The following is a 288,358-nucleotide window of genomic DNA, read 5'->3' as shown; positions in this document are numbered from 1 at the left end:
CAGCACCTTTGCGAATGCTATCAGATAATGAATTGCGGTTTCTTATGGAACCTTCGACATCAGAGTCGGGCAGATCCGGCGTGTTCTTCGAACTCGGAGGCCGAAGACAATCACGCGATCTGTTTTGTTTCTTTCCTCCATGCGCAATCCGAACATGTTGTTGTTGCTGCTGGGGGAGGACATGGCAGAGGCGGAATCACGTTACTATAGTAACCGTCCGAAAGCTACCGGCGCTGGCACGAAAAAACGGTGGAGTGGAGTGCATGGGTTGAACATCCGTTGAGACGCCAGCAGGCATTGGTTACGGTGGACCGTCGCTAACAGCGGCGACGCTGCGTTGTAACGACCAACCGAAGATGCCATTAGGCATGTGCGTAGAGACCTATAGCCATATATATTACTGGGCTAAGAAGCTATGAGCTCGTATATTATAGCTATGGGGGATATCCCTGTAACATGACGGCTGCTTGTAATATAACGGCTGCTTCAAACATCACAGTTCACTGTAATATTGTTACGCGGAGTAGTTACTCAACAGTAAACGGCTAGCACATGTCTAGTAAAGGCGGCAGCACAGAGCGCACAGGTTGCAACAGGTTTTTCAGTCCGACAGGAGAGCCTCTGACCCAGCCCCACTACAACGTCTTTGTTTTCGCCGCTGCTCATGACAACATGACGGCTTCATTGTAGCATATCACCATCGAATCCTTGATCGGAAGCAAAAATAAACATTAAGATGAATTTCGCCGCTTGCCAGGGGCACGAAGGTGCAGCAGTGCACAGTGGGGTTCAACTTAAGACCAATCTCAAGCTTTCCTTATGTATATATTTGTTAGATTGTATCAGTGAAGATTGCTAGGTCATGTTAACGTCGCAGTGGAGCTGCTTATAGTGTAGTCACTGACTCGAGCCTGCTTGACCTGTGTCTTTTTCATTTAGTTCAAACTGTTCTTACCTCATAAAATTTTGTTCAAATTGTATCAGCTCAGTGTGACATCTCCTCTTGTCTCCATCCAGTCCTTTCAGCACTGTGTCTGTTTCACTCACGCGGTGGTGTACGCATTTGTGTGCGCGACTTGCATTTGTCAGTTTTGTCCAGTACTACTACTAGTAGTATAGTACTATAGTAGTGCTTTCGGCCAATAACTCACTTTCGTATTTCGAGTCAGTCATTCAAATCTATTTATAAAAATGCATGGCGTGAATTGGCGCAAACTAATTCATTACTTTATTGTTCTTTAATTCCGACTACTTCTACAGCAAATTCACACTGCATCATCCAACTGCCTTAGACTTTTTCATTGGAATCTTCAGCGCCTTGGAATAAAATTATATAACATCGATCTATTTATCGACAGCTCCATCATAACTTGTGACTGAACAGGGTGTACAGTGAATTACATACACAGCATCACGTGACTACATGTATTCTGTTACACTATTTTCTCTCTATTTTTTTTTCTTCCCCCACCGTGTGCAGAGGAGGCGACCGTGTGCGGTTTCCGGGTTCCAGCCGGCAGCCGGGTGCTGGCCAACCTGTGGTTGGCGCACAGGGACCCCGGGTTCTGGCGGGAACCGCACCTGTTCGACCCGACCCGCTTCCTGGCCGAGGACGGCAGGCCCGAGAGAAAGGACGCCTTCCTGCCGTTCGGACTAGGTACGTGTTCGCGTTAGAGAGTTTTAGCGCATCGCTACCACGCGACCCTTATTACCGCGACCGCTTGAACCAACGGCCAGCCACGCACGGGCCATGCAAAGTCACGCCGAGCATGCAGCGTGCTTGCTGGCAGGTGGTACGGGAGCAAGTTTTAGTGGTAGCGGTATTCTAAAATTCTCTAGCGGTACGGCAAACTCTACGATGCGTAGCATGGGCAGACCGTATACGTATATAGAGAAACATTACAGTAAGGCGCCTTTTACGCGCAGCCACTTTCAGTGGCGATGTGACAACTTTGATTGAGTGGACGCTAAAGCTTACCCAAGTCACGTGGTGCACCCACCTGCCGTTTCAATTCGCACATTCACTGCTGTAGTGAGACATAGCATGCGTGCACGAAATATGAGGCGGGCGCTCCTGCAGTCCATCCTCCCACAGAAATAACTATACGGCTTTTCAGAAATATGTCAACGTGACCTGCGAACAAATTTTGTGTCTAGTGTACTCTTTCCAACGGCATGCTTTAGTCTCTATTAAAAAAAATTAAAGAAAAGCTTCCAGCAGGGCTGAACGAATACATTCAGCTTATATATGTACTTATGACACTTCCTCTCGCAGGCAAGCGCATCTGCATTGGAGAGTCGCTGGCCAAGACGCAGATGTTCGTCTTTGTCACGGAACTGCTGAAGAGGTTCACGTTCACCGTTCCAGAGGAATTCGCGACGCAAGACCTCAACTTCCGGCCTTGCCAGGGCACACTGAGGTTCGCGGAGCCGTTTCATCTAGTCGCCACGCCCAAGGTTCTTTCTACTACTCTGTGAAATATTTCGACGAAAATATATTTATATTCACGTGTTCACTGGTTCTTAAGAAACGGCATTGTGTTATTTTCTGGGGACACATAGCGGCCTTGCGCTTTGGTGCGCCCGTTTCCTCCACAGCACGCACAATACGTTTCACGTATACCCCCCGGCCACGGCTGCTGCACCCTTAATACAGCCTACCCATTTTTAAATGCGTAAGCATTTCTATGCCTACCCAACGAGAAACCTGTCCGTCCGTCACGCAAGACGAATGCAATGGCTCCTACTCCCGTAAGGCTGAGGCTACAAGCGCTCGGCAAAGTGAAGCGAACAGTGCATACATTCGTTGAAATCACCCATACAGCGCACAGAACAGCATACGTTTCAATAAAGAACAAGCTCGAGACAAGCATCCGAACCATCATTAAAACATTGCATACCCCCCTCAACAGTTGTAGTGGTGACTTCGCAACGGCGTCGCTGGACATCCACTTTCGCAGGTTGATAACGGCCGATAAGGGTCGGATCGAGTCCGATAAGGGTGATAACCGATAAGGGTCGGATGCAGTCCGATAAGGTTGATAATAACTACTGATAAAGCTTAATCAGTGTTTATGCTGGTCGGATCAAGTTTGATAAGATTGATAACGACACCGCGCTGCGTGGAGATGAGCAAGTGGCACAGTGATTACGCATACTTAGACAACTGCAGTGGAGTTTCGGCGTGTATTTCTTATAATGCGATTAGCATTCTTCGTCGACTTCAGGCGTTTTGAGCCTGCCTGCCTGCCTGCTCTATCTATCTATCTATCTATCTATCTATCTATCTATCTATCTATCTATCTATCTATCTATCTATCTATCTATCTATCTATCTATCTATCTATCTATCTATCTATCTATCTATCTATCTATCTATCTATCTATCTATCTATCTATCTATCTATCTAATCTTAGGCTCCATTCTCGACACGCATGGCGGCTGCACGGCCGCCATTATCCGCCATCTTGGCTGTCCAGAGGTCACGTGTTTTGAAAGTTGTGCCGGGAAACAGAAGTTTTGCAAAATGTAATTTTGCGTTTTCGTCAGAACGACGAAACGTGACGTGGAGCTGCAAATTTTATCGACTAATACTTTCTTGTGGTCCTTGGCACCTATATTGCGACTTTAGCGCTTTAAATAGAAAGTGGGCGGTAGCGTGCAGAAGCCCGTGCAACGCATCTGCAATTTCGCGAATATGTGGTGGCGTTCCAAGACAGCCGCCGTGTCAGCTTGTTGGTTGGCTGAAGGGATATGCCGTGAGGAGCGTCACAGGAAGGACTGTTTCTTAAACCTCAATTTGACGTTGCATGACGTTGCGCTGGGTCGCCATTGCAGATTTTCCGCCATAATTTGTGGTGCGACGAGCCGCGCGAATTATGGTAATGAGCGGCCATATGCAATGGCAGTCGAGATGCATGTGTATCGCCGCATTTTCCCCGTCATATGGGGCCATGAAAATATTTTGTTCACAACGCGTACTCATAGCATTTGCATCGCTCTCGGGTGGTGTTGGCATTTGTGTTTTGAACCATCATTTTTATTAAAAACACGTTTATTTGAAATAGTATTGGTTGAAACTAGCAAACTTTCGGCGACATTTTGCGCTTTTCACTATTGCGTTTGTATTCTAATCAATATTAATGACTTTTCGCGTCATCAAAGGCTATGACAACGGTGACTTCTTAATTTATAAAAAGAAATGTACGCAAGACTGCGCCTTGAAGTTTCCTCTCGCGGTGCGAGTAATCAGTGAACAAGAGATGGCAGTGCCGGCGCATGCGTCGTGCAAGCGGTTACGTGTGGCGCGCGCAACGCAATCGATGATATTCGGCCGCTTCTCAGCCAGACGAGTCGGGCTGAGTCACTTGCGTTTCATGAGATAGCGATAACGTACGCGGCCTGGAGCGTGCGCTCATCACCCCTGGTAGGTCGCGTATGTTGTCTCAAGCTAGAAAGCAAGCGTGTGGGCGCCAATATACGATGACTCATTCCGTTTCCCGAGGACACGTATCCTAGCTAATGAAGCAGACGACAGCTTGTGCGCATGCAGACGACGGAAGCGAGAAACGATTTTGATGGAAAAATCGTACCCTTTGAGCTAGCTGCTTTATTTTTATTAGGGAGGAAAACTATTTTGTTTTATAAAGCACGCTAGGTTGAATGCCTACATTATTGTTTCTTAGGCTAAACGTCAAATTTGGGTCACGTTACATATCGGCGCCATTTTGTAAGCGTCACGCCTACGTCACGCCTCGAAGAAAATGGCGGAATGTCCAGACAAACGCCTATGTCTTTATATAGGAGGCGTTGGTCCAGAATAGCGGCTCTTCTTACGCCGACCCAGTGGCCCACGTTTTCTAACAGCTTGGACGACTACGCGCTTGGGGTGATGCATCGTTTCATCGTTTTCATTCGAACTTCGTCAATTGACACTCCTCATGTAATCGTCCTCACGCCTTCTACGCTGACTCACTGCCCTATGTTGTCTTATAGCTTCTGCAACTAAATTGTGCTCGTAATCGTGATGCTGTCATGTTCGTTGCATCGTCGTGATTCCAGCTTTGTCGTCGGACTCTTGTCAGTCCTTTGTCGTCAGGCCATCGTCGTCATTATACCCTTGTTGTCATGCCGTTCCTATTCTGATTGCCGTCGCCGTCAGGCTGTCGTCGTTATTATTTCAGAATCATCATGCCATCGTTGTCATACCGCCTTCGTATTTCCATTGGCTTCGTTGCATTGTTGTCGTGCCGTTCTGCTCATGAACGATCTTGGCAAGCGAGTGCCATAGCAGAGTGGGCCGATACGGTACACAGTGTACAATATCGCATATTGCCGAAGCAACGGTAGTCTCTGAATGACCGTAGTGGTCTGGGACCACTACAGATTTTAACCATACATACGGTGTGTCGATATATTTCTTGAATGCTAATCGCATTACTGTCAGAAGTCATCGTAAGATGGGGTACTGCCGTAATTTTTTTTCGTCGTCTTAGCGTTACGTTTTGCTTAATCATCTGAAAAGCGTGATGTCACGAAGCTGTGGCGGCGCTGACCGACTCGTGAGAGCGAACACGTGGCTAAGTTTTCCCGAGTCATACTTGTTGGCAGAGATTGTTCTTCGAAGCAGCGAATAGCGAATAATAAAAAGATACGTAGACAATAATGCATGTAAATGATGGCTCTAGGCTTATTTCGGGAAGTGGGTAAGTGGAAGGGAGCTAATCGTGGCTCATTAAGGATGCCCGTGGTCGGAACTAGTCCTCAGACGGCGTTAGCTCTTTAGGTCAGTGCTTTTCCGGAAAGCCCTTCAGTCCTTCGCATTTCAACACGAGATGATAAACATCCAACATTTGGAGTTGCAGACCCAAAAGATTAACTGACAGCTACGTCGATACTTCGCTGCTTGCATGCGTGTGTAAGAGAACGAAAAGTAGATGCATTAACGTAGTCATCTGATCTCTTTGCCTGCAAGCTGGCAGTTCGTTTGCGTACATCAAAAAGGGAAGATGACTTCATCACAGCGTGCTTACTTCAAAATAAACACAAGTAGCACGTAACCATGCACACGTAAAAATCTAAAACGCGCGCCTCTGCACACCTCTGCGTGCTGTGTAACGTGGCGCCACCTCTGCAGACGACTAACAAAATTCTAACCAGCTTTGCATATTTCCCGGCAGATGACGCGGCGGTCGGCGGCGTTCCGGCGCGAAGTGGGAGAAAAAAAATACGCGACAAACTGAAACAAAAACTGAAAGACACCTGTAGGCTAGGCGCTCGAGGCGCGTTTGTAGCGGGGAACACGAACACGACTCGGAGCGCGAAGAAGCCAAGCTTTTTCCGCGAACAAAACAGGCTCCGTGCGAGGCGCCGGCATTTCGTGCACGTCTCCTTTCGCATCGTTCGAGAGGGGCCGCGTGGTGGTGTCGATAGCGGCTGCCCGGTCAAGAGAAGTGCTGCTTTATTTTTTTTTCTCTCGAGTGCGTCCGACGGGGCCGAGCTTGAAGCGACCGACGACAACCACGACCCGACTGCTTTCGCGGCGACAGGATTGCTAGCAGCATTCGTCGTGGTTCTACAACTCGACGCCGGGAGACAAGTGCAAAAAATATCTCCTTTGGATACGAATGACACCCTGCCAGCACCGGTGGTGCATCATCGGTGTGGAGGTGCTCGGTGGTGTTTCTAGAAAGCTGGAGCGGCTTTCGCTCGGGGCAGCGCACACCGGCCAACGCGTCCCCTTCGCTAACGCTGGCGGCGGCTGCTGCTGCTAGGCCTAAACGTTCAACTTGACCGCCCGGTAAGTGTTTTCTTTTCGTGTACGGCGCGTTGACACGCTCGACGCGTATGTCGGCTGCATTTGACGTGGCCGCTGCTTCGATGCCGTTGCGGCGACATTCCCAGCGCCGCTGTTATTATTGTGCCGTTCGGTGATAAGACGAGCGATGCGATCCGGCGCCCGCCTCTCCGCGTTTGACAAGTTGACCATCTTGCCCGTTTTCTCGAAGGCGTCTGGACTCTGGATAAAGTGTTCTCGGTGGGAAGTCAGTGTGCGGGATTCGAACATCGTGTTGGAAGCTTTGCTTGTCGCGCGGTCCGGTATATTCGTAGCCAAACAAACGCGCCCCGTCTCTCGTGTGAGCGACCGACGATCCCGAGTCGAGAAGTAGCCGAAACGTCCTTGGCTCGGTCGAGTCGCCCCCGAAAGGCGTCTTGGAAACCGTTGGCGTGCAGCCGCTGTACTGGAAGACGGATAACGATCGCTTGAATTTCATTTTGTCTTTCTCCCCCTCTCCTACATATCGTCTAGCGGCACTTAAAGCAGCGACATTATTGTTTAAGTAACGAGCTCTTCGAAGTGGAGGAATTCGCTTAGTGGGTGCAGCGGCATCCGAGCTCGCGCGATCCAGAGCACACTCGCCGATCGATGCGATCGAGAGCGGCCTGCTGCCCTTGCGCAAGCCATCATCCGTGTCTTGGCGTAATAATGTCGACCGGCGAAGGCAACAACTGCGGCATTCCAGAGACTTTCCAGAATTCGGTTGACTGCCGTTTTTTTCCGCTCGATTTCTGCTACTGTGTGCGACGGTGAAAAAAAAAAAGGCAGGTTAACCGCTATATACAACGTCTTGCACGCTTTTCCATTTTCGTTTGCACATTATGCCGCTATGGAGGAAGGTTAGACGAGAAATTGTCTCGCTTTTTTTTTTTTTTTCCGCGACCGGCGGTCATTGTCACCAACCGTTTCTTTCCTTTTCTTTCTTTTTTTTTTTTTTTTTGTCCTTGCAGAGGAATACCGTTCGCGTCTGAGCGTATTGTGTTCGTGGGGCCATTAGAGACATCCTTGACAAGGCAAACGCTTGTCACGTTGTCAACGCCTACGGTATAGGTGTAGCTATCGAAACATTGTTTCTTGCCTGTCATAATCTCTGAGTTATGTCTCTCCGGCAGTTTTCACTTGTCTTCAACACCGCCTTGTCGAGAGATGCGTGATGACCCCCGCTGATGCTGTAGGGACACGCCCATTATTCGTGCTCTGCAGTGGAGCCAGCTTAGGGCATGTCGGACCACTACGACATCGAAAATAAATGAAGTCTAAGAACAGCTGCGGTCTATGAAAATCTATTCCGCGGCACTTGTACACTCTTCTTTCTTCTCTTCTTTCTTTTTTGCGTGATCTTATTGAACTGCCGTCTGCTTGCAGTCGTCTGCTTTTCACCAAGATAGACTGGACGGACGAATTAGTCGATTTGGATCCCGCTAACGATGCGGCATGCTAAATCAGTCGGGTTGACGTTAGAACTGATGTTTACCGGGAGATTCAAGCTGCACCTCGTCAGCTTTCCAACAGATCATACAAGAGACCACACGCACGCATTCTCTCCGGCCAAGCAGAAACGAGTTGCCCTATGCAAATCAACCATAGGAATTAACGGTTACTTGCCTAGTCGGAACGTCTGTCTTCTAATTAGAGGCATTTATGAAGTGTGGGGAACACTGTTTTACTAACGCCGTCTTAATTACGCTGACAAGTCGCTGAGAACATGTTAGCCAGAAGTATGCCATCCTACTGCGTGTTTTCGTAGATTGAAATGAGTGATAAAATTCCTCTTGTAAAAGAAAATATTGACATACAGACGACGCAAATGAGGTATCGACGCGAGATGTATTGGCTAGGCACGCCTCGGGAACTTCGCAGCATGAATAAATACTGGCAGTGATACGTTACCGCCTTTAGTTTAATACCGTTCAATTAGTAGTCTCGGCTGCGCCCCTCACCCCTAGTTATGCATTCAGAAGTGGCGATTGTTAATCTCGACGGCGCGCAAGCGTCGGCCGTTCGCATACTACGCCACTTTTTCCCCGTAGCCTCGTTTCTATTAAAACCGCAGGGAAGTCTCTCTTTTAATTCGAGGCCGAGTCACGCGAAGCAAGCTCTTTTTCCAGTACAGACCGTACTCGTGAAACACTTTTGCAGCTGGTATTTCCGCCAGTCATGTGTACGTCTTTTATCAAATGTCTTCTTTTTTTTCTTTCTGTTTCTTTTGACTATTTCCTCAATTATACTCTTTCTAAGCACTTGTCTCTGCTAGAAAAAAATAAAAATAAAACGACCCGCTAGTTTTACTGCAGATTTTTCTTGTTTGCTGTTCGTACATAGATCCCTGCTGCTTATTGAAGTCGGTGCTGCGTACCATCTGCGCATTAGTACGGGGCCATTCGCCGTTACGACTGTTTTTTATTTTTTTATTTTCTTTTCCTTTTTTTTTGTTACTTTTTTTCAACGTTCGTTCCCTGTAGCGTTGTCGAGGGCGTTGGCTCGTCCGTGCTTTTGAAGAATAGAACAGAGGATCACTGCAGGCAGCGCGATGTGCAGCAAAATGCTGCGGAGAAAGGTTAGAATCGGAGCGCCGTAGCGTGGACCTCGGCCTCTTTCTGCAGAGCAGCTGAAAGTTTTTGCGCGTTTTGATCACTGGAAAAATAAAGGTGTGTGTGATGTTCGCGCGGTTGACCTTTTCGTAGGTGAATGAACTATATTGCGTCGTTTTTTTATTATTCTTTTTTTTTGTGTGTGAAGCGTTGAAGTGAAGTGAAGCGTTCTTAATGAATGACTCAAAGTTATTTGGCGCTATCTTAAGGCTGATCATGAAGCAACCGCGCAGCTCCCCTGAAGCACAATCGTTCGGAGCAATCCTCGCTTCCAATTTTCTTTATCCTTTGAGACTCCGATAAGTCTCGATCGTTATCACTTGCACATTCGAAAGGAACGAGTATTGGACAATTTCGAATACTTGATTCTCGAATCGAATATGAATTAAATAGCGAAGGCTGTTCGATTCGTGTTTCAAAATTTTCAGTATTCGCAGTTCCCCTATAATGAGCGTAAATTGAGAATCGAAAATGGTTCTCAGAATACCTTTACCAGTCACTGATTTGTTTCCCTTCAGTGTCCGGTTGCTCTCTCTCTAACCTAACAATGCCGGTGTACGGGTCCGTGTGACAAACTCCCTCGAGGAAGTCCTCACTTCACAAGCGTACTATGAATAACCCTTATACAGTCGAACCTCGATGTAACGAAGTTGTACTTGCAGCGAAAGAACTTCGTTCTATCGCGAATTTCGTTAAACCGAGGTTCGTTATATCGAGGTTACACTCTCTCCCTCCCTTTTACTGCCTCCCAAACACACGCGCGCTGCTGACCGCCGTTCAGGTGTCAGCAGACGGCGCGATACAGTAACAGTGTGCGTTCAGCACTAATGTCCTACCTTATTCGTTTACTTATTTAATGAACAACCAAAAAACACTACTATGCCCGAATGTCCGTCCAGTGCATTCCGCATCTCGTATAAGAGGTGCGCAATGCCAGTCCGGCATTGGAAAGTTGCGTGCCTGCGTTGCTGCCGTTGTTGACGCTCTCGCAACGCAGGCAGTAAACGCGGTTAATTCCTTTCCCACGGGGGGTGTGATGACGAAGGGCCCGCGCATTTGCTCGCGCTTGCCGCGTTGTGCATGGCGATGTGCCCTTGGAATTCCGGCGCACCGTCGACGCCGCAGGCGTGTCTCCGATACGCGTGCCGTGTTTTCACCGATTTAACAACTCCAAAGCCCAGCGCGCGTCACGTTTCGTGCTGTATAGGCTCAGTTATGACGCCTCCAAATTCAGATTTTAAACTCGGAGAGCTTGATGCGAGGACTGCATATATACTCGCGGACAACTTTCTGTGGCAATGAAGGGAAAGCTACGGAGGCAAAGCGCGCACAAGTGAGAGCGCTTCTGAAAAGAGTCCCACGTTTTAATCCACGCTGGTTTAGGTTGGAGAAGAGAAAACACAACCAGCTCATTAGCAACAGTAAAGTAAGATAGAACACACCTCTGCGTGTAAAAGTTTACTTATTTTGCCTCTTTTCCCTTCCGCGTCTAGGCAAACGCGTAACCGCCGCACATGGAAGCTGCGTCGATTAAACGTCTGTCCCGAGCAACCAAAAGCACTGTCGAACGCTGCCGGACTACTTGGTGCAGTAACACATGTGCAGCATCCATGCGCCCGTAGCTTTCCCTTCATTGCCACATAAAGTTGTCCGCGAGTATAGTAGCTAGCGCTTTTGATACGTTCGAGGCGAGATTTCAGTTGTGAGTAGTTCGTGAAAGCGATATTACTAATTATCTCTTGCTTTACACTGGTGAATTTGTTTGAAAATAACTTTTTCTTTTTACCAAGGTTTTTCTTACAGTAGGATTGACCTCCCCCCCCCCCCCTTTTTTTTTTTCTTTTCTTTTTGTATTGCAGAAGGATGGTTTACTAATACACCTCATAAGCTTCTGTATGCAAAATGTTGTCCCTCCGTGTAATGACCCTGAAGAGAAGGTCAACAGTATTTCTGAATATAGAAAAAAAAAAAAAACAGAATATATCTTTTCTTTTTAGCGCCCCCTTTAAAAGAAAGAAAAAAGAAGCGGTTCATTTTATTTTTTTCTCCACTAATAACCGACACGTTCCCGCCGAATGATTCGCAATATCGAGTCTTCAAAGGACCCCTTACCACTTCGAATTGATTTAACGTCACTTTTTTTATCGTCCATTTTTAAGTCTGCGGTATACTTCGTTAGTCTGGGCGTATCCCATCTTTCTTTCCCGTTGCCCCCCCCCTGTCTCGTGGTTGTTCCGTAATTCTTCGTCCGCTTAATTCCACCCGCCCATTTTATCTCGACGACCCTTCTGCTCGAGCAGTGTGCCGGCCCGTGCGTGTCTCTGCATGCCGTACACACACGGTGTGCCCAGAAATGGCGGCTCATATTTCTTTTCCTTAAACGGGCCAGCGCAACTCCACGCCGTACACCTGTTCCTTTTTTTCTCGCACTGCCGTGTCCGAGTTAACGTTCGTTTCTTTATCTCGTATATATATATGGCTTCTTCTGTTCCTTTTTTTCTTCTTTTAATCTCTTGTATACGGAGGGGCCGTCTGTACATTTCCTGCTTCGCATCCTTAATATAATCTCGCCGTGGAAAGCGTTGCGGTGAGGGAGGAGGTTTGGAAAGGGAGGGGGGGGGGAGGCCAGGGAATGTGATGTACGTTCGTTGCATGCTGTCTGGTTCTTTTTTTTTTTTTTTTTTTTGGTAGCGCGCGCGCCTGTGTATGTGCGTGTTTTCTGACGATCGTGTTTTCTGCCGTGAGACCAGTGGAGGCCGTCTCTGAGATGTACGTGCGTTCTTATTAGGATGTTTCTCGACTGTAAAAGACTTGGAATACCCCCCCCCTCTCCCCGTATGTTCGAGTTTGCGTGTTATGCGAGTGCTTTTATTTTTATTTTAGAAAAGGAGTCCTGCTGGAGACGCCCTATACCATCCTCGAACACGCAGTTTGCGTGTTATTAGTGTACTGGCGTGAAACTATAGTGGTGGCCGCCTATTCAATGTGCCGCATAGTATATACGCGCGAGTTCTTATTGGTGCGGTTGTGTCACGTGTATTATGGGCAGGTGCTTTATATTGCGAACGAATCCTGCCGTCAGACTCGTGGAAGACGGCGCCTTCTGAGATGCGCTACGCATTGTATACCACATGCGCGCGCTCTCGTTAGGATGGTTCTGGACTGTATAGAGCGCAGCTGCCGTTTCCATCTTCCCGTGCAACGTGGTCATAGCGCGCTACGTTGCGTGCTGTATTGCGCGAACCGGTTCTTCTGGCATGAGACTGCTGAAGCCGACGCATGCGCATGGTTTATACGCACGTGCGTTCTTATTTGCACGGTCTTGGACGGTACTGTACACAGCGGTGGATGTCTCGGCTCGTGTCTCACCATGCCTCCGAGGCTCTCTTTTATCTCTCCGCTCCAGCACTCTGAGTGAGCGCTTCCGGATTTAATTTCTTTTTTTTTTTCTTTTTTTGTATAGTACATAATGTATGCGCGACCAGCCGCGAGCGAATTGAATATATCGTCCAGGAGATATGCGCGTGAGAAATGGAAGCAGGTCTCGCGGCGGTCTTGGCGTCGTAGACACGTGCGAAATTGCGTAACGGTTGGTGGACGGTCGCTCCTTTTTTTGTTCCTCTTTTTCTTCTTTCATTTCCTTTTATTTTGTGTAGATTGCTCTTCAAGAAACCGTTCCGTAAACAGAAAAAAAAAGATAACGGAAAACAAATAGCAAAACAGTGGTATCAGCGACGACTCGGGAAACCGGTCACTCGGGATAAGAAAAGCGCACCTTAATTCGCGCTGGCTTGTTTTGCCAGAGAGTCTCTGAAAACCCGAGATGGGCGGCACTCGAATAATAAGACTAAGAAAGAGAGAGAAGCTGCCTCGCTGACGGGGAGTGCCCGATGCTCTGTGGATTGAATCATGGCCTCCGAGATTTGAACGGTGCGGCGATATGATCTCTGAGGCCACGATCGAACCATACAGTTTCCTTTGAATACTCACTAGAGGGAAATCTGGTGCTGCGATCATTCAGCTTCCATGGCAAAGAATGATGGCCGTAATATAGATGGATCTGTCTAATCATCGTGTCTGTGATTTGCGGTTTGAAACGTTCTTAGGGCGTCGTTTATTACACTTTGCTCCTAATCCTCCCTAAATTTTCCTGCAATCATATTCTAGACGCAATAAAGTTCGTTTCAAAGGGCACGCATATATTTTTTGCAAATTGTGCCATTTATAAGGCAACATTTCGTACAGAATGATCGATCTGCGAAGCCACAAAGCCGTTGCAACCAGCAAGGATGAAGTTTAGGCAAATTCATGTATACTGTCATGTAGTAGTGACGGTAAATAAAACAGTCGCAAAACTGTGTATGACGAAACTGGTTGTTTATTGGGCGAACCTGTGCCCACAAAAGCAAGCTACACTCAAAGCACAACGATAGCGGCGAGCACAGTCGGCGATCGTCGAAAATCTGATCAGCGGCAAAACGCGTCGGCTTTTATACCTGAGTCATCGAAGGTTCCAGAATAATCCCTGGTACGCGCGTGTCTTCCAGAAAGTTCTAGACAATTCGCGTCGCTCATACAATCAGATAACATAAGCGTCGGTGAAAACAGGCAACGGAAAGAAGCATCGATAACGTTCTAGAAACTTCCGATACAGGCGCGTCCTGCGCCGAGCGTAACGTTTAACATTTGTTAGCCGGTAGAAAGCGGCCATCGGCGAAAGATAAGCATGTATACGTGTCAATACTAACCTGCATTCTCATATCTGGCTGAACCGTCGTGCTTGCAACTGTAGCTGTAGCGCCAGAATTATCTCTTCTAGTCATTTTTGTGGAAAACTATATAGATTGAACTTTGAGGATGATAACGTGTAGATGTAGATGTAGAGCCTTGAAGTTACTGGCACATACCCACTCTTATGATAACGTGGAAGGTATATGATTTCTTTCTCTTTCTCCTTTCTCATCACATTTTTGTTCCACATACGAAATCAGCGCCAAGCGCAATATACTTAAGGGGCCCTGAAGGAAAACGTTAAGTCGAGCTAGGTTGAAATATTAGGCTTCTCTAATAACGAATTCGTCATTTGTAGCGAGGGGGGGGGAGAGAAAAAGAAAACAACTGCAACAACTCAAGGGCGCTTTCGTAAGCGAGAAAGTCACGGAAAAGGGAAAGCGGGAGTGACGCCACCTTTTTTGGACTACTGTACGGTTTAGCTGTCGTGTGACGTCAGCACTGGCCGATTGACAAAGATACGGGCGTGAGGGAGGACACGTGGGAATTGCATCAACTCGTCCGTTTTTGGCGCGTCGTCGTCGTCTTCCACAGCTGGCTCCGTTGCCGCTCATCATTCCAGCGTAGAATTTCACTCCTCTTCTGTCGTCGTAATGGAGAGGCCGCGTTTACGGGGGTATGATCCATTGCTTAAGGGGGTATGAGCCATTGCTTAAGGGGGTATGAGCCATTGCTTAAGGGGGTATGAGCCATTGCTTAAGGGGTATGAGCCATTGCTTAAGGGGTATGAGCCATTGCTTAAGGGGGTATGAGCCATTGTTTAAGAGGGTACGAGCCATTCATCGTCTTACGCGACGGACACATTTCATAACAGAGATGACACGAGAATGTGTGTGCGTATCTGTATCGTCACGATGACCCCTTGTTCAGGACAATACATATGTTCGCACATTTGTTCGAAATTCTGCTGTGTCACCTCTGTGTCGTGCGCTAAACAGCTTCGCCGGTCATCCACCTTCACGGAGTGGAATGGCTCATGTTTTCCTTTTTATTTATTTACTTTTTTTAACTTTTTGTTAATCTACCAACGCGAAATGCAACGCTCTACCTGCGTTCAAGTGACGATGCCTTCACGCATGGCCATTCGAACCTCAATTTCTTCTCCCTACAACGTCGTTCTTGGGATGAAGAATGTGTCTCGCGAAGAGATAGAGGGAAAATAACGTTTCGGCACCACACCATCTGCGAACTTGGAAGCGCTCTCTGACGCCGCTACTGCGCGGCGGCGGCGGCGGCTCCCAGATCGCACCGGTGCGCGCGTCCTTGGCATCGATAATAGCGGCGCGCGCGTTTTTAATCAGCTGAAATTGTTTTGTGTCGACGACCTCGCTGACCTCTTTCTCTTGCTTTTGTTATTCGCGTCGCAGCGGGCTCGCGCCATTCTTCTGGCTTCGCGGAGAACGACGCCAGCCGAATGATCAGTGGATGGCAGTGTGTGTGTGCGTGTAAAGGGTCGCATTGCCTTGTAACACTCGAGCGTCTCTTTCTTTTTTCTTTTTTTTTTCGGTGGTTCTTGTTGATGTTTGGCACATTGTTTTGCGGGGAGAATGGCACCGCTCAAGTCGATCGGCGGGCAATTACTTTGTGCGATTGATCTCTGCGGCGGAGCCGTGGTTTATATACTTTTGTTTATTTAGCGTTGAAATAAAAGACGTTTTAATCACTCACTCGCATAGCTGCAGCAGCTGTTATACGGTTTATGCGGGTTCCTATGTACTGTACATACGCCGCTCAAAAAAAAAAAAAAAAATTCTCGCATGGTATGTTGTTATGGCAACGACGTTAACTAAAATGAATAGAGAGTATTGTAGAGGAGGAAATACTGGCGTCGACTCAGAAAAAAAAAGAAAAACGCATTGAGGTTGTCGTTGAAGCGTGATCCTTGTCGTTGTTGAGCCATAGCTTATCGACAGACGGCGTGTCGCTGCCGAGCACGAGGTCGGGGGTTCGTTTCCCAGCTGGCTCACATTAAAGGAACACTAATTACAGTAAACAAAAAAAGACTACCTAGACCCGTATTGGTAAATTAGCCTTCTCCTCGAGGGGAGCGCTGATTTATTTATTTATTTATTTATTTATTTATTTATTTATTTTATTTATTTTATTTATTTCCACAGCGCCAATTGGCATCACAGTAAGCCACACATGAAGAAGGACGAATGACGACGCCGTTTTGAAGTTCATGACGTCAGCGGGCCGTGACGTCATGGATGTTCGTGACGGCTTCCGCTCCGATCTTGTTAAAGCTTTTCATCGGTAAAGATGGACTACTATACATTGTGTTCTAAGAGAGCCAAAGACGTAGAGGCGCTGGGGATTCGGCGCGAAATTCAATGAAGTAAAAGTTTGTTCGAGCTTTCTTTCCCTTTTCCTTCGACTTTTCCACTGCTGCTGCTGCTGCTGCCTTGCACGCTGCGTCGAGGAGTTGTTCAGAGCGTGCGTGTACGTGGCAGAAGCGTGCCAGAGAGGAATGTCGACGCGAGAAATTCGTTTGCAACATTTCCATCGCGTGGCATGTGCACAGTGCCCTCTGGAGCTCACCTGGGTGTCGCCACGTTAGCCTCTTGACAGCTGTCCGTGACCTCCCCTCAAAAGCATTGCAGTTTGCATTGCAGAAACTGCAGTGCTTACCTGTCGACTAACGTGGCAAGGAAACAGCGATTGCGGGCAAACTGAATCGGTACGGTACGGTACGCTTCTGCTCTTTCTGAACGTAACACCATGTAAATATTGTCAAGCGGACAACTGACGCAGGGCGTGCAGACGCAAAGCCGCATTAGATCGCCGTACGGTGCAGGCGACACTACGGAAGCGGTCGCACGTCAAATCAACACTTCTGTGTCCGCCGCGGTATTTGCTCGAGTTCGCGGGTTCAATCCCCACCGTGGCAGCCGGATCTCGGCGGGAGCGAAAAAAAAAAAATCAGAAAAAAAAAAAACCGGCAGTGCACTTAGGTTTAGGTGCACGTTAAAGAACACCAGGGCGTCAGAATTAATACGGAGACCGCTACTGCGTGCCTCATAATCCGATCGTGGTTTTGGCACGAACAGCCCCATAATTCAATTAAAGTTTAACCCTTCTGGCCACGATGCGATGTGCCACGTGAGGCTATGGTATTGCTCAACCCTCTCTGAGATTACGAACAGTGGCGCACAACAACGCCTCAAGCAAACACGTCTCCCCTCGTGTCAATTCTGTGTACTACGCAGCCAAACAGCATTGGTACACCCGAGGTAACGTTTAGCATAAACTCACCACTCTTGTATTGGACTACAAAAATTAAGAAATTACACATTCGCCGCCAACGTCACCGCTGAATTATCCTCAATCAAAGCAAACAGCACAGAAAGCTTCGCTTACATCGATTCCCACAGTACGCGGGATCCCCATCATTTTTTTTTTCTGTAGTATTCAACCTCTTACCGCGAAATTAACGAAAATGGCGTTCGGAAGACGTAATTTATTAGTCTTAACTATAATTTAGTGTGTCTATTGTAGCGCCCCTTTTAGAGAAGCTCAGGGGGTCGAAAATTATCCGGAGTCAAGCAATACGATGTCCCACCTCTTGTCAGGAGCACGTTCTTTTTTTTTTTTTTTTTTTTTTCAGGGAGGGGGGGGGGGGGGTTCTTGGAACGGACCAAAGTTTTCTGTGCGCGATTTTAATTACAACTTCTTTACAGCCACCGCCTTCGGCATTGGCCTTTTTTTTTTTTCAGCGCACTTAACTGTGCCGCTAGAGGCGTTAACTCGGGCACCATCGCGCGCACCGCGATTCGAAGATGATGCGCCCGTAATAACGGAGTGGCAGCTTTCGAGATTGAGGCGTCGATATGCGAGCCCTTTAACTGTGCAGCGAGTGTTCTATATATCGCTGAATAAGGGGCGCGCGGCCCTCCGTGCAAGCGTGAGGGCTCCCTATCCTGCCGACGTACGCCGTTGTTCTTGCTTAGCAAATGAGGAAAGGTGAATTGCAAGCGGCACTATACGGCCGACAATCCTAATACCCCTCCACCCATCTGAAAAAAAAAAAAAAGTACAAGAGAAATTAGCTGCAAAGGGGTGCAACGTTGGGCTGTAGTGGGAAGGTGTGCGAAGAACGAGGGCGAGATAATGGAGCGAAATAGAGAGAAAGAACGAAAAGAATAGGAGAGCAAAAGAAAGAAACAAGAGGGGGAATTATTAAAAGTATCCCAATACCAGGCATGTACACTGTACTACCGGTGTCACACGGTCACTTTTGATCGCGATCTGGCCCGAGCCGGTTCGGATTTCTTGATCACGATCGACGACGATCCCTGCTATACACGGTCCAACGATCCGGACCGCGTTTGAGCGAGCTCGAGCGCACCGGTTGTCGTTCGTTGGTTCAAATCACTCGTCATATTTGTCGAATTGGCTGTAAAAATTGTGATGTAAAACTTTTCTATTTTTCCATGAAATTATCATTTCGTTTGTCATTGTGGGGTTATCGTCTGCCGATCGTCTGCAACTCTCAGAACACGTACAGCCTACGATCGCGATCAGGAGGCTCGATTGCGATTGTCAGGTTCCCGATCGAGCAAGATCGCGACCGAAATAGTAGTACCGTGTATAAGCAGCGCTCGATCGGATCCTACTCAGTTCGGATGAGGCCCGATCGCTATCGAAATTGGCCGCGTGACAGAGGTATAAGTGCCAAGCGCCAGAAGCCGCCATGCAACAGCGTCGTCGTCGGCGTCAAAACCTTGCCACTCTCCTCCGCTTTGCTTCACTTCAGCTGACGCGGGCAAACAATAGGCAGTTTTAGTTGTACGTGCGCAGAAGCTTTGCGCACGCAAACATGCGAGTTCTACATGTTTGCGTGCGCGAAGCTTCTGCGTACGTGAAACTAAAACTGTCTAATCTGCTAAACGCTGGTAGCAGGGCTATACTGGGAAGAACGCTGAGGCATGCCAAGGGCGTCTGATGCGTTTGGGCGGCTACCCACCCCTTCCTTCATCGGATACGCGGCAGCTGGCCGATCGTTAAGGCCGACGACACACTGGCCGCTTGTATGCGTGTGTATCACGGTGTGTGCGCAGAATGCGCATATATATTACTTTGTGCGCGCGCTTTATGCACCCTTTGCCTCACAGCCCTTCGCCACATGCCGCTTCGTTCTCTGTCCCTGTTCGTCTATAGAGCTCGCTAAGCATTCCCGTTTCGATTTCGTTCCGTGGCCTCGCGGTCTACGTTGTGTATTTGTGTATAAGCGGCGCTTGTATAGAGGGAAAATGAGCCGGCTCTACTTACGGTAGAACCTCGCTATATCGAGTGTAGATAACGTAATATAGCGCCGAGAAACAAGTTTTCACTGAACTCCCAAAGTTGTACATGTATCCGCCTCGCCCCTCAACAGTGAAGAAGCGTATATGTAGCAGGAAAAAAAAAAAAGAAGCAAATTTTAGCACTATGTTTAACGACGTCACTGGTTGTTATAGAGAACAAAAAAAAAAATCATTTTTTCCCCTTGTAAATGGTGACAGGCAGGCTATTCTCGTTTACAACAAATGATACTTCAATGTCCTCACAAGTATTGTGACGTTTTAGTGGCGGTGAAGAACATGCATTACTTTATTAGCGTCTGCTCCGCACCACCGTCAGTTGTTAATTCGCTCCTCCAAGAGACAGGACGTGCAGTGTCGAGTGAGGCCCTGAACAACACTTTGCAACGTGGTGGACGCAGTTTAAAATGGTGGATCCGGGAACGTCAAAGAGGTGCGACGTAACGCATTTCTCCCGCATTTGTATTTTTAATGTTTTGTTTACTTTTTTTTTTCGTCAGTAGCTATTGTCACGTTGTAATGACAGTGAGTGACCACTGTGACACAACCCAAGTCGCGAAACTACCTGTTGATTGGGCGAACCTGCGCCCAGCAAAACAAGTAGTATACACCACAATGACAGCGGCGAGCACTCTAGTCGATCGTCTAAATCTGGCCTTGCGGATTCAGACGCGTCAGCTATTGGTGCACGACTCAATGAACCTTCCAGCGTAATCGCTTGTACTCGTGTAAGTTCTAGAGTGTATAAAGAGAGACGGAAAAGTGCATTTAATAATTGAAAGAAATAAAAAATATGTACATATTGTGTCCATGTTGCCTGACGACCAGAATGTATAGTCGTGAGCAATATGAGCGGGAACAGCGAATTTGCATTCAAGGAACAATTAGTCGTGATGCGTAAATTCGAGTGTGACGTTTTAACTTGTAGCATGTAGCTCTCCCTCCCACCGTTTAGTTGCATTGAGCACTTTTGTATGTGGAATGTGTGTTTAGCCACTACAGCGTGTTTGAATAATGTTTTTTGTTGTTGCTGCCTTTCAAATCGCTCGAGAAGGACGGACAGGGGGGGGGGGGGGGGGGGTATATTACAACACTATTCGCGTCGTGCACTCAATTGATGACAGAAGGTTCGGTGACAACAGACAACGAATAGAAACCAGCGATAACATTCGTGAAACTTCAGATACAGAAAAGCGCGTCGACGATCGTGCGCTGGGCTGGTTGTTTTCGGTTGAAATGGCGGTCCCTGCAAAATAGGATAAACAATTATACACGAGTCGCTATTGCGGAACGCGAATCCGGCGAGTTTGACTAACGCCTAAGGACAACTTGGAAATGATGAGAACTTGGCCTTCAGCGTGTTGCGGCCGAGGGAGGCACTTGAGAACTGCGTATATGCGTTCTGTTTACTCTTGGCGCGTGCGTGTTTATACGCATCTATTATAGTACGTGAGCCCTTGCGTTTGCGTATTGCAGTAAAGTACCTGCGCGTACGTGTCATCTTGAGCACGTACGCTCGTGTTTAATTAACACGCCGCGTGTGCCGGTTCGGGATTATTGATTCTGCCAGATCAAAGCACCGGTATATATATGGCGACTTCGGCTAGTATTCGCTTTAAGGATTAAGACGCTAAAGGCGAGCGTTAAGTTTAGACGTTACGAGTAAATTAGGCCTCTGCGATAGCAAGACAGCCGCACTGCATTACTATATATATATATATATATATATATATATATATATATATATATATATATATATATATATATATATATATCATAAGAAGCCAACAAACAATGACACCAAGGACAACATAGGGGAAATCACTTGTTCTTACTAATTCAGTTGAAGAAAATGATAAATTAACAGAAATTAAAGTGGATGAAAAAACAACTGTCCGCAGGTGGAGAACGAACCCACGTCTTCGCATTACGCGTGCGATGCTCTCACCATTGAGCTACCGCGGAGTCGTTTTCCCATCCACTTTCTTGGGTATTTATGTTTGCACAACTAGAACTCACCCCGGGAGTGTTAGCCAGTGCCACCACTCACAAACCTAGGGGCAGATGTGGAACATCCTTTCTGCCGCAGGCGTCACGAGCACGTGATCTTTTTTGGGTGATGGCAACGGGTCAATAAACCCACATATGCTACCTGAAGACATCAATGTTGCCGGATTCGAGCCCTCCTTATGTAATGAACGAGAAGAAAGGGAACCGAGGGGCCCGATTTTTATTAATCATATCATAAGAAGCCAACAAACAATGACACCAAGGACAACATAGGGGAAATCACTTGTACACAGAACGTTTTGAGCAACCGAATGGCTCGAAATACAACATTTTATTTGTTTATTTATTTTTGGGGGAAATCGGTGACGCCCTAGTGTTGTATACATACCGACGCTTACATTTTGATGCGAGATTTCAATGAGAGAGACGTTTAGCCTCCAGTTTCTCCTTTACGGGTCAACCGTCTTTCTCGTCAAATTCATAAAAATGTATAGTTTCGAAGGAATATTTTCCCAGTCTGAACAGATTTACGGGTGTTCTTCATAAATCCTTCTTTAAGAGGGGATGCAGCCGAAGCGGCGAACTGTTCGCACGACCGGCAAATTTACACGCCGCGTTCTGGACCACATGGCGCGCAACCCTCCAACCTCGGCCCTGTACATGGCGCTGTGCAAGTTTATACGTGGCGCTTGGAGAGACCGTGTTTACTTATGCGCGCCGGAGGAGAGTGCCGCGCAGAACTGGTTTTTATTATTATAGTTTTTTTTTTTCGCGATTAGAGTCCACATCGTCTCTTGCGTATGAGCCAAGGCATGGCTGTAGGCCGTACGGGACGCTCACAGCTAAGTCCGCGCCGTCCATAGCCGGTCGAGCCAGACAGAGATAGCAGCAGTGAGCTTACATGGAAAGCTGGTTTCCTTGTTCGACCACTCTCTTTTCTCTCTTTTTTCTTTTCGGTTCGTTTACGCCATTTCTTGCTTCCCTCTCTTTCTTAATTTCTTTCTTTCTTTCTGCGCTTGTAGTATCCCGCGTTTCTGGTCGTTTTTGACCCGTTTAGTCGCGGGCGACCGACCGAGCGACCGCGTAGCCGCCAGATGCGAAGAGGGGGGGGGTGCTGTGTCTTTAATAAGAGAGCCGGCGCGCGTGGCACTAATGGTTTGCGCCTTTAGCTATATTAACGGGCGGCGCGAGAGGGCTCTTTGACGACGAGGAACTAGCTATTCCTGAGACTACTGCCGGCACGGTTGCGCGAACATTGCTTCGCCGGCTTAAACGAAACTGCGTCCGAGCTGTGTATATAGCTGTCGCGAGCGAAAGTGGATTTGTGGGAGCGAGAAAACGTGCGCATAAAGTAAAAATGCGAGGGGAAATTTATAAACACCGTCCGATCCGTCGTACGTATGTACCGACGAGACATTAAGAAGGAATGTTCGAAGTTTTAATCGTATTTACATATGGTGTACCGAAGGTGCCATCAGGTTCGAACAACTCCGGGGTGCCGTCATTCTGACGTCACATCCGGAGGATCGGATAGCGGTGTTGGCGCACGGGTACGTGTTTACCGGCTAAAATGGATATCAGTGAGAAAAAAAAAAATGTTTAGCTGTATTAGCCACGGTGTTGCCTCGAGGCGTTAACATCTAATTAATCACTCAATCAATTTACCTTGTTAGTGGGCTGAAATAGATTTCCGTGAGCGAGTGACGTTCAGACTTATATTTTTTTTGCAAGAATAGCTGTTTGAAAGCACTTCCATATTGGTATTGGGAATGTATGAGGGGCCGCGTCGTGTCGGTATTCGAACCTTGGGCCTCGGCACCGGGACGATATCATATCACTGCTGTAGCAGGCATGTTCGCTGTGAGTGAGTCAGTAAGTGCGCGCGCGCGCGCGCGCGCGTGTGTGTGTGTGTGTGTGTGTGTGTGTGTGTGTGTGTGTGTGTGTGTGTGTGTGTGTGTGTGTGTGTGTGTGTGTGTGTGTGTGTGTGTGTGTTTGTGTGTGTCGTTTCGTTCGTTCGTGCGTTCGCCACGCTCAGTTTTGGAACCTCGATCGTGTAGCGAAGTGCCGAGCGGAATACCGAATCGCAGCTCGTACACACACTCACGAGGAAGTTCGCGCGTTCCTGAGCGGCGCGCGTTGCAGCTCGTAGATATGCAGCGGAATCTCGGTCTGCCGGTTTTCTTTCTGCGTGATCGCCGCTGCTATCCGGGTCTTCGTATAGTGCGTGTGTGACCGGAGTGTGTATTATAGCGACCGCCGTATGTACTTCGACGTTGGATGAAAAGTAAAGAAATAAAAACAATGAAGTCCGCGTGGTGATTTATCAGGCGTCGCTCCAGGTCCGCGGGACGTCGATCTTTGCACCGCTGTCAGCGTAGTTTCCTACAAAAAGCTACTAGAAAGAAATTCTACGCTCTTGGTTTACCGGGTAGCTACAAATATGTGGCGGCCATCGCCGTCCATTCTTCCTCCTCTTATTTTTCCTCAAGTAGGTTACCAGTCGGGGAAATGAGGCATATCAGCGTACGGCTGATCATGTGTGTGTAGCGCTGCTCCCAAATTCAAAGAGAAAAGAATGACAGAGAACACAATAGACAGCATAAACCATAAACAGGCTGTTCACAGCATAAAAGAACGCTCTCAAAAAGCACCAACTCATGTGCGTGGGCTCTAGTGAGGCACTAAAGAGTTTTAGATAAGGGGGACGCAAGCGTTGGGGCCCCCTAGCGCTTGGGGCCATGGTGCTGCGCTTGCGCAGACCCCTACGCACATGCGCAGTACCGTGGCTCCAAGTGCTAGGGGGACCCATGCTTGCGTCCCCCTTATCTAAAGCTCTCTATTACTCGGCGGAGGTAGATCAGTGATGGTACTCTGCAAACTGCGCCTAAAAAAGGAAATGTGTAGAAAGTGCCGGGGTCCATCCGTCATATCGGCGGCTCAGCGCACACGGCGGGACAGGCGGACGAGACAACAAAACGTCCCGAACGCGTCTGCCGGGCCCCTCTCTCACGTCTCTCGACTCGGCGCGCCAAGAGGGTGCGACGATCTGTCGACGCCAACGCTTCTCGCGCCTCCTAGCGCATTTTTTTCTATTTCTTCCTTCCTTCCTTTCTTTATACGTGTTCTGTACTTTGTCTGGATTTTCCGTTGTACCGGGTCTGGTCGACATGCCTGCACGAGAGGCTTCCCCCTCCCGCTCCGTCGTCTGCTCCCGCTTCGGCGTTCGTCTGCTCCCGCCACGTCCTTTTGCTGTGACGACGGCGATGACGTGCAGCGCACCTTTTCGGCAAGCACTGCAGTCTGCTTCACTGCAGGCATGCAGGAATGCCCGACTTGTCCTGCTTTCCGTTTGCTTCGGCTGTTTCTTCTTTTTTTTTTGCCGGTGTTGGCATTGTTGCGTCGATTTCGAGTCTCTCCGGTGTGTGAGTGCGCGGTTGCTCTCTGGACGACGTCGTCGTCTGCTGTAATGCGCGCGAGCAGCCATTGTTCGTCTGCTTGAACGCGCGCGCGAGAGAAAGAGTTTTAGTGGATTGACTCCGCCGGTCTCTTCGTGGGAACGGAGCTCTTTGAAAGGGGGGGGGGGGGGGGGGGGAGAACAAAAATGTCGCAATCGTCGACGGCGGGCTTCGTGGTCTCGTGTCGATGGCTCGGCTATTTTTGGCGCGAATCCACGCGGCAGCTATAGCTAGTGAGGTGACCAGAAACGCGGGTGTGTGTGTGTTGTGTCGACGTCTACACGCACATGGTCTAATTGCGTTCACTTATCCGGCAATGCCCTTCTTCTCGCGCCGCAATTGTCCCTTCGCACGGATGCACGGTTTAAAGCGAGTGTATACTGGCTGCTGTCAGCTCATCAGTGAAGCGGCTCGCCTCTGACGTCACACGCCGTTTGACAGCAGCTTGAGCGGCAGTCGCGGCTCAAGCTGCGTGCCGCTTCGTTAGCCGCACTGCAGCAGCGAGGATGCTCGCAGTCAAGTGCACTGATTGCACGGGGTTCCACGGCGTGTACTACGCGCATTGTAGCGCTGGCGCAGTTTGGCGGGACTCGTTTCCCGCCCCTAGTTCTGCAGCGATGACGTCATTGGCGTGGCGTCGCAGTGTGTGTGTGTGTGTGAGAGAGAGAGAGAGAGAGACAGAGAGAGAGAGAAAAAGAAAAAGAAACCTAAGGACCATTCAGAGCGATGCTTTTAAAGGAACAGTATATAAAGTGGAATGCAAAGTCGAACTGTGCTAGTAAGTTACATGCTTCTGTTATTGCAAAAAGGTGACTTACCAAGAGGTGAGGCCTGGTTGGTAAGCGAGCAAATTACGATGTAAATCGCCGCGCAGGCATGTATGCGCATGTACACACACGTACACACGTAACGAGTGTGCGCATTACTTGGAGTGCCGCTAAAGTGCATGGTATCAATTATGGTCATGGAAGTTGGTTTTGACTCTCCCCGTGGGCGAGATAAGCTTGAATAAACTCCCGGTCTCTACAGCTTGACGTGGGCTTCACCGCTCTGCACTGGAGTCTTGCGATGGAGCCAGAGTCGCGCCGCCAGAGCGATGTTGCACTGTCACAGTCCAATGTTTACCACTGTCTGTGCGAAATTGTGTCGGTGTCGTGACTGCGGTTTCAGCGCTATAGTCTTTCAACAAAAACAGTATACAATTGCATTCGCTTACCAGTGGTTGCATCCGTAAGTTAGTTTGTTTCGCGAGTTGTGCTCTGTGGGTCGCGTACACAAGCTCATCTAGATGATACATCATCATCATCATTCGTCGTCATCATCATCATCATCATCATCATCATCATCATCCTATTTCTATGTCCGCTGCATCTATACATGTCTATACTATGCATCTATACTATGCATATATATCTATGCATCTATACGTGTCTGAATAGCCGTTCAGTATGTCGTCGCAGCAGAGCAATGTCAAACGCTGCTGTTTGCGTTCGGTTCGCCTGTCAGTCACTTTATAATTTCGTCATGGTTCTCCACTGGCCGCGCCTTCGGCCGAGACTGCGCGTAGCACGGACCATTGACAAGGTCGCTGGCCGCTTATATGTACTTACAGCTCTATGAAATCGTATGCGCCTCTGTACTATAGAACCTGCCACGCACCTCGCCTCAATTCGGCGATCGGCCGGCGAGGCCCCTCCTTTATGGCTGATCACTGTGATCATCGCATAATGCGGGCGTCGGGAACGCATTTCTCTTGCGCAAGCCGTCGACTTGGGTGTCCACGCGTTCTCTCACGTCGATTCTCTGACGCTTGTACTCGTGTGACCTCTCTGCAATGCGTGCAGAGAGTCACACATCACTTTTCTTGCATGTACAAGTTGTTCGTGCACTAGTTGCGTTTGTGGCCTGCGCGTTACGCGGCGCATACGTGCCTGCATGCTTGTCTGTTTATTTTGCGTTTGCGTTGCCGTCAAGGCCTGAAGCGGACGTTACAGAGGGGAGTGGTACAAACCTAATTGCGAGTAGCAAGTCAACACTTCAACAGAACGATTATACTTCTACCACAGTTTTTCTTTTTCTTTTTTTTTTAATATATAAAGAGAACAAACAAAACGAAAGAACATTCGTGGCAGGAAATCACACGTTTACGGCACGGCTGTGCTATGCCGCTAAAATGACCAGTTAGGGCTTCATATAAACATTGATGAAGTGGAAGGTTAGGCGAGTTGTTTATATGAATATCGACATGTCTGCACAGCGCGAAAGACGAGGCGCCTGTGTTGTGTTCTTCCTTCGGTCCTCGTCTTTTGCGCTGTGCAGACTTGCCGATATTCGTATGAACAACTTGTGTTCGTCTGCACACGCGCGGACGCAGACGTTCTTCTGTTCCCACTTCTGTTCGCTCCGGCGAGCTTGTTTCGTCTGCTGCGGCGACGGCGTGATCGACATCGCATGGACCGCAGACGTATCGACCATATACAGGGCAGTTTTTCTCACGTTTTCTTTTTCTTTTCTACCCCTTTCCTTCATCGCTGCCCGATGACTTTCGCAAACAAAGAAAGAATAAAAGAAAGAAAGAAAGGAAAAAAAAAGATAAAAAAAACAGCAGCGCGCTCGTTGTTTTTATACGCGTTATACTGGATCGCACGCGTGTTGTCTCTATCGGGGCCACGGTCGTCTGCTCCGCCCGACCCATTGGCCTTTTTCTTTCTTTTCCTTAACTTTCCTGCCACTACAGCGGTAGCAAGGTGGTAAAGGGGACCGGCGAGAAAAAAAAATAAAGACAAAAATAAATAAGAGTGGAAATTCGACTTCTCTCCGCGACTTGTATGAATACACATGCTATCTCAATCAAATTCTTTCTCTATAGATACTGTATAGCTGTCATATTCTTTTTCGTCGCGCCCTCAAGCCAGTCGAAGACCGGCTTTTTAACTCGGTCCTCTCTGGACGACAGCCGTCGGCTTGGGTGTTTCGATATCGCACGTGTGACCCTTCACTCTCCCTCCTTTCCACACCTGTTCCCATACCTTCACCGTTCACGAACGGTAATCCCGTGGTCGGCGATCGACTTTCGATCACCAGTTTGCGGCGCCTGACAAATTTGTCATGGCAAACTGCCATGACAAATTAAAAAAAAAATTGTTGTTGATGTGCGGATTTTTTTTTTCTTTTTGTAGACTTGTATATTCTGAGCCATTCTCTTTTTCTAAGAAAAATGATATCATGAATGCTTATTGCATTTATTATTGGTCTTGTTGAAAACATAGACCGAGTCATTGCGTGTTGTTCATTTGTTAAAGATACAAGAACCTGCACGTATACACACATGTGCAAAAATTGCGGGAAGTTCACGACGAGTTAGCACGTCATCGGCAGTTAACGGGTCAAACGCTCGACGCGTTATCTTTATTCGTGGATCGTATCGAGTTGAAAAACGCGATTTATGTATTGAACCACAAAAGTAACTGGAACGCCAATGCATTTCTCCGCAAAGTTGGGCAATTCAAATATCGAAACTGGTGGCATCCTGAGAATTCGTTCCAAGTGGATCCGCCTTGCGAACTCCACGGCTAGAATTTGTAAATTGCAATATGGGGCCATGAGGTAATTAATTAAAAGCTTAATTAGTGATTTATTGTTAGTTAGTCGATTGTGCATTTCAATTTTCTGTGCATGTAATGTCCGCCTCTTCGAGTAGACCAGCTGAGGAACTAGAATTGTGGTACCTGCCACAGGCAACCTTCAAAAATTTTTGAATGTGTTCGCTGAAGCACCCGGTATATTGCAGCAAACTGCGCATTATACCAAGGAAACACGATGGTGATAAACATGATGGTGACAACCTGCAACAGACGGCCACGAAAACTGGGCTTTAATTAAGACCTTAGGACCTTAAGCGGACGTATTAAGCACCCTAATATAGCTTGTTGTCGCCGCTGTAAAACAGCTTCTTGCGCGGCGACTCGCTCGTTTCTCGGGCCTACAGCAGCAGAGTACAAAGGTCACTGCTCTATAGTCACTCCCCTCCCTCCCTCCCTCTCTCTCACCTGCACGCGTGTCTCTTCGCCCTTCGTTTGTTCCTCATCGATATGCAGAACGGTTTTCGGTTTGGCCGCACCGAATGGAAATGGTGACCTACATGAGCCGGCAGCTAGCTGGGGTGGGCGACGCCCACCGTATTACAGGCTGTGCTTCGCAGCGCTGAAGCTCACCGTAACTAAGCTACAGAGAGAGCTTTAAAAGGAAAAGAAAGTTAAGAGTAGAATGTAAAATGCGCTGCGTCAAAGGCCCCCTCCGAGGCCTCGCGCTCGATAAATATTTACTCTCTCTCTTATGTAAAACCCGTGTTTACCGAGCCTAAGTAGTCAGTGGGCGCACCTGTTTACCTTCATCGCTGAACCTTTTTTGCATATGCATTCAGTGAGCGGTGGCTGCCTGTTTTGCGGGTTCTCCAAATGGGATTTCCGATGCATTCCGTTTCGCCAACTCCGCGCAGTGCAGCGAACGCCATCAGGGCTGGTGGTGCCCGCATAGCCTCCGAGATTGGTTGCCGCGTGATCTCTGAGGCTATAGTGCTAGCTATTAGTATACTAACGAAATGTCGGCTGCGTGTTCCATAGAGGGTAGGAGGGCTCGCACATTGTGTGCTACTAATAGACATCTTTAGCGCATCTGGTATTCCGTTATACGCATTGGCGTTTGCTGACGCTGGTGACGCTTCGTCTGAACACGATGCCTTATAAACAAGTTTTCGTGTTCCGTGAGTGTACTTGACGAAGAACGTTTAAAAAGGCAACGTGTTCGCGACTACGCCTGTGCCGAAAATTTATACCAGCAGCGAAGATACACGTTCTGCGTCACCAGGTGGCACCAACAACGTGACCGCTTCACGCCTACGCTTCCGGTAATCGACAAACAGAAGATTGCGGGCCAATTTAATCTAATCTAATCTAATATAATCTGTAGGTTTCATTCAGTCGGCTTCGCGCGGAGGCGGGCGATCAGAGGCTGATAATTGTGGGAGTACCCTTCTACTGGTACTCTTTTCTCGTTGGCTTATACGGCCCAGGATTTTCAAGTCACTGCACAGAATTGTTGAAACGGAATGCAGTTCTTGCTCGAGCCTTGTATTCCGCGCCTCGCCTGTTTACTTTTTTTCATTGGCAGGTACGTTTACGGCCGCAGAAGTTGTGCCTGCGAGACGTATAGGGGTGTGTTCAAGGCGATATGGTTGGTGCGAGCGTTTTCTCCCGATAGGCAAACTAAACTGAATATCCCTGCGCGCGCGTTTTTATGTTTGTCCTGGCGCCGTGTACGCGTTGTCTCGGTAGCGCCGCGGAGGCTTCAACTGCGAAAAAGTCGTATGCGTGCGGAAAGACCATAGCAGGATACATACCGGTTGTCCCAGGTGACTTGAGCCAAACATTAAAATTATGCAAATGACCACGTAGCTGAAGAGAACCACGGTAACGTTGTTTGCCGTCGCTTGGAGATGCTCAGACTATTTGCTTGCATTCAGCCTAATTTATGCAATTAGTCTTAATTAATTCATCAACTTCTCAAATATTATAAATAGATGAAAAGTGTCAATGAGAAAATTGGAGAAGAACATGAAAAACTTTCGATCCAGATTTGTATTGCTCAATACGTGGTGCATAAAACTGTTTTTCGAAGCACGAGAGAAGCCCGCGAATACACGTAAAGTACCGCGAGCGGCCAATCGCTCGGCATTCCTTCGTGTATTCGCGGACAATATATATATATATATATATATATATATATATATATATATATATATATATATATATATAATCACTACCATATAATACCAGGAGGCATTGAAGCCAAGTGAAGCATAAATATGCGTAGGGGTAATTGGCTGTGGTTGAAATTCAAATGTATAAAATAATGAAGAAGAGGGAAAACTAAAGTGGACGAAAAGCTAACTTGTCGCCGGTAGGGACCGAACCGACAACCGTCGCATTATACGCGTGCGATGCTCTACCAGTTGTTCTCAACCACGTGACCGGCTTCCCACACTTCACACAGATGCACTTTTCCCGCTTCGAATGCTAACGCATAAAAAAGGGTGAGTGGCGTCGGCGATGTAAAACGCCCCCGGTGGCCAGGAATTGCGACTCTCTCGGGGCAAAAAAACGACGCCGTTTGAGATAACGGGTGCTTCAGGCGGCCGTTCGGGCACCTCGAAATTACCCAAGTAGGTATTGTATACGGACGCAAAACAGGAAGTCCGAAGGTCTCGCTGCTTGCCCAGGGGTTGACTGTGGTGGATGGAGGGGCAAGGCTGCTGCGGCCCATACGAGCGCAGGTATATGTGTGCCTGTGTGTAACATGCCTCTCCCGCGCGGTAGCACGGCGTTTGCTGCGTTCCGACGCGGCGGGGTGTTTATCGTCATTCACGGACCTTCCCATCCATCCGCACGCTTTGGGCTGGCTGTGTTCCATTGTTCTATCTGCTATTATCGATCGAGACGACGGCAGGCCTATTGATGCGCGCTGTTTGTTGCACGACCGGACTTTTTTTTTTTTTTTTTTTTTGCGGACGAAGAAAGAGGACGAGGGCTTAGGCGAAGGCCGCCCATGTGTGTGTGTGTGAGAGAGAGAGAGAGAATGGCCCGTCAATGAGAGCATCTCCGTCGTGACCATCTTTGGCGCCAAGCGCGCATACCACGCAGAATCGCACATGCCGCGCGCTTCGTGCTTTAAGCGATAACATGTCCCTTAGAGATGCGTTTAGATTTCGGTGGTGATGGTTTCTAATGGCAACCTCTTTGAAGCGGGGTGACGGCAAATAGTCGCCTATAGATCGGTATTTTGTAGCTATGCCTTTCTGATGCTAATGCCTTTTCGCGCTTGGTCATTGGTCACAGCGACGGTCCGCTCACGTTATCAACGGGATCAGCCGGCCGTGAGCGGTGGATAAGACTAGCATAGAATAAAGCATAACACATCGCTACAAAATATCAGCCCTATAACCTGCTTGAGGTAATCAGATTGTGCTACGTTTACTGCAGTCTAGCGCGTTTCTGCCTATCTCTAGTTGATACCTGTTCTATTCACTAAAATTGCTGTCTCTATAATGTTGATTTATCTATTCCTTTAACGATCGCGGCTCAAGTCTTTACCCTGCTTCTTTTTTTTTATATTGCCGTTGTGCAATATAATGTAAAGTAATTTACAGCCTTAAAAGAGAATACATTAGTAAATCTGTCTATAACCCATACCCGTAGAGCGCGTTATTGGGTGTAATGGTGTTATAGACTAATTTTCACCCTATTTACATTTAAGGGTATCAGTTATCTTACAGTGTGAGTGGGTAGCCCGCGAATAAAAATAAGCATGATGGGCGTTTTTTTTTTTTTTTTTTTTCTTCTTGGCGAGGCCTGCCATTAGCGCGCAACCGCGTGACTACAGTGCGGCTGTGGCTTCGTCTCCTTTTTGCACGTGCTTTGTTGCAGCCCGCGCGCGCACGCTATTTGCGTCGCAGACGCGAGATTTGTCACTTCCGTTCCTAGCCCTTCTTTCTTCTTATTTTCGTGACGTCCACCGCCAACGACGCTGACTTCATATAGCGCTCGACTTTGAACGCTGCCATTAATAGGTGCCGATAGCTTTACCAGGGAGATGGGGGCGAGCTACGCTCAAGACTATACTTCCAATTTTAGTGATTGCCTCTCAAGTCGTTTACCACCGTATACGCGGTGCTCAGCTGTTCAACTGACCTTGTTGGTTTCTCTTAGTTCACGTACGTGGCTACATTTTACTGCTGGTTTCGGTTCACAGATGACGTGTTTTTTTTCTTCTCTTTTTTTTTTTTGGGGGGGGGGGGAGGGGGAGGTAGCACCATGATTCTCCGTTTTCGTTGGGCGTCAAGCATGACACTCGTTACTTGCGCCCCTTTATTAAAGGGGTGTCACACCTCTAGTGGCGCCCATGCGGCTTGGCGACTACGTCGCGCTGTCGGTCGCATGACGCGCTGTCGTTGGCAACCGCTCCGCCGAAGGTTGTCCACAGGCCGTTGGACGCGGAGCAAAGACCCCAACGTCCCCCGCCCGGCAATCCGCGGTTATAATATGCAGGAGCTCGCGCTGTCTGTTGGCGGTGGTCTTTTGGCATGCACGAGCCAGGTAGCACGTATACGAGTGCGAACAGCATTGCATAGTGAGTGACAGATGGAGAAGAAGGCAGGAGGGGCCATAACTATAGGCCATAACTTCGCACCGCCAACTCTCTAAATATGCGATAGCATATATACTTGGAATGCCGCGATAGTGACGTCTCGACAGCTGCGTGCCTCGCGGCCTATACTTGCCCATGCACACTCATTTGTCAACGTGACGTTTCTACATACCCCTCGTATCTCTTACAAACTTGCGATTTCGGGCACGCCGCGACGCCCAACACACCACCTCGAGTTTTCCGTCAGATACCTCCAAACGTGGGTGCAGTCCATGACGAAATACGTGACCGATGGTGGGATATCGAAGCTCCCCTGTCTTCCAGCACGGCAGCCCGATGCTCTAACCCATTAGGCCACGATCGCGCGCGTGCCTTCCTCGTGCCAAAGTATAATCCGGCGCCTGCGTCACGTGCCAGTTTCTCGCATTCTTCGCTCGTGGCAGGCTGGCAGCTAGCGCGCATTCAGGTGCTGTGTTCGACTGCACTGCCTCCGGGATCGGCGCACATTTTTCGCAACGCTAACGTCTGGCCTCCGAAGTGGGCGAAGTCTGCTTATATGATGTCGCAATACATCGAAATATGCAGTCGAACCCGGATAGTATATCGAACCCACGTATAACGAATTACTGCGTATAACGAACAGCGGTAAAATCCCCCCGAAAATTGTTAATTCTATAAAATTTTTATTTTATATATCGAATTGCCTCTATATCGAACTTTTTTTGTGATCCCCTTCAGATTCGATATATCCGGGTTCCACTGTACGTCCTGTCGGGCTACACGTTTAGGCCTTCGTCCAGCAGTGCACATAAAGTAAGATGATGACGATGACGTTGATTATCGAGTGAATGTAACTGAATGTTTGGCGTTGATCGAGTGGCTTGAGTGGGCTGAAATTAGTAAACTTATAATTTTTTATTCGGTAATGAGAAGAGAGAGAGCAAGGAGAGGAAAGGCAGGGAGGTCAACCAGAAGAGCATCCGGTTTGCTACCCTGCACTAGGGGTAAGGGAAAGGGGAGATAGAAAGAGAAAAATAGGGAGAGAATGAGCACTGAGTACACGTGGGACGATGTACAGGGACACTATAGGCGGTCTCTTAAACCTGTGCACTTCAAATACAGTACTAATGCACGCAACGCTTTTTTGTGCCAGTGACGGGTGTAGCCACGTTCCGAGTATCTTTGACTCAGAGAACGGTCTCGAGTCCAGCCGGTTTAAAGTTGTCCTGAGAGAGAGGCGTTGTACGTCGTAGCGAGGACAGGTACACAATAGGTGCTCGATGGTTTCCTCGCACATACAGGAGTCGCACATCGGGCTCTCGGCCATTCCCATACGATGTGAGAGAGCGTTCGTGAACGCCACTCCCAGCCACAAGCGGCACAGCAAGGTTGCTTCGCCGCGGGAAAGTCTAGATGGCAGTTGTAGACGTAGCAAGGTGTCCAACTTGTACAATCGGCAATTGAAGGCACTTGAACTCCATAAAGCTTGTGACGTTTTGCGTGCAAGCAGACGAAGTTCTCTGGCAGCGTCAGTCCTCGCCAAAGGTATTGTACGCGTCTGGGTGTCTTCGTGGGCAGATCGGGCAGCCCTGTCAGCAATGTCATTGCCGATGATGCCACAGTGAGCAGGAATCCACTGGAAGACTATGCTGTGTCCCGTTTCCAGAGCATGGTGATGTACTTCCCTGATGTCGGATATCATCTGCTCGTAAGTTCGGTAATGAGAAAGCTCGTGAGTTCGGTAATGAGAAAGCGGCAGGTATTCTATGCGGGTGGCATTCGTCCGGCGAGCGTGCATAAATTGGACTGCTGCTGCTGCTGCTGCTGCTGCTGCTGCTGCTGCTGCTGCTGCTGCTGCTGCTGCTGCTGCTGCCGCTGCTGCCGCTGCTGCTGCTGCTGCTGCTGATAACAGTTATGAACATCGTAACGAAGATGATCCTAATCACATTCTGCTGTCATTTCTCGCGCCATCGCTTCTCGTGTGCCGCGCGGCGGGCTCGAAATCGTCGCCAGCGATATGACACGTGCTGCAGCGAGTTGTATAACCCTCTCTCTCGGCGTGGCAGCTAAGATCGTCGCTATTCAGCAATGCGCCAAAGACGTGGCGCCTAGCTCTCTCGACTCCCGAAATAGAGAGAAAGAGAGCATACGCTGCTGCCTTAAAAGGCGGTCAAAGAAATAAGACGGCGCCGTTCCTCGCTTCCCGTATCTGTTTGTTCGGCCCACAGACCCTCGCTGCTTGCTCGTGAAATGAATGCCTGCCTCTTGTAGTAAGCGTTCGATGCGCGAGCTTGCGCGGCTCATAATGCGACAGCGCTGTTGTCTGCAGGCGCACGGAGAGATCTCGTTTCCACCGCATTCCCGCTCCGAAGATGACGACGGCGCGTGCGCGAGTTGCCCGTGCAGTGTTGTGAGCAGTATAGGGTGATCAGACGGGCTCGCGTTTACGCAATGAGTGTGTGTACAGCGAGCTGGGCTCCTTGGTTGCGGCCCGTGTCGCTAAATTGGATGCAGTGCGGTGGCTGCAGAGACATGACCTCATATATACGGTCAGATTTGGTCTACAGATTGATTGATTGATTGATTGATTGATATGTTTCGTTGTTGTTGGTTTTTTAATTTTACTTCGGGACGGATTTGCCGCAAGGCATATAGGGAGAGGAATAAAAGAAAATCAAATGAAAGCTTCCAACTCTTCTTCGTGCGGAATGTGCGCTGCAGCAGTAATGTCTCTGCTGACTATTGGCCGTAACGCGGCTTGTGTATAACTTGTTCATCTCTCTTTTAAAAAGAAGACAATGGTGACTTCTAGATGACTGATCTGAGAAACGGAGTTACGGACGTTAGAAGACATTCAGGAATCGATCAGTTAATTGATTAATTGATTGAATTGCTTATTTTAACGGTCAAGGGTACACGTTCGCTGTGAGCGACGCGTCGTAGTAGAGGACTCTTAAGGATTAACTTTCCTATATAAGGATTTAGGCAGTTTATACACAGTTAATGGGTGGCTTTGCTTTCCCGGATACTTGGCTATTTGTCTGTGCAAAGTCCGTGGTCCGTTTTCATACCTAATTATCATTATTTTTTTTTTTTGGGGGGGGGGGGGTCTATTTGTAGTGCATGGATATGCGGGTTGCTGTATTCTTTTAGCAGTCCGTGGACAGTGCAATAAACTGAAAGTGTCTTACCATTAGTCCAGACATTTACATACGTTCTGAAGCCCATATAGAAAAACGTACATCGATGTGACGTCCACAAACTGCCCAAAAACTGTTTAGTGTTCGCTCTATCCTCAGTTACAGCCACAGCGATATAGCTGCGGTACCTTACGAGACCTTTATCTATCTTTATGTATTCTGCGATAGGCCTGTAATTACCTTGCGATTCAAAAATGTATCACCACTCTGACACTGATTCATCTGCCTGTGCATCAACATAGCCCCCCTCCCCCAACTTTTACCCGTTTATATTGATCCATTTTTAGACCGTCTATATTTTTACGGATTTGGCAATATCGTCGACGGAACGCCAATAATAACGCCATACTAACAACGAGGGGAGGTTCCAGGAGAGGACGATATCTAAGCTATCGCCGTAAAAATGGCTGTCTACAGTTATTTCACTCTTTCTTCGTTCCTGCGAAGTTGTTGCTCCCACTCTCGAAAGAATCTATAGATTCTATAGATTCCAAAATCCACAGAAGCAGGAGCTGTAGCTCCTTCTTTCGCGACGGTGCACGTAACTGTAATATAATGAACCAGCCAGCACGTAAGGAATGTCGAGTGTTTTAAGAGCGTGTGCCGGAGCGCGTCTAGATGAGATGGCGCGCACGGTCCATCTGCTCAGTGTCGGGGACAGCCTGTCATGTCGCGCATGCAGCGAGGCTTTTCTAATTCGCTTCGCTGCTGGTGGGTGGCCCCCCGCGCGGCTAATACATCAACCGAGTGGTAGAAATGTAGAGCGGAGGTCACGGTGGTATAATATACTTCATAGCGAGGCGGCAGAAATGATGGCGTCGTGGAGAGAGGTTTATATCTCGCCTATAATAGTGGTCTTGCGGAGGTGCCGACGTAGACGTCTTGATCGCGAGAGAGGAAAGAAATTGGAGGACGCTTAAGGGCTTCGCCTTTAAGAGTGGAACGCGATAGCATTCGAAGATCCCTGGCTGCTTATAAGGCTTTTTTTTTTTCTCGTATATTTAAATTACAATCCGACGCTATCGCGTCTCTAGGTTGTGGTTAAGTCGTACTTTACGATTTTTCTGACGGATTTTACTTTGAGAAATTCAATTTTTGTTACACTAACGCCTTGCGCCACGCGAAGGGCCCGCCCGGTCGGGGTGGTTCGGGATGACGTGGTTCGGCATGATTGTTTCCGCCAACGACGCCGCCGGATTTTCTGCGACACGGGGCCCTTAACGTTATCGCGTTAAAACTGATGAGAAAATGAAAAGGATGGAGAGATATAAGCCGCGTGTCTTAGCGATGACTGTTAGCGATGTTGCGCGCACACGCGAGTAATACTCATTTAGCGAGTATGCGAAGAGCGTCGCGTACGAAAACAAAGGCGGAGAAAGAATGCGCAAGTGCTGGAGGCGATAAGCAGCCAAGTGTGCCAGCTGATTTGCATTGTGTGCATCTGATATGGTGGGCCTCGCGCAGGCTGTCGCGCACAGCACGTGAACGCAGCACTATCGCGTGTTGATCGAATGCGTCGTTTGTATCTATACTGACGATAAAGTGTGCCTAAAGAGCGGTATAGGCAAAGTTTCGATTCTATTCTCTACGTGTTTCTGTTCGCTAGGGGTTGGCCGGGGTGGGGGGGGGGGGGCTTGAATGGGATTGACGGCATGAAAGAAAACAGTAGGGAAACGGAAATGAGCGCTCAAAATTTGGGACGGCGCATGTGGCCATTTCGCCGTCTAATGTCGTAGGCCCGTATATATATATATCGCCGGAAGTGAACTTGAGTTTTGTATGGGTTTTCTTGGCTAACGTTAGCCAAGCTGTTCACGTGGAGCAAGATACGATTTTAAGAACGATGGTGTTCTGGCGACCGCGAACACCTTAAGTGCATAATTTTATTTTCCACCGTGTATTTTCAACGTATGCATACGTTAAAAAGCTTGGCTAACGTTAACTGGGACACACGGTATATTGCTGTCTTTAGTCCTTTGTGATAGATCCTCTTAACCACTTAACAAACGCGAGATTAGCTTTTTTATTATTTTTTGTATCCCCCCCTCCCCCCCTTTAGCTATGCGAGATTAGGCGTAAGTCTCGTATACACGTTATGGACACCAACGCGAAGCGTGTTGGGAAAGTTGCTCGCAGCCAATTACACCTTCCCGCGGAAACGACTCCGGCGCGAAATTAATTAAGGGCATGACTAATGAACTGGCACCAGGGGCACGTCGCAATCGTTCATTTCGCACGTCCACATTCTGAATACCGCGCATGCATCACTCGCAATGTGTACGGCGCTGACCCGCGCTAAAGTGCGAACGCGTGCTCCTTACTTACATCGTAACGCGAAGGAGCGAATGGTGTGGCGAAGGCGCGCAGTTGGCATTGCCGGGGGGGTTAGTCTTTCGTGGTTATTGGCATTGCACGCCACGTCGTACGTACAACTGTACTGCTACGAAGAAAACGCCTCGCGATCGTAGCTTGGCAAAATATTGAACCTCACTCACTCACTCACTCACTCACTCTCTCACTCTCTCACTCACTCACTCACTCACTCACTCACTCACTCACTCACTCACTCACTCACTCACTCACTCACTCACTCACTCACTCACTCACTCACGTCATAGACTGTCTCTCATTCAACTCAACTCACTCAACTTGATCATCAGTCTTTCACTCTTTGATTTCTCTACCCCTATGTAGCGGTGGAGACAGTTACTTCCCTCCTCATCCCCCCCCCCCCCCCCCCGCACACACGCACGCACGCACGCTTGCTCACTTTCGCCACCACTTACTCGCATTCGTTGCTCTGGAATGAGAGAATATGCGCGCACAGCTCTGTGTGATTGAGTGAGCCGACCTCTACCTCGAGCATTTGTTCACTCAAGAAAGAAAGAAAGGCCAGGCGCCTCGTAGTCGACTGGCGTCGCCGCCTCTTGTACAAACCCGCAGGCAGGCGGGTCAACACGTGCACATAGAGGCCGCGTCGCGCATATATGCGCTCGCTAGTCGGGTCACCACGGCGCCGTTTCTTCCTTTTGTTGTCGTTAACTTCGGCGATGTTTCGCCTGGCGGTGTGGCGGCGGCTCTCGCTAACCACGTCGTGTGTCTCTCCGAGAGACAAACCTACCCCCCACAGAGACGCGCCTTTCATATACGTGCACACACGGCACACTCCGTTGGCTGCCCTCGCAGACGTTGCACAAAGCACGCCTATATAGTGTGGACGATCTCTACATATGAGCGCACACACGCGGATGCAGTCCGCCCGTACACACGTCTAGCTGGGCGCTCGCTCTTTTCCTTCGGCGTAACCGCGACGGTCCAGGAGAAAGTGCAGACGCACGTGGTCCAATTCCGTTCTTTCGCGAGCGCCGGAACAGCGCGCCATTCTTCTACAACTCTTCCTCTGTAACTCGGACCCCCCTGTGGTTCTGTGACAGATAAGTAGTGCGCGTGCGCAGAAGCGAGCGCCGCATTGTGGCGTCTTCTTGTCTTATGACGAGCGAGCTCGCCTGGCCCGGAAGTAGCCGTAACTCGTAAGCGTAGAATTTCTACACCAAAGTTACGAAGACAGCGGTATGGATTAGGGAGCAAACGAGGGTAGCCGGTATTGTGGTTGACATTAAGAGCGGAAGAAAAAAATGGAACAGGGCAGGCCATGTGTGATGCGTATACAGGGCATATAACCGGTGGACCATTATATGGTTACATGGGTGCCAAGAGAAGGGAAGCGCAGTCGAGGACGGCAGGAAATCAGGTGGGGTGATAAAATTTTGCAGGCGCAAGTTGGAATTAGCTAGCGCAAGTCAGGGGTGATTGGAGATCGCTGGGAGAGGCCTTCGTCCTGCTGTGGTCATAAAAGATAGGCTGATGACGAGGGCGACTAAAATTAATAGAATTCTGGCTCTGCCATCGTTCAGTTACCATGGCAGCGATGTAGTTAGTACCATGAATTTGTCTGGTCTTCGTTCTCACGCGTGCTTTAGGCATCTCTTGTGGCTTTGGTGATTATATTTTATCTCCATTTATCAGGCTAAATTTAGAAGCGTAGCCTTATTTTTTCTATACTGTAGAAGACAATATGACTGGGCACATGCGGATAACCACTGCTTATATGGGGCATTAAAACGCAGTCTATTTGGTTGAAAATGATCAGTAAATTTGGCAGAGTCGCAAAGCCGTTTGTAACAAGCAGGACGAATTCTTTAGGCAAATTCATATGTACCAGCAATCATTCCTATAGGCGCGGCCATGTTTTCAGCTCACGTAAGACACTAGCTGCCTAGTGATTTTTGTAAGAAACTCTTCACCCTTAAGATCCCGCGTATAGTGATTTTGGATGCTACGCAAAGGACAACTTGAGGTACCGAAATCTACATAAGAATGTCCTCGTATACCGTACTGTATCCTGTAAATTATGAAAATGAAAGGTAAAGGCTGAACACCCCATATAAAAAGCAGCTGCGTTGCTTTATATAATATGGCTCGACATGCCCCCCGTAGCTGCGAAACATTATAGCAAGAGCCGCATGTCCGTCTATTATTAGCGCGCACTATTACGTCATCGCCGTTATTAGATCGACCGCCCTTGGCACGACTCCGCACGTCTGCGTGCATGGTGAATGAACGAAACGAACGTATATACTATAGGCGAGGGCGTCGACGGTGTATCGACTAAAGCCCCTCTATAGTATCGACGCGAGGCGTACGTGTCTTCTGGAACGCGTTTACGAAACTGTCGATTATCGTTGCTCGGGCAGCGGTGACATTTCGCTCACCCAGTTAAGTTCGTTAACCCCCCCCCCCCCTTTTTTTTTTTCTCTCTTTCTTTTGCCGTTGCGCGCAGACATTGCTCGACGAGCTGATTGTTCGGAATTCGCAGCCAGTTGCGAAACTGCCGAGCGACGCGCAAGCACCCGCCGTTGGGAGCACATACCTTTGCTACACGCTGCAGCGCGCGCAGGTACTGTGTAGTGAGTGCGTATAGCCTTCGGTGCAGTTTAACACAATAGCTCGTGCCTAGGTGTACACGTCTCATGCTTAGGGTCTTACACCCTGCAGGGAAATCCATACATCGGCACATTCCTTTGCCGTTTTGCATTATTTTATTGGGAACTTACATAGCTCTCGTATTTAAATTCGTTGAAGAAAATGTGTGAAGTTTATTTTAAACCTCTGTATGTCCCGATGGACCCTACATATATATATATATATATATATATATATATATATATATATATATATACACCTCTTTTACGGCACTGTTAATCGACCCACGCCGGTTTAAACTCGATCTAGCCCCGTCCGAAAGTTGACACAATTTCCTTGGCACTCTTTGGGTTAGATGCCTTTGTGCGAGAAAGCATTACAACTCACTCAGTCAATCAAGCAATCGATCAATCAATCAGTCAGTCAGTTTCAAGCGAAACACTTTATTAATGTTCAAACGCTCGTTGCAACTTAGGTTTGACCTTAAATCCTACACACTAATGTTTCGCTAACTTCAGGCGGGGAATAGTTTGCACTCATAACTGACATTATGTTTTCGTAAAACTTAGTTTTCTTTCCCTACATCGCTGCAATTTCGTTATGCGCGCATATGTATGTATGTATGTATGTATGTATGTATGTATGTATGTATGTATGTATGTATTTATGTATGTATGTATGTATGTTGTATGTATGTATGTATGTATGTATGTATGTATGTATGTATGTATGTATGTATGTATGTATGTATGTATGTATGTATGTATGTATGTATGTACGCACGTATGTATGTATGTACGCACGTATGTATGTATGTACGCACGTATGTATGTATGTACGCACGTATGTATGTATGTACGCACGTATGTATGTATGTACGCACGTATGTATGTATGTACGCACGTATGTATGTATGTATGTATGTATGTACGCACGTATGTATGTATGTATGTATGTATGTACGCACGTATGTATGTATGTACGTATGTACGCACGTATGTATGTATGTATGTATGTATGTACGCACGTGTATGTATGTATGTATGTACGCACGTATGTATGTATGTATGTATGTATGTATGTATGTACGCACGTATGTATGTATGTATGTATGTATGTATGTACGCACGTATGTATGTATGTATGTATGTATGTATGTATGTATGTATGTATGTATGTACGCATGCATGCATGCATGCTACGTTTCTCTGCGTATAGTCGACTTATATGCACGAAATGTTGACCTCAAAATAGAGCTAGTGAGAGTACCTTAGTTCTGCCTAATTCAGACAATAGATTGCTAAGAATGATCTTAGCCAAGGGGAATATTTCAATCATTTCAATCCCCTCCCCCAGCCCTGCTCAGATGAATGTCAGCGGTCATAGAAACGCCGGTAAAATTCTCTGCCTTCCAATAAAGAGCATCTCTCTCTCTCTCTCTCTCTCAATAAATCGCGACAGAAAACCTGTACACATAATGTCGGCTAATAGGTATATCTCTAAAGCACGCAACCCTCTTACTGAAATGGTGCATGACATTCAACGGTTTCTTTGATTTTGTTAAACTTCTCATATTAGGACTCCAGCTGCATTTTTGCGCAATAGGTGGTGTCCAAATCCACGCCGCGTGGGTGGCGCCCTCTGGATTTAAAATGCGGATCTTAAAGGCTATGCTTTAGCTGGTTGAATGCGGCGGTAGCGGTTTTGGCATCCGGAAACACGTCATAGACGTTGTTTTTTTTTTTTTTTTTTGGACACCACCCATTGGGTATGATGCCCATCCTTGGCCCATCCCGCAGGATGGCTGTGTGTCACAGTGACACATGCAGTGACACGAGGGGCATGTAAGCCTGAAATGTAGCCAGATGTAGTCGGCCGATGCCGACTCCGCATCTCGGCTTGGCACTCGGATCGGTGGCTTCTGATTGTCGCGTTTCCTGTGCATTCACCGCGTCGTCGCTGTTCTGGCCACGAGCGTCAACGTCGCCTTCGTCTTCGTGGCATATCGCTGCGTGTAGACGTCTTACACCATGTACACAATTACACAGATATATGAGGTGACGAACAGACGTACAGCATTTTTAGCTAGAACGGTCGCCTGAACTCGTGGCGAAGCTCAACGAAGCAGCTTGTCAGGCGGATGCAGTGTGCGAACAGGGCCTCTGAGATCACGTGATCTCTGTATCTTATCTGTATAATTGCGTATACAGTGAAAAAAAAGTTACGTTTTTCTTTTTTTTTTAATGTTGTTTTCTTAGATTCTTTCACGATATTTTGCAATAACCTTGGGCTTTATTATAGAAACAAGCTTCTGCCCTTGAAAGTGTTGTTATAAATGTCAACATTAAGCGTTCTTACAAGGAACATTTCATGCCCTTGATGTTGAAGAAATACTGACCTTACGCTGGCTTGAATTACAGATGAGGTATTTCCCCTATAGAAGTGGATGACCCTGTACCTGTAAGACTGGCATTTTTGTGTTTTACTTTTTTTTCCAAGTTTTTCGCTTCTATGCTTTAGTATTCACTCTAGCTGCCCGCGTTCTTCGCGCTGTGGCGTGACATACTTCTACGCCATGTCGCTTCTCTATTTTTGTTCGCTCTTCGCATATCACGCATCCACGTGCGGTCCATCTCGGTCTCCCTGTCACGTACGCCGTTCTCCGCTGCTCTAGGGGAAATACCTCATTAGCGTTCGAGCGATGGCAGCGGAATAAATTCAGTCTTAAGGTCTCCATACTCGCGATTCATCAATAGGTAATCCGGGTGACATTTCATGCGGGTCATTTTTCCCTCCGTTAGTTTTCTGTTGTATGGAACTGAAAACTGCTGTCGTAGGCCTCGGCCCCCTTAGAAGGGGTACTGACATGATATTTACAACTATCCATTTCTTTTTTCTTTTCGTTAGATGGAGGCCCTAGAGTTCTGAATCTCATAAATAAGCCTCAGAGTGCCGTTAATAGTTTAACATAACAGCGGTTCTACATCTCGTTCTGGTTTCGTTTATCTGTAGGATACTGTGTTTGTATGCGGCTCCCCCCTCCCATTCGGAAAACATTTTTGGCTAGGCCGCTGTTTACTACTTATGGAAGTGTTTCCGAAGGGGCTTATAACATCTGTTTTTAGAAAGATCGATTGACAAAGAATTAAGAGAACAATAAAGTGACAAAAAGAGAGACTAATAAAAGCATGAATGAAACCCTGTGTCGCGCGGTAGGAAGACTAAATTATAATGCGGCCACCTCGACGTCCAATGTCACACGTGAAATAACAGGATCTGCGCTATTTTAGAGCGTCCGTAGGCACCGCCACGCTTTAGCAGTCCGTATTGTTTTATTTTTATTCGCTTCTTCCTTTCGTTCTGTAATGTCTGTTCCCGTAAGGAGCACAGCCTGGCGACGCCGCTATAGTTGTACCCTGACGTCAGCGTTTCGCGTGTACGGAACAACGCAGGAATGACGGACTTACGTAGGCTTGCTATAGGCGCGCATATGGTGGCGACATGTTTCCACGTGAGTTTCTTCGTAACCGTCTGGAAAGCCGCTTGGAATGCACACGTATAGCGCCGAGTCACATGTCTTGTCTTGCATAAATCGGTGTGCGCGCTTTCACTTTTCGGCGTTTCGAAAATGTCAAAAAATGCGAGGGCAACGTTTAAGAGCGCACGAATTCTGCCCGATACCGTAGCATCAGCATTTTATTTTCCGCCAGTATCATCGCTCCATCCTAATTTCATTACGAAGTTCGCAGGCTTATATAAGGTTGGCGCATGACGGGGGTTATTGGAGGTCGCTGTGAGAGGCCTTCGTCTTGTAACGGATATAAATAGAGTGGTGATGATGATCCGGCACTCGGGGGCTTATTACTCTAGGGGTCGGTTTGTCATGCTTCTTAACGACCAGCTCTGAGAGGGGGCCGACGGCTGTTTACGTGTTGACGAGTCGGTGCGGAGCACAGCTTCTTGGTCTTCTTTTTCTGTCAGCGCCTTTCCCTTAGCGACAATCTCTCTTCGACTCTTCCGGAATTCATGTAGTGTCCTGCACAGTCGGCGGATAGCGCACTGCACCTGCGTCAGCCGACCCACCCCTTGTCCGTACGCATTGTGAACCCTCTGTTGCAACCCTTTCTAACCGTATACGCCCCTGCATTCTTCAGCCGTATAACCGAACCGTTGGCATTCCCTTCGCCTTCCCACCTCGCGACCAGGCGCCTGCAACCGTTGCTGCAATGTCGCCGTCCTCTCTCAGACAAACGGATCCACCCCGTGCATAGAGATTAGAAGCCAACGGCACGGAGCAAAGATAAGACAGTAGTGGTGGTGGGTGGAAAGGGAAGGCTTCTTCTGGGTCGGTCGACTCACCCTCCTCTTGCGCCACAGAAAGGTCGCTATCGTAACTTCTCCCCCCTTTTTTTCTTCTTTTTTTTCTTATCTTTGAGCATTCTTTCATCTACTGCCCCTCTTAGCCCTTAGCGGTGGTATCTGTTCGTGCGTCTGTTCGTGGGCGAGCGGGTCTTCTGCAGCGGGCGTTTGCAGCAGCGCTCCCTGTCTGTCGTCTGCAACGGCGCGGTCGTCCGAATGCCGTTGCCGCTGCCCTCGCATTGACTCGCCGGTTGGCGTAACGGTTTGAGTCGTCTCTCTCTTTCTACCGAGCGTGTGCGTGCTTGTGTATGTGTGCTTGTGTGTGAAGCCGCGCTCCCTCGACGCGATCGCCTGACGACACCAACTCGAACTGCAAGGACGTCGTCTGCTGTACTAATTCTGCTTCTTCTTCTGCTGCTTCGACGTCGTCTGCTGTACTTTTTCTGTTTCGTCGTCGTCTGGTTGTGCGTGTGCGTGCGTGCGTGGCTCGTGCACGGTCGCCACCCCCATCTAGCGTCGCGTCCCGCCGCGAGAAGGTTTCGCTACTCTTTTTCTTTTATTGCATTTTTTTAACGTTCTTGCCGAGCGGTTTTTCTATCGTGACCTCCTCCCACTTTGACCCTTGAGGATCGAGAGCGGCCACGCGGGATTGAGAACGAGAAACAGAAACAACAAAACAAAGAAAAAAAGAAAACACAGGTAAGCGGGGTGCTTTCCAAGGTCCTTTGACCGCGCGCGTGCGGATGTTGCTTGTACGGTGTGATCAACTTTGAAGATAATACTTGACTGGTAATAAAGCCGATTGCAATGTTTATTCAACTTTATCAGACGATGTGCGTAAGACAGGCGTCTAAACGTGAAACAATAGTAATCAGATTTCACGTCATGTCTCGGTTGATGAGGTAATGCTATAGGCGGCCGTTCGCATTAAAATGTAATCATACTGCACATTCCTTTGTGCCAAGGATACCTCTGTTTCGCTGCGGCGTAACGTTCTATGTGGAACTTGCTGTGATTGGAAGAAATTTAAAGGTAAAATTAAGCAATCGATGATGGTGGTGATAAAGCGTCATTGAGATCGATGAGTCATTGGCCTATATATTAGTTGTAAAGAGGCCAGCCCATTCAGAAAGTGTCAGCCGCAGGGTCGGTTATTAAAAAAAAAAAAGGAAAGAAATTGGTAAGCGAAGAAATGGCATAGCGACGGTGCTCACGGCTCGCTAGATTGGCAACGCTGATAACAACATACAATGTCAAGAGCGCCCTATCTGTCTCTTAAAGTAAAACGAAAACTAAACAATTAAAAGGGGGAAATGTTGTGTATGTCGTTCTAGTATATACTGTTTGAGGCGACGTTAGTTCGATGAATTTGTGGAGGCGATCAAGGTGCTTCCATTCACCCATAGCCCAGCGCGGTCGAGTCATAAAGTATTCGCAGCAATGACCGTACTTTTTTGTTGTTCTTGGTATTGCGTGCTGTGCTTGCCGGCTGCTCGACGTCTAATCGTGACCTCGGAACTTGGACTCCTGCAAACATAAAACGCCCTTTCCTTTCGCCTGTCTTTTCCTTGGTGTGTTGCGTCTTTTCGTTATATGAAACATAAAAGACGCACGGAAAGAAAAAAAAAAGAAAAGAAAAAGGAAAGAAAGAACCCAGCAGCGAGCGTTCTTGACTCATCTTGACCGAAACCGCCACAGCAGCTGCGACCGTGCACGACGCAACGACTAGTCGCCCTACCCCGACGTCGTCTGTTCACGATCGGCGCCAGAAGTATATCTGGTGAACCAGACGAACGTCGTCTGTTCACGACGTCGTCGGCTCACGATCGGCGCCAGAAAACCGTCTTCTGGCGAATCACTGCCGGTGCAGACGAAGCGCGGAGCAGATGGGCGATGTGACGTAGAACGTGGGAGGTTTGAACGGGAGCTCGGCGTGGCTTCGCACCGTTCTTGGACGTTGGACCTTTATCGCGAAAGCGTTGTTGGAACACTTCCCCACCGCGCGCGCGCGTCAAAGTTCGCGCCTTTGTTATAGGTTGCAGCGGGCAACGCGGACCTTGAAGCGCTTGTGTCAGGTATCGGTGAAGGTTTATGGCGGACCGCATTTTCCGTTCTTTTGATAGGCCCCGTAATAGACGGTGGCCTGGTTTGAACGATGTTTACGCATATCACGGAAATCGCGCCTTTCTGGAGGGTGCTGCAATGCGCCGGTATACATTCGAGATAACGGCTCCCGGCGCGGCTGGCGACAGTAAAAGCCGAAGAGAGCATAAGGGGAATGATGTTGTTTAATTGAAGTGTCGAAATATTAGGAGAGGAATGGTAAATTCGAGATGTTCCAGTTATACATAATAAATTGAAAGATGAAATTAGAGAAAAAGAATCTGATCACCTGACCATTTTCTTCACGTCTTGGTTGGAAACACTGATGGCAAAGTGGTTATACCTTATAAGTTCTGGGGGAAGGGGTTGACTGAGTCTCGCGTTATTGTGCAAGCTGTCTAAAGCTACGAGGTGAAATAGATAATTATTCGTTTTTACAATGTATAGGCTAGGTTCGGGAGCCGTCTACTCCGAAAGTTTCGTTTTACACTTCCAGAGCAACGATATAAAGCTGCTCGCGACAACATTAACGGAGCAAGGTTGCTACACCTTGGATCTCGCCGCGTAGGCTTCTCGAGACCTCTTCGTATCGCCGTTCGAACGGGCGCGAATCTTATCTGTTTCAGATGCCTCGAGAGGCGTTCCCAGAACCGAGGAGCCATCGATCATCTTTTTGCAGCCGGTCAGGCTTCACAGGTGTATGTATACTCATATAAGACCACTCCACCGTGCATTCGTGACCGCGATGGCGCGAGTGGACTATCCTGAGACACCTTGTACATCTATATAGTATACTCAATCCAACCCTTTTCAAGGTTGACTCGGAATATTCATCCACGATATTAAGTGGGGGGCACGTCGTATCGGCACGAAAGTAGTTTCGTCATATGCCTTCCGTCAGCGTTCCAGAAAACTTTAAAATAATTTGAACTTGACCGATAAGTTGTCGAAGGCGACGGAAAAAATCGCGTTTTTTCAGTACGTTATTTCCCTTACAGAAACTCATTAACTTTATACAGTCGAACCTACATATAACGAATAATTACGTATAACGAACAGCAGTAAAACCCCCTCGAAAATATTTGTATAATGTTCTTATTTATATATCGAATTACCTATATATAGAACTTTTTTGTGATCCCCTTCAGATTCGAAATATCCGCGTTATACTGTATTACATTAAACGAATTTTGAGTTGTGTTTCTGTTAACTTTCTGTTGTATTCAATAAACTTTAAGGTGAAATGCAATTGAACTTAATTCGTGATTTTTTTGCTAGGTATATACCGCGATATATGACATGCACGAAAATCCAGGATGCGGCGTCAGCATCGCAGCCAACCACGTGGTGTTGTGTCTTCATCTCCGTGTGTTTTAAAAGTAAATTGCGGGGTTTTACGCGCCAAAACCAGGATATGACAACGAGGCACGCTGTAGCGGGTGACTCGGGATTGATTTCGACCACCTGTGGTCCTCGAAGGTGCCACCTAAACTTTAGGACACGAGCGTTGCTGCATTTCGGCCCCATCGAAATGCGACCGCCGCGGTCGGTATTCGAACCCCTGACTTCGAGCTTATGACAACGCTATACGCCATAGCCACAGATGTATATTCTGCGGCGGGTACGTGTGTCATGTTTTCACACTAACGATCATGAGGAGACGGATATACTTTGTCCAAGTACGTGGAGACGTTGTTTCCCGATTCTAACAGTGTTGTTTAATCAAAGATTGGCTTTTTTTTTTTCCACGTTCGTAATGTACCAGTTCAACTAAAATCAATGTCTCCGAGCTGTCTCATAGGATCTCAGGGTCGGAGCCGGGCTGCGTCATTATTCCGTTCGTTATTATCAGTGATCGTCAAGCAGTGGGTAATCACGTTCGCTCAGACAGTCCAAATGAGCCTTATTTTTCTTCGTGCTAACGAAACGAGTCGCTCTTGCGTTATGGTTATGGAGCAATAATAATGGCATTATATTTCGCCCTGAGGGCGATGATCGAGGGCCGATCAAAGTGCTTCACCGAGCTTGGCGAGCTTCTGACGTCCACGGGTGTACAGGGCATATATTAACGCAGTGAATACAGATATTATAATTTCACATCGTACACGAAAGAGACGTAGCGGCCGTGATGCCTGGTTCTCTCTTCGTCTTTGTCTGAATTGCGCTATGGAGTGTCCTCATCAAATAGAAACCGACTCGCCCAAGAACAAGTTATACTGGGTCACAAAAGAACGATATTAAAATATGCAGTGGTGTAGAAGTCGGGGATGTAGGAACGGTTTACGAAGGGTATTAATATGTATATAGGCGCAAGATTTCGTCTACCAAGCGTTGCGTTCGAGTAAGTATAGTTTATACTTTCATTTCGGCAAACAAATTACGTAAGCTTACACGTATACGCTGTAAAATAATTTACACCCTTAAATGTGAATGAGGGTGTAAATCGATCTGCAACTGACGTCCTTACAAAAAAGGGTGTAAGGGTGTGAATTAAGCACATAAGGGTCTGCAACTGACACCCCTACACCTAAGGGTGTATGGTTGTGAGTTAAGCACATAAGAGTGTAAATCGATCTGTAACTGACACCCTTACACGAAAGGTGTAAGGGTGTGATTTAAGCATCGATTTACACCCTTATTTACTTTTAAGGGTGTAAATCACTGCAGTGCCACGTGCCTATAGCTACAGCTATATAGCTACAGCTTCCGCGAAATCTCGGTCACTCCCACACGTGCGCACACTATACTTAGTCGTGCCCATTTATGCACATTGATCGCGTGGTGGATGCATGTCGCTCGAGTATTTAGGGAGGATTACTGCTGCGCCGTTTCCGGCAGCAGCTCGTACAGAGCCCAAGGCAACTGTCAGACTCGTTGTTTTGCCGCCTTCCGGTACACACTTGACAAAACAGCTGTTTCTTCTTGTTTTTCTTCTTTGCTCCGTTGAGGTTTTGTTAGGCACTATTATTATTATTATTATTGCTAGTTTTATGAAGTGATGGCGTCGTACGTTTCCTCTACCCAAGCAGGGCAGCTATTTAGACGGGCCTACGCGGAATCCTATAGATGTAGTTTGGAAAATGGAAAACAATATATATGCACTTCCTCTTCCCAGTCCTATACACGTCATATATTTCCAGTGAACAACAGCAGATGCAACATGCGCGTAGTAACACCTTAGAAAACTTTGGTAATAATATATATGATATAATCCCGCGTTTTTATTTTCAATTTACAAACGCCGCGATCCCATAGGCTGTTGCGTGAACAATTGGACAGTCTTGCGCGAAGTTACTTCAAGTTAACGGAGTCGTGAAGCTCCGAATGTATTCCTTAACCATTTTCATGCGCACGAGTCGACTGTATACCTATACTATACCGAGCGTGTATTTGGTTACTACAAATAAAATAAAGATTAAAAAATGGCAGTGTTAAGAGCCTTCCGTAACATAGCCTTTATATCCCTGCGCTGTCAGCCGCATGATGGACTGCACGAACGACCAAAGGAGCCCAAAAGGAGGAAGGCACGCGAGCCACTCCGCACATAACTCCGCAATCGCAGCTTCGACTGTCTGGGCAAACACCGACACACGCCTTTTGCGGCGGCGAAACTCGGTACGTTGCTTATGGGAAAGCCTCGTTGTTCCACTTTTCCTTATTTACGACCTCGCCGCCGCGTTGTAAATCTCTCGACAAAAAATGCTGGCGCTCGCATTGTGGAGCGCGACGTTGTCGTTGTATACGAAGCGACGCGAGACTTCGACGAAGACTTATCGTCTTGTTGTTTCTCGTCGCCGTCGCAATAATGCGACGTCCACGGGAGCGTGTAAGCGCTGTGATATGTCTGGTAATCCCGTCAGAGTGTTACACAGTTGGTCTGACATCCGGATTCCGAACAGACTAGCAGATCGCACCCTTACGAAATTTACTTTGCATCCGAAAGTCTACGTAACTCGAAGCTACACAAAGCAAACTCAATGGAAACTCTTAGAAGGAAAACTTCGCAGTTGAAAATTCGTCCCGGTAAGGGGGTTGAACCCTGGACCACAACGCCTTTATGTGTGGGGCGATATATATAGCCAGGTGTGCCTAGCTGTGTTTCATTCCGGCCCTGATAGCATATATACCGGGTGTTCAAAATTAAGCTTTACGGAATTTTTAAAAATGCCCGTGGCAGGTAGCATAATTATTTTCATTGAGCTGGGTTATTCGAAGAGACGGGCGTTAGTAGCACGAGAAATCGAAACACATATTGAACTAATTGACAAAAATTGACTAATGAACTTAATTACTTTACGACACATATTGCAATTTACGAATTGTAGCCGGTGAGCTTGTCAGGCGTATCCACCTGGAATGAATTTCCAGAATGACACCAGTTTGGAAATGTGCGCCATCAAACTGGCCGTAAAAATGCAATGTTGTTTCACTTGCTTTTTTACCAAAATGCTGTTTTAGACATTTAAGCACAAAAGTAACTAGAACGCCCATGTATTTCGTCCCACACTTTGAGAAATATATCTCGAAACTGGTGTCATCCTGGAAATTCAATTAAAGTGGATGCGGTCTTGCAAACTCACCGGCTACAATTCGTTAAATTGCAACATGTGTCGTAAAGTAACCAAGTGAATTAGTGAATTTTAGTTAATTAGTTGAATATGTGTCTCGATTTCTCCTGCTACTTTTGTCCGACTCTTCGAATAACCCAGCTCAACTATAAGCATTAGGCTATCTCTGCCGCAGGTGATTTTTTAAAATTCCGTAAAGCTTAATTTTGAACACTCTGTATATCCCTCCACATAGCGTCTCACGCTCGGCATCGATGGGTGGGAATCTTGGTACAGTCGAGGGAATCGTGGTGACGTCATTGCGTCTTGTTCATTTCTTTGGCACAGCACATCTCCAATTTGCGTTACTAAGCCAGAGGGGGCGGGATTGAGTCCCGGCTGCGGCGAAAGCTGCATTTCGATGCGGGTGAAATGGGGAAAAAAAAAGAAAAAAAAAAAAAAACGCCCTCGTACCGCGCAATGGCTGCACGCTTTAAGAACCGCAGGTGGTCATAATTAATCCGGAGTGTCTCACTATACGGCGTGCCTCATGATGAAATCGTGGTTTGGGCACGTGAAACCCCGCAATTCAATAAATTTCTTTTTCAGCATCTCCAAATCTCTCTCTTCCTCGCCAGTCTCATCGCACTTCTTTCTTTCTCATTCATTTTTCATGATTACTTTTTTTTTTACCATTTCTTGTGATGCTCGGAACACGTCTCCTTGTGGGCATACGCGTCGCGTGCTTCGTCTGTATACATAGACGCATGTTCGCGTGCTCTCGTAGCGCGTGTCGCATAGAGCAAGCGATCTATCTATTTGAGAAAAAGAAAGAAAGGGGTGGTTGAGAGGAAAATGTGCGAGCTTGAGAAACGAATCGATCACTTCGCCTCCTCCGCGTGCGTCCGTGCGCGCGCGCGTTCGTTTATTCTAACGCGCGGCTGTGGGGAGTCGTCGAGATAGAATAAAAGCGCTCGCTCATGTAGGGTATATATACATGTTAGGTGCGTGTCTCGCCAAGGTAAACTCGGCTGGCGCTAGCTCGTGGAGAATTGATTTCGCCCAGTTTTTCTGCCTCTGCATGCTTAGTCGCGCGGTCACGACTTTCTCCGCGTGCGTTTGTATTATATTATGTACACACAGGCGTCGGATTCGTCGAGTTTTCGCAGCCAGCCGTCGCGAACGTCTGTGGTGCGCGCGTGGTTAACAGCGTATACGAGAGTTTTGAGGCCAAAGCCTTGGCTCTCTGTTTCAAGGTCGCGTTGTGAGGTACAGAAAGTCACGTGTCCCAAGGAAAACCAGAAGCGAACCAGCTAGAGCATGTCCAGCTGTGTATGAGGGATAATTAATTATTAGCAAAGTTAATTAATGATTGATTAGAGATTGGATTAAGGTGGATGGTGGATTAAGGTTGATTAAGGTGGATGAATGAGTATTAAGGTGGATCAGAGTGGATTAAGATGCATTAGGGTGGTTTAAGGTGAATTACAGTTGGTTTTACAAGGCTTTCGCCTTCGCGTCTCTTGTGCGATAGCTAAGGACACCTGGGAATTTTTGAGTGGTCGGTCATCGAAAGCGGGTTTATTTGCGAGGTCGTGTCCGAGATCTCAGACTGTAAAGGGAGAAGGCATGGCTGTGCTTTGTTTGGTCTGATGGGCGAACGAAGTCGTTCTTACATTTGGTGTTCAGCCGTGGTTTCAATTTCCGGCCCGCGATTCTTCCTATAGGCGAAAGTCGTCCCTAGTATACTGCATCTGTTACAGCCCTTGTGTGACTTTAATTGTGATGTTGGACCAAATCGATCGTTCGATCGATCGATTTTGTTCAACTTCCCAATCAATCAACCAATCAGTCAATCAATGCTATGCTATACTTTACTATATTAACACTGGCCCTTCCACTCTGCAATTTTCGTTTCTCTCTAGCCGTGCGTTTGCTATTTGATTCCCTAGGTGCGTTACCCGAAGCGAACTAGAACGTGCTGTCACTGAGGGGGAAAAAAAACCCAAGGAAGTGTCGTGTGCGCGGTGTCGCCAGCGAACGCAAAGTACTTGGGCGTGGCTTGGCTTGGCTGCGTGTATACCCAAGGTGGTCTTGCACTCTGTGTATACAACGCTGACTGTCGGCTTCGCTATTGTGCTTTTCCGGCTCCGCGTTTAACAGACATGTGCGCGCGCATGTGCTTTAGAGCAGATAGTTTTAGAAACGGGGGACTCAAAAGTTATTGACCTTTTTTGCGGCGATCCCGTGGGCGCTGCCATGTTTGATCACGTGGTGACGCGTCCATTGCTTGCCTCAGCTACCTCCGTTGCATCCGTGTTTACAATGGGTGTACATGACGCCTGGTGCGGCTCAGGCAACCTCTGTTTCGGGAGATATCGCAGACGCTGACTGGGTGGACGACACGAAGCTCTGTAGCTAGGACATGCAAAAGCGCTTTTCGAGCTGTTTAAGCTATATCCAAACGGCGTGAGCAGAGCATATGGTGCTTGTTGTAGAAGCGAGGCTAAAGATGTATTCCAAGCTATCCAAACTTTCCCCTTATGAAGTGAATCAGGATCAGTGTGTTTTGCTCTTCGTTCTTCATTTGGGAATTGTTTTGAAGCAGCGACTTGTCACGTTTCTGACTCAGTGAAATTCGTCGGTGTGGTTACTATCTGATTATTTTCTGCCGAATTGCTTGCTCGTGCGGGCGTGCTGCAGTTGCAATAGTTTTGTTCTTGCTGAACACAAGGGTTTGAACTTAGCTGTTCTGTGCTTTGTAATAGCTTGTAGCATTATTGTATTATCGCTAGTAACTCGCTTACTCCTGTGGACCTTCGACCATTCGTGTGCTGTCGTTGTAGTCGCTGTCACCCATGCTTTGGCGCATTGATTCAAGTGTGCGCCCATTCTCATATTCTTAATACATTGGCGATAGAGTGTGCGTAAGTTTGCGTGCAAGTTGAGGTAGATGTGTGTAGATAACGTGCGGGAAACTTACTATGCCAGGAAGCGGCGCTACTCCCTTTGTCATTGTTTAACGAGCGGTACTCACTCTTGCCGACGTTCCGGGGCTGAAGTCCTTTCTTTGAAGGTTAACGATACAACGCTGGCGGATGAGTGAATTTTTTTTTTTTATCCACGAGAAAAGTTGTGCATCGGGAAGGGCCGGCAACACAGGCTGTCCGCATGTATATAGCAACGGTCCATGAACTTGGTCACACAGATTCATTCCATTCCTTAATATGCCAGTCACTATTTTTGCAGGCCAACCACTGGACACGTCTTCAATCCAGCACGATTGTAGCACAGTGCGTTAGCAAAAACTCAGTTGCATTTCCGACAGCTGATTGCACAGAAGCAAGGTAGAAGCGGTAATGGTTTCGTATTCGTGCGCGGTCGCTGAGGCCACGTGCGGCGCGCCTGCCGAAGGCGCCATCTCGTTTCTCTAGAACAAACTGCTCCGCGAAAAGGGTCAGCAGCGGCCACGCCTGCTAGGGAGTTTAGGTTTTGGGGTACGCAAAGCCGCTGGGAGGCCCTATTCCTAATTCTCCGCAATAGGGAGCTTTAGGAATAGTGTATAGCCAACTGTCTAACATGGTCTATGTTAGTGCTGACAAACTTTTTTTTTTTTTTGTTGTTGTTGTTGTTCTGCGCACTCTATATAGACTGATTGGGCGTCGTCGCAACGCGCCTAGTTGCTTCGTCCACGTCGCAGGTATTTAACGGTGCGTGGTGCAATACTTGTTACGTGTACTCGCCCAATTTACGACGTCCCCTTTTTGTGTCGTCTGTGCGCGCAACATGCTAGATTTATGCGCTGGAAGCTGTCACGATGGCTTCCCTTTCGGGCACGGCTGACTGCGCAGGCCAAGCTTTTTTATTCCTTTCATTTTTTGTTTGTTCTCCTTTCTTTTCTGTTCGTACGTGCTATTGTCTTTTTGCTCCTTTTATTTTTATATTGTCCCGTAGACAATGGCGCACGCCCACTGTGTGAATGATTGGATAAGAATCCATTGTTGCTGTAACGTGACATTAAGTGCGTTAATCCCAAAAAAGCAACATAATCGGGGAAAAGGCACCGAAAGAAAATGCAGCACCACCTCGATTTAACGAAACCACGCCTTGCAAACGTTTTCGACCTATACCCAAGTGCTTTCACTTCAGCGGTACATATATTCATAGAGCCAAATAATGTATTGGAAGTCTCGAAAACCAAGTGAACGTTTGGGGCGGGGGTAGGGGAGGGGGGGGGGTATGTGTATAAAGTAATTAGCTTTAGTTGATGGACGCCATTAATCTGTTAAGGTTTGCCGCTTCCTCAAAGAAAGACAAAACGCGTTCACGCGGGCTCGCTCGCTGCCTTCGATAAATGCGCATGAAAGCAAAAATTGCATTTTTTTCCTGAATAAAGACGATGTTATTCGCATGAGTGCTACCTATATAACGAAGTTCTCGATTTAACAAAATGAGTATCGTGTCCCATCGACATCGTTAAATGGATGCTTAAATTGTAAGTGCAAACCAAGTGTGGACAGTTTTGTCCAGATAGACAATTGACTTTTTTGTTGTTGTTGTTGTTGTGTAGATATTTTTCTTGAGATATCTTCCACTTTTTAATATGCGTGCATGTCCTTCCTCCTCTCATCCATAACTCTCCTGTCAGTTTTCAATTTGTTTATTGGTTTCAAGTATGATACAGTGGGTGAGGGTAACAAATATACCGAAAGAAGTCCCTGACTAAAGCACTGTAAGGGAACGTCTTGTTACAGTGACTCTTGAAACATAATTATAAAGCTAAACAAAGCGGTCGTGTCCAGACTGATCATTACGAGCTCGAACAAGTGCATTTTAGAATTGCAATAGCACCAGGGACAGCGGAATGTTGTATATCTCGTTTTGATCTTGATAACTGTTTTCTGACATTACCGGAACCCGGAGGGTATAGTTGCCATAGCCTATTGAAAGCTCGAGCAAGGTACAAAATGCAGGTGTTGAGATGGCTACGATCGTTTCTCCCGCTGATGAAAGTATGCAACGTAAGCGTGCTTTTTGAACCTAGCCTTTGCTTGGTGACGTCATCGCACGCAGCTGTGTGTAGTGTCCAAGTGTGCCGCAGCTGCACCGCGTTTAGATTGATGGCTTTAACGAGGCCTGCCGTGGTAAACACTCGCACAACCGTAACAGCACGGGACCCAGTACCAACGTTGGCCGAACGTATGGGTAATATTGGCCCCGTGTTAAGCCACGTTCGCACTGCATTTGGCCTACATTGCCCCAAACAGCAGCGAACTGACAAGCGTGTTCAACAGTTCACCATCTTGTTTTGTTGTTTGCTTGCTCGCAAAAAAAAAAAAAAATCGCTTTTTCCTTCACGAGCAAAGAAAAAAACACTGAACTGGTGAACACGCTTGTCAGTCACAGAATTTTTTTTTAACAATTCCTTCTAGTAATCCTGAGAAGAGATAATTGATGGACTTTGTTTAGTGCTCGTAATGACGCATTGAATAACGAGTAATTAGTATACACAGTGAACTTCTTTATTAAGAAGTAGCAAGTAAGGCTCCCGCGTGGAAGCCGAAACGTCAAACCCTTTGACAACTTTGGTCGGCGTTCTGCTTTTTTCTCTTTCTAATATGAAAGAGCGTCCTAATCATGAAGTGGATATATCTTGACCTACTCTCAGTTAACTGCAGGGTCGAAAGGAAAGTACAGATAGCTTTTATTGTCTCCGATGCGTCTGGCACTGCAGGCCCGCGTGACTATACCTCGTTTTAACGAACAGAGAGAGTGCGTTGTCGACCGTACGCATCGACGGCCGTCCCTCGGCGAAGTCACGCTCGGCCACTTTTATCGCGCTACATCCTCGTGCAAACAGCTTTTTCTTCGGTCCACGCAGTTTCGCTCCGTTGCAGTGGCATTGGGCTTTGCTCTTGGGGCAGCAGCTCGACGACGTCCCGTGACCTGTAATCAAAACACAACTGTACCACACGTGAGCTCTATCTGGGTCAACGTGTTGTGTGTGTGTGTGTGTGTGTATGCGTGTAGAGGTGTATTGCGGCAGACCGGCGTGTCTTCCCGCTCGATCGGCCCGGAAAACAAAAGGTCCGCGCGACCTTGTATTGTACGGCGGCTCTGCCTGACCCCCTCCCGTTGTATTGCGCGGGTGGCTTCTTCCATACCAGTCGGCGCCGCCGAAAGACGTATCGTTAAGGTCGAATGGATGCACTTAAACTCTTATCCTATGCGTGCTGGCCAGGGCCAAATGTTTGCTGACACCCGCCACGGATGTAATTACTTTGTTTGCACTGTAGTAAGTTGCATTGACCTCGATTACGCGTATATACGGCTTCTCCTTTGGCTTTAAGAACAAAGCCAGTGCGCTGTGGGGACTCCTGACGGTTTATAATGCACGTATAGCGAAACTCTATTGGATACACCTGTAAATGTATCATTAGCAATTTTACTCGCGTCCCTACTGAAACATATTCACGACAATAATTCCATAATTATGCGGAACTTCTACTCTGCCAACAACCGCGCTCGTCGCTCGTCCGCACCGTCTTTTATCTCCACACGGCTCTGGCCTTTATGCGCCGTGCATTCGCCGCTCAGTTTCCGTTGAAGCGATAGACCGCACGTACCTTCGCCCGCTGCGGCGTATGCTTGCTGCCAGCGTTTTGACAGTCGTTGTCTGCAGTCATTCAGTGTGATCTATTCGTGTTTTTTGTGCGCGCTCACACCACGCTTGTTCATTCAGTTAGTAATAGTCGGGCCACATTTTCCAACGCACGCTACACATGCAATGCTGCCCGGATCGGCAGTGCAGCACTACAGGTGTGTCCCTTGGCACGCGCTGCTCACGGGAAGCGCTTCTCATCAACACCACCGTTTCACACGCGCCTTCTCGTGGTCATCGAGTCTCTCTTCATGTCGGTCTACTTACGCCGCAGCACACCTGCTTACTTAATCAGCTCATGTTTACTACAATTCATATTGCTACCAAAGCCGCTCACCTTACTTCGTATGACATTGCTGTGTTGCTATCGCATTCATTGCTTCGCCCTTAGGGCGAAACTGTGACATTTTTTCGTTCCATCGCTCTTTGCGCGTTCCTTAATTTGTTCTCAAGCTTCTTATAGCTGACCTCCAAGTTTCTGTCCCGTATGTTTGCAGTGGTAGAATGCAATGATTGTACCCATTTCTTTTCACTATCCTATTTGACATTAAGGGGGGGAGGGAAATGGAGCTGGGCAGGCCATGTAATGTGTGGTACAGATAACCGGTGGGCCATTATAGAGTTACAGAATGGGTGCCAAAGAAAGGGAAGTGCAGTCGAGGACGGCAGAAAATTAGGTGGCGTGATGAAATTAGTAAATTCGCAGGTGCAACTTGTAATCAGCTATAGCCGAAGACGGGGGTAAATGGAGATCGCAGGGAGAGGCCATCGTCCTGCAGTGGACATAAATAGACCGATGATCATAATGTATACTTAATTAGCACGCACATGTATATGACTTTGTCGAGATTTAAAGTAACGTATTTGACAAAAAACAGCAGCCTGGCTTAGTTAGTAAACTAGATCACGTGGCGATCCTCGCGTTACGCCTGGCCGTCACTGCATCATCGTATATAGGCCTCCTCGGAAGGTTGTCCCACCCCTATACAGCTGTCTTTGTAAAACTGACACGAAGGCTCGACGTCCCCACCTCCTCAGTGTGGTATATAATCGTCGCTTGCGGTGCGCGGGACCACACAATAGCGTTTGCATCTATCGCAGGCGTGACCTGACAGCGTGCGACGATCGAGGGATGCAATGCGCTGAGTGACGTAATGCACCGTTGTGCACGTATGTCACGTGTGCCTCTGTCCGACTGGCGCGTTTCTTTGGCTCATTGCATTCCGAGGCGGCCATTGACGCCGCATTGTGTGGTGATCGACGCCGCGTCGGCCGAAGATGCCGTGTGTGTGTGCGTGTGTGTGTCGCATTCTCCGCGTGAGTCATCAAGTCGTTTACGTCACTCCGGCTCACGACGACGTCGCCGGTGGGTCGCGCTTTGTGCATTGTGCGATACGCCTCCGTGGACGCGGTTCGAGATGCATGTTCATCTGTCGCGAGGAATGGCATATAGTGTCGGGCGTTTGATGTTCCGAGGCGTTCATTTCTCACCTAATTGCGCTGACATTTCACTGAGCGCCCTTTGACATAAAGCGAATGTTTGAAGAGAATGTCGACCTGCCATTTTGCGAGCCATATGCTTTGCTGCCGAATCCCCAGTATGAGTAATCTCCCGCTTCCTGCAAACTAGATTTGAAAGCGTTAACGATCGTTGTTATCGCCATTAACATTTCAAGGGATGCTAAAGGTGAATATTGATGGGCCGCATTAGTAACTTACAATGATGCGATAGCAAAGGAAACGTAAGACATTACAATATTAAAAGGAGGGGGGCGCTTGGTTAGAAAGAAAATGCGCGAAATCTAAGGGCTGGTGGCGACACCACCGTGCAGTTCTCGCAACAACTGGCCGTGACATCAGCGATTTCGACACAGCGTCTGCTGTGGTCTAGTTTATTGCTTACCGCTAAAGAAGGACTAGACATGTTGCATTCTCAAGAGGCAACCTAGCAAGATTTTTAGTCATTTTCGATCCCGCGCCGAAACGGCCCAAGCACGGGAAAAACAGTGATGAAACGGAACAAATGAGGTGGTCATTAAACTTTTTAGTTATAAAGCCACGTTTTGGTCTTCAAAGGGCCTCCGCATTGTAAACGGGGCTCCCACGCGGGTGCCGAAACGTCAGCTAAATATTCAGTGGTGAAGAATTGCGCGCTCTGCGTGCAGGTATAGTGCACTGAGATGAGACTGAATCGTCGGCGTTGCAGTTTTGTGTGTGTGTGTGTGTCATCGCGGCCCTGCGTGGTGAGGTATAGATGCACACTTGCTGCTCACCAGGAACCCGAGTGCTTGTGTGCTGCACAACGCTCCTGTGCCAGCGGCCGAATTGACAGAACGCTGCCTTGGCTTCGCCATAGAGTAGATTGGGCGAAGCGTGTAGAGGTGTGTCCACTTTGGCTTCGCCATTCTTGCCGCCGAAACACCCACTGCTCGCCTATATATAGTCGCGTCTCCGTAAACTTGCTCTCCACGCGTAGGTCTCGCGCATGCGCCGTGGGTACCGTACAGCACGGCGACGGCGCGAGCGCGCCTCGAGCGTGTCCGTATAATTGCTACCGCAATTAATAGAAATTAAACTAGGGCCCGCGTTCCACTTGTCTCGTTTCGCTACTTCAAACCGCTCTTTATTCCCTATGCTGCACGCTTTTCTGGCATGAGATAACATTTTTTTTTTTCGCGTTTCGTGATTTTCGTTTCATAATTTTTATTGTTGTAAGCGAAGTCCCGTGCGCTTGTCAGTTCGGGACCTACGGGACCTGTCAATAATCGGCTGGACACGCCGTCCTCACTTCTCGCGGATATCGTTTCTCTCTCTCTTTCTTTCTTTCTTTCTTTCTTTCTTTCTTTCTTTCTTTCTTTCTTGTCTCCTCTTGTTTCGCCTCGTCCATGGCGGATTCCAGGCGTATAAGTGTTATGGATAAGGATGGAACAGTCCTTTGCTCAGTCTCTGCCTTTTTCACAAAACACTAACGAAATAGGTCAGCGCGAAAAAATAACCTCCCCCCCCCCCCCCCCACCAAAAAAAAAAAAAAAAATGACAGATATAGTGTGGTGGAGTGGGTGAGAGCGAGTACTTCGTGGAAGGTGCGGCATTCCGGGCGCGCATAACTTTTATCGGATTCTCTCGCGGCACTCGTGTCCACATCTGGCCGGTGCGAGTGCGTGTGCGTGCGCATCGAGGGAGACCGAAACGCGGGAGGACGCAGTTACGCCGCCCTTCGGGCGCCGCTCTTATCGGCTCCGGCATCCTCGTGTCTTTTGCCCTACATGCCCTCGCTCTCTCTGTCTCGGTGGGTGGATGGATGGGCGACGGCTGGGAGTGGGTGGTGCGTATGATATAGTCTTGGTGTGCGGAGACGAATTCAAGATCATTCGACACTTCAGCGATGTTATGCAAGAACGCGGACAAAACATAAGAAAGCAAAAATTGTGCAGAAAACCAGTAGACGATGATGATCGTCAGTGTAAGTGAATTGTCCGAAGGAACGGACGAATGAAGGGACGAATGAAGGGACGAAGGAAGAAAGGAAGGAACGAAGGAAGAAAGGAAGGGACGAAGGAAGCAAGGAGCGAACGAAGGAAGGAATGAACGAAAGTGGACGAAAGAGGCAAATAACGCTATTCACCTTAGAAAAAAGGTGATTGAATCTCACCTTCAATCACCTTCGCAGAACCTACCTTGCCAAATGAACGAAAATAGAATTTTAGAAGAACACTTAATCAATATAGACTGATCCAACGTGTCTCTTGAGTGTCCCTCTAAGCTCAGCCCGATACACCTCCTATACATACGGCCGGAACCAAGTCTAGGTTTGTAGCATTCCACAGCTGTACATTGTCACCCCTTACCTCGAGAATGTTTTGTTTGACGGCCGGTTGCGCGTGCCTAACCGCACCTGCTCTAACGGGATCGGTTGCTATCAATTTTCGTCCTGATTATATTGTCGCGTGCGTACCTGCCATTCCTCGCGGAAGCATCCTTTCTACTTTGTTTTATGCAGGTGTTCCGACTCGACGTGTTTCACAGGAATTAACCGCCGCTCGAACACACACCAAGTGTTCCCTTTCATACTGCCGCAGTCTGTATCGTGCCTGTTACCTTCGACGTGAAGTTGTCGCGGTCCTGGTGGCGCGGCCTGATTTTTGTCGTTCCGTCGCCTCCTTTCCCGACGCGTGGCACAGGCGACGCGTGTCGGGCTAGCCGCCTACTGCGCGCAGCTTACTCCAATCGGGGTTGACCATCTCTCTTCGTTGACACTTCCCGCCACGCCACAGCGCATGCGTAGTACAGGTGTGTGGTGCGCGCAGTGACTTCCGCGATCCGCGGGGCAGAGCCGTGCGCGTGGCGCCGTATGTACCGTGTATTCTCGATTCTTGCCACCGTGTTCTCAAAACGATTCTCGACTCGTAGCTCGTCCTCTACTCGTTCGAGTACCTTGGATTGGATTGGATTTATTGGCCTCACCCTTTGTAACTGGTGGGCATCGCCGTGAAAAAAGTAGCGATGCCCTGGCCTTCGAGTTGAGCACAGCGCCGCCCTTTGACCCGGTGAAGACGCTACACTTCTCAAAACGTGGCTTCCGAGACATGCGAGCGCGCGCGCCGGCGCACAAATCTCGAAGGCCCTGCTCAAGAATTGTCGCGGATGATCGTGAATCGCAGTGACCACACCTACCGAGGGGTGGCCTTGCTTGAACTACATAGCTGCCTCACCCCCCTCCTTTTTTTTAATCGTTTCTTAAAGGGTAACCGCTAAACATCATCATCATCATTGAGTCGAGGTGGAGTGTTGAGTGGTGGAACGTTCTAGGAATACGGGGGTTCGATCGTATCGTATCCCGTACCACAACAGTTTCCTATACATAAATTACCGGAAAGCATATATAAAACATATATGGAATCGGCTAGCACAAGACAGGGGTAATTGGAGATCGCAGGGAGATGGCTTCGTCCTGCAGTGGACATAAATATAGGCTGCTGCTGATGATGATATATAGAACATGTTGCTGCAGCAGTAAGCTCAACATTCTTGTTTTTTTCAAATTGCTTCAATGAAAACGCGCGCCACTGTGTATATGCCAATGTTGAGCGTTGGACTAAACTTGGTGCTGCATTTATAAGGTTTCCCAGCTTGACAGGCACGGACAAATCAGAATGGACACTCGCACAGCGCCTATAGCTAACAACCACAACTTCGTTTTACTGAAACTAAGTTATAAATACGGTTCACACGAGGAAAAACTGAAAAGAAAGTAAAATAGCATTTTCCGTTTTCTTTTCTGTTTTCCTGGTGTGATACTCGTGCCCGGAAAATAGTTTCAGCTGTTGTATAGTTCGGCACTGTGAGTGTCCATTCTTGTTTGTCCGCGCCTGCAACGCTGCAGGGAAACCTTCGCAATGCACTGCATACTTGGCTCGTTTGAACGAAACTGCAGCATATTCACGCTCGGCTGTAGGTGCCATTGGCATCATACGGTATACACAGGAGCTGCTTGACGAGGCCATGCGTGGTGGCTCGAAATCCCTTGTTTATAGAGCACGCAACACACACACACACGTGTGTGTGTGTGTGTATGTTGTGCGTTTCCAGGATTGTGGTGGTATATACTCTGGCGAAGCGCGGCCACGGAGGACAAACAAGATAACGGCCCCGCATTTATCCGGCTTAGCGACAGAGCATGCGTGTTTGTGCGCGTTGTGTGTCCGGTAGGATATATATGTGTGCCGTATCAGATAGCGCGCCGCCTAGCTACCATAGCTTAGTGGATGTGGCTTTGCGCTGCTGGGAACGAGGTCGTGGGTACGATTACCGGTAGCGGATGCGGCAGCATTCTGATGGGCGCGGAATGCAAGGACGGTTGGTGTGTATATACCGGGTGATGATTTTTCACTTTTGCAAAAATTTTTTTTGAAGTCACCTGTGACAGATAGCATAATTTCATTTCTAGAACTGGAATATTCAAGGGGGCGGACATTACTTGCACGAGCAATCGAAACGCATAATCATTCAATTAACGGGAATTCACTGATGACTTCTTAATTACTTCACGGCACATATTGCAACTTACGAATTGTAGCCGGTGAGTTTGCAATGGCGTTTGTATCCGCTTAGAATTAATTTTCTGGGTGCCACCAGTTTCGACGTATTAATTGCGAAACTGTGCGGTGAAATACAGTGGCGTTCCAGTTCGTTTTGTGCTTTTAACCTTTTTACACTCTTTAGTAAATGATAATTTAGACCTTATGTAAACCTTCTGACCATGCGCACGTAAGAAAATGCCATAGGCACAACCACTTGTTGACAGCTTATTTCCGCCTGAACTAAATGTAGATAAGTATTTTTTTTTATTTCCCGCGAACAGTTGAGGGCCAAAGCAAATTACCCGAACATGTCGTACTTGCCAAAGATAGTCCAGAAGAACAGTACGAAAGTGATAGTCCAGAAGAACAGTATACGAAAGTGTTTGTACATAATCTTTTGACTTTCTATATTTCTTTGTGCTGTTGGTAATCCTTACATTTGAAGTTCCCTTGTCTTACTGCATATAGACTTTATTAAGTCCCCCGTATCTTGTAAGTAAATTAAAAAAAGAAAAAAAAGCATATTCGAGACGCTGCTTGGCATTTGAGAGTTCGACGAAAGGCATTCGCGTACACACAAGGCAAGCCAAGGGATGCAGGCAGCAGCGTGTGGTTGCACCGTGTGACCTCTTGACCCGCTATGCGGCCGGGTACCCGGCGTGATTTTTGCGTTGGCCGTTGGGGTCGCCGTTGTCGTCGTCGGGTGTGCCGCCGTTTCCTGCTGTGTCCGCGAGACCCTGTGCAACCGCACTCGGCGAGAAAAAGCACGAGGAAGGGGGAAAAAGAGATGTCGGCGACAAAGAAATCCAGGAGCTCTTTTAAGCTCGGTCGCCCGTTTCCTCTCTCCGACGAGTTTGTGTCAGCCGCGGCGACTCTGTACGGCTGTCTTGCAAGAGGCGTGTGTCTTAGTGTCTCTGGGCTTGTACGACTCTTTCTCTCTCTCTCTCTCTCTCTCTGTGTGTGTGTGTGTGTGTGTGTGTGTGTGTTTGTTGGAGGACCTCAGGTGGGAATGAAATGCAACACTTTTAAAACATCAGCGAATAAGTCTCGCCACAAGTGGAGCGGAGACGATGCCGGAAGAAGAGCTCGCGAGGAGGCGTAGCGACTGCTCACGGGGCTGACGGCGGACAGCTATACGTAGGGGACTACTAAGCGGCCTAATGTGAATACATGAAGAAAATATATAAGCAAAAGGAAAATGGAGTCAAGAGTAACGGAATTCGTAAGTTGGGGCCTAAAGTGATGAAAAAAAAAAAAAAAACGACAGAAGTAAAAGCGACATAGAGGTAAAGGGAGTCAACCCAAAAGTCGGCACTCCACGCTACGCGTTGAATATAAATGTACGTGCGTACACAGGCGTTTCCGCATCGAAGGGAAGAAGACGCGCAACGGATCCGCTTGGCAGTACCGTGTTATTACATAAATGTTATGCGGCTTCCGTGTCTCTCGTCTCGCGTGAAGTGGCGCGACGGCGCGGTGTTGGTAGTTTTTATTATTGGCTCGTTCCTCGTGCGGAGGGTCTCCCATATTGCTCTTTCGTTGTTGTTTTCGCGTCTACGCCACCGTCTAGACGCGGTTGCGATCCTTTGGCACGGGTCGCTGGCCACGTGCGCGCACCGACAGCAGGTGGCGCTGCGTGTTGTCACCCGCCTCCCTTAATTCGGTGCAGCGCTACAAAAGCTAGACAGAGCTGCCGTCAGCCGCTCACGGACGAGTGAGCGTCGCATACTTCGTGGCGATGCTGTGACGTCGTTGGGACGTCACTCTACCATGAGTAGCGTAGAGTTTCTTGTATAGTTAGCCATGTGAAGAACTCTTATGATGAGTGGTGAACACCCCTCAGCCGTAGAGTTTAATGCTTTGCATGCTAGAGTGAAACCTGGCTTTTACGTTTTTAGCGCACGCAAAGGGACGAGAGACAGAGGTACGACGCGGACACAGCGCTAACTTCCAACAATTGTTTTTATTCTACGAAGCGGTATATATATAAATAGCTTGTGGTCGCTTACGTTAATGATTTTTTTTAAGGTCATGTTACACCGAGATATCATTGTTTGGCAGCATGTAGTCTGAGTAGCTTCTAATTTCTCTGCCATTAAGTGGTTTTCGGAACGTGACAAACGAATTTATTATAGTTTGACTGTTTAAAATATTTACAAGTGGTTTGCGTTGCTTGTCTGACAGCGTCCAAATTCTTTCGAAAAGTCTACTTAAATTGTCGTTATTTAATTATGCGCCGAAAATTATACTCTCTGAAAAGAATTGTGATAGCAAAGCGTTTAACTTCTCAAATTAAACGTTGTGTGAAGTTAGCACGCAACAAAATTGGCCGGAAAAAGAAACAACAGAAAAGGTAAGAGAAGCTTCAATGTGCTTTGTCAACGTATCCGTGCACAAATCGTTAAAAAAAGGTACATGTACTAACAATTACTTCCGGGGTGGCTGCATCATTGCAGCGTGATATTTCCGTCTGGTAAAAGTTTAGCATGAACCCGTATGCTCTGTTTAGTCTGGGCAGCGTTGCGCAGTGCATGTCACAGGAAGCGCCCAATACCTTGTTTTTGTTTCTCCACCTTGTTTCTCCGCATTGCACCCTAATTGCTGCACAGCAACTGTACTAGCCGCGCTAACTATACATGTACTCGCGTTTCGCAGTAATGTACTGTATTGTAGTGCATGGGAACTAAACGAAGCATATTCTAAGACTGGGCTCGTTGTTGAGCACATTACTTCCCGAGGTGGCCGGACGCGTATTTCGACTGTACTCTTTCGTAACGTTCGGCAGTTTTAGTGTATAGTGCTACCGCCCTACCCTTGCCTCTATGTACCGTCTGCATCTTTGTTCGCTATATATATTTCTTATATCCACGCGGCTCATGCATATGGCGCGTGAAAATGAGATCAGGTGGCCGTGGCGCTAGCAGTAACGGTGCATGCTGCACTAACGGTTTGCTAAAACTCTCTTTTGGCGCAAACTGTGCACGGACAGAGGATCGAACGCACGCACAGGCATCTATGGTGCACAGCGATGAATGCACAGAAAGTAAACGCGTTTCCTTCTTTGCCCGCGTGCCTAGTTACGCCGATGTTCGCAAAAGCCAATGCACCGATGGAGTGTATTGAACTGGGCTGGTTTGTGCATTGGCTGAAGGGGAGATTGAACAGCACAAAACACGGGACGAAGTCTGATCGTCTTTCGGGACTAAGTGTTGGTCTACGCTTCGTCCCGTCTTTTGCGCTGTTCACCAAGGCTTCACTGAGAGCTTTAGTGATTCGTATCACTGTATGGAAGCGCACCTGCACGTGTATGATAACTCTTACGTCCGGAAAAATGCAGCGGGCTCTAGGCAGCGCTACCATATTACGGTTTACATATACGGTCAGGTGCATTTCCGTATGATTACACGGCATGCGTAAAACTCTGTAGTTGCGTATACGATGTGATCACCTCGCGAAGGCCCGCCGCTTCTCCCCATGGCCTCTACACGCTTCGTAACACTGCGCAGGTATTTGGAAATCGGAGTGCACTGTAGCGCGCACATCTCCGTGTATAGTAGCGGTGTGTAACAGGTATATATGGTACGGGCGAGGGGACAACGAGAAGAAGGTATATACCGTTGCACTGTTTTTTCACGCTTGGGGTGTTTCCACGTCTCCGCGTTCGTGCGCGCATTACGTAACGTCTAGGCTCTGGGAGGAGCCGATATGCATGCACGGTTGTTGCGGCTTTTTTTGCCGGGCGACGTACGCGGGGAAGCCGTGTACAGCCCTGGAGGAAATAATAACGCAACACTCCCCACCGCGCATGCGCAGCGGCGTGCGTCGCGGTTATATAGCGCCGTCTGTGCGGCTTCCGGAGGTCGTGCACTTGACTCTAGCGCGCGCGCACCCTACCGGAAAGAACGGGGGCAGCTGTGGTGCGGGCGCGTTCGGACTGAGTAAGTGCAGTGAGGTGTGCGCGTGTTTTTTTTTTTCTTTTCTTTTTTTTTTTTTAGCGTCGTGTGACGCACACCAATGGACGGTATGCAGAATTCCTTAAGCAGGCATCCCCACGCACGTCTAAACTAAGCCTTAACCAAAAAGGGCCGCATTCCCGTTAGTGGCACTGTTAAAGCAGCGCCTCCTTTAGTTATAGTTGAGGCGCATGCTTAACGCTGAGGCACTTTTTTTTTTTTTAAGCTTGGGCGATGCGGAGAACGCCAGGGCGTCTGGATTGGTGTCATTATAGCCCGGATGTTGACACCATTACGATTCTATCCCGAGGTCCGCCATCTCAGTTAGGTCGAAGTGTAGTTCGACCTGACTGAAATAATGGGTCCATGTCAGTGCATCTCCACACATCTATAGCTGTGTGGAGATGCGCACTTGCTGATTTCGCATGCCGTCTTTTTATTTATTTTTTTTCCTAATTGAGTACACATGTGTTCCTGCTGGTTCGAATGAGAGGTTGCAGTCGCGAAATATGCGGGAGAATGGCCGTATAGGGGTCTCTTTGCGATGACGACTTCTGTCGTTTATGTACCCGTGATGTGCGCGCCGCAGAAGTCGTACACCATGCATGGTGGTCGGTCGCTTGACGTTCGGAACCTGCGATTCATTTGGCGCGATTTCTCCGGCGATCGTGCGCGGACGTGTACACACTTCTCTCTACAGAGTCCTGCAGAGCATATGGAAATGTGCATTATACTGCAGCGCTGCGAGGCTAACGGATTCACGCGATTAATTGCTACATGCGTGCAGGCTGTGCCTTCTAAAGCCCAACAGCTTAAGCTAAGGCGTCGGTTTGATTGTTTCGCGGGTGTACCGGTCGAACGCTACGGGATCGTTTTCTGAGCAACTAAGTTTCGCTTTTTCGAGACTGAAGTTTGCAGCAATATATGCCTGCATGACCCGAATCGCGGAGCTCTTTGTAGCCGATTCGTTGCGATGGAACTTTATTTTCGATTACCGTATATAGTCCCCACATTACCCTTGCGCACGTCGACGGTTTTCCGCGTGGACTCGGAGATGTGCGCGCGAGATAAGCGCGCTCAGTCTCGGAGGCCATATAGGTTTCAGCTTTCGTCGCGCCGTCCGCACACTTTCGAGCAGAGAGCCACGGCGCTTCTGGCAAGGCCACAATGAGCACATTTATAGCCTCGGGAAAGTGAAAGAACCACTTACTATACCTCCACCGTATAGCGTAAAATTCCATTCTTGGGCGCCGTGCGGAGCGCGCGGTCGCTGACGCAACGCGGACTGTGCCGCTAATGTTTATGACGGTGGCCTTTTAGAATGCCGTATATGCGCCAGAAGGTACGTTGTGTCATCTCCTGGCGTTATACGTACGCGCTTAAAGCGAAAGGCAATCTCGAGAATGACCGTGCGCGGAGAAGTCTTGAGATGGGCGTTGTCCCGGGGTTCGCGTGCATATGCGAGTGGGGCATTACAGCTTTAATTCGCGACCACGTCATCGTGCCGGCACCGACACCTGTATGTGCCACGAGGTATCTTGTATGGTGTATACACCCACTTCGAGAAGTTCTCCGAACGACGTGGACGCCATCTTTCGACCACCGCTAGCGGTACGCGAAGCGTCAGCCCGTGCTTATTTCACCACCGTCGCCCTGCATGCAGTGTGACCATAAAGGCAGGGAAGAACTAGGAGCGTCACGGGTTAAAACGGGGATAAAATCAAAGCCAGCAGAAGTTGGCCCCGACATGTTATGTCCCCGGTACGTTTCAGTGTCTTCCACCGTGCGGCACTAAGTCAAAGTTCGTTATAACGATACGGTGCATAACGAAATTATGTAAATAACGAAGTAAGTGAAACTACCCTTGAACTCCTCACAGGGATTTATATTGCAGTTCGTGCAAGAATGGGTAGATAACCAAGTAATGGATATAACGAGTTAATTATGGCTCCCCCTTAAACTTCGTTTTAACGGGGTTATACTGTGTATAGCCGCGTTCAGCGCGCGCTCTTCCAAAAAAGACAACGGTTGCACCGTGTGGCTTCCGCACTCACACGTTAAATAAGGCTCCCCAATGAACTTCCCGTCGCGTGCTTTGTCAGTGTACTACACAGGAACAAAAAGCGTGTTTTCTAAGTTGCTTCAGAGTACGGAAAGTCTCTCTCTTTAGCGTTTTCAGATAAAGGCGCGGTATACCTCAAGTCTGATACTTATAATTTTAACTATAGCTTACGTAAACTTTACTTGCGAAATTGTGGTTATGTGCAGGGGTAAAAGGGTTGAAAATCTGCGGGATTCTGTTTTAACGTACACGCTATAAGAAAAGCTTGCAGGCCTTGGGGCTTATCTTGTACCACAACAATATAGTCATCTATCTTGCTCGCCTTTCATTTCTATAAAGTGGAAACCGCATGCACGCGATCTTGCGCGCGACAGCGACAAGCGATGCGATGGAGATGGCTGTCGCGTTCGCTCATCGCCTATATGTATACAAGTCGTATCGCATGCCAGCGACGAGACGAGCGACGTCTCCCCGGTGTTGCCGGTATGAGTGCTGCAAGTACTCGCCGAAACTGGCGTGACGCGTGCTTTATTAATTTAAGTTTATGTGTTTTAGTGTAAAGAGCAGCATAAATATTTCTAAAGGTCTTGCACTACGTTATTATCCTTGCATGTAACAAAATCTAGTTTGCTCATTCGGTGCGACAATCGGTAGTACTTGACTGATGTATATCCAGTTCCGGCTTCGCGCTATTGGCTAGTTGCTCACAGCACTTCCGGGCGATGAGCAACGAATTCTAGATTTCCAGAACAGAGCGATCGAGCGACAAGAACGAGCGATCTGTTCGCGCGACGGCCCGTTTCGTCGCTCGAAGCCGTCGCTCGTCACCGTCGCGCACAAAATCGCTCTCATGCGGTTTGGGCTTAATGCTGCATGCGCGCCCCGTAGGTCACGAACGGCATGTGCGTTAATCATGCCTGAGATAACATTTTCGACAGGAAAGTAGAGAGGGCGGAGTTTTCAAAAAAAGGAAACACAAGCAAGGCAGATGGCGATTATTGTGGGACAAAGATACACCACAAAGAGTGCAAACCTTTACGCGCAGGCGTTCATGCACCGTCTGTCAAATCGGCGAGATTATGTTTGTCGCCGCGAGGGAAGCGAGCGCCGCAGGAGGAAGGCGCCTGGAGGCTGGAGAAGAGAATCGCGCGCCCTTTCGTCCGTTTGTGTTTCGGTGGATTAAAGTGGATTGATGTTGGTACAAATTAGAGCAAGGTATACGTACGTGGATTAAGGTAGAGTTGTGAAGGACACGTGACAACGTATGACGTCACGTATCGTGGATGTAACCAGTTAATTAGAGAAGTCACAATGCTTTCGCATTCAAATTACGTAAGGATACTTAAGTGACTGTCATTTTTTTTTTTTTTTGACCGAGTCATGCATGGGCTTCAATTCAAGTTAAGGGGCATTTCTGAATAAGAAGGTTAGGTCTGGGGGCCACGAGCGCGCTCAGCGCCCGGCTACGGCCCGATCGCACATCTCACTTTGGAGCAATCGGGCGTAAGAGGTGTTGTTTTGTATGTACTCGCGTTTGTGTCATACGTTCCGACTAGACTTGCGGACGTATATACATATCTATAGCCGGACCAAAGTCGACGACGATGTTTTGTCTGCGCCCGCCCGTAGAATTGGCTAGAAGCCACGCGTTCGCGTATGCAGCCAATAATGTTTGCGTCAATGTTTGCACGCGTCTCGCCTCAGACACCCGCCCCGTGTCTGGCTCATTGTTCACTCCGTCCTTTAAGGCAACCTTGCTCCGTCAATCCGCGCTAACCTCCTTTCGCGTCCCGAGCCACGCACACGCATCATCGCTCTCCATTTGTCGACCGCGAGGTCTGCATAGCCGCGCTTTGATTGGCTGTCAATCAGCGATCGGCTTTTCTTCTCCGGTCTGCGTGGAGGCTTATACGTATGCTTACGCGGTAGGTGTGTCGAGTCGGCGTGCGCTGCCGGATTCGATTTGCTCTGAAGCGCACACAAGCCGAACGCAAACTGACGGTAATTCCGGCTGGCTGAAAGCCCGCCTGTCTGTTCCTATATATTAAAAATGCACAACAATAACTTTAGTCCCGAAGGTCGAAAGCATTACGCAACTGTATAGCGACGGCCTTTTGTAATGGACAGCTCTGGCTCCTTCGAGCGTCTCGCTTGACTGTGCAACTTACGCAACGCCGGACTACGCAAAATTTTCGTTAAATATACCTAGTTCGCGACGCATGGACGACTGAGTGTTCTCCCAGAACTGGAATCCCCCACGCCAGTCTCGGCATTCTCGCGCGAGAGACTTTCTAGTGTATAGCACTAAGTCGAACCTCGTTATAACGAAGTCGCGTTTGACACGAAAATACTTTCGTTATACCCGATATTCGGTATAAGCATGTGTTTGTCACACGTTGACATCTGCGGGAAACATTTTCTTAAGACTTTCCTCGTTATGTCGGATTACTTATTATATTCGTGTTCGTGATATTGAGGCTTCACTGTACGTGTATCCAATATCAGTATACAGTGCATGCTCGTGGCGATGTCTGGTGGCACTGTGATCAACTACAACACGTTTAGAAAACGCCTTGGTGCTGCGCGCGCCTGTTGTAAACCCTCTGGCTCGGTATACGTTGTTTCAACGTCCTGTGCATACGCATCGGCTTCTCGATCGACAAGAAAGTTTCACTCGCGTTCAGGGCGCGGAAAACGGCGCAGTTCAGTGTAGCAACAACAGCAGCAGCAGTAGCCGCGCATAGCAGAAGCGTGCGCTCAGGCTGGACGTCCGTAGGCCTTGAACGCCGGCCAGCGGATGCCAATGCAACGGAACGAGGATGAAGAAAAAAGAATGTAGTGCCGGGAAAGGACCGAGACGAGAGGATCGTGCTTCGAAAAATAAGAGAGGCACCGACCGACCACCTCGTGGGCCGAGCTTGTACAGACGTAGCGGTGCGCGTTATATAGCGGTCAGCCTCGTACGACAGAAGGCACGCGCGAAATGTCTGTAGTCTTCGGCGTATAGCATATGTAGTAAAAGAACTGCGCAACCTGTGCTTTGAAAGGAGGAAGGCGGTGTGGGGAGAAAGAGAGAAAAGCATGCGGCATTATACGCAGAAAACAGCCTGTGGCTGCAGCCCAGAAAGAATGCGGTGCGCGTCTTCTGCTTCACGTCTGCACCGCGGGACAGTTTCCGTCGTCTGTTAGCGCAGCCCGGACTTTCCTTCTGCGAATCGCGTATAACGCTGTAAAATAACGGCATGCTCGTTCGCTAAGCTGGAGCGTAATGCGTGAGAACGTTTCATATTTTGTTCTGCTGTGCGTATATAACGTTAGTATTATGAACCGCGAGTGATCGCTGTTGTGGTCACCTGGGAGGTTCAGATCATAGCACTTACGACAGCCCACTTCGAACTCCGGGGGTTTATTACAGACTGGCACGCGCGTGGACCTTTAGGCGACAATCTCAAACTTGGCCTCGATACAAATACTATCGGCTTTTCTCTGCTAAAAGGTACTGGTCGAAATGGCCAATAGGGTTAGAAAAAATGTGCTCATTGGAAATTCTAGTTTGGCTCGACTTGCCGTGTGTTTTCAGAGACCTCCTTCTTGTTATCGTTATAATAATTTGCCCTTCCCATTCCTTATTCCTTTTTTCTAGATATGGTGGTCGAAAACTCGCAGTTATGTAAGAAGATTAGTTGCCCGCGTAGGTGACTCGACAACCTGCATAGAAGCAGCTTCAGTACGTTGTCTGTTCGTATAGGCAGCCCACGATATAGAGCATAACGCGGGGGAATGCTCGAATGTCAGTGTAGTATATATAGTGGGCTGGGAAACCACTTATTTGCGCGCATAAAAGTGCGGGGGTGCTACCACGTGGGCGCGCGTGGTATGCACACACACCAGAGACACACACTCTCGCGTGCATCCCTGTGCGAGCGTGACCGCGAAGCAAAGTGGGCCTCGGGAATGATCGCCCTGCAACGGCGAGGGAGGATGGGGGTGGCCATAGGCCAGCAAGCAACGGCTTCGCTGCTGGTTGCATGCCGCGGCGCGCTTTATGCAAATGAGCTCCGCGGATAATGTATCTCGCAGTGCGAAGCGCCGTCCTTGGGATACGACGTGTATACCTGCATATACCCCCGATACTTCGTCGCCTGCCAATGGCGGAACTAGTTAGCCGCAGTTACGGCCTTTTCTTTCTTTCTTTCTTTCTTTCTTTCTTTCTTTCTTTCTTTCTTTCTTTCTTTCTTTCTTTCTTTCTTTCTTTATCTTATCTGTTCATTTTTCTTTCTTCTGCTTTATCTTTTTTCTTCATTTTTTCATTCATTTATTTGTTTCTTTCTGTACAGTAACAGGAGGAAAAGCAAATGGCTTAATAGCCTGACAAAGGCCTCTTTCTTTCTTTCTTTGCGTGTGTGCGTGGATTCTGCGCCGTTAACTGGATGTACGTAAGTAGTGAGAATACCAAAAAAAAAAAAAAAATAAGGGAACGAGTTAAGAAGGGAGCTGGAGGAAGGGGGAATTTCTGGCGGAGGCGTCGTTGGTATACATTACTCAGCGTCGATATACAACGCGTGTTTGACGTGATATCGGAAGGAATGCGGCTGTTCCGGGGAGTCTGAAGGAATGTCCGTGTATAGCCGGGCCTGCTTCTCGGCTGGCGTTGATGTAGTTTATAGTTCTGTAATGGTCAACCTCCTGCAATAGCGAGGGGGCTGCATGGATAGATAACACATCTTCCTTGAGCGCGGTAGAATTTTGCATTAATGCCGCGAGAAACCACGACTATGGTGGTTTTGCCTGTATACGTGCGAGCGAGGGCACCGGAAAGGAATCACGTGCCAGCCTCTTTCTCTCATTCTATATTCTCGTTATTATTTTACTGCGACAGGTGGTTTAAAGTTAAGAAACTGGCTATGCTGTCTGTGTCCTCTCCGCTACGCAGTACTCGTCAGTCAATCTCGTACTAAGCGTCGCCGCATAGGCAATTAAAGAAGCAACAAAACTTGGCAACCATCCACCACTTGAGATTATAGCGCCACGCCTGCTGGCGTGGCGCACTGAGTGATTTGCAGCCGGAACAGTTGACAAATTCAGCCGATCTCTAACGCGAAGATCGAGCGCCAGTTATCTTTAAAACGTAAAAGAAAACCCCGCAATGTAGAGTTTTTCTTTTTTCTTTTTTTTTTTTTAAAGAAAACTTACTGCAGGAATCTCTGGCGCCGCGATATCGGTCGACTACCATGGGGAAGAATGATGGTCAGTACGTTGATTTGTCTATATTTTCTTGCTGGTGACTTCGGACGCTGTTTGTGGTGCTATTTACTGCTTTTTACATACAGTTCCAAATTTCCGAGCAATAATAAGCTGTTCTAAACGCACGAAGGCAGCAAGTTTCTGCGTGCAAGCGTGATCATTGTGAACCGTTGCATTTATAACTCAACACATCTTTGAGTATGATCAGTTTGCACAGTCACGAAGCCGTTTGAAGCCAGAAGGACAAAGCCTAGCAGCCAAATCCACGTGCTGACTGGACATGCCAAGCAGGCAGTTCCCGTATAAGCGTTATCGTTAGATATCCCTCTGTTGATTTTTGTAGGCAATCTCCGTGTTTAAATATGACCTCCGAGATCCGGCGGCGCGCGCTGTTCGATCTTGGAGGCTATGTTCATAATTAGCCAACCTGTCTGTAGTGCAGACGCAGCGCAACGTTGGGACGATGTCGCCGCCATGCAGCCGTCATATAGGTATACGGTGGCTATACCTTGGCGTCCGAACCAGGAAGTGAGCGCGTGTGCGTCCGGAGAGAGGTATGACGTAACACTGTGGCACGCTTTGGGCAAGGTCGGTCTCGGCGCGCGCTTTTCTGGGCTGCTGCTTCCCTTGATGATCGAGACGTTGACCCTCCGCTCGAGCGACCCCTGGCCACCGGCGGCGGTCACGAGCATGACGGAATATGGTGGCCTCAACTCAGCCGCTCGCTTGTGTGTGTGTGTGTGTGTGTGTGCGCGCGCGCGCGTGTGCAAAACACATCTGAAGAGGAGCCAAGAGAGCCGCGGCTTGGGTATGCGCATTATATAGAGGACACTATATCTGCACGATTTAAACGACACTATAAAATGCGAAACGCTTAATCAGTCAACTGACTGACAACGTATTCTTTCAGATCACTGTCAGTGCGAATTTCTCACTAAAAGATTGATTATTAGAGCATAAATATGGCCAAAGTTCTTTTTTTTTCTCTCGCGCGGAACCCCAGCGCCGGTACGAAAGTGTGACGTCACGGATTTTACAATATTTTTTTCGCGTTTCGGTGCGTGTTGTTAGGTAAAAGTTCTCGAAACTCGCGAAGTTCAGCCCTTGGCTCCTTTATAATACACTGTAGTCCATCGTTATCGATTAGAAATTAATTTGGGCTGCGAACAGACGTCGTCAAAATCTATGCCGTCTCGGCGAGCTGGTTCGGGAACTTCAAGGCGGCGTCGTCACCGGTCTTACGTTTCGGTGTCTTCTCTCCGTTATATCAAGCCTCCTCCCTCTATAAAATCCGGTTTACTTTCTTTATTTATTTCTTTCTTTCTTTCTTTCTTTCTTTCTTTCTTTCTTTCTTTCTTTCTTTCTTTCTTTCTTTCTTTATGCAAGACATTCCTTCTTACAGAAATTTATTCCTTCTTACAGTACTTATTATAATGGGATGATTCACTTATTCACTCGACAGAATATTTTTCTCATTAGCCTCATGACGATGAAGCTATACTGCCAGTGAGAAAACCCAACAGTGATATTACGAGCGCGCATTGCAAGGTCCGCGAAAAGGCGAGTAGTTTTCATAATAACAGTGCCGACACCTCCGTCTCTTCCACCGCCAGCCTCCGCTCGCGTTGGAAGACCGCACTGCTCAGCTCGAACCTGACAGTACAACTCTGGGCCGTCCAGCGAGCCGAGGAAGCCGCTCCACTAAAAATACGCCGGACTCAAATCTGGTTGATTTGATAATAAAGTTCACGTTCTTCTTCTTCTTTAATTGCGCGGGTTCTGCGAGAAAAATGCGTTTCCGCGCCTGCGCTGCATTTTGTTTACATTTTTTTTTTTTTTTTGCCCGCTGACATTAAGACAGTACAACACTGTGCCGGTGTGTGGTGCCGCCCGTTTTATCGAACAATTTTCAACGCATAATCGCGTTTGTTATAATCGGTTCGACTGTATTGGAGAGGTGAATTAGCCGACGGATACTGAATAATTTTGACCACTTCGGTTTCTTCAGGGTATGCCTAAACTCCGTGTATTTGGCACTTCTGTTTTTTGTTCTGTTTTTTTTTTTTTTTTTTTTTTGGCAGCGCCGGGGGGGGGGGGGGGGGGTGAGTTAGAGGTTTTGGGGTCTTCCGCTTGGCCTTGCCTGCCTGCGCTAAAATGTATTCAGAGCTGAATGTACAACGGGTCGCATGACTGGCAGGACGGAATATCCAGCCGAGACGGCGGCAGACGCGACAAGGTTTCCCGACCAGACAGCTTTCGTCGATGCTGCGTACATACCGGGAAAGCACGCCTACTCGGTAGCAGTAATCGACGGACACGGGCGAACGCGCAACTCACTCACGCTTTACACTAAGAAGCCAGATGTAGCCGAACAAGCAGCGATAGCACTAGCGCTCAAAGACTCGAGCTTCACAACTGTATACAGCGACTCTAGAGCAGCCACTCGAGCTTTCGCCAAGGGCGGGATAGACAAGACGACGCTACGAATCTTAGGCGGAAGTAATATCACCGATCACTCCATCATTTGGTTCCCGGCACACATGGGCAGCTTAGGGGGCGGCCTGCGGAATCTCAACGAGATCGCACACGAGGCGGCGCGAGGACTCATCGACCGCGTCCCTCCAGTTTCCCCCGCTACCCCGCATATCGAGTACAGGGATCAATTATTCACTTACAACGAGCTCACTAAACACTTTTATCTAAGCAGACGAGAGTTCCCCCTCCCGGATAAGAAATTAACGCGCAGCCAATCAGTCACACTACGCTTGCTCCAAACGAACTCATACCCCAACCCCTGGCGCATGAAGCACATCGACCCAGACTACGACGGACAACATGTGTGTGAACATTGCAGTGAACGTGTTGACTTGAACCATATGCTGTGTGGTTGTGCATCGAGTGACGATTACGCCAAGAACAAGGAACATTGGGACATAGAGCTAAAAAGTGCTTCACTACACGACCAACTTCGGGCTGTCCAGAAGGCCCGCGAGGCGGCGGAGAGCTTCGGGCTCTCTGTGCCGACGTGGGAGGTGCCCTCTACACCTGGCGCCTAGCCAAGTGTCCTTCAGGACCCCTTCTTTGGGAAATAAAGTTTTACCACCACCACCACGGAATGTCCAGCCGAGACGGAATGTCCAGCCGAGACGGAACGTCCAGCCGAGACGGAACGTCCAGCCGAGACGGAACGTCCAGCCGAGACGGAACGTCCAGCCGAGGCGGAACGTCCAGCCGAGGCGGAATGTCCAAAGCCGAGGCGGAATGTCCAGCTGAGATGGAATGTCCAGCCGAGATGGAATGTCCAATCGAGATGGAATGTCCAACCGAGACGGAATGCCCAAATGGGAAAAGGAATGCCCAAATGAGAAGGAATGCCCAAATGAGAAGGATGTCCAACCCAGACGGAATGTACAACTGAGACGGCATGTCCAACCAGGACTAAATGTCCAACGAGACTGATACCCAAAGAGACGAAATGTCCAATCGTGGCCATTTCGTCTCGTTGGAAACTGTTTCGTCGGACATTATCGTCTTGCTTGGACATTCAGCATTTGACATTTCCCTCTCGTTGAACTGATTCAGGCCGCAGGCAGCTAAAATGCTGTCAAAAAAAAAAAAAAAAAAACTTGATCATCTATCCCCCCCCCCCCCTTTCCCCCCTTTCAGATCGTTGCCGCCTCCGCCGGCCGGTGAGCGAGGGCTTCTCATCGCTCGGTCCGTGGCGGCCCTTTCGCTTTCGCATTGTTGGCATTCCACTGGCTTCATAGGGGAAAGAGGAGGATATGATACTACGAGGCGGCTGGGAAAGGGGATGCAGGTGAAAGAGTGCGGCTGCCGGATTAAACGAGGTCACATTACTGATCTCCCCACCTTATACATGCACGAAAGGGAGCTCTGCTGTAGAGATGATGGCGGCGGGTGAGGCCACACTGTGCGTGCGGACGCCATAACGGAGTAGAATACCTCCGTCGCCTTGTTCTCTCTCTCTCTCTCTTTCTTTAATGAATGACTCCTTTCGGCCGTGAGAAAAGGGCGACGCGTTCACTCGGGAACGGGGTCGCCGAACAGGGCGCTGAGTGTGTATGCATGTATAGCCACCACCGTCCTCCAGTGATCCACCGTTGCTGCTGCTTCTTCGCAGCGTGACTTTTTTCTTCACCTCTGCGTATACCTCCCCCTTTTTTCTCTGTTCGCGCGCTGGCGCGAGCTTTCCCTTTTTTTTTTTTTTTTCCGTTCACACTGCGTCTATGCATGACTATTGACTGTGAACGAGAACAATGACACGGCAGCGAATTTCGCTTTGCCTCTGGAACTCGAAGCAACGTTTCTTTTTTTTTTCCCTTACTAATTCACCATCCGTGTATGGAGTTAGATTCTATAACAGCCGTACCTATCTTAGTGCTGCCTAACGAACCCGGATATTTCGAACCCACATACAACGAATTATTGTGTATAACGAACAGCAGTAAACCCCTTGAAAATGTTTGTATAAAAATTTTATTTGATATATCGAATTACCTACATATCGAACTTTTGTTGTGATCCCCTTCAGATTCGATATATCCGAGTTCGACTGTAGTAGAAGACACAACGAACGACGCTGCACACGGGCACCGTTGGTGCCTTTACCGAAAAGGAACACTTCGTATTGTGAAACGTGGTTATAGCGCTGAATGGAGGTGATGTCAAAAACTCGCGAAATGAACTTTGTATAGCCGTGTTTCATAATGCCAATTAACAACTATAGCCCAGCTTTCAACGTTGTAGTAACACTGCGGAGCTGTTCTGAACGAGCTCTCCGTAAAGCGTTCGTCCGTTACACGAGCCTCGTTTTGTGTACACACGGGCGTTTCATCGTTCGCGATTAGGTGTGAGTATCGGCGCTATACTGTTTCGGTCAAACTCTTGCTCAGTGATAGCGCGCACACAACTACGAAGGTTCCATTTCAATGCCAGGGTCTGGAACAAAACTATTCCGAGTGGTGTGCACGTAGAATTACGAATTACATCTGGCACAATGTACACGTCGCCCCTCCCCCCAAAAAAGCATAAAATAAAAAGAAGGCTACTTGTAGATTTGGAGTTGGATTCCCAATTCGTCTGGCCGTATCGGAGCACTGTCAAGAGCGCGCCCTTACCGTCCTGTAAAACAGCACTGGAGCTCCATGTGCATTACATCGACAAAGGACTTTAGTGACGTTATTCCGGTTTCTTGCTATTCTCATGGTGATGCTTACTTTGTTAACCAACCTTCGCAGCTTCGAGGGAGACCTCGGAAACGACCACTCGAATGTGCCTTAAGTGATGAAGTGTAGGCGATTGAAAATGGAACGAAAATCGAATTAGTGAATGATGAAGTCGAAGGCTCGGGAAGTTGCAGCTCTTTCCTTGCGCTTATATCTCGTCGTCCAACCCGTTTTTTTTTTTTTTCGTTTTTTTCGAAACTTGCTCTCACCGCTCGCCGCAGGCATTGTATATTATACAATGCTGGCAGCGCAAGCCGCAGACGAACAGTTCGCCTTGACCGATCGTCTGTTTCGGCCCTCATCGGTGTGCGGCAGTAATAGTGTGCCGGCTTCTTTATTGTTATTGCTATTGAATTGGAGCTCCCGTTAATGAGCGAGTGGACTGGAGGAAAGCAAGGGGGGGTCTCTCTTGAACCTTCAACCGACTCCTCACTCTCAGCAATTCTCGCTCGCAACCTTTGACCCGTTCTCGCCGCTGCTCCTCAGATGTTCCGAACGACCATCTGGGCCGCTTCGAGTCGTCTGCTTCGCCGGGCGCATAAAGAAAAAAAAAAAAAAAGAAAGAAGAAAGAAGCAAATGAAATGAAAGCTGTTGGGAAACGCCAGGTGACTTATGTGTCCGGCGCGCCGCCGTCCCGTCGACTTTGAAGGCGCCGAAGCTTTACGACGTCTCTCCCTCCAGACAGCAGCACCAGCGGGCCTAGGCGATCGTGCATTACGAAAGGACGTTCGTTCGCGAGACGGCGTTAGGCCTAACTTCACGCGCGGTCGTTTTTTTTTTTTTTTTTTTTTTTTCTTTTTTTTTTTTTTATGACGTCTGCTACGCATGCGGCGCCGTCTGCTAGACGGTGCGCGGAATGTGCGTGTGCTTGTTGAAGAACGCTGCTTACGGTACGGAAGCGCCGCGTGTGGGTTCTTTGCTTCAGACGTTATGGCAGTGGATGCCAATAAATCATCATCATCATCGTCAGTGGTAGAGGGAGAAATATAGAGAGGGAGAAGGAAAGAAACGGGGGACACAATACACTAGTGCCGTACTCTCGAGTGGCATGTTATTATGGGGCATGTGGAGCTCGCATATAGACAACGGCTAGATACTGCTTCGCGGTGTAGAGGACGCAGCTCAACGCTGAAGAATTTGTTCGAAGCATAGCTCGGTTTAGGCGAGTTGAACGACTGTGTTAACTTGGTTCTCTAAAACTCACGATGAATCGAAAAAATAATGATAGCGATAAATAAGAAGAAATCAGTAATTACAGGGCGCCTTCAATTCTGCATGGCTTGGAGTGCGGCTACGTTTGATCTTCTTGACAATGCTTAGCAGGGTGCGTATTGTCGGTCGATCACTATCGAGCATACCTTTCACTTCTGCATGACGTAACTATACGTCTATTGCTGCCTGTCACTGGAGCGATGGGCGGCCCGACTGCTGCCTTATCCAGTGAGCGCGCTCTGAAAGTCACGGTATATCGCCTAAAATGATACACCTGAAAGCACGACCCCTGGGACGTGAACTCCAAGGCGCCATGACCTCGGCTAAACGTGGTCTGACCCCCTTCTGGCTTCTGTCTTCGCGTGCTTCCCGACAAGTCCGGCTGTGGATGTGGCTTTTGGCGCTCTTGTGTACAGATCGCGGGCCGGCTAACGTCTTGACCCCCAGCTTCCCTGCATGGTACAACCAGTCTTCGCTTGACCTAACTGACTGCGACGGCCCCCGATTGGGTCATGTTGCTCATTGAACGGACCCGTCACGTCTTCAGCTGCCCTCAACTTCTCCATATTGAAGCGAGTTCGTTTTACCGGCGAAACTACGCGACGCCCATGTCAAGCAAGGGCGTTGCATGCCTAAGCGGGGAGACGTGTTAACGAATGAGGTTGCGGTTTTTGCAAAGTCACAAAGGCGTTTTAAACCACGAGGACGTAGTTTAGGCAAATTCATGTTCTGTACATGGATTAGCTTAAACTTCGTCCTTATATACGGCTTCACATGACTCTGCGACTTTGCAAGTTGATCATATTCAGGAAAATAATGCTTCGCAATTGCATAAATTTGCAATTATTATGCATGCGCGCTGAAACTTACTGCCGGTATGCGTTTAGACCAAATCGATTGCTTGGAAATTTACAACTATAGACAAAACAAGGGCGTCTGAATTAAAACCACAAGCACGAACATTAGGCGAATCCATGTGCCACTCGTAATTCTAATGGGACACTAAATAGAAATGCCAAATCAGCTTTAACTAATCAGTTATTATTCTTTCACAGTAATCTCGCTGATTTGGCGGTAAGGTGTTGATTATTAAAAGCGAAGTTTTTGTTTGGGAACCTCACCGAGTTTCATGACCGTGCCTGCGGCGTGGCTGCTCCCTTACCGAATCGGCCAATCAATCAGAGTAGCACTTGCGCCGCTGGATTCCTTGCAGCACCACCAGATGGCGATCGCATCCGCGGCAGCGGTGGCGCCGGCCGTGCGGGGGAAAGAAACCAATAGAGCCAGGAAGCTCGCCTTCGCGCATCCGCGGCTGCACGGTAATAAAGAAGTTAACGTTTCTTGCGGATATAATGGCATTCGAATTGCGCTACGTACGTGTGCGCATGCTGCCTCTGAAACCATGATGCGTTCAAGCAGTCTGTCGTCGCTTAAAGGCTCGGTGTAATTTGTGTGCGCCCGCGCTTGTGTGTGTGTGTGCGCGCGCGCGTATGTGCGTGCGGACGTGTACTCGTGTTTCGACTCTTTATACTTACACAAAGCTTAGCTGTATATAGATTCCAACTCGTTGGATCTGCTGCAGTTTTTTAGAAGAGAAAGTAAACGTTAATTATATGGAATAAATCAAGAGCAACCAACCAACTCGCCCAACAACACTTGTAAAAAAAAAGTGACAAAAAAACCATTTATTAGATTTCGCGCTGAAACCCCAGCTCTGGTACGTTGGTGTGACGTCACAGATTTCAAGGTTTCTCTTCGTATTTTGGCCATTGTGTCTCGGTAAATGTTCCTGAAACTTGCATAGTTCAGTCTTGTAGTCTATCTACCGATAAGAAAATAAGCAGAACTAGGGCCCGAACAGACGCCGTTAGAATCCATGACGTCACGGCGGCATATAGTGCGGAAACTTCAAGGCGGCGTCGCCACCTGTCTCGTTTTTGCGACTGTATTTACAGGACATGGTCGTTACGCTTAGAAATGTAGAATGGTTGCTTCAACTATGTTTCTATAGTATTTGCGTTTTTATTGTTGAATATTTGTAAGCCTCATCTCACGATAAGAGTGGTCTTTTCAAAGCATCGCGGAGAAGCGTAATTAACTAAAACAGCTCATGCTATATTTATCCTCAGTGTTCCTTGAACTATCGCAGTGCTAGAGCTGCTATTATTTTTATTATTATTATTATTATTATTATTATTATTATTATTATTATTATTATTATTATTATTATCATAATCATCATTTGGCGGGTGGGAATAATCATCATAAACATTTGGCGGGTGAGAAGAAAATGCGACGGCCATCGTGAATGTCTGGCGTTTGCGCGAAAACCCTGAATGTAGTACGGTTAGTAAAAAAACTCCATGGCTTCTTCCTCTCTCGTTCCCTTCTCAGCGGATGACGTGTCCTCCACGATACCGCTGAAGGAGTAGGGGCACGCCTGACTGACTGAATGCTGCCGCCCCGACCCGCTGTGGCGGGGTTCCGCGTGCGTTCATCGAGCAAGGCTTCTCTCTCTATGCGGCCGGAGGGGGGTATGTGATGTGGCGGCGGGCAGCGCAAATGTGACCGGCACGCTCGTGGTGGTGGCGGCTTCTCTGTCTCCGCGGCGGAGAGAAGGGATATAGTAAAGTGCGTGGCTTCGTCGGAGAGGAATTCCGGTTTGCGGCTCGTCTTATCATCGCCGCTGCTGGCGGCGATGCCGGTGGGGTGCTGCTGCTTGGCGGCCGACAGTTCTAGTTCAGCGGCGTGGGCCACGCGCGGTCCGGCCGACCGACCGACCGGCGGGAAACTGGTTTCTGCTCTTTGGCGGACTGGTCCGTCTTGCCCGCTTGCTTGGGTCTGTCTGTCCGTCTGTCTGTCTTGCGGGCAGAGGCTCTTATTTTATTAATTTATGCCTCACTATAACAAATGTCTGTCTGTCTGTACGTCTGTCCCTGCCTGTCTTTGTCTGTCTGTCCACGTCTGTAGGTCTGCGTCTGCCCCCGTCTGTATGTCTGAGTCTGTCCCTGTCTGTATGTCTTTGTGTCTGTCCCTGTCTGTATGTGTGTCTGTCTCTGTCTGCGTCTTTCCCTGTCTGTGTCCCTGTATGCGTCTGTCCATGCCTGTATGTCCCTGTCTGTATGTCTGCGTATGTCTGTGTTCCTGCCTGTCTTGTTAATGTTTATGTTTATCTTGTCTGCATTGTCCGTCCTTCTGACTGTGTTGTGTTCTATGTTGTTTCCCTGAATGTGCTTCTCTTGTGCGTTCTGTGATATCAGAGCTACACCTGCGTGTGCACCATCATCTCCCGTTCCCTCGTTTGTTGCGTGCTCCTTTCTTCTCGGGCTTCCTTGATATATAATTCTCCTAGTTTCGGCCCAATAAATGTATACTAGTATAGCATGACCTGGATGTATATTTTTTTCGAGGCTAGCAGGTAAGCTGCCGGTGGTGACTTCAGAATGCCTGCCGCACGCTCTCCAGCCCCCCCTCCTCCGCCGTTTCATTCATTCATTCATTCATTATTAGGCGCTAAACCTAAATATTATGAGCAATAATGGAAACCACTGGAACTATACTGTTATTCATGACGCTCTGTATGAGTACTCGTTTTACTTTCATCGAGCAAGTGGGGCTTGCGCGCTTGAACTTAATCCGCTTGCCTCTTCGATCGACTAGCTATAGGGCCGAACTGTGCGTGTGTGTGTGCAACCGCCAAGCTCGGCGACGTGACTGTGCCGGAAACCGAGCGGGTGGTGCAGTGAGTCGGTCTTTCCTCGGCGCGTGTAATTTGTCTTCGTCGAGCGCATGCCGTCGGTGGAATACAGAGTTGACGGTGGGCGGGGCTATAGTCCGGAACGCCGCGGCGCTGGTAATAATCGTCGTGCGTGGGTCTTTCTCGTCAAGGGCACCGCGAGATTCTCTCGCATCTCCACATTTCCTCCATGAAAGAAATTGTCGCTCCTCGAATTCACGGCTCGCATTGTTTCCTTTTGTTTGTGTCTGTACGTGTGGGAGACGGAGCGATGAGTGCGTGTGGGTCTCCGTGAGTGACGAAATAAAAAGGAGAGACACAGGTTCGATTAGCTGCAGAGGAGAGTGACGTATACGCCGTAAATGCGGGTGTCTGCTCTGCGTCTTTCTCTCCAATCCTCTCGTCTCTCTCTCCCTCTCATCTACCCCGTCTTATCTTGTCTCCCTCTTATCTATACCCCAGTAACCGGGTTTTCTTATCAAATGCGCATGGCACAGTTTTTAAGCTGGAATATCCAATCCTGAAGTGTCATGAATGACTTGCCTGCGTTCGATATCGCGTACGCACACACACACGGACAGGCACACGGCTGCAACGGTTCGAAGGGTTACGCTCTAAAAATAGTTCGATATATCAGATAATTCGATGAACCCAAACTCGCCGAACTTTTGCGAACTAAGCGAGCTTTTGTGGGGCGTGTTGTTATGCAGTCGAACCCGGCATATATCGAACCCGCATATAACGAATTATTGTGTATAACGAACAGCATTAAAATCCTCTTGAAAACGTTTGTATAAAATTTTTTTTTTATATATCGAATTACCTATATATCGAACTTTTTTTTGTGATCCCGTTCAGATTCGATATATCCCGGTTCGACTGTACACAGATTTGTTATTTCTCGCGAAGAGCAAAGCTAATAAGGAATCAATTCATCGTAAAATAAAGCTACGCTTGGTAGGCACTAATGGTCAAAATCCTGCTCGAGAAATCTCGAGGGCGGTAGCGAAGCTTGCGTGTTTCGATATAGAGAGCAATTCGCTTTATCCGCATTTGTTATATGGGTTCGTATAAATATGTATATGTAACGTGCGTGTGTTTGTAATCAGTGCTTGTTGAGGGGAAGTGACGTGCATTACGAAAGATGCGAAGAGGTCACAAAAAAAAAAAAAAAAAAGCTCAAGAAAAATGGCTCGGCGGTCGGTTTGCGCATCTGGTCCCGCGCAGCCCCTACATGGGCCTGCCTTCCCTGGTCGAAGGGGAAGCGATGATTTCGAGGCGTGGTAGCAGCCCTCCTCTTGGCACCAGCACGCCCGTCCACTTGGCCTCTCGCGTATATACAGAGCTCGCGACGCTTTGTTGTTTACCGCCGCGCTTGCTCGCTGTGGCCTTGCGGATATATTCGCGTTCTCGGAAGAGAGCGTGTTAGGCCAACGGCTCCCGCTCGTTCGAAGACGCTAGGTTTTTATTTCTTTATTTATTTTCCCCCTTTTCGCGTTGTTTGCTCCAGAGTGCCCGTATTTTCTGTACGAGGGTGTGTCTCGGTAGGCGTTTCTTCACGAATGCGAGATGGTATTGCTCGAAGGAAATTGCTTTTTGGCGGCCGAGGAGTTGCGTATGTTGCGTATTCCTGCTTAGGACATCGCGTTTTGTTGTTCTCGAGAAATAGAAAAAAAAAAGGGGGAAAAAAATTGAGCGGCTGCTGTTAGAGTTGTGGTTTTCTTTCTTCTTGTTGTGACTTCCGCTTTTGCAGTTGTATCTATTGATTGTGTTGTGGTAACTGTAATTTTTTTGGCGCTTGTATTTTTATTTTATTTGATGATTAGTTTAATTTTAGGAAGCTGCCGATACCTGTCGGTGGCGCCGGCTATTCAATTTCTTTTTTTTTTTTTGTGACCTGATAATCGTGCTCAAAAGGATGAAAATGATAGAAGCGGCGAGTAGAAAATATGTTGGGACATCATAGCGAAAGTGTTGAGAAAGAAGCTACAAATATATATAAAAAAAATATTGACACCAAGATTGAGACACGAGAACTTTCACATTAATATAACCATTAAAAAAAATCCCGACAGCGCCCGAAACGTCAGTGGAAGTTGTGAATGACTCGCTGAGAGCTAACGGCGGGCGACATGACGTCACTATAAATGCATGTACTACCCCCACGTATGTTCGTGCCCCGTTGTCCCGCTGAGTGCACCGGTGTGCGGGTGACTAACTCGGCATAATGAAGCGGCAGGTGGGGCGATTCGATTAACCACCCCTGGGGTGATGTTGGGAAGACCTGCGGGATGCCGAAGGAATTAAGCGACCGTGCGTCAGGTACACCAGGTGTTACCAGATTTGTGCGGAATACTCTTCTTTCTTTCTTTCTTTCTTTCTTTCTTTCTTTCTTTCTTTCTTTCTTTCTTTCTTTCTTTCTTTCTTTCTTTCTTTCTTTCTTTCTTTCTTTCTTTCTTTCTTTCTTTCTTTCTTTCTTTCTTTCTTTTAATAAGAAGCCCGTGTATGGACCCCTGCCGTTTTTGCTGATCGACCCATTAGGACACCTCGAGGCACAGCCACGATACAGTGTGTCTCATAATCCGATCGTGGTTTTGGCGCTTATAGCGCCAAAACTACGATTAAATTTACCAAGGTTAAATTTAAGGTTAAATTCAGGTTTCAGGTTACATTCTGACGCCTATAGCGCCAGAATCTAACCTGAAACAGCTCTATTCAGCAAAGCAGGTAGTCTAAATTGAATGGCCTATAACATCGAAAACAAGAAGAAAAAAATACCAGAAAGAAAAAAGCGTTTTATATCGTCTAAAAGGTATTCGCACAGATACCGGGTAGAGACTTGATGTAGTCAAAGGGCAAGTCTATATACAGGGTGTTTCAGCGAACACGTTCAAAAATTCTGAAAGGTTGCCTAAGGCAGATAGCCCAATTCTAGTTAATGATCTGGTCTACTCGAAGAGGCGGACATTACATGCACAATAAATTGAACTGCATAATCGAATAATTAACAGAAATTTATTAAGTTTTTAACTAATTGCCTGATGGCCCATATTCCGTGGGCCATCAGGCCGATAACAAGGCCACTTCCGTGGCCTTGTTATCGGCAGTCGTCATTATATATACATAATGACGACTGCCGATAACAAGGCCACGGAAGTCGGGACGAAAGGGGGTTGTGCAGGGAGGTGTAGCTGTTTACCAGGACCAACACCCACAAGGTCGTGTGTTCGACTCCGTGCTGCTGTCATCATGAAACCTCATTTCCGCCTGTGCCTTCGGTCGCAGTAGTGGTAGGCTGTACCAGAAAGGAAAAAAGAAAAATAGAAGATAAAATAATAATAATAAAAAAAATTGTCACATAAAGTCCAGAAACCTGTAATGATATGCCATTCGTGCTTATTCTTTTTCTTCGACGGCACTAATTTAGCTGCGCACAGATGCCTAGCAGTACTTAGAAGAAAAGCTTCTAGACAAAAAAAAAAAAAATTGACTGGCCCTTTAGAAATCCTCGCCTTTGCTCGTCCAAAAAGCCATGCTTCAATCATCTGAACGCCATTAATGCCATCTTGTTGATTGTTGCTGGTTTTTGCGATGCATTTTCAGGTATCCACGAAGTTGCACGGAGCAGGAAGTCAAAACTTAGCCAATGAGCTTCTACGTTTCATTCTTTAAATATTTTTCTTCGTTTTTTTTTTTTTTCGAAGGCTATAGGAGGTATAAAAGAAGGTCCCAAGTCCTTGTCGCAGCTGTACAGTGCGAGCGAAAGTATAACACCCAAGTAGACCATAGCACTCGCAGAGTTACGGGACTGAAGCCCGTACTGTAGACCACGCAGGCTCATCAAAAAAGAAAAAAAAAAAGAAAGCAAAAGCTATGGCGTGTGGACCGAAATCGCTTTCAAAAGTTGTAAATCTCGTCCGTCCAATGAATAATGGAAGGCGGGGAGGCCGGAATCAGTGCGCGACCACACCTATACGAAATTGCGTCCACTTACCGGTTTATCTATTATGCAAAAGAGTCGCTCGTGTCGGCGCGGCTGTTTGATCGGGTCGACAGTAGGAGCTGCTTAGAGTTATTGGTGTAAAAACTTGATATGGTGTTTGTTTTTTGGTTGATATCTTGCGATTTTCAAAGTTAAAAATAAAATGATAGAGGAAAAAAAAAATAAAGGATGAGAAAGCTACTTCTCATAGTTAAGTATATAATAACAAGCCTTATATGAAATTCGTTGCAGTGAATGCCGGGCAAAACGATTTCTCTGGTTCCGTGTATTTACATATAAAAGAAACGCCTCAGATAAAGCTACCCCTGAACAGGTCTGCACGGCGCCATTCGACGTAACTGATAAAAGGTATAGCTGCGATTGACCTTTTCGCGGCGATCTCGTGGGCGCTGCCATGTTTGATCACGTGGTGACGCGTCCATTGCTTGCCTCAACTGCCTCCGTTGCCTACGTGTTTACAATGGATGTGTATGACGCCAGTGCGGCTTAGCAAACCTCTGTTTCGGGAGATATTGTCTATAGGCGGTGACTGGGTGGATGACACGAAGCTTTGGCCACAGCTTCAGAGAACATGCAAAAGCGCTTTCGGAGCTGATTAAGCTACGTCCAAACGGTGCGAGCAGCGCATAGGCACCCTGCACTGTTCAGAGGGCGCTATACGACATTTCAATTTTTCACCCCAGCGTCGCCGACACCTGCCGCTAGAGACGTGATGAAAATGATACGCCATTCCAAACGATAGCGGTCATTTCGTCGCTCGTCTGAGTGTTATGTCCTACGCATGCGCACATTCGACGTTTTCACAGCTCGGACACTCTTGCCCCGATATAAGCGATCGAAAATGTCACGGCGAATGTATGCAGCATCCCTCCAGTTTTGCTTCCACCACTCGTTAGGCTGTGTGTTCTGGCGCTGCTGTCTACTCTGCAAAGCTTTAGCGCAGGGTGCCTATATACGGTGCTTGCTCTAAAAGCGGGGCTTAATATGAATTCCAAACTTTCCGCTCATGAAATGAATCGGGATTAGTGTGTTTTGCTCTTCGTTCTTTATTCGGGCTTGTCAGTTTCTGACTCAGTGAAGTTCCTCGATGCGGCCACTATCTGATTATATTCTGCCTATAATCGGTCGCGGGTGTGCTTAGTTCCGATAGATTTGTTCTTGCTGCGCACAAGGCTTGAAACGTACCTGCTTTGTACATTGTAATACCTCGTAGCAAAGATGTATTATCACTATTAACTCGCTTACTTTAGTGGACAGTCACGAAACATTCAGTTTCGACCATTCGTGCGCTATCGGTGTAGTCCGTCATTTATTGTGCGTATAAAGTGCGCATATATTCAAGTGCGTGCCCATTCACTTATTCTTGACACATTGGTGAAAGAGTGGGCATAAGTTTCCGTGCCGGTTGGGGTAGATGGGTGTAGATACTGTGCGCGAAACCTACTATGACAGGAAGCGGCGCTACTCCCTTTATCATTGTTTAACGAGCGGTACTCACTCTTGCCGACGTACCGGGACTGAAGCCCTTTCTTTGAAGGTTAGCGATACAACGCTGGAGGATGAACAAATTTTTGTATCCTCGAGGAAAGCCGTACATCTCGAAGTGCCGGATACACGTACGGACAGTTGCAGCAGCGGTCCGCGAACTTGGCCCCAATGTATTCATTACATTCCTTAATATGCCAATCACTATTTTTGCAGCCAACTACTGCACGCCTCTTCAATTCACATGATTCAAACCAGCATGAATGGAGCACAGTGCGTTAGCAAAAACTCAATTGCACTTCCGACAGCTGATGGCACAGAAGCAATGTAGAAGCGGTAATGGTTTCGTATTCGTGCGCTGTCGCTGAGGCAACGTATGGCGCGCCACCGTAAGCGCCATCTGGTTTCTCTAGAACAAATTGCTCCGCGAAAAGAGACTTCCTGGTTTGACGCTGCGACGAATGTCTTTGCGCGCAGATGTCTAAATCTACACACGTCACATGGCACACGTGATCCCGATCCTCGCCGCGTCGTTGTTGGAAAGGCGCACTTCATTAAGTTGTCGACTTATTAAATCGATTCTTCTCGGCATTGCGCCCCCCGTGGGCCTGATCAAGACTATACTTCTAAGATATTGCCGCCTTCGAGCGCGCATTTAGCCCATATTAAGGCCGCGCGCCCCGTAACTTGGAAGTCGACCATTATGCACGCGATCGTCCGCATTGGCCAATCCCGTTGATGATCACTTTAGCACTCTCTCTGTCGCCATACTTACGGTGTCTTCCCTGTAGTTTGTAGGCTCAGTTGCTTCCTCTTCTCCGTGGAAAAGTGAATTTAGAAGCGGATGATTACATCTGCACCGCCCTCCATCTCCACCGTTTAATACGGCTGCGTATAATACGTAGCTGCCGGCAGAGTGGTATATATACCATCGCTATCGGCATCTCTGGGACTCGAGAGAGAGACAAAATTTCCTTGTTCCTGTTCGCGCGTCTGCTAATTGGTGTTCGCGCGTCTGCTAATTGGTCTAGCCCAACGTCCACACGCATGAGTACGTGGATGTTTGTTCCGTCTGTTCGTGCTGACGCGTTTACGGCGGTCTCTCTGTCTGTGCAGTTTGGTCTGGTTTCCGTGGTCTGCACTGTTCTGATCTGACTGTCTTGTCTGGTCTGTAGTCAGGTTCTATGCGTCTGGTCTCTCCATCGTCTGGCCTAAAGCCTGACCTATTCCGATTTGTCTCCATCGTCTGCTCTTGTCTATATATGTGTGTGTACGTCCGTACGTCTCCGTGGTCTGCACCGCGTTATCATCCGTCTTTCTCGTCTGATCTGCGACATAGTCTGATATGTTTTTCTGTCCGCGTGACCCATGGTCTGATCTATATATTCTGGTCTCTCTCTCTCTCTCTCTCTCTCATCATCTTGCTGTCCGTCTGCTTCGCCGAGTTTTCTTCTGTGCGCTCGCGTGCACGTCTGCAGTTGTTCGAAAGCCTTATTGCGGCTTTTGAGATGCTCGCGACGTTGGCGCATGCGCGTCGCGCACTCTGTGGTGACGCTTTGCGCTGCTGTTGAGATTGTTTTGACGCGTACGCGTCGTCGTTTTGATGTTCCGCGCTGGTCTTGTTCCTTCTTCCTGCGCCTTTTTCCTCCACCACGCCGCGCCGCGCCGTGCGCTACCGCGGCGACGTTCCAGAATGGCGTCACGGGCCTTTGAGAGAAGCCCGTTCCCTCGCGGGACAACTTTGTTGTTTGTCCTGTGCGTCGTGTCACGGAAAACGGGGCCACTCCTTCGCTCTTCCGCGGTGATCCGCCCAGGCGTCTATCTCCCTGAATGGATTTAGACATGACCTCCAAGATCTGGATACGCGTTCCCCCTGATCTCAGGGGCCCTGATTTAGACTGGAGTTTTCTACAAAGCTTACTAGAGGAAACTTTGGCGGGGCGATAGTTCGGCTACCGTGAAAATAATTATGGGTATAGTATAAATGGATCTGTATAATCTTATTGCCTGTGGCTTCATACCTTCCAGTAGCATTAATTCATTTCATCTTTCTCAATTTCCGAGTAATCATATTATTCTACATGCACGAAGGCAGTGAGTTTCTGCGCACACGCATAATCATTAGTAACGCAATATTTTGTTGGAAATGATCAATTTACGAATTCGCAAAGCTGTTTGAAGCCAGAAGCGCGAAATTTAGCCAAGTCCGTGTACTACTATACCCGTAATCCCATGGAAGGAAAAAAAAAAAAAACATTAGGATGTATAATTATATTACCATCATGATGTAATATAATTATGGAATTTTGGCTGAGGATGTCCAATTGCTGCGTGCAATCTAACACTGTACAAAAGTAGCACACAAGAAAGAGGCACCACACATTCTCGCTCACTAATCCCGTTATTCAAACATAACTAAACAGAAACTTTTTTTTAATTCATTTTTTGTTCTAGTTTCCTTGTACAAGAAACCAAAGGGTCACGGAACAAAAGGTTCTTCCTTGCACCTGACTGGGTCCGGGGCCTAGTCAGGTGCAGGTCCGGGGCCCATTTAACGATTAGCTTGTTAGTTCCAAAAAGCTTTGACTACATTCCATATCCAGTGTGTGTGCGTGTCTTCGCTTGAAGGAAGGCTTCAAGCCGATGTAGTCGCGTCCCACTGAAGCCACGTCGGCGCGCCAGCTTCTACGAGACGTTAGTAAGCTAGGACCGGTGCACCGCCGTCGGTGACGTCTCGCTCGCTTTCCTCTGGACGTGTACGCGCGCGTAAAAGGCCGTTGACCCGATTGTACGCGCGTGCTTTCTCCGGCAAACTGGCTGGCGCGCTCCGTGCGTCCCTGTTGTCGCACCGTTGTCTCCGTGACCGATCTTCTTCGTCACTCCCTCTTGTCTTCGGATCGTAGGACGTGCCGCGGCGAATCTGCGGCGCGGCGCCACTTTCCAACGCGCGCTAGCTGGAAAATAAATAAATGTACTCTCTCATCACGCAAAGAAAAGTTAGCGGAAGAGCGTAAAATACAATTTCAGGAGTAGTACAATATTACACGCAGGCAATATATAACTATCCGTGCGTGGCTGTTTGGTTGCGTGACGGTACACGAATTCGTTGCGCTGTTTCACCGTCGAGCGTCGCCACATGCCGTTCTTGCACCACTTTCAGAGCCAAGTTAAAGATTGTTTTGTAGGGTGCAAGCATGCACGCGTTTCCGTCGATGGGACGCACAATATTCTCATTCGCACCACATTCCAAAGACATGTTCCGAGCGGCAGACAGTCCCTTAATTAATGAAAGAGGGTGGCGACGCATACCTTCAAGTTCCCGTTGCACTGTGCGTGCGTGTGTGTTTTCCTGTGGTGAAGAGCGCTTAGCATTGTTTTTTTGCGAAGGAATAGCACCGAACAGGTTCTCAGTTGTCCACGTCGTATAAGTGGCGATTGTAGGAGAGACGAATTAACGACGTGGCAGTGGAAGCTATCGGCGGTCGCTTAGCAGCGACAGATAGAGCGAGTGTGACGAGTGAGACGCTCTGGTGTCATCCGCTTCTTTCTTTTACACGCTAGAGGTTTCGTGGTTTCGTGGTTGTTCCAGTCTCCCCCCTCTCCCTCCCTCTCTCACACTTTGTTTCATGTGCCTTCTGTTCTGGCCTTCTGGTATCGTCCCTGCCTTATTTTTGTCGAAGAGCATCGCTGCCCTCGCTTCCAGCATCCGCTGTCTTTCTTTCTTTCTTTTTTCTTTTTTTTTCGTGTTCCCAGAGAGAGAGATTGTGGTTGTGAAGAACTGTTCATGAGAATGCACAGGCAAAAGAGAAAGAAGAAGAGAGGAGGCACACACGATGGTGGTGGAAGCGTTGGGGGAGGGGAAAGGCACAGCTAGAACCGCGTAACCTGCTTCTATATAGGGGCGAACCCTTGCGCCTTGCAGGGGAGTGACGACCATACGCACAGAGCCGCCTATACCCTCACCCCTCTCAAATGCTGCGAAGGAAAAGAAACAACGGCGCTTCTTCTTTTTCCTCTTATTTCTCGCTTCCTGCCGTAGGGTATAGTCTTCCCGGCAGTGCGCAGAAGAGAATGGTGGTCAAACTCTCTCATTGTCTCGCGACCAGGACGGCGGACAACAATGCGTCCGGCGTGTCTGGTGGCCGCCGTTATTCTTTTTTCTTATTGCCATTTTCTTTCGTCTTTCTACCTCTCTCGCTAGTGGCTTATTCATGACCCTTCCCCCTCGTATGCATGTACTCTCTCTTCCGTTTTGTGTTTGACACGTCCCCCTTTCTTTTCCTCTCACAAAAGGAGGGAGAGGGGGGGGGGGTTGGAAGCATACTGGGCTGACTGTGAGTGCGGGGGGTGATGTTTTGAGGCGAGCGACGCGGAAGTGAAGCTGCACCGTTATACGTATACTGTACGTCCCCACAGCAGCGTACGACAATGGTGGAGGGAAACGTGTGTCGGGCTCGGCGACTCTGTCGGGTGTGCAAACTGTCCGCCGCCGTTGACTGTCCGTCACCGTGAGGCCCGAGCTAGAGTGTACTCAAGTTGACTGCCTGAGGACTAGAAATACAGCGGAGCAAATATTCGCGACAGGATGAGGTATGTGCAGCAAAAGACCGGAGACGACAACACATCGTAATGGAATGGCAAGATATGCACCCAGCCAGGACCGTAGGGAGCGTCCACCTTCCAGAAGCGTGGAGGTTCAAAACGGACGGGACTATTCACGAGGAGGGGTGTCTCGGTTTTCCGTAAACTGTAATATACGTTAAAGAACAGGCTAATAAAGTAAACCACTATACTGAAAACTATTGGCAGCGCGAAACGGACATGAACGACACAGATCATCTACTATGCCCGCGGCTTTACCAGTTCGGCCGGTTAGGACGACGAACACTGATGCGATGTCCCCCCCCCCCCCCCCCCCCTCTCTTCATCCCTTGTTCTGTCTTCCAACCCCACCTTCTCCGCCTTCCTCGTCACGGATGTGATAGCAACGTGCCAGTATACGTTTACTGTAGTGAAACCAACGAAAAAACACTTCCTCTGCGCTCTGTCTTGCTTTCAGTACGCGTCTGTTTCTTTAGGCAGTCGCTTCGCAGAATCGAGGCGGCCACCTCCATTGCTTTGTTATATGCGATGCTTCCAGCAAGCTGCTGTAGTCTTCGTGCGCGTGTGCAGCGTGTGCGGTGAGTGAGGTGAAGACGTATCGACTCCGGCCTCACTCGACACCCCCGCCCCGAGCCGTCAGATGCATGGCCCGCAGAGCGATCACCCCCCTCTCTCTCTTTTAGGAAGGCCAGGAAAACCATTAACCATCTTGCCGAGGGAGAGGATTGCTCGGTCGTGACTCGGGGGCCTGCTGAATCGATGACGGGCACCGACGTAATGGACGATGCGCCCGCCCTCGTTTCTTCGTTTTCTTTCTTTTTTAAAACTGCCGCTACTTCCTTGCCGCTCCTCTTATAGCGCCATCTTGCGGGTGCAGTGCTCGCAGTAAACGTGTTCGCCAGCGCGAATTCGACATTTGGAGCCGAACCTGCTAGGAAGAGGGAAGGTGCCCGCCCGGATGAATCCGGACCAACATGCGTAAAGTGCTCCAGAAACATTCTCAGACCAACCCCCTTCCCCTTAAAAAAGTAATAATACATAAACCTGGCGCGGCAAGTAAGAGAGAGAGAGAGATGAGAGAAAAAAAAACGAATGAAATAAAAAAATAAAAGAAACGTCCCAGAACAAGCAGAATGTCAACCTAAGCAGTGTGTGTGTGCGTGCGTGTGTGTTATCCTTACGATGAGCTTGTCGTAAGACACGTCAACGGGTCCATACATTGACTCAGCACCACGGCCGGAAGGCCAGCTGTACCCCGAAAGGGACGACTCAATACTAATGACATTTCTAGATTTATCTCTCTCTCTTATCCGTGCTCCCTAAAGGGCCGCAGAAAACAGCGCATCTTCCTCTCCACAACCTCTCTCTCTCTCTCTCTCTCTACTTTCATGCACGTTCTTGGTGATGGCTGAAATTGCTATAAACGTTGATGAAACATGGTCAAAAACCGTCCGCCATGTCTGATCACAGCGTATACATTGCGCTATAGTACTGATGGTGGTAGATTTTAGGGCATGCTCTGCTTGTTTGCGACTATAGAGCTTGCCCTTTAAATCGAGCGGCGGTTACGAAAGGGTCTTGGAAATGAATTTCATGCCAATTTTGATGTCCCGATCAGCCGCTGAGGTTTCCGCCCGATCTCTTCTTATCTGCCCTGCGTTCCTATGGATGCGTTTCACACGCCGCAGTTACGTAGCTTGCAATGGCGTCGCGCTGCTGAGCTCGAGGTCGCCGGTTCGATCCCGGTTGGGGCGGTCGCATTTTGACAGGGGCGGAATACAAAAATGCTCGTGTGCTTGTACTTTGGCGCAAGTTAAAGAACCCGGGATCATCACAATCCGCAGACCCAGTTACGGCGTGCTTCATAATTAGATCGGGGTTTTGGCAGGTAAAAACACGGAATTTGATTTCCGATGCGCTTTCCTGGTCGTCAGGATTGTTAACTCCCCTTACAGAAATCAGTTTAAACTTTCTATTGTGTTTTTATTGACTTTATGTTACCTTCAATAGAAAGTCTATTGAAATTATGGTGAACAAGGTGCATTTTTTGTGCAAGGGTCTAGATATGGTATACCCCCAGTATAACGTAAATGATCACCGAATGTCGACGGTGTCACGACCTTTTGTGCAGGAAACTGGAGTCCCACAGGGTGGGGTGCTCAGTTGCACTCTCTTCATTATAAAAATGAATTCCTTGCGTCTATACATCCCACGCAACATGTTTTATTCAACGTATGTCGATGATGTACAGATTGGATTTAAATCATGCAACCTTGCAATCTGTGAGCGGCAGGTTCAGCTTGGTCTGAACAGGGTGGCTAAATGGGCAGACGAGAATGGGTTCTGTCTAAATCCACAAAAGAGCACCTGCGTCCTTTTTTCTCGAAAGAGAGGACTGTACCCTGACCCCAACATTGACCTGCAAGGACAGAGTCTACCTGTAAAAACAGAACACAAATTCTTAGGCATAATTCTTGACACAAAGCTAACATTCATACCACACCTAAAACATCTAAAAAACAAATGCATGAAAACAATGAATATTTTAAAAGTGTTGTCACGCACTACATGGGGTAGTGACAAAAAGTGTCTGTTAAACTTGTATAAAAGCCTCATACGAACACGCCTAGGCTACGGGGCCATAATTTATCAGTCAGCCACACCAACCGCATTGAAGATGCTGGACCCCGTCCACCATCTAGGTATTCGCTTGTCTACAGGTGCCTTTAGGACAAGCCCTGTAGAAAGCCTTTACGTGGAATCAAATGAGTGGTCACTCCACTTGCAGAGGACCTACACAGCTTTTATGTATTTCCTTACAGTGAATTCAAACAGTGAACATCCCTCATATTCCACCGTAAATGATTTGTCCAGCTCCCACCTCTTTCATAACCGACCTGCAGTAAGAGAGCCCTTCTCGTTGCGTGTGAGAAGTCTGGCTGAGGAAATGGATGTCCCACTCTTTGAACATCGTCTAATGACACCCACTATAGAGGTCTCACCGTGGCAGTGGCAGATTGTAGACTGTGATTTGTCTTTTTTACATGTTACGAAGCACGCCCCGGTTACACACATTCGAATGCACTTCCTTGAACTGCAGCATAAATACTCTTGTCCGGAATTCTACACCGATGCATCAAAGTCTCATGCTGGCGTCTCTTATGCAGCGGTTGGTCCATCATTTTCAGATGCCGACGCCCTGCACCCCCTAACGAGCATTTTCACAGCAGAGGCTTATGCAATACTGTCGGCTCTTAAACATATCAAAGAATCGAAAATACCAAAAGCAATCATCTATACAGACTCGCTGAGCGTAGTAAAAGCCTTAAAATCTCTTAAGAGGCACAAAAATCCTGTAATAGTATCGCTTTATTCATTAATATGTAGTATTTATGCGTCTGGGCAGCATGTTGTGGTGTGCTGGGTGCCAGGACACCGAGACATCGAGGGAAATGTACTGGCAGACCAGCTTGCCACATTCATCAAGGCGAAAGCTGGCAACACATCTATGCTCGTCCCTGTTCTCGATATGAAGCCATATCTACGCAAGAGACTTCGAGCCCACTGGCAACGTTTGTGGGACGGCCAGACTCATAACAAGCTTCACTTAATTAAGCCCCGTTTAGGGAACTGGCCATCGACCACGAAATCTAGAAGAAATGATGTCCTATTCTGTAGGCTCAGAATAGGACACACTTACGGCACACATAATTACCTGTTGTCTGGAGGCGAACCCCCGACCTGTACTGGATGTGGGGAAGCACTTACTGTACTTCACATCCTAGTACAGTGTCCAATAATAGAACCTGAAAGAAAAAAGCACTTTGTTCAAGCCTATAAAGAGAATATACCCCTTCATCCAGCGATGTTTTTACATAACGACCCGATATTTCAGAACGATTCAGTTTTAGCCTTTTTAAACGACATCGACATTTTACAAGTTCTTCGCCCGAGAGATTCGTAGCGGCGTCCTCTTTCAGAGAACGCTGCCGCGACCACATATTTGAAATGCACTCTCCTCCAGGCCCTTGCTCCTAAGGGTCTCTGTGAGGCAGTAGTGCCTTGTATCGCTTACACCTTTTTATACTATATTCATTGTGCCCCTATCACGTCATTGTCATGATTTTATTAATTTTGTCTGTTTTACGCACCTTTAGTGCGCAGGATTTTAGGCCCCTTTACAGCCACCCTACACCTACCCACTGTCATTGATCATACCATTGCTCACTCAGTACAACACGTCTTGGCGCTCTTTGGCCATAGCTGGCCCTTGCGCCACAAAACAACATATATCATCATCATGTCGACGGTGTCAGTTGGCCTTGTGAAATATACATTTGTCGGTAGAAATACACACAGGAAGGTAAAAACAACTGCCTGTGTCGTCGTCCACATTTCGCCGTACCTTTAAGTATGCGTATCTTTAGCGGCAAACATGCATTTCAGCTAGTATTTCAAAGCTGCAACCGGCTCAGAGAAGACTATACATACGAGGCAAACCGACATAGGCAATTCAGTGACAGACGAAACAAGGTGAATGGGAAGCAGACGACATTGCGAAACAGATGACGAAACGGCAGAGGCGAGCCGCGTTCCGTGCCTACCGCGTTACGTGGTAGCGTTTCGTCATCAGACGGGGCTACATTTATAACGCGTAGTTCCGGGAGGGTGCGGTCGTCTCGCGGCCGTTCAAGGTCGCAACCGTCGCAACTCTCGTTTGTTGCAACTTCGTTTCGCCTCGTCCTCCTCTTTTCGTTTTCGAAACTGCTTCCTGGAAAGCAGCGGAACTGCGTTCGCCTGTTGGGAGACCGACACGTCGTTGCTACATCTTTTCTGGGCACGCAAGTGCACACAATGGGAGTACAAGAATTGCACTTCTGCGCGCCGAGTAGTACTATAGTATATTCTAGGCACTGTAGTAGTATGTGCTGGGGGGGGGGGGGGGGGGGGGTATTGTAAGTGTCCACCTAGTGGACATGTCAATTTCGTCTGCTGCTTCTGATTGGCTGGGCTGAGGCACGTGTGAGAAGGAAACAGGCGCCCCCTGCCAAGCAACGCGCACTTCAGCAGCCGACGAAATAGACGTCCTCTAGGTGGACACTTGCAGAATGCGCCCTCTATCTGCGCATGCGCGCACCTCCGCTTCCGTAAAAAATGTTCAGTTAAACTTCAGTTATAAGTGAGCGTCTGTACGCTGTCCACTTTGTCACTTCCCCTTCTCACTTCCGCTTTACAATGCAGCATACGTGTTTCCCGGCTGTTCTCCTCGGCCTTCGCACTCGACTCTTTCGTTTACCGGACGCCTCGGTGCTTTACCTATAAAGGCGCGTCGAGTAGGTGCGAACGAGCGTGCACTTCACACCTCTTCTGCGGCTTCCTGCGTCGGCGTCACGGAACCTGTGGTCCTTCCTGCCCGCAGCAGCGTCTTCTTCGCCCGCGCCCGACACTTAATCCGTTCCAGCCGGCTTTCATTGGTGCAGCACGCAGAAACCCGCAATTACTCGCGTGGCGGCGGCGGCATGTGTGGCGTGCAAGAAAGGCAGGCGCGCGATCGCGACCTCGCGCTAATCGTCGCATGCCCGGGCGGCGCGGCCTTGCCTGAGGCGCAGTTACGAGCGCGGTTTCACTTTGTCTTCGCTCCAGCCGCGCGGAGCTGGGGCGACGTTGAGGCGCGCCCTGATGGCTTCTCGACGAGGCAGCGCGGCCTGTGCATAATATAGACCGAATCGCGGTATTCGATGCAGTTGGGATCGGATATACCGAATTTCGCCCTATAGCGAACACGCTATGCACGTCCTAATCTAGTGCACCGCACTTGTGCGGACGTAGCCGGATTATTGAATTTCGCTTTATTGTCGAACGTAAAGATTTCCCGTCACGCTGGTTGTCGCAATGTAGAAATCGTATGTATCGAATTCCGCTGCATAGCGAACATAATGTTCTATCCAGTACGCGCTGCAGTCATTCAGTCGAAATCGGATATACCGAATTTTCCCTTACGGCGAACACGCATGCAGTGTCCTGTCTTAGTACACCGCAGTTAATTGTGCGGACGTAACCGGATTATCGGTTTTTTCGCCTTATAACGGTAGTTTTCTTCCCGGCATGCACGCTGGTGTCGCACAATCGGTAATATCGAATTTCGCCGTATGTAGCGAACATGCAGTTTCTTCATTTTTTTTTTTTTTTTAGTAAACCGCAGTTGAGCACTGTGTACACCCGATATATCGAATTTCGCAGTATATCGAACACACATTTAGCAGTGTAAAGCTGCGACGTGCGAAAGCGGAAACGAAAATAGATATATCGAACAGGAACGTCGGGAGTTCGCGCTATCAAGTTGCCCTAGAACGTGGATTTCGTTTTCTCTTTTGTAAGTTAACGCTGCGGCGGAGCGCTGATGAGTTTCCCAGTACGCATGTATTATTGCTTAATGTATAGTATACAAGACAATTAAGTGTATGTAAACACCAGTCAGAATGTCATGTGACCTCCCGTCGGCTTTTCTTTGGACTGACATCGAAGCACCTGTATAAAAAATATTAATAAAACACTTATCTCCGTTCAGTTTCTGATGAGACAAGACCATTTGCGTTCCTCGTTGAGAGTTCCTTGCGTTTCCTTTGATGAGTCTTCTGTTGATGAGTTCCTGACGACTTTGTTCTCGACGACCGCCGTGTTTTTGATGCGCGATTTTCGTTTTCCGTCTCGGACCGCGTTATGCGTATACACGTGTTCCCGGCTTGCTAATTTTCCTTTTTCTTTTTGCTTCCGTCAAGCCTTCTTGATTACCCCCGCTAAGCGACGTAATCGTCCAGCGATCGTTTCGTAATGTCCTTAGCTGCCCTGTAGACTCAATGCGGTGCTGATCCGCTACGACTGAAGCAGCAGCTGGAACATAGCGAGGAAAAAAAAAGAAAAAAAAAAAAAAAAAGCTCTTGACTCATATCGCGATGAGTCCTATCTGACGCCTTGCATAAATCGATCGTGTGCGATATTCAGTTGCGCAGCTCAACAGAAAGTCGTGGTTGAAAGCAACATCAATAGAAATAACTATTTAAAAATAAAATAGAAATTAAAAAAAAATTTATTGCGACTTTTGTGAGGGACTCGGCGAACAGGAAAAAAAAAAGTTTGCCGGTTTGTCTGGTGCTTTTGATTGTTCCCAAGTGAGTCGCTATAAACAGTGTTTTGCTTAATAATTAGAACGTACGATACGCTTAATAAACGTCCATAGAAGATTAGAACGACAATATAACGATTAGAACGCATATAGTGCATATCCCTTCGTTTTGCCCTCTTGCTCAGGTTTATTTTTAACCCGTATTCCCGGCTGAGTACATTATCACGCACGCGTTCTTTTACATCTTGTATGTGACTGCCTTCAGGGAATTATCGCTGTTATCACGTCATCGCTCGGCGAATGCGTGATAAGATGCTTGGCGATGACGTGGTTGAATCAAAACGTCTCTGGAACCTGCCGTTTTCTTTTACTCGCGGCTGTGATGTTCTGCTGCTGAGCTCGAGGTCAGGGTTCGAATCCTTGCCGCGTCTGCCGCATTCCGATGGGGGCGGAATGCAAGAACGACCTAGAGTTATGTTGTATATGGCTCAAATGTACAGTGCTCTACAAAGTAACATGTACTAACTTAACTGCACGTGCATCGTGGTTTGGGTGCATGTTAAAACGAGAATAAAGGAAACTTCAAAGTCGAGCTAGATTGAAAGATCGGTCTTCTGTAATAGCGAATTTGTCATTCGTAGCGAGAACAGAGCTTTTGTAAGCGAGAAAACGACGAAAATGGAACGTCGGAGTGGCGCCACCTTTTGTGGACAATGGTACCTCTCATGTGACTTCAGCACCGGCTGATTCACAGAGAGCGGCAGGGAGGGAGGTCACGTGGGAGATTACGTCAGCTCGTCTGTATTGGCGCGGGCGATTCAAAATGAGGAGGAGCATCGGGACCTTCGGCGGCAGTTTTCTACGCAACAAAGTGACGTATCGGCACAGAGAAAAGGATCGTAGACTTCTAGACGAATAATTTACGTACCTATAGCTTGACCTAATACTTTGCTTTAGTGTACCCCTTTTAAAGAAACCCTGGCGGTCAAAATTGGCCGCGTCCTCCACTATGGTGTCCGTCATAACCCACTGCTCAGTTCCGGGGCATTAAACTTCGCAGTTTAATTTAATAACCGACTTTTGCGGTTGAGTGCATTTGTTGTCACGTGGCTGGACCTCTGCGGACTGGGCCGCTTGTCGAGATGTTCGTGGCTAGCCGACCGTGACCGCTTGGTGGACTACGCGCGGCTCTTCACGAATCGTCGCGCCTCTTGAACACGCGGTAGTCGCGTCGCTTATCGCGGCCGCATACCATAACATTTGTCACAAACAATGGAGACTGCGATAAGGGGCTGTGCGTGCGCGTTCCGAAGTGAGCTTGCTGTGACAAGAAAGATAACGGCGTGCCCGGTAGAAGTTGGGGGGCAAACGTTTCTTTAGCGGGAGCCATATCACTCGAGAGCTGTACGTACCCGGTGAAATAGGTCGTTTCTCGAACATCCGGCATACTTCGCGCATTCTTCGTCTGTTTTAGGGCTCGACCTGAACGTATCTCGTGACGTCACAAAAAGAGGCGGTGGCAGCGCTGCCGTTGCACTTTGTGCGGTGAAAAAAAAAAAAAAAAGGGGGGGGGGGAACAAAAATATTTAACATATCTTCATAGCTCCAGTTATCATGAGACACAAAAAATTGCGAATGATACGTTTCTGCGAGCAGCGGCCGTATCGCACCGCTTGCGCTCGCGACCAAAACATAGTACGTCACGCATTGGAAGCACGAATGTGCACTTACAGTAGTACGTGACAATAGCGCACCCAGGCTCTGCCAGGGGGGGTGGGGGGGGGGGGGTTGACAGTTTGCCAATACCATCTAAACAGCACTAATTTCAATTTCTTCACGGGAAATTGTCAAAAAATGCGCTTTTTGCGTACTCGCAGACGATTACGCCTCTTACATCTTAGTTGCAGTACTCAAAGGCGCAAGGAAAGAAAATAGGGTTATACAAAAGGGTGGGTTAACTCGGCCTCAGGGGGGGGGGGGGGTTACAACCCCCGAACCCCCCCCCCCCCCCCCCCCGTCGGTGCGCCACTGGTACGTGATTCGACGTAAGCTTACATCCACGATTTGTAGTTGTTTTTACGTATAGAAGCCATCGCTGATCAAAAACACAACGCGCGGAGTGAGACATCTTGCGTAGCTTCCGCAGCGTCGCCTCACGGAAGTACAGAAAGGTACGCGAGCTCGCATCGAGTCTGAAGCGGAGTGTGGGGATGAACAACATGGCCTTCGAGATCTGTCGCCGCGCGCAGATCTCGGAGGTTATGATAACGTCGACGAGCATGCAAGCGCTCCTGTTCGTGTGTGGCTTTGTTGCTCAGCTTATAAGCCTCAGCAGAAATAAGCGTCATTTTCTTCTTCAATAAAATCACTACTACTACTTATGAGCCACGCGGTGAAGCCGCAATCCTTTTTACGAAATATGTTTGGCCAGTGCATTCCCTTGGTTACTGCGTTAGCGATAAAAACCTCAAGAACGGCCGCTGAGGTGCGTGGACGGGCTGTATCAGTGAAACTATACACAGTGCGTTGATGAAGGACGCCTTACCGGAGGGCTCCGGATTAATTTTAATTAGTGAACCTAAATCAAAGTGCACCAGCGTTTCTTGCACTTCGTCTCCATTGAAATGCGCGGTTTCCCCGTCGGCAATCGAACACACGACCTCGCGCTCAGCCACGGCGGTGGTTTCTGTGACTATTAGATTATAAAAAAATAGGTGATAAATTTATAAAATTCACTGAATGGCAGTGCCGGAATTACGATTTGCGCTATGAAATGCAGGCAAAGTCAATAAATCATTTCATCCCACAGATTGCAAGACGTGGGCATGCCACGCTGATCATATATGAGCTAGGGACATCGTTCCAAAATACCGCATGTCATTCTAAATCGCCTCAGTGCTGACTAACACAACCGGACTTGGCTCGTGCAAGAGAAGTGCCTGTCGATAATGCGCCACAAATTCCTTTGCTGTGATGATGGGAGTTGCGAGCTGTGCACGACAGACAGTTTTCGCGATGTCAGGAATTCCTGACGTTTCGTCAAGAGGCGTCGTCTAAGTGCGCGGCTTTTGTTGTTACGACCGCAACAACAAAAGGATGTTGCCTCTTTCATCCGTAAGTGCCTTATCCTCTGCGTGACCGCGACGCCGATATCGCGCGACGCTATCTGCGAAATATCTGGGTACATGGCCTACCATAAGACGGGGGAGCGCTCAGCGATCGACGCGTTTGCGCAAGAGATATATACGTACGTTTGCTACGTTGGCATTGCGTCGTCGTCGTCGGCTGACCTCCTCTTTGCATTGCGTGTGTGTTTCAGGTGGTGCGGGTGCTGCGATGAGGTAACGGCACGCGGCCCAGCGAGGGAGCGACAAGGGAGCGACCGGCGACAGCTATCAGCATGTCGCAGCGAGCGGACGCCATGGAGTTTGAGAAGGGCCGCATCCGGGCCCTTCAGGAGGAACGCCTACACATCCAGAAGAAGACCTTCACCAAGTGGATGAACTCCTTCCTGCAGAAGGTTAGTCTGTCTGCCGCCACCTCACGGATTTTCCTGCAAAAATGACGAATTCCGCCATATTGTTCAATCCGCCATCTTGCCAGTTCTGATTGGCCCAGAGGGCGGCTTCCCTGATTGGCTCAAAATGCCGCCATTACAGAATTTGACAATATGGCGGAATTCGCGGAGTAGCACTCTCGGGGTGGCAACCTAAGTAAGAAATACAGTACAAGCTCCACCCACCAGAGCACCAGACCTTCTCTCTGAGCATTCGCGCTCCAAAACATAGTTCCCGACAGATGCCAATATTGAAACAAGGTTGCCTTCGCCGTGACAATACAGAAATTAGCAATTGTAATTGGCTGGTGCATATATACAAATTGTCAGTTACACAGTGGCATAGTATTTTCCACTGCATTCTTATAGCTTGTTGCTGACCCTAGTCTCCACGGGAGCTTCAATTTTAGCTAGCAGGATGGTAGTACATGGATATGACTAAATTTGGTCCTTTCGGCTTCAAACAGCATTGTTACTTTGCAAATTTATCACTTTAGCAAAATATTGTGTTGTAAGTGCAATAATGTGCAATGATTATACATGTGTGCAAAAACTTGTTGCCCTCATGCATTTAGAAAAATGCGATTGCTTGGAAATTTAGAAAGATAAAGCATAATAAATAACACCACGAGAACATCTGAGGCTACAAGCACAAAGATTCGACAAATTCATTTACTGCCCATCATTCCCATGGTAGCCAAACGTACCATTGTGTGCCTAAGCTCCTTCTAGTAAATTTTGTAAGAAACTATGCCAAATTTGCCTTCTGCAAGTAGTTGAGTAGACCACGGTAGCAAGCGTACATTGCTGATCTGTCCGTGATTTAAAAAGAGCCTGTATTAATGTCCCAAAGCCATTATTACGAAATTGTGAGAACAAGCTCTTCAATTGGCTTGTCAAGGCGTTTATTAGATTTAGCCTAATGTTAGCATGGCTTGTTGAAGTGCCCTCTATACATCCATGTCTATAAAAGGTCTTGACCAAGGTTACTACTATACCTTAAGCTTATCCTTTCAAGATGTATTTTATACATCCGCTAACTCTTTTTTTCTATGGGAGGTGTAGAAAAAAATACAACTTGGACAGAAGAGAGATTAAAAGTAAAGGCAAATACTGAATAAAATGTTCCACTGTGGTTCAGAAAAGAAAGACAAAGAACACTTCAGGTTCCTTGGATAAAACAGCTACTGAACAAGTTCAGTTCTCTCTTGCACATGGTGCACTGCACACATAGACAATCTTGCTCATCAATCTCATCAAGGTATGTTAACACGACAGACCTGGTGTAGCAAGGTGCAGATACTACATGCCTTGATGAAGCCACTGTGTTTGCTGCAACATGGTATTGTGGTGCCATCTAACGGGCACTTGGCGAATGGTGCCTGCTGCCTCCTAGGTTTCGATGCACACCTCTGCATCTTTTTCCACTTTTCTTTTTGTGTGATTAGACATATGATGCACAGGAGGCTTCACACGAGGTGACTCAAATCAGTGCAAACACTAACTATGACTTGCTACTGCAAGTAAAATTTCGCATGCGTACAGGTCTTGGAGGCATTATATGACACACAAAAGGCTTCACACAAAAGGTGTCACAAATCAGTGCAAACACCATGTTGAGCATTGCAAATAGCTATCTGTGCATGCTCCAGCAAAGGCAGCGCCAACTCATCAAGCATGGACACACCTGTTTAGGCCTGAAAGAGAGTGGTTCAAATATGGCAATTCATGTTTATAGAGGTTGAGTGAGTGAGCACTTAAATCCATGATTGACGGGTTGACACTGCCTTCGCTGAACCATGCACAAATAGTTTTTGTGCCTATTTCTATTATCCAGTAGTGCAACAGTTCAGTTGAAAATTTATGTTTGTGCGGTCCTTTTTGACCCTCTTGCAAAGTACACATTTTTTTTTAGGCGTGCTTTTAAAATCTAAAATTTTTACCAGCTCACTCAGGTTTATGTCTTCTTATGCAGAACATTTATTGCGCTGACTTGATCTCGAGGCACTGCATTTGAGGTATTCACAACACTGTCAGGTTTCGCCATATATTTTCGATTTCCACTATGCCTGAGTTCTGAGCCAATCGTTGGAGGTGTAGCCACTCCGTAAGCCAGTCAGAGGTGACAAGATGATGAATCCACCAATATGGTAAAATGTTTGACAGTGCATAATAGCATCCAAGGTGTTTCAAACTAAGACATCAAAAAGTACATAGGGGGACCCGAAGAAACTGGACTGTCTCCAAAAGAAAAAAAATTTTCATTTTGGTCAAAAAGCACTTTGTTCCTTTCAAATAATTTCTAACAGAGCCCAACCTTTTCTCCCACTGTTCAAAGCATCTCTGAACTCCTCAAGCTTAACGCTGTCGAGTGACTCCTGTAAAGTTGTTTTCACCTCATGTACAATGGTCAATCTCCATCCTTTATCAAATTTCCCCCTTTAAAAATAAATACAGAAATCACAGGGTGCTCGATGTCATCAATAGGGTACCTGGGGAACACCAGCCTCTGTACCTCAGAGCCTAAAAACTGTGTAATTACTGCAGCAGTGTGAACTGTGGTGCTGTCGTGATGGAGAAACCATTTTCCCACATTCCACAATTTCGCATGTTTCCCTCACACATTCTTTCTTAGTTGCTTGAATACCTCCTAATAAAATTGCTGAAATTGCTGATTGACAGAAGGTCCATTGTACTGTCATTATACGTTATCTAACTGTCACAGCCTTGCTTTATCTTTTCTGAAACAATGTGCCATGGCTGCGCAGTGACCTTTTTCACGCAAGTGGTCATTCTAGAGGAGTTGTTTGCCAGCTGTCAAGATAACTTCTCCTCGGTGGGGAAACTGCGATTAACACTGACTGGTACTTGACAGCAGTTGCTGCCTTTATTATTCACTTGCTTGCTCTACACTCTTTTGTTAAGTGCCAAGGTATGGGAGTTCTGTTGCTGGGGTGCCTGTAGTTGCACTGGCTTTGAACAATATGTGCCAGTCATGCGATTGCTTCGCTGTCAGTTTCACTTTGCTCCTCGAAGAGCCATTACATGTGTCGAGTGAGCTCCTGAATATCGCATTGCTATGTGGTGAATGTGGTTTTACTCATGGATCCAAGACTGCAAAGAAGTGCGACGTAATGCCTAACACATTTCTCTCGCATTTACCACTAAATCGCCACTGAATATTTTTGGAGAATCATCACGAGTTACAAAAGCTGGTGCTATGAGTATGACCCCTAAACCAATAAAATTTTGAATCCGTTAATACACCAGGTTTCACCTGCTGTATCCTGCTAGAGTTTCCCAAAAATTGCATAAAGTGCTTCCAGCCCACATCAAAACGCCATTTTTGTGGTCTTTCGGAGAAATTAAGAGCCAAGCAGTTGAAATCCGTTGTTGAGTCCCATGACTGTAGTACCATTTTGTGTGGTTGTGAGAGCTGGCAGGTGAGTGGTTCATGACATCTCTGAGGGCCAGTAAGTACACGCTGAACAAAAGGACAGTACTGAATTAGATTCATGGTTATGACTAGCAGACCGAACACCTTCACAGCACGTGAAAAGGTGCTGCGTCGTGATGAGCAAGCAAATCGCAGTTGTTGCTGCCTGATGGACGCAGCTTACTATAGTTGCATATCATAGTTGTATGCATAGTTGCATATCATAGTTGCATATCATAGGAAAATGAAAAGCGATAAGTGAATTTTAGACAAGCATATGCATGTGCGTGTGCATGTACCGATTCTTGTTGGAGAACATGGCAAAACTAACCTAGCTAGACTAAATATTTTCTTGCGGAAATATGTGCCTGGTAACTGCTCCTAAAGGTTGATTTGCAGCTCCGAAGTGAGGTTTTAGCTGCTCCAAAAGGTGCTCTGAAGGGGCTTGGATTAATTACATCACTTACGTGCACTTGTTTCTTTACCATTCATTCTCTCGTCTTTTATTTCTTGCAAACACTCCCTTGGCTATTTTCCAATAGCCAATTTTACAATATGGTTCATAAGGTCCTGGAGTTCTGAACCATGTTATAAAATGGGCTACATGTATTTTTGTTATGCTTTAGTGGCAGCTGCCACTGAAATTTTTTCTTTCCTCATCCTCTCCTTTAAGATGTCGCACATTACTTTTTTCTTTTGATTTGTCCTTTTTTTGAGGTAGTCAAGGACAACGTGAGTATGAAGTGATCTATGCTGATTGAAATGCTTCTTGTTAGCACGTCGAATATGTTTGTGTTGTTATTTATAAGTTCTCTTACACAAACACATGACACGGGCAATTAAGTAAAAACCTGGAATCACTGTAGCTGCATGCATTTGATAATAGTACAGTGCATCGTGGCATCGTGGGCAGGCCATCTTATATGTAGAAATGGTAACCGATGGTTTATTTAGAATAGCCGAAAGGGAAGGGAAACGTAGTTGGAAGGGTGGTGTAAGATTAAGTGCTGTGACGACATTAGAAAATTTGCAGGCACGAGGTAGACTGTGATGATGCAAGATAAGAGTGATTGGAGATTAGGGGGAGAGGCCTTTTTCTGCAGTGGGCATAGATAGACGTGATGATGATGGAGTATCGGTGGACTTTGTTTCCCAATTGATCAAAGCCTCTTCCTCCATTGTGAAGGTTGTGACATGGTCTCAATTACTGCTAGCAAATGCTTGTGCAGCGAATTTGGCATGTCTGACTGTACTACCTGGAGCGTTTGGGAAGCTATTTCCTTATCACTCTGTAATCCATGCTTTTCTGTTCTTATCACCCTCCTGTTGCGTGCTGGGTGCGGGGATGTTTAGGGCACCTGTGTTGCTTCCCATCCTCTCAACAGCTTTACTGCAGCGATGCCTCTGATAAGACGAATGATAACATGCAAAGCTGAGAGGACATTCAAGTTCACTGGCTTGCCTCAGCCGCTTTTGCGTGTGCTTCTATGGCGGCAATGCGTTTGCCCGCACGTGACAGTCAGTTTTCACTCTTCGAAGGAGCAATTTGAGACAAGCATTATGACGAGAAGCCTGGGTGCAAAACATAAAGACAGCGTTCTATACACATAAAACAACCCAACAGATTAGGTATCATAAAATCTTCTGACGCCAATTCACATGCTATGAAAATATCTCGGTCTTTGTGCCCTTTTAGCTCCCATATTTTGCTTCACAGGTAGAAAGAAGTATGTTTAAAAAAAATAATATGCATATTACATGAAGATGTAAAGTATTAGCGAAGTAACATTTACCTACTCTTCTTAAAGTGTAAGCTGTGCTGATACTTAAATTATTGTTGTAAAATATTGGGCATAGAAGAAGTAGCATAAGTGCTGAAGCAGCAGAAGAAACCAAGCACTTCAGATGGGTTTGCATATCAGCTAAACATGGTCATTTGTTTTTATTTTTGTCCACACAAAGAAAAGTCACACTTCAAGGTGCCACAATACCATGGATGCAGGAGTATGCGTTCCTATAAATGGTAGAGGCACTTGAAGCAGGCAGGTGTGAAATATAATCCCCACGGTTCTCCAAGGATTGATTTAAAAGGTGTGCTCCTAAATGCGCTGGTTGTCCTTTCTCATTCAAGTGTTAACATACGTTCAAAAGATGTAACTAGGCTAGGCAGTCCTGTCAGAGCGGCCTCCTCTGTCAAGTCTATTTTCTGTTGGCATTTGTTCACAACATCACATTACTGAAAACAATTACTGAAAATGAAGCACTTCCTGTTCTCAATATGTCATCTGTGGTCCTAAACGAAAAAAAAAAAAAAATTCCTTGTGCTCATAATGGTGCAAACGATGCCTTCTACAATACTTTAAACACAAACATAACACACTGCTATTCGAAGATTCCATATCCATACGATCACCCATGACTTTGAGTTGTCATTCAGCATCAATTATAGAGTGCTTTGTTATTCAAGCAAAATTAACATATGTCTGTTTCGTATTACTTGCTGCTTTGCACATATTGAAAAATGTTTAACTTGGTACCGTTCATCCGTTCCATCAGTAAATAAATGAATAAATAAATAAATAAATGTTTTTATTTCACGAGTGAAAAAATACATAGATAAATTTACAGAAAGAGGTCCTAGAGCACAAAACTGTATGGGACCTCCTGCCAGAAAGTTATATATAAACAATAAATGTGGAGTGCAACATCACAACACGTTTCAAAAATATAGAGAGTCAAAATATTAGAAAAGAACAAGTATGCTTAAACAATGGTGTGAAAATATTTAAAAAGATAACACAGTTAAAAAAAATAATTCTTGCAGTACAAAGCAACAAATACATGATAAGAATTGAAAGTATTAGGTATTGATAACAAATGATAGCAACTCCTTTTTGAAAATTACTAATAAGGAGGAATGTCTAATGTGTGATTGGATACGGTTCCACGATCATTTATGTTTCATTGTTACCCTGTTTAAGAGTGCTTCTTTTTCTGTTTGGCTTCTCGCAGGCCCGGATGGAGGTGGACGACCTGTTCGTCGACCTGGCGGATGGCAAGAAGCTGCTCAAACTGCTCGAGATCATCTCGGGCGAGAAGCTGGGCAAGCCGAACAACGGCAAGATGCGTGTCCACAAGATCGAGAATGTCAACAAGAGCCTGGCCTTCTTACACACCAAGGTACAAAGCATGTCACCGCACATTCAGTATGCTCAATCTAATGCCATTGTGCTTGCACGTAGCTTAACCCCTTAAGAGGAAGCTTTAGCTTGGGCCCAACTCTGATGCCGTTTATTCAAAAACATGTGAAATGCAGACTGAGATAACCATCGGCTGGTTTCAATAAAGTTTGTTGCATTTGGGAGAGAAAGTCAAATCCTATGATTTCTGCTGAGCAGACATGACTTATCTGTTGGCTAGTGTCAATTTTGCCATTTAAGCTCGTGCCCATAAACTCGATGATTAAAGAAAAAAGTTGGTTAGTGGATCTTTATAATTGGCTGCCTGTACATTGGGATCTCTCGCTGTTATTACTGTCGTTCAGGTTCGTTTGGAAAGTATAGGAGCTGAAGACATTGTGGACGGGAACCCGCGACTCATTCTTGGCCTTATATGGACAATCATCTTGCGGTTCCAAATCCAAGACATCGAAATCGACGTGGTGAGTTTCGCTGACTTTTCGAAGTCTGTGGATGTGTTTGTTTTGTCTTCAAGTTAAGTTGGTCTAAGCACTGTTTGTGTTTGTGCTCAGGACGAAGACAACGAAAGTAGTGAAAAGAAATCAGCCAAGGATGCCTTGCTGCTGTGGTGCCAAAGAAAGACATCAGGGTATGTTTCCGAGTCTTTTCCCCGCCGAAAAAAAAAAAAAGTGCTTGTTTAAGAAGAACATGCACAATGACTTGGCAATCTTGGTACTTGCATTGACAATGCTTGCAAATATTTGGGTGTCGTTGCCATTTATTTGCACCCTGCAAGCAGGAACATTTGATGGACTCCAATCAGGATTATGCAGTAAAAAGCAGTTTTCCTCAAATATCCATAAATTTTCATAGTTCCCATGAATAATAATAATAATACTTAAATTAATAATAATTAGCTGTTAGTAGTAGTAGTTAGTAGTAGTAGTAATAATAATAATACATTATTTTGGTGGCATGTATGTAGGTGAAACTTCAGTTATCTTCTTTGGGGATGAGTTATGCATGAACTGCAACCTTCTGGTGAGACAGAAATGATGTGTCCATGAATCGTGACAGATCGGCATTGCCTTCACCATAGCGTGTGCAGATATAATTGTGTGTATTCTTTTCTTTTTGGAACTTTTGGAAGTTGGAATCGGCTAGCGCAAGACAGGGGTAATTGGAGATCGCAGGGAGAGGCCTTCGTACTGCAGTGGACACAAGTATAGGCTGATGATGATGATGATCGTTCTTTTATTTTTCATTGTATCATGCCATTGCAGCTGACACTTGGCATTTCTGTTGCCCTGATCTTGTGTCTGTATATCATGCGCTTTTTTTTTAATTATGAAAAAAAATATTACGCAACTCGGTGCAATAATTTTGTTGTAGTTAATCTACAAAACAGCTTTAGCTTACGCTTAAAAGCATTTTTGCCCACGTTTAGATATCCTGCTGTCAACATCCAAGACTTCAGCTCCAGCTGGCGAAGCGGGATGGGTTTCAACGCGTTGATTCATTCGCACCGACCCGATCTAATCGACTACAGTGCCCTGGAACCAGTTAACCACATCGACAACCTCAACAATGCCTTCAATGTGGCCCAGAGGGAGCTGGGAATTCCCAGGCTTCTTGATGCTGAAGGTAATTATCTAGGCAAGTTTGGCAGCTTTAACTGAATTGTTTTTATAAGAGTGGATTTCTTTCTTTGTTCTTAAGACTTTCGTTTTTTTTCTGTACAGGCCATCAACAGAAACTAATATTTTTAAATGCAATATCTTTTTTGTTGTGTACCCCCTCCCACTTTCCTGAATCTGACTAACTATCTGGTGTTAAAGATGTAGCAACATAAAATAGGGAGGATAATGAATTCTCGTTATTAGTATGGCTCGAGTGAAGAACCCCATGGCTGTGATACAGTAATAGTAATTGCATTGCCTGGAAAAAAGAAAGTGCACTAACACTACTCTCCCAGTTCACAAAATGGTTTTAAGAGGTCACGTTAAAGGTGGTATCACAAGATATGAAATCCCTTCTTTTGTAATGTAAATTAAACTCGGACTTAATACCTGCCGCAAGGACCTAAGGTGTATTTGATTGGCCTAAACTGTTGGGTGAGTTTGTACTATTCAAAAGAGGTCTACAAAATTTGAAAATTGGGAAAGGATGTATCATACTTTTGGGCATACACCTCCCGCTTTCTGCCATGGGCAGTGAATCATCTGCATAATGCCAGAATTTCACCAAACGTTGCAGGTCTACTACAGTCATGATAAATGCATACAAACTTATGAATCCTGTCATAAAGCATCGTATAATGTTGAAATGCTACTGCATTCTCACAGGTAGTCATCGGAGATAAATTCTGCAAAAGTTCTTAAAAATCAAATTGTCCCTGAAAATTTGATGACGAGAACCATGCCTCTTTTGTTTTTCTTTAACTTGCCTGTTTGTTTGCTTCCAGATATTGACACAAACAAGCCTGATGAGAAATCAGTTATGACGTATGTTGCATCCTACTACCACACGTTTGCCCGCATGAAAAATGAGATGAAGCAGGGCAGACGTATCGCCAACGTAAGTGACATCCTTTTCTACACAAATTGTTTTTAGCTTTAAATGACCTTTTATGAATTGAATAGTAACCTAGCAAATTCGATACTTGCTATCTCAATAATTATAACCATTTTTTCTTAGCCATCCTCCTTGACAAAATACATTAAACATGGCCAAAATGCCTGACTCATTTCAGTACATGTAGGGATGTGTCTGTAGTTTATCGTCACTTGTCTCATTGCCGAATAAACACAAAGCAGCATATATGGATGATAGTCCTACCTGTTGCGTTTTGTTCTATCAGTGTCATGTTTTTGTTATAATGATGATGTCAGCACATATTGTCATGCAAATATGCTTCAGGTCATTGTAATTGGTGCACAAAAGAGTAGAGAACTTTAGTCTGTTTAATAATGATGTCACGCCATGTGACTCCCTTGCCAGCCTGAAGCGCGTAAATATTTTATCCCACTGCAAACCACCCATATATGAATGGGATATCATAATGAAAACGTTTAGTGAAGACTGTATGGGCTCAATGGGGGGCATTTTTTTTCTCGCTTATGCAGATTGTAGCCCAAATGATGGACGCCGACCGGCAGAAGTACATGTACGAGCGGCTAACGTCCAAGCTCCTGGAGTGGATCCAAGCCAAGACGGCCGAGCTGCAAGACCATTGCTTCCCAAACTCGCTGGAGGGAATCCAGGGGGAGCTGTTGAAGTTCAAGGAGTATCGTACGGTTGAGAAGCCCCCCAAGTGAGTGCATGTCGTGTCCACTTTAGGCATTTCACTGGATACTATTAAACTTTCACAGCATACTTTGATATTCTACGGCAACGGCCTCAAATTAGGCATTCGAGACAAAACCGTAATTTTTGCTGACCAAGCTCTGTAGCACTGGGAAACATGATAATTGTCATGTTGCATGATAATCGTCAATATAGTTATAGATTGAGCAAATTTTAGAAATTAACCTTTTAATTAGTGAATTCAGGGGGTATATTGAAATTGCAGAAAGGAAGCCAGTAATATAAAACCATGATGGAAACCTTGTGCCTAGCACAAGTTTCGAGAAATGCATACTCGAAATATGTCAGGTACAGTTTCTTGTACTGCATTTTTTTTTCACAGTGCGGAAACATATTAACTGGAAGTGCGTGAACATTTTAAGTGGAACAGCAATGCATTTTGCTAAACATTTCGAGTGCTTATTTCCTGAAATTTGTGCAAGGCACTAATTTTCATGAAAGGGTTATGCTTTGAGTACTCACTGGCGCCCGCTGCGGTGGTTTAGCAGCTGTGGTGTTGCGCTGCTAAGCACGAGGTCGCGGGATCAAATCCCGGCCGCGGCGGCCACATTTCGATGGGGGCGAAATACAAAAATGCCCGTGTATCGTGCATTGGGAGCACTTTAAAGATCCCCTGCTGGTCAAAATTAATCCGGAGTCCCCACTATGGCGTGCCTCATAATCAAATTGTGATTTTGGCACGTAAAACCTCAGAATTAATTACTCATTGGCATCAATTCTGCAACTACCAGATGACCCTATAAAGTTAATTACTGGAAAGATAGTGAAATTTTGTTAATTAATAATCATATTGGCTATAATCACTCAAATTCTCAAGTTTGCCACAGCTCTAAAGCCAGGACAGTAAAAATTTTCATTTTATATCTAATCACCTCGATCTCAGACAGTCATCGCAGAAACTTTACAGTATTATAGATGGAGGATAAGGGTGTGTCCAGCATGAATAATACTTTTGAGACATTGAGAGCTTACTAAAGAATAAGAGAATTAAATGTATGCATGGAAGCGAAGCATTTACATTTGCAAAACAAAGCAACGGTTTTCATAGTTGGAACTGACGGAGCCTGTCGTGCAATCATGTTCTTAAAGAATACATCCATGTTGCGGGAGGGGGAAAAAAAAATTGCTGGGAAATGCTGTGCAGGAAAACTGATAGCTTACTCTGAAACTGTTGAATGTTGAAACGTGTGACTACGAAATTGCAATGCAACTAGTATGTTTATTTAATTTATTTCTGCACGCAATGCCACATGGGGCATTGTAGAGAGGAATGGAGATCACTACATACAGTAGAGATCGTCGTTTTAAATGATGATGCGGTCGGACTGCTGGCAGTGGAAGGGTGGAGGCTGTTCCAGCTAGACACTGTTTCTTGCACGAAGAAGTTAGAATGCAGATTTGTATGGCAGCTTGGAACATTTACCTTGATCTTGAGGTCAATGCAAGGCAAGTTGGGGTGAGGTGCAGCAAACAACACTTTGTACAACCTTTGTACAATTGTACAACCTTTCATCTTGCTGCAATGCCAGAGAGGTCAAGCCCTACATTTTTGTTGGAGTGGCACTAACATTACAGGGGTAATTATGATCCATGATCCATTTTTTTAAATAACACATTGGGAAAATTTGTTATCTTATCCTACCAGTGATCTAATAAGCATTGATCACCACTGATTAGTGATATAACAATAGACTTTACAGATTTATAATCTTAGGCCACCAATCTAGCCCATTTGTTATCTTAGCCTACCGTGATCAAAGATCTTAGGTAATTACTGATTGGTGATATAATAACAAACGTGCCACATATGTTAACTTAAGCCACCAATCTAGCACATTTGTTATCTTAGCCTACCAGTGATTTAAGATCTTGGCTCGCCACTGATTGGTGATCTAATAACAAATGTGACCTATTTGTTTTCTTAGGTGATCAGTCTATCACTTTAGCTTGACCCAAGTTTTGTTTTGCATGTAGTGTCCCCGCAAACAATGTGAAAATGATTAATTTTTTGACACACACGCCATATAATTCAGATCAGAGGCTCATTACCAAGTCTGACAATGCATGACTTGCTTGGTCTTCCAGGTACAAAGAGCGAAGCGACATCGAGGCCCTGCTGTTCGACATCCAGACGAAGCAGAAGGCCCTGGGCCGACCCCTGTACGTGCCTCCCGAGGGCAAGATGGCCCACGACATCCAGCGAGCGTGGGATCAGCTCGAGGAAGCCGAGCACTGCCCGCGAGGTGGCACTGCGCGAGGAGCTGCTGAGGCAGAAGAAGCTGGAGAATCTGGCGTGCCGCTTTGACCGCAAGAGCGCCGTGCGTGAGGGGTACCTCCGCGAAATGGTGCAGGTGCTCTCCGATCCGCGCTACGGAAGCAACCTCTCTCAAGTTGAGGCGACCGTCAAGAAGCATGAAGCCATCAGCGCTGACATCTTGGCAAGGGTGAGTGCGACGTCTTGGGTGTGAGGATTGCCGTGTTTACTCATGTAGGACTGGCAGTTTTTTTTAATCTTGGCAGGGTAAGGCTCTTACACGAGTCTAGCATATGACCACCCTCTAAAACCACAGACGTCACGAATGGTGTAAAAAATAATGGAAACATTGGCTATATGCTTCACACACATTTATTCAAGATTTAGCAACATTTATCGAGTTTCGCTTCATTTTTCAATGCTTGTGATGTTGCTCCTGTCGTCACTGTAGCCTACTACCTCATCATCACACTTAAAGGATGGTCGTTGTGCGGATGCATGCATAGTGGCAGGTAACTTGGGTAAAATGTTTTTAAGCCAACAGCTTTCTTTGGCTCGCTTGCCCGTTTTCGTGGTGGTCGGTGCTAGGACTTTCACCACTGATACAAAGGCACAGCCAATGCAGAGGGCACATGCTTTTGCGGAACCGAATTGCAGGGCATATTCATCACTGAGTGCAAACTATTATAGCTTTTAAGACACACGTGCTGTCGCATGAGCTGCTCTGGGGGAGTGATCAGGAGCAAATGAAGCAGATCATATTAGTGAGGTCGGCCTCCTCTGGAGTTTACAAGATTTTGAAGCTATTACTTTTTAAGCTTGTATATAAGCTATTATATAAACACTACCACATAGTAAAGGCTGTTAAATGAAGCAGGTTGAGCCAGGATTTCAATCTTCTGTACTTTCACTTCTCGTTTCATGACTGTCACAGTGAGTAGCATGTTTTGTTACATTTCTGAGCTCGCCCACATGCCTGAGCATCACGTACATCCCATTCCTTTGTCAGGAAAACACGGTGTGCATGTTTTACTTGCATCTTTTTCATGCACTTGGGTGATGGCCTATTAAAGGACAGTGAAGCTTGTTAGAGCGCAGTTGTTTCTAATAAAAGAAATTGTGGCACACATATTTAAATGGGTATAAACGTTTTCTGGCACACTTTTAATGAGTACGGACTAGCCGGGAATACCTCTTGATTTTTTACTTTAGAATTGATCAAATATATATATATATATGCTCTTCTTTGCTGTTTCATTTTTACAGGAGGAAAGGTTTCAGAACCTGACAAAAATGGCTGACCAGCTGGAAGCAGAAAATTACCATGCGAAAGCAAGGATTCGAGTAAAGTAAGTCAGCACTCGCATATATGGATCAACCTGTTGCAGCAACTTGGTGGGCGGGATATTCTGCTTGAGTTGACTTCGATTTCAAGCCACAGCGATAGGCTCTAGGTGGAGGTACATTGCAGGGATGCCTGTATTGCCAGGTCTCATTGTACATTGCAGGTTTTTAGTGGTCATTGAAAGCTTTGAAAAGTTAATGCTTAAAAACGAAAGTGCTATTTTCGAGGCTTCTACAAGCTTTAAATTTCAAGAAGTGGTTAAAAATGTTTTACTTTTGTTTGTGGCTAAGCTTAGCGAGTTTTGTTTGGACATCAGCAGTTAGCAGGATTAGTGCTATCCAAAGGTCAAGCCAATCCAGTCTGGCTGTCAGCTTTGCAGTTATGAATGGTGGTATGGTGCGATATTCTGGACGTTCTGAAATTCTGCAGTATTGTCAAATTTGCCATCTTGTCAGCTCTGATTTGCCCAGGTGGCCGCTACGGCCTCTCTGAATGGCTCAAAAACATTGCCACTGCAGAATTCGACAATACGATGGAATTCGACAATGTCCAGACTTAGCACCCTTGCTCGCGAAATCTTTTGGCGTGCACCTTTTTCTTTCATTTACATGCACTTTACCTCCCGTAGACGAGCTAGGCACGTCCACACCTTTTGCACAGTCTTTAACGTGGACGATACGAGTTAGTCAGCAGTAAAAAGTGCCGATTTATTTTACCAAAGACAGTCTGAGTGCATCCATGCGTCTAGTTCTGTTTCTCAGTCACAAATGAAACTGAAAGAAATGAGAAATTTTGCCGCAAACATTTTAAAAGTTGGCAACTAGAAAAATGTTGTCATCGTCGGGCGGCACAAGTGGTGGTTGGAGCTTTCTGCAAAGAAACTACCGAAAACGGGCTGTGAGAATTTTTCACAACCTGAAAAAGAACTACTAAACTGGTAGTCGAAGGACAGTGATATTGCAGAGTTTCTCGATTTGAGCTCCCAATCCTCTAAGGAAGAAGACATCTCGCTAGGCAGACATGGGATGCAAGTTTATGTAAACAGTCCACCACCTGCACCGCCACGTTTTCGATTTACTGTCAGTTACTTTCGTTTTCGATTTTTTTTCAATATCTGCGGCTGCATACAGCGTTACAGTGTAAGAGCTTAATCGTTGCTTTTGCAGTCGCATTGCAAGCGCAAGCAATGCATGATTTTATATCTTTTTGCTTCAGGGAGAAAGAAATCATGGGACGGTGGCAGTTGCTGTTGGACCTTCTCAACAAGCACCGTGTGACGCTGAGCAACGTCAGCATGCTCATGAGCATGCTTCGAGAGGCAGACACTCTTCACAGCGAGATAAAGGAGGTTGAGGTAGGCATAACCCTTCCGCTAGGTGATGGTGCATCATTGGGGCGAGCCCTTTTGCTTTCCTGTTGCCCTCATTCAACCTGAAACTCAGTGCAGAGTTAGTCTCGAGTATCGAGCATGCTCTTTGTGCGGCTAGGGTGGAAGACAAGCTCCGCTTCTAGCCACTCCGTAATGCATCCCAACCCGCAGCGCAGAGAATCGCAACTACAGCGGGCTTGGGCGAGCGAGTAAGGCAAAACAACGGCATACACTCAAGGTTTATTGCTAACAGTGATAAAGTAAGCACCAAGCTCTTCAAGGAGAGACATATGCACCATAAAGTGTTGTAGTGAAGGGGCTCACCTCTTGTCACACGTGTTTTGGGTGATGATCTCGCTTTGCAGAAGGGTGAGGTAATCCAGGTCATATGTTGGTTGCGGCTGGGGAGAGTGTGTCTTTCTCGGGGATGGTATTTTGTAACTTTATTGCTTTCCTTCCATGAGAGGGCCATCCTATTTGTAGAGGGACAGATACTTTTTTCCTTTCTCACGAGACTCGGAATCATGCATTGAAATGTTGCATAGATAACGGGGAGAACAGGGGCATGTCGCAACTTTCCCATGCCTCCCTGCTGGTGCGGTTTACGGCATGCTGCTCATTGCCGGTGTGATATGCTAGGGCAAGTGAGCACTCACAAAGTCTTCGTCCAGAATTAATCCAGAGCCCCTAGACTAACAGCAGTGCCTCTTGTAGCTGCATGCTTGTTGTCTGTTTGCAAAATTAAACCTCGTGAATCAATCAATCTTGTGGAACAGGGGAGTTTCCTGTCGGACGAGTACGGCTGCCACCTGCTGGCCGTGGAGGACCTGCTCCAGAAGCACGCCCTGGACGAGCTGAACCTGGCGTCCCAAGGGGAGGCCATCCGCAGGCTCACCCAGCAGTCCGCGCCTCTGCTAAAGCAGGGACACAAGGAAGGGCCCGTGCTACAGCGAAAGCTGGACGACCTCAACGCTGACTATGCCACGTAAGTGTCCGTAAGGCCCGAGACTCCGTAAAACGCCGGATGCTCGGGAAACGCATGACAAATGCACAAATGCAGCTTTGACTACTTAGCGGCTTGGCTTGTCCCGTGGCTTGGGCACACTCAGTAGCATCCTTCGCTACTTTAGGTTTTGAGGAGGTGCTGGCAATGTATCAAAACAAAAACACTGAAGTTATCTGCTGATCTCGGTGGATCATTAGTATATGGTCATGCAGACAGCCTGAAAGGTTGAACGGCAAACTGTAAGGCGTCTGAAATATTTATTAGTCAGTTAGCCATTGTTAGCCACCCCATTTACGTAATGTGTAAACATTACGTAAATGGGTGACTAATGGTGCCGCGAAGTTGTCAATAGAATTGAGTCCGTCTGAATTGTTGGTTGTCGTATGTAGGTAGTTTACCGTAGGAAACAAACAAGGAGCCCTCCTTATTCATTTAGTATTATTGTCATTTGGATTGAAGGTTCTGTTGTTGTTGTCATCTGTATACAGGTCTCATTGATGGCATAGCCTCCTAGCATTTCTGATGCCCAGCATTCTGCAGTTGATCAGTGGCAGTGTTCGTTTGCTTGTTTGCTTGTTTTGTTTGTTTGTTTGTTTGTGGTGTGCCCAAGGTGAAGTTAGCCCTAAGTAAAGTGCTTGGGCTTCTCTGACAGGTTTTAGTACTATATGTAGTTGCAGTTTTAGTAGGTTAACAAATTGATGTTCTATTGAACCCGAGGCACAGACACTGCACAAGGCCTCAGTCGGGCATCATTCTGTCGGACAAATGATACAGGAGTTGAGAGCCGGGCAACTGGGAGATTATGGGACATCAATCTAAGTGATCAGTATAGGGAGCGCTAGAAGTCACTAGAAGCCAGTTAGTACTGTGGGAGTCTCGCAGGTTAATGAATAAAAGAATGAAAAGTATTATCTATCCCTAGAGAGATTAGAGGAACAGAAATAGGGGAGGGAACGGTCGCAGTATGGTCGTCTGCTGGTGAGTACGAAGTTGCAAGTTCGATACCTGGCCATGACAGTTACGTTTCAAATCAGGAGGAGCGCGCACAAACCTTCATACACCTAAGTTTGGCTGCAAATTTAGGAACCACAAGGGGTCAAAATCAAATCTAAAACCTAAACTGCTGGAACTGTTTGCTTTAATTTGTGACTTCATCTATAAACAATTCTGCATAGCATTGAAACACATTCTTATCCTTTCTATTGTCATGGCGAAGCAATGGTGAAAAAGGTAGAAACACTAGCTGGGGAAAGGCTGAATTGGAAGAATCATACTTTATTGGGTGAACTTGGGTCCAGAAAGCAAAGAAAGGACTTCAGTGCTCGGTTGTGGTGAGCACGGTCAGCAAGTCATGCAAAAACATTGCGCGGGTCCATCCTCGCAATTTATTTACAACGCACATCACTGTGTACTTTTCAAAGCAGTTGTCAGAGCAGTTCAAGGATGCGCTATGTTCTCACAACATTATTTGAACGGAACAGCAACAATGCTTCTTCAGTTTTCTTGTGGCCACATTTACATCACTCGCTCTCCTCCTGTCATGCAGGCTCGGCAAACTGGCCAAGCGGCGGCGACGGCAGCTCGACGAGTGGCGGGCCTACTTCCAGTTCGTGCAGGACCACGAGGAAGAAGAGGCCTGGATCCGCGAGAAGCAGCGCATCTGCAAGGCCGTGGTCGCTGGCAAAGACCTGCTGGCCCTGGTCTCGCTCCAACAGAAACACAAGGTTCGGACACTCTGTTCCACGTTTTGGTTCGGTGGCTCTCATCTGAGATGCCAAGTGACAAGAATGCATGCCACGTAGTTCAGTGGTTCCCAAAGCTTTTCTGGCTCGTGTGTGCGCTTTGGCTTGGATACACCGACTCATTCCCCGACGTGATGCAAGTATAGTTTGCTTTCACTGTGAAAGCGGTTCAGTGCCTTTTTTGAAACATCTGTTGCCTCTAAAGGCCAACTGCAATTAAATTTCACTTTGGCTAAATTGGTTATAAATGAGCAGTTTGTACTATCAAAGCAATCTTGACAAAGCTGCAGGGAAGGCAATTGTCAGAATTTTCTATTATCAGTCCTTGAATAACTACCGAATCGACGGTGCTGGCACCTGGTGGTTAGCTGCCCAGGCACCTCGCTGGTTCTCACCATTTGAAGTTTTGCGTCATTTCCAGTGAGTGACAATGGTGACATTCATGTTATAAATTTTTGTATGGTCGTTCTTTAGTTTCAGTGTCAAGAATTTCCATTTTTACAAGCTTTTCGCGATGCATCCACTCATACTTCAAACAATATATTTGGCTCTATTACTTACACTATATATGAGACTGGCTTTCTTACACAGTCCGAAATTTCTTGGCAGTTGACCTGTAATGAGAGCCGCCGAACTGTGCAATGTTATAATTAGCAGCAATGAGGCAAAAGGCAATGCGATACGTTGCGGTTGTCCAAGTTGGCAACGTCCATTGATAGCAAAACGCAACCATTGCAGGCACTGGAAGCCGAAATCGGAGGCCACGACGGCCACATCCAGCGTCTGATCCTGGCTGGTGAGAAGCTGCTCGAGGGTCGTCACAGCCAGAGCGCAGACGTGAAGCAGCGTCTGCAAGCCCTCCACGAGCGCTGGGCCGAGCTGGCCGACCTGGCGGCTGTGAAGAGAAAGCGTCTAGAAGACGCTTACGAGGCCTTCCAGGTTTGTCATGCAAAGCTGCTAGCTTTCCTCGGTGTTTGCAGGGAGCATAGGAGTACTTCTTGTTGTCCTAGTCAACGAAACAAGGCTCTTGGAAAGAAGGACGCGTCCTATCTAGGTCTTGTGGCAAGTCCTACATCCGCTTGTAGGCATGTCCTATGTCTGAAAGCACCTGGTGGCATGAAACCAGATAACCCGCTTGTCAACTTTGTTTTTTCAACCTGTTGTCTTCCGGTTCTGTGCTCGTCTTCGAGGTATCGTCTTCGGTACATAGGCGAACTTTGAAGGCCTAATTTGGAAGGTAGTGGCACTCCTCCTGTGTGTACTTCACCTATGTATGTGTGTTAACTTGCACCCCTCTTCTGATGGCCTTGTAAGGAAGTCACTGGGACTGTCCCCGGACAGTTTTAAAAGCACTTTACAGTTGCAGTTGCGAAAATTATGTTAAGTGGTTTAGGTTTGGTTGCTTATTGAAGCTACACTAGCTTCCGATAATAATAAATATAAGAAAAGGCAGGGTGCTGAGATCGACGAAGCTTACTATTTGTAAGTGCTGTTTGTTACTGCCTATTGATACCTTAGTGTGACGACTACTGATGTAGTGTATTATTGGATATAAAAAAAGCAATTCAAAATGTTTCTCGCCAACAGATGTATGCTTAGAACAAATAAATGGGTATAATGAAAATATTTTTGTGTCGGTGTCAGATGCGACTTTGCTATAAACGAGGTGCGACTGTGTGTCCAGCATCATGACTTCCTGGTATCTAATCGTACGAACAATTCTAGCTCAAAAACATTTTTTCTGAATGCAGGCCCGGAACACTGAAATACCGGTGCATTATAACTACTTGCAATTTCGTTTAAGAATACATTGTCCATGCTTTCTAGGCAAGATGTACGAGACTGCCTGTCAAACTGCAGCATGTTGCTCCTGTTACACTTGTCCCCAACTGGTTTGCCGACGTTTGTCCCGTATCTTTGCCCACAGTACCATGCTGATGCCAACGAGGCCGAGTCGTGGGTGCGCGAGAAGCTGGCGCTCGTGTCGAGCAAGGACTACGGCAAGGACGAGCCCAGTGCCCAGGCACTTCTTCAGCGCCACAGCTGCTTGGAAAGTGAGATGAACGCCTATGGCACCGACATACGGCGACTTCGAGACCAGGCCGATCGCATGGTGCGCTCTGGTGTGGACTCCCTGGCCATCGTAAGTAGGCTCCCTATCCGAGCGTTAAGCCACGAAGCAGTCAAATCTCGTCAGATCAATGTGACCTAATATAAATTTGCAGTAAAGTGAAATCACCTGATTGCTAATTCATATTATTAATTTATTATTATGTTTTTCTTTTTGCATTCATATCAGCGTGTATGCTTATAATGAATATTGGGTATTTAAAAAAATGTATTTTTGTGTTCGATGCAACCATAGAGCTTCCTACAAGATTTGCTGGAAGGAACTCTGGCGTTACATTTGTTCAACTACCACGGGAATGATGGGTACCGTACATGAATTTCCTTTCTAATCTTGGGTGTTTGGGACTTCAGACTTTCTTGTGGCTTTATTTATTAAGTTTTATCTGCCTTTATTGGCCTAAAGTTTGAGGAAGTCCTATTTTCCGATTCTGATGCCTTACAATGCCATTTCTTCTTAATGTCACTGTGACATAGTTATTTGAAACATTAAGCAGTCAAGTTCACTTACATGCTAGGGCCTTGAAACTTGGTAACAAAACCCGAACTATGTCGTCTGCGCAGTGGACTGTTTTAAGATCATGCAGCTGCTGTCCAAAGTGGTTAAATTGTGTTTCAACCTTAGGCAACTCCACGCAAAAAAAAAAAAAAAAATTAGACTGAATGAAACCATGTGCTTTGGTCTAACGAACTGTGCAGTGTGGTACACTATTAAAGGGAACACTGAAATTCACGGCTCTCACTCTGCTGGCGCTCTAGCTGCAAGTGGTGCTGCACAAGCAATGTCAGGGCAGTGCACTGGTGTGTCGAAAGGAGTCGGAGCTACCAACCACAAGTTATCTTCTACAAATCTAAGCTATTGTACTCTTGCGAGAGAGGAAAATTCGGACATGCTCTGCGCTTAGGTGTTCCCTTTAACAGTGGACCCCTCTGTACATGCCATGTATAAGAGAACACACAAACGGTGTTTTGTGTATGTGGAACGTCAAGAGTTCAGTGGTTGCACGTAACTCATACTTATGGCTTAGTCACACATAAGTACTTCACTGAGGCCATGAAACCATGATCCATTTATAATCTGCTTGTACCTATTGGGTCATCATGAGCAAAAGCTTGGGTGAAAAATCTCAATTTCTCCTGGATGCAGTTGTGAAGCTTGGAACTGGAAAATTTACTTCTTTGGTCGAATGTGTGCATTGTAGTGCTCTAGTTCTGGCTCTATGTATGGGGTGCAAAAAAAAAAATGTTTTACATAATACTCGTGCTCTTCAAAATATTGCTCGGAGCTGCACATTTCTGTAATACAAATTGTAATTCCTGACCCCAAAAATAGTGATGTAAAAGGCAGCAGTGTGGTGCATGTACAACGCATCCAGTGTTTAATGTGCGACGTACTATCGACTAAGTTTACGGACCGTGGGATCTGAGAAAGAGCTGAATATCCGAGCAGCCTTTAAGAGTAGTCAGTAAAATCGTACATCACAATGTTGTTCACGTGTACCAGTAGAGGCTGGAAATAGGAATACCAGGCTGCGTTTTGAGGTTGCGGAGATATCCAGCTTTTTCTCAGATACCTTGGTCCGCAAACTTTTTTTGGTCGACTGTACATATTTGGCGTATTGCTACTTGTTGCTCGGCTAGTTGTTTTATGCTTCTAGTGGTGAAAAAGATCCGAAAACGTAAAGAAACGATCGGACAGGAAAAAGCTTTTCCTGTTTGGTTGTGTTCTTTACATGCTTTCCCATTTTTTTTTTCACAGGAAAATACTAACAGTAAAGCCTCATAACGAAGTTGAAGAGGGAGCCAAAATTACTTTGTTATATTCATTACTTTGTTATATCTATTATTGCATGTACTGCAATATGAATCTGTATGGGCATTTCAAGAGAAATTTTACTAACTTCGTTATATCCATTATTTTGTTACAATTAGGTTTGACTGTACAGTAGAACCTTGTTGATACAATCCTGTTTCGTACGATTTCCCGGTGCCAACGTTTGCCATCGAGAGCACAAAAAGTGACCCAATACAGTCACTTTCTTTTTTAACGATTGATAAGTTCCTGGAAAACACAATCTTTCTGCACTAACATTCACTACATTGCCAAGCTGCAATCGTATAATACGTTTTCCATTTGCTAGATACCATGTAAAAAAGAAAAATTTGTGAGGCGTGCGTTGATAGAAAACTGTAGCGGCCCGCCACAACAGCTTCCCCGTAGGGCTCACCTGCCCGTGTCGCGTGATAACGCTTGCGCACACTCGGTTTCCTATTTCGGTGACAGCAAATCTCTTCGCGGGTCGTCGCACACCGCATTCACACCCTTCGCCGCTTACCTCATTGCGATAACATCTTCAGAGCTCTATCTGTGTCGCAGCATGCATGCCGTAGTGCTGTTAGAAGTGTACCGCACGCTTTTAACAGGCGGAAACCCAACCGCGCCACTGTTCCCTGCTGAACGCGGCAGGAAGTGAGCGTCATGTTTACCTCTGGCGGCATCGTGTTCTGGCGTCGCCCGCCACCTAAATTTCGTTTTGGTTTCGCATCATTGTTTTAAAACACTACACAATAGAAAAACGACAGTGCGCGTTTTGGGCGGCTCATACCTCACCAGCTCAACGCACAGCGGCATCTCGTGCCGCAAAGATTCCCGCCAAGTGAGCGCGTCAAAATTTACCGCCAAAATGCCCCGCTGGAAGAAATGGATAACCCAGGCCAAATTACCCGCCGTGGTGACATAGTGGGTTTGGCGTTGGGCTGCTAAGCCTGATGGCATGAGATCAAATGCCGGCAATGACGGCTGCATTTCAATGGGGGATGAAATGCAAAAACGCTCGTGTATCATGCATTGAGTGCACGTGGTCACAATTCAGAACCCCCACACTATGGTGTGCCTCATAATCTTATCATGGTTTTGGCACGTAAAACCCCAGAATTAAATTAACCCAGGCCACATTCAAGGAGTGCACATGTAAACTTGCCAAAGAACTGCAAAAATGACAACGTGCGTCTCGGGCCCTACCAGCTCAGCATGCGTCGGCGTCTTATCCCGCAACGATTCTCGCAACGCTTTGCATGACATAGATGTCAACTACAGTTGAGTCTGCCAAATTTATTAGTGGCTTTGAGTCATACATTTTCCCATTTAATATAGCTTTCTCGCATTTTTTTTTCCTAAAGCATATAAATGAGGTTCTACTGTATTTGAGCCTTTTTGTGCACTCTCTGTGTCAACTAATGTAACATTATCTCTTTGACTTAAAACGGCATTCGCGAATTAGTTTTTTTTTTTTTTTTTGCTTCATTGCAGTACTTGGATGCGCTGAATGAAGATGCGGAACCGTCCGATGATTGGACAGAAGAGTTGCAGCTGGTTCCCGTCGAGGAGTGGGTAGACGAGGTCGTCGAGAAGGAGGCGATGCAGACTGTGATGGAGGAACGCAAGGTTCCGCAAGTGAAGGCCCTCTACCCGTTCTCGGGACAGAACATGAACATCCAGAAGGGGGAGGTAGGGCTTTTTTCTGTCTTCTTGTCACAGTGGCTTGCGATGTACACAAACTGCATGTTTGTAAACAAAGTGGGGCATGGCGACGCATAGTGCAGACAATGGACTTATCTCTTCGCTATCTGTTGCTTTGAACAGCAGCCGTTGCCAAGTAAGTTTAGATAACCTAACCATGCTTTATAAGCTTGGTTTACCAGCAGATTCACACAAGCAGAGATAATTGAATTTTTTTTTTTTTTACTGTGAGAGCAGTTAACCACAGCTTTCACATAGTGAGAGGTGGCCAAAAATCATATTTTCTTAAAATCACTTTTCAGATTCTGTTACTCTCGTTCTATCTGATTCTGAAATATCTTCAATGAAAGCCACTTAGAAGTGCTCGAAAAAATTTGGTGTACCAGCCAGGGGGGCAAAATATTTCGCTGAAAGCACGAAAAAAATGCCATTCTTTCAAGCCACAATATCTCCAGAACGGCGCAACCTAGCACCGCCATCTTGGTCTTGTCAGAAAGAACATTTCACAGTCTTCAAATTTGTCGCTTCAGCTATCTCCCCCACGCAGAAACAATCACACAAAAAGCAAATGATTGAAGGTTAATTCCAAAGTCTCCAATTGGCTGTGCTTGCCATGGGACTCCAGCGTGCTTCGCCATTGGTCCAGTGCTCGCTTCGTGGGGGCATTGGCTGCTCTTTACACCTTGCGAGCTCTTGACCACTGTGACTTCTACGAGTGTCAAAGCGAGCGTGACGTGGACATCGCAGAAGCACGGCCAATCCCTTCATTTCTAGACGGCTCCGACCCACGGCTCAGCATTCTGAGCATCGGTGACCCTCACTTCGCGACCAATCACTTCGTGTGCGGAATCCTCAGACACACGACTAAGCCTTTTAAGCATCAGTGTTTCCAACTACACGACCTAGCACATCGTGCACGCACTCTTCAGACCTTCGGCGACGCCTTTCAAGGCTTGGCGATCAAGCACATCGCGTGCAGATTCCTCGGACCCGTGGCTGAGCATTTCGCACATCATTGCCTCGGGCTCTGTGAACAAGCATATCGTGCACCAAAGTCGGGTTTTTATTTAATTTTTCTTTTTGTAATGTTTCTTGGTCACATTCCTTGAGCTACAGTGCATGTAGGGACATTCTTGCCTTTTTTGCTTGATTATTTCAATTCGTTCGCACCCAAAGTTTGTGGCTGATGTGACGGTGACAAGAAAAATGAGAAGTGCAAATTTTTTGTGGTTGGAAAAGAAAAAACAAAAAGGTAAAAAAAAAATGAAAGAATCACATTTGGCTGTGCTCACAATATTCAACAAACATTCCACTGCATTTTGTAAGCTCTCCAGGCACTTGCAATGCTCAAATGAGAAAAAGTTTGTACAATACAATGTTCTCAAAATATGGTAGCTGGTGCAAACACCACACTGCAACAGCACAGGGTAGGCCTCTGCATAAGGGCTGGCCTGCAAGGCGTGCATGTTTCAGCTGTATTGCTGCCCGTGTACCAGTGCTTTTCTGATGTGAAGCTCCTCAGCTGCTGTCTTGGAAAAGAAATTTATTCAAAATGCTGCTTAAAGCCTTGATTTAGTCGGCGCTACAAAAAGACGAAAATGCGTCACTGAATGCAACAGAGACATTATGCGAGTGTTGCTAAGGTGTAAGCCTCTCTGCTACATTAGAGACAGCAGTCAACAAAGCAGTATGCAAATACAACTCTGGAACCCATTGTGTTTTCGTGGGGTATTGTGAAACGTTTGGTCTGCAACCTGGCCAACACACTCTTCACAGAGCCGCTGAAAAGGATGTCTTGAGGAAAAAAGAAAAGGCAAGCAAAGCACTTCAGACTAAAGGCAAAACATTTGATAGTGCATCAATGACTGCAACCCTGGTGCTTTTTGGTAAAGTAAAATCTTACTTTAAAAGTCATGTTCTCAAAACTGTTTCTTGCCTCCTGCCTAGCTTGTGCCCCTGATTTCTTTGCGACTGGTAGGCCTATTTCAGTTCTGTTTTTTTGCCATGTTCTTTGAAGTGCAATTCAGTCTGTGACATTCTTGCTTTTCCAGTATGAAGTTTCTGAATTAATGATTCAACTAGTTGTTCACAGTCTAGATGCTTGTTGTACAGTTGCCTCATAAAAAATGGAAACTAAAAAAATTATGTTGTAAATAAAAAAATCTAAGAATGTCATGCCCTCAACCATTCATTTTGGAATGCACAATGCCTTGAACGAGTCTCCTATTGCATTTTGTAAGTCACTCAGGCTTAGGACAAGCCCTAAAGGGGAAAATAATTGTGATTAAGAAAGTTGGGGAGATATAATTTTGAAATTTTTATGGTAACATCAGAGAAACATTGCCATCAGAACTAAATTTGATGCTTGTACGTTTGTGCATAAAGGTGAACTGTGAACTTGGCTTTCTCAAATCTGAAATTTATTCTGGGGGCATTTTGTGCAAAAAAAAAAAAAAAAACTAAACTAATCTCGACATCGGAAGCACTAGGCTGAATAGCCAGCCTTTCACACACTGTATCTTTCCGTAATGAACAGCGCTTTTCACTCCTCTGTTTCCACCACATTACCCGTGTCCATCCATTATCCGGTCAGAAAAATGTGGGCACAGTATTCGCAACACTTCTCTTTCGTCAGAGCATTTTCTAGTTAGCTGATATTTGGGTGCCTGCCACTAATGATAGCAACTGACCTCGTGATGAAACGATCGCTTCGGCCGTGGCCAGTTGAGGATGGCACTTGTGAAATAATTTTGTGAACGAGGGCCCCGGATGATATCCAACGGCAAATTGTTGCATAGCAACAACATGAAACAGAGTTACTGTTTATTTATGGTGTAGCTTCACCTAGCATCAACACGTGCATTTTACGCCTCCTGATGATCATGCTATTAGGGGGCCTGGAACACGCACACTGGCATTTTAACATTGAAGTTAGGTAACCTCATAAGTACAAAGTTTGGCTGGGATCACAGCGCAATTCTGGTTGTGCAGTATAAAAAATTGGATGCCTTCTCAACAGACTTCTGCCTGGATAAGCTTTCTGGACAGACTTCCTAACATTTCCGAGTTGCAGCGTTTTCAACTCTTGAGTTTTGCACATTCCAGAGGGGAACAGTGTGACGGGTTGGTAAGACCTCATGAACGTTTTAGTCACCTGTTCTTGGAAGCTACGAAATGAATACTGCTCTGTCTCGTAACGCTGGGAGAATATGCTTGATATGCTGTTGTGTTCCAGATTTTATACCTGTAATTGAAGGCTACATAGCTGACCTACTTTTCTCGCATGCCTGCACATGTCCTACTAAATTTATGTTTAAAGGCAGTGGTAGAATGTTCACTTATATTGACTCCTTTGAGCATCTGCTTTCATCTCGCAGTTCTTCCTTTTCACTGGGTCCAAATGTAACGCTCAGTTAGGAGCCACCGTTGCTGGAAGTAAAGAATATATTTTTCTCTACGTAAACTATACAGGCATACAAACATTGCAAAAGCAATGCCAGTCTCCTTCTTGCCATTTCTGGCCACTCACACTGAAGTACTCCAGAACAGCCTGTGTCGTCCACTGCGCGACAGTCTGCACAGTGCCTCGTGGAAGCTCTTGAGTCCGATGGAGTACACAAAGGGGTTCACGACGGATGCCAGGAACTGCACCACGGTCGAGAGCATGTCCAGCCAGTCCGGAATGGCCTTGGGCCCAAGCAGCACCTTGACCAGCTTGGTGCAACAAAACGGCGTGATGCAGAGGAAGAATATGACGATAACCGCCAAGATGCTAACAAGGATCTTCTGGTTCCCCTGTCCCGCCCGGCGCCGAAAGGACAACTGGCGGGACAGCGTTCCGTTGGAGACGTCCCCTTTTGGCACCACAACCACCGGTGGATTCACAACCGTGTTGGAGCGCAAGCGACGCACTGACGCGAGGATGCGGGCGTACTGGACGAGCACAATGGCCGCCGGCGTGGCAAAGCAGAGGGAGAAGGTTGCTGCGTAGTAGATGACATGCTCGCGCCGGGGGTGCCAGTCGACGTCGCAGACGATGTTGTCAAACTGGTACGCGGTCCAGTCAAGGATGGCAGGCACGACGGCGAAGACGATGCCGAGCGTCCAAGGCAGTGCCACCATCTGCACCAGGCGGTGCCACGTGCAGCGCTGGACGTACTCGAGCGGCTTGTGGACAGCCACGCCGCGGTCGAGTGCGATCATGGCGAGCGTCACGCTCGATGTTGACGTCAGCCAGTAGTTGAGGATGCCGTGGAAGGTGCAGAAGCCTGGGTTGTCCAGGGGCCAGCCGTCGTTGGTCAGGGCGCACACCGACGGCAGCTGCGTTGATAGATAATAGTGCTGTGAGCAAATGAGTTGAGGACGCCTCAGCGAAAACTTCACTTGAGTGAAGTTGAAGACTCTTTTTGAGATTAGCTTGGCTTTAGGCCCCAAAGGGTACGTACAATTGGAGAATGTACGTGAAATTGCCCTTTGCGCGAATCCCTCCAGTCCTCCGCTGCAGGGCTTGTACGTGTTGCATGTAGTTGCCTGGCTTTATATCTAGGAGTTGCAGCTGCTGCAAGCCTCAGCTGTTCACTCGTGAGAAAAGCAACTTGCTTGACTTGGAAACAGAAAAATAAGAAATAAGTACTATGCAACTTTCTTTTTAATGAGGTAAACTGAGTATACAATCAACACGTTGAATCCAGACTGAAAAAGGGGAACCCTGCCATCGTTAGTAACAGGTGCCAGCCTAGAAGAGTGGCATTGAAAAGCTTTGCTTTGTTTTGACGTTCTTTATAAGCTGACGTAATGCCGTATCCGAGTTAATAACACAGAGGTCACCTCTTGTATCAGAAGTATAAGAAATGGGCACTGCAGGCTGGGCCCAGCACAAGCTACCAAAAAAGGAAAAAGAACAAAGGGAATAGTTTCATCACACTGCATTGAATTCAACACTTAGATTTGCACATCCAGCAGCTAAAAAAAAGCTAAAGACCGTGCAACGCCCCAGCATGCACCTAGTTTCGCGAACTTGTTATGAACCACATTCACCGAGTATCACATGCAGCCGCTGTGTTGTCTGCGACCTGCATATGGTAATCAGCTACTCGAGCGTGACCTTGCTGCATTTGCCGGCTGGCTCGCTTGTGTAATGTTCTGAGCCGCACTGTCGAACAACAGCACGGTGCATGTGCTATGCTGGCTGAAAGGCGTTGTTATGCCGCGGCATCCAGCCACGTGCTAAGTCATGCAGATCAACGTGCTCGTGCCGCGATCATTGACAAAGCCTGCATGCTTGCAGAGATCACGCAGACAGTGATGGGTGGTTGAGGTAATCGGGACAGTTGATCAGGACGTGCTGCCAGGCTAGTTTGTTTTATGTCTATGTATTATGTATGTATGTTATATGCATAATTAGGATATTATGTATATCATATAGCACATGAAGGCAGTGGATGACGGAAAAGAACAACACTGGAGTTGGAAAAATAAGATTTGTTGCAACTGCATGAAGCCAACAGACGATGAAGTCTGGGAAAGAATAGGGGAACTCGACTGTTAGGTTTAACCCCTTCTGTGCCACGCTATTATCCCAAATTCTGACCTAAAATGGCCAAATTGTTTTTGAAGATGCCATTTGCCAAGATGTGTTGCTTCCTCCACCGGAATAAATTTGCTCCTGCTTGCACTGCCCGACGGATTGTGCGCTACCATCTACAACAATCACGACAAAGCACTAAGACGAAACCAGCTCGTCCATGGCATTCCTAGAAAATTAAAAGTACCATTGACGGAGCTGGGCTTGGTCCTTGGCCGTTTTTGCCAGAAACGCTTGCACAAACTCAGCTCATCTACGACACAAAAGGGGTTATTGGTGCAAGGGCCAGATGGCAAGAGTGCAAGAGCGTGGGGTAAAAAAAAAGAAGTTTCTCATTTGTTCACATTTTAGGGCAAATTCACACCTTAGTCATTTTTCATTCTTAGTATAGTTGTAACTTAGGAAAGGGGGCGCATTGTTTAGAAAATGCAAAGTGCCGTTGGCCATAGAAGTTTTCGTTCGCTCACCATGACAAGAGTGGCCGTGAGGAGGTCGGTCACTGCAAGGCTGACGACCAGCAAGTTCGAGCGATGCTGCTTGACGCGCTCGTCCCACAGTGAGACGAACAGCACCAGCAGGTTTCCGAGAATGGAGATGCACAGTTCGGCGGAGACCAGCACGGCGGCCACGTAGCGCTCCGTGGCACTGGCACTCCTCGCGGCCGTGCTGTTCATCAGTGGGGGCCTTGCCAATGTCAGGTTCTGCAAAGGGATATCCCTGTGGTTTCTTGCTGCATGTGTAACCATCGTTACGTGTAACTCGAGCAAATGAGCTTTGTGAGAATGTTCACAGTGTTGGAAGTTTCGGGAAAAGTGGAAGTTTCGCGTCCATCTTTGGAATAAGCTCAAAGCTGCTAAAGAAACAAGAGACGTTTTTTAGGAAAACAGCTTTGCAGTTCAGGAAAAAATTTTTATTCGTTATGATTCGGAGTGGGCTCTATGAACAGCCTTTCCAAGCAGTCGCTTTGCCAGCTGAGCTAATTGGGTGTCTAGTGAATGGCTCGGTGAGGGCAAAGTAATCGACAACTTGAAGTACACCGAAGAACCTTGGGTGGTCAAAATAAATTGAAAGCCCTCCACTAGGTGTTTTTCATAGACTTGGTGAAGCTTCAGGGCATAAAACCTAGATTACTGTAACAAATCCAGTAGGCGTACTGCCGGTTTCAAGCGGTGCTCGATGAAGGACCGTACTCTAAATCGTGAATTTTCTCTGACAAATCTAGTGTTGTATGCACGCCAAGTCCAGGCAGAAGTCACACAGAATTCATTCATGCTACAGGCACGAACAGCTTAGTCGGATGTTCCTATGTGAGGAAAGAAAAATTGCTGCTCACAAGAAACACGAGAGGGTGATTTTGTGCAATCTCTTGTGCCAATTTATGCTCATTTTCTGTTGGAGTGAATCAACGCTAATTGCAACCAGATTGAGGCACCTCGTGCCAGTGCCTCCTCCAAGTGGGAAAGAGAGAAGTGTACATAGCAAGCTTCATCAGATAAGTGCATAAATGATCACCTGTTGCTGGGACTGAAAAAATGCAGTTGTGTTGATGACACGTTCCTCGAATCACGTGCGACCACAAAACCTTGCTTCCCTCAAATATTTACAGCTCATTGACTGACGTAAACCTTCCTTTACAAGCTTGCTTGTAACTTTCAGCTATGGCGACGCTGTGACATGCACGTTGGAATGTCTCTCTTTTGCTGCTAGCTCTGACGTTGCACACATGGGTGTCAATCAGTCGGGAAGTTTGCAAGGAGTTAATGACACTTGAAGTCTTCAGACTTCACTTTTGGAGGCCATTGATGATAAATAATGCCATGGCAGCAATTTTAGAGATATTGCGCAAATTTAACGTTTTTGAAGTTTAAAATTGTGTAATTTATGTTGTATGATGTTGTATGTATGTCTTTATGGCAACAAAGCCTGCACACCAAAAAGACAACCACATTGGCGATAATCACAGTAGTTGATTCTTGAGCTATGCTAATCTCACTAGCGCTAGGTTGTGAAAAATATTGACATTCTATGTTGAAATTAAGTCCAGCAGGACAGACTTGGGCAAGGTCCAACAGCGTGTTGAACTGAAAAGGTTGGTGAAGGCAGCTTGTTTGTAGGAATGTTCATCAAGCATTGTCATAGGAGGTTAAAAAAAAAGAAAAGAAACAGGCTTTGCATGTAAACACAAGACTTCTAAACTCTTACGTCTAAACAAGGCTTCATCCGAGTGTGTGTTGAGGTCATTTAGGTGTCGCTGAAGAACAGCGCCTAAACAAAACAACCTTGCCCATGCTATATTACTGTGTCTTCAGCTCGTATTTTATTTGAAGATGGTGCTCAGCATAAAATCGGAATGTTCAGTTTTAGCACGCAATGTTCACCGCGGAACAAAAACAGTTTTCTTTTCCTTCGAGAGAGCCAAGAGGCTACCTAGAAAGGCGCTCGTAGCTGTACTTATCGCGTCATTGCACCGGTCCCGCTACCGTGTACACTCCTTATCCACACTAATTGTGTTTACGACCCCTAGGCGCCGTTCGTCTTGCGGCAAGCTTGGCGGGGTTGGTGGGTGGCGGGGCAGTACAATCTGCCACGGACGGAGTCGGCGAGAAGAGAGAAAAAAAAAAGACACTGCACTTACTCAGAGCCTAAAAGCGATGCCACGAGGTTCCACATTTTTTGGCCGTCACCCCAGTCACCGACTGCGCCACACTCACTCTGAGCCATGGTCACGGTTACGCTCTGCTCGGCGAAATCGGCGGAAGCAGCATCGTAACTCCGGGGGGTGCCGTAGTGTTTCCTCCCGCCACCGCGGCTCTCAGCGTTGGGCGCATGCATGGCTACCAGGCGCGAAGCCGTTGCGAGATAAGCTTGCTCTCGCTTCACGCATCAGCGGCTGCCGCGGTTACTGAGCTGCGCAGGAAGGTGGCAGGAGGGGGTCGCTAAAGCGGAGGCAAGCAATGGGGCGTGTCGTTAATTACACCCCCCCCCCCCCTTTACCCCCGTATGCCTTACTTATCACTCCTTCCATTCCTTGTTGTTGTAGGTAGCTGCCGTGGCCCCTCCCCCCCTTCCCCGTAGGTTTGCAAGAGTCGGTCCTCGCCCCTCTGTTCTCTCCGCTTGACTTAATTTATCAGCGGTCTCTGTGGCATGCGATTCCGTGGATGACTTGGACGAGCAGGCGGCGAACCGAGGTTGTTGTCACGCAGGGTGATCTTGCCTCGTAGTGTAGGGCAGGGAGTTAGTGGTGGTTGGCTGTTGTGGGGGTGAACGGTTCTCGAAATCATGAATTGGCGCTTCTCTGTCTCTGGAATGCACTTGTTGCGTACCGGGCCATAGGGCGTTTTTACACAACACTCGTAGCATTCACATTTTCTTTCTTTGATTTAAGCTTGCTGCAAGACGTAAATGATGACGTAAATTTTCACCCCGATTTTTGTAAAGCACTTGCTGCAGTGTTGTTGGGTGATGGCTGTTTTGCATACCTTTGATATGGGTGTATAGGTGGCATGGGACTTCTCCGAGTTTATGGACTATTGCTGTTTTACTGCAACGGCAGTTAAAATCTTGAAACTTGGTTTGCTTTGTCCATCCGTTTGTTCGCTTGTTCTTTCCATCAAGCTGATGATAACAGCAACTGTGGTTGTCATCATCAAGTCGGGGTTTTTCATCGCATTGTCAAGCCATCTTGTCATCCCTAGCTTCAGCCTTACCATAGGACAATGGAAGAGGAAGCTTCCCCCACCACCACCATCACTGCATTGCTTGCACTACAAATAATCCAAGCCCCAGTGAGCCAGCCTTTATAGCGCGACATATTGAACCACGAAGTTGTGCCAGTGAGTGGATCGCTGTTCGGCATAATGAAACAATAAAATCGCAACAAAATACTTGTGTATTTGTACAGATGTCTCCGAGGCACTTTTTAACACACATGGACCTGCTACTAGAACAGTGTATGATAGTCGAGCTGTTTAATCATTTGAACACATTAAGTGTCACTTGCGAACATTGGCAAAACGTGCGGGGTTTAGCCAAATGAACACTCGTGCGCTTAATATTGCTACATGCATATTGCGTGTTTCTTCTGGACGAAGCGCGCGGGCGCCTAGACGAAGAAGACAAACTGCTCTGGGATCTCGAGCTATCGGCTGATCTGGCCAGCGCTGCAGCTATCTTTTGTAAATATACTTGTAAATAGTCTCCTGTACTTAATCCTTCGTTCGCGTAACAATATAAAGCATTGCCTGCCATCACCACTGAGGTTGGAACTCGCAATCCTGGAGCAATGTGCACTTACGAGGAGGGTGCACTAACCATTGCACTATCGCGTGCGACGTTCACGCTTGCCAGTTTGAGACATCTATTGCACCGTACACAGACTCTGAGATTGGTGGCATATGTGCATGTATTTCGAAGGCCACAACAAGCGATAACTATATTAGACGAGGAAGATATTGGTGCGTGTATCGCAAAGGAGTTGTTCTTCAAGAGATGGTGCTGTCTAACGTGAAAGCTGGCTGCTGTTGCAGTAAATGTACTTCAGCCCTTGAGGAATCATTGAAGCCTGCTGAATCTTTCATTTGTGTACATTTTTATTTAATACCAATTCATTCAGCCAAAGCAGTATGTCCCAAATGCTTGTGCTACATTTTTTATAGGGCCGCAAAGTTTATTGGACATTGGTATTCATGAGAAGGCGCATGCTAGGGCACCCAGAGAAGAAATATGAAATATCACTTGGTGTGCTCAGAGTCCTTCGTACAACTAACTTTGACAGCGTCACAAGCAGCAGCATCGATGATATACCATAATGCAGAGGTTATACGGTTAAAAAAAAAGGTTGCAGAAGCATGCCTGTATTTAACTTTTCAGCACTTGGCATTGTGCTACTCATTGTACACAATAAATGAGGGAATGTAGACGGCATTTGGCTGCTTAGTCTTGAAGCCATCAAGTGAAGCCTTTATGGAGTAAGACATTGGTTGACAAAGCCATCCACAAAAACTTATGATCCATCCTTCATTCAAAATAAAGCTGAAACACTCTGAGGAAATGTACTTTTAAAAACTGTTCACTCCAAAAGAATTGGAAAAAGCAACTGAAGCATGTAATCAGGGCAAAGGGAACTAAAATACGATTATTCACGTGGTGATAACCACAAATAGACTCTGCCTTTTTGTGTTGCTGAACCTGCAATTGTATGGATCATTTTCTAGTAATAGGAGCAGTGAATCGGGCAACGAGCATTGTCGTGAAGAGCTCAAATCAAAATGTTTGCCCCGTTGTATGTCTGGGCTTCTGGGGAGGATCTTTGTTTATATGGGCTTGGGGCACATTGCCCTTTTTTTTTTTTTTGTCATGCAGATCATGACCCTGCTGAACCGCACCAATGCCGACTGGTGGAACGTTCGCCAGATGGATGGTGAGGAGGGCTTTGTGCCCGCCAACTATGTCCGAGAGCTGGAACCACGGATCATCCAGAAGACGACGATGAAGCCCGTCAAAGTGGCCGAACGCCGACGTGTCAAGAAGGTCGTCATGAAGCAGCAACCCGTCAAGGTCAAGAAGGAGAAGCGACTGTCTCCTCGTGAGTTCAAGCCAAGAGTACAAGTTCCTTTTTTTTGCCACTGTAGCTGATAAGTGTTCTTTCAGCCCTTGACCTGTCTTATAACACTGCTTCGGGTGTCCATGCGGTGGTTGCCCTAATGTTTCAACTCGTATTAACTCGATAGCGTTAAGGGCCCCGTGTCGCAGGAAATCCGGCATCGGCGTTGGTGTCGGCGTGGGCTCGCTGGCATCGGTGGCGGAAATAATCATCCCGAACCACATCATCCCGAACCACCCCGACCGGGCAGGCCCATTGCATGGCGCAAGGTGTTAGGGGACAAAATTTAATTTCTTAAACTAAAATCCGTCAGAAAAATCGTAAAGTACAACTTAACCACAACCTACAGACTTGATAGCATCGAATTGTAATTGAATATAATACGAGAAAAAGCCCGATAACCAGCCAGGGATCTTTGGATGCTATCACGTTCCACTCCTAAAGGCGAAGTTTAAGTGTCCTCCAATGCTGATGGTGCGCGGCTCAAGCAAGCAACGCTCACGCAAGAATTTTAGATTCATGGTTACGAACAAAACTCGTTGCTAAGATAAGGGACTGGAGAAAAAAGTGCACGACATGAGTGCTGTCGCACCACTGCAATATTTAGCACAAATAGTAGCAGCACTAAGTTCTAGCGGCAAGTGTGCTTCCTTTAACATCACATTCTTCTTCATGTGAAGCTCGGTTTTATGTTCGACATTGTCGTGGTAAAAGTAGTCCCAGGCAGCAAAAAGACATGAGTTGGGGGCATCAACCAGATTTTTGCCTGTGGACACAAATGGTCTGCGGACCCTCCGATTTCCTTTCAGATTTTTGCATTACCAGCTGTTAGCAGTGCTACCAGTGATACAGTGCTTAACATTGCCTCCATGAGTGCTTTATCTCTGAGCATTAGCTTCTTTTCCGTGTGTGTGATTATATAATGTGTTGCCATGAAGACTAGCTTAGTCTGTACAGTCTAACCTTACTATAACAAAGTCGCAACTGACACAAAAATACTTTCGTTATACCTTGTTACAGATTCATATTAATGAGAACAGTTTTAGATTTACTTAGTCCAATAACTTGTTATATCTACATTTATTATAGTCATGTTTGACTGTATCACATTGCAATGGCAAGCTGCATCCAAGTATTTAACATTCCAGTAGCACGCCGCTAGTGATGGGCTAGGTTTTCAAACGAAAGAAAGCTCGTGACTTAGCTCATCGTTGCAATGCACGTTGCAGAAAAATCACCCAAGCAGAATGGCAGCAGTCCGAAGGATGGCAAGGGAGTCCAGCAACGGCAGGACTCCATCGAAGCCGCCTACCAGAACCTGCTTGCTGTGTCAAAGGTACAATCTGCCTAGTCATTATAGGTTCACCTCATTTACCATCATTTTAATGGCCTTGGCTATTGTGTGCCTAGTTCCTGCCTAGGTCATAGATGTTTGTGTCAGTTTATGTTCTAAAGTGCTGTGGCGCTACTCTTAAGGGCTTCGAACCACGTTCTATTCATGCATGGTTAGATAACAGTAATCATACTATAGTAATAGTACTGTAGCAATAATAGCAGTTGTAGAATAGCTGAATGATAAGAATTCCTGTTAAGTACTCAACCTCGGATCATACTAAGTTGCCTGGTGTCCAATCATTGCTCTGGGTTATTGACTGGCCAGAAGCCAAAATGTGAGCAGATTGAACTGCTTGTTATCACAAGCTCATAGATTGTACTGTATTATTATGGGCTCAGTAGAAGTACTATTTTTTTGGAAAGAAGAAAAGAAAAAGCTTAATGGGCTTAGTCAATAAAGCAGAGAAATTTTTAAAGAGCAGACCAAGAATACACAGCAAACGAGGCCCATACATAAGCCCTATCTGTTTGTTTCAAAAACCAAAAAAAGGGACTTGTTCATACCACTGAGAAATTTGTTGGAACTGATTGAACTTATACATAAGCTATTTGGACTAGTCGACTTCCTTGGCTGTGCTCAGCTCAGCCATTGGTTTCGTTAATTGAGTCTCTAAAAGCCAAAAGTGAGTTGATTGAGATAACCTGTGCATCATTGATAGCTAACCACTTGTCCAGACGTAAGACTAGTCATCTTATCTGCTCATTATCATCTTATCTGCTCATTGTTCATTACGTGTTGTTAATTTTCATGACAGGAAATTGGGGAATGCCTTGCATGCACATAATTTTGTTGGCTGAATGTCTTCTCTGTTGAACTGCAGGAGCGTAGACATTACCTCGAAGATGCCATCCGGCTGTTTGGCTTCTTCAGGGAGTGCAGCGATTTTGAAGCCTGGATGGTCGACAAGGCAAGAGACACTCCCAATTGTTCCTTTAAACGTGGTGTGTCGAATGTTACTCTAAAATACTAACTCTCCTTTTCACAGGAGAAGATGCTAACAGTTGAAGATCCGAAAGAGAACGTCGAAGTCCGCAAGAAAAAGTTCGAGGTTGGTCATTTTTGCTGTCGTCGTCATTTCTCGTGCAGAGCCATAGCTGTCGTGGTTTCATTTGATAGCCGACGTAAGACATAATGACTATGCTCTTTTGGTTTTGTAGAACTTCTTGACCGACATGTCCGCGAGCAAGCAGAGGATGGACGAGATCGACCGGCAGGTTGGAGAGTTTGTCCAGAACAAGCACAGCCAGTTAGACGCAATCCGCAGCCGCAGCCGACAGATACACAGCAGGTAATGTACAGCAGTGTTTGCAGTATTGCCCGAAGAAGTATGGTATCCTGTATGACTTTCATTTTCTCAAAACTACCATCGTATGCGCATTATCAATTACAATGTTCATTGCTTATCTCTTGTTATTCATCATTACATTAAACACTTGCCAGCAAGTGCTTGTACATAAGTGCCACAGGCAGCTTGTATTGTCTACATCTACATCCTTGCTGTGATTCATGGAACGCAAACAGAACTCTTGTCAATATTAGTTTTTGTTAACTTTGGTTGTTTGGAGAGCTCTTGTGGCCACTTATGTTCATGGTAGTGCCTACTTAACACTTTTCAGATGGGACAAGCTAAACCAGCTCAGGACACAGAAGGAACGAAGTCTCGAGGGCGCCACCAGGTAAGCATTCGCAAGGCTGTGCATGACGCTACTCTCTGTGACATACTCCCTGTAACAAAATTTCTGTAATGTGCGATTTCTCAAATATGCTACAATAATGTGTACATCACAAAGTGTAGCCATTGCTTGTTTATCTGCGTGCATGCATCTCTATGCATTCCACAAAGGACTACTAAGCAAATTAGACGTGGACAAGAAGATTTGCATTTGCGACAACTTGATTTGCGCTAGTTGCTTCACTTTGAAGGAATATTGAAGCAGGGGGACAAGATGAGGACAAAAATCAGTGCTAGTCCTGTGTTGTATTCTTGCCCTCGTCCCAGTGCTGCTTCAGTATGCCTTAACGATTTGCAGTTTCACCCAAACAGCAAAGCAGTAAGAGAGAGATAGCTTCTGTGACTGCAGAAGCCCGACACTGTCGATTGCTTTCTTAATTTTCTTCCACTTCCTCTCATATTTTGACCACGTTTAGAATAAGAGGCATTGCATCATCGAGTAGATTACACCATTGCTCAGCACTCTTTGGCCATGACTGGCCCTTGCACCATAAAATACCGCACATCATCATCATGATCAGAATATCAGGCTCTTAGAGATTACGCTATGGTAGGTGTAACTTGAGAGACAGAAAGACAGCGGTATTAGAGAGCAAGCGGGTGTACCTAGTGTTGTAGTTGAGATTAGGAGGGAGAAATGGGCAGGCTGTATGCAATGCATTGGGCAGATAACCAGTGGTTTGTTGGAGTTGCAGAGTGGGTACCAAGAGAAGGGAAGTGTAGTCGGGGACGGCAGAGAACTATAGGTGGCGTGAAGAAATGAGGAAATTTGCAGGCATAAGGTGTTGTCAGCTGGCACAAGACTGGGGCAATTGTAGATCAATGAAACAGGCCTTCGTCCTGCAGGAAACATAAATAGGCTTATAATGATGACATTTCCTGGTTTTCATGATAGCGTGGAGTTATTCCATCGCACCTGTGACGATGCTCGAGACTGGATGACAGAAAAGATGCAGAAAATTGACATCGACGAGGTTGGCCGAGACATGAAGACTGTGCAAGCGCTGCAGAGGAGACATGAGGTACCCACCCTCCACATTTTGTCACAGTTGTTTTGATCATTGCAGTAGCATTTTGATAATGTCATCTTTCATCTTTCTACACAATGGTCCTGTTTGTACGCATTTTTTTTAGAATCTTGAACGTGAGCTGGCCCCGGTGGAAGAAAAATTCAACAGGGTTAACCTTCTGGCTGACTCGTAAGTTGTTAACCACTTTGTTGGGATTTTTTTTATTGCAGTTAAACCTCGTTATAATGAATGCACATCCGACATGAAAATGGCATTGTTATGTCTGATATTTGTTGTAAGCATATATTCATTACATTGCTGATATCGAAGATGAACATTTTAGATTTACTTTGTTATATCTGATAATTTGTTATATCCATGTTTGTTATTCCCATTTACTGTACTAAATGTGATGAGGATTAAAGCAATCAACTAATGCCTTTTTATAGTTTATTCAGCAACTTCGGCATAACTGCCCGAGTTGTACTATCATAAAGTAGTAATTTGCTTGTGTAGTGCTTTGTTGTACTGAATTTATTGTGTCAAATTTATTTTGCTACATTTTTTTACTACTACTCTCAGCATTGCCAGTTTTGCCAATGAAATCGCGTGATGACTTGGGGTTCTTATTCTTCCAAACTCAAGTTACTTGAAATTATTTGTTCTGTGCGCATTATTCTGGTGTGACAATAATTTGTTTCTTTTGTGTCTGTATGTGTGCTATGATTTTGCAAAATACATATTACACTTATTACTTTCCATCAAAAACCCTATGTTATGTAGTACACATAGTCTGTCAAAGTACCATTCACTGTTCTTGAGTAATACACATGAATATATTAGTATATGTTGTTGTTTTTTCCATAGGGTAAAAGCTGCTTACCCAACCGAGCGACCTAATGTGGTAAAAAGACAAAGTGAACTGCAAGGTCTCTGGGACCAAGTGAAGGTAAGAAAGTCAAATGTCAAAAAGAAGCTGTCACAAATATTTAAGCCAGTAGCAGCAACTCGGCCATTAGAGAAAGTTGAAAGGTCTTTCACTAAGACCACCTCTGAGCCTGTTGCCGACATCACTAACCCTACAGGATCGAGCTGCTGAGAGACGTTCCAGGCTTGAGGATTCCATGGGACTTCAAATACTTGCAAACAGTGCCAAAAGCTTGGTGAGTAATCTGGTTTATCCTTTTTATCTCTTAGAACGCAGGAAGTTCATCAACCTAAGTAGTGTTTGGACATGTATGTTAATTAATACCAAAACGAACACCTTGAAGGCTGACGACGTGACGCATTTTTCGTGAGCGAAAGCGCAACACATGACAGATGCCTATCTACCAACGACGCGAGAGTACTTATATGAAGTAATGCCGTGGCGTGTCCATGCTGCATTTGCTGGGATGCCGGACAACAGATATCGCGACAGCGTAAAATTATCTCTGCACTTGCAACATACTCTTAAAATTACCAAGTAATATTTCACTCGAGTAATTGCATAGTAGTGTCTTCTGCCTAAGTATGATATATTTAGTTTAATTGAAAATATCAACATTGTGTAAAAGACTGCAGCCGCCATCGGCAATGGTTGGCAAAGTTCTCTAAGGTATAGGGCAACACCACCTGGTGGTGTTGTAGGTAACAAAGCTTCGCGTCAGGTTACTGCAAACTGCTGTCATCAACAGAAACCGGCAGGAGCATGATTTTTGCAGGCGCATGTGTTGTAATGAAGCTTACAACCTGCCACTGTACGTCACTTGCACTATAAATCGCGCCATAATGGTTGTCTTTAATACATACTGTCTTTTTTTTGTCCAGCTTGCGTGGGTGAGTGAGGTGAAGGTTGCGCTGAACAGCTTCGAGCCCGCCCGAGACTGTAGCCACAGCTGAGGATAACCTCAAGAAACACCACGACCTTGGAGACGACATTCGCAACCACGAAGACGAGTAAGCAGTGTATCTTTTTAATGAACCTTCCTGATTTTCACAGTTACATCTGGTTTGGGCTAATGCTTGGTATGTTTTGGAGACAACTTCATGTTAGCACTGGTAGGTAAGAGGCTGAAGTTACTACTCTTGGCAAGATGAATCTGTTCCATCCATAGCAAAAACAGCTAATGATGTCTCTGGGAATTTGTTTGCACGCACCTGCTTGATGCATAGTTCCAGCATTTAAGTTTAACATATGCATGTATTACGGCACTTTATGGCTAGTAGTGGCCATAAAAATTTGGCCTTGCTGTGGCAAAAAAATTTGGCCTTGCTTTGAGAACCTAACAAATTGAGCTCGTCATTTGTCCCGATTCATCTTGCTCACTGTTGTGACGAATGTTCACTGACATCACAACACGATTGCTACTTGCGCATCACTGCAGTCAACACCTGCACAAAACGTTATTGTGGAAATGACTCTGATACTTGAATCTGATCACAAATTTTCTTAATGTTGTTTGCTTCTCTTAGATTAGCCATTAGTTAGGCACTAAATGATTGATTGAGGACATGGTTCTTGCATGACACAGCTTATAGTAACAGTGCTGAAGGGTGGGATGACCATAAGAGCGTTGACTTGTCTGCGCAGGTTTGCCGACATCCAGGCACTGGGTGAGAAGCTGCTGCTGAAGAACAAGGACAATGAGGAGATGAAGGCAACGTTGAAGCAGCTGCAGGAAGAGCAGAACGCGATCCACCGAGGATGGCAGGAGAAGCTCGACTACCTCCGGCAGGCCGTTGACCTTCAGGTACCATATAGTTTCCATTGTTTGTTGGTTGAGGAAGTGTTAGTTTTGGATACAAATGCTTGTCGTTGCCCATAGATGCCAAAACTTGATAAGTCGATAAGATAATGAAACTTTTTTATCTTCTTTACCATGGACAATTAGGGATTAGGAAGGACACATACCTAAGGGATGCAAACTGACAGCCCACGTGGTCCTATCATTCTAAAAAAGGGACTGAGCTCTCATGGAACACCAACATATTTCTATATTCTTTTTTTCTAAGAACTATAACTAATTGGACTTCACTTCTCGCCGCTGTTGTTGAATGCCCTACAGTATCGTCCTATTTACATGTCCTAGAATGTATAACCCATTGGTCTGATGTACGTGAGCCTTGATTGTCACTTCCGTCGCATCTCACCTGTTTAGTTTCTGGAACTTTATGATATGGTATATGCACTAAGCTTCCTGTCGTGATCTTTCCCATTGTTTAACGTATCTTATTGTATTCCTTATGTATTCAATGTATGTATTTCATTTATAACCCACTCCTACCTAAGGTCTGAAACCGCAAGTGGCAGTATTGAAATAAATAAAAATAGATAGAAGTGATAACTTCAAGGGGGAGAAGGGCTTTGCAGGGGTAACATGGGGCCAAGGCTGCTGAGAAAGTAGGGGTTTAGATATTGCAAGGTGTAGAAACGTGAGTGCTGCATCTCGTTTACTATCTAGTGCTCGTTATCACCTGACACTGGCTCTTTCCTTTGTTCATGCTTTTGAGCTTGTTTAAAAATGTGCAGCTGTAGCAGAGATTGAAAATGTATAAGCCAGCTCTTCTGTCTAAATGAATGTGCACAGAATTTAAATTCTGGAATGTTGTATTGAATACAATATCTCTGAACAGGGTCAGCTCTGCATGACTGCTTTACGTTACGGTTTGTTGAGTGTACAGTTTGAAATTGCAGACGCATATACCATCGCTGCACAGAGAAATTGTTCCAAGTTTGCTGGCATGCTTTTGCAACACTCTCAGCTTCTAGTTTTATAGTGTCCAAGCCTTGTGTTAGTATGCTCATGCACAATAGCTGTATAAAGTGCACAATGACACGCAGTATTTTTTGTCTGACTATGTAAGAAAGCTAGCTTTTTCATGCTGCCTCGAGTACTTCATTGTTAGTGTGGCACTTTGCTTGTCCTGCGGTCTTCAAGAGTGATCTGATGTCACATGTGTTTCATCATCAGTTGTATGTAGTAATTTAACTTATTACTCATTTTCTAGTTACTACAAACTTTCCTGGCTACATGAACTTTTGGTTTGTGCTCCTTACTTAGGCAGGGGCTGATCTTGTGTTAATCACTGTATAAAAGCTGAGCCTATGACAGCATCATTTAGTCTGAACGTTTCCTTTCACATATGTTATTTCAGATGTTCAACCGTGAAGCTGACCAGATCGACAGCATTACGAGTAGCCATGACGCGCTGCTGGACTTTGAAGACCTTGGAGTAAGTGTGCATTCTTTTTTAAGTAAATAGTGATTTTTTGCAAAATCAAATAATTGTGAACAATTTGCGCGAATGCAGACCACCCTGGACGATGTGGAAGCACTGTCCAAGCGTCATGAAAACCTCATCAACACCCTCCTGGTTCAAGACCAGCGTGTTTCCGCCTTCAGCGGCATGGCTGACAAGCTGATTGCTGCTGGACACTGCAAGAGCAAGGAGTAAGTGTCGTTAATTTTACCGGTTTGGTAACAGTGGTTACTTATCTCTGCCCATACGTGCAATGTTCTTTTGCTATGCAGTGGTACACAGTCAAATCTCGATATAAAGAAATTATCATTATAACAAATTTCTTAATATTATTTGTGTTCATAACTGATTAACGTGATCGACCAGTTGCTGTGCAAAGGTGTATAGTTCAAATGTCAATATATAACAAAGTCCTCTATATATCAAATTTTGCTATTATTATTTATGACCATAAGTGATTAACAAGAGTGACGAGTTGCTGCTTAGTGGTATGCAGTCTAACTTTATGTAACAGTATCCACGGTATAAGTAACTTTGTTATTTATTATTTCTGGCCATAAGTTACAAACAAGGTTAACAAGTTGTTGGGCAAGGGGGTACGTAATCAAACCTCTACATAATGTAATCCGCCATGCAACGAACTTTGTTATAATTTATCATTTCTGACCATCAGTGACTAAATGAGATTGACCACTTGCTATGCACTGCTATGTAGTCATGCCTCAATATAACAAAATCCTCAATCTAACAAACTGTTTTTCATTTTCTTATTTTTGTCACATGAAACACTATGTACTTTTTTGGTTTTTTTGCCATGATTTAGCAAATTAATTCGGTTCTGCAGTTTTGATCTAATGCAGTGCATCTGCATCGCATGCATCCAAGCTTCTAACCTCTCAGAATATTTTCAGCTCTAAGGTTTCACTCAAGTTCTCAAATAGCCGCTGCAAATAACACAGACGTATAGCTGAAGAGCTCTGTCAAACATATGGTATGATATGTAGCATTTTCTGTTTTTTACATTCTCTTTTGTATATACAAGTTCTTCATGTAAACAAAGAAAGATTACATCGGATTCATTAGCTATACATAGTGTAGCTTGTAACTGCTTTGATCGTACTTCTCTAGTTTATTTATGCTGAGATACACCTTTACGGTCTCATGTTAATTTTTTCCATCTTGCTTTAGAGTATGTAACTAGCATAAAAATTATATTCCTACATTTTACTGCCTTCCTGGGCACTTGTGGTAATTTGAATAGACAAATGACCATAATCTTCTAAACCTCTCTCATTAGGATCGACAAGCGACGCAACCAGGTTGTCGCCAACCGCCAGGCGGTGAAGGACAAGGCGTACAAACGCAAGGAACTCCTGGAAGAGTCGAGGGTCTACCACGAATTCAAAGCAGAGTCAGCTGAGGTAAGATTGCAGCAGATTGCAATCAGCAGGATTGTGATACATGTGGCTAGAACAAAGTTGAGTGATCATGGGGGCATGTTTTTGCTTTACTTTGTTTATCGCTGGTTATGTGCCATGTGTTACAATTTAGCACATATTGCAATTATTAGTCTGTCATGCTGTGTCACTAGTTGGGCGGTCCAGTTTACTGCTTTTGAGTTAGACTAATTATAAATAGTGTAGTGAGAAGTCTTGCATTTGTACCTTTCCTTAAGCAGAGACCTTCACATGCATGTTGAGGGCATGTCTTTGCTCTGCCGAATCATAGACGGTCATAAATACAAGTAACATAGATTAGGTAGCTGTTTGACAAGGGCATTTCATATAGGTGTTTAATATGGACAATTGGTATAATCTTCGATATATGCTTCCACATGCTTAGCCAGAACAAGCCTTGAAAGGCAATAGGAGCACACAACTAAAACACATTTTCGGTGCATGTGCCACTGTGCTGAATTTTACCTAACGCAAATGTGTAAGGGCTCCATCTGCTGATGCTAGCTTCGGCAAAAAACTTACTGTTGTTGACCTTTTGACCGCCAGATGTCTAGCTGGATTCAGGACAAGCTCAAGATGGCAGCTGACGATTCCTACCGAGACCTGACCAACCTGGAACGCAAGCTTCAGAAGCACGAGGCCTTCGAAGCCGAGCTCAAGGCCAACGAGGCTCGGCTCCACGACATCAATGCGGTTGGTGCTTGTTTTTCATTTTGCAATACTCTATGTTAAACACAAGCTTGTGTGTTGCTTCTGGTTAAACCAAACAAACCTCAAACAGTCTGTTTTGTTTGCTGCAATATCAGTTTATTGCAATGTTCGTCAAGTGGTAAAGCATGTGACGGTATGCTTCACTACTTTCGGCCGTTGAACCTTGTTTGTTTCTGATTAATTGAATGTCTTTGAATTAAGAGAAAAGTACTGTTGCAACAAAAAGCACTTGGCAACAGATTGAATTGGGTACCCACTTACTCCCTTCTAATCTGTACTGGAGCCATATTCTCCATCAATCATATCAACCTTTGCTTCATATCATATCAGTCATCAACCTTTGCTTTAGTGTGATGTAATGCCCGACATGGCATCTCTTCTAAATGATGGGTGTCCTGCGTACTGGGTCAGCCAGTCGGCGTCTGCTAAACTGTGATATCTTCGAAAGTGATTGATTGAGAACACAAACCCTGCAGTGAATTTCACGCATGTACGTGGGAGTTCCCAGAGGGACAACTGTCTTTGTAACTTTCTGCAGAATGGCGAGAGCCTGATCGCTGGGAAGCACTATGCATCCGATGACGTTCGGAGTGTGCTGGACTACCTGGACGAGCAGTGGCAGGAACTGTGCCGGCGTTCCAATGAGCGCGGCCAGTGCCTCCGCCAGGCGTCGGCACAGCGGGCGCACAACAGGGCGCTTGAGGATGCCCGCGTGAAACTGGACGAGCTAGAAGCTGCCCTGGCGTCGCGCGACCTCGGTCATGACCTGCGAAGCGTCAAGGAGCTTCTCAAACGCCACCAGGTGGGCGCAGGCTGAGCTTTTCTCCTGCACCAATTGCTTTACGCGGGGGTGGAATTCAGTGCTTTCTGCTGTTGTCTTCTGAGTATGAGGTCACCAATCACTCTGTCTGAAACTGAGGACAGCAAAGGTTTGTTGATTACTTTAGGCTTCACAATTTTCCTTAAAGTTTGATTTGGTTAGTTTTCACTTACTGATGCACAATTATTAATTCCTTAAGTGTTCTGGACAAGCTCAGCTCGTCAACACAATCCTGTTTAATAACGACAATAATCCCATTTTCAAAGCGATTTGGACGAACTCGGCACATCCACATATTTTTTTATTCTAGTACTACATAGACGGCTGCTGTGCTAGCATTTGAAATTTGGGGTTATTTCACTTTTTTCTTTCTTTACTACATAGATGTCAAAACTTTTGAGCCACGTTGATTCAGTCCTGATCTACAACATAGATGGCAGCACTTTGTCAGTGCTCAGAGACCGTGTTTTCGGAATCACATGCTTACTGCTCCTTTTTCTTGTTTCTAACGGTACCGTTTGCGGCAAGGACAAATGCATATATATTGTATAGCGAATAGGTAAAATGAAGTTTTCACACTTAAAACATGACACAACTTGGTTGGAAAGGCTTTAGAAGGACTTTCGATAGAGTGAAGTTTGAAAACAAGCCATAAAATTTAAAAAAAAGCAATATAAGGTCACTTTTGGTCAAAATAATAAAACACTAAAGGGGTAAAGAAATTTGCACAAAATGACTTTAGTCAATAGCTGAAGTTAGTGGGTGAATTCTGACATGCAGTGATGGGAAGTTGGGTAGGTTTGCTCTTGTCATTGAAATGATGTTAGGGATAGAAATTAATTGTACCACACATGTTATTCAACATATTTCATACCGTGCAGAAAATGTTTGTCACGTAAAATTGAGGCAGCAGTGTTGAGTTTTGTTGTTCGTAAGAATTGGAATGAAAGGTCATGTTTTCTCGCAGGTGCTTGAAGCTGAGTTGACGACCTGGGAAGCGAAAGTGTTTGACCTGGTTCAGTTTGGCAAAGCCATGGCTGACAAGGGTCATTTTGATGCCTCCAACATTCTGAAGGCTACCCGCATAATCAGTGACCGGTAAGATCCCGTCTTTTTTTTTTTCTTATATGCTGGTAACGTGAACCGACAGTCAATCCTGAATTCATCTAAGATGGAGCATCACATGGAGCAAATATATTACATTTACTTTATGTAGCAGTTAATCCCACTAGTTAACAAATGTGAAAATGCCCTTTGGTTTTGTGGGTTCACATTTTTCACAATATGTATCAAGGATATAAAGCTGACACAACAAATTATGAATTATGGCAGTTGGTGAAACTCTTTAAAGAAGTTGTGCTCTTTCCAACTTCATATTTTCGTTTTGTTTCGACTGCTTTTGTTTTGACCCTGCAGATTCGGTCAGTTGCGCGAGCCCGCGGAGGAGCGCCGGAAACAGCTGGAAGAGTCGCTCAAGCTGCACCAGTTCAACTTTGACGTAGACACCGAGAAACAGTGGATCACTGAGCACTTGTCGGCCGCGTCATCGCTCGACCTGGGCCAGAACCTTATCGACGCCCAGAACCTCTTCAAAAAGCACCAGGTGAATTACATCACACCGCTCTTTCGACAGCTCAATTTTTGTTTTTCTTTTATATCTGTCGTAAACCATGGACCCTCCAAACTTAAATACATTTGACAGGAAGAGGCGTTTATTTGTTCATTTATATTCTTTGACCAGGGGAGTGGGTGGGAGGGGGGTGGGCACACCATAGTGCTTCCCACTAAAATTTACTAGAGGGAACTCTGTCACTCTGATCATTCAGCCACCATGGGAATGATGGTTAGGACATGGATTTGTCTTACGTTTGTGCTTGTTGCTTCAGACGTTCTTGTGGCTTCGTTTATTACACTTTATCTGCCTTCATTGGTCTAAATTTCATAGCAATTTATACATTTTTTTAAATGCAGAAGGCAATAAGGCTCTGCAAACATGCATAATCGCCAATAATTGCAGTGGTTCCGCTTGTCTATGGGTCTGCGACGTAATGGTTTCAATATCGGGCTTCTGTGCTTGAGGTCCTATGTTCGAATCGTGTCACACTAACCAAGATGCCTATGCTGGCTGGAACACACTGGTAGCAGCTACCGTAGACACAAGTGCCAGAGTTCCCTTTAGTAGTTATTGTATGAAACGCTATGGGGCACACTGTCTTTTGACAGTGTGGCCAGCAGCTATTTTCATTTCTTCCCCTTTCCACTATAAAATGAAATAAACAACCAACTACTAATATTACTAAGACAGAAACAGAAACATACCACAGCATAATCACTGGCAACTGTTAGGAGAATGCAAGAACATTCTAACAGTTGCAGCAGATGCCCTTTCTTGCTTCAATCTGAGTAAGGTTGTCATAAAAACAAGTCATAAGAGCAAGTCATAAGAGCAAGTCATAAGAGCAAGTCATAAGAGCAAGTCGGAGGAGCAAGTCGGAGGAGCAAGTCGGAGGAGCAAGTCGGAGGAGCAAGTCGGAGGAGCAAGTCGGAGGAGCAAGTCGGAGGAGCAAGTCGGAGGAGCAAGTCGGAGGTGCAAGTCGGAGGAGCAAGTCGGAGGTGCAAGTCGGAGGTGCAAGTCGGAGGTGCAAGTCGGAGGTGCAAGTCGGAGGTGCAAGTCGGAGGTGCAAGTCGGAGGTGCAAGTCGGAGGTGCAAGTCGGAGGTGCAAGCCACATGAACAAGCCGCTGCAAAAACCAAGCAGAGAAACAGTTACTGCACTTAACATTTGCACTTAGGGCTGGCTTTGATTGCTATTTATGATTTTTCTATGCTGTTGCCTCTAGTCGTCCTTGCAGGGTCCAGCAGATTTGGGAGTAAACAAATTCATGAATGGCTCATTCTTTCTTTTCCAGAAACTGGAGCGGGAGGTGCAGGGCCACCAGGCGATGGTGGACAAGACGCTGGCCGCTGGCGATGCGCTAGTCAAGCAACGTCACTTTGCAGCCGCATCCGTCAAGGACAAGTGCCATGAGCTGGTCGCCTGCTGGAACCTGTTGCTCTCGGAGTGCAGCAAGCGCCGCAAGAAGCTGGAACTGCAACTCAAGGCACAGACGGTGCGTGCTTATTCAATTTTTGCTGGTGCTATCACAGGCATTCGAAATGCATTTCGAGCTATCTGTATGTTTCCGGTTTTTCTCCCCTTTCTGCTGTGTCTTGTTAGGTTAGGAGCCACTTGCTTAGCTAATCTTGAGGATGTTTGCTATCACAGTGTATGAGTGCCAAGTCGTGCCGTGCGTACCATGTGCTATGTACTAGTGAACTGCGGTTAATTTTTTTAAGTTTTCCAGGTTATAAATTTCGTTTTTTTTTTTCTGGGGGTACCTTGTGTCCTGGATTATCATAAACCTTAAAAATGATACTTGATGCCAGTAAATGGTAATTTGGCTGCAAAAAAAGTGTGTATTTTTCTTTACATTTTGTGAACTTAACAAATCAAAAGTATCCTTCCAGCATCGCTATTGCACTATGTTACTAGATTGAGTGTTTTCTCACTGAGTCAGGTGGATTGAGATTATGGCTGCAGCATTGTATTTGCACTCTTAGAATTGCAAGAAGAAAAACAAAAGCATGCAAGCTATTTAGTAAATCTGAGCTTTATTTAGCTTGTCCTGAATGATCAAACACATGCATGTAGTCCCGTATGCCTGACAATGTGGCATACTTATTTTATCACTTATTAGATAATTCTTAGTGTACTGCAAGCTTATGAGTCAAGTAGGACAAACTTTTAATTTGACCAGCTGCCACGTTGATGTGGTAATTGACTGGCACATAACTACTAACCTAACTGACTAACAGCACCTGGAAACACAAACCAAGAGATTAGCTTCCACGCTGTATCGAAAGCTGATGAATTTATGTTAATTTTATATTCATACACCCTTTTTTAATGCAACGTAATTCTTGTTTTGCTGTTGTTTATCAAACAGTTCTACTCTGAAGTGAACGAGATCGAGGCTTGGATGAACGAGAAGAAGAGCGTTCTGACCAGCAGCGACTTCGGTCGCGACGAAGATGCTGCTGTGAAACTTCTCACCAAGCAAAAGGTCTGTATTATATTCTTGTGCCGTTTCACTGTCAGTCATACAAGCCGATTGAATTGTTTAGGAATCGCATTTAAAAAAAAGAGAGAGAGAAGGAAATAAGGCAGAAATCATCCTTGGTGATTATCTATGTCATGTGAAGCATTTCTAAAAAGTATACAAGACACCAATGTGTGCAAAGATTGGTGACGATGATGTGACGACAACTACGTGACGACCTGGGGATGGCGACACTGGAGTGATAAATGTGGTCGTCACATGCATCACCAGACACCACAGGCTGTCTTAATTCGCACTACATCCAGCGTTTGTTTGAGCTACATTTGGTGGCTTTTCGAGCTGCACGATCTCTGGGATTGGCCCACATTTTTCGAAGACAAAATTGGCATGTCCTTGCACGTGCCTTGGCTCGGACTAGACAAAGAAATGCTTCGCATTTAAGAAGGGAACGAAAGAAACATTTACTGGGAGGAATAGGTTGTGTAATGGCACTGTTTGAAAATTTTAACATCAGTTAGCTGTTCAAGCAGTCACAGTTGATTCCTTTACATGCTCAATAAACCAGAGTTAGTAAACTAGCAGCATAATAAATTGGGCTAGTTGGTCAACCATGACTTGTAGACAACAGCACAGAAACCTTTGTTTTTCTCCACTAGTGCGCTGTAGCCTTCAAGTCATAGTTAAATTTGGTGATAGCAGCCTCACGTTGGCTACTAATGATTAACAGTGGGCGACAAGACTGGAAAAAAAAGCACTTAAATAGACAATTCTTTGGTTGACTTTTGACTTTATTCGAAGTTCAGAAGTAGTTCGTTTTGTTTTGAAATTACATTCTTTCTTACTTGCGTACAGTCTGACTTTACACATGACTGACGGTCTTTAAAAATTGTGTTCCAGGCACTAGAACTTGAGATTGACACCTATACCGGCCTTGTGGTGGAGATGACCCACCAGGGGCAGGCCATGATTGACCAAAACCATCCCGACTCCAAGATAATTGCAAACCAGATGGTAAGCTTTTTTTTTCTGTTTCTTTTTTTGTTGACATGATGCTGCACATGATGTGGTTTCTAGCCTTGGTTCATAGAAAATCCAAACTGCCTATAACATATGTATACCATTGACAAAAACAAGTTCCTTTGTCAAAATGTAGGCTCCAGACTGAGGCTTCCCTTATTTCACCATTATTATCACTTTCGACTCCATCTTTCTGTAAAACTTCTGTCCTGTTATGATGTTTCTTTGCGCATATGATTTGAAGTAATGTACCTTTTTGATAAGGCAATTGATTGAGGCTTACTAAACATATGAGACTCGATTGACCTCGAGCATTCCCACAATGTCTTGTCTTTGTCAGTCCAAAGACAGGTCCACTTGTCAGCATCTTGGCAGGGAGAAGATAAGTGGGCATGCATCGGTACGTGTCTTCGTCAGGACGAAAACAATGCCTCTTGTTGAAACGTTGACTCTGCAGGCTGTGGTTTCCTTGTTTCGTACACTGAGCCACTGCATTCATGCATTATGAGCTGTCTAAACCAAGAACATGAACCATGAAACCACGAACGCCTTCACACATTTAATGTTCCCGAACTGACGCAGCAAACGGTGAACCATGAGATCAAGAACCTGCAGAAGCTGTCGACCGTGAGGCGACAGAAGCTGATGGAGGCCAAGCACACGCATGAGTTCTTCAGGGAGAGCGACGACCTCCAAGACTGGATTAACGAGCAGACCCAGGCCGCCCTGTCGGAGGACTATGGAAAGGACTATGAACACCTCCTGGTATGGCTCTGTTACTAGCATTCTCTCTGCAGAAGCATGTAATGTATGGGCAGTGCATAACCTGCCTACATTTTCTGTAGTACACTCCATTTGAGAACAGAGGTGGCAGACTGAGTTCTTGGGAAAGCTTAACAGTCCAGTATCCTCGTTCAGTTGTCTTAGGTTCAGTGTGCTGGTTGCCCTTAGTTGCAGTGTTGTTAACTTATCAAGTGTTTAGTCACCTTAATGACAACTTTGCCTTTTGACGCGTCGACTTTAGTGCAATGAGATGTCATAATTGACTACAATGTCACGAATGACTTCATGCTGTTAGTTACATTCAGTTACTGCTTTCAGTTACAGGCTGTCATTAGTAATAACAGCCTGTAACTGAATGTAACTGAATAGTATTGATGTGTAATAACTTATAACACATGCAATTATGGTGCAATAACACCATATAAAGAGTAATAAAACTTGATTTGGATTCTGGTTGTTATACTTATGCCATTATTGTCGCCATTGTCAGCTCAGTTACAGCCGTTTTATGTGGCACTTTAATCATTCCTTTGAGCAGCCTTCCCCAAATTTCTTTACGTGGCACTTGAGCCACAGTTACAGTTATTGTGTAGTTGTAGTTATTGAGTCGCAGTTATTGTGTATGTCACAGCTTGTTTGAAGTGTAATTTTCTTTTTCTTCTTTTTCTGTTTCTTTCTTTCTTGCGTGATGGAGCTTCTGCAAGCCAAGTTCGAAGACCTGAAGCTTGTTGTGGATACTGGGAAGGACAGGCTCGACCAGTGCGTCGACCTTGGTCGGCGCTTGATTGCAGCCGACGTAGCTCGCTCTGGAGAAATCGAAAAGTGCTTGGAGCACCTCGAGTGAGTTTCTTTTTTTTTTTTCTTGCCATTTTCTTTCCAGATTTCTTTATTACTTTTAATACTCTAACACACCGTGATCAGCACAGGCATTTCTCTGAGCCAAAAACATGTTTGTTTTTGCATTATGGATAACTACAAACTTTGGTATGTTTGCATGAAATGTTCCTGGACAAATTCCTTTTTTTTTTTAGAGGTCAGCAAGAGATTGAAACTGGCCAGTGTAAGAGTGTATCAATTAAAACAAGTCTTCTTATCACCTTTAGTGTTAACTGTAATGAACAGAACTGCCATGGATGAACTATTCCATTGCATGTATTATCATTTTAAGCCACTCCTGTGTCAGAGGATTGGCCTTTTTTTTTCTCTCTCTCTCTCTCTTGTAGAGAATAAATGAAGGTGTCACTCACGGAACCTTGTTTTGACTTCCACTGCTGTGTCTTTGAAGTGATGCAACAGTATTCTGGAATTAAGCATAAAAAGTTTAGTGTTTTTTTTTTTTTCTTATTTGGGTACTGCAGCCCCCCCCCCCCCCTTTTTTTTTCTAGCCCTACAAAGATTCGTCAAGAACTGTGTGGTTAAACTAAAGAACTAGATTTGCTAGCCATTATGATGGTATTTCATTGTACTTTACTGAATCCTGTCTGCAAGCCTAATCAGTGTTCACTCAGTGGTTCTAGTTTTCATACTCGTTATCACCCCCCCCCCCCTTTTTTTTTGTATATATAATCTTCCAGAAACATAACAGTTCTGTTGGTTAATCTGAATACTAGGTTTAGGTATTGTGAAAGTATGTCATTGTAGTTTGATGTGTCTTGTCTGACAGCTTTATTGACACTCATTCAGTGGTTGTCATTCTCCCTGGTCATTATCAGAGCCCTCTTTTTTCTTTTTTCTTTTTTTTCTGGTCATACAGAGGTCATTCAGGAACTTTACTGGTTAACCAGATAAAGTAGGTTTGCTAGCCATTGAAATGAGCTGTTCTTTTAGTTTGCAGTGTCCCATCACTGATGCTCAACTTTTTATTTTATGCAGCTACCTGATGCAAGCCTTGAGTGAAGCTATGCAAGCTCGTGAACAGAAGCTCCAGGCGGCTGGAGAAATCCACCGCTTCAATCGAGACGTCGCCGACGCACTCAGCCGAATTCAGGAGAAATACACTGCCATTCCGGAAGAACTCGGGAAAGACCTGCAAGCGACCCAGAGCCTTGTTAGGAGGCAGGAAGGTTTCGAAAATGACCTGGTTGCCCTTGAAGCACAACTACAGGTGAGACAATGTGATTTAACATTCATGTCTTTCTCTTGTTAAGCACCAGTATGGTATAAAACTGATTGGCAGGGATGATAAATCATTATCCGCTATACTGAGTTGCTGCGGTGCATCATTGACTATGGGTGTGTTCCGATTCTGGCTAGCATCAGGTAGTCTACATAGACAGCCAATCGGACAGCTTGGGGTCCAAGTAATGGAACACGCCTGCAACCGTCGAGAAGACGTCACTGCGACGTGACGCCACCTCACGTCGACAAGAAAAAGCGTATATCATAACTGTATTTTAACTCTTTGCACGTGCAAACCTATGAAAAACACAACGTAGCTTACATTAAGCGTGTAAGAAAGCGCGGCTCTGTTTTCCTGTGAGAAGATGACCTTCCCATTGAAGAGTCGGTTGCTGGGCCTGTTGGTACATACTTGTAGAAACGATGGAACCCAGCCTTCAGGATGCAAACACCAGGAGAGAAGTAGATGGACGATCTTGTCTGCGTGTTCATGTTTCTTCAGTCATGCCGTGTTGCAACTGTGCAGGGCATCTTCACATACATGGTAATAAAACCAACTAGCCTTCACGCAACCTTTCATTAGCTGTCACTAGCACCGGGGGTGATCATGGCGAGTAACTCCGGGTTACAGTGTCACCAAAGAGCTGTGTCTGCCTTTTCTGAAGGCTACTTGCACGGACGGTGCGAGTGCAGTCTGCATGACCTTTGACCTGTATGTGATGTGCCATTGCAGGTGTTGGTGGACGACAGCGTGCGCCTACAGGCAGCCTACCCCGGAGGCAACGCTGAGCACATTGCGGAACAACAGCAGCTGGTCGTGGACCAGTGGGCAGCACTGCAGGAGAAGGTGGCACAGCGCAAGGACCAACTCAAAGAATCTCTGCAGCTGCAGAAATTCCTGTCCATGGTAAGGAACGAACTTTCAGGGCATCACGTGGCCAGCTGGCAGATACATTTGCATTGAATCTAGAGGACTTTGTTTTACCTTAATTTTGAGACGTGTAAGTGCGCCTCACTCTGTAATGAGAACCATACTACATAAGTTGAACTGTACTACATAAGTCAAACCTTTATATAACAAACACAACTACGATGTATTATTAGATAAGACAATGTAACTGCTGATATGTGCGGCTTTTTCCCTTGCATCCACTCTCTTTCGCAACCATAAAGAGAGGAATGAAGATTTCATTTTGACTCAACTGTAAAATGTGTTTCTCCGATACCAGTGTACACAGAGTATGTGCTTATATTAAATATTGGATATGACGAAGGTATTTTTGAATTGGATGTGACTTCATCATAACAGTGTTTGGCTGTATGTAAAGCTAAACCCCATTGATGCAGAGTTGTGGTATTTGGCAGGAAGGTTACCAGAACTAGGAAAATGGAGCATACAGGAAACCACCAAAATTGATTAAAGCATGTATTTCTGACTTCAGAATTATTTCTCTAGCTCAGCTTTGAGGGCCTTAAAAAAATATCTCGTGTTAGCATTACCGGAGACTATCCCTAAAACGCTCACCCCTGTATTGACCAGTGAAATGATCATTTAAGACAATTGCCAGGCCATGCGCAGCTTCAGTTATTTTGAATTGGGTCACTCCTTTCATTGCTTCTGTTGCTTCGTTTATTACAAATCCTGTTGGTTCCTATCGCAATTCCTGCAGGTTCGGGACCTGGAGACGTGGGCACGTGGCCTGTGCTCCGAGCTCGCTGCCAAGGAGACCGTGCGCAGTGCCACCGGGGCACAGACACTCAAGTCGGAGCACGATCAGGTCATGGCCGAGATTGAAGCCCGCGAGGAGAGCTTCAGCGACGTGCTCAAGTTCGGCAAGATGATGATGGACGAACAACACTATGCAACGGCGGAGGCAGGTGTTCCCTCTTTTTTGTGTGCATTCTGGAAACGGAACAACAAATAAAAGCTAGAAAAGCGTGACAAAGCTCTCTTTGATTGGACAGTGCTGCTGACAAGGACGTACAGAGCAGTTCTTTGTCAGACGTTTTGCAGAGTCAGAATTGCTTGATGAGTAAAGTGTCATATGATCGAACAGTGCTACAAAGCACAGTCCAGCAAGAGGCAAAAGCTTGCAGCATTGACTCATAATAATGGGTCTGTCTGTTCCTGTGTTGTGTCACCCGCCGTGGTGGAATTTTGCTGGTTCGATTCCCTGCGGCAATGGTTGCATTCTGATGGGGGTAGAATGCAAAAACACTCGTGCATTGTGCTTTGTGTGCACGTTCAAGGACCCCCACTGTTAAATATAATCCAGAACCTTCCGACACGGTGTCTCTCATGTGTTGCTTTGAAACATTATAAACCCTATCAATCATGATTGAAACTTTCAGCGCGCAACAATTCTTGCGCTCACGTGTTGCATGTCTACTTCTCGTCATCGTCTTGTTGTGCACTAAAAGCTTCAATTATGTCACACAAACATGCCCCAAACAGCCATGTTAGTGAGCCCCATCAATCGCTCACTAATATTGTCTCTTCGCGCGTCGTCCTGTTATGCCTTATCATTCCTCTTGAGTCATGCAATGTCCCTAACTAGACGCAACAAGTTACTGTTGTGGATGAGCAGAGGACCAGATGGTGTGATGAGATTAGGAAATTTGCAAGCATAGGGGGGAGTCGGCTGACACAAGACCAGGGTTCGGTCATTGCTTGGAGTGGCTTTTGCCCTGCGATGGGGCATGAAAGATGACGATAATGAATATGATTATACTGGCTTTCCTCGTGCAGATCCAGGAGCGGCTGTCGCAGCTGCTGCAGGCACGTGACGACCTGCACCTGGCCTGGCAGCACAAGAAGGTCTACCTAGACCAGCTGCTAGACCTGCACTTCTTCCTTCGGGATGCCAAGCAGCTCGACACCCTCAGCGCCCAGCAAGAGGTCAGCTCGTGTTTTCTGCAAGCTTGTCTTCGTGCATTCCTGATGGAAAATTTCTTGCCAGCACTTTACCAAAGCTCCATTTTGTGTTCCACTGATGCTGCCTTACGCTGTGTCTTGAAAGCATAGCAGTAGACCTGAAGACTTCTTTGTTAAAGCTTTGCCAAAGTCTTTCTGTACTACGGTGCCAATCTTTGGAGGTTTGTCAAAACTTGTCACCATAGCTGATGGGACTTTTTTTTTTGTATTTAATCATTATTTTGTTTGCGACAGTTCGCCGAGTCTTGGTTCATGCTAAAATTTGCCTGGTACTTGGTGAACTTGTAATATAGGCAGTAGAATAAAAACTTCATAGCAATCGTAGAACTGATATAAACTGGTAGCAAGTACGAAGCTATGTGAGCAAAATCATGATAGTCGTGTGTTTGCAAAATGACAACACAAACTGCTGAGTTCATAAACCTTAAAAAATGTACAGTATAAGAATGTCTTAAGAAGCACTACAAAATAGCAATTCAGGACGCTAAAAAATTTGATTAGATCAACTCTTTCCCAGCGATATGTTTCATGCAGATTTAAAATTCCCTGTCATTATGATCACAGGGTCTGCGAGTTTTCTGATGAGACGAAATGTCATGCAGGTTTACTTGTCGGGCACCGAGGTCGGAACAACCGTCGAGGAGGTCGACGCCAACGTGAAGAAACACGAGGCATTCGAAAAACTCATGGCCACCCAAGATGAAAAGGTAATGCTGAATGTTTCATTTTACCATAATAATGGCAGTGCAACACAAACAACGACATGAAAAGAAAGAGTACGGACACTTCGTCCCTCGCTGCTTCGTTGATTGAATTAGTGAACCTAGTGGTGTCAAAGCAGATCTTGAGAAGTTACAGTTGCACAAAAACACAAACTCTGACCACATAAGAAAACTAGAGAGTTTATAGAAATTTCAAAGAAATTGATCTCCTCGCTTGGGCACTTAATCCGAATGACCCAATCGTAGATTTAGGGAAAATGTGTTGACTCACGCATGTCCACTGAGATTTTGGATATTAAATGTGATGTATGATGCATTTTCTACCATTGAAAAGGAACTCCTCAGTTGCACATTTTAGCTCATGCCCGATGTCATAAACCGGAAAGCTGGAACTGGTGTTGTCTAAAATTTTAAAAAAGATTTCATGTGCATGGCTGTAGTTGCAAATGTGTTATTGCTTGAGAAGCAGTTAAAATGCTCATTAAGGCAACATGTCGTTTTCTTTGACGAATTTCTGCCACAAGCGGCTAATAGTAAATCGAAGTTGCCAAATTTGGATATCATTTGCCATCTGATGAAGTATTTAACCAAGGAGCTTCATCAACCTCTGTCAGAGCACATATACTTTTCCTGATTAGTATTTGTTCGTCTTTTTTGTAATGAATGTGCAATTTTTAATATCGCTGTCTCATCTACAGTCTTTGCCCGCTCAGCTTCAAACATTGGAACAATGTGGAGCCAAGCTTGTCCAGCAGAACCACTTCGAGAGTGGAACCATTCGCAAGAGGATGGAGGAAGTTGCAGCCAGGTCAGTGACTTGCTGTGCTTTAGCCATTCTAATGCCAGTGCTGTGTGTTAGTGTAATGGTGTTCACGAGTGAGCATACAGAATAGCAAGTTAATAAACGAATTAGTGTGAAGTGCTTAAAACATTGGGTTAACTGATCTGAATCCATAGCTGACGTGGCTAGTGTTGGATGCATCACATAAACATAATGAGCAACCCTGCCACAAAAATGAAAGCACAGTATTTCGTGGTAAAAAATTAATATTGCAGACCGTGCTAGCAACTTTACGTTGTATTAAACTTTAATAACAATACTTTCCAGGCAGTGCACATTCCTTTTTGGATTGCAAAGCGCAACATCTTTACGTGCTAGTCGGGAGTCTATTCCACATTTCCGAAACAGGTATATAGATAATAAACAAAACTGCAATACCTTTGCACTAATATTATTGATGCATTAGTTGCACTAATCTTGCTTCCATATATCCATTAAAGATAACAATCATAGTTCTAAGAATACTCTCTTACTTTCTGTTTGGAGCAGCCAGTAAAGAAACACCTTATTGCTGCTAATGACCCTCTGCCACTTTAATATTCCCGGGCATGTATTGAAAGCATGTAAAAAAAAAAAGCAACAAAAAAAGGAAGATGTAAGAAACCTCATATGGTTTTGTTCATTGCAGTAGGTGAGAACATATCCCAACGTTGTACTAGTCTAAACAGACTTATACAAAAGATCAACACCTGTAGTATAAGCATTAGACCTACTACTAGCCTCTGGCTGTAACTCCAAAAGTTGCTTGTAAGTCCTTGTATTGCTTTTGGAAGGTCAGTAAGTTCACTTTTCATGGAATTCAATTCAGGCGTGCCCACGTGAAGCAACTGAGTGCGGCCAAGCGTCAGAAGCTGGCCGAGGGACTCTTACTGGCCCAGTTCCGTCGGGATGCTGCCGAGGCCGAGGCGTGGGTCGCTTCGAGGCGAAAGCAGCTGGAGGCACAGGAGACGTCTCTGTCTGCCGACACGCCCGTTTCTCTCGAAGAGAAGGCAAGTCGCCAGTCTGTTTTTGTCCTTTAAGATAACTTCTTGAGTGATTGATTGATGACGAGTGATGAATTGGTGAGTGATTTGATTTCCTGCTATGAAGGTGGCATTAGTTTTACCAAGTCACGGGAGAGTTAGCCGAGAAAGCTATTCTTGTCGTGCCAACTTCAGCATGGCATGCATCTATTGTTACTAGTAGCATACATAGAACTCATGATGTGTAGTGTAGCAGAAGTGCAGCCATAAGCTTACTTGAAAGTAAGCTTACTATCAGTTCTTTTTTAATTATTATTGTTGTCTATGTATAGCCTACTGCAGGCCATAAAAGTGGGCCCAAGCAGGAGGGGCAGTGATACATTAGCCGAAAACCGGCTCGGCAGAGAATTGAGTTTCAAATTACACGTAATGCATTGGAAATTTAACACATTAGAAAAAATACTTTAGGGAAATGGGAATGTGAACCATATGCAAAAATATTGAGGGAAGGCAAGGATCATTTAGAGGCTTAGTGAGTTAACCAGACTCGGTGCAGTATATTGGTACATCGGGTTGTTAATTGTGCAATGGCAGAAAGAATATTTTGATCAGAGAATTGGTCTTGGAATTGTAAAGGGCTATTATGGAGAGGGATCATTTATTTAGAGAGTAGTCAGTTTCTCAACAGGGGTATTAAGGTACAGCTTCCAACTCTTGTTTGGGCTGGCCTGCCCACTGCAGTTTGAACCATACCAGAGATTAGAGAACTAAAGTAAAAATGTTGGGATACAAGTTACACACGAACTTTACTTTGAAATGCGACTTCACAGCAGTAAAAAAATTTGCCTATATGGCTTCACGGCATTTCGAAATCTGTTGCTGTGAAGCCATATTTAAAGGCAAAATTTTGTAATTTTGCTGTAAAGCCACATTTGAAACCATGAGTTTTGTTGCTGTAAAGTCACACCTGAAAGTAAAATTCATGTACAAAGGTGCCGTGCACTTTGTGTGAAGCGCAACAACTTTTGAGCAGGGAACAGTTGTGAGAACAGCCTCGATTGAACGCATTTAACAAAATACCGTTTCTGAAGCTTTGCCTTGTGCCGACAATTGTTTTGTCTCTTAACAGCAATGGGAACAGTGTTGCATGGGGCTATCTGTGCTAATAATTCGCATGAAGTCTCTGTTGTTTTTTCTTATAATAGGCAGGGTAGTTTTAGTATGGTACTGAGTTATATATCCTCAAAAATGCAGTAATCACTCTAGCCCATCGTCAACAATGCCCGCTTTTCCATATCCAGGTGAAGCAGCTGCAGAAGCACCAGGCCTTCCAAGCAGAACTGGCTGCTCACGAGGGCAACATCGCCGCCATCAAACAGGTGAGCGTTAGTGCAAGCCCTTTGTAGCTGAAGAATCCTCATGTTTTCGTGGCAGAATAGAAAAGCACTGGTGATGCATGTTATGATGCTTATCCCCGCATTCTCAAATGTTACCTCCGCTCAACACCCCGCATCAGCTCCGGAAAGTAGAGGGTAAGGCCGGTGATCTGCAAAAGTGGTTGCCACACTTCCACGACACCTCTGCATGATTCCCGAGATAAAACTTAGCAGTCAGGCATTTATTGTGTCAGTCGAAGCCACTGGAGAGGTGATGTCCTTCTCAAACAACTTTCCATCACAGAACTCACCGAGGGGGGCGATGTTGTGCTGGACTCTGGCGTCGAAGAACATATTTAAGTCGACATCCGTTTGGTGAATGCAGGGGTTTATGGTTTACCTCGTTATAACGAAGTTGTGACTGACACAAACTACTTTTTTTGTACCCAATATTCCGTATAAGCATATATTAGTTACAAGCTGACACTTCTGAGTCGGTCTTATCATGAGCGGCGGCTTCGTTGGTCATAAAACATGCCAGAATGGAAAGCCAATGTCACCTTGGAAGTTTCTGCGTTAACTACCCACGACATCATGGATTTTGTCAGTGTTTGTTCAGAAGGGGTCAATTGTTTATCGGTAAGCAAGGATTATATTGCATTCTGAAGGAGCCAAGGAATCAACCTAGCAAACCTTTGTGCTTTGAAATCTGTGACATCACAATCTCATATCGACATTGGAATTTAGGCGTGAAATTCAAAAAGGTGCAATTTCGACCTTAATTTTCTTCACCAGTAAACTACCTTTTTTCCACCAAATAAATGCAGAGTCTTGAAAAGACACTTTAGATTTATTTAGTGTCGCTCTTTCATGCCCTGGTTATATTCACCAGCAGCCAGTGCTTAATTTCACAGCAAGTCATGTTACTGCGAATAATCTGCTCAGTTAGTCAACAAAGAGAGTGCTCCTATTTTCCATTGTCCTCTGCAGAAAGGAGAGCTGCTACTTGAGCAAGAAGCACCCAGCGTCGGGCGAGGTGCGCGAACAGCTGTCGCGGCTGCTCCAGCTCTGGGAGGAGCTGCTGGATGCCCTCCACCGCCGAGGTCGTGGACTCGAGGAGGCCCAGGACATGCTCGACTTCGAGAGCCAGGTCGACAAGGTCGAAGCTTGGATTCGAGACAAGGTGCGTGCATGTAGCCATGCTTTGATTTGTTTCATCGCCATGATCATGTACGATCATGGCCGCCGCTCATGTCGATGAACAAATCATCGTGTGGCCATGTGATGATTTGTTCATCGACATGAGCGGCGTCATATCCAGAAGTGTTGGTGAATCGTAGGAAGACACTTTTATTTCTTTAAATGTTGCGGCATCTTGGCTGTTGCGAGATTACGTAATTAAGGATGAGGGAAAGGCTTGACCTTTGTTGTACCTTATACACACCACACCTGTACGCATACCGGTGTGGACTTACAAGACCTGATAGACCTTGCCCCCCCACTGTGCCGCACTTGTGATGTCATTGGAGGAGGTGTGGGGCATTTTCTGCTGGACAGACTGTCCACTGTTGAGTGATAATGACAAGCTTTCCTAAAAAGACTTCATGAGTGCAGCGTGTGCACGTACTGTACAGTGCCAAGATTGTAGTGTTTCTTTTCTTTTCACGAACAGAGAGATGCACAATGACTCGGGGACTTTTATTAAGAATGCAGGATTTGTCGATGTCGTAACGAAACTTTGAGAGCCAAACCCTACGACTGCTTGCACTGTAAGTGCCCCACATTAGGTACCTTGGCCACGTGATGCAATCTTTACACAACACAACATAGAACGTAACACCATTCAGCCATTATGCTCTATAGCCAGCTTTATTTTGCAGTATGAACTATTGCACACTTAACGAATTTTACTCTGCTAAAACATTGCATACCGTCATCTTACTGTCATTTGGTGCTCTTTGGCTCTACAGGCTCTTGTACATTAAACACTACCCATCACTCAATGACAAATATTTTAGATGACACTGGTCTTGTCAATCAGCAGTAAGAGGAACAAAGGGACAATAGGAGGCTCTGGCAAAGGCATCCTATGATTGCATTTATTTTTCTCTTGTGTTGGGAATTGTGAGGCAGAAAGCATAGAGAACCAATCATATCTCTCTTGTCTGTCAAAATGAACTTGTAGCCTGTCTGCTTCGAACCACTCTGCAACATGGCATGCTACGTTTTTATCAGGAGCTCATGGTTCAAGCTGGAGACACTGGAGAAGATTACGAGCACTGCCAGGCATTGCAGCGAAAGCTGGATGACGTTGATTCGGTAAGTGCGCATATGTCCCCACCAGGAGCACTGTTGACACATTATTTATAGTCAGTCCAATGTAATTCAGCTTTATTTTAATTTTTTTAGGTACAATTAATAGATTTTGATTGGCTAGGAAATGTTGCGTTAGGAGACCAATTGCAGCAATGAAAGAAAGCCCTTAGCATCTTTGGCATGGTGCATATACCTATGTTGAATAATGATAGCTATGACAGTACAAAGGAAAGTGCATGAAACGTCAGCAGTTAAGTTTAGACTTAAGATGACATGCATATTTAGTGGAGCTTGTACTTAACAGCTTCCTTACAGAAGCAGATGCAGGTATATGTTTCCTGTTTTGGCAAATAATAAATTCTATAAAAGTTAATACGGTGAAGTGTAAGAATATTGTTCTGAACATTATTCTTACATAGTGAATGATGTTATGAACATTATTCATTATTAGGAGCACGCAACAAAATTAAGAGATTGTGTGCGTGAGGGTCATTCATTCTCGGGAGAAGCATTTTATCAGTATCCAAGGTCCCAATTCGGTATAATACAAGCATGGCATGAAGGCATACATGGGCTAACTTTTTCTTTTTGATTTAGTGGAACCAATTCAGCAGAACAAATGCTAACATTTTGTTGAGTGAAAACTAATGTGATAGCCCACTTCTGCAATAGCCCTCCGAGGCTGCAGTATGTTGAAATAAATAAATAAAATTAGTATTACATTGTAGAATAGAAACACCTAGACAGACAGAAGATGCAGACCCGAATGCTAACTACTAATGAAGGCGTATTTTCACTGATTCACATTTATACTACTGCCATTTGACATGTTCAATTCACTTTCTTAGAAAAGTTCACTTTCTTAGGAGAGTTTCGGAGTTTGTGCAATGTGCTGAGATGTTTGAATGTGCTTAATTAATGAGTGTGTTACTGCTAAGAGTGGGTGACCCAGTACACTCTGCGACTGTGTCCTTTCACTGACATTTCTGTAGTTTTTCTTTTTTTTTTTTCTATTTGCTTGTCATGAGACCTTAGTCATGGTCTGCATGTGGCTCTAAGCAGTTGTGTTGCTCAACTCATGTCAGTATCCGTTATTCGTATAAATCATCGCACTGTCATGCTTATTGCACAAGATTTATACAAAACGTATTCTCGGGATTGTTTGTTTAAAACAACAGTAACGTGCAGAGTGATTCACAAGAGTTAACGGTTCTTTTCCCTTTTGTGCAGCACTGTAATTCACGTCGCCCTTCTTGTTTATCGAGCCTGTTGTTGAAGCGCTTCATGTGAAAGTTTCCCCAACATGTTGTCATTACTTGCAGGACATGAGAGTGGACGATGGTCGCATCAAGAACATCAACGCCCTCGCCGACAAGCTTATCCAGGAGGGTAGGCCTAACACACGCGCTGTGCAGCAGCGCAGAGAAAAACTGAATCGCAAGTAAGGAGCCGTGCAAGTTGTATTTTTTCATCAAGTGCATGCGTTTTTGTGAGCCTTGTTTTCAGGACAGGGATAGATTGTGCATTGCTTCCTCTAAACACTAGGGGCCATATTCTGTAGCAATCCTTTTCATTTTCTATTCTTTCTGTTATTCGTCATTGGCTTGCACAGTGTCACAATGCTGGTATCAGTCACTTGGCGTGGATATAAGAAGAAAAGAAAATTGGAAGATGAAATGAATGATTAGAAAGTATGGCTCAAGGTTTCCTTGAGCAGTTTTTTTAGTATGGCTTATTCAGGTAATGATTGGTACAGTCCCAAACATTGTAATTGTGCCGTAATTGCAGTGTAATGCTCCTGAGTAAGGCAGTTAAGTTCTTGAGTAATAAAATTGCAATGTAAAACTATTAGGTGATACATTTGAGTTGTTGAGCTGCACAGTTGGAGTTCGTTGCAATTTAAATGTACTAATTGCAATTTGATACCCTTCAGTAATGCATTTGAGCTCATGGGTAGTACAAGCCTGATCTATTGCAATGACATTGCAGTTTCAATATAGTAATATCCAGGAGTAATAAACAGTTGAGTTATTCGATAACACAATTACAATTCATTGTAATTGTTGTGTAATCCTCATGAGTAATGCAATTTAGTTTGTGAGCGAAACAAATGCAATTCATTACACTTGCGATTGAGGTGTTATACACTTGAAATGAATGAGAAGAAGGGGTACCGAGGGGCCCGATTTTCCTTAATCACAACCATATGATGCCAAGGAAAGCATAGGGGAAGTTATTTGTCGATTTAGTTGAAATGTAGAGATGATAAATAAAAGGGAAATGATAGCGGACGAAAAATCAACTTTGCCGCCAGTGGGAGCCAAATCTACAACCTTTGCATCATGTAAAGGTTGTGGGTTCATTATCTGTGGGCTTTATATGGTTGTTATACTCTTGAGTAATACGAGTTCTTGAGTATAATAGCAATGCATTGCAACTTCAATTCAATTGCAACTGCAACAGTTGCAAAACAAACATGCCAGCCACCATGAAAGCAGCAAGGAAATAGCATTGCTGTCGTATGTGGCAGTCATTTTTTTTTTTGCCTTGGCGCTCAATCTTGCTTGCACTGGCAGACAAGATACAAATAAGTTTAACAATAACTGGAGAGGTAACTGGCAGGTCAGTAGTTTCAGAAACGCATGCCAGCATCATTGCTAGCATCGTCTCGGTGAGACGTTTTGCTTGTTTCTAATTTCGGCATATCACCTTGTTGCCTCAGGTGGAAGGCCCTTCAAGGAGCGCTGGAGGCCTACCGTGCCAAATTGGCTGCTGCCCTCGAGGTGCATGCCTTCAAGCGCGACATCGACGACACCGTTGACCGCATCAATGAGAAGGTTCGGGGCTTTCATTATATTTATTTGTTCCCACTGCCTTTAAGGCCTGGAAGACTTTACAGAAAGGGACAAAGCTAGCTTGTTAATACAATGGCAAACAAAGCATATCAGTAATAAGCACTTGCAAAAAATGTCCTTCAATAGCATAGTAAAGTGTAACATCCTGATTTCATTGTTTTCTTAAGGTGGCCAAGGATCTTTAATTAACATATACTCATTCAGTTTACTTTAAGTCATTTAATGTACAGTTAAACCTCAATATAACAAAGTCAGTAAAATCGGCAGTTTGCTTCGTTATATTGAAATTTCATTGTATTGAAATTCGAGCTTTTATGTAAATAAGTAGTCACCAACGGATTTAAAAATTTTAAGCATTTTGTCGGATACTGTGGTGATGCACGTGGGCAGGCGATTACGTTCATTACTGGTTCTCCGAACAAAAGACATGGAAAGCAAATCAGTCTTTAGAAAAATGTAGCAAATAGTTTACGCTGGCAATCAGCGCGAGATGAACGTCACCTTGAGTGACAAAGCAGGCCACCCTTTAGCTCGTAGTTGTGGCGGTAGAGTCTGTGAAAAGAAGCATGAAAATTCGCTGGAAGTTTTCACTGGGTGCTGTATGTCAATGACCAGTTGGTGATTGATCTAGAGAAGCCCACTCTGTCTTACACTGTGGATTTGGCTTCATTCTAGGCTATTGTTATGACTACGAAAGAGGAGAGCAAGAGCCTGCGTGCCGTCGAGTCCCTCCAGCGAAGACAAGATGCGGTGGAACGTGAGATGACCACCATCGATGCCAAACTCAAGGTCAGTTTCTCTAAATTTTATTTTGTTTTGTTTATTGTCAAGATTTTGTGTTCCTGATCGGTTGGCAAAGCTTCTGCACCAAGTTGCGAGATTAGCAATGCTGTGCTACTAGACTCTCAAGCAACCGAGTTTCTAGTTTAAAGCGCTGTGAGGTGCCTTGCTATGCGTCGGCACACCTTTTTGAGTAAAGTTCACGATAAATTTCACTCTGTGTCTAAGCCTCTGTTGAGTCTCGTGTCAGGTACAAGTTGGGGTCTTGGAATATGTAAAGGAAGGTGCTTCACAAACACTTTCTCGTGGGATATGTAAAAATATACTGTTGTTGGAGCTGTGATCGCGAGAGCAATGCCGAGTTCTTTGTGGTACGACAGTCTTACGACAGTCGTCATGGAACTTTCTGGTGTTGCCTCACAACTGAATGTTTTCGAACTTTCTCGTTTGCGTCTTTCATTGTAGGACCACGAGCAGGACTGCGAGCGGCTGATGAAGAAACATGGGGAGCTGGCCTCTCCCATCCGAGCCAAGGTCGTCGAGGTCCAAGAGAACTGGAAGCGACTCATGGGTCTCTGCAACAACAGGTGAGTCAGCAACTTTCTACATACAGAGAACCTCATTTGAGCAAACTTGAATTTGACATGAAGATAATCTCAATATACTGTCAAATGTCAATATAACAAATTATCACATGTAACATAGTAAATCTAAGATATTTCTCTCTAATATCAGCATGTAACGAATATATTCTCATAATGAATATTGGATATAACGAAGGTATTTCAAGTCAGATGTGAATTCACTGCAAAAGGGTGTGGCGGTATCCAGTGTTTATAGGCATATGCAGTAGAACCTCTTTGATACGATCCTGTTTCGTACTATTTCACAGGTCCAACGTTTGCGATCGAGAACGCAATAGATTACCCTATATATAGTCAATATCCTTTTTTTTACTGGTTAATATGCTCCCAGGAAACGCAACCTTTCAGCACCAAAGTTCAGGATATCATTAAACTGCGACCGTATGATACATTTTAATTCCTGCCTCTAGATCCCATGTGTGGACAAAAAAAAAAAAAAAAAGGTGCAAGGCACGCGTGATCGAGAGCAGTAGGTGCCCCCAAGGGCAGCTTCCCCGCAGTACTTCCCGGCCTGTGTCACGTGAAAATGCCGCCATGCATTCAGTTCCCTATTCTGGTATATTAGCAAACCTTCTAGTGGGTTGTCACACGTCACCATTCACAGCTATCGCTGACAACCCATTGTGATAAGCACCTTCACCCATCTGTTTCCCATGTGGAGGAGTACCGTCGAAAGCGTACTGCACGCTTTTGCTCGTGCACAACCCAAACGAACCACCGGTCTTGCTCAGGCATCCGGTGTTGCCCACCAGTTCAATTTCATTTCGATTTCCCCATTTCTGTCTGAAAATGACAACACGCATCTCGGGTCTCGCTACGATTCTCGGCGAGCGGGCGCGTCAAAACTTCCCGCCAAAATACTCTGCTCTAAGAAGTTGCTGACCCAGGCCAAATTCGAGGAGTGCAAACGTAAGGTCGCCCGAAGCCGCAAAAACGACAACATGCGTATCAGGCTGCCCAAGCCTCACCAGATTGGCGCATGTCAGCGTCTTGTGCTGCAACAATTCACACAACGCTTCACGTTACGTAGATGTCAACTAGAGTTGAGTCTGCCGAATTTTTTAGCGACTTCAGATCGTAGGTTTTCCTGGTTAGCACACTTTTTCTTGCTTTGCTTTTTTTTTTTCCCAGGACGTATCAACGAGGTTCTGCTGTATTTGCTACAGGCTGATAACTGTGAAAAACATTTCATATTTACTTTATTATATCAAATAATTTGTTACATTTGTGTTCTTTATATGGTGGTACGACCGCACTGTGCTCAAAGAGCTTAAGTACAACTTGTAATAAGCTGTAGTAAATGGAAACGGTTCAGTTAGGGATGACATTTCTTGGCATTGTGAGTCGAATTCTCGGAAGAGGGCCCCCTCATCGTACTTAACCGCACTTTCAGTGCAACACGTTACGATAATCACTTTTTGTGAGAAGTCCTCGTATTGAGGTTGGCCTTTTATTTTTACGATTTCATGTCTAACTTTGGTGTATGATTTTATGATTAACCTCTGTGGAGTATCTGGTTACACAACTGTACCTTGGTCTAATAGGCAAATGTCTGCCCCACTTGGGAAAACTTATCTTCAATTTTATTGAAGATAGAGATATTGGGGCGAGGCATAGGGAATCACAACTTGTGGAAAGTTGTGGACAGACTGTCTGTTTTTTTTTTCTGTTTTTTTGTGGGTACCTCTTAAGGTGCCACCTAAGATTGAATGAAATATTTTCCTATGTTAACTTTCACAAACATAAGACTGCATTGTGGATTGTGATACCACTTAATGAATACTCTTTCAATGTGTTTCATTGGTGTTGGCAAGGCGTTTCAAAACAACATTAGTTTCAAATGAGCTTTGTGCGGTTGTCTACTAGAATGTGGAATAATTTATGTTAGGATATCCCGGAGCATGTTAACTAGCGTAACGACACTTGCACAACATTTTTCCTTCCTTTTTTTTCATTCTCTCGTTGCCCAGAAAGCAAACCCTTGCTGGTGCCTACCAGCTGCACAAGTTTCTCACGGAGTTGAAGGGTCTGGTGAGTTTTTCTTTTACCTTGCTAAATCCTTCCCTGCTTTCTTTCGCAGTGTGCGTGCCATTTTCTTTTTAAATTAACTACACACAGAAGGGTATCCCACTTAATGTGCTGGCATGCCATGAGTAAGCCTCATTGCCTACAGAACGGTGGCTGACTCACGTTACTTTGAACTCCGAGTGAACGCAGATTTTCATTTCAATCAGGTCAAGTTGAATGAAGTGGAGTACGAAACGCTGTTTTAGCTTGTTACATTCATATGTATCCATACCTGGCCATATTTATAAAGATTTACGCCTTGGACGTGAACATCAACAGATATATTACATGCTACAGAGTTGTTTTCAATGTGATCGTCAATGTATACACCCCCTTGAATGTCGGATGTGGAAATGTTCCGACTTTAATGACTATTTTGATTTATTAATGCCTCATGAATGCCCCCCCTCCATAAGCCATCTTTGGCTACATTGCTCTGCCCTCTGGAAATCTAAAAAGCTAGAAGTTACTGAAATTCCTGCTTGACTTGTTCAAACGAAGCCACTTCAAAATGCACTGAAAACATAGTGGGCCAATTAAAGGTCTGAGATTAATTTTAATTAACCATAATTTTGAATGAGGCAAGCTTTAATTGTCGCGAGTCTACTGTACCACTGCTTCAGATTCTGTTTCTGCTAATCATGTTACCTTGTACTCTTGCAGGAGGCCTGGGTCAACGACCTGATAGAGCGGATGAACTCGGGTGGCCTGGGCACCAACATGCAAGAGGCTGAGGGCCTGCTAGAATTTCATCAGGAGTGCAAGGTACAGATCCAGCAATGTTGTTGTTGATTTGTAAACATATACACAGGAAAAAGAAAGCGAGGAGCAAGCGCAGTTGTTAAACTCGCATGGCCATGTTGCAGTTGTGCAGTGGAAGCTTTGTCAAATTTTCCATTACAGCCCAAAAAGGCTTCTCGCTGTTGTAGGTGGAATGTTACACTGACTTTCATGTTCTTTTGTGCCAGAAAACTTGACGGGAAAATAGAGGGCACGTGCCGTGCCGTCCAACCTGTCATGACAAGTTGTGTTTTGTAGCACAAAAAGCATGATTGTGCCTGAAAACATGAATCTCAATGTTTCCTTTACATCTCTTGTTGTTTCTCGCAGAGTTTAGCATTTAGTTGGGCCCATTTGGTTTCAACTACATTTATGGTCTTATTTAAGTGCAACTGAAAGTGTGACACGTTTATCAAAGACCACCGTACCTTCAAAAAAATTTACTGTCAACAAAGTGGCAGTTGCAGAGTGCTAAAATTTTGCAAGAAGTTTCTGTAAAGTTTTCAGCGCACTTAGAAACTGCATAGCAAGAGTAATTCACTAAATGACGTATTTTTAAAAATAGCGCATGATCTTTTATTAGGGCAGGAGGGTTTCAAACGCTTGGCCTGTGGGCCATAACGAGCCCACACGTTTTCTTTAAGCCTAAGTGAATCCAATCCTGCGTTAAAAAAAATGCCTGTGGAATCTTTTGAGGTTGCCAGAAAGCATTTGTAGTCTAGAACATATGTACTATGGTGTTCTGCTGCTCAACACAAGGTCGCGGGTTCGATTCTCGGCTACCATGGCAACATTCCAAGTGGGACAGAATGCAAGAACACTTGAGTGGTTAGATCTAGGTGCACGTTAGAGAGGTTAAAATTAATCCAGAGCAATCCACTACAGCATCTCTCGTAGACCATTACTTGCTGTAGGACATTACGCTGTGCAATTTGATTTGATTTAGAACACGCACCAGTGGCCCTTTTCATAATTCTAAAGCTGGCTTTCTTGCAAAGCAGTTTGCCCAACTAATGGCAGCAAGGTCATTTTTGCAAACAGCATGTACAAGCACAGTTTGCTTGTATATTACGACATGGAAACTGTAGACATGGCTCTCGTGATGAGAACATGCGTGAGTGACAAGCACAAACGCATGTGCAGCTAGCACTTCGCATTCACTTAAACGATGATCGGCACCACCATTAGTTGGGAAAATGAACAGTGTAGGCAAGCACACTTGCAAACTTTGAAAGGGGTCTGCTGTATAGATTGAATGAGAGGCTGTATTGTGAGCCTTTGCAGGGGGTGATAGGCATAAAGCAAGCTTTGGAATGTTAAACTCCAGCAATACAGCAGTTCAAGCATTGTGCGCTTCCTTGTATGTGCAGGCGGAGATGGAAGGTCGTCAGGACGCCTTCGAGAGGCTACACTCATTTGGCAACATGCTGCTGCGGGACAAACACCCAGCGTCGGACGTCGTGGAAAAGGAGCTGGAACGGCTGGAAGACCTGCGGCAGTCGCTGCGCCGCGCCTGGGAGGAGCGGGCGGCCATCTTGCGGCAGTGCAAGGACCTGCAGGTGTTCCGGGAGCAGGCGAAGCAGGCCGAGGCCTGGCTGTCCAGCAAGGAGGCCGTGCTCAACAACGAGGATCTCGGGGTGAGTGCCAAAGTACTAAACGAGCTTTTCAACAGACCTTCCATAAACTGCAGAGATCTGCTATAGCTGTACAGCTTCCTCCACAGATTTCTTCTGGAGTGCATATAAACGAAATGGCATGAAATGCTGGCCACAGTTCTATGCCCTGATCATTCCCCAGTCCTGGCTGCACTTCTGAAAATTGCCTTGTCCTTCTACTGCAAACAGCAGCTCTGTTTTTTTTTTCTTTCTGTTTTTTTGTTTTTTTACTTCAAACAAGTTGCCATGCAGCATATGAAGTTAATTGAATGAAGGGGTCCAGGCTCTCGTGTAAAAATTGTATCGGTGGCTTTATAGGATGTATCATTCGTAAGCCAGCAAATATCAGTTTGATCCGTCCTCTTAGAAAGTTGTCTTGTGTAGGCAGGCTGATGCTTGGAGGAAAGGGACTCAAAAATTTAGTGGAGCCAGGAGTGTTTTGTTTTGTTCTGTGCGTGTGTGTTTTTCAACATCCAGAGACATTTGTGACAACCATTATTCTCTGCCATGCAGGACTCCATGTCGAGCGTAGACGTGCTGACCAAGAAGCATGCGCACTTCGAGCAAACCATGGAGACGCAGGGGGAGCGCATCAGCCACATGGAAGAGTTTGCCCGTGCCTTGGTACAGGGTGGCCACTACGACAGCGCTGCCATCCAGGCGCAGTGCGACGCCATCTGCGCGCGCCATCAACGGCTCCAGGAGAATGCGCAGCTCAAGCGTAGGCGGCTCGCCGAGTCACGACAGTTCCAACGCTTCCTGCGCAACGTCTATGAGGTGCGTGCAGAGAAAGGGCGCTTGAATCCATATGTAAATGATGTGCTTTCACGAATATGATCCAAGTCTCTGTTGTTTTATGTACAGTCAACATCTTTCAAGACAAACCTAAAGACGTCTTGGAACTCTGATTGTTTTGTAGATGTGGTTCAGCTTTCCCTTATTTTATTTATTTGTCCATGACACTACATTTGCCCAGAGGGCATTACCTTAGAGTAGTGAATTGTGTATTATAGGAAGGTACATAAGATCCGACTGTGAATCAGAAATGTGAATTATGACCCATACTAAGGGTGAAATATCTGGGGAGGGGGGAATGCCAACAGCAACTCCAAAAGATTCTAAATGTTTAGCTTATGAGAAAATTTGTCTTTATGATGTGTTATGTAAATGAAGTCCACTGAAATTTACAGCCTAAATATATATTCTAGACCATGCTACAGTTATAACAAGAGCTCTTCCACGTTATTAGCCACCAGGCACACAAGCTGCGAAAGGAAGCTAACTGTAGATCTTGAGGAGTAGTTGTCCTTCGCTTCCATCGGTCTTGTTCTGTGTTTAAAAGCTGCACCAATTCGTTAATCTCAACCTTCCAAATTTATCAGTAAATTGAGAGTTCCATGGTGGAAATGCAGGGTTACTCATTGCTGCTGCTTCCATAACTCTCGCAGGTGGAAGCATGGCTCAACGAGAAGCTCCAGGTGGCCTGCGATGAGAACTACCGGGATCCGGTGAACCTGCCAAGCAAGACGAAGAAGCACGCCGCCTTTGAGGCTGAAATCCTGGCCCACCGCGGTCGCGTTGAGACCCTCCTCGATGAGGGCCAACGGCTGGTTGAAGCGGACCACTACGCATCGGGTCAGATCGAGTCTCGGCTGGAGGCGGTGGAGAGGCTGTGGGCTCAGCTGCTGGAGCAGACGAAGCTGAAGAAGGACCGTCTGCAGGACTCCTATCACGTACGGTTTTGCTTCTAGGCGGTCATTTATCGAATGATATGGCTACGCCAATTCTAAAGCATTAGTCCCTCGAGTGTAGCAAGAAGATCCGATGCACAGCTAACACAGCTAACAGCTGCACGAACTGCGCAGATATGCACAGCTAACATGGCCGAGCCCACTCAGCCAGCTCAGCCGATTGTTAAATGTCACGTGATCTGCCATGAGTGCAAGCATGTGAGCACAACAGTGTGTGCAAGAAGGCTGGCACTTTGATGCACGCTGTCTTCCCACATGCCTGGTGTTGGTCACATGACCCTCTGACTTTCAGAGGCACGGCACTGTGATATGGTAAGAGTGGCAGCATAGTACATACGCTTTGGGACAAGCATGCGTGCTCTCTGCAGCTGGCACTGCTCGTCATGCCAGCGATGTGACTGCAGCTGCTCAAGATCATTGAGTGAACTCTGTTCAGGTGCCGCGTTAGGCACGTGACATCGTGCATGTTTCTTTTGTCAGCAAACGTTTACTGTAGTTCCTACTGCTCATAGAACTATGAGCCTTCGTCATGTAACATCCTAATACCTCTATCGCTTTCAATTCTCCCTTTGGGCCAAACTGCAACTTCTGTATTCTGTATTTTTCGAGTGGACAGTATTAGTAATGCCACTATATTTCATTTTTTTTTCTCTGTAGGCACTGTTGTTTAACTGGATGCTCGACGACTTACAAACCTGGATGGACGATGTCGAAACACAGCTGCAGTCGGAAGACCATGGCAAGGACCTGACCTCTGTCCAAAACCTTCTGAAGAAGCAGCAGGTAAAGAACATCACTAGCACCTGCTGTCTGTCCAGTTTTAAGTTAACTGGCCCTGTGTTTATATTCCATCACTATGGAACGTGCTGCATGTGAAAGCTAAGACAGAATTAGTTTTTACCATCGATTACTGTTTTTGTAGTGCACTTTTCACTAACATACGGCACAATCTGTAGCAACTGCTGCACTAGCTAGTAGTGTTTATTAGAAGAAAGAGATGCTCGAGACATTTAAGCCAGCGTGACTGCCGAGTTATTTGAATGCATTTCATGAAAGTTAACGACAGATTAACACCAACTAGTGCATGTATGACTGAGCATGTAAGTGTTAAATACTTGTTGCTAAGTGTAGTTTGTTCTTTTTTTTTTTCTACTACTTCTCATGGAATACTTCTGCTTTGACATTTGAAGCTCCTCGAAACGGACATCACGAACCACGCCGAAATGCTGGAGCAGGTGAAGGACCAGGCTGCCAGCTTTCAGAAGAATGACCACTTCCTCAAGAACGAGATTCAGGAGCGGGCCGACAGCATTGTCAAAAGGTAACAGTGCGCTCGTGAGGTGTCATAAGTTGTCATGCTTGTCATTAACCTGAATTGTGGCCTCCATATGGTTTTAGTGTTAGAAAGACTGACTGTTGGGCTAGTTCTTGCATTCTAACCAGAGTATACTAGTAGCGCAAAATGCTGGACAGATGAAAACACGAAACAGACAAAAATGGGCCCTGGTGTACCACCGTTTGTCCTTGCCTGTTTGTGTTTGTGTTTATGTTTATATCAGCATTTGGCACTAACACACCGTAGTTAAAATGCTTACGTGTTATTTTTGATAAACTGCATTAACTATGCTTATGTAGCCCTAGCGAAAATTTGTAAACACTCTTATACACAGGCTACATCGCTAAACACTCAACACAATCACAGTAATGCAAAAAGTTCCAGCTATACACACGAGTGCCCTGTACACAACATACTTGAATGTTCAGAATTCTGTGTTCACGATTGCAGTCACATTCGCATTCACTGTAGAAATAGAACCAGGGTAACTTTATTTTGGAGAACACATTTTTGTTTTTTCATTTCTGCTAGCTCTTTGTTCTACAAGAAACCTTGTTTTAAAGGGGCCCTGAACCACCCCTCGGGCTTGGTGAAACAACATAGTCCGCGGGTAGCATACGCTGCTGTGAAAATCGCAGCCAAGTTCTGCTGTCGTACGCGGTCCGTGGAGCTCGCAAGCGGAGTGCGAAGTCAAGTTTTTCTCAAACGCTCTCGTTTCAAAAACCCTATGATCCTCGCTCTTTTCTGTGTGCTTTATTTCGTAGTAAAGCACACTCCAATACGCGGCTGCTATTGGTTGTTGCGGTCGTCTACACAGCGGCCGCCGCGAGGTGCCGCCTCGAGTCCAGTGGCTAAGTGCACTGCGGCTCTCTGAGGACAGCTCATTTGGCTTATGTTTAGCGCGGCATAGGTGCCGAATCGGAAATCTGAACTGCGCGCCACGGTGACATCTCGGACGTCACGGTGACGTCTCCGCCGTAGCCTTCGCAGCGCAAGGCTTTGGAGGAGGAAGGGGAGCACAACGGAGGCCGTGTTTGATTGCCGATACTCCGCTTCTGCTGAACGCATTGAAGTACTTTTTACAGCAAAGTGATTCTGAAATAGCCTATTTTCACTTCAAATGTCTTTCTCCACTTCGATAAAAAGTGGTTCAGGGCCCCTTTAAAAGCAAACATATTGGCTATTTGTATTCTTGCAAGAAGATGTATATACTACGTATTGATATCACCCTTGTGTACAAAAAACCAGTTGGCGCATCTTTTGGAATACAGTTCCTTTGGTGATGGCAACATAAATGAAAAATTTGAATTGGTGTAATTACGTTGATGCTGTAAAATATCTAATCATAAACAAAGTGTCTGGATTCGCTATACGCATAACAGTATCACTTACACTGACAGGTATCTAATTTTCAGTGCTTTTGGCACTCTCAATGCACCTGATTTTTGAAAATGAACTACTGCTCCACTTTTGCTGTATTAAGCATTTGCAAAACAACAGTTCTTGTTTGTTTGTACGTATGTTCTTGATGTGACTCTTAACCAGAGCTGTCCCTAAAGTCGTCCCACCCATCGTAGTGGCTAAGCCAAGCCATTCTCTTGCTGAATACAAGGTTGTGGGTTTGATTCCTGGCGGCAATGGCCGCATACAAATGGGGGCCGAATGCAAGAATGCTTGTGTACTTAGATTTAGGTGTACATTAAAGAACCCCAGGTGGTCAAAATTATTTTGGAGCACCCCCCCACCTAATACAGTATCTCTCATAAAGTGCGTGTTGTTTTCGGATGTTTAACTCCATAATTTAATTGAATTTAATTTGAACTAAAGTCATACCTTGCCACGTGCAGGTACACATCGCTGCACGAGCCCCTCCAGATCCGCCGGGAGAACTTGGAAGAAGCCCTGCAGCTGCAGCAGCTGCTTCGTGACGTGGACGATGAGATGTCTTGGATACGGGAGAAGGAACCGCTGGCCAGCTCGGCCGACCTTGGCACGAGTCTGTCCTCGGTGCAGTCGCTGCAGAAAAAACACCAGGCAAGACGCTGCAGTTTCGCATTCCTGTCCCATCAGCTTGTTGGATCATTGCTTTAAATAGTGGTTTAGCGAGTAATAAGCATTGTAAGTGTCAAACGAATTTGCAGCGTTTTTACAGACATAGCAGCAGTTATGTGATTCACTAAATCGCGGTTCACACCCATGTGATGTAACACGTGCAACCGAGTGTGCAAACTTGTCCTCTTTTTTCTTAACTTATTGCGCATGCTCCCTTAATCGGTCATTTACACATCGTTCAGTCTTCCCGATGTGCACTTTATGGCATAGGGATTGAGTAAACAAACCCCGTGGAACACCTTACATAGGCAGTCTGATGCTTTTTCTGTCACCTTTGCTTTCTACCATTCAGTGGCATAAGCTTCCAAGTTTTTCCAGTGCCGAATAAAACCAACAGCACTCTGTTGGTTTATACTTGTCCATACTTGTCAAACTTGGGAGTACCCACTGAGGATACTGTTGTATTTATAGGTTAGGCGCCTTAAAACTGAAGGACCATTTTTGCACTAACATTGGACAGAAGTGTTGGCCATTAAGGGGTTATAAAGAATGCTTATACCCATATTTAGTTGGTTCAACAGCTCTAAAAGTGCTTTTTAATCTTCACAGCCATGTGTATACTAATTAGGGTCTAACCTAATGGAGCTTTTCGACTTGTGCATTCCATCAGGGACTGGAAGCAGACATCCAAGCACACGAGCCCCTGGTGGCATCTGTCGGAAGCAAAGGGCGGCAGATGGTCCGCAGCGGTCACTTTGCCGCCTCCGAGGTGGAGAAGAGGCTCACTGAACTCCAGCTAGCCTGGGGCAGGCTCAAGGATGCAGCCAGTGTCCGAAGGCTGCGCCTGCTCGACGCCCTGGAATCGCACACTGTAAGGCACTTGCATCAGGCATTGGCTTTCTGGCTGCCCTGATAAGCCTTAATGATCATTATGGTTAGCTGATGGGCAGCTTATAGAGAACATGTGGAGACCTTTGGCTGTCTGATGGGCATTGGTGGATCCTTATGTTTAGATGACAGGCAGCTTATGGTCAAGTTAAGGACCTTTGGTTGTCCTGGTGTGCCTTGACATATGCTGATGGCTGGCTGATGGTCAGCTTATAGACAGCTAATGATACTACAGCTGCACATCAGGGCCTTGATGGATCCTGGTGGCTAGTTGATGGTCAGTTTGGGCCTCTGGCTGTCCTGATAGGCACTGAATGCTGACAACAGACATGGACAATGGATGATGTTTGGCTGCCCTGGTACACCTTGATGGGTCATGATGGGCAGTTGTTCAACAATTTATGGCCATTGAGCAGTCCAGAGAGATCTAGAAAGATCTGCATAGGAAGCCCTGATTGACAGAATAATGGGCGTCTGGCTGTCGTGAGGGACAGCTGTGAAAAACTTTAGAGCACAGTCATTTAACAATCATGTCGTGCTCTTTATTTTTAAACTGATCAAATGTTTCAATTACTTGAAGGGCTTCTCAGTTTTCATTTTTCTTTTAAAGCTTGCAAATTGGTGCATTTTTAATTTTTATTTTCTTGTACTGCCTCTGCCACATAGTTTCACATGTCATTACTTGCATTTTTGCTATACCATTGTTTTCTCTCATTATTATCCAATATAGATGCCTGTACTCGGGCAAGAAGAGTTACCTGCAGTATTCTGTAAATAATCACACTGTAGTAAGCAGGTTAATATCAGAAGGCGATGTGGCATCAAATGATACTTGATCTTCCTGTTTTACACATGGGTGTTTAAAGGGTATTAGCTTTACATAAAAAGAGTTTCTCTTATTAGCACAGGGTGAAAAATGTATGACTAAGTTGAAATACTTGAGACAACATACGCACTTTTGGGAGTGGCACAGCTTTGCATGACCTGTAGATATAAGCAGCTGTTCTTCACTGACTGTGTAATGCTGCATTCCAGTTCTACAGTGAAGCCACTGAGGCCGAGGCCTGGATGGAGGAAAAGTTCCTCGTGGTCAACAGCCCAGACCTTGGAAAGGATGAGGATTCAGTCCTGGTGGGTCAAGTGTTTTTATGCAGCCTGTGTTACAGTGCGTATATGCGTTTTTGCAATGGTAATTGCAATATGTGATGGTAATTGGATAGTTTAAGGATCAGGCTTTTTCCCACCATGTACCATCATGATTTTGGATGGTCATGTAGACACCACTACTTCCGATTTTGGTGCCTACGATGCGCCGAACTCGGAGGCTATCCCTCAGCTTACGGTTGACTTCACGGTGTCTCCACAGGTGTCTTATCCCTTAGCTGTGTTACCGTGTGCTATATAGCTGTGCGCGGCTGTGTTTTCTCGCACTGAGTGGCATGAGTAGCACATTTCCTTTCACACTTATCTCTACAGCGATCACACAATTTACAAGGTTCGAACGAAATGTTGTCTTTATGTTCGCTCGTGTGAGTACGTCGCCACTGTGCACATCAGCTAAAGGCATGGATATACACATGCCATTTGTGGTGCGGTTAAGCTATACTGGCAAAAATATGACGCTATACCTTGGCTATACAGTCCAGTGTCCGGCGCGGTCAGCGTGACCAGCGGCGCTCAGCGCGCTTTGCTGCAGCTGGCACAGGAATAGAACATGTCCTATCTCACGCCAGAGCTGCTAGGCCAGGGCATCGTGCGCTAGCTCGGCTGGCCGGCAGCATGCTGGCCTATAGTTCGGGTGCACTGAAGCGAGCGTGCTGAGTCAGCGCCTTCGCCAAATACAAATGTGCTCGCTATGCACATGGGTGCATGCGTCGTGGCAATAGCTGATCACCGTGCTACTACAGGACACGTTTAATGCGCTGTGACGTATCTGAGGTCGCTGCCTGGCACGCCGGAAACGCCGGGCTATGTCCACGCCTTTTAAGCGACCGCACTCCGGATTCTCATTTAAAGGATTCCTAACGTTACGAGCTTCGATCATGATGGCAAGATGGCGACACACCTTCAAGGTGTGCAACTTGGGAAGCAGATGACCTGTTCCAGTCAGATGTTGGCACTCCGGCTGGCTCACCATGTGCCTGGAGCCATGTCATCCACAGAGACCGATCAGAGCATGCGGTTGTCCTCAGCGAGCCATAGCCAGCTAGACCGAGGGCGGGTGGAGGCTAGACGGGGGCAAGTGGCAAAAGTGTCCATGTTGGCAGTGAAGCTCGGCTCCTGAAATCATGGGTTCGCGACACTTCAAACATTTCTATCTCTGCTAATAATGAACCACTCTGAAAAAATTTTCTGGTAGAATGCTCCCTAGAGGGCATGTTAATATTTCCAGCGTATGACCAAAATTTGCTGTGTGTCCTGGGTCCTTAAACAGTGGATTATGCTATTGCTAGTCACGCACACAAGGACATCACACCCGGTGGCCACATTGCGTTCATGCACATTTTATGTGAAGAAGTTGTCATGGAGCTGCATGTTTACACGGTATCGCATTTGAACAGTCTTTGTTTTGCGTTATGTCTCATCTGCAGGCACTCACAAAGAAGTTGGATGGAGTCGACCGTGACGTCGATGGCTTCAACGCCAACATCACTCGGCTGATGAAGCAGAGCACGGAGCTGGTGGACCGGGGACACTTCGACAGTGCCAACATCAGCGCTAAAATGGTGTGTGCCTCAGCTATAGGTGCTTCTGTCGTGCCTCATTTTCCAGTAATTGTAAAGTACGATTAATGTCTGGTCTCTTTTGTGCAAGAGATTGAAATGCAAGATTTATACAAATCAACACAGATTAAACAATACAATTTTATGTTACATGCTGTATTAAACATTACATTTTATGAGTGCAAAATAACTTTAACTCCAACTGTTGTGTTGCTGCAACTGCTGCTTGAGGCCAATTTCTGTGCTCTTTTATTCTCGTAAGTTTTTATTTACATCTTGACCTCTGTGCTTATATATTCCTGTATTCTTAATTAGATTTCTTGTTGTATTTCTTTTATATAACACTTGCACCTCACTTGGTATCCTGCTCTATAAGTAGTGCCATGAAATCCTTTATTTGGGGGACAGCTAAATAAAATCAAGTGTAAATGCAATTGTCTTGGCATGTTAATATTGCGTCTAGCTTTTAACTATTAGTGATCGGAAATTTTTGATGAAACATGAAACATCCATGCGACAATTTTGAGTAGTAGCATTTCGTGAGCCGAATTTCCAGATTATACCCACTATGGCGGCTTAGCTGCTTGGCTTAGCGGCTATAGCGCTCCGAGGCTGTACACGAGGTCGTGGGTTTGATTCCCAGCTACAGCAGCCGCATTCTGATGGAGGCAGAAGGCAAGAACACTTGTGTACGATATGCTTTGGGTTCACGTTAAAAGAACCCCTGGTGGTAAAAATTAATCTGGTGCCCACTGGATCCCTCTTGGCTTGTCTGTTGCTTTTGGGCATTAAGCCCCATGATTTGATTTGATTCAGTTTCCAGATTATAACACTACAAATTCTTTCTCTTTGTGTTCGGCGTTTGAGCAGAAGGACCTGGAAGAGCTGTACACGAGGTTGAAGAAACAGATTGCCGAGAGGCGCTGGAAGTTGTCCGAGAGCGCCAAGTTTTACACGTTTCTGCGGGAGACGGACGAAGTTCTTCACTGGATTCAGACGCAGACAGCCATTGCGGGCTCAGAGGACTACGGAACTGACCTCGAGCGTGTTGAAGTGAGTCAGAAACAAACACGTCTCTCTTTCTCTTTTTTTCCGTCATCTGTAAATTTAATCACTTACCAATAGCCTTGAAAATAAAGGTATATAATCATAGTATTTGCCAATATGGGGTCAAAACTTGAAGGCTAACAACGGTTCAAGGATTCTTGAAAGGAAGATAAGAACCATAGAAAGATATCTCAATTTAGTTTGAAAGGAAGAGGGGAGTGGGGAGGTTCACAAAGTAGTCCACACAATATATTAAACAAATGCCCAGTAGTCCATGAGAGTGACAGATTGGGTGCCGAGAGAGGAGAAAAGCTGTTACGAATGGCAAAGAATAGATGGACTGATAAGATTAAGAAATGTGACGGAGTTAGATGAAGCAGGATGGGGATAATTGGAGATCTCTTGGAAAAGCCCTCATTTTGCAGTGGAATCAAATAGGCTGATGATAGTGATGACAAATGTCAAATGGTGATGTTGTGATGAAACTGGGCAAAAGCTAGCTGAGCACGTTTTGCAAAGGAGTCAAGCCAGGAGAACGCTCACACAAACGGTCATGCTGGCATTTATCGCCAGCCATTGTGCGTAACTGTTGACTTGTTCTTGAGTTTCCATTTTCCATGGGCACGGGGAATGCACAACAGTTTAAAAGCTGGTCACTCTCTGCCAGTGCACATTTTGTTTGTTCCAACAAGCAAGTTGGGTATGAATAGGTAACAAAGATAAACATGACTGGTTTCGCCATGCAGATCCTGATGCAGAAGTTCGACGTGTTCCTGACGACGCTGCAAGGCAGTGAGGACCGAGTGCGGCTGGTCCAGCAGCTGGGGCGGACACTGATCGCCGAGCGGCACCCACAGAGCGACGCCGTCGCCAAGCGCTGCGCCGAGGTTGCCAAACTCTGGGAGGAGTGCAAGGAGTGCGCAGCCTCTCGGCAAGACGTATGTTCTGTGTTTGCATTCATTTGCCACCTTCTGTTTTATTGCGATAGCAATTATATGAACACTCCAGGCTCATTTCCGCTATCAACGTTGGTGTCACCGTGATGTTCCGTATAAAGTCCAAGTGTGATAACATCACAGCTGCATGCTGTATGCTATCGGTGCGAGTGAAAGTGTGTGAGGGGGAGCCGAGAGGGATGGTGACTCAATCTTGCACGCAGAAGGGAGGAAGGCGAAGAGGAAGCGAGTCATCTTCCATTGTGCGTAAGGCACCGCGGGGTGGAATTGGGGGAGGGGCGGCTGCGTATGGCATGGCTGAGCATGGCCTCACGGGTCCCACCTTGAAAGCCATCCGCGGTGGGTACAGAGTCTAGGTGCACTGAGGGCTGATGGCTTCGTGTGTGCTGTGTTCTCGCCGCTTAGTTCGCACTGAAGTAAGAGGCAGCACGAAAGGCAATTCCTCGCTGCCACTGTTCCTCATGCCAGTGATTTGACATTGAGTGTCCGTGATCATCCAGTGAGATGTGTTCATGTTTTCACGTGCGCACGTGACACCATGCTTGTTAATTTGGTTAGTTAACTAATGTTTACAAGTTTACACGGCCAATAAAAGTACTATCCTTACTTTGCATAGCTGTATAATAATTTGCTATCGCAATCAATGCTTTGCCTTTTGGGCGAAATTGCCACATTTTTTGCCAGTAATTGCTAACTGAAAGATTGCCCATGCCATTTTTTTGCCGTGTCGCCCTCTCCTGCTGCTGCTTGACAAAGAAAGAAGTGAAAGAAAAATGAGCGTGATCAGGCAGAATGGTGGCCAAAGACAACTGCCCAGACATAAATTACCAATGACCACAAGCTTCTGCACCTTTTCTCGCCAAAAGACGAAGCCATACCAACATGCCTAAGTTTCTGTCCTTCTGACACTTTGAAAGTTCGCAAATAAATTTAGCTCTGTACTTTACTGGTGTGTAAGATATTCCACATGCTGTGCATTGGAGATGCTTCATATCATTTTCAGCCAGCTGAAGGAAATCTCTTATATCTAAAAGAACAATATACTTGTGAAGTACAATTACACAGCAGCTTCAAGAGTTGAAATTATGTTCATTCCTCAAAACAGCAAGGTGCTGCAGTGGACCATTTAATCATGCTGCCCCACACAGTACCATATGCTGCATAAAAAGATTTGTCTTGCCGCAAGGCTTGGGATGGCTGAAACAAACTTTCTTTACATTTGCCTTTCATCACTGCGTGCTTTGAAATTACTGGAATAGATGGTCCTTGCAATAACAGCTTTCGTCCCGTATTTAGTTGCAGCTCGCAGGAGAAGCATTTGCTATTGCCGAAAAAACCGCCAAAATGTCACAAATCCGTGTGAAGTTTGTCGACTCTCTGCCATTTACAGATACTTTTGTATCACCAATGCAGTTTCTTAATTTTTATTCATGCATGGTGCTGTTGGCAATGAAATAGGCTTCTGTTAATTCGACTACGGTTAATTCAACTTTTCGGTTAATTTGATTCCGACTGAAGGTTCCAGCCAGCGTCCATGCCCAAACTTTTGTTATTTCGATCAGTGGCAGCGTCCGTCTCGACGGAGCTTAGGGGAGAGTGAATGCATTAAACACGTCATTTCCCATCCAAAATGCTTATTTTGGGCCTGCCCTAGGAAGACTTTCAAGCAATAACGGTACCTAAAAATGTCTCATTACGGTATTTACCTGATTCTAATTCTTGCCCCTTCCTAAAAAAAAAAAAAAAAAATGGGACAAAAGTCGCGATTGCAGCATTTGTATGCTTTGCCGTATAACACGTCTGTATTACGGCAAAGCTGACTTCAGGAAACTGGCTTCCATGGTGCAATACATATTAGACCCTTGCCAATTTCTCTTGCTAGAAATCAGTTTCACATTATATTTCTACTTTACGTTAGTTTTCTACTTTGGACCCACAGAAAGTGTTCGCGTGTTTGATTCAGCGGCGTGTTAGAATCGGGCAAATACTGCCAAATGAATCCTCGGTGTGTCTCGACGTTTTTTCTGCATCTTGTTTAATTAGACCCGCCGGATAATTCGATCAATTTCATCAGTCCCGTCAGGGTTGAATTAACAGAAGTCCACTGTTAAGGATGATTAATGTGTAGGCTCTTCTGTGTGAGAGATTGAAATGGCACTTTTTAATAAATAAACACACGTTACATGTTACGATGCAATGTTACATGTTATGACTGCAAAGTAATATTACCACAAATTGTTGTGATGCTTCAACTGCTGTTTGATGCTAAATTTTGTGTTGTTGGCAATTCATTTTGACATCTAATGCAGGCTTTGGCCGGAGCTAGACAAGTGCACACGTTTGACCGCAACGCGGACGAGACCATCAGCTGGATTTACGAAAAGGAAGCGGTGCTCCTGAACGAGGACTTTGGTCATGACTTGGAGAGCATCCAGGCGCTCAGCCGACGCCATGAAGGATTCCAGGTAGGTCTTGGTGTCTTGGTGACGTCTAAGTTCCTCATGCGAAGTGACCTTGAAGGGTAGCAAACAACAAGTTATTCTGTATTGGCAGATAACACTTCCGGAACTGCGAATAGGCCAGTCTTGCTATGAGTGAAGGCTTAGGAAGTCGCAAAAATGACGCAAGAACGAGATGGGTGGTAAAGTTTCGTTGAAACTCGGAAACCAACTCAACTGGGAGTCATATATTTTGGCAGTTTGTGGTCAAAGTTACAGCATGCTGGCTTCTAGCATAGAGAAAGGTTGAGCCTGGCAACGTTTGTGAATTTTTTCTGTGCTATGAAAGGGTCCACACGATGTACCAAGAACGCCACGAAATTAACAAGACCAGACTGATGAGATTGGCACTACAGTTTGTGTGCAAAGCTCAGGAGGTGGGACTGTATGGCTGTTAATTAAAAAACTAGGCAAATTACCAGCCCTGCAGCTTTGCCTTGATTACTTCAATAGCATATACTACACATTTTTAACCACTTTAGCCAAAGCTCAGTTTCATTGCAATTAGCCTTTAATAGTAAATAAGTAGATTCTTGCTCAAAACCGACGATCACAAAGAGAATACACACATAGACGAAACAGGCGCTGACTGCCAACTGTTCATTTGAAATACAGCGATCAAACATATATGCTGTTTCTTGCACCAGTGCCCCATGCTAATCACTCAGTCATTATCTTAGAAGCATTGCTTAAAGGCCTATACATAAGTTCTCTCCTGTAAAGTGGAACCAACGCATCACTGACGCAAATTCTGTTTTGCTTACTTACTGTCATGCACCAGCTAACCCAACAACATAATCTTCTTAGCCTTTAATGTTTCTAATCTGTGGCCATGGTGGTGGGGTAAAGTCACCACGGCAACAAAAAGTTGTGACAGTCCCATCAGCCTCTGAGACTTGTCCATCTGCTGAATTGCAGAGAGACCTTGCGGCAGTGAGGGAACAGGTGGAGACGCTGCTGCGTGAGGCCCGTCGCCTGGCCGAGACGTTCCCAGATGCACGGGAACACATCGAGGCCAAGCAGGACGAGGTGTCTGAGGCGTGGAGCACGCTGCTGAACCGCTCGCACCAGCGGGGTGACAAGCTCCACCAGGCCGAGCAGCTGCAGGCGTACTTCGACGAGTACCGTGAACTCATGTGAGTTTACATTTCGTGAATGAATGAATGAATGAATGAATCGATCGATCGACTTTAGCTTCCGCCAAATTTACTGCAGTTTCGTTCAGATTGTACAGAGTCAGGTTTTTATGAATGGAAGTGTAAACGTACTTTGGCATTTACTTCCCCCACATCTCACTTCTCAGGGCGTGGCTTAATGACATCACGGCGCGCATCACGTCGGATGAGCTGGCCCGGGACGTGACGGGTGCGGAAGCCCTCCTGGCACGCCACAGGGAGCACAGGGCAGAGATGGATGCCCGTGCCGAGAGCTTCTCGCGTTTTGTCGCGAATGGCGAGAAGATCATCGCCAGTGGCCACTTCATGTCCGACGAGGTGCGCGATCGCATCCGACGCCTCTCCGAGTCGCGCAAAGTGCTCGAGCACACGTGGAAGCGGCGGCAGGAGATCTACGACCAAAGCTTGGACCTGCAGGTGAGCACTGCAGCCTTCAAACACATGCAAGGCTCTTTTCTCATGCATTACATGTTTCATTTAAATTGCCACGACCGATTTATGTTAATAAGCTCGACTTTTCTGCTATGAATGGATTTTCTTTGCAGAAGTAGGAGTTCCGTAAAAAAAATGTTATCGGTATTTGTTGGGCGTTGACTTCTGTGAGAGACTTTCACGTGTGCATTGGTTTACAGCTAGTAAGAAAAGCTCATCAAGCCAAAGTTTTATAGATTGGCTGTGGATTTTAATTTTTGAAGCAGTTGCTTGCTATTTGCAAGCAGTACATAGTAAGGGAAGGAATACAGTTGGCATTTGATGTCTCTGCACCATTACTTGCAGTGTGCACCATTCCATCAAAATTATATGTGCACATCTTAGTGAGGACCTCACACATTGCTTACTGTTCCGCATTCTTGTGATAGTCTTGCATTGTTGAGGCTATAGGGCACTACAGTTGAGACTGGATACAATAAACACCTTCACTGCTCAAATTGTGTTTGCTCTATCAGCATTTCGGTATAGTTGGACTTGCCCTTAGAACTTTCTATACAGAACTCAGCAAGGCGGAGAAGAGATGCTTTATTTCCAAAAATGATGTGCACTGTATTTACTGGCAGGAATTGGTGATTAAACTCTATTTGAGCAGTTTCCACCTAACAGTGGTTCTCTATAAGCTTTTCGAGCTGTTGACGTGGTTGTAATAAATCCTATGGCATATACAGAATGCTGGAGCGAGCTATGAAGCTTAAAGTAGACTATATTGAGACCATTGGGACCCATCCCTGGGTCATTGAGTCACTGCCATGCTACAATTCATTCCGTTTGCTGTAACCAAACTGAGCAGTGCACCAGGCCATTATAAGCGGATGGTTCTCTTAAAGTCTTCGCGATACATTTTGGTTGTCGATAAGCTGTTTGTAGTAGTTGAAAGATCGCTCTAAGCTGGATCATTGTGTGGACTCGATGGTAAATGTGCTGATTAGATAAGAGTGTTTGCTTTTGACGGATTTACAGTGTTTCATAGATACTACCCCACAGTTTTCTTGACGTTTGTCTCTGTGAATTGCAGTTGTTCCTCCGTGATGCTGACCAGCTGGAAACGTGGCTGGCAAGCCGGGAGGCATTCCTGCGCGATGACGACCGTGCCGATTCCATCTCGGCAGTAGAGGAGCTTATCCGCAAGCACGACGACTTCATGAAGACCGTAGAAGCCCAGGAAGACCGCTTCGACACTGTCAAACGCATCACCAAGGTACGCTTGCTGGGCAAAAAGCTGCAGTACAATCAACTTCCAAATTGGGTTGAATTCCACAACCACTCAGATTAGCATAGTTAAACACTTCTCTAATCCCCCGCAGTGAACTGCACGTGTCGCTTGCTGTATTCGCAAGCGAATTAGAAATGTACTACTTAGAAACCTGTACAGAGTTATAACTTCCATAGAAGCCCTTGATGTTCAGCCACACGTTACTACGCATCATTTAAGTACCCCTGTAAAAACTATCTTGTTATAAAAGAGCTGGAACTCCACACTGTCCCCCATTGTGCAATTTGCAGACCTAGTATATGGTCAACCAGCTTTAATTCAAACTTCTAAAGGATCTCAGATATTTTGTTTGACCTGTCCATGGTAGACGCCATGGCAGCACTGTGATTTGTTCCCCGTTTCCTTCTCTGTGCATGTCTTGTATCTTACAATGTTTTTTAAAGTATCGGTACACATAGTTTTACCTTGCTGTACATTTGATTTCACTTTGATGACCGTGCAATAGCACCTAGCTCAACGGCAGGCACTGCTGTCGGTTTTAACTGTCCTGCAATATCTTCACCCTACTCCCAACACCCCCATTCACCTCTCCAGCTGGAAGAGGCGTTCAAGAGGCTGAAGCAGGAGGAGGAAGAGATGCTCAGGGCCGAGGAACAAAAGCGCGAACAGGACAGGGTGGATGCCATGAAGCGCAAGGAGCACCAGAGGATCCTCGACGTGAGTCTTGCAACCCTTTCAGGCTCCAGTCGTTATAATATTATGGGAAAACAACATGACGTAGTCACATTTAGTGAAATTGTACAGACTGTTATGCCTGAGGCAGACAGAAACGTCAAACCTTTGATGCAATATGGCATGCGTTCACTTTTACAATCCTTGCATGCAAGTTATGCAAGTTTGTCCATAGCATTCTCCACTGGCTGTAAGTTTTTGTTGCTCTTGGAAAGGAAGGGTGTATTTGCATTTGCTTATTTTTTTTTTTTTTTGTCTGCGTATTTATTGTACTAGAATTGAGAGAAACTATATTTTTAAGTACAACAGTGAAGTTGTATAAAACACACACAAAAAACGCATAAATTACACTTTTTTTCCCCCTTATCTTTTGCATCTCTGGTCTTCAGCCTTCTGTCTCTCCTTTTTCTTTTAGCAAAAATCTGAGGTCTGCCTTTGCTAATGTTTCAGCGGTCGTGCCATTCTACTGCTAAGCATTAAGTTGTGTGTCTGACTCCCATTTAATGCAGCAGCATTCTAATGGTGGCAGAGTACATAAGAAGAAAAATGTGTTCTTAATTTTTATGTTAATGAATGCCAAGTGGTTAGAATTGACCCAGAACCAGCCATTGCAATGTCCCTCACAGTCTAGGTCAAAGTCAGTTTATTTGACAAGAGGGCATAATTAAAGATAGAGTTGTCAGGAGTAGAGATGAAAAGGAAAAAAATAGGCTTGACAGCATCTGTACGCCTTAAAAATAATCACGTTGGCAAGATGATAATAGCATTTTTTTAATAAAAATTACATTGGCTATAGGTACAGTCACACCTTAACATAACATACACGGATGTAATGAATTATCAGGAGTAACAAAGTAAATTTAGATTGTTTCCTGCTGATATTTGCACATAATGATCATATGCTTATAATGAACATCGAAATTTAAGAAGGTATTCTCGTGTCAGATCTGACTCTGCTGTAACAAGGTTTGACCGTATTACTACTGGCATCTGGCATTTGGCACTCTAGAAGCATATCTGATGTAGATATCATGCAGCAGCACATAGAGATAGTGTGCTGTGCTTTCTGCGATGCATGTCGCTTACAAATTTGGAAGTAGGATGTGATGTTATCCATTCTGTTATCAATCAGAAACAGGAGGATGGGTATGATTATTAATAGTTATGTCTTGTTGGCTAGCACCTGCTGTTCATGAATAGTTGCCGCCTGTGTTTGGCTTTCAATATCAGGTTCCCTTTCTAAATGCAGTCTACCCTTGGTATAACGAACACAGATTTAAGGAATTATCAGATATAGGGAAGTAAACTTAAATTGTTTATCGCTGGTATCAATGTGCTGTGGATATGTGCTTATAACAAATGCCAAATGAAGTGAAGCTGCTTTCCTGTTGGATGATGAAAATTTGCTATCACGAGATTTAGCTGTATGTATACTTGCGAGGCAGCTGCATGCGCAAAAAAAATTAAATTTTTTCTAGCTTGCCGTGCAACATGGAACAGTCTCAATGCAATGCATTGGTTAAACAGACGCATGTGGGCTGTGCCACTTGGTTTCAACCTGCTTGCTTAGGCTGCAAAGAACAAAAAAACTCAGCCGGAACTCATCGTGCAAATTATTATTTCGGCTAAAATACTGATTCTAGAAACGAGAAACTTTGCGAATAGGTGGGAAAATAGCTGTAGATTTTAAAAATAACACTTCCAAAATCTTGATTTTATCGAAATTTTTTGGTTCTAAAGACCCGTGTCCCCCCTTAAGTGTACATCGCACAACATTTTCATTGTTCTTGTGACTCTCCTGTTCACTTCGGGCACTCCTTATTGCTGTTTCACAATGACCCTGTTTGCAAGTACCATTCTGCTGTGTACACATCACCTGTTTCATGTAATGAAAAATTTTTTAAATAGGGCAAATTTTATGCTCAGTGCGCACCATATGGATCGCATAATTTTTTTTTTTTTACACTAGCTCATTTTAGGTGTAATTGTAATCTGCAATCTTTCTTTTTTATTGAAACTTGCAGGAACGCATGCGCGAAGACGGCCTTCGCCGTCCGGGGCTGGACTCTTCCCAGCTGAGCGCCGAGAACAACGGCGAGATTGCACCATCGTATGTGGGCGGTTTGGTCAAGTCGCCAGTCCCAGAGGTCGCTGGACAGTGACCGCAAGGCCATGAGCACCCTTTCAACACCCGTCACATCGCCAGTGAAGAGGGCTGAGAGTATGAAGGTCAGTCGTGTTCTTCTTCATGACAGGATCTTTTTGGAGCATGGAGCTTCCTAAAAGAATTACTTGAGCGAAATCCGGTGCTAATTTTTTGAAGGAGCTGCAAGCAATGGTGGTTCAGCCATCATGGGAACGATGTTTAGTTCCCATGACGAAGTTTGCATAAACTTTGTCCTTGCTGGCTTAAAACAACTTTGCGACTCAGCAAATTGACAATGTTCGACAAAATATTGCTTTATAAATGCAACAGTTTGCAACGGTTATGCATGTGCATAGTTTCGTTGCCTCCTGCGTTTAAAAAAGTGTGGTTGCTCGGAAATTTAGGCCAATAAAAGCAGGCAAAAGTGAAATGAATGAAGCCACAAGTAAGTCTGAAGTCACAAGCTCGAAGAGCAGACAAATTCATGTACCAACCATCATTCCCATAGTAGCTGAACAATTTAAGGATCTTGCCGTACGTAGTGACAAGTTGCTGGTATTGTTGGCACTGCTGGTATTCTTTAATGCGCAGTTCCACTGTTATTAAGTTGTTCTGTGCCACTGCTATATTTGTGACTTCTGCAGCTGGCTTCTATAGTTAGTATAGGTTAGTTGTTGCAGTAAACTTTTCCAAATGTCTCGGGCCCCAGTCGCCAAACGTTTCATAACACTGCAGCCATCGACTCTATTTAAAGTGGTGGCAGTAGCCGAAGATGTTGAGCTGAGGTGCTAGTAGATGAACACGTCCATAGGAAGCACAGGTCCAGCTGTTGCCGTGCGGGTTGGTGTTAATCACACAAGACTTTACGGGGCTTTTTATTAAGTGCGATAACATTTTTTTTTACCTCCTACCCCCACTGACTTTGCTAAATCTGGCTAGCTCAAAGCTGTGCCAACGTAAATTAAGAAACAAACTCTCATCATTAGTTGGGTTCGGATTAAGAAATCCATGGCTGTGATATGGGCATGCTAACACTACTCTACATCCGCCCCAACACACACAAAAAAAAATGTGTTGTAACCTTACTCTCCTAGCTCTAAATGTTCTGGATGGTTTTAATGGGTCACATTGTATGTAGTGTCACAAAATATGAAATCCTTTCTTTCATGTTGTAAATTAAACCTCAGACTTAATACCCACTGTAACCACTGGAAACATAATTCACCACATATTTGCAAAGGGTATACAAAATTTAAAAATTGGGAAGATATGTTACGTACTTTAGTATACACCGTAACTTGCTAACTTGCTGTCATGTGCAGTGAATCATCTACTGAGTACTGGAATCACTCTAAACATTGTAGATCTAGTAACAATAAGCATCTGCAGATGTACGAATCATGTCATAGTGCACCGTAAACACTGAAATGCCATCACAGTATTGTATATAATCATAACCTACTTCTGATACAATTTCTTTTTTTGTGTGTGTTTTCTTTTCTCAGGTGGAACTGGGTAAGAAACTGAAGCGCACCCCAAGCTTCACGACACGGCGGCGTGCCCAAAGCTTCCGGCGATCGCGCACCGCTGCTGGCTTACCGGCCGTGGAGATGGAAGGCTTCCTCGACCGAAAACACGAGCTGCAGTCCGGCGGCAAGAAGGCAACCATCCGCTCGTGGAAGACGTTCTACACTGTGCTGTGCGGTCAACTCCTCTGCTTCTTCAAGGCAAGTTGTTCACTGCTTGCGTTGTTGCACAAACACTTGGGCGAAGCAGAGTGGCTATAAAAACGTCCCTTTAAAAGGTACCTACAAAGTGTTTAAAGGGAAGAGGTTTCTTTCCTGAGCAGGATAGATTTTGATGATGAAATGGTTAGACTATGAAAAGGAGGAGGTGATGTGGGAGAGTGGGTGTTGTGAAGTGGAGGGCACGGCACCAACTGATTGGTTGGGTCAGTGGTGATGACATGCCCACCACAGCAGATGCATACCTTCGTTTGGTTGCAGCGGAAGAGAACACCTCATTGGCATGTGTAGCACCGGCACCCTGGGCTGGCGCCCTGTGTGCCACTATGTTTTTAGTTTTGTTTGCAAGCAAATGGTTTGCGTGATTTATCGTCAGTCAGTATTTTTCAGCAATCTGTGGCTGCAGCTTGGAAATCAAACATGGGCACATTTTTTACCATTCTTGACGTCGTGGTATAGGGCTTATAGGCTGTGGCTTGCTAATTTGCTCTGCCCTAGAAATCCAGAGAGCTTTAGTTAACTGGAATTATTGCTTGAATGAAGTGACAGCAAAATGGCTTTATCAAAGATATATAGCTGGTTAACCTAAATTTGAAGTTCGTTTCAGATAAGTGGAGTTTCGAATTATCCACGTTTGAGTTGCTGCAAGTCTTCTCTATTGGATTTCTCTCCTACCGGCTGAAAGTTGTGAACACATTCAGTGACAGCCGTCAGTTCTGTTGTGTCGAGAAGAAAAAACGAACCTTTTTTTAAATCAATCAATCAATCAATCAATCTCGTTCCAGGACAAAGAGGGCTTCGTGGAGAGCAATGCAGCGGCACCCCCTGTCAGCCTGCTGCAAGCCCACTGCACAAAGGCTAGCAACTACACCAAAAAGAAGCACGCCTTCCGCCTGAGACTAGCCGACGGTGTTGAGTTCCTCTTCGTGGCCAACAGCGAGACGTCCATGAGCGACTGGGTCAACAAGATCTCGTTCCATGCAGCTCTGCCTCCGAGCTTGCAGCTGCTCAGTTACGACGAAGCTCGCAAGAGCACTGGCCTCGGCACGAGCCTTAACGCCTCAGGTAAGCCCTGGCCACCTGGGCTCATGTGGGACATAGCGAAGTAGCCGTGTTGTCAGGTAGATGTTTTGTCATGTCTTGCACACACTGCATTACGTTATTATCATTTGACGCTGCACGCATTTCTCATGCCTTGTGCTTTCTGTGCATGCTTCCTTGCTTTTGTGCATGACGCATCTGGTGTTTGCAAATCGCTGAGAGCATTTTATTTTGTCCATGCCGCTTTCACATGCACTGTGCAGACCAATCATAATGTTGCGTACCTAATTGCTATGACATTTAATACATTGGGGCTTATAGCCGTGTTGCACAAGCAGTCTCAATGGTCATTGAGCACTTTTGGTGAAATTGTCAACTATTTGGCCTCCTAACTTTTTTTTTTTTTTTGTGATAGAGCAGCCGGAACAAAAATGTAGTGAGCTAATAGAGAATGAACTGAACATCTTCGGAGCTAGTTAAGTAAAATACATAACACAGCCACATCAATTTCTTGAAATAATTGTCATAGAATCACTCTCAAGCAAGTAACCGAGTTTGTTCAGTACTAGTGGCATTTCTTTTTATGTGTATACTTTTTAATCTTCACAAACAAGCTTGATGAATTCGAAGAAGATACCATACAATTATCATTGTGAATGCATGTGTGACACTGGTATTGGTCAGAAAAGCCGAGGCAGGATGACCGTGTTTACAAAGTTTCGAAATCAAATTTTGTAAGGATTATCAAGCTAATTCCAACAAGTTCTCCATCAATGTCATAAGCTATTTATGGATACTACCTTCATTCTGAACCATGATGTGTTTTGTCCTAGTGAGTATGCATTTGAGGTTACATCATTAGAAGCTGAGCAGCATAGTATAATTCAAGCTTTACTGCCACGCACTTTGTAATCCCACTAGTCCATTTCTACACTGCACTAATATGAATTCCTCTTGCACCACGGTTAACGCTACTGATGGACACACTGCCTACCAGCTGCACTAATCCAGCACTGCTTGAAAACTGTACAAAAGTATTTTGCCGGTTGAACTGAGGTTGCGGTGCTTTCAATCCTTTCGCCTCCATGCTGCTTCAAAAAGCGAGCAATGCTGCATGTCCGGAGCACACAGAACAACCAAAGCCACCCAATGCACCTTGGCGCACTGCTGCAGCTTTTTGATTTTTCTTGTCTTGGGTCGTCGGCAAGTTCTCTCTCGCTCGCTCTCTGGTGGAACGTGACATGGCGGAGACTGGTCCACCGCGCTGCATGCGTCGTCTATGACTCGGGCTTCTTCTCCTTGACCACCTCGAAGCGGAACCTTCTACTCTCTCATCACTGCGGCATCCCGAACATTTCACCATCTCTGGTTGGCAAGAACAGCTGTAGTTCTCGCGTCGAGCTTGCCGTTGCTGACTCTGCGTCACCCTTTCTTTCTTTCCCATCTGTCCTCTCTCTCTCGCACCCTTCGTCGATGACGTCATGTGCCCAGCGCCGAACGTGTCGCACCGGCCGCCTTCTTCAGCCGACAGCGACACAAGCGGCACGCCGATGGCCGATAGGCGAAGACGGGACCAGTCGTCAACGCCAAGCCCTTGCTCCTCACCGGAAATGAGGCACACGGTGGTGTCGTCCCACCCACAGGGTAGCATTGGTGCAGCGACAGCGCTGCCGCCACAAGTGATGACGCGGGTCGAAAGAGAGAAGCCCCCGATTCCACCCCGAAACTCGTCTATTCGTTCGTCGGCGTCGTTCGACGTCCCGGACGGTGCAGGCTCATCGGTCAAGAGCAAGATTCAGATGTTTCAACAGTCGGCGCACAGCGCCACCATCCCTGCACCACCACCATCCTACTCCGGCATGCTGCCATCACGAGGCAGCTCCCATGCTGGTATGGATGCTGGTTCCTTCAAAAAATTTATATATAGTTGGTTTCTCTCTGCAAGACTTTTTGCCCGGGCAGTCCCAAAGGCCCAAAGGTCTTCCAAACTTATAATGCTTCACTGTCGGTTGGCCCTGATGTGCCTTCAGGTTATCTTCAGGTTCAAATCTGGGACAGAGTATTATGCCATTAGTCTATCTCAGCTACATTGAAGTAAAGTTTTTCTGAGCTGAGATAGAATGGAACTGGGAACGGCATGCAACTTTCCATCTAGAAAATATCTGTTGCCAAGAAAGCTCATGGCATGAGAGTAACACAAGTCCCATAGCACTTAAGCCCTGCAAGACCAGCTTGAAGCAGTCCTTTTTCGTGCATTGGTTCATTATGAAATGTACGTCCCCAAAAGATTGCTGTTAGTGAATGCTCCTTTTCAGGCTTGAAATGTGAGTCAGAAGTGACTGTTACCTGGAGTGGTTCAATGGAAGCTTTTTTTTTTTTTTTTTGGGGGGGGGGGGGGGGGAGACAAAGCAAATTCTCTTACAACCCTAGCACAATTTTCTTATCTTTGCTCGCTAATACTGCCCATATTCTATTCAGATGGACGGTTTATGTGTAGCGCTTAGTTTTACAGCCGCAAAGAAAAGCTGTTTGATAGCCTTACACAAACAAAAAATTTTTTGCTTTTGGCTGTAACTCGGGACTGGCACAGAAGCATTTAATGTCAATTTACAGTATCTTTTTGGTTGAGCTGCACAGCTGTGCTCAGGTGAATGCACATTGTTCATTTGCAGCAACTCTAGCTGGTCAGGTAGATATCTTATCAGTTCGTGCACAGAGCTTGTGACAGTCTCTGTTACTCTGCTGTAAAGTTATGTCCTACCATAACCAGCCAAACACGCGCCTACCTCGAATTTGCTGCCTTTTTCTATTCTCAAGATGATTAACTGTGGCAGTTGAGAGAGTTGTTTGTGATGCAGGAGGGACGTTGCAACACCAAGGGCCTACGTATCGAGCTTTCTCACTTTTTTAGAAGTGTTGATGTGAACTCAAAAAAAGAAACGGTGCAAAGAATGAATTTCTTGCACTCTTGTTTTTTTTTGCGGCAGCCACGCATTAGCCATTCCCGCTTTTACACACTGCCTCCCCCCTTGCATTTGCCACCGCTTTGAACCTCTGGCTTAATCGAGTGATCCCTGCATTTGGTTTCGATATGTTTTGTCGTCTTTGCACGTCGAGTGTAGCCTGTTGTTTAGTAGTAGTGATTGTTCTTTGTCTATTTGTTCTGTCCATGTGGTCTGCGTTAACAGGTACGTAGCCCTTTAGTATCTTGTCCTCTGGTGTGAAGTAACACAAAGCTCCAAATGAAACTTGTGCGGGTTTCTCATTAAAAAAAAAGTTTCGGTTGAAGGAAAATGCGTCTTGGTTCGCGAGATCGCTAGTGTAACACTGAAGTACAAACATACTACCGCAAATGACAAAAGCCACTGCTGTCAATCGAACAACCCTTGTGTGTGAGGAGTGGGGAATGGCTTGGTACCCTTCCTATTATCTTGTCAGCTGAAGCGCCACACATTGCAATTTCGCTACTCCGATCACCAGTCACTTGTGGTTATCCTTTTTCCATTGGTACTGTACCCCTGCATTGCCAACTGTAAAAGTGCGTTAAAGACTTAAAGAGGGATACTTTTGAGTTTAGCTTCTACAAAAGCATGCTTTTTGCAAATGGCTTTGCAAAAGTTTGTTAGCCTTAGCAGCATTTTGGGTCATAAATTCTTTTCACACACCAGTTATTATAAGCCATGCTCTAAGCATAGTTGACTGGATAAAGTTGGCATGATTTGATGCAAAGCTTTTATGGTCTGAAGTGAGCTATTGTGCTAGAGTAGGGGTTCCAGTTAAGTTTGACTTACCTAAGCAGTGAACTTGCATTCCTAAAGTTAGGTGTCTCAAAACAAGCAGCTTACAGTTGCTTAAAAAATTTTCACAAAGCTTAAGCCAAGACTTTGCATGTCTTCTACAACTTTAGTCTTCGCCTCGGACGTGTTTATGCTGCTCTCATCGTTGGCAGCTTTGGCCACCCCTCGCTCTGCAACCGAAAGCATTGCATCTGAAAGAACATGGTCTTTGAAAGTGGCAGAGAACGACATGAATTAGACTGAGCGATGTGATGTTTAGAGCAAAAAAAAAGTCTGCAAGAAGGGATGCGGTCAGGCTCTATATGAAATATGGAATTTCTGAGGTTTTACAATTATACCTTCAACTGGTTAATGGCGCCATGACAGGCCAGTCATCAAAATGGACAGTGACAAATGTTTTTGGTTGGTTCCATGCATTACGTTGTCAGAAGGCTTTGTTAAACCAGAACAGCAAAGAAAAACTGCTCATTTCTTCAGTAAATTAGCATAAATAATGCATCACCTCCTATGGAAGCATGCTCTTGGGGGAAGTGGAGATAACTCATTAAATTTGAAGTTTCGTTATATTGCTAAATAAAGAGTTCCGAGTATCGCAGTTCACTGTTTTACACTTATCTGAGATCTGTGCCATTAAACTTAAGCTTAACACTGACATTGCTCAGACTGAATCGCACAGTTGTGTAGATTGAGCAGCACTGCTTGCACTTTTTGTTGAGAACGTTTAAAAATTGCTTCAACTCTCGGCGAACAGGCAACCTTTTAGCCGAGGAGGTAGCCAACAGGTCCTCGGTGGATGGCCATTCGCCCCCGAATGTGCACAACGGTTACGGAAGCCGCCCATCATCCATGATTGGGACGCCACCGACTACAAATCGAACTTCGGCAGACGGCTACAGCTCAAGTGGTCTTGAAGGCAAGTTGACTTCTTTCTGAACATGCGAGAACGATTGCAATGAGAGCAGTTAATGGTAAAGAAATTAACACATGCATTAATTAAGCCTCTAATGTCCCAAAGCTGCTCTGTAGTGGTGGGCTTCGGATGACACTAAAGTGAACTAAAGTCTTTTTAAGTAAACTTTTTTTTATGCTGAAATACACCTTATGAAAAAAAAAAGAAAAAAGAAATTCACTACTGGATACAGTAACCAATGCAGTAAAGCACTGCTTCTTTAAACTGAAACTGGCAAAACATTAGAAAAATAGTCTATCTGGTCCAATTGTGTCACTGCTAACTATAAAATAATTTTTCCAAGCACTGAAATTAATAATAAGGCACACTGTGTTTCATCAAGTTTTGTGTTGAACGCTGTGCATGAGGTTCTCTTTAGGTCCAGATATACTTTACCGAAAAGCAGGTACTCCCTTGTCGTGCGTCAACCCACATGTACGCCTTTCTTGTATGTGTTCCCTAGTCCAGAGGGAACATATACCCACATATACATAGTCCAGAAAGCCCATACTCGAAAAATGATAGCTCACGACATCCCATGATAGCTCAGTGGCTATGGTGTTCTGCTGAGCATAAGTCATGGAATCAATTCCTGGATACACCAGTCACATCTTGATAGTAGCAGAAGGGTGAGAAAAAAGCACCCGTGTATTAGGTTTAGTTAAACTTTAATAAAAGGAGTAGATGGTCATAAATAATCCAGAGCCCTGTACTATGTGGCATCTCCCATAGCACCTAACATGTTAAAGGGCCACTAAAGAGAAATACGAAATCAGTTTAGACCAATAAAGCACTCTTTCAAAACTTCGTTTTTGTGAATTCCACTGTAAGAGGTTGATTACTATAAGATGAAATGAAACTCAAAGTTCTGTGTATTGAATTTCACACTGAAACTGCAGCACTGGTACGTCAATGTGACGTGCCAAATTTAAATGTATTCAATTTTTTTTATATAGGCTATCATGCTGCAGTGTAAGTCCTTAAAGCTTGCAAAGTTCTGTCTTTGGCTTACTTAGAATACAATGCATTCAATCTTCACCTATAAAAAATTAATAGGCCCGAGCAAATACCGTCAAAATCCATGACATCATGGCAAGTGGGTGTGGGAACTTGAAGGCAGTGCAGTCACATTTCTTTTGTTTTGTAATCATTTCTGGCTTTATCAAACCACCTCTCACCAAAACAGTGGCCTTTTTGTTATTGTAGAAGCGTAATTTAACTAATACAGCTCAAATAATCTTTCTCTTCAGTGTCCTTTTAAGCCCCGTCAGTCAGTCAATCATAAGTGATCATTCAAATGGTCGCTTGCACAATGAAATGCTAGATCATTCGTCTTGCTGATGCAGACTCTCCTCCAACCTACGTGGCCCCGCCTTTGCCGAGCCAACCCCCACCGAAGCCACGTCGGCCGGAAGACTCGGACTCGGACATCGCGGGGACCCTTTCCGACGGTGACCAGGAATGGAGGAGAGGTGAATTGCGGTTTGATGCAGACGCCTTCCTCGCTTTCGCACAATCATCATTACCTCATCGTTCCATTAAAGCACCGTCATGTTTTTTTTATTTACTGAGTGCTCTTCGCACCTGGTCTCTACATTGTCTATGCTCGGTGACTAGCTAAGCATTCAGTGCAGTAAAATGTCACTATAACAAAGTCACATCTGACACAAAAATACCTTTGTTATATCCGATATTCGTTATAAGCATAAAGATATAGAGAGGGACTCTGATAAATCCCAGTAAGGTTTGCCTGACGGCAGGCCTAACATGCTGCCCCAGATGGGTATAATAAAGAATCTAATTATATGCGCAACCATCAGCAGGCACGACATCACAACCCATCAGCAAGCACGACAGCTGACTGCTCCTGCCAGGTGAATAGGCTGTACATTCCGAGGACCTTCACAGTGCTCTCACATTTGTAGTTGTTCTGTACAGCGGTGCTTACAGCTGTGTTCCGATACCCTTTACCTAAATACTCACCATTTTGTTAACATGTTAATACACACGCTGTACGCAACACCACCTGCACAGCGCAGCATTGTGACGACTTTTTTCTTTAACTCTCTTTCCCGTCCAGGTTACAGCAAAAACCGTGGAGAGGACAAAGTACAGTACAGAGAGGTATGCTTTCAGCTCATTGTTGTTCTTATCCTGCACCTCCGCATCTCCGTCGACATTTTCAACGTGAAAATCTTGTGCCACCTTGAACGTGTTATCGCAAGGCAGGTTTAGGGTAGCGGAAATTAGTCATTTTCTCCTAAATTGGGTTGGCACATGCACCCGTGAACAAAAGTGTATGAACCGCAGGCTAACCGAAAGAACTTAATTTATTCATTATTCAGATGCACAAACTGGAATTGCGGCTAGCAGCTAGCTGGTGATGTTCTGTAGATGGAATGGTCTCACTGTCTTGTTGAGAGTACGCCTGAGCAGTAGACAGATTGGAACCAAGGCAAGCGCTGATCTTTCTCACACCCTGTCTGCTGCACTGTTACATCCTCGCACCTACAGCAAACGGCGCGCAAGGTGTGATCTTATCGCACTTGGACTTCATACCGAACCTATACTTCTTTCGGCACATGTCGTCGGATGCTGATGGAGGAATAACACTTTTTCAATGCAAGCCCAGTGACAGTTTTGGTTTTGTGCGCTGTACTACACAATTGATTGGGCGCTATATTTAAAAGGGCTCTCCTTAGTATAAACTCCCTTTTGAATAAATTTCCGGACTCCCTGGGAGTTTAAATTAACGAGATTCCACTGTATTTGACCCAGACTGCTGTGACAGAAAGCACCCACGAAGTGCATTCGGAATACTGCAAGATGACAGGAAAATTCGCGATGCAACATCAGTATGCCAGTCCACTGCACAATGTTTTATCTTCATCTGTGCACTTGGGTAAAAAGAAAAGCAGCTTTTACCATGATGTATGTGAGACGATGGTTTCTTGGTCCACGTAAACAGAGATACTGCCTTCAGCATTGAACTGTGGTATTTAAGCGAAAAATTGCTTTTTCACATTTAATAATCGACTTCAAAAATGATTACATCCTTGTGTCATCTTCGAGCATCGGGAGGATATTTACCATCAAAATTCACCAGCAACTCACCCTAACTGCTACCTTTTCAAAACACTGTCTCCACAGACGTACCACCCACGAGGTGACACCCCATCAGGCGCCACAGTGGCCCGGCACGCGTCGCTGCCCGGAAGTGGGAATCCTCCGGCAAACCTAGCCAGCAACTTGCAGCAGTACTCGGCGACCTTGGACCACCGACACCAAAGGGTACCGTCGTCAGAAGGCTCGTCGGAGGGCGACTACGGCGACAAAAAGTCCCGCGATCGCAAGAAAGGCGTGCTGTCCCTCTTCCGGAAGCGCTGAAGCCGGTGCAGTCGCGGCCCCAAAGTCTGCTTAGGGCTCGAGATGACGTCTCGAAGTTGTGTTTAAACTGGCATGCAAAACACGAAAAGCTAATCAAAGGGGTATATAGAGTCAAGATCACCAAAAAAAAAAGAGAGAGAGAGAGAAACAAAACGGACGCCTTGCAGCAAATAAGTCTGTGGGAACTATGTACGACAAAATGCCCAGTCTTGTACCTCTTGATCTTACCACTGTGCAATTTTGACATTTTCTTGTCTACCCTGTGGTGCTATGGCAGCTTTTAGCTTAAAATTTTGACATTTATAACTTAGAACATTTCCTGCCTTCAATGATTTTATTTTACTTTTAGCTTTCTGGAACCCAGGAACTGCACATTTTAACTTACACCGCCACAAGTACGTCCAATGGCAGTTCGTCGCGGTGGCGACACTTAAGTTGTTCGGTCGTCGAGTCAGATGCACTTTTATGTGTTCCTTCGTACAAGTTCAGTTCTTTTCATTCTATGTGCCTTCATCCTTCTTTGTTTCACAAGCAGCCACGTTCTGCTCGACAAGATGCAAATCACACTGTGGCATCGTAAACTCGCTCAAAAGTGTTGACGTGCAGCTTCAGTTGTTAGTCGTAAAGAAATGTCTTTTTGTCGTTCTCCAAACGCGCGCAGTTTTGCAAACCGACAAGTCACGACAATGTCCAGGTCTTTGTGTACAAGCACCTTGTGTATAGTTTACCCCGTCCCACTGTTTTTTTTTCCCGTCATCATAGTTATATATTTTATATATATATGTATATGTATACATACTTATATGTATTATGAAGCTATACTCACAAAAACAGTGCCTTGTTTTTGCACGAGTTGCCACGGATGCACTGACGACACTGTCATTTTGAGTGTAGGGAGGTTTTCCAGAGCTAATAATAAGGGCAACTAAAAATTTCTGGTGGACACCTGGTCCTCAGAACATAGAAGAACAGTGGTACAAACGTAACATGTAGCAGCTGTGTTGTGCAAGGCTTTGGGTGTGGATTGACGAGAGTGATGCCACGGCCAGTTTATATCGCTCGGGGTTGGTGCAACTTTTTTTATTACCGCAATTGCTCCGGACTGTGTATAGATAGATGCGTCTGCCTTTTGTTAGAAAGGCTTACGAAATACTATAGCGCTGAATATACAATGTGCTGTTGTAATGTGAAGAAAATGTTCAGTGAAAGTATGCTGTTTTTTTTTTACTTGAGTCTACTCTGGAAGAGTGGACCGTTGCTTTGCCTTCAAAGGAGAATGAACAATACCGTGCTTTGTAAAGTGTACTTGTCTCGAGTTCTAAAAGTGTGGGACTCTACTTAAAAACGTCGTGGGACTCGAATAGGAAGAAGGCTTCGTGTCTCGTGAAAAAAAATAAAAGCCAAACTTAACATGAAAGAAAATGTGTTCTCATTCTTTTTACTGGAACAAGAACGTGATCTGTCAGGCTGAAGATTTCAGTGGTCGTTGACTGTAGTTGCACTTGGTGTGGCGGCTTTCTTACAGTTGTCCGCAATGTTGTCAGAGAGAGCGGCGCACTCTTCCTGTAGTAGTCCGCACCACACCTGAAAGTGGTGATTGAGGCCAGGTTGAACGTGCAACTTTCGGAGCGAACCCAAGGCACCGTGTGACGTGGGGTGCCCGTAGAAGACGCGGCGCACTCTCGAGTGGACCAGTGCCATGGCACACCTAAGGAGAATCCGGAAATGTAAAGCAAGTTTAGAAGTGCACAAATTTGAAAGACGCACACCACATACAGGCAACTGTCAGATCACAACTGTCGCGATGTGTCAACCCTTTATAGCGGAGAGTTGCCTACAGGAAACATGCCAGAAAGCTTTTGCCGAGTTTCAGTATTGAGCAAAAAGTTTCTTGCTAAACGATTTCAGCCAACACTGAATAAAAGGCAGCAAGCGTCATTTGTTGGTTTAGAGCAGCAACACAGGACCAGGAAGAAGTCTGGGACGTGACTGGCTGTCTTTCGTAAACGCAATTAGAGGAGACACACCAGTGCAAGATCTCCGGATGCAGTGGTGTCACACAAGTGACGTAACGCAAATAAAAATGGTTCACATATGACGAGAGCTGTCTGTACAAATCCCAAATGAAGGCTTGGAGTGAAGCCACTTCCAGCTTTCTGCCTGGTGTTACTCCCCTATTGCTCAAAAAGATTCTGAAAATTACGTTTTCTTTTTGTTGATTATGCTCATTCTCAATGTGTTATGCACATTTAGATAGAAGATTAACATTTGGGGGGGGGGGGATATTTATATGTGCTGTCATTAAACAGTTAACATGGCTAGTGGGGTGTTTAATTCGGAATTGCCGATAAATGACAACCTCGTATGTCAGATTCCCAAACTGTCAAATAAGAAATACCGTTAGATTTGCATGCAGAAATCAGAATATTCATGCAGTGCTATTTATTAGGCAGTGCCAGTAATGATCTTCTGACACAATTTTCACTCTCTTTCCTATACCATAGTCATCTTAAATTTAATTGCATGGATTAACATTCCAAAGCCTAAGAGCAAGCTACGTGGGATGCCATAGTGGAAGTCTCCGGATTGATTTCAACCACCTGAAGTTTTTTTTTAGTGTGCACCCAAAGCACAGTACACAAGCTTTCTTTCTGTCCCCATTGGTATGCGGCCGTCACAGCTGGGAATCGAACTTGCGCTTGCCAGGAGAACATCATAGCCACTGAGCCAGCACAGCGGGTAGTCTTCACAGATTTCCCCAACATCTTCATAGAAAAGTTATGCAGTATACAGGCATGCAAAAGCGCCGGCAGCCAAATAGCTCCCCACATAGCAAAAACAGGTCAGCAATCAGTCGGAAAAGCACTAACAGTGCAGGACAATGAAGGCAGACCTGTAGGTATATTCAACTACAAAATATTACAAACCATGAAATCTGAGGAAAAGCTGAATATCCCTGCAGCTTCACAATGCAGCCTGGTATTTGCATTTCGGGCCTCGACTAAAATATGCAAACAACATTATCGTATGCAGTTTTACTGGCTACTGCTACAGGCCTGCTCGGGAATTGAACGTTTTCCAAGATCCCGTGGTCCGTAAACTTTTGGGGTTGACTGTACCTGTAGCGTGTGCCTTCCTTGCCACATTCCACAAGCAGCTCCCAAGCATTATTAACACTTTTAAGGGTTAATTTTTTATAAAACAACAGTACAATTATGGGCCTTTTCTCTCACGCAAACAGCGTGACCCCCTGCGCACAGGGATCACCTACTGCCAATTATAGCACAAAAACATTTCGCTCATTATAATGGGGCAGACAATAGAGCAGTTACTGCCATCTGTTGTGGAAGGAAAAGCACCCTGTGACAGCCTGTGTTCGTCACAAGCCCATTCTGAAAGTGCCGAAATACCCACAATGAGGATAAGATCACCTTTCTCATAATCAAAAAAGTGACGATCACTCGTGGCGAGCTGAAGACATCCAGATCGTATATGGGGGCTGACATTTATACTCAAAAGCTCAGTGCACTGCCCCATCGAAATAAACCATCGGTCCACTCACATTGTGCACGGTTCGTGAGTGATGTAGAAGTCGTAGCCAGTGCAAAGGTAAGGTGCTTTTTTGTCTACTTCCAGATCTTGCGGTGCAACTTCACAGAGAATGTCTGCAGGAAAGAAAAAACTATAGTAAGTCTGAAAGAAGCATAGCCTGTCTAAGTGGATTAAGTACGTGCAACTTAAGAAATTAGGAATTTCCATTTTGCCATGCAGTGCAGTCATGTATGAATTATGGATACTCGTATCCTGATAACTGAATCCTTCAAAACAAATGACGAAACTCTGTTTGATTGAGGAAACCCTGTTGCTGGCCGTCTCTGTCTGGCCAGGTCAACACAGCCCAACCAATGCAGTGCATTGTGAAAGCATGTGGTCAGGTTTTGTGAGAACCGGGCTGCATTGCACAGGTCTCCACAATGTTAGATGTCACATGCAAGTTGCCTTGCTGTGTAAACAAATGTACTGCTTTTCTTAATTTTTTTTTCTCTGTTTATACACTGCAGTCATTCACGAGACTTCCCCAAGCTTTCTTGTGCAGGGGCAAGTGCTCATTTGAACTAGTTTGCCGGAAAGGAACCATACTGCCTCTCTTGAAAAGAAACCAGCACACTTAATGGCAGTCCTCCATCATTGGCTAAGTGCACAACTCACTTTCGGCCATCAGCGGCCATGCTCCTCCACCTTGATGCCTAGCGACCATGTCCACTGCAACCATCACGGCATGCTTCAAAGGATGATTCTTGTCTCCAGTCGCTATGACTAGCGGTGTCGATGTGTCCGGGTTGACGACAACAACTCCAACACCTGTCTTGACCAAAGCATGAGGAACATTAAAAGAACTGTGGCTCCATTCTACGCTGTGAAGGTGGTTGGGCAGCGAAGCTGTAAACGACACCCACAACGATTACCCACTGTGACATCACTTGAATTAACACACCTGGCTCTACAAAGAGCGAAACCAGAGACAAGTGAAATGTACTTAACCACGCCCTTTATTACTTCACGACATTATATTCATGCTGTTCTTCTGGTGCCTTTACTTTCCGTGGTGTACCCATGGTAGCCTGGGATGAACTGAATGAGTTAGACCGTAGTGACGTCACTGCGTGATTTCTATGCTGTTGGGTACTTTACCACTCGGAGTAGCTTACGCAACCGTAATCTTTACCGGGAAACACACGCGGGAGAAGGAACATGCTTCGCATTATTTGCAGACGTCATTAGCATACATTATATGGCTTGCACTTCACACGAGGGTTTTGAATGACGTCAACCCCTTTCAAAGCAGCTGCAAACCTAATCTTTACCGGAACGCGTCGGAGGGTGTTCCCATTGTTCACACGCGCCTTATCATTTATCATGTGGTTTTGATGCTTGTTTTGTGGTTTTTCTTTTGAAAACGAGTGCTGAGCTGTATGCTGTATGCCTGATTTCAAAGGAGATATGCTGTTTGTATTGAATTTTTTGCCTGGCGTTTTTTTTGCTTACGCCAACGACACGAAAACTTCCTTGGCTGGTAGAGGTATACAGCTTCGCTGTAACAATGTTTTTGCTACTATGGCAGACGGGACAAGTGAAAGTTGTTACCAGGCCTTTCTGAGCAGCTTCGATAGCCAACCTCATGTATCCTTCCATGTCTTCCTTGTCCTTAGCCGTAAAGAAGTTGTCACCAAGAATCCTTGCAATCCTGCAAGAAAACATGATGGATGCATCAAGTCCTGCTTGGTAGATGCAACACAGCATGTGACGTACAGCTTGTCTTCGTGGAACTGCGTTGGCCAAAGCGAGTTTGATGCTTCAAACTGGCATCTTGTCAGCGGTGCGTGCTGAGGTACATCCACTTCTATCACATCCTTGGACAGACCTTCGGTGAGGGATGGGTCGGCATCTAGTACATCTTCGATGGTCTTCACGCTGTCCGAGTCGTCTTGTCTGCGTGGGCGAAGTATAATCTGCATTCCTAAGAGCACAGACCAGCGACAGGCGCACAGTATGAACAATGTCACGGTTACGTCAACATAACTGTTGATGTAACAACAAACCTAATCAACAAACCTGTTTCTGTGCTGCGCACTCTCTTAAGGTGCTGCAGCTCGCCCAAGGGCACCATCTGGGATAGCCATCTAGCAAAAAAAAAAAAAAAAAAAAAAAAAAAAAACAGAATTATGCAATCTCGAATAAGACTCTACACAGGTCATAAAGACTCCGCTTCACTCACTTCACAAGCCGTGACGTCTCTTTGCGATCGATGATTTGTCCGACATAGACAGAGACTGCGGAAAGCAAAAGTTGAACGATTTACATTGGTTGGGCTCGCAGGAACGCGACGTGTCGGCTGTCTATAGGATGACTATACCTGTGACAACCTTCCGGAGGTATTCATCTGCCAGTACAGGCCGTAGCTGTAATTTTGAGTTTGACGAATTCATTGCCGATGACAGACTTGTGTCATCTGGCTTTGGCTTCTTCACCAGTTTTTCGTCTGCATCTGTAAAGCGCACAGAAAAAGTCAGCCGGTGCAGTGTATGAGCTAGTTCCTTCGCCGTGATGTACTAGTAAGACTGGCTCAAGAGGCGATTACAGCGCGCTACGGATACACACTATGCGGTAACAATGTCACCAAATCCCAATACAAATTTATTTTTCGTGAGAACTACGGGGGATTTTCTATCGAGTAGAAGAAGACAGAACCGTACCTGCGATAGTTTTTCGCTTTGCAGCAATTGGTCCTGTAGCATGCTCCATGTGTCAGAACGGATCCCAATGTCCTAGTCATTACAACAGACAACCCAAAACGTCCACATGAAATCGCACAAGATCACGATCTGTTTCACACATTGGAGGCAAAATCTACAAACAGCGCGCACATGGTTCCCGTGTGGCTCGGCTCGGCTCCATCTTCTTTCGACTAATAGCTAGCAAGATAGGTCGGATACTGGCTGGATACAGGTCGGTTTGTCCACTGGCTTCGTACTCGATTTGAGCAAGCAGACGGAAACGTAGAGGAAGGTAAACACAGGAGCGAGCGAGCTGTGTGCCGAGGAGGGTTCGGATATCTCGAAGGGGTCGGTCTCGTCGACGGAACTGAAAATGGACACTGTGTTCGCGCCTCGAGTTCGCTGCTACCTGAAGAATCTTCTCGAACATACGATGCAAAATCTGACGACACCGCACCCGATCCGCCTGGTCAGCGCTAGCCACGGGTAAATGGGCGTACTACCTAACGTACTAAACCTGCAATGCGTGGGTTCGCAAGAGTGTCACAACGCACTGCATTTGTTGGTCCATTGGTGTGCGTTACTAATGAGAACGCTGTTCATGCAAAGTTAGATTTTTTTTTTTTTAACCCGTGTTCTTGCATTCGTAGGGGTCCAAAGGATGGAACCAAGCAGCTATGTGACAGGTTCAAGATATCCCTGCCCTACGCCGGTCAGACCGTGACATGTGCGTTTATTTATTTATCCTCGTAGATGCAATCAGTGCGGCGAGTTTTCTTTATGCTGGCGTGTTATTAATTGTTCATCACTGATACTCGTACGCGCATGTTGGTCTTTTTTTCAGGGGAAGTAATTTTTCAAGCACACAAGCCAGATCTTCCGCCAGATTTTATCTTCGACGATACATCATTCCTGCCAAACATAGAGGAAGTGCCCGTAAGTTTGCCTCGTTTGTATAGTTACGTTCCTAGTTGCTAATTAAACGAGAAAAAAAAAAAAAAGCCTGTTTTTATGCAAAGATTCCAAGGATTTAGCTGAAGTCCGACAGTTTCGTGCGTTATCGAATTCATTGTATGAGTAACCTCATTCCCTCCTAGCCTTTCTTATCGTTTGTCGAAACAGCATCAGATTGTATGATGTGGTTTTTGTAACTGTGAACGTCTTGATTTAAATATTTATTCTGTGTGGGCTTTATTACCTTTCTTAATGTATTAACAACAGGAGGTCCCGCCTTCAGTCTGTAACATTGGGACCTGCTCCTGCATATTCCCCAATGTGTTACCACTGTTAACTCTTAATAATGGTTGATTGAATGAGTGATTTACCTTTGCTTAATTCTCCCATGTAACTGCTCGTTGTCTTCAAAAGAGCCTCTGCGACTGGGACTCCGAAGACGACGAAGCGCTGACAAACGTAATCCAGGAGTTGTTGGAGCAGTACCGCAAGCACCAGGTGTCAATGCTCGACGATTCGCCGAGGTTGCAGTTCGAGTACTCCTCCCTAGTCCACCAGTCCGACATTGCCGAGTCAAACATACAGGTGCACCTCAACAAGAAGGTAATGTGCCACTCTGTCATTGCTCCATAGAAGCGAACAAGTCGCTGTTGCAGGTGCAGTGTAGTGAACAAGCTTTCCCCGATTCCGTTACAGAATCCTGGCAGTCCAGTAAGGTTCTGGATCACGTTGCCCATTGACTTCTCCAAACTCCCTCCCGTGTTCGCAAAGGTAGTTCTTGCTGTCTCGTGATTGCTGTTTTGTCCAATGTTTACATGCTATGGCATTGTGTGCATCAAGTTTCATAGTTTATTTAACTTCTCTGACTTGTGAGCCAGCTCTCCAGTTATGTTGCTGCAGTAGCAAACTATGCTTTGTGTTACAAACTGTCAGCCAGTATCAGCAAGAGCAGGTGACAACACATTCTTCAGTGTTTCATAAAATGGCTGTGTTACTTAATGTACCGCATTTGCTCATGTAAGACCCACATTCCTCTTCTGAAATTTGAACAGAGTGCAGACCTAGCATGAGCAAAGCTTACTGCTGCCACACCATGTACTGCGCTGTTACTGTTATCAGTATATGCAGTTGCTGATGACCCGCTAGGAAAACATTGTCTACTTTTTGTTGCACCTGCAGTGGTAACTCGGTGGCTGTGGCATTGCGTTGCTCGGCTCGAGTTTTCGGTGGCCACATTTCGATGGGGATGAAACGCAAAAACAAAACAAAAACTGTGTACTTATATTTAGGTGCATATTAAACAACCCCAGGTGGACTAAATTAGTATGCAGTCCCCCACTGCGGTGTGCCTCATAATCATGTTGTGGCTTTGGCATGTACAACCCCAGAATTTAAAAAATATATATATTTTTTACTTTAGCTGTTGCCATCACTGAACTTAGCCTGCTATCTTACATGCATTGACACAAATTCCCATCTATAAAACGCCTTTGTTTCTTCTGGATTTCTGAGCTCCTAAGTTGAGGTGCACACCAGTAGACTTTATGCTAGTAAATAACCCACCGTGGTGGCTTAGCAGCTATGGTGTTGCGCTGCTAAGCACGAGGTTGTGGGATCATATCCTGACGACGGTGGCCGCATTTCTATGGGGGCGTAATGCAAAAATGCCCATGTCCTGTGCATTGGGGGCACATTAAAGAACCCCAGGTGGTCCAAATGAATCCGGAGTCCTTCACTATGGTGTGTCTCATAATCAAATAGTAGTTTTGGCACATAAAACCCCATAATTAAATTAATTTATGCCAATAAATGCAGTACAGTCAAAAGGAGATATCTTTTTAAATGCGCTTGATTGAGAGAGCTTGATGTTGGACTAGTTGGTGGTCAATAGTATTTAGAATGAAAACAGCACAAACTAACCGGACAAGTAAGGAAGGCACAGCACTGTTTCTTTATATTCTTGTCCTGTTGGTTAGCACTGTTCTCAATCTAAAAAAAAAAGTGTTTAGGACGTGACTTGTTGAACAGTGTATCAATCAATACCGTGCTTAGTGGTGGAACTGCACTTCTTCCCCAAAAAGGAGAACCTCTCCGAAGACATGGCCATCCTCCAAGTCACGTTCCAAAGTCCGGAGGGGAGCCGCATATTGCCTCAGCTATTTCTGTCTCCACGTGTTGAGTAAGTATTTAAGTGTTTTCTCGATGATGTCTCTGCATTGTTCTTGCCAGTGACGGGGGGTAGCTTGTCATGCACACAGTGGACAAATATGAAAGGGAAGACCCGATTTGCATTCCAAACTGGTAAGTGCTCCGGCTTCCCGCAGCGAATTGAAAGCATACCATGTGATGCTTTCTTGAACATAAGAACTAATGATTAGCACACATCACCAAGTCGTGCTACAACTATTACTTTAGCAGTAGTACTAGTTTGAATTATGATCAGCTGTTTCCCTTCATATTGACACTGGTTCACAGTATTGATGTAGCGAGTTTCTTTTACATCACCCTGTCACTTTACCTACACTTTCCTGAACTGTTTTCGTGTAGAAATTGTCCTGAGCAGAGTCTCGTCATTTCTTTCAGGCCATCGGCTTGAAAAATAGCATCCAGTTTATGTCCCACATGTTTCATGTAAGAAAGATGTGCTGTTATGTGCGTAAGTCAAGCAAAATCCTTATTTCCAGCACACATGCAGCAAAAAAAAAAAAAAATGCTGTTACGGAGTTTTAGAAGCAAGTAACACAAGCACCATAGTGCACCCAAATGATAGTAATACTATTGCACAAGCACAGTAACCAAACTTGGTATGGATAGTGCGTGCTGACTTTCGGATGTGTACTTATCTATAATTTATTGCAGGAGTACTGCCAGCCTACTGCCATATACTATAGAACTCTCTATTGTGAAACTCTCCCTTTTATCTCAGTTATGACATAACTAATGATACCAAAATGAGGAGTTGCTCGCACTAGGAAATTATGACAAGAGGCACCAGGCTTATGTCCTGCGTGTTTTGGATATCTCATGGGAAAAATACATGCTAATATATTTATTTGTCAAGCAAAATCCTTTGCTTCCAGCATCCCCCAAAAAGTCATTAGGGAGATTTAGACACATGTGACACAAGCATCTTAGCACACCCATTGCATTGCAGAACCATAGAACTCGAACTTGGCTTAGATTCGTGCAGTATTCGTGCGGATTCGTGCTTAGATTAGTGCAGTATTTCTCAAACTCCCTGTCATTAACCCTTTCAGTGTCAAGCTTCTAGGAGGTAACACACCCCCAGTGTCGGGTTTTTTTGTGCGATATTGTAAAATAAACAGTTTATTTTTGATTATGCAGAAGGGGAAAAAAATGACACGGATAATGGAAAATGAACTCTTAATATGTTACGTATATTCCTATCTGACAAAAGGAGTAATATGTGCAGCAGATTCATAAACAAGCGCTCGTTCTACGATGGCACCGCCACATCATGGTCAGTACCCCAAGCGGTTGCAGTTGACTTTTCCTTGGACCACAAGCTGTCATCTTCAGAGTCCGAGCTTAGCTCGTATTCAGAGTCGGAAGAGCGCCACTCCAATCAGGAGTTGGAAGTCCCGTGCAAGCAGCGATCTCAAAGCGATCACGTGGCCATGCTCAAGAAAGTAGCGCTTTCGTTTATACAAACTCAACCATACAAAGCAAAGAGAGCAACAGATGAATCAGAAAGCAAAGATGAAAGAGATACGACAGAGGGCAGAGCTATCCCGGAGAAAGCACACTGACGGAAGGAGCACCCTCGTCGCTGTAAAGGAGGCGCCGTACAGCGGGAGATGAAAAAAAAAATTTTTTAATAAAAGGGCTTATATAAACACACGACAGATGGCAAAAACACGTTAGAACGGTGGCCTTGTGCTGCAGTGCGAATATTTTAACTGAGAATCGCCGCCATAGCGGTGTACAAAGTTCGGGAGCCAGCCCATGCAGGTGCAGGTGGGAATCTGCGAACACACGTGCTCCACTGCAGCGCAATCACTCCAACAAAGAGGTGCGTTCCACTGCACGCTAACGAAAAACCCAAATTGAGCAAACCCAGAGAGAAGAGAAAATACGCTTCTAGAAATGTACAACAGATGGCATAACCAACAGATGGAGCTCGCCAAGTTCGTGTTAGTGTGCACATCAGAGTGGGGAGAGTGGAGAATGTGCGAGTATGTCAGTGACACTGAAAGGGTTAATCCTTGTTCTCTCTCAGTTAGGACACTAACAATGATGCCAAAATAAGAGTTGTTCACACGAAGCCATTGTGACAAAAGGCATCCATTTTTAGCGCCCAGTTTATGTCCAACGAATTTTGGATACGTCTCGTGTAAAAAGGACATGCTGTATATGCATCAGTCAACCAGCATCCTTGCCTCCAGCTCACACACACAAAAAAAGAGAGGAATTGGTTAAGGAGCTTCAGAAACGTGACACTAAGCACATTAGTGGGCCCAAAAGGTAGAGTCTGCAATATTGCACAAGCACATGACAAAAACTTGGCTCAGGTTCTTTTTGTTTGCAGGGTGGCTAGCTTGCACCAACTATCAGTTGCAGCACTTCTAAAGCTCTCTTTTCGTTTTCAATTGAAGCATAAACAATGATACCAAGTGCAAGTTGCTCACACGAGGCCATTGTAACGAGAGGCATCCTTTTTCTTTTTGTTATGCTTGACCACAGGGCACTTGGTGGCTCACTAGCGGTGAAACTCCCAGCATTCAACAAGGACAGCTGCCTAATGGATTATGTGCCACAGGTCAAGGAGCTACTTGAAAAGAAGGTGACACTGGATCCATTACTTTATTAACCATTTGTGGAAGAGTGTTGCCTACAGGTAACAAATCTAAAAATACATATATTTTTTCTCACTGAATTTTGGTATTGAGTACATAGCTCTTACACGATAGAAATATATGGACTCTTGAGGTGTTGGTGCCATGGTCATCGTGCTATCCCGCTATCAGCAGCAGAAGAGCAGAAAGAACAAGTCAAATTCACTGGTGTATTTTGTCTTATTTTGCTGTCGTAAACAAGATGTTTATGTCTTCTCTTCCACAGCTTACACTAACGCGGGTAAGTATGCAAGACGTTCTTCAAGAGCGCTCTTACTTGTGTGCACTTTGCCTCCACAGCTGTCTCTACATTTCTGCAGGAAGATGTCCACGAGTATAGCCTTATTGCTATACATCAGTAAATCTTGCTCTGTGTCATGACTGTCACAATAGTGTCAGTGATTCCAGGTCCATCATTTCGAGACCAACGGTACCAGTCGATTTTAGTATCACCTTTAGTATGAAACTGCAATATTTGACAAGCACTTCCCAACATTCATGCATGCTAAATGTCATCCTTTCATGTGCAAGAAGCACGTGGTTAGTGTTTCTACAACTTGTAAAATTATATGTCAGTACTCCTTTAAGCACATCTGTGTTTCACACTATGTCTCCCTATGTGATTGGCACATTCTCCAGTTTGCATTCACATCTTCATGTCTGGACATTTTTTCTTTGTTTTTCAGGTTGAACAGGTGTCAACATCGTTTGCCAAGCGTAAGGAGTACGTGGCTGCTTTCCTCAACCTCTTCGGCAGGTATGATCGTTGTGTTGAATGCAGAATTCAATTGCTCCTCACCTTAGTCACATGGTTAGATGACCATTGCAAATCTCACAGGTACTCAAATGAACTTTTGTGTCATGCACAGCCTTCCTTCTTGAAGAAAAAAAAAAGAAATATATGCAATGGCTCTTTGACAAGTTGCCAAGCAAGTGTTACATGCAACAGTGCTGAGCTTGCGGCAGATTACAAACCACACCAGCACCACAGCCTGTTGCACTGACAGTCAATACATGCCAGTGGAGGCATCGCCTCACTCACTCATGAGCTACAGTCAGTATCAGTACAATCAGCATACAAGTTGAGCCTCACTATAACAAAGCCACATTCGACACTAAATACCTTTGTTATATTAAATATTCATTACCAGCATGTATTCATTACATGCTGCGGCTGGTGAGAAAAGAACTTTAGATGAGCTTCATTGTCACTGATAATTCGTTACATTCGTGATTGTTATATTGATGTTCAGCTGCATGAGTCATGGTTTATTTGGTCACTTCGTGGGTATTGTCATTCTTTTACCGCATCATCGAGAAACGTACGAGCACTGTAGTCGATCCCTACGTGCATCTGTGCGCACGCGAGCAGGCGTCCAAACTGTGCACCAAATCTGCAGTGAAGGGTTATTGCTACAAGAGGTGGCAAACTTTGAGCTCTCACAATGCTTCTACGCCATGGCAAGGCGGCTAGTACCAGGCAAGGCGGTAGTGTGCAGCTAGTACCTCATCAAAACTCAATGACCTCATAGGTCGTGCATCGCACAAACTTAACACTTTCTACCATCATTACGCAGAATGCTGTGCTGGTGCCATGTTGCATCTGTGCGGCACACCAGTGCCCTGTTGCTGGAGAAAAGAGAGAAGCTCTTTAATGAAAGCTGCGTGCTATAACAGGTTAGAGCGGTGATAAATGAAATCATACATACAAGACACACAATAGGCACAAAACATTCAGGATTGAAGTATCTCAATAGTAGTGTCCCGCAGAAAAGGTAAAAGCGCCTTCGTAGTGTGGGACTCACAGTACACTAGCCCATGGCTCAAGTACATGTTATAGTTTTAGGTATGATCCCTGAGGTACCTTTATTGTCCAATAAGGTTGCAACAGGAGGTAAGTGTGGTGCATTCAGCATGTCGGAACAAAATGTTTTTCGTTCTGGTTTTAGTTTCGTTTCACTGAAAAAAAGTTCCGTTCCGGTTCTGCCCCGGAATGAAAAAAAATCAAGCATAACGGTTCTTAATGGTTTTGGTTCGCATGCAAAAATTTTAGAAGCAAAGTAACAATAAAAGCAGTACATAGTATTAGTTTTTCTCGAAAAGTATTTTCTGAGATCATGCTCAGTGCCTTGATTCAAGGCACTGAGCATGATCTCAGAAGCAGCATGTCATCGATTGCACTCGCCGTAATTCGAGAACGCTGTTTTGATAAAACGAACTTGAACACAAACAAAGGATAAAACTTCAGTAAGAAAGCGTTTCGATGCAACCCTAGCCTATAGGTTGGTGACAATGTAAGAATGCAGTTGAAAATGCACCGCTGCCTGAATGAAATATAATTTGCGCAGATATGTCACCCAACTATGTTCACTCATTTTTGTGACATTGCAGCCGAGGCAAACTTCTTTGAATACTGCTGTTCCTTGGGAAGTATGTTTTGTTGGAGCACAGAGGCACAGAACACAGGGGCAGTGCGGTTTTGTGGGTGGAGCATGTACTGAATTCCTCTAATACCAGCTTATGACAATCTCATCTCACAGCTCGTTTGTTTTTGATAGCTTAATCAACTTTGTTTTTCTCAAAACTGTCTTGCCCTTTGCTTATGTTGCAGAAACCTTTTGGAGTTTGACACAGAGGGATTTGCAAGTCTGTCATTTCTCTTCGAGCACGATGACTTCTTTTTCATCCTGATCAGTGAGTATCTTATTTTGCAGCGAGGAATACAAGAAAGAGTGCCAGTCTGTGAAATGTCTTATATGTTAAGAGAACTTTTTTTTTTTTCAGTTAGTGTAACCCAGCAAACAATTTTGATGGAGAGCATCATCTGCTAAATTGCTGCTGGTAATAGCTTAGGTGGTGTGCTAAGTAGTGTTTGCATACATAATAGTATTCATAAACTTATTCACATTCCAGCATCGTCAAAACATAAGGCATAATACATGGTGTACACATGTCTTTAAAGAAAATATAACTTGGATATGCTTTAGTGAGCAGTTTTTCATTGGTGACTCTGATAACTGTTCCAAACTGTGGCCCAAACAGCATCGAAACTAAGAAAGGCTCTGGTTCAAAGTAGGCTCACCTTGAAATATAGCCAATAATCGGTTTTAAGTTGTTAACCATTACACAAGCGTTTACCCATTGGAAGAACATATTTTGCACAACTTCATCTTCTATGACTAAGCTCCTGTTGGAATTGCATCCCTTCATTCGATCAGCTTGTGAAAAGCGAGCATATCGCTATGCCATGTGCCGAACTCCCAGCCACTGAACTCTTGTGTGCCAACAATCAAGAGAAAGGCTGTCTCAGATGCAGCTTATGTTACAGTTGAATATTGTCATAACAAAGTCACATCTGACAGGAAAATAACATTATATCCAATATTCGTTATAAGCTTGTATTCATTATATAATGATATCGGCAAGAAACATTTTAGATGTGCTTCATTATATTCGATAATTCCTTATATTGCAGTGTAAGGGATATAGTGAATTGTCAGATATCATGAAGTAGACCTGGAATGTTTCTTACCCATTTCAGCTTCATGCAGGATGCAGTTTCATTATAATGAGATTCGACTGCAATGCATCTGTTGCTAGGTGCTTTCCGTTCCGAGCACCCAGTTTCCCAGTTGATAATTATGCCACTTTTTAACTACATTTGTGCGACAATCGTGCAAGATGCCTGCCTCTCCTGCAGTTGCCATCCCGCGGACGTTCCCGCAAGACAAGCCGTCCCTGACGTTTCAGTCGGCATACCACACCAGTTGCGGATGGCCCTACAGCATTACCTGCACCGACTACCCGTACAGTCCGAGGTGGGAGGCATCCGAGATGGCTGATCGAGCAAGGTATGTCTGCCTTCTGCTCATTCTGATCTTCACTCTCTCCATTTCACCATGTGGCAAGAGAAAACCGGAACTCTGCCCAGCACCCACTGACATTTGAACTCATGCCTCTGTGGGAACTTGCAGTTAGGAGTTGGATGCACCAGCCACTGAGCTACTGTGTAGCTCTGGCATTTGGTCATTTATGTGGCGTCTCGCGCCCCAAACATACTCTGAGATTTGTGGTTTCTGTATGTATTTCAGAGGCCACAACAGGCCTCTGAAATACATGTAATGTAAGGTAAAGAACATCATCCCTGTTTCTTACTAACAGGAAACATCTGTTTTTGATGTAAAAGCATCATATGGCCCATTGAATGAAAAAGCTGGCAGCGTCTGTAGCAGTGAAACATCCCATTGGCTCGACACCACGTCACGAGCGCGGTCGTGATGCTGGCTTGGGCCTCGACAAAGCAGAGCGGGCGAAAGGCAACACCTGCTGTCACGGTATTGCATGAGGGGAGAGGGCAGCGAGGGTGACGTGGCATCGCAGCGATGCCATCGCAGCGTCACCCTCGCTCTTGAACGCCTGTGTTATCCTCGTGTTCCTTGTTCCCACAAGCTCTCGTCTGCATTCTAACTGCACCTCAGTAAGGCCAAATCAAGACATGCCAAGAGTATCAATGCGCTCACTTGCCCGCGAGAAGTTCATAACTCGAAGGACCGCTCTGTGGCATTCAATTCGACATTAATGCTAAGAAGTGCTTAGGTGTCCTCGGATGTTTTGTCGAAACATGCAAGGAACATAGATGATGACGTATGCATGGCAAAGATGTTTTTGAGAAGATTGTGGTGTTCACTGCAAGAGTCTGGTGCTGGTTCAGTAAATGAGTTCAGGAACCGGAGGAATTGTTGAAGTAGTATACCTTTTTTTTTACTGCTTTGTTCATAGTAGCAGCATATATAGTATCTTGCAATTCTGCATTTCTAATACACTCGTCTCTTTGCTATATGTGTAGGCTGGGGGCAAATAAATTCTGTACAGTTTAATTGAAAAATAAAGTATTGTCAAGTAATCTTTGCACTTTTTGGTGCAGGACCTTCGTGATGGAGTATGTCCCGAGCTTCCAGACCAGCTCTGTGAAGAACCGCTGAAGTGTCCCACTGTTCCTGTCCTTGGAAAAACACCTGGTCTTTTAATTTTTGTACATACAAGTAAATACTTCCTCTTTTTTCTTCACATTTTACGCTGTGTGCTTGCTGATTCCTATACTCCCCTTTTACCAGTTACTTGCGCTGCAGCGAAGGCTACGGCTTGTGTCAGCCAATCTTCCAGAGAAAGGAAGAGTGTGCCATAATAATCTTTCCGTATGAAGCTTCAATTCAGTCTGCGCTGCATGGATGGCAGTCAGAAACAGGCTATTAATTAAGGGAGTTCTGCTGCTTCTTTTTTCCGGCTGGCTAATGCGACCTACAGCTGTCTCTGAACTGTATGGATTTGTTGGTGAGTGGGAGCAGTATGTATGCTGAAAGATGCAGAAGAGGTGCTTCTCGGTCATTCTCGTGACTAGCAACAGATGCATCAAGCACCGGATGCACCGAATGTCTGCAAGGGACTGCATCCCTGGAAATGTGATGAGAGAGCTCATTTGTAACTGTGCCAGGAATGCCGTCACCTACGCCCGTTGAGAGTCACACGAAATCTTGCCAAAGTGATTGTGTGCGTGAAAGTGAACAACTGAAAGTGAACTGTGCGTGAAACTGTGCAAGTGAACTGTGCATGAAAGCGAACAAGAATTCTCATCCTCCCGAGTGGAGCAGAAAGCTACAAAGAAAACCCTTACGGGTTTCTCCGAAACAAAGCTTCACAGTTGAAAGAAAAATTCGTCCTGGTCTGAGGCTCGAACCCAGGACTGCCTTTCGAGGACGGTTGCTCAGCCATCTGAGCTAACGAGGAGGCTAGCAGATTGCAGCATGAGGGTGAATTAATCGACATTACAAAACTCGGGGACATTGAAACAATTCATTGAAACATTGAAATTCATGAAACATTGAAGCAATCTATTGTTTGCTGACACTCTTCAACCTTTGCATATACTGATATGGGTGAGCCGTAGCATTCATCACCTTGAATATAGTACATACAAACAACAGATTGCCACAAAGCTGGGCATTATCAACAGATCGCTGCGTTCTCAAACCAGAAAATAACATCCACATAGGAACCAGTTCAGAGGATTGTGAGAAAATGACAACTTGTTTCAGCATCATCAACAGCTTATTTGTAGGCTGGTGCAAATATCAATTTCTTGCTTCGAAGCGAATAGTAATTAGTGTCGACTAATAAGTGAATAGTTCGCATAGTTGTGAGATATGCTTAAAACCTTGACATAAACGGCAGATGTTGACAAATCTAAGAAAAGTTGGTTCTTGTAAGAAAGGAAACTGGTTCGTCTCTAGAGTCAAGTTTATTTTCAAAGTGCCATTATTCAGTTATTTTCACGCAGAAATGCAAATTCAACATTTCTTCGCTATACCAGCAGCACAGAAAATTTGTTTATGGGCTCTTGCTCACTGTTGTGCTTCAGTCTACTCAAAATTTTGTGGTGATTGAGGCTGCGGGCGGCGTTTTCGCATTTGTTGGTCGTGAGTTGTGATGCTGTGAAGTGCGACCTAGACTGCGCGATGCCAGTTCTCGCGATGGTCTGCCAAAGATACGACGTGTACAAGTCGTGGATCCGCAAATGGCGTCTGTTTTTGTAAAGATTTGAGCGTTGTATGCAGTTACACTCGCTGATTACAATTTTTTTTTTCCAAGCTCTTGTAATTTGGGGTGCGGGTTATACGCATTGGCGGAAAAATATGGTCACTTTAATGCATCATAAACTTAAAAGGAAAAGTGTTTGATGTGGTGCGCTAGGTAGGCCTGTATTGGCAAAAAAATCATTGCCAAGGCCTTCCTGCCAAAAGTGACAGTCTCAGTATTACAGTCCCAAAATACTAATTTGGTGTTCTCCTTGACAGTGGGCCATGCAGACAACCGTGACAGGGGCTGTACTGTATGCATGCTTGTTAGTCAGCTGGTGTATAGGTAATGGGAATAAAGAGACTTCGACCTTGAGGAATAAAGCCGTAATGTTATACCATAGACAAATTAAATAGGAGCAAACCTAGGGCTTGCTAGAATGCATCTTTCGTATATTTTGACACAACGTATGATGATAACATGTCAGCTGGTATTCTCGCTTGGGACCTACATTATCTCTGACAGCTGGATATATAGTGGAGCAAAATACTTTATCAGCAACTTTTTGTGTTTGATACTGTCTTATTACTCATTGTTTGCATGGTAACAGTGAGACAGTGTGTGCTCTCATATCTGTTTTTACGACATTGTGCGATAGTAGGATGGTTTTGGCTGCTCTGCGGAGTTTGGGATCTACCTACCTACTACATCTCTGACAGCTGGATGTGCATGCAGTGGAACAAAATAGTACTTTACCGGTTGCACTGCTTTTTGTCCGTGATGGTATTGCCTTATCTTATCTCACAGTGTTACAAAAAAACAGCAAGACAGAAACGTGTAGCTATTGCACCATGCAATCCTGTCTTTGAACTGTCAAAGACCTTGACATTACTTGCAGGAACAAAACTTTATTAAATGGCAACGAAATGCCATGCCCTCACGAGCAAAACAAAGAAGTGCCAATTACAAGTTCATAGGACTGTCAGCTGCTGGATGAACAGGCACACAAGCTGCTGTGTCAGTTTTTGCTCACAAGTAAAAAATAAATGACAGTGAAAAGTTTACAGCATTGTCAGCTGTTGTGAACTAGCACACAAGCTGCTATGGTGTGTACGAGTCATGATAGTGATAGTAATGACAATGATAATGACAGTAATGACAGTGACAAGTTTACAGCACTGTCAGCTGTCGTGAACTGGCATATAAGCTGTTGTGTCAGTTTTTTGCTTGCGAGTAAAAAAATTCCAGTGACAAGTTTACAGGACTTTCAGCTGTTAGATGAACTAGCACACAAGCTGCTGTGTCAGTTTTTGTTCAGCGCCACCACTTGGGAGCGCACTTCTGCAAAAGTGTCGCAAAACTTGTGGAGCTCTTGCAAGACGAAGACTTCAACTGTGGCGAGATATTTCTCCTCATCTACATATACCGGGAGAAAAGAAAAAAAAAAGGAAGAACAGAATAAGTTTGTAATGCTTCCTGCCTTGTGTTCTTTCTCCGCTTTTCACCTGATACAAAAAAAGAGAGAAAAAACTAACTTTTTTTATTAGATGTCACAACAGCTTGCAGAGAGCAACACTGAATGCAGGCTCAACCTTCACACTTCCTAATATGTGCAACACGGGACACTCGGTAAGAATTCGCACGGAAAGTTGAGGAGCAGTCTTATCGTAGCAATACTGCCGTACCCACAGGAATATACGAACCACTGGTTGCCGGACACGATCAAGGTTGTCTGATTGAAAGCTCCTCCCCCTTGTAACAAACAGGTTGTGAGCTGTAAGATGTTTTTAACAGCATCTGTTTAAGCACCATCATATCCATGAAACAAATTTTAAAAAGCACAAAATTGCCTTTTGTGATGAATTTCGTTGATGGAATAATTTTTAGTCGGCCGTTTAGCCGCTACAAAGTGGGATCACACAAAATTAAGTGCATACAAGCTTTGTATACAAATTCATGGTACAGGTGCTACACAATATGGCAAATCAGTTCAGCAGAAGCTCCCAAGGTGGAAGAAAGTTCATGAAAGAGAATAGTTGTCATCTACTCGAGTGTAGCACGAAGCTATAATGGAAACCCATGTGGGTTTCTCAAAAAGAAAGCTCCATAGTTGAAGAAAAATTTGTCTCCATCCCGGACCAGAACTAATTTTTATTCCACTATGACACTTTCTTGCTGAGAAATGCATATAAGTCTCCTTTGTAGCTTCGTGCCACAGCCAGGTGGATGACCATTTTTCGCTTTCAGGTGCTATACACTGCTGAAATAAAATGCGCACATCAGAAAATGAACCAGAAGGTGCATTCTTCCTTTCCACATTTGTCACTGTGTGCGGCACTATTGCAAATGATTCAAACATGCTTAGCTTTGGGGCTAAAGCGCACTTAGCCCCCTGTTACACACCTATAGCCAAACATGGTGTTACTTTTCGTTATGTTACATTCTGGCGTGATATACTGTGCAAGTCAGCAATCTATTATTTAAGAAATCCAAAGTTTAAATAAGTACTGAAATGTTCAATTACCAAAAAGCACATTTTAATCCACACGGTTACAAGTAACTACTACTACAGGTTTGAAGACACCAGGTAACTTCATTTTATTCATTTTTTTTTTGTATTATATTCCACTCCTGTTTGGGCCAATCTGGCCTGCAGTATTGTGAAATAAATAAATACAGAAATCACTAAATCACACATATCACTAATGAGCAGATATGTCTAAACATAAATTTCTTTCACCTTTTGTTTAAAATGCTTCAGTTGCACAGTGGTGCACAACCATCAATGGAATAATGTTATGTTCTTTAATAATATAAAAGTTCTTCATGTTAGATGCTGCATAGGAAAACCATTCTTAACAAAGCTACAAGATGTCCACTGACAATAAATGATGTGAATGCTTGTTCATGAGATGGCACATAATAACTGTGCATAAAATAAAACATTTGTGCTTGTACACAAATAGCGTACACAGTTTATTTTACCCACTGAATGATGGCTTCCCTGGTCACTTGAGAAGCAAATCCTTTGGCTGGATAGTCCACAATCTCGCAGCATTCATTCCACAAGTGGTTGATATTTTGCGTAGACAGGAACCTACTGTGAGCACCTTTAAGGATCAGTGTGTGCTAATACAGTCAAACATGAATATAAATATAATTTGGCTGCCCATGCTTTATTGCACTAGGCATTCTACAGCTGTAATGAAACGAAAATAAGGTTAAAGACAACATTGGTTGCAATTAAAATGCCTCTTCTGGTAGCAAAAATGTCAAAACACTCAACAAGAGCAACTTGGCATGATATATTCATTTTTTTCCACCGATATCAGCATGTACAATATAGGATATAATGAAGGTATCATCGTGTTGGATGCATTGTCATTATGACAACATTTTGACTATAATATCTATGTGACAGAGGCAGATAACTTGCAGCTGCTTCAGTGTAAAGCCTGTGCTCCAAGTAAAAGAAGAGCAAGTGTATGTGATTCAACAAGACGGATATTTTTTAAAACAACCAGACTTCTGCTTAGTCATGATCAATCCTGTTTATTTCAGGCCTCGTACTGGCAACAGTACTGCCTATATATATTCATTACAAATCTAGATTGTGTAAACCTTGATAACCTAAAATTTTAAAAAATTACGGGCGGCACCCATCTCACGATGACTGTCGATATTGATGTGATAAGTATTCAAGCAATGTAGCGACACGCCGTAATACCGCAGACACCTTTATTTACAATCTGTAGTGGTCATTCCGAGATTTTCATTGCCTCTGGTTAAGCGACATACACTGTCTCGGGGATGAACCCACTTTGCTAGGACACTCGCTCGCTACGGTCGGCCATGACCAGGATGACATGAGAACTTTATGACGAAAACACAATGACGACACAATGGAGTGATGAAGGAATGACACCGACAGAATGACAATTTTTAAAAATAACAATGGTATAACAAGAGCAATGTCACGATGACATCTTGAGGACAACAGGATGGCGATGAATGTGTGATGATGATGAAGGCATGACGATGAGTGTATGACAACGGCATGACAATAATGGGATGATGAAGCTGGAATGACGACTACGGTATGACAATGATGGCATAACGACGACGGCGTGACCACAACTGGGGGCTGACAGCATGATTTCGATGGAATCATGAAGCAATGACGTCAGTGGAAGGAAGAAGGTGTGTACTGCAGCCAGGTTCCGTTCTTGCACTTCCCTCTGGACGCATTGCGCTTTGTAGCGGTGCCTGCGCAAAATCCCCCTACTTGTGCGTGGCTGCCAGATGCTAACACTGAGAATTATTGCCTCAGTGCCCATGGGTATTCATGGTGCAGCTCGCTAAAGCATCAGGCTGCTGTGCTTAAGGAACCTGTGTGACACGGGTTCAATTTTGCCTATCACCGTAAAAATTTTACGGTGGTAGGCGTAATATGCTTCCTTCGGCTACAGTTCTGGCTGCCATTAGTAGTTTACCTGTGCCAGGAATTCGTATTTTCAGGGCAGTGTTTCAGGACAGTATTTTCAGAATTCGTATTTTCGTCTCCAGTTTTTCCAGCTTGAACCGGAAGTGGCTGCTGGTCATGGCCTCGTTCCATTTGGACTGCAACAGCTGATCAAAACGAGTCAGCTTTCCCACACAGCTCGGCGCCACGTCGTACCCAAGATCTGCCTCACTGTACTGAAACTCTTTCAGCTTCATGGTTCCGCTGAAGAGCAGCCGCCTCTTCTGAATGAATGAATAATGAGAGACGATGTACACATGCAAAGCCATCAATGACGCTGAACTTTAATGCAAAAAGCGTTCATGAAAGTTGGGTGCTCATGCGTCGTCAAATGACCACCCACAAGTGTTTTGTGACCCGAAACAGCTGGAGAAAACTTTCATGCGAGATCTTTTTTCATCTGCACGCTGTTGCATAAAGTACTACTACTAACACAAAATTTTTCTATCCCGCCTATTATTTTTTTCTGTGCCTTATCAGATAGCTGTTGACCCCGTGTCGCGTCAGAATTTATTGAACACGCGAAAAATCGCCAATTATACCTTACGTTAGACGGGGTGACCGTTTCAAGATACGCGCGAAATGGGGGTGCGGTATTTCCGCTTATTATTTTTACAGTTGTCACAAACTCGTGTCACAAACCGCTGACGCATGCGCCGGTCAACCTGGTGTGCATGCATGGTTGCAGTGATCTCGCCGAAAGCATAAACCATCCTTTGTTTCAGAGCGCAGCTCTTAGGCGCCCGTTCCTGCGGCGAGCGTTGGCGTAATCGAGCGAACGCGGAGCTCAGTGGGGGATGAAAGACGCGAGGAGGAAAGCGGGGGAGGAGGGTGCAGCAGAACCACGAAGCGGAGGAGGGTCTGGCGAAAGCGTGAGGAGAAAAGCGTAGTGCGGCGACGGTGGCTACGAGATGGCGCCGCAGTAGCGCGCGTCGTCTGGTAGGTCTGTCTGCGGCGGCTGCTGTGAATCGCGCCCACGCGACACCCACGCGCTGCCTCTCGCGATCTCCAGATTAGCGAGGAAGTCGCGCTCCGTTTGCAACGTGCCTCACGAGACATATTGCCCGCGCCAGCCAATATATCGCGAAATGAAAACACGTATAGAGCTGCGCTCAAATTTCGCATTAGGGAGTATCGTAATCGTCGGTGAATTCTTTCACTCCGTGCTCGGTCTCCTGCTAGAGTGTACTAGAACATATTCTAGTTCACTGTACTCCTGCGGTTGCTGCTCGTACCACTTGCCCACTATGGGGATTAGCTGTCGCTTCTATTAGAGCACGCAGCGCCCTTTCTCAACTCTGAAGTTTTCAAATCGTGTCGAAACAGCAAGGATGCGGTTTTGACAACTATAAAGTCTCTAGATATATTTTTTTTTCTTTTTTGCTTTAATAGCAGAAATTCTAGGGACTTTAGACATCTACTGCACCTACCCACGCCTACGCGAAGAAATTTGGCGCGCTTTTTGAATTCGTCACATTAGTAAATGATGTTTTAATTCATAATTTGTTACATGTTCGAGGAATACGGAGTCGCCGGTTATCTAACGGAAGGGGAAAAAAAGAACAAGACAAAAATTAGTTATTTATTTTATGACAAAACTTGTCTGAATCACTAGCAGGCGTGTCATGACGCGGCTTGTTTTTCGAAATCCCGATCGAAACGTGCTGGCTATTAGCGCGTATCGGAACAGCGCCACGTTCGCGGTCGAAGCTTTAGTTCGAAGAACTCGGGAGCCACTCGATCGCCGGCGTCTGAAGAAAGCGTGGAGCAACCCCGGTTTCCATTGCACCGGCTTGCCGATCCCCCGCCGTCATGCTTCCGGACAGCGGCGGCCGACGTCTATTTGACACCGCGCGGTAGCCGTTTATGAGGTCAATGAAACAGACGCCGGCGTCGCGCGCCGGCCCTTGGGATTTAGAACGAGACGACCTTCACGCACACAACCAGCAGCAGGCACTCGGAGAACACTGCCAGCAAGTCTTGAGAAGATGTGGAAGAACATATTCGGCCGGTCGACAGCCATTTACGTGAGTGCAATATACGATGACCGAGATGCATGCAAACGCGCTACCAGGCCCGTAGCTGAAAGGGAACGGAAATGAGCACGTGCTTTGTATTGCGTACGGCCGTCGTAAAGAAAAAAAAAAAAAAATGCGTGCCTCTACTGCGGTTGTAGAATAGACGTAGAATTACTCTCCACAAGTTCCAGAAACGATGGACGCGTCACTATCTCGCGTGTAAAACGCAGCCGTTTCAACAGTTTTACTACGCGATCGGCGCGCAATGCTCTGAGAAACGTACCATTTTCAGTGGTCCGAGCAGCTCCCAACAAATCTCCTCGTTCGAGCTCTTTCAGGCCGACTTTGTTTTTAAGGCCGACGATTTTTTTCTTGCGAGTCATTTTGTGCATACAACGCCGCGCCCCGCCGCGCAAAAAAAAAAAAAAAAAAAAGAGAGAGAGAGAGAAAAAAAAAGAAAAAAAAAAGTGTTGACGCTGACAAAGGTTGATGTAGATGCATGGTTTAATCATTTGATTGGATGATTAAATGTTGATTATATCTTTCTATTCCGCCCCATTTTCATGTTCATTGTTGACTCATTTGGCATCTTATTCATTTCACGTGCAATTACGCTCGGTGGACCCTTTCTTTTTCTGACCAAGAGGTCAGGTGGGCAAATCTTGGAGATAGCACAGACAATTTTTGACTAGTTGGCACTAATTACGCTTGTACCGTTCATTTTACCTACTCTGCGAAAAATTGCACCTTGTCTCGTTCAGATTGATACCTTTTTCAATTGCTACGATGCTCTGCAGGTGTGAAAGGGCCATTTTTTCCCTTCAAGTTATAAGATTCCCAGATACGCCAAACCTGTATGAAGTCAGCTAAGAAGACTGTCTTCACTACTATGTATATAGTTGTGTGCAGCAGAACACATGTACATTGATAGTGTGATTTTAGCCTCTGTGCCACGCTGGGGACTTACCTACATCTCTGACAGCTGGATGTCCTGTGGAACAAATTACTTTCCCATTCACACATCTTCTGTCTGTGATATGGTACTGCCTTAGCTTGATGTGTGCAAAGAAACAGCAGGTCAGAAGCACACGGCCATTTCACTGTGCAATCCGGTCTTTAAATTGGCACAGACTTTGAAGTTGCTTATAGCAACAAAACAACTTTATTAGTCAATTGGTAACAAAACGGCATGCCAGCAAAGAAAATGCTATTGACGAGTTTACAGGGCTGTCAGCTGTTGGATGGACTAGCACACAGGCTGCTGTTGCAGTTTTTGTTCATCGCCACCACTTGGGAACGCACTTCTGCAAAGGTGTCGTTGCAAAACTTGCGGAGTTCTTGTGAGGCGGACTCTTCGGTTGCAGCGAGGTATCCTTCGTTGTCTACATATACAAGGAGAAAAAGAGGGGGAAAAAAAAGTAATAGTCAAATAAGTTGGTTGGAAGTGCTTTCGCTGGCCACCAGATTAAAAGTAATAATAAAAGCAACTCACTTTTCATTATTAGGTGCCCCGACAGCTCGCAGAGAGCAGCATTGAATGCAGAATCGTCCTTCGCACCTAAAATGTGCAACACGAGACACTCGGTACGAATTCACAGGCAAAGCAGTGATGCAGTCTCACCGTAGCAAGATTGGCGTGCCCACAGGAATACACGAACCACTGGTGGCTCAACACCATCTGGATCGTCTGATTGAAAGCTTGTCCCCCTCGTAACGAACAGGTTATGAGCTGTGGAAGTGTTTAGCAGCATCTGGACAAGTACCATCATATTCCTAAAACACATTTAGAAAACGGCACAAAATTAGATTTTTGTGACAATTTTGTCGATGCGATTACTTCATTCTACAATACTGTCAGCCATTACAAAGTGGGATAACACAACGTTAAGTACAAGTTTAATGTGCAAACAATTCAGGTACTTTTAAAAGTTGGAATGAAATGGAAACATCAAGAGACAAACTAGAAGGAACATTTTTCCTTTCCATGTTTGCCTCGGTGTATGACACTACTGCAACTTGTTCAGAGACACTTATTTCTGAGGCTAGAGCGCATTTAGCCTCCTGTCGCACCATAATTGCAGAAGATAGTCTGAAGCGTAATTGGACATAGGTGGGTCTACTTTGGGTTATGTTCAATTCCGGCATGATATAGTATGCAAGTCAACAATCTATTCAATAAATTCAGTTTAAATAAGTACTTCAATGTTCACTTACCATTTCAAAGCACATTAAAAATACATTTTAATCCAGACACTTACTATAGCAACTACTACTATTTTACAAGTTGGAAAATGCCAGGTACATTCATGTACTATAACGCTAAATTAGCAGATACTATGTCTGAATATCAGTTTATAGCATCTGTATCTGTGTCATCTTTTCTTTAAAATGCTTCAGTTTCACAGAAGTGCAGAACCATCAAAAGTAATGCACATTTTTTTAAGAGTCCTTGTGGTGGCAAATACACGTTCTCCATGTTAGACATTGCACAGGAAAACTGCCATTAAAATGCTGCATTCAAATGTCGCTATAATATACCCACTAGACTAGACAATGAATGATTTTGTTCGTACAAAAAATAAAACATCTATGCTTGCGCATAAAATAGCATGGGCAGTTTATTTTACTCACTGAACAACAGTTTCCTTGTTGTCTTTAGTCACTTGAAAAACAAATCCTTTGGCAGGATAGTCTACAATTTCATAGCATTCGCTCCATAGGTGGTTGACTCTCTGCATTGATGGGGAAGTACTGTAAGCACCTTGAAGCACCCAATACAGTCAAACACAAATACTACATAACAAAGTAACTATATAATTTGGCTGGGCATGCTTCATTTCAATGAGCATTCTACTGCTATAACGAAACCGAAAATTCAAGATCCAAGATAATATAGGTTGCAGTAAAGCAGATAGTGGTTCGCTTCCTGCATAAAATGTGTGTTTTTAGTAGCAAAAACGTAAAATACGTACTCAGCAAGAGCAACTCGAAACGGTTAATTCAAGACAGACAGACAGACAGACAATGAACTTTTATTGAGGTCCTGAGGGACTAGCCGGTGGAGACCCGCTGGGGCCCCCGGCTCGCCGCTGGCTGCTCCCATGTCGGAATCGGGAGGCCAAGCCTCTCCGCTCTTTCACGGGCCCTCTGGACGGCCATGGACTGGAACTTGAGTTCCGTACTTGAGATGGCCTCGTCCCAGTCCTGTTCGCTGGTGAGTGACGTATCCCGTAACGCAGGACACTGCCAGAGCATATGTGCTAGAGTGCTAAACACCTCCCCACAATCCGGGCACTGTGGGTCAATTTCTGTATTAATCCTGCTTAGGAAACCTCGCGAGGGATATGACCTCGTCTGAAGCATCCTAAGCGTGATTGATTGAGCTCTACATAGATTTGGGTGTGGAGGCGGGAAGCGCCTGCGTTCCTCTTTATAGTGGGAGACGATTTCATGAAATGTTAATAACGGGTCGCTGTGGCCGAGCTCCTCCGGATCCAATGAAGCCTCACCGCCGTCGCGGCGCGTGAATTCTCGCGCACGGCGGTGAGCAATCTCATTGGGATTCGGACGGCCCGGCAGCACGTTGTCACCCATGTGAGCGGGGAACCACGTAATGTAATGCACGGGGTCAGAATAAGTTCTTGACTTGCTCTTCAGAAGCGCCTCCGCCTGTCTCGCAACCATTCCCGAAGCGAAAGCCCTGACGGCCGCGCGTGAGTCAGTGTAGATATACGGCCTTTTAAAATCCTGCATCGCCAGCGCTACCGCCACCTGCTCTGCCACGTCGGCCGTGACAGCGCCTACCGAGGCCGCAGATAGGAGCTCGCCCTTCTCGCTGACCGCAGTGACCGCGAATTTACCGGAGCGCCCATATTGAGCTGCGTCCACGAAGGTTTCCAGGCCGACCGTTGTCTTTAAAATCGTCCTGGCACGAGCTGCTCGCCTGCCCGCATTATGCTGTGGATGAACGTTTCTAGGGAAGGGACCGACGACGTAGGTCCCTCTGGAGCTCTCGTCCAGCTGAACCGCCTCACTGTGACTGTAACGCGGCCGCAAGCCCGCCGCATCCAAGAGGCGCCTACCCGCGCTGGAGCCCGAAAGCCTCGTGATCTGCGCCGCTTGTTGCGCCTCTATTAGTTCGAGGGTGGTGTTATGAACGCCGAGCTGCATTAGCCTGTCCGTGCTCGCCGTGACCGGAATACCCAGTACCTTCTTGACGCTTTTCCGCATCAACGTATCAAGCTTGTCCCTTTCAGTCTTAGTCCACTGCAGGGCCGAAACCACATAGTTGATGTGGCTCATAAGAAAAGCGTGATGCGCCCTAAGTAGGTTGTCCTCGCCTAGGCCCCCCTTCTTATTGGAGACTCTCATGATTAATCTGAGGATATTCTCGGTTTTGGCGGTCAGATGCGCAATGGTTTTGGCATTACAGCCCCTGGCATCGAGCAACAATCCTAGAATTCTGATCGAATTCACCCTGGGGATCTTCTGGCCGTCCCGCGTGTACACATCTATGGGGATCTGCTCGAGCGGCACGAGCCCCCGAACCCCCTGCCTTGCCGGTCTGTATAACATGAGCTCTGACTTGGTCGGGGAGAGTCGGAGACCCGTGCCCTCCAGAAAGGACTCGGTCACATCCAAGGCCTCCTGGAGCGCCTGTTCCACAGCCGCCTCCGAGCCTCCCGGGCACCAGATCGTAATGTCATCGGCGTACAGCGCGTGTCCCACATTTGGCACGGCGGCCAGCCGCTTCGAGAGCCCGTGCATTGCAATGTTAAACAGGAGGGGCGAGATCACCGCCCCTTGTGGTGTGCCTCTGTTTCCTAGCGCGAATGGTTCTGATTTGGTCTGCCCCACTTTGACGACCGCCGTCCTGCCCCTCAGGAAGGACTCCACAAACGCGAAAAATCTACCTCCCAAGTTCAATGCAGAAATCTCATTTAAGATGAAGTCGTGCGACACGGTGTCGAAGGCTTTGGTCAAATCTAGTGCGAGAATTCCCCTGACGTCTCTAGTCCTGTTGTCAATAACCTGTCTTTTAAGCAGTAGCATGACGTCTTGCGTAGAAAGTGATGGTCTAAACCCTACTATATTGTACGGGAACAAACCCTCGCGCTCTATGTGTTTTGAGATCCTATTGTGTATAGCGTGCTCGGCAACTTTACCTAAACATGACGTGAGTGAAATGGGCCGGAGGTTGTCCAGGCTTGGGGGCTTTCCAGGCTTAGGAATCAGTACCACCGTCGCCTGCTTCCACGAGTCCGGAACATTACCTTCCTCCCATACCCTGTTGATTTCCTTCGTAATGGTGCTAATGGACCGGTCGTCTAGGTTCCTCAAGACCCGGTTGGTTATGCCATCCGGCCCAGGGGCCGACCTGCCATTGAGATTGTGGAGGACCTCCCTGATATCTGCCTCCGAAAACGGATCATCGAGCTTTGGTGCGTCCTTCCCCACGTATTGAGGGCATTCCTGTAATTCCTCCTTCCCTATCGGAAGATACTTCCGTGCCAGATCGCGGAGAAGGGACGCATCAGAATGACCCCCCTCTTTTTGCTTATGCACTAGCCTATCTACGGCGAGCCTCTGGTTACCCTTGGTCTGTTTATCATCGAGCAGGTGCTTAAGTAGGTTCCATTTCCCCCCCGTGCGCATTCGCCCGTCTGCTGCGGAGCAGGCTTCGTTCCATTGTTGTCTGTTGAGCTCCAGACAGTGTGCCTCTATGCTGCGATTAAGCTCCGCGATCTTCTTTCTCAGCCTGCGGTTTAGCCTTTGCGTTTTCCACCTCTCCAGCACAGACCTCTTGGCCTCCAGGAGATGCGCCAAGCGCGCATCCATCCTGGGGGTCTCGAGGTCCGTGGATATTTCTTTGGTGGCCCTTTCAACGTCTCTCTTGACCTGCGCGAGTAGATCTTCCAGTGCACTGTACTCCGACTCATCCTCGTCCCGTATCTTTCTGAAGAGATCCCAATCAACGTACTTTGATATCCTAAGTGGGGCCGCTCTGATCCTTATTGATAACGCTACAATGTGATGGTCGCTCCCTAGATTTTCCTGCAAGTTAGTCCAGGCTGCGTCAATGTTTCTAACAAAGGCCAAATCTGGCATCGTGTCTCTCGAGACCGAGGTGCCTATCCTCGTCGGAAAGCGGGGATCCGCCACTAGGGTCAACGCGCAGTCTTCTGCTGTGCTGACTAAGTTCACTCCCTTCGCCGTTTGTCTATCATACCCCCAGGCCATGTGGGGGGCATTGAAGTCTCCTGCCACTATCAGAGGGCTGTCACCCGCTATGGCGACTGCTCTGCCTAGGAGTCCGCGAAAACTTTGCCTCTTATCTGTCGGAGGGCTGTACACATTGAGGACGAATATGCTCTGTTTGATCCAGCCACTAGGGATTATCTCAACCAGCTGCGCTTCCAATCTAGTGCTGGCATCAGCTCTGCCTATTGTGATCTCGTGCTCCTGGAAGGAAATTGCCTTCTTAACCATCGTAATTACCCCTCTCCTATGGTCTCCTCTCGTCGAGACAACGCGGTAACCAGAGAAGGTCGCCTCCTCACAAAGGGTCTCCTGTAGGAGCAGGACGTGCGGTTTGTCCGCTTGTGTTTTCACAAACTGCTGTAGCGCGGCCTTTCGCCTCTGGAAGCTGGCGCAGTTCCATTGCCACACAAATAATCTGTCTGTGTTGTCCGCCATTTGACTTTATTAATTTAGAATCCCCTTGAGCGCTGTGCACTTGCCCAACGCTTCGGAATTCTGCTGTGTTTTCTTAACCTTACCGACCACCTTCAGTCTGGTTACGTCAGCTACTTTAGCCTCCATTATCCCCATTCTGCGGTTGAGGGTAGCAATGGCCTCAGACTGTTTCTTGATGGTCTCGGATTGTTGCTCGATAGCTCCGGACTGTGTTCTAATCGCCTCCGCTAATCGATCGAGGACTTCCGCAAGCGATTCTTTCGCGGTGGTCGCGGCGGGGGTGGAAGCGGACGCGGGCGCCTCCTCCATCAGCTCCGCCGCAGCTTCAGTCGACTCGGGAGGGGGCGCTTTACGCTTTGCCTGACCTAGCACTGGTTTTAGTGCGGGTGCGGGCGACGTGCTGCCATGACCGTTCTGAGCTCTCCGAATCAATTCGAGGTCTTCCCTCAACTTACGCATTTCCGCCTTGAGCTGCGCGTTTTCCTGCTTTAAAGCCTCAAGACGCGGATCCTCAAGATTTTTAAGATTTAAGATTTAAGATCCTCAAGATTAATTCAAGATTTTTTTTTTTTTAACCACCAATATGGCCACATACACTTACAATGAATATCAGGTATAACAATGATATTTTTGAGTTAGATGTGACTAACTAGGTTTGACTGTACAATGTATGTGACAAAGCAAAGAATTTACTTACAGCTGTTTCAATGTAAAGCCTATGTTCCAGGTAATAGAGGTGGAAGTGGTGGTGATTCACCGAGGCATGGCCACCAAGGCTGTTGAAACCAAGACGGAAATTTCTGAAAACAATCCAAATTCCACTTGGTCACGAACAATGTTTTTCTTTCAGGTGTCAACAACTTGGTGTCAACAACAATCTATTCATTCAATCTGTTCACCGCAAACCTAGCTTCGGTAAACTTTGCATAGCCTACAATCAACGAAAAATCTGTTTACTTAAAGCACATGCCCTGTTCTGCGCAGAACAATGCGGTGAAAAATGGCTGATGAGTACAATTTATGAGGCATGTATAATCAAAGGTGCCACCATAAGATATGGCATCACCAATGCAATCACATGATTGTAGTTTTGATATCACGGATTTACATTTTGCCCAGTATTCTTTCCCTGCTAACTTCTTTCGCAATGTATTCGTTGGCTCGGCCATACCTCAGTTAAAAAGGAACGAAATTTCTTTCTGTACATACGTGCTCGCGTAATAACCCATAATACTGTGAAGATGCACATTCGATTCAACTTTGGACAATTACACAAAAATGTGTGGTCTGTTGGACTGTGGTCTGTTGGACTCGGAATTTAAACAGGTCCAATGTTTGATCTGGATACAGTAGCTGTAATCACTTACGGGCTGCCACTTAGTAACACTGTATCAATTGCCAGACGCAGTGACTCAGGCGTGAGTATCTGTGCAGGATGAAGGTAAGTAGTACAACGCAAATTAGCCAAAGCAATGACCCAAGAAAAAGATATGCAGTAGAATAAAGAAAGTGTGTGCAAATAAAATACACAAAATGAATGTGCTCTCTTAATATGCAAGTCAAGACACAGAACAAATTGTTGAAGTAATTGGATAAATGGTTACTTCGGGATGGGTGACGTCTTGAAATACATTACAAGCAGTATCACATACCTGTGGCAGACAGTTGTACAGGTTGGGAACTAGCAGCGAATTGCAGTATTCAATTGGGCTGACGTTGATCACAACCCAGTGTCCCATCTGCAAGACAAGACCTATAGATAACAAGAAACAATGCAGGAGCCACAAACTTGTACCTAATTAAAGCAGCTGATTCCATTGCTTACTTCTTTCGCACTGTCTTGTTCTTTGTTTGTATTCTTCAGAGAAAACAGCATCTGGCAGAATGAAAAAGAAAAAAAAATTGAGTTCCTTGATTGCTTAAGAGAACATAGTTTAAATGTAAGGTATTATTGTGACGGTCATCTGGCTGTCTGCTCATTTTCAACAATGCAGCTGCACAACTTTGTTTCATGACTGTGTCTTTTTTGCCAGACACAGAGATAAGGACACACGTTAAATTATAGAAGCACAAGCTATCAGGTGGAATAGTGAAAGATGTTGTTAGCACAGCGTCTGTCAAACCACTTGATAAAGAGACATACTTTTTAGGAAGGAGCAGTAGTGTTTTGACCAGGAGTGGTGCGGTTGCACATGGTGTATAAATGTATGAATTTTCCTGAGAAAACACTGTTGAAGTGAGTGCATCGTGGTGTCTATGTCTCCTGTTTGTCCTTGTCTGCTAGTGCTAAAATGTTATCCAAATTCTTTATGAGAATCTGTCACAAGCTGACAGGTGTCGCAACTTACCTCACCCTCTTTGAGCTTTGTGAAGTTAAAGATGCTGCCATCAAATGGCATGCAAATGGAATTGACATGTTGAGGCTTCCTCCTTTCCTGGGCTCTCTTCGTGTTGAGCTGTTGGGCAAGTGCAAGGGTTATGTGAACACACAGCAATGCAGTGCAGTCTACTCATGGTTTTCCTGCATAGTTAGTAGTTATCATATTTGCCTGAAACTACGTGCATACATGCAGCCTATGAAGAGATGCACAGGGGCCATATCTCTGTCAACTGCTTTACTGTTACAATCATTACAACACAGCAATATTTCAGAGTCTGGGCAAGTGTGCTATGTCATTCATGGATCCGTTAAACAAATTTAAGATATGGGATGCCTATCTACAATGCTTGCAAGCTCTTGAGTAGCTACCCTGTAACTGGCAATTAGGCAAAATCAGCTTGCACATTTGGATTTTGGAGCATGCGTGTCAAACATTTTCTCAGTCAAGGTTATGTACGACTCTAGTTCGCAAATCTCTTCCACAAGATATGTGGTTTTTCAACTTCCACGAGTTTGCGGCGCAACTGTAACGCCCACTCTTCAAGTTCTAACCGCTGCTCGCTCGCTTCTTGTTTGCTGCATCTTTTGCTAGCAGTGGCTGACATAAAACTGTCATTACTGAACAATACATTGGGACAAGTAGCGCACCCAGGTTCTCTGCCAGGGGGGGGTTAAACTTTTGTGTGTGTGGGGGGGAGCAAGCACTTTGCATAATATGCATTAGCCAGAGGAATCGAACAGCAAATAAAATGCCTAATAATAATAATACAATGATGATGATGACACCAAGGATGATGACGATGCTGATGACATGCTTATTTCTTCAGCGTTTTACTCAAAGTAATTTAAAAGTGAATGAATAAATAAAAGACAGTGATAGAGTGTGTTTGTTAATCGGGAAAATTCGACCTCAAGCCACCTCCTGATTTGTAATGACAATGTGAACAGAGCACTGAAGGTACATGTTGGATTGGTGAGGCCTTATGCGTGGGGGGGGGTGTTACAGCACTCGAACCTCCCCCCCGTCGGTGCGCCACTGATTTGGGCACACATAAATTACGACATACTGGCCTACAAGCATTCCAATGCAATTTGGAGTCTCATTAGGGCTGAAAAATTATAGTCCTACTAGTGACCTGCCACGATAGCTCAGTGGTTATGGCATTGCACTGCTGAGCTTGAGGCAGCCGGTTAAATCCCGGCCACGGTGACCGTATTTTCATGGGGGCAAAATGCAAAAATTCTCGTGTACCGTGCATTGGGTGCTTGTTAAAAAAACCCAAATGGTCATCCGGAGTACCCTGTACTACAGCGTGTCTCATGATCATATGGTGGTTTCGGCACATAAAACCCCAAAATCTAATTTTCTTTTTAGTTAAGCTATAGTGAACATTAACAGCCTAATGGCTGGGTAATACAATTTGACCTATATGATTTCGATACTTAAGACGAATTTTCGTCGCCTGTTTTATTTGTGCAAGATTGGGATGGATAGCTAGCTTTCAAGAATCAGGGCAGATGACATGAAGTAATTAACGTACATGAAGTAATTAACGTAATTAACTCCAGCTTGTAACGGCAGCATTACGGTCTTGCTATACCATTAATATAGTTTACCTGCGCCACGAATCCGTATTTTCCGGGCAGTATCCGCGTCTCCAGTTTGTCCAGCTTGTACCAGAAGTGGCCGTTGGTCATGGCCTCGTTCCATTTGGACTGCAACAGCTGATCGAAACGAGTCGGCTTTCCCTCACAGCTCGGCGCCACGTCGTACACGAGATCCGCCTCTCCGTACTCGAACTCCTTCAGCTTCATGGTTCCGCTGAAGAACAGCCGCCTCTTCTGAATGAATGAATGAATGAGAGACGTTGTAACACGTGCAGAGACGCCGAAATCGAATTCAAAAAAGCGCTCGCGAAGCTTGAATGATCGCGCGTCGTTGAATGACCCCCGCGCAAGTGTTTTGCGATCCGAAACGGAGGAGCAGACGTTCAAGGTGAGACCTTCTTTATCACCAGCTGCTGCTTCTTGAGCAGCCCGCGTCGTGAAACGCCAACTGTTCCAGGTGCTAGCAGGCGTCACGGCTTGTTTTCGAATTCGCGATCTAAACGTACCGGCTAATCAGCGCTAGCGCCACGTTCGCGTTCGAAGAACTCGCGAGCCACTCGCCGGCGCCCGGAGAAAGCGAGGGGCAACCCCGGGTATTTTTATTGCACCGGCTACGACTGGCCACTGTGATATGCATCGATTTGTTTGCTCCCTCGCTGGCACCGTTGGCCGTGTGCGAGCGTCTTGTTTTCTCAGCCCTTTCCTTCCGGCCGATGTCTACCTGACACCGCGCGGTAGCCGTTTACGCGGTCAATGAAACAGACGCCGCCGACGCCGGCTCTTGGGATTTAGCACGGACGACCTTCACACTCTACGCCAGCAGCAGCGAACATACGGAGAACACTGCCAGCGAATCTCGAGAAGATGTGGAAGAACATGTTCGGCCGGTCGACGACCATCTACGTGAGTGCAATACGACGACCGAGGCGTATGCAAACGAGACGTTCCCCACGTCCGTAGGTGAAAGGGAACGGCATGAGCACGTGCTTTGTAACTGCGTAGCCGGCGAATGCGCGCCTCGGCTACGGTCGCTGAATAACTCGTCACAAGCTCGGGTAACGATTCTGCAAAACTCAGCCGTTTCGACAGTTTTACTACGTGACCGGCGCGCAATGCATGAGAGAGGTCTTTTCCACCGTGCCTCGCGTTATAGCTCAGGACAAAAATATCTCGTTCGAGCCCTTTTAGGACCGACTTTGTTTCCCCTGTCAACCTGTCAGCAGACTAAACAAACGACGCGCGTTTTCCTTGCTTTCAAGTTCTTTTGTGCATACCTCGCCGAGCGCCGGCATAACCAAATATATACATACAGCCGCATGCGCGGCAGACAGACTCGCCTGTTTCGTCCCGAGGCTGCGCTGAGCGTCTGCATATGACAAAGCGTGAACAGCTGTGCGCGGACTCGTTGTAGCAGCAGTCGAGTGATACGCGTCATGTGTATGCGAGCGCCCGGCGGTTTGATATACGCGATTACAAGACGCGCTCGCTCGCGACACCCCTCCCGCTGCCCCATTTCCTCGACGTCGCCGATAAACGCCGCGAAAAGCAGAGATAAACTCAGAGACGGAGGGAGTCTCTGTTCTCGGGCGTCCACGGCGCTGTCATGGACGAATCTAGAAAATGTTGCGAGAAAAAGAACAACGGTCGCGGGACACATGTCGGCACGACGTCTACGACGTACGGGTCGGTGAGTTTTTTTTTTTTTTTTTTTTCCCACGACGGAAATCCGCTGGAACGCCGCATTCGACAAACGGGATACATTCGAAGTAACACACGGTTTGGCATTGCTGTAAAAGCTAGCCATATGCGCATATGGGCCAGAGGATGTTTGTAGGCACTGATCAGCTGTAGGTGTGATCCGAGTCGCAGTGAAAGCTAAATAAAATGGGCTGGTAAACAGCTTGGCTTTTAGGACGCACCCCTCTGCTCTTTGAACTCCTTCCTATTCCTGATAAGTGCCACTGCGGCATCGTGCACATTTTGGTGCGCTTGCAAACTGCACTTGGCAATAACACACACACGTGGCTCGCTGAAAACTTCAAAAGCAGTAGCAGGTACGTGAACCTGCGATAAAGTAAACTCGTTAGACTATACCGGAAGTATCGCTGTACATTAGGATAAGCTCCTTTTGTTCTCTTATCAGAGACATTCACGAGAAACCAAAATATTAAAGATACTGTATGCTATTCATCCTTTTTTCTCTTTCTGCTTGCATATCTTTACTACTTTCATCGTTTATTGAATATCACCTTTCACAATCGCTATGGTTTAGTGCTGCCGAGTACATTAAAAAACCCCAGGTAGTTGAAATTATTCCGGAGCCAGCTCTCCACTATGACGTCCGTCAAAGCCTGTGTATTTGTCACACGGCAGATTTTTGTAAAAGAGTACGACACTGGACGAATAGGCACATGACAGGGCACTCTGTTCTGTCTCCCTTTCCTTCGTCTTGTGTCGTGCTGTCGAAAAGTACCTGCTCTGTGTGACAAGATGTACCAACCAGCCCAAATGAACACGCTGTTGTGTATTTGCTTTGGGACACTAATCCCTATGGTTTGATTTCACTTTCTACCGAAGATAACATGAATTGCTCGTTGCAGATGGAAGTGGCAGACAACTCAGCACCGGGTGTGTTGGAACAAGCTCCAGACGTACGGGCAAGCGGTGACCACAAAGGGATCGAGGACATCGAACTGGCGACAAACCTCGCACGAGACAATGACAGCATCGTGTGGGACCCAAAACCTTGCAACTGCGTTGCCGACGGACCAAAGTGTGGCGAGTGCTTGGCAACGGGGAAGAATGCCATAAAGGTGCAAATGGAGTCGTGGTCCGTGGAGAAGACTGTGATATTCGGCATAATCCTCGGCGCTTTCTTTATCTGGGCCGTCGTGTTTGGCATCTGCCTCAACGTGTTCAAGCTCTGAAGTGCTGTGTTATCATAAGAGTCTGCGTCACACATTAGATATTAAGTTTGAAAGGCTAGCTGTGCAAGCAGTTCATGGTTAAAGCGAAATCATAATAGAACTCTGATGCTGCCTGTCTCGTAGTAATGCAGTGAACTAATGGCAATTAGTTGCAAAGCCAACTGTGCAATGTGTAGGCGTTGGCTGCGAGCAGTACTTTTATACCAAAGGTGTTTCTTAAGTTTCACTGCTGAAGTCATGAGCAGTGTGTTGTGCAGGGTAACCAATGAATAGGGTCGCACAGGTTGTGTTATACTTTGTTGAGTTGTTGCTTTGTTTTGTGTACATGTACCGACGACTGCAAAAAGCTTTTGAGACATCAGAACTGCAAAAAAGGTTAAGCTTTGTGACACTTTCACTCTGCAGCATGGAAGTGGCAGCTGCAATATGGTAGTAGCATGGAGGTGTACATACTGAAACTTTTAGATTTAAGGTGGATTCGACTGCTGTGAGGAATTTGTGTCCTTTAATGGCTCTAGTGTTCTAAATTATTTCTTGCAGTTGGATGTACAATAAGGTCCACTGTTAACGGAAACATGCAGCTAATATTGCTGCCATTGATTATCACTTTAATACGCCACACAAGAGCATGGAATAATTTTCCGTGTGCAAAGTGCACATTTCATTGATTATATCTACTTCTTTTTAGTTAAGTGTCGCCTTTAGCAGTGGACTGTACTGTACATTTTGGGACTTCTGTATGGAGTCTGTATTAAGCAGCTTTTGCGACAGAACTGCCATTCGGTTGTGAACTTGCAAATACTTTTTATTTTCGTTTCTGAATGTCTCAGAAATATTATTTTTAGTCAGTTGTATACATTGTATTTTTTAGCAGAATATCAGGACGAAAATGCAAAGCACTGGTGCTGACACCTGGTGGCAGTGTGTTGAAACCAAGGCTTGTATGTTGTGAGAATCTGTTTCAGTCAATGCGCTGCTTGGACCACTGACGAAGCTCAAAAAGTAAAAGAAGTAGAATAGAATCGGCACATTATCTTGGCCCAAATGTGCTGGAACGCCTTTCTCTTGTGTGGTGCTTCTTGACCAAAAAAAAAAAATGTTTAGTATTGGGCAATTCGAATAACTGCAAGGACCTTTACGCCATCAGAACGTAACAACAAGGCCCATGCAATTTGGTTGAATACTTCATCACAAGATGTCGCAACTGGTTTTCAATTTACATCTCTCTCTCGATATGCCTTTACAGCATATACATGCTGGATAAAATCGTCTATTTTGCCTGGAGCTTTGTAGAAGTTTTGTCCCATTTTGCCTCGTTTTATTTGCACCCTGTTAAAGGCTCAATTGTTACTGCTTGTGGGAAACAATAATGACCGATTTTGACTATTTTCAGTTACTTAGTGCAATGGAACCTGTGGCAAAGAACAAAGAACACTATGCACTTTTTGCAATCTGTGATTGTTTACAGTTGTGACATCTTCAATATAAAAGATCTTATTTTTAAAGTATGATATCCACTTGTTTCAAAAATGGGAGACCGTGAGTACCTGTAAATGACTTTTTACTATCTTCAAGTATCGGAGTTTGGCTGGAGCTAAAGGTTCCTCATAGAGGAAGCTTCAGCTGTAGGGACAATGGAGCACTGGCTGAATGTGCTCATAAGAATCATGAGTTGCAGATAAAAATGGAACTGGACTGGATGTGATAAATATTTTAAGTAATAATAAATTTTATTTGTTTCATAATATAATTTGCGAGTGTTAATTACAGAGTGTGCTGTGTATGTGTTTCTGAGATGTTGTACAAACTTGTGATTAGTGTGTGAAATGCGAGTTTTTATATGTACAAATGGATAATGCAGCTCATGATACCTTTTGAATTGTTGATGACTCCGTATGCAGCAGTAAAAAATAGCAAGTTTCTTCCGGAATTACAGTGAACAATTCAGTTTAATACTCTATGGCATCTGACTGATGCAGGTAAGAAAGAAGTGGTGGCCTATTGTTTTTGCATCCATTTAATAACAACAAAAATGTCCCATACAACTGAGCGATCTCGAAATACTCACAACTCATACACATTATTTTAGCTGTCACTTTGATGCTTGTTGTTCTTGCAACAATGCCTAGGTTCAAAACTTCAAATCAAGCTACAGTGGAATGTAGAAGCCAGCCGCAACATGATTTTTGCCAACAGGTTATTTCTGCGACATTTTGGCGCATTTGCTATGTAACATTCCCAAAGGCCGGTTCCTTCACATTGTGGTGCATTAATCTGCAGAAGAAAATGGTTTTGAGTACTCTGTTCTTTTTAGGCTTAGTTCGACAAGTGATAGGTGTGGTGGTATCTTTTCAAACTTATCACTGCCTCCCTGCAGTAGCCAACCTTTCATACTTCCAAGAAATCCTCTGCCCCTCCTCCACGCTACTTAAAAGAGTTTATCATGAAACGAGACCATAACTGCCACTGTGCCTTAGTAGGCTGCAACTGCTGGCTGCCTTTGTAGCAAAGGTGGCATTGCGAAATCAGTCTATTGAGTGCGCCTCAATTTCCATGAGATTTCTTTGATTGCACTTCGTTTGCTTCTTTGATGGTCACTTAACGAGTGCCTCTGGTTGTACTAGTGAACTGAAACAGTGGGGGGCCTTGAATCTGTGAAAGCTTTGTTGGCATGGGTAATCTGCCAGGCAGTGCCAGCCAACCGCCTGCTCCTAAAGCCACGTTCCACATGGTGCCTACAGATTGGAGAGATGTTCCAAATATGACATGTTTGGAGCAGTGCTAGGAGTGTATTATGGGCCGATCATTTTCAGGAGTGTCACCTTTAGTGGACAATGATTAGCTATGCCAGTGAGCAGAACGCTACAGTGAGACATTGCATTGGACTCTACAACAGGCAAAAGTGAAAGTGTCCCTGAAAGTGATCATTCGTAAATACAGCCCTTGGTAAAGACTCTCGTGGATAGTTTGCATACATGTGGTCGTATGTATGAATTCTTCCATTGTGATTGGCTCCATTCTGCAGCTTGTGCAAAAGAGTCAATCGCAATCGAGGAATTATTTACCGGTCGGGCTCGATCGTGATCGAAAGTGCCCCGTGTGACTTAGGGTATAAGAAAGTGGACGAGGGAGACAGCCATCTACATAACTAAATCAGTAGAGCAAATCACACGATGTGTTATGTGCAGGGATTCCACCGGGCATCACGAACATGAACAAAGCATGAAATTATTGCTGCTTCAATATAAAGCTCTGCAATTTTTGTGTGTCTAGTTTGCGTCCAGTGACTATAGGTTATTTTGTACCTCCCTTTCATGCCCCCTTCTGTACTCAAACCAGTCTCATCTCTTATCCATCTGTAGGCCTAAAAGAAAGCTGCCGAGATAAGATAGAATGCTTGGCTATCTGGTGGTATCATGGCATGTTTTGTAAACGTGTTGAACTTGTCCATATCTATCAACCTTCAACAGCCACATAAGCAACCAGGCATAAGGGTTAAAGTTCAGATGCACGTTAACTGTAAAGGCGGGCCCCAACATTAACTGGTAAAGTTAAGTGTCGGGACTCCTGTAAATCAGATCTGCACCAAGATTTTGTAAGGATGCTTCTCTTTTGCAGTTGTTTCACTCTTCATTCTTGGCTTACGTACTACAGGGATTGGCTACTTGGCACAGTAGATAATAATCCAAGAAAACGTTTAGTTACAAAATACATCAAATAAATTATGAAACTTGCAGGCGCAAGCTGGAATGAGCTAGCGCAAGACAGGGGTAATTGGAGATCGCAGGGAGAGGCCTTTGTCCTGCAGTGGACATAAATATAGGCTGATGATGATGATCACTATGGTTGCACGTATGCCTCCTAATTTCTTTAGCCTCTTGCACAGGAGTGGGGAAGGCTTTCCGGGCCAACCTTTTTTTCAGAAAACCACCAAAATTTTCCGAACTTTCTTTTAGGCTGATTCAATGTGAACAAATGTCATTATTGCAGTATCAGCAGGTAATTTATGTTTTGTGCTGTCTCTTACTGCGATTTATTTTTGTTCATGGTTTCAATTTTAGGTAAGGTTACAGAAGCAGTATATAAAGCCTGATTATTTTGTAACAGAAGTCAAGCATGCTGTCGTCCTCCATGTGACGTGTTCTTGCTGGGTGCAGCGAGGAAAGGAAATCTCGGAGGCATCGGCAGGCAAGCGTTTTTGTCGAGCCGTGTCCGTGTGAAAGGGACAATCGTCAGAGGCTCTAAATCTTCCTCACAATCGTCAGTACTTAGTTGAAGCTCCGAACATGACTCACTAGAATTTTCCAGCTCAAGTTGTTTCTCGAGGTGAAGAAATGTCCAAAAACACTACAATTCTGGCACTGCAAAAGATGACCGTTGTCACTACAGCCACCTCACTCACTCTGTGCCACCATTTTAAAAACCCAGCGGAGCTAGGCTTCTGTTTCGTTTTCTTGCCAACCGCGCCCTCAAACTATGTCTTGCAGTTGAACCCCCGCCCCCGTTTCTGCGTGCTATCTACCGTAGGACATTTTGCAGAAATTCCATGAGGGACAAAAAGCCACCATAGAATATAATATTTATTTGATACTCACTTATCACACTCCTATATTGGATACGTATGGCTGTTCTGCATTGCTTATTTACTTTAAGCCACCAGAAACTATACACTAGGCACTATAACACAAACTGGTAAAAAGAAACAGTACCTAGGGCTTTCTTTTTTTTTTTTCCTGTTGCTGAGAGAGAGAAAGTCAAGTAAAGCCAGGGAGGTTAACCAACCACAACGTTTTGCGAAATGTTCTCAACCTCTGACACTACAAGGTCACTGAAACCTAAACCTATGTAAGTATGCATGTGCCATTAGTGCAAGCATCAATGCAAAAGCAGGCAGCAGTGTGAAAGCAGTGGTACTTTTAACTTTATGTTACTATAGTAATGTCATCAGCCTATTTTCAAAACTACAGGGCAAAGATCGGTGCCAGGTATCTCGAATTATCCCTGCCGTGTGTCAACCAAGGCAATCTCTTGCCTGCAATACCCCTTATCTTATCTCTCAATCCAATCCTCAGCTGCCCTCAACTGTATGTCTCTTCCTTTGGCAACCATTCGGTGAAGCCACTGAATAGGCCACCAGTTATATCTGCTGTACACATCACGTGATCTGCCCGACTCCACTTGTGCTAATCTCAACTAGAATATAACCTACTGACATCAATATCATATCTATACAGCTCCTTTTTATGTTGGCCTTACAGCTGCCATTGTCTGTTCCACTACCCATTGGGCAAGACCTCACCTTCCTTTGTTATCCTCCAAGTCTATAACAGGTCATTGTTGGCACAATATTGATAATATTTTTCATGAGCTATAGCGAAGTTGGCATTCAAGGTTGGAACGTGGCATCTAAATGCACTCCCACCCTTTTTTAGATGGATTTATTCCATGTAGTTCTATGTTGTAAATTGTCAATTGAAAAAAAAAAAAAAAGTTGTCCACCCTAGAACTAATGGCTATCACACCACCTAATTCACAGCTTTTGGACATAAACTGACTTGCTGCAGCAGTGAACGCTGTGGTTTTTGGCATCATATTACGCAGGTGACAAAAATGATAGTACAGGCCTCTTTATTTGCATCTAACCAATGCATAGAAGTCGCTACCATGTTCAAGCATAACAGTACAAGCACACACACTCTTGTATGCCTTAAAGGGGCTCTGAAACGCTTTTCTAAGTAATTGTCGAATGACCTCGTTATTAAAGGACGTCTTCGGCAACGTCGTCTTGAAAGCTTTGCAGGGTCCCTTTAAAGTTATGTGCGTACAAGAGAATTACTCTGCATACAAAAATAATAGAAGTAAATGTTTGTTCAAATACAAGCTTTAATTGTAAGTCACTTGGAGAAATGGCATAAATGCACACCTGTAACACCTGCTTTGTGGTGGTTCACACAACAGATGCACAGCACTTTGTGCACATGATTTTATCTGATGATAATATGACAGTAACTCGCTTCTATGCACATATACAGTTGAACATTGGATGTAACGAAATAAATCTAAAATGTCTCACCAATATGGGAATGTAATGAATATATGCTTATAATTACTATTAGATAACACGATGGTATTTTCTCTGTCAAAAGCAACTTTGTTATGATGAAGTTCAACTGTACACATAAAAATAAGTACTGCAATATTAACCTTGATTCACTTGGAGTAGAGCACGTGCTGCTGAGGGTGCTTATCTGTTCTTCACTTGCGCAGAAATGGCGGTAGAGAAGCGAACCTTGCACATCCGAGGTAGCAAAGTCCTGTCGGTGAAGAAATCCTCTTTAATCTCTTGCATCACACTTCCATGCGCTAACTACTGTAATAGTCAGACTCAATAAAGTAACATGCCTAATTTCTGAAGACAAGCAAATAATTTTTCCATGTGACATGTATAACCATGTGTTTAAAAAATAGTCGAACCTGGATATATTGCATCTGAAGGGGGTCACAAAAAAGTTAGATGTATAGGTAATTCGATATATAAAATTAAAATTTTATACAGAATTTTCAAGGGGATTTTACAGCTGTTTCATATACACAATAATTTGTTATATGTGGGTTCGATATATCCGGGTTCAACTGTATACATTACTCCGCAGACGATTAACCCCTGCGAGGGTTAATCGTCTGCAGCAAAGGAACTGCGGTAAAGGCACTTCATGCACAATTGTGCACGTCAAGATAGTGGTTCAAAAGCATAAGCACTGATGAAAAATATTCTAAACTTGTTGCATGCATCTTGAAACAGTTCTGGTTGTACCTGTGCTGCGAGTTTAAGGAATTATTTGTTCAGTGCTTTATTAAAACAAGTTGGAAGGTAGACAACTAGGCGTCTGCTGTTGGTACGTCGTCATGTAGTGTGTTCACTTCTTTCGTTGCTTTTCACGATGTTTTACATCAAGCACATTATTCAAGTGGCTAGATAGGTTTTTTTCTAAGTATGCTATTATGAAACAGCTGATGTTCTCATATCCGACATTCCTGCAGAAAGCTTTCACGTTGAGTCCACATTCTGTAACCTCTCTGCGGAATTGAAAACTGTCAATTCATTCCACAGCTATACGTTTGGCGCAATTCTGGAGATGCTATAGAAATGTGATAAAAGTAAATTTTCAATGGACAGAATTATTTGGCACCTGAAGGGGATGGCATCACTAATTAGACAAGTGCCTTAACTCGACTAACAATTCAATGCACGCTATACAATGTACAACCGCCATCAGATTTAAGCCGAACAATGAAGACACATCTGTAGCAACTAAACTTTAGCAAACATGGGCTGTAAAGTGCAAACATTGAATACGTTATAAAGAAGACACATTAGGCTAGTGCCATTCAAAGCACCTCAACCAAAAATATCCAACACCCTTCACAGCAGCAGCAAGAAGGTGCTCAAGGCGTGTTTGAGTTAAGTATAACAGTGACTAGTGTATGGCCAGGAAGCTCACGAGAGTTGCAATACAGCAGTCTGCAAGCTTCAGTTGGACAGAGTGTGAAATTAACAAGTGACGACATAAGAGTCAACAACTGTGAGCTCAAAATCACTATTTTACAGTGGTCTAGTTGTTACAACTTCCTTCAGCTCTCAGCAAAATTAGCTCTAACAACTTCCATAGTTTTTTTGAGTAGCTACATGGAGATTTCTTCAGTCTCGTGACTGTTGTAACGCATGAACAGTAATGATAAAGGATTGTAGTGCAAGCATATTTTTTTAAAGGTAATATCACGGCCACCATAAGGTTGATTTCTATGCTCCTTATCGCAAGCAGTACATCCAAAACTGACGCCAATGGGGAACTCCAGGCAAATGGAGTTCAGCAGTAATGAGACCCACAAGCAATTTTAACTGAAGTATGCGAACATAATCATTCATCTTATAGTAAACATTGCAACTGTACTACAGGTAAGCTAGAACGGCGCATCGAAGTATGTCTCACATTTTTAAATGCTATTTACAAGGTTAACATGTCAAATCGGAGATCCATAAGGGCTGAACGTATACCTGCTTTCGCGAGTGAATCTGAAATTTCTACGGTGAACTTATTTGTGTTCTGATAGTATGAAGTTTGGATGATATGAGTGACCGGTGAACGTATTGATATTCGGATCGCACGAAGTTTCTATGATACGAACATTGTAATGTAACTCCGCCAGATTCGTATCACCGCGATTAGATTGCAGTTTCAGTCGCACGGCTGTGAGGAGCTTACCTCCGCAAAGAGTGTAGGCGGCGAACTTGCCAAGTCCTTTCAGGTGGCGACTGTGGTACCACACGTAAGCCGACGCGCCTAGAAGTCCACCAGTGCCAACAAGACGGCACGCCAAGCAATCGTCGGTTTCGGAACCTGGCTGCTTCGTCATTGCTGCTGCGCAAGTTCCGCGTTTTGCAGTTGCCGCAAGCCCGCAAGTCGCGCTCCCGCGTTTGGAACGTCGCAATATTCAGAAAAATTATTTCAACGTCTTCTATGGCGACGTCGATATACATTTAGCCGTAGTTTGTGTTATTTCGACTAGAGTTAGGAAGTCACGTTCGTGATATGTTTATGGCTCTCACAATCGCTTCCTTCGCATACACAAAGCAAATGCATGACCGTCGACATCTTTATTTGTTACTCAGAGGGGACCGTTTCTGGGGCCAACGTTCTCATGGACATACTTCAGTTTCACAGCTCCCTGGGCGCGCCCTTTGGCAGCCACTACTGGCTGGCGTAGTCGCAGCGGCTGTCGCTGCTGCGTTGGAATATTATGGCCTCCGAGATTTGCGTGCGCCGCAGTGTAATAGGGTCATCTTATTTTTTTCTTTTGCCCACCTACAAGAAGCCATTTCTTGTAGATATACTGATTGGACATTTTTCATTAGGCAGTTATATTTACAGGCATTTTTCACCTGTACTTTGTGCAGTTCGTGTGCGGTTTCGATGAGTGTACGCAGCAGACGACAAACAAGCAGGCTGGCATTGCAAACGCGTGGCACCATTTTGTCTGCGACTGTCGGCGCTGATAGAGCGAAAGGACGGTGACGAAGTGCTGGCGTGACCGTGTGTCACAGTGGTCACAGTGGAGGGTGAGCTAATCTTCCAAGAAAATAAAGTTATCTTACTCACGGATGGTGCCGGCTGTTCCAGACTCCGCGCTGTATTTACGCATTGGCAGGTTGTCTTCGTGCACTGCGCATTCGCGATGAATTTCGCTGCAGTTTGTCTAGATATTTTGATGAAAGGAAACTCGTAGATCGGCGTTTAGTTTCAGGCAAGGGCATATACTCAGTAAGTGCAAAGTCAGGCGAAGTGCGGGGTCATGCGTTTTTCGTCTGCAGAAGACGACGCGTCACAGTCTGCCCTGATTGGCTACAGCCCATATAGCCAAGTGCAGCACACGGCGTCATTAGCCCCTGCCCGGCACTACACTCGTCTACGTGAGCCTGTACTAAGTCTAGATAAAAAAATAGCCCTAATATTAGAGTGTACTAGATTTAGTAAAAGTGAGAAACTCTATAGGCAAAACCAGCCGGCGCGCGCAAATCTCGGAGGCCATAAAGCTACCAGCGCCGCCGTCGAGTCTTAATGCGCCGCGCGTCGTCTGCTTCTGCTGCGCTGGGTCGTTTGCGCCAGCTGGCCTATACCGTTTGTTTGCTGGTAAATGTAGTTTAGCTGCGCACTCACAGCTGCATTCTAAACCAGCGGTTAAGTAACAAGGATTTCACTGTGTCTGTGTATCTATCGGCGCTGCAGTCGCGTATCTCTTCACGCACCGCGCATCGTCTACCCCTGCGATATGATAGTTGCGGTGGGTCGTTTTCCCCAACTGGTCGGTACTGTTTGCTTTTTGGTGACTGTATTTTAGCTGCCCACACATAATTTTAAACTAAAGAATTCCCTGCATTTTTTTTCCCATAGCACCACCCTCGAAATACATGTCTAGCTAGAAACTTAAGGGTGAAACTATGGCGCAAGTGAGCGGTCGTGCGCAACGATTCTGCTTTCCAATAGACTCAATTTCCAGAATTAGAAGCGCCACACTCCCCTGTTTAGTGTATTTTTAGGGCTGCTTATCCTTAGCATCTGTAATAAAGACGACGGGCGCCTGTGCAAAAGTAGCGGCATTAAGAACGCATCGCTCGCAGCGGCTCCTCGGGCTTGTAAGGTGCACAAATGCCCTTTGCTGGTAAGCCCCCCCCCCCCCCCCTCTCCCTTCCTCTTATTTTGTGACATATAAACCTCTCGCTATCGGGAGTCTGTGTTCGGTGAATTGATCCAGCACTTACCGGTTCCGCCTCAAATAAGAGAGATATAAGTTTAATGATGCGAAATGCAGAGAGGTCGGCCTGAGGTAAATTCCTCTAGCCAGCTACTCTGCGTTGGGGGAAGGGGAAGAGGGAAAAAAAGAGGGAAGAAAAAGGCGCATGATGGGTGACGATGATGAGAGAAGGAGGATATGAAACATATGGCAAGCACTTTGGCATGCTCAAAGCCTACAGTCCTTTTTAAAAAGTACGGGCCTGGACTGTACGCCTCAAATAAACTACATATTACGCATATGCCTTTCTACATTCGCCCACGGATAATAGAAGATGCACGTTACAGACATGTAATCTGATCACTGCCTGCGTGCAGTGGCGAGAACTGGTTTTAAAACTGTGGACATATATATGTCGAAGCTTTATTTTCTTTTCGATGAACAAAACAGGCAACGAACATTGGGACGTAGTTTATTTATTTGAACAACGTTTTGTTCAAAGTAATTTTGTCTCTTCCGACTGGCTGCGTGCACCTATTCTCTGTGAGTGAAGTCTTGATCACTCTTCATATAAAAGTTGGCTATGCATGTCACCTTAAAGGTCGCCACATACAAGTGCAGAAAAGCACAGATGGTTTGTCTATCCTGACCGCGATTTTCCAGAATAAGTCGCCAGAAACAGCATTCCTCTTTAGGGGCGTGCGAATATACGAAAATTTTGAATAACGAATCGAATAGTGTCCTATTTGATTCGGTCTTCGAATCGAATTGCAACTATTCGTAAATACGAATATTTCAATACGTCAACTGCGCCCAATTAAAGATCAAATTGCAGCTAGAGTACGCTAAATTTTCACCCCGCGGTCATAGTATAGATATAAAACATGAGAGCTTGCGCAGTGAACCAGGCTATGTCGCTTAGGCAGCCATACTTTACAGGCTATACAGCGATTATTCGCACTCTGAATATTCCTATGCATGCGAAGAAACAAGTTGTTTGCTCGAAATGCTCCATTTCTGTTTTTAATAAACATCGCTTCATAACGTGCTATGTATAACAACAGAAACGTGCTAACGTTAAGAATACTAGGATGTGAACATCGTTTTATATTAATTGTGACAACGGCTGTTCATTATTCGAAAACTACCCGAGAACTTTTCAATTCGGTCTCAAAAATCGCTATTCGCACACCCTTACTCTTAGCCTCCATGACGAACAAAATATTCTGTTTAAAAACGAAGTTTTTAATGAGCTCATTACTGTGTAGGGGTTGCGTGGGGGTCGAGAATCACGCGGCACATTCTGTGCCAGAAGTATTTTTCTTCATTTTGTGCATGCACCTGCTTGTATCGCTTGATGGTTGTGTTCGGAGGCTTCCTTGACCGAAGTTGCCTCCGCAGACGGAGATAACTCGTGAACACTTAGTACTGTGCACTGCACTGCTTGTGGTGCACGTGACCTTATATATACACGATGTCTGTTAGAAAAGTATCCGACCTTGTTATTATTATTTTTTTTTTTTGCGAACACCTGAGGGATATGAAACAAGCGCGCTTGCATCAGCCGACCTTGAACTTTCGTGCGCATTCGCGAATTTTTTCCCGCCTGCCGATAGCGTTAGTCGCTGGGACGCAGCATTTGAGTGAGGTAGTGCGCAGTGCTCTCGTCGGTTTTTTTTATTGCAAGGGAATATGACGGAGCGACTGGAGCAGCGCTACTGCTTCGAATTATTCCAGAAACTGGGCGACAGCCAAGAGGAAACCATTCGGAAGATTCAGACGGCTTTCGGTGACGATGCAATGAGCAGCACACAGATTAAGGAGTGGTATGTACACCGGTTTAAAGACGGCCGCACATGGTTGGAGAGCGAGCCACGCTCCGGTCGGCCATCAACATACCGAAATGACCAGGTCATTGCTGAAGTGAACACTGTGGTGATGCGGGACCGTCGTGTGACTATCCGAGAAATTGCGGAAGAAGTGGGCATCAGCACTTTTTCTGCACATTCCATCATGACCGAAGATTTGGCCATGAAGAGATTTGCGGCGAAATTCGTGCCGAAGCTGCTCGCGGTCGAGCAAAAGCAACTTCGTGTTGAAGTCTGACAGTACATGCTGGATTCCACAAACAGTGACCCCGACTTCATGAACACCATATAATCACTAGTTACGAGTCTTGGGTGTACGGGTACGACCCGGAAACCAAATCGCAGTCGTCACAGTGGAAGCATTCCACGTCACCAAGACCCAAGAAGGCCCGCCAAGTGCGCAGCAACGTCAAAGTGATGCTGACTGCTTTCTTTGACTCCCGCGGTGTGGTACACCACGAGTATGCACGACAGGGTCAAATAATCACCAAAGAGTACTACAGGGATGTCCTCCGTCGCCTACGTGATGCTGTGCGGCGCAAGAGACCGGAGTTGTGGTCATGCAGGAAATTGGCGCATCCATCACGACAATGCTCCGGCACATTCCTCGCACTTGATTCAGACTTCTTTTGGCGAAAAAACAGACTCCTGTAGTCCAACAGACTCCTTACTCTCCTGAAATGGCCCCCTGCGACTTCTGGCTGTTTCCCATAATCAGGAGCCCATTGAAAGGAGCGCGATTTCAGAAAAAAGAGGACATTATGGCTGCAGCGACGGCTGAGGTTAACTCCATTCCGAAAGAGGCCTTCTCGGAATGCTTCCAACAACGGCAGCACCACTGGGCGAAGTGCGTAGAGTCCCAAGGAGACTACTTTGAGGGTGATTAGGTTTCCAAAGCTCCAGTTATGCCAGTTTTTTTTTTTCTTCGGCCAAAGGTTGGATACTTTTCTAACAGACCTCGTATGCCACCGTTTTACTTTGACCTTTTCTCACCCGCGCTCATTTTCAAGCGGTCTGCTTCCCCAAGGATTATTTCAATGCTTGTGACGGTAGTATAGCCGCTTGAAATAACCTTTTGTGGATATTATGAAGCCCTTCATGTAGCAACAACAATTTTCATAACTCAAAGACGCTCGCATAACAGTTACCTCATGTAAAATGCTCCAAACATCGCTTCTGTTTGGAGCATCGCTCCTCAATAAATTGAAAGTCTCAGAGTCACGGAGGTAAGCTTGCTGAACACGAAGTTAACAGCGCATAATTTTTATCTCGATTGTTCCCATCACAACTGCATGGTTTGAACCTGATCAATTATGCGCATTCACCACAGCTGAACTTCCACCTGAGTGCTTGGCTGACACTGAAATAATGTGGTAATTTTATTTATATGGACACTCCAAGCGCATTTCTGCCGTCGTCGTCGCCGTGAGGTTCTGGCGGTCGCTGTATCTTGAAAGCCATCCGCAGCGGGGACAAAGTCCGCCTTGCGCTGTGTTTTCGCGTTGATGCGAGCGGCGGCACGAAGGTCAATTCGCTCGCTGCTGCTGCCGCGCTCCAGCGTTTTACAGCGAGTTTCCGCGGTCATCGAGTGAGATGCGTTCATGTTTGCTTGTGCGCGCGTGACACCATGCTTGTTAATTTAGCTAGTAGACAGTTTTAGTTACACGTACGTGGAGACTTCACGTACGCAAACGTGAACAGTCTACGTACCTTACGTGCACGCCACCTGAAACGCTTTTATTAGCTACACGTACGCGACGCACCACGTAGCTACATCTATCGGGAAATATGAACAATTCAATTCAAGATGAGTATTTCAGCGAAGCCAGTGATGTGCATTGATGCGTGCCGGTCATCGTATCCGCAATGCCCGGAAGTGTGTTGTGCAAGCGTTATCTGCTGTCATCGTTGACATGGAATGAAATAGATGACCAGTCATCCTGTCGCCGTGTTTCCATGCAAGCCATCTGCGCGCGCTCAGCACGCTATCGCTTGTTCGTGATCTCGCGAAACCCCCGCGCGAAGCTGTCTACGTGCGCAAGAAACGCACGTAAAAAATCGAATCTCACGTACGTCCGTGAGACCAGCGCGCGGCCGCTACGTTCTGCGCATGCGCACTGATTACACATAAAAGCTCTACGTACGCAAAGCCTCTACGTGCGTGTAACTAAAACTGTCTAGTATGCCTATACGTTGGCAAGTTTATACGGTAGATAAAACTTCAATCATTATACTTCGTGGTGCTTTCCACTAGTTTGATATCGCAATCGATGCTTCGCCTTTCGGGCGTAACTGTGACTTTTCTGAAGGCACGTGGGCATCAGCGATTACGATGGAACCTTCGACCAGTCATATATAAAAAGCCGACGCACTTGACCCGTGCAGATCAGATTTCGAGCATCGCCGACTGTGCTCGCCGCTATCGTTGTGCTTCGAGTGTCACTTGCTTTTTCTGGGCACAAGTTCGCCCAATAAAGAGTTAGTTTCGTGACTCACAGTTCTTGCTATGTTCCCTGTCACTACAACGCGACAATAGAATTTGTTTACTCATCAAGTCTTCATCAGCGCGCGCCTCCGAGCGCCGGCTCGCTAGGCGGCGGTATACGGACGCTGCTAAGCCTAAATGCTGAGCCGCACGCGCGAGCAAATGAAAACGTCGCCAAGCAGCGCGGTCACGTAAGCGTGTTGCGTAGGAGAGCACGGGCTGCGAGGTTGTGCCTCCCGTGCATTTGTTCGCACAAGCCTACCGATCAGTGCCACAACAACCTCAAAACCACGAATGGCCGCCGCCCGCCTTTGAACATATTTCCCGGCAGGCCTTAGTGCAAAGAGAGGACACCAGTGTGCACCACTGCTGTTCGCAGAGTGAAGTAAGTCACACTTGTTCACTTTCGCATGCGAATTTTTATCCATGTCGCGCAGTCAGTCGAGGGTACTCTCGCATGTGAGTGGGGCCCACTAATAAAGGGGGCACTGGGGCTCGTAGCCTCCGCTGGGTGCCACGTACCGCTGAGCATCGGCAGGAGCGGCAGCTTCGCGCAGGTGCAGTGAGTGGCGTGATGTGATGCGATATCACTGTATGTTAAAAACGAAAATGAAGAAAGATGCAAATGATTCGTCAAAGTAAAGTTTACGCTAAAGAGGGTGAAGGTGAAAGCCTGCGCGCTCATGCGACATTCATTAAATTACTTTGACATTCTCATTCGAATGCGTTGTTACTTCCTATTAGTGGTTTTCTTTTTACTTGTTCTTTTTTTCGGTCGCCTAGGCATCGCCACTGGTTTTGCGGGGTTAATGGCACGTTAGAACGGTCGTGGCTTTCTCTTTCTTTTTCATCTACTTTCTTGTAGCGCAGGCAGAAACAAAGGGACACGGAAAGGCACATTAGACAAACACACAGCGCTAACTTTCAACAACGGATTTATTACCAGTTCTCGCAGGCGTACTTATACTCCTCAAAACGTCACAAGACACGTGTACATGCATTGCTCGGCAAATATGAACAAAACAGGGAAAACCACACGCACATACTTTTGTGGCCCCATTGATTATTTAGAAGGGTGCCCTTTCACTAAGAATAGAGGTGATCTAGCTCTTTTATTAATTAAGAAATTGATGGCATACTGGCGCATGCGCCACCAAATGTGGCTGTTCGCCATCTAGCGCCACCGCCACGAAGCCTGCGCGTGGCCTTCGAGATGCATGGCGCACCGGCGAGTGCCGAGAAACGCGTCATGCGGGCTCCTCTGTCGTGTTTCTTTCTGAACACGCTGCGCCATCTTGTGGCACTGTCGAGAAGTTGCGCGCGTGGCCTCCCAGACGAAAACTGTAGTGTGCCGGTGCCTGCAACTTTGGGAATTGTTCAATCGCTTGCCGGCACACTCGGTGGCACGTACTCACTCAGGAGGATGGAAATTCGGACGAGTCGGTGTACCTTCGTGGTTGTAGCAGCGCGACTGGACACGAACAGAGTAAAAAGGAAGGAATCACCTTCTCTTCGAAAGGAGGGATTCTCTTCGAATCACCATCCCATTAACGCGAAATCAACGGAAGTAGAGTTCATCTAGAATACGTCATACTTTAGTTCAAATGTAAACTGATTCAGTGTTTCTTTTTAATGTCTATCTAAAAAAAAAAAAAACAGTGACGACTTAGCGCTACATGCGAGGGAAATGCCTTAGCACTACGTGATTCATTATCCATGATTTAAACCGTGTTCACCCTATTGCGAAGCTCACTCAACAAACGTCCTGTCTCTTTGAAGAGCGCTGTGTCACTGTCGGTGGTTCGGAGTAGACCCCCGTCAGTTGTACAGTGTATATACGGGGTGATCATTTTGAAATTTTCCGGAATCTTAAAAAAAAAAAAAAAACGCCTGTTGCAAAATAACATAATTCTACTCCTTGAGCTGGATTATTCTAATTGGAACGTCCATGTATTTCGTCCCACACTTTCGCAAATATCTCGAAACTGGTCTCATCCTGCAGATTCATTTCAAGTGGATATATCTTGAAAACTCACCGGCTACAATTCGTATATTGCAACCTGTGCCATAAAGTAAATAATTCAGAAGCTAATTTATGAATTTTTGTTAATTACCTGAATACGTGTTTTGATTTCTCGTTTTACTGATGTCCGCCTCTCTGAATAATCCAGTTCAAGGACAAAAATTATGCTATCTGCCACAGGCGATCTTTCAAAAATGTCGGGAAACTTAAAATTGATCACCCCGTATTAAACCATACTTCACAAACACATTGACTTTTTTCAACTTTGACGCTCCTAATGCTAAGGCATTAATATCTGAGGGGTGCGGAGAGTTGTAAGGCTTTAATTTGGCGACGTGGATGATGCCACTGGTTGGCGAACGGAGGACGTAGTGTGTCTTTATAGAATACTTTAATATATAGGTGACGTCCGTCACTTGGCGGAGCACGCGGTGCGCGCTTGTGTAAGAAGAGAGCAGTTTCCCGAAAGAAACTGAGTATATAGAGAGGGGGTCCTTCACTATATAGCCCTAACACTGTAGTGACGGGGTATACAGAAATTACTATTGACAGTGCGAAACGACACGAACGACACAGAAGAGATGCAGGACAAGCGCTGTGTCGTTCGTGTCGCTTCGCACTGTCAATAGTTTTCTGTATGGAATACCAGCGTGCCTAACGTACCTTCCTTTTGAGGTATCACCAGCCGACCCAGAAACTGTGAAATGGTGGACCTCTTCGCCTGGTTTTATGGCGCCGCGCAAACGCATTGGTATTTGTACGCTCGTGGGTTCAAACCGCGTCCACAGAAAATGTCTTTTTTTTTTATCGTTGCTGCATTACTATTTTCCTCGTGTCACTTCTGAAGTACTTGTTATTTTGTCCTATGCTTCACCACCACGCCTGACACGCAGTGCTACTGCCAAGGGGAGCGAAGCGACCCGTTGCGTAGCCCAGGGAAAAAAGGGGGGCGGAGTGGCTTAGGTAGATGCCGCTTTAGCGGGCGCAGACCAAAAAATAATGACGCGTTGTCACTGGAGACGAGTTGGACACCAGGGACAGTCTGACTACTTACAACGATCGCGTTAAGGCATTTTACCTTAGTCGCCGAACCTTACCCCCACCTCACCCCAAGTTCAGCCGGGTGCAGGCTACCACCCTGCGTCTGCTATACAAACAAATACGTACCCTTCACCCGCCCGCCTCCACCTTATATTCCCTGAAGTTTACAATACCCCCAACTGCCGGTGCTGTGGCACTCACCCGGCTACGCTTCCGCGTATGCTGTGGGAGTGCCTAGCACAGTACACACACATTAACACCACGACCCTCTCGTCGAGGTTGCGTGAGGCTCTGCGGAGCTCCGCCCTCGACGACCAAACCTGAGCGACCCAGCACGCCCGTGAGGCGGCGGCGAGGCAAGCCCTCGACGTCCCCTAATGGGAGGCTTAGGCCCGGCCATCTTAAAGTGCTGGTTCCGCAATAAATGTTTATTCCTCCTCCTCCTCCTTGTCACGTTGTTACTGTGCGTCGCAGTGACACGGATTAATCGTCGACTAGCGATACTGCGTGCACATAACATGCGATGGAAGAAAAAAGGGGCCCCCTCACTTTATCAACTACACGATGAGGGGGACCGTCATAATAATGTATAGACTATTATGATGGGCCCCTTCACCGTGCTAGCCTTCCCTGAAAGGCTAACTTTACGGGCTGGCGACCAAAGAAACACGAGGGAGCCGGGCGAAATGTGAAGAACACGGCGAGCGGAGGTTGTAGCAGCGCTTCTGGTTCTTTTGAAACACTTTCTTTTGAAACACTGAAAAGCTGCAAGCATGGTCAAGCCTAACGATAACGAAGACGACGAAGTCGTGAACCACGTGCCACACAGCGCGTGCAAATAGCCGGTAAGGGGCCAAGTCCAGGCACCCGGCGACACGGCTTAGTCGGCTCTGTCGGACCGGTGTGCTGCTATCTCTGGGCGCGCCGGTAGTGTGGCCGGCTGGGCGACGCTTGCCTGTGGCCAGCTCGCTCGCTTGCTCGCCTTGTCCTGGCCACCACTCCTTCGCAATAACCCACAGATGTGCGCCGCCGTCGAGGCCACGGAGAAGCCCAAGGACGCCGATGACGCCGCCGGCAAGACCGGCGACGACGGCATGATCACCGTCTGGTCAGAGGCGGTGCTGCTCTTCAACGACGATGGCCAGCGGCTTGATTTCGCGCCCCGCGCGGCGGCCAGGGCTATGCCCGGACTGCGAGAACAGAGGAAAACCCGTCAGTTCTGCGACGTCGTGTTCCGGGCGCCCGATGGCTCGGAGACCTGGGCACATCGGTTCGTGATGGCTGCCAAGTGAGTGTCGATCGTTCACTTGTCGCGTTGTCGCACTTGCACTTGCTTGAGGACGCGCTGCAGACTTTAACTGCTTATAAGAGTGCAGTAAGCGCAGTAGAGTACGGCAGAAAACTAGGAGGGGTGAAGTTAGGAAATTTACAGGCGCAAGTTGGAATCAGCTAGCGCAAGACAGTGGTAATTGGAGATCCCAGGGAGAGGCCTTCGTCCTGCAGTGGACATATAGGCTGATGAGGATGATGATGATGAAGAGTACATACAGTATGCGAGTGCTACTTCTCGGTGATAAATGCAGCTCCGGTGTTTGCACACAAGTCAGCAGCAGTGACCGGCGTCTTTTTCGCTTAAAACCGAAACATACGGGTCGAGTCTGACGGCGGATCCGTTTGTTGGTATATAATGAAAGATTGTTACGCAATCTCACACGAAAATTCATCGATGTCTGGGTCCACCAACATATGTCATGGAACAAACGTGTAGCCACGGTTACAATGGAATTTACTAAGGTTGTTGGCTGCCTCTTTAAGTTATCCCCTCTCATTCCATTTTGGTTGAAAAAGATAATGTACTATGTGCTGTTTTACTCCCGCTTGTCTTATGGGGTGCTGGTGTGGGCAACGACCAACGAAAATAACTTCGACAGAGTAGAAATTCGTCAGAAGAAAATATTAAGACTTTTTGAAAACTATTACGCTCATCTATATTACGCTCATCCAATTAGCTATCATACCATTATTTACGAAACAATACATCGTTAAGGCTAGGCAGATCTTCTAGTACAAGCTACTATTTTTCATATACAAAAATAGACGTTACTTAACTTCGAAAAGTCAATGCTCTCATAAAGACTCATACGAAGTTTGAAAATGCAATTACCTGCCTCAAGAGCTTGGCACGGAAAATCATTAATCACTTATCGAGTGCCTGTGTTAACACATCGCACAAGGCAGAAAATAAGCTTTCAGCTCACTGAACACGAATACAAACACCAAATTAGGCGGTCGCGTGCTAGCAATACAATTTAAGGTTGATGTGGCGCATTTTTCTCGGCGTTCTTCCCAATTTTTCTTTTCTTTCTTAAATAAATATATGTGTAGGTATATATTTGTGTATGCATATACACAAACAGGGTGTTTCAGCGAACACTTCTAAGACTTTTTAAGGGTTGCCTGTGGCAGATAGCACAATTCTAGTTCATGAGCTGGTCTACTCGAAGAGGCGGACATTGCTTGCACAAAAAATTAAAACGCATAAGCGTCTAATTAGCAAAAATTCACTAAAAAAGGTTTTAACTAGAATTACATTATGACCCATGTTGTAATTTACAAATTCTAGCCGTGCGAGTTCGCAAGGCGGATCCACTTGGAACGAGTTCTCAAGATGATACCAGTTCCGGGAAATTAATACCATAAACTTTGCGGAGAAATTAATGCATTGGCGTTCCAGTTACTTTCTTAGCAAAACGTCGTTTTATGCATTGAAGCACAAAAGTAACTCCAACGCCAATTCATTTCTCCGCGGAGTTTATGGAATTAACTTGAGACGCACGCATGCTGTCGCGAGAGAGCCTTGTGGCGTCTGAAAGTTTAGATGGCTGTGGTGGTCGGTGGTGGCGCTTGTCGCCTTTCTCTGCTAGGGAGCCTACATACAAAGCGTTGCATGTGGGCTCCCCATTCTTTGCCACCTGGGCTGACGGTTGCGGTGAGAGAGAGAGAGAGCGTGATGGTGAAGAGGAAGAGGTGCTATTTTGTGCAACCCTTTAGGGAGCGCCCGACGGTTGCGGTGCGCCCGTGTTCGTCGCCGAACACCGCAGTGAGTCTCTTGTCGAGATGCGCCTTGTCGTCTTGCCGGCTCATCACAGCTTCGCTTAGACCGACTCCCACAGTGCGTGAGGTCTGCATGATTTTAAGGCGATTGGTCGGAGGAGTATCTGGCCTCGGTGCGGTAAGCGATCGAGCGGACAATGGAGCACATGCACGTGCGGCAGCGTGGTCCATACGGCATGACGACAATGAAAATGACGGACGGCAGCGTGACAACAATGTCATGACAGCGGCTGCGCACCATGGTGCGCAGCCGCTGTCATGGCATTGTTGTCACGCTGCCGTCCGTCATTTTCATTGTCGTCATGCCGTATGGACCACGCTGCCGTCGCCGTCGTCGCGCCGTCATCTTCATGGCCGTCATGCCGCCTTCATCAAGACGTTGTCATGCCGTCTATCAAAACGTGCCTCGACGATAACTTGGCCCGGCGTTATTGAACACAGTTATCAACGTCAGCAGATGTGCTTTCGGAAGATTTGCTAGTTTGTCCATTTCCGCATAAGCTCCGCATAAGATATGCGCTTACTTTGACAACCACCTGCGATAGTTTCGGCAAGAATATTATGGCTTCATCCTAACTCGAGCGCATCGGGACGAGCAAGCAGTCGGTCGAATCGGCCCGCTGGCAGGCTGCAGATGATCGTGAGACAGGTATATACCGCCTGTTCAAGTTGCGCTCCATGCCATCCAGTAGCCACGCTTATACCTGAACGGGAAAAAAAAAGGTCCAGCGAAAAGAATTGTCGGGCCAGAATATATGCCATTCGGTATGGCAGAGGTTCTGCCGTGGTGGTTTGTAGATGGCTGAACTCACTGGACCCATGCACTTGACGAAATGCGTACGAACATGGTCGGATCGGTTTGGGTCAACCCGGCTTCTGAATCAACTCTTCCTCCTTGATTTCTTTGTAAACGTATTACGCTATGGTACTATCGCATGCCCTTGCTCGCTCGTGATACTGAGCTCGACGTGGAACTCGACTAGTTAACGTATAAAGCATAGCTATCGGGTTGCGGATGCTGAAGGAAGAGGACGACGACGGAATGCACGAAGAGGGCGAGCACAGGTCATATTTGTTTACTTTAATATTTAGCTACTATAGACTCGACATCTATATCAGTTAGCGTTTAATTTTACAATTTGCCGTTAATAATTTAGTTTCCATTTATTTTCGTTCAAACTACTATTATTTATTTAGCTATTGCACCACCTGTTTCGTGGCCGATCCCCCAGCGTTGCGCCATTTCACTGAGGAACACCCAACCAAGGTCAGATGTCGCGCGCGCACAAAAGTAGAAAAGTGCCTGTGGTGCTTCTAGTTTACACTATCCATTTTGAAGGTGTGTAGAATGAGGGACACGCGTATTTATGCCCTCGTTTATTTTACGCCATTTAAGCGCTGCTGTTTCATTCTGGTAACGGAAGTCTGCGGGAGAGCTAGGCATAAACCGCTTCTGCGGTAAAAAAAAAAAAAAGGGGGGGGGGGGTTGAGTTGTCAGATGTCGCCTTGTTCATCGTAGACACGCAAGACTGAAACACGATGCCGTCACTATCGGTCATTTCGCGTGCAGGTATTCTGCCTGCTTCGAGCTTTTCACTCTCACCAAGGACGGCAAGAGTCCCGAGCAGGAGTGGACCCCGCCCATCAGGGTGATGGTGCAAGACCTGGACAGCGACATGATCGAGCTGCTTGTCGGCTTCGCCTACCACACTCCGATGCACGAGCGCGTCGGCCTGCACAATGTCGACAAGGTACTCAAGCTCGCCGAGAAGCTCAAGGTCAGTCGTGTGCAGCGAAGGCACTTCTGAGACTTCGTCTTGAGGAAGAGGCACGCAGAGAAGCGTTGCCGTTAGCATGCGTGGTCCTCTGCCCCGATCTTTGGTCAGCGTTCTACAGGCCATGGGTCGAGAGACCGCGGGTTTTGATGGTGGCGGTAGCAATTCAATTTTTGAACCTGTGTTTATATGTGCGCTGCAGAGTCGCAGTGCAGAGGCGCTTCAAAAGCCATGGCCTACCTGGTCGCAGTATAGCTCAGGGCGTTGAAGAACCCTCAGGGAGTCTAACGACGGGTTGTAGTCGCAGGAAACATGTTGGATTGCCGCAGGAGGAACCCGTGTGTTACGGTTACGGCTAGCCTCTGCTGTTAGACCGAATACAGCATTTAGAGCAAGCATATTGTTACGTGTGGAAGGACACAGACGAAAGAGACTATTTACAGGCTATTTACACTGGAGCCAGACAGCCAGGCCCACACTCGCTCGCACCAAGAGCACAGACACACTTCATCGTCTTTCTCGCGGCGGCTCGTCTCTTGAACATCTTTCGATAATATCGTAATAATATTATGGTGTCGATCGTTCAGCATAACACATGGTACTGTCACTTGCCCGGTTTATTGAACTAAGGGAATGAAATTTTCGACATGAGTGGTGTCTAAAACATGGCGACTGTGGCGGCACCCGGCCGGCATGCGTCATCTGCATTACGGCAAAGCGTAACCTTCGAGGTCGAATGTAGGCATCACAAGAGCCGCCAGCGAAGACAACTTTGCATTTTTGTTGTTGTTGATAAACCAGCCTAGTATAACATCGAGAAGTGTTATACTGTATGATCGTGCTAAACAATGCGATCTTGCCGCGAAATTGGAACAAAGAACATCTCTAGCTAGGCAGCGCTAAGCACAAAATTTTAAAAATCAGTGCTCAAGTTTTGCCGAATCGTTCGTTTTCCGATAAGAACACCGTATGTAGAGACGCTCGACGTATCATCGGCTTGCCCTAAAACAAAGAGCGAATGTGCTTCAGGGTCAGCCCGTGAAGGCGGTTGTATCTTTCGCGAGCAGCCCAACATCCAAAATCATGGATGTCGGCGCGCCAAATTGCGTGCCTAGCAGAACGTGACCGTTGCATTGCGCATCATTGTCGTTCTCTCTTGACGAAACAAAACCTATATATACCCATCGAGCAAAATTTAACCCTGTTATGTCCAAAAGCAGTTCCCCAAGAAAAAAAAATTGGATCAACTTGTTCACCTCTTATTTCTGGCCATGGTGAGTTTACATTTCTACAAAACACAATGAAATATTATTTGAGTTAAAATCTAATTTGTAAAGTAATAATTAATTAGTAAGTCGTTTATTGAGCTATCCACAGGATGAAACTTCACTCCAGTATGTCAAAGCTTTCCTAGCCTAAATCCGCATTTCGAGGCATCAAACACAGCGTTGTATATATAATACATTACAGCGCTAATCAGAGTTAGCTGATAGGAATCCGGGCTGCGGCGGCCGGGAAGCAAATTTGCGACGTCGTGCTTAAATTCGGATGCACATCATAAAGGACATCGCGTGGTCGAAATTAGTCCGTGGCCGTCAACGCTGGCTCTTATAGCTCACGAATAAATCAAAACTATTTGAAAGTACTCTAACTAATCTATCGGTATGCGGTTCTGCTCTGCTTTGTTAGCGAAATGCATGGACGCGGTGTCACTTTTTTTTTTTTTTGTAACCGCACACCTTGACTTTTACAGTGTGCGCTCTATAGACCCCAACCTGGGCTAGGCGGCGCTACGGACGCTGCTGAACAGCGCCGCACGTGGGAGCACATGAAAAAGCCGTCAGCGCACGCGGTCGCGTCGCCGTGTTGTGTACTGATGTGCTACAAGATTGTGTCTCGATCCCGTGCAAGTGTTTGCACGAGCCTGCCGTTCAGTGTCACAAGAGCCTCGAAAACACGAAGGGCCGACACCTGCCCGTAAAATTCTACCTAACTCCGGGCCAGTAGTGCAAAAGGAGAGAGAGAGAGGAGCAATTGTGCACCACTACTGTTGGCAGAGTAAAGTATGTCGTCATGGTGGAAAAAACAGCGCTAAAAACACGGACGCAACATTGAACACAGGAAGGACAGCATTCGTCCTGCGTTCGTCCTGTGTTCTATCTTCTGTCCGTGGTTTTAGCGAAGTTTTTTCCACCGTGGATGCATACCAACGAGCTCGCTGTCAGACCCTTTCAAGTATGTCGTGCTCGTCTACTTTCGCATGCCATTTTTTTTAACCGTGTTCCGCAGTCAGTCGAGCGGGCTCTCGTGTGTAACTGGGGTCTAATATTATAGGAGACTCTGGGGCTCGTAGCCTCAACTGCCCGCCACCGTAGTGTCGGCAGCAGCGGCAACTTCGTGCAGGTGCAGCGAGATGGCGTGTTGTGATGCGATCACCATGTTAAAAACGAAAACGAAGAAAGAGGCAAAGTATTCGTCAAAGACTAAAAACTTGCGGGAAGAAACTTGCGTGGGAAGCTGCCTCGCAAGTACTAAGAGACGCTTTTACCATCGCGCCACGCGACACGACGATTGTGACGTCCCTGAGGTCCAGGAACACTTGACGGATTTGTACCCCTGTCACACAGGCACTTTGGATCACCATTTTGCACGATGCAGATCAAGTCGATCGCAACCGTAGTCTGTCATCTGTACCGTCATGCTAAGTAAGCTCACCGAACTCGATCCGGATTGTTGCACCATGCAGCTGCGACCATTCTTGATCACGATCAAAATTTTTGTATCTGGATCGTGATTGATCTCGATCGAGAGAGTCCGTGTTCTATTGGCATTAAATAACTAGCAAAAGCAAAATCTATTCAAACAACCGCTGCCCTCCTCTCGACACACAACTCGCGGAGTCGAGATGTCAAACAGTATATACGGTCCGTACTCTTTTGACAAATGGGCTACCTAACCATACGACTGTGCAAAAACGCCTAACAGTTTGCAATCTCCTACCATCGATCGATCGAATGTTATCAATCAAGACGCTTGTCCAAACAACCCACGCGCGCTAGCTGTCAGACAAACACGGCAAAGCACAATGTGCGTCGCACGCGCAAGTCAGCCGGCGCTCAACGCGTCACTCAAAACAAGTCGAAGTAGAACTGCAGCGATATTCCCGTCGTCTCGAGCAAACTGTCATGACTGAGGTACAAGGCGAAGCAACAACGCTACTGCGAACAGTAGCAAGCATTCAGTAAAACTGCAAACTTTGGTTTTCCAACTTACTTGATTCTGCGGCCGGCAGTCGATGGCGGATAGATGGTGACGCGGCTCTCCGCTAGGGGAAGGAGTGGCGCTGGCGTCTCGCAACAAACTTTAGCTTGGGAGCCCTATTGTATATACGAAGTTTGCCGCAGTGCACAGAGAGTTCACCCAATATGGTTTTCACAACGCAGTTAAGCAAGATACGGGATCACTGCCTCGGCGTCCTCAAGAGAAACCTTGAACCGGAAAACTGCATCGACACTTATCACCTGGCCTCCAGTAGAGGCTACACGAACGTCGCTAAAGAAGCTTTTCTCTATCTGGTTCGGCACTTCCACGAGGTACGGACATTGTAGGGGATGGTTTTCTGCAAAATAATGCGTCACAACTACAACAGTTCGCATTTCCCGCGCACGAGGAAACTTGTCGCCTTCATGCATTTTGAGAGAAAGAATGGTCGCTTGGAACTTCAGAAAGATAATGTAACAATTCAAGCCTAAGGACATCTGCAATGCCGAAAAATGACTATTAGAGGTATTCATGGGTATTCAGAGGTATTCACGTCATATACGAAAGTTGCTCAAGGACCATAGCGCTAGTTTACTTTAGCAACTTTTATAAGGAACTTCGCTAATTACTGCTAATGCTGCGGTTCTTGTTGATGACACCATAGGGGCGGAACCGGATGTCTCGGGCCCATTTTTGAACAAGAGGGCGCCTTTGCGTTGCACAGGTGTGGAAGAACAGCCCCCAGTTCCAGGCTCTGACACCAGAGGAGCTGATTACCATCCTGGAAGATGACCGGCTCTACGCTCCCAGCGAAATGGGAGATACGTTCAGCGCCATCCTCAAGTGGGTCTCCACCGATGTCGCCGAGAGAAAAGCCTACCTCGCCAAGTTGCTGCCGCTCGTGCGCTTCTCAAGGTGTTCTTGCCCGTGAGCGCACCCCCTCAACGTCGTCCGCGTGTCCTTAAACGAAAGCAACTGCCAGTGGCGTAGCCAGGTGGTCGCATACCGGGCACGTGCCTCAACCCCCCCCCCCCCCCCCGCCTCTTCACCGAAATTTCTGTGTTAGTATGCGGCCTGCAACGTTAACAGACAGGAAGGGAGCGGTGTGGATCAGAGAGCAAACGGGCATAGCTGATATTCTAATTGAAATTAAGAGACAAAAATGCAGCTGGACAGGCTATGTAATGCGTAGGATGGATAATCGGTGGACCATTAGAGTTGCGGAATGGATACCAAGAAAAGTGAAGCGTGGTCGAGGACGGCAGAAAATTAGGTGGGTTGATGAAGTTAGGAAATTTGCAGGCGCAAGTTGGAATAGTCTAGCGCAAGACAGGGGTAATTGGAAATCGCAGAGAGAGGCCTTCGTCCCGCAGTGGACATAAATATAAGCTGCTGCTGCTGATGATGCGGCCTGCTCAGCCCTCCTTCCTCCCCCTCCTCGGTCAAATGCGTGGCCCCCTCCTTTTTTTAGAAAAAAAAAAAATTCTGGCTACGCCACTGGCAACTGCTGCACTTTTGTGGGTGAAAGTTTGTACTGACTATAGGCGATTTTATATGCGATTTGTGGGCGCCGCCATCTTGCACTGTTACACAAACGATTTCTAAGTTTTATGAGAAACGAAGTCACGTGACATGATCATGAAACGCGGAACGCATTTATACAACTATTTTCGTGCTTTCGAGTGGACTGCAGTAACGTACACTTCGTTGTTAAAGACAGAAAACAGCAGCGTTATCAGCCCAAGATGGCGGCACCTTAACGCTTCCATAAAATCGTCTATAATGTAGGGCTACATTTACTTGTTAACACGTTCTTGAATTCGTTGGCACCGACGAGGGAAACCATGGAAGCGGGAAATTGGTTCCGGTCCGTGCTTGCTGTGGGAGCGAGAGAAATGTAGAATATTGCGGCGAGATGGCCCTTCAACATTGGACGTCGGCATTGATAATTTCTGAGAGACATCATTGTAGTACATCTAATTATTGCAAGAAGCCACCCCCTGCGACACACAACGGATCGCGCCGTCTTGAACACGCAGCGCATTCACGTGAACGGGGATGACGCGTTATAATAGGAAGTCGCGCCACCGTAGCGACATCCCGTGACACTTTTTGACATAAGCCTACGGTGATATTTTCGCGGAAAAGAACCCTTTCCCTTTCCTTCAGCGTACTGAAATCCGCGCCACCATTTATGTCTATTGTGACTCACCGATAAGACACGATTACAATTGGCAGGATTCACTTGCGACATCACGACAGAACAGTAATTAAGAAACATGGTGACTGATAACGGCCGGTGGTGCCATCCGATTGCTGCGACGAGTACAACTGTTGCGAAATTATGACCTCCGAGAACGCTTCGCTTGACGAACTAATAACTCGTGGCCATGGTGATACCAAAGCCCAGCGCGCGATTATGGGCAGAGCAACACGGGCACCATTCAGCGTCACCACATCAGCACAGCTGCGAGTGCTGTGCCACGCGAGCGCATCTAGACGTGTGCAAGTCGGCTATAGCGAATTCGTATTAACGCGCAATGGCAACGAGGAATATGTGTGCGCGGCCTACAGTGCATGCTCTCCTGCCGCGCCTGCGAGCTGTCGTGGACGTATGGGCTCCGCAGCCATCACGTGACACATGATGCGCTACACGTTCACGCGCAACGCACTACCATGATGCGCAGCTCACGTATAGCGCACTGCTGTGTGATGCGCTAATAATGAAACGAGACGCTCTATAATAGCCGAACTCGTACAAACGCGTATAAGCGTATAATAGCACTGAAAGCGAATGTCCTTAAGGGGCCCCAAGATCATCTTGCACACTATGGCGACGTATAAAGGTGGTCTTTAGCGAATTTGTGTAAACACTTACCGCTACGAGGCGAATTAGATGGGTTGCGAGGCAAGGTGTGTGGCCGGTTTTCAACGCCTCCAAAAAGCTTCCTCTTGCGTTTCTCTTGAAAACGCCGAATTGATAGCAGGTCTCTCTTCTATTTCACTGCACCTTGTGAACGAGTTTTCGAGGGCGCTGTGCTGCACGACTTCGCGTCGTGCAAGCAGTGCAAGTGCGTCGCTGCGCGTGCGTGCGTCGCGGCTATCGCAAACCGGGGAGAAAAGTGCAACCAACGAAGCTCTGTCGTTTGCAGCGGGCGGTTTAGCATTTTCTACAAATGCGCTCGTAGCAAAAAGGGGAGTGTATTTCGCTTTTTTTTTTTTTTTTTTTGCTGCAATAACCGCTGTCGTGGCAGTTCTGCGTGGTGGAAACGAAATGAAAGCTACAAATGCTATTTTAAAGCATTAGCCTTAACATAGCTGCCAAGGTCTGTAGCGCAGGCCTTGGCAGTGCCGAGATGGTTGGATCGCTTTGACGGATGGAAGCGCGTGCGAAGCCCAGTGGGCTTCCACCAATCGGAAATGAAATTTTGGTCACGTGACGCAAAGCTCGGTTCCCTGCAACATCACCAGATGGTGTTGCCTATTGCACATCACTAAACGCATCACGGACCGCGGGAACGCGCGGTCATGCCTCGCCGTTTCCTTCGTGACCCGGTGGCGGCGCGGGCAAAGAAAAAGTTGAAGTCTAGTGACTGGAGGAAGCGGATATTTTATGTAGGTCGTCAAATGTTCTTACAAAAATTCTTGGAAGTCACAAAGTTTTGAAAAACGAAACTCTTAAGTTTACAACTCTGTAATTTGACAATAAAAAACTAAGTCGAACCCGGATATATCGAACCTGAAGGGGATCACAAAAAAGTTCGATATATAGGTAATTCGATATATAAAATAAAAAAATTATACAAAAATGTTCAAGGGGGTTTTGCTGCTATTCGTTATACGCAATAATTCGTTATACGTGGGTTCGATATATCCTGTTTCGACTGTATTACCTACCCTTCTGTAAACTGCGCCACATTTAAAGTTGACAAAGTTGATATATTATAAACCGCTCTGAAATGTACTACATATTTGTGAGAAGGGCTTTTTTTCAAAATCATTGTGAACGCTGTAAAAAATGTTCGTAAGCTGTAAATTCATGCATCCAATTTGTCCTCTTTGAATGGCCTAATAGTACAGTTTACAGAAATGCAATACCTGTTTTTGATGCAGAGTTACGAAATTTTAAACTTCGTGCTTGTATTTTTTTTTTTCGAGCTTACCAATTTTGGCAACATTTGTAAAAACATTCCAGGCTTCAAATAAAAATTATGCTTCCCACAGTCACTAGAATTTAACTTTCGTTCTCAAGTGCAACATATTTCGTTCAAATTGGTCCGGCGGTTTTCTCATAGAAGTGTTTCTGCGTTTCACGTGTAACTTGAAATGGCGGCATAACGGAGTTGGGCGCGAGCTGAAGCTTTCTCTTAAGCATTCGCCCTACACACTCATAAGCGTCGTGGGATTTTTCATTTTCCTCGGGAAACTCGTCTCAGCAGAAAGCCGTTCGAAAGAAAACAAGCTCGTTGGTTACAAGCATTTACTAAAGTATACCCGGAAGTGCCCACAGGCGTCACATTTCCACTTCTGCCCGCCTTTGTATAAGTCTTGAATTTGAGTCTGACGATACGTTACGTGTACATGGTGTCGGATCGTGTGAATGCGCTAGAAACCGTGACACCTGCGGTGTGATTCATGTAGACGCGGATGAATATAGGTTGTCGGCTTCGCGTTGGTTCCGGTGTAAGGCAAGGTCTAATATTAGGCTTCGGCGTGGGTTTCGATGTCCTATTCACGGGTGGATGGTGTAACGAGTGTACCTGCTTTTATGTGACACTTGAAGCCGAAGGCGTCCTTTGCACAGTTTGCTTTATCTTATATGAAAGAAGACAATACATTTTGGTTGTAGCAAGCATACCCGCGGAGAAAAAAAGTTCGCGATGGTATGAACGTTGTTCTGGTTGAAATCAATGTACAGTTTCGTTGTGTATTATATTGAAGCTGCTCACCTTTGATGGATTTAACTGCCGAGGTTTCGGAACAATGCGCGGTGTACAAGCCAGCAGGAGAAAATGAGCTTTATCGCTAAGGATTTTTTTAGCTCGCAATATAGGCGCTATTCTCTTCTAGAAGGGCAGCTATAGTAGGTACCTTGTAGTTAATTATTGCATGAAGGCCTAGACAATCATGACTACTTTGATAACAGGTACCTTCGATGTCGCTGCACTTTCTGAGCCAGTTCTCGAGGTGTATGGGACACATTTGCGTGCGTCTTGTGTTCTGTTTCTAGGTGTCAGGCAGTATAGAATCATGTCAGTTTGTGACTACAGCAGCGCGTCACCTGGGGTCATCAGAGCCCGGAGTCGGACGCTGCTTCGCTTCGCGCCCCTTCACTTTCCACAGCATAGCTTAATTACACCTTGATGCAGAGACTTCGAGAAAGTCATGATCAACCCACAAGTCCAGGGTGACGGAGACAGCGTGAAAGTGATGAACGTGATTCACGAGGTGAGCTGTTTTCCTGCTTATCGGGGGCGCTCACTGTAAAATTTACACCGTTAAAAGTAAACAAGAGTGTAAATCAGTCAAATGGCTCATACCCTTACATTTAAAAAGGGTTTGAGTGTTTGAGTTGCATGACCGATTTACACCCTTGTCTACTTTTAAGTGTGCAAATAATAATACAGTGCGTGCTTTATTCATGATCAGCACATCGCTGCCTATGATAACGTTGGGAATGCAGTTGGTGACGCGTTGATGTATGTTGATGTACGTGTATGTAAGCTGTGCGTTCAGTCACCAGAGAAAGAATGTCTGCTCCATCATATACAGGTGTGATTATCTGCCGCCAGATCTTTAGAGACTACTAAGAATTACGAAAGCGTTCACGCGAAATGCAAAAATAATGCATGCGCCGTTATAGGGATGTTGGCGCATGCTGCGTGGACGTTGTAGTCGCGTTTCTATTAGTGCATATTTACGAACGCGGTGTATATATAGGCACAGCGCTAGCATCGCACATGATCGGTGCAATCCGCAAAGTCTCGTCAAACACCTATACTCAAATTACCGGTTATCTATGATTCCTTTGAAGTGATCACGCCTAACGTAACGCATAAAAAAGTAAAAAGAAATGTGAAGCTAGGAAGACTGATTTTTTGGCAAGCTTCCAGAAACTCTGACGTCTTGTGAGGCCTCGCGCCGTGACTTCTTATAGGTCCCGCGGCCTGCTTACGTAGACGCGAGCAGCAATGCTGGTAGTGCCATCTTGTGACGGTAAGTCGAACCAGCGCGTACAAAACTATTACTGCAGTGACGGTCTATCCAGTACTCATTTGCTGGTGTGAAGCCGCCGGCGATAGCGTAATCGCAAATTTATAGTAGCTTTCGTGTTTTCCTCTGACGAGATACAACATGAAAGAAAAAAATTATGGATCCCGCGTTTATGTGGAAATATGTCTTAAGCCAAACTTTCTTCGATGTTTGCATAAATGTTAAAGCCAATGGTGTGAAAAGTCCGTAACGGTAATGACGGAAAAGCCAGTACAAGATGACGCGAGCGGAATAGCATTTTTGCAAATGACGATAACGACGCAGATTGAATGCAGTGTTTGCTATTAAGGCACAAGCACAGTGACTCCTACTCTTTCGGTGGTTATTGGCCAAGATTGTGAAAATACGTAGTGTCCACACGTATTTTCTCATATCTAGTGGCCAGAGTTCTATATTCGGGCACATACTCAGCGACCCATGTTTACTATCTCGGCAAGGCAGCACCCAACAAATAGGAGGCAGAGGCAAAAAAAATTGATTTAATAATGCTTTCGACGCTTGTGGTTAGCAACCCGCCTTGAGATGTTATTCGGCTGCCGCCAACGTCCACTGTGTTCCGGTATTCTGTAAATAGCAGTAAGTACAGTGACATACAAAAGAATTTTGATTGACTCATTTCCTTTGAAATGCGGAGCTTTAACTTTCCAGTGCACGTACCACCCTTAGGAATAACGAATTGTCACAGAAGTGGACGACAGTAAAATTGCTGATAGCGGAACCTTGCGACGCTTTGTCAATGCTCCACGCGTTAGAAACATGTATGTTAAACATCGTGTTCGCTACCTAGGATGAGATGAATGCACGTTAACGTCACTGCCGACAATTTACACAACACTTCCAAGTAAAATTGGTCGCTGCAATAACTATACTCTGAGCCCTCACTGTTTAAGCCGTCCACCACAAGCTGGAGCCACCAACGCTGTTGCTTACAGCGCGTACTCCAGTAACCTGATATTCAGTTAATAGTAATACGTACACGGGCAACCTGACGCTCTGTGATATTCTTCGAGCATTGATCTAGCCTGTTTTCCTATTTTGAGTATTTCGTATAGTATTGAGTATTGTTCTAGCTTGTTAATCGGACACGCAACGTGCTTCCTTCATGCAGACGCTCTCCCGGCAGTCCGCGGAGGTTGGCGTAGTAGCCGGCGTTGACCTGTCCCCGAGGATGTGGCTGAGGCCTCGCGTGCCCAAGGACGTCCTGTTCCTTTTCGGCGGATGGACAGTGGGGGCTACCAACAACATGCTCACCTACAACTGCCGCACCTCCAAGTGGCGCGGGATGGGCAACCAGTACACCACGCCCAGGTAATGTGTCCGCTCTTTCGCTCACGCGTTAAGCCATCAGAGAGTTTTAGATAAGGGGACCCAAGCGGCTTGCGCACGCAAGAACCATGCAGGGGCTGCGATACTGCGCATATCCCCCCCCCCCCCCCCCCCCTCGTTAACCCGCCCCCCACGCGTCCAGCCCCACCGGTCCAAAGTGTACCTTCCGTGCTCTGTTCACAATGTCATTGCAATTCAGGAGGTGGCTTAAGGTCGAATTTTCCTGATTAACATTAACACTCTCTCTTGTCTTGTATTTATTCATTCACTTTTAATTCAAGGAGGGCCGACCGCGTGCTCGATGGCTTTGCGCTGAATTCCACTAAAGCAGCTCTAGGCGGCAAAAAAAAAAAAAAATCAATTTTCGCCTTTAAGGGTTGGCCATACAGTTTGATCCCTTTTCTTTCCTTGCGCCTTTGAGATCTGCAACTAAGATGTGAGACGCGCAATCGTCTGCACACTCGCAAACTTACGCCCCCCCCCACCCACACACACACACAAATTCACCCCTCCCCTCCCCCCCTCTGGCAGAGATCCTGGGTGCGCTACTGGTTTCCGATGAGTTTAGAGGAAGTGAAAGCTCATTTCAATAATTACTGGTTATCAGTGCGAGTGAGAACGTAGCCATCAAGAGAATTAACGCTGTAGCGGGAGCCGTGGGTGCCGATATATTCTACACCGCAATTTCTTAGCTGTGCGTCATGGAGGAAAGAAACAAAATAGGAGAGGCCCTGATGTCACGTTTTTGAAGCCGGAAGTGCTCCCATGTTCGTGTGCCATCTGCCTTTGAACCTCCTATCAGCTCGCCGGATCAGATAGGCGCAAGCGGGGCGCGAGCTTTGAACTTGCATTGTTACCAGCCGCCGGAAGTATGCGCTGCAGACGCGCGTCAAAACTTCACTTGATTGAGCATTCTTTTTCACACAATGATATGTTAAAATACAATGATAAAATATTCATACAATGATAGCGGTTACACAAAAAACCGTGACCATGAAACAGTGACAAATACCATGACAAATACAATGAAAACGAATACCATGAAACAGTGAAAAAGACGCAAGGACAGGAATTAAAAGTTGCTGAACTAGCGGCTTGACGGGATTCCTGACCCTAGTATTTTAAAGCAGTTTTGGCAGCAAACAGTGCGAGGTAACAATACATATGTCCATGTGAAAGAAATAATTATAAAAAAAGTAAATAAAAGTTTACAAAAAAATCTGTAAACGGTGTAAAAATAAGAATCAGCAAAGAGTGAAAGAAAAATACCAGCATATATAAAAAATGTCACAGTTTCGCCCTAAGGGCGAAGCAATGAATGCGATAGCAACACAGCAATGTCATACGAAGTAAGGTGAGCGGCTTTGGTAGCAACAACACGCAGAACTGTTTTCGACGCCATCGGCGTTTTGCCCGCGTTAGCTCAAAATGCGTGCGGCGTTGGTGACTGTTGCTGGAGCCTCTCATATAAATAGGCACTTGGTGCCGCAGCTAAACGTCGCGTCCCTTCCTTCCCCCTCCCCCACGGCCTCTCGCGCGTCTGAAGAAGGCGCGTTTGCTCTACATATATGGTGATTGTAAAGGAGGAAAGAGACGCCTACTTCTGCAGCCCTTAAGGAAGCACGGCGCAGAACGCGCGTTTGTTCTCCGCCGTGCGTTCACTCCCCGTGAAAGAGCGCGTCCCTCGCGCCCTTTCACTCGCACATACAGCGTTCGGCGGCGCGCGGCCACGATTTCATCTCCATTGACGTCATACGGAACCTCACGGCGACGGCGACGCCGACGGCGACGGCGACGCCGACGGCAGAAATCTGCTTTTGAGTGTCCATATAATTGCTATCGCAATAAAAAAAAGTTGTCGCAGTTTCACCTGAAAGGTGAAGCATCAATTGCGATAGCAAATTTGTAGAGAGATATACGGAGTAATGATATTAGCTTTATCAGCTGTATAAACTTGGACATGCAGCAGCACCGGCAACGCGCCGAACTGTTGTCGACGCCGTCGGCATTTTGCCCGCGTTCGCTCAAAATGCGTGCGGCGTTGGTGACTGTTGCCGGAGCCTCTGATATAAATAGGCACTTGGTGCCGCAGCTAAACGTCGCCTCCCTTCCCTCCCCCTTCCCCCCCTCCCCCACGGCCTCTCGCGCATCGGAAGAAGGCGCGTTTGCTCTACATATATGGTGATTGTAAAGGAGGAAAGAGACGCCTACTTCTGCAGCCCTTAAGGAAGCACGGCGCAGAACGCGCGTTTGTTCTCCGCCGTGCGTTCACTCCCCGTGAAAGAGCGCGTCCCTCGCGCCCTTTCACTCGCACATACAGCGTTCGGCGGCGCGCGGCCACGATTTCATCTCCATTGACGTCATACGGAACCTCACGGCGACGGCGACGGCGACGGCGACGCCGACGGCGACGGCGACGCCGACGGCAGAAATCTGCTTTTGAGTGTCCATATAATTGCTATCGCAATAATATGCCACATATTAAAGGAAAAAAAAACCCTATGAAACTTTTTTAGCAGTTTTAGCGAAGCAGACGCGCTCTGTGTTTTTCCGTCGCATGTTGAAAAAGACGACGAAGACCCGCGCCGTGATTGCTTGAGTGTATCTGTTGCTGGCTGAAACTCACTCACAGACCCAAAACACAACTTTTAAGCTTACACACCACACTCCAAAGTCGGCTTTTCTCGCGAACAAAATGTGCTGCGAGAAATACACCGGCGGAAAAATCTTATCTCACTTTTCAGAGGCCGAGAGCAGCAGCGAGAGTTTCAGGAGCGTGGTTGCTGTGGCAACGTTTACATTTGAGTACAGTGTTCTATATAGTTTGGTGTACCACCAGTCCCCGCGCTCCTTTGCGACTAACAGCATCTGACTTCCGCCACACTTTCTCCAACACGTCCGTGCTGGCCGGGGCCTATCCTACGCTTTCCGTCCTCCATGGCGTGCGTAAACATTAGAAATCTGCGCTCGAGCTGCGCTTCGACGCGTACGATCTGTCCAGCACCATATGCGCATGCGTTAGGCGCGTGGGCGCGAGCTCTCGTGCGCCGGCACGCGTACGTGAAGTTCGGCCCTTAAGGCTTTCGCCTTAATAAATGTACTCGCGTTGGAGAGATGCTCTCGGACGCACCTGCTATGCGCCGCGTCCACCGCAGGGCATACCATGGAGCGGCGGTGATCAACCAGTGCATCTACTTCGTGGGCGGCTTCAACGGCCGCGAGTGCTACCACTCGGTCGTCTGCTTCGACGTGGTTCTGTCCAGATGGAGCGCCAAGGCAAACATGTCGTATGCGCGCTGCTACGTCAGCGTCGCCGTTCTCCAGGCAAGCACGAGCGACGAAAGGCAGACATGCACTTTTACTATTGCTGCAAATCGCTAACTTTTGAAGAGTTTGCATCAACTGCAGTACGTTTTGCCTATCCGTATATACCAGGTGGCGTACGGCTTTCTGTACGTTCTTTTTTTTTATTCCTGGTGCTTATCCTGATGAATTTTGTAGATCCGTCTCTCCATTACTGTCTGAAAATTATTTACAACCCAGTATTCTCAACATTATAAAGTTTGCCACTACACTACACATTATAAAGCTTCATTAAAGCACTAAGGGAGCATTAGGAACAACTAAGCAGTTTGTACACAAACTTGGGGTTCCTCGGAGCACACGTGGTCATGCATTATTGTATAATGTTTAGAAATAACTTTTTCTCTAGCTGAAATAGTCCAGATGCATGGTTCCACTATTGTATGATGTATACGTTGCAATTAAACGAATCCGTATTTCGTCCGACGAATGGACACAGGATTGCCATGTCCAAACAACATATTAATGCGAGTGATCGCGTTGAATTTGAAAAGTCTGGCTGTCTGAGCGATGCAGCGTGCTGAAGTACGTTAGATCAACTGGGGATGGGTTGAAAGTTACTGCATTTTAAGCGAAGATGTAGGCTCACGAGTGTCGGCGGTGGTGGTGGTACCACGCTGAAACGTTGACCGATCCTGGCGGTAGTACAGAAAGGGTCCAAGCTCAATGGCACGTACCAGGGTCAAAAAGAAAGAGAAAAGGAGAGAGAGAGAGAAAAAACGAGAGAGAGAGAGAGAAAATCACCACGAAGGTCAGATACACACAAGACAAGCTTCGCTTACCCCCATTTTCTCGACAGGGGAAGGTCTGGTGATTTTTTTTCATCAATTATATGTCTGATCAGGTGCAGTCGACGACGTTAGGTATTCTAAAACCATAAAAAATATTCGAATTTTTTGTATGGGGACTATTCCATTCGAGGATCGAATTGAATGTGACTGTATTCATTCGATTCGTCATTCGAAAGCTTCGGATATTCGCGCATTAATATTCAGTATGCCTGCGGTTGCTATACTTACGGGTTTGTCTCAGCTACTCCGGTGATACTTTTGTTGAATTCCAATGGCGGAGCCGGAGCAGCCAACGGACTCCGCGAGCGAGCACTTGACTCTGGCGCAGAGCAACGCCTCCAAATCCGCGAGTGGAACACAACCTGCGCCGCCAGAGCAAGGCGGAAGCGGAAGTTCTATCCTTCGGGCGCTGAGTTACCCAGGATACCTTGCGTGTTGCCATTCCCTTCCGCTGTTTGCTCACAGCACCACCGCACCGGTCACTTGTCTATACCGCGCCGTTCACCTGCTGCTTAAAAGTGCGGAATTGATATCTCGCCAAGTGCGCAGCAGATTTTGTCTGCTATGGTGAGCACACAGTATGCGGACAAACATGGTAGGCGTCTAGCCGACTACTTTGGGGTCGCGGGAATGCGGAACATCCTATCAAATTCCCGCTCGTAAGTGGCAGTTTCAGCGTCGCTGTTACTCTTCGAGAAATCGCTCGTGTCGGAACTTGAGCTTTCCGACTCGGAGCTGTCGCTGTAGAGTAGCAGAAGCAATGCCGCACGCTTTGCCGAACTATCCGAGTCGCGAGTCGCGACAGGTGGCGCCCCCCAGCAGACAAACGTTGTAAAGGAAATGCGTCACGCAGAGTTCCGGTCCACTCCGCCTATTTTGGCGGAGCATCTTTTCCTGCTCCACGGAGTGACTCCCGCTCTGAATCCACTCCGAATCTCTCATTGGAACACTTTACTCCCGCCCTCACTCTGTCATTGGAACAAACTTGTGGCAAACGAGCAGAAAACCTTGCTCTGCCTCGCCATGGAATTCAACATTAGATTCTTTATTGTCAAACTGGGTTCGAAGCGAGATTAACGCGGCAGTTCTTTCAAACGGGGCGTCGTGTTGTCGCAGGGCTCCATCTACGCCATGGGCGGTTTCGACGGCCGCACGCGCAGCAAGACGGCGGAGCGATACGACATCAAGAAAAACCAGTGGTTCGAGGTGGCCGACATGAACGACACCCGCAGCGACGCCAGCGCCGCGGCGGCATGCGGACGTATCTACGTGTGAGCTCATATTCGTACTGTGGGCTGTGCATGAAACACACGGACGAAGAAAAGGACTATTGGACGGCACGAGCGCTGCCGTAGTTGTTGTTGCAGATCTGTGTTTACGGACTCGCATTTTTTCAAGTGGCGGGTGGCAGATTAGGCGAGAAAAAATAGAGACGTTGCACATTAAAAAGGTGGGTGCACGCGGGCGTCAGTATGCCGTCCGTGCAGCTGACCGAAAAAGAATTCGTCAATCTTTTGTTTTTAATGTTTTAATGCTTAGTTTAATCTTTGTTTTGTCGTGTAGTTTCACGACCAGATGGCGCTTGGCAAAATGCAGATGTCAGTGTGAAAGTAGTCAGCCTGCCCCAGGTAATGAGTTTCAATGACAGTCAGGAGAACGTAAATTTGATTAATTTTTACATAATCAAGATGTAGGCAGTTTGTCATGGAAACTTGTAAGGGTCGGCTGAAAGGTGGGGGCGAGAAAGAAGACGGAACACGCATTGAAATTGAAGCGAACTACCTCTTCAACTCATCACATTTCTTAGTCTATAGGTATTCAGCGCTCTTCATATGAGCTCACGTAGGACGGCTAATACGAGACCCCAGGGAGTGGAATGCATCCCTACAGCGTACTTAACGGTGGTGATGATGATTGTGACCATACCTTCTCTCACGCAGCGTGGGCGGCTTCACGGGTATGGTGGTACTGGACACCGTGGAGTGTTACGACCCGTCGACCAACGCCTGGACACGGGTGCTCACGATGTCCTCGCCCCGCAGTGGCCTCAAAACAGTCGTCCACAAGGACATGATATACGTTATCGGTGGATACAACGGCGCAGCGCGACTTTCCTCCAGTACGTCTCCGCTCACTCGTTAGCACTCTAAACATGGTCTCTGAAGGCGGCATAATTGGTGTTGCATATTTGCACTGGGCAATATGCACTTCTCTAGACCTCGCCATTACTTTAGGCGTCATTTTATCACTATTCGGGGTAAGTTACCGTTGTTGAGAGCACATTTATTCTTATCTAGGACAAATAGCACCGTTTACTAAAAATGTGAAAAAATAGGCGAGTTATCGTGTTTGTATGGTAGGTTTGATTCGCATGCAGCTGATGGACGAGATAAGCATAGTGCGCGCCCACCTTCCGAGGCTTTTAGGGGCAATTCGCCGCGTAACGAGAGAGAGTGTGAGAAAGTTTCTCCCGAAAGGCGAAACGTTCATAGCGGTAGCAATGTATTAGACAACTACACGAAGTTAGGTTTGCAGTTTCAGCAGTCGTATAAATTGCAGTAAACATTCTGAAAGTAAGCGGATCTTGAAAAGGGGCTAGTAGGTGTAGCTTCAGCGTCCTGCTGCGCTGTGGCAGGCACGATGACACACGGACTAAGCGCACGAGTGAAGCGCAAAACCTTTTGAAGTGTGAAGAGGTGTGGGTCAGGAAGGTCTGAGCCGCACGTAATGAACACCCACAAGTAAACATTCGTTTACTAATAAATTAACGAGCATGGTGTCGCACATGCACAGGGAAATGTGAAGGTATCTCAATG

General features: G+C 46.0%; 8 protein-coding genes across 18 annotated transcripts in view; 5 read left to right on the top strand and 3 right to left on the bottom strand.

The window, feature by feature from the left end:
- Positions 1–2,531, top strand: part of LOC119457522 (cytochrome P450 2J1-like) — a 29,013-nt gene extending 26,482 nt beyond the window's left edge. For all 3 annotated transcript variants that reach the window (XM_037719116.2, XM_037719117.2, XM_049670147.1), the window contains exons 6-7: positions 1,481–1,657; positions 2,276–2,531. In XM_037719116.2, the coding sequence (XP_037575044.1) occupies positions 1,481–1,657; positions 2,276–2,478 (380 nt within the window). In that variant the 3' untranslated portion in view covers positions 2,479–2,531. The remainder of the gene's footprint in view (positions 1–1,480; positions 1,658–2,275) is intronic.
- A 43,348-nt stretch (positions 2,532–45,879) lies between these two features.
- Positions 45,880–199,847, top strand: LOC119457520 (spectrin alpha chain, non-erythrocytic 1-like). The gene is given in 76 exon segments (XM_049670140.1): positions 45,880–46,432; positions 107,111–107,311; positions 113,796–113,963; positions 114,328–114,444; positions 114,535–114,611; positions 115,410–115,606; positions 116,427–116,539; positions 117,088–117,275; positions 119,414–119,561; positions 119,563–119,772; positions 120,849–120,931; positions 122,143–122,281; positions 123,073–123,281; positions 124,849–125,026; positions 125,783–125,983; positions 126,972–127,187; positions 130,482–130,679; positions 141,637–141,859; positions 143,107–143,213; positions 144,094–144,180; positions 144,259–144,321; positions 144,431–144,561; positions 144,890–144,949; positions 145,901–146,027; positions 146,140–146,204; positions 146,883–146,964; positions 147,101–147,178; positions 147,825–147,881; positions 147,883–147,953; positions 148,588–148,747; positions 150,153–150,230; positions 150,309–150,448; positions 151,555–151,678; positions 152,261–152,407; positions 152,964–153,227; positions 154,213–154,343; positions 154,662–154,848; positions 156,154–156,354; positions 157,231–157,347; positions 158,242–158,355; positions 158,944–159,126; positions 159,839–159,984; positions 161,017–161,248; positions 161,996–162,169; positions 162,933–163,136; positions 164,012–164,161; positions 164,800–164,904; positions 165,633–165,727; positions 166,569–166,749; positions 168,024–168,107; positions 169,096–169,281; positions 170,334–170,417; positions 171,737–171,855; positions 173,137–173,251; positions 173,945–174,058; positions 174,515–174,636; positions 176,664–176,724; positions 177,424–177,525; positions 178,911–179,177; positions 179,709–179,972; positions 180,644–180,928; positions 181,604–181,729; positions 182,137–182,267; positions 184,130–184,316; positions 185,005–185,205; positions 186,258–186,353; positions 187,814–187,948; positions 188,816–188,998; positions 189,739–189,930; positions 192,258–192,413; positions 193,365–193,582; positions 193,750–194,038; positions 195,129–195,311; positions 195,921–196,043; positions 198,083–198,287; positions 199,710–199,847. Coding segments are annotated over 74 exon segments (11,007 nt in total). The 5' UTR covers positions 45,880–46,432; positions 107,111–107,191; the 3' UTR covers positions 198,221–198,287; positions 199,710–199,847.
- Positions 130,982–139,179, bottom strand: LOC119457517 (beta-3 adrenergic receptor). Its single transcript, XM_037719111.2, has 3 exons — positions 138,911–139,179; positions 136,743–136,976; positions 130,982–135,011 (listed from the first exon to the last, which is right to left on the bottom strand). The coding sequence occupies exons 2-3, from the start codon at positions 136,947–136,949 to the stop codon at positions 134,217–134,219; spliced, it is 1,002 nt and encodes a 333-aa protein (XP_037575039.1). The 5' UTR covers positions 136,950–136,976; positions 138,911–139,179; the 3' UTR covers positions 130,982–134,216.
- Positions 199,848–210,287: 10,440 nt separating the features above from the next.
- Positions 210,288–215,587, bottom strand: LOC119457515 (probable inactive tRNA-specific adenosine deaminase-like protein 3). Its single transcript, XM_037719106.2, has 9 exons — positions 215,378–215,587; positions 215,038–215,169; positions 214,900–214,954; positions 214,737–214,804; positions 214,434–214,641; positions 214,269–214,368; positions 213,333–213,489; positions 212,686–212,788; positions 210,288–210,831 (listed from the first exon to the last, which is right to left on the bottom strand). Exons 1-9 carry the CDS (start codon positions 215,424–215,426, stop codon positions 210,600–210,602), a joined length of 1,104 nt encoding a protein of 367 aa, XP_037575034.1. The 5' UTR covers positions 215,427–215,587; the 3' UTR covers positions 210,288–210,599.
- A 67-nt stretch (positions 215,588–215,654) lies between these two features.
- LOC119457514 (BRISC and BRCA1-A complex member 2) lies at positions 215,655–232,543 on the top strand. 3 transcript variants are annotated; one of them, XR_007467708.1, is made up of 12 exons: positions 215,655–215,884; positions 216,049–216,125; positions 216,243–216,334; positions 216,767–216,955; positions 217,049–217,123; positions 218,437–218,531; positions 221,057–221,156; positions 221,895–221,965; positions 223,820–223,902; positions 224,909–225,059; positions 226,133–226,250; positions 232,348–232,543. XR_007467708.1 is itself a non-coding variant. In XM_037719104.2 (11 exons), the coding sequence occupies exons 1-11, from the start codon at positions 215,772–215,774 to the stop codon at positions 226,188–226,190; spliced, it is 1,107 nt and encodes a 368-aa protein (XP_037575032.1). In that variant the 5' UTR covers positions 215,655–215,771; the 3' UTR covers positions 226,191–226,277. The 3 variants fall into 3 exon arrangements, 1 of the variants encoding a protein (XP_037575032.1); XR_007467707.1 differs by having other exon boundaries at positions 218,434–218,531; XM_037719104.2 differs by lacking the exon at positions 232,348–232,543 and having other exon boundaries at positions 218,434–218,531; positions 226,133–226,277.
- On the bottom strand, positions 229,038–257,252 carry LOC119457516 (GDP-D-glucose phosphorylase 1). 5 transcript variants are annotated; one of them, XM_049670145.1, is made up of 13 exons: positions 256,197–256,656; positions 254,137–254,246; positions 245,015–245,239; positions 243,366–243,473; positions 242,843–242,893; positions 242,670–242,756; positions 242,385–242,443; positions 241,715–241,817; positions 236,953–237,053; positions 235,943–236,094; positions 235,814–235,879; positions 235,634–235,703; positions 229,038–229,130 (listed from the first exon to the last, which is right to left on the bottom strand). In XM_049670145.1, the coding sequence occupies exons 3-13, from the start codon at positions 245,210–245,212 to the stop codon at positions 229,085–229,087; spliced, it is 1,041 nt and encodes a 346-aa protein (XP_049526102.1). In that variant the 5' UTR covers positions 245,213–245,239; positions 254,137–254,246; positions 256,197–256,656; the 3' UTR covers positions 229,038–229,084. The 5 variants fall into 5 exon arrangements, with proteins under 5 accessions (XP_049526102.1, XP_049526100.1, XP_049526099.1 ...); XM_049670143.1 differs by lacking the exons at positions 229,038–229,130; positions 256,197–256,656 and adding an exon at positions 257,091–257,252 and having other exon boundaries at positions 235,451–235,703; XM_049670142.1 differs by lacking the exon at positions 229,038–229,130 and having other exon boundaries at positions 235,451–235,703; positions 245,015–245,236; positions 256,197–256,648.
- On the top strand, positions 245,247–249,807 carry LOC119457519 (uncharacterized). Of its 3 annotated transcripts, none has more exons than XM_049670146.1 (2): positions 245,247–245,393; positions 247,606–249,807. In XM_049670146.1, exons 1-2 carry the CDS (start codon positions 245,256–245,258, stop codon positions 247,930–247,932), a joined length of 465 nt encoding a protein of 154 aa, XP_049526103.1. In that variant the 5' UTR covers positions 245,247–245,255; the 3' UTR covers positions 247,933–249,807. The 3 variants fall into 3 exon arrangements, with proteins under 3 accessions (XP_049526103.1, XP_037575041.1, XP_037575040.1); XM_037719113.2 differs by lacking the exon at positions 245,247–245,393 and adding an exon at positions 245,510–245,908; XM_037719112.2 differs by lacking the exon at positions 245,247–245,393 and adding an exon at positions 246,476–246,692.
- A 9,206-nt stretch (positions 257,253–266,458) lies between the features above and the next one.
- The window catches only part of LOC119457513 (kelch-like protein 10), a 27,595-nt gene continuing 5,695 nt past the window's right edge, over positions 266,459–288,358 (top strand). The window contains exons 1-9 of the mRNA XM_037719103.2: positions 266,459–266,927; positions 270,324–270,531; positions 273,972–274,121; positions 274,514–274,716; positions 279,159–279,237; positions 281,171–281,370; positions 284,544–284,712; positions 286,659–286,813; positions 287,483–287,661. Of these exons, the coding sequence (XP_037575031.1) occupies positions 266,659–266,927; positions 270,324–270,531; positions 273,972–274,121; positions 274,514–274,716; positions 279,159–279,237; positions 281,171–281,370; positions 284,544–284,712; positions 286,659–286,813; positions 287,483–287,661 (1,612 nt within the window). The 5' untranslated portion in view covers positions 266,459–266,658. The remainder of the gene's footprint in view (positions 266,928–270,323; positions 270,532–273,971; positions 274,122–274,513; positions 274,717–279,158; positions 279,238–281,170; positions 281,371–284,543; positions 284,713–286,658; positions 286,814–287,482; positions 287,662–288,358) is intronic.

The sequence above is a fragment of the Dermacentor silvarum genome, chromosome 7, assembly GCF_013339745.2.
Source record: "Dermacentor silvarum isolate Dsil-2018 chromosome 7, BIME_Dsil_1.4, whole genome shotgun sequence".
Lineage (NCBI taxonomy): Eukaryota > Metazoa > Arthropoda > Arachnida > Ixodida > Ixodidae > Dermacentor > Dermacentor silvarum.
This window is presented reverse-complemented; position numbering and strand designations above follow the sequence as displayed.

What these genes read in the sequence shown, in the direction of transcription:
- LOC119457517 (XM_037719111.2), bottom strand. Translation starts at nt 136,949, where the DNA reads ATGAACAGCACGGCCGCGAGGAGTGCCAGTGCCACGGAGCGCTACGTG. An exon ending in TCACGGCCACTCTTGTCATG is followed by an intron (nt 135,012 to 136,742) that starts GTGAGCGAACGA and finishes CTATCAACGCAG; the next exon opens with CTGCCGTCGGTGTGCGCCCT.
- LOC119457515 (XM_037719106.2), bottom strand. Translation starts at nt 215,426, where the DNA reads ATGGAGCATGCTACAGGACCAATTGCTGCAAAGCGAAAAACTATCGCA. An exon ending in CCTCCGGAAGGTTGTCACAG is followed by an intron (nt 214,955 to 215,037) that starts GTATAGTCATCC and finishes TGCTTTCCGCAG; the next exon opens with TCTCTGTCTATGTCGGACAA. An exon ending in ATGGCCGCTGATGGCCGAAA is followed by an intron (nt 212,789 to 213,332) that starts GTGAGTTGTGCA and finishes TCTTTCCTGCAG; the next exon opens with ACATTCTCTGTGAAGTTGCA.
- LOC119457514 (XM_037719104.2), top strand. Translation starts at nt 215,772, where the DNA reads ATGGACACTGTGTTCGCGCCTCGAGTTCGCTGCTACCTGAAGAATCTT. An exon ending in TCCCTCCCGTGTTCGCAAAG is followed by an intron (nt 217,124 to 218,433) that starts GTAGTTCTTGCT and finishes TTCCCCAAAAAG; the next exon opens with GAGAACCTCTCCGAAGACAT. An exon ending in GAGATGGCTGATCGAGCAAG is followed by an intron (nt 225,060 to 226,132) that starts GTATGTCTGCCT and finishes TTTTTGGTGCAG; the next exon opens with GACCTTCGTGATGGAGTATG.
- LOC119457516 (XM_049670143.1), bottom strand. Translation starts at nt 245,212, where the DNA reads ATGAAGCTGAAGGAGTTCGAGTACGGAGAGGCGGATCTCGTGTACGAC. An exon ending in AACAAGACAGTGCGAAAGAA is followed by an intron (nt 242,757 to 242,842) that starts GTAAGCAATGGA and finishes CTTGTCTTGCAG; the next exon opens with ATGGGACACTGGGTTGTGAT. An exon ending in AACAAGGAAACTGTTGTTCA is followed by an intron (nt 236,095 to 236,952) that starts GTGAGTAAAATA and finishes AATGTGTTTTAG; the next exon opens with GAATATGATGGTACTTGTCC.
- LOC119457519 (XM_049670146.1), top strand. Translation starts at nt 245,256, where the DNA reads ATGAGAGACGTTGTAACACGTGCAGAGACGCCGAAATCGAATTCAAAA. An exon ending in CGGAGGAGCAGACGTTCAAG is followed by an intron (nt 245,394 to 247,605) that starts GTGAGACCTTCT and finishes TGCTCGTTGCAG; the next exon opens with ATGGAAGTGGCAGACAACTC.